Consider the following 288,358-nt stretch of genomic DNA (forward strand, 5'->3'; position numbering starts at 1 on the left):
AACTTCATTATAGGGCACATTAGAAAAAAATACATGACAGACCTAAATCTGGAGCTATCTTGGTTAAGCAGAATGTTATGTATTTAAATGATTCATGAATGACAGATATACAGTAGTTCGTGATTATAATGTCAAAGTTTGTTTAACGCGAAGACCTGAAATTCAGGGTAGGACGGATTTGGAAAGACATATGGAAATAACCTGGTTTCTGTGGAAAATACCAGTGAACAGAATACATTTGTCTGTACGACTTACTGAATAAAAATGGACAGTGATGCCCTTAATACATTTTTTGGCAAATTAACAGATCTTATTCCTAACAACATAAAACAGGAACTGCAAACATATAGTCCACCTATAACCTCTTTTCACTCTTTGACTGAGAAAGGTTCTTCTTTAGGAGATAACACTCAATGTTTGGACAGTTTTAAGTCAGTTGTTCAGACTTTGCATACAAATGCTGAGGAAAACAGGACTGAGGACAATGTAAACAAATCAAAGATTCAGATTCATGAGATGGATTCTGCTCCAGAAAAAGAGAAGCTGGAGTTGGATCTAAATGTTTCACACCAGAGAGATAAACCGTCAGGAACAAGCCGCTCCGACCAGGACGTAACAGATGGTCTAGCTGACGCCCTGTCTAAATCACTTAGCGATATCTCAGCCAGTGATTGCGATATCAATCTGGACAAACAACTTGAGGATTCAGCAAATACAATAGATACTGAAAAAGTTGTTTTTAGTGAGTGCATAGAGGGATCTGTCAATATGAGAGATCAAGCAAGCAATGGTAAGGATATTTGCATATTCAGTCAAGACGTATTTGAAAATAATGGACATGGGTCGGATAGCATCAGCAGTGAGTGTGGTACTGTTCAAAATGACAATCAAGATCGCCACATACCCAACAGTAACCGCACAGAAGAGTTGATCGTATTCTGTAAAGAAATAAATGTTTTGAAAGAGAGCTGCGATGAAGAAACGTTGATGCGCAGATCTTCTCAAGATGATCTCACAGAGACTCAAAATATGAAAAATTGCATTTCAAGTGAGCAGGAAGCATCTGATCTTGTGAGCCAGATGGATGGAGATCTTCAAAATACAGCAGATGCTACTTCTGATATTAACCAAAACACAACTTTAGATTCTCTGGATACAAATTCAGATGCTCAGAGCAAATCAATAAATTGTAACAATTGTAATCTCACAGATCAAAAGGATCTTTCTTCAAAATCGTCTTTAAACAGCAGGACCCAACTATGTGTTAAACCGTTTTGTGAAAAATCGTGTATTGGTACTGAAAAGATTCAACAGAGGGATGATACTGCCGAAGGCCTCTTTTCTCAAGCTTCATGCAATGAAAGCAATGCTGAATTAGACAGCAACTTTGTCCATTCTCCTACCACAAGCAATAAGACTGGGATCCAGATTGGACATCCTGAGGTCAGTGTTGGCCTTTGTGATACTAAAGCACAAGCTACCGATTTATCCAAACTAGGTAATTCTATCACAGCCCCACTTGAACCAGAACCAGGACTTGTCCAGAAAATAGAAATCCAGGAAGATTCCCAAGGCAAGAGACAGAGAGAACAGGACTTAGATGGTCCACAGGAGGAAATGAAAATAGAGATAAAGACGCTGGATGGAACGGATACAGCTGTGCAGGGAGAAGAAGAATCGATTGAGAAAATAAAAGAAAGAGAAATGATTCAAGAAGAGACAATGTTAGAACCTGTAGATGCATCCCCTGTGTTGGATTCATCTTCTCCTGAAAAGACAACAGACCCTTCGCTGCCATTTGGGTCCGACCAAACTGTCATGTCCCCCACCACAGTAAAAGAGTTACAAATCCATTTGTCCTTGCTTTTCACTGGGATGCTTGGCACCAAGAAAGAAGCAAACGAAGAACAAGAAACTCCAGACCAACCCCAAAGCCCATATCAGTCTACCAAGAAAGATTCAAAGGGGGACTTTCTCGAGCAGATTACCCAATTCTTTAACAGCGGCAAAGGAGAGGGAAAGAAAAAGAAGGAGAGCCTGACCAGTCCTCCACTGTCTCCTATCAGCCAGGAGCCTGGAGAAAAAAACGTAGAAGAAACTGTGATTTCCCAATCTGAGGAAACTATCAAATCTCCGAATACAGAGACGACTTTAGATGCCTTCAAAGCATTCTTTACAGTTAAAAAAGAGAACTCATCTCGCATGGATGGGGATGCCGGAAAAAAGAAGATCAATAGGGATAAAGAGGCTCTCAAAGCTTTCTTTGACAGGAACACGATTAAGTCACCAGGCACCAAACGATCTTCTGAGTCCAATGTATGAAGTGAATTTTTTGACAATTAAAAACAGGGTTGTGGTTAGCATTACCCAATATAGTCTGTTGTGTCTGTCTATCTATAGTATATTTATATTACATATAAAATGTGTGATCATCATTTATCATCAACAGCTTCATCCAGTCAGGATTTTGTTATTGCTTTTTGTTCATTCACTTTTATTTTTTTAAAACCTACAGCTCATTGGTTCATTTGATTTTACATATTCAGTTACATATGTATGCATGTTTTACATTGCACTGTAACTGTTGTTGTCTTTCCTTTAGTCTGAGGTGAGTGGGGAACGCACACCAAGGCGACTTCAGACCATCTGGCCTCCACCCAAACCCAAAGACAAGGAGGAAAAGATCGGCCTGAAATACACAGAAGCTGGTAAGCCCTTACTGCATATTATGAAATAAGAGCAGTGAATGTAAATGTTTGCCATCATTCAGATATTTGCCTTTGTACTTAATGACAGAACTCTCAAATACACCTCCACCCTTCATGTATTCCTAATGGGCAGTTCTGCAGATGAGATAACATATTTTGCATGATCATGTTTGTTTTGTATGTATCACTCAAAGTCTTTTCCCATCAGGGCAGCACAATATATTTCTTTTTTTAAAGACCAGTTAGGGTTCCACATTGTGAAATAAAAAGACTGCATAAATGTACTTGCATTTATATTAACACTTAACCTTTGGTTACATCCATAAACTGTAAAAAATAGGTTAAATCCAAGAAATGCAATTGCTTGAGGATTTGCAGGGTGTGGAGTCAACTGACCCACCAAAACACACACTCATGTTCATATATGACATAAGTCTTGATTTAAGTATACTGACAACATTAGAAAATGTTTCCCATTGTTCCTCACTTGTTCCCTAAATAAGGCACTACTGACATCTGTTGGAATGTTTTGCACCTGCAGTACATTATCAATCTCTGTCACTTGTATTTAAGATTAAGGGAATAGATTTACACATTTAGCAATATGGTCAAAACAATAATAGCCTTCTTATCCTTTATGTTTGTAGAGCATCAGGCAGCTCTTCTGCAGCAGAAAAGAGAATTTGACGAGGAGAAGGAGAAGATAGAGGTAATAATCTTAAGAGTGTTTACATTACATTAAATTCAGCATTACATTAAATTCATTTCAGTAAGCTTTAGTTGGTATACTTTTAGTAATAGGGTCAGTGACAAAAATGGTCTGGCAAAATGAAAAATTCAAAAATCTTTTAAAAAACTTGTTTTAAAAGCATGCATCAGGTTTATTTATATGCACATAGTGTATTAATGTTGAGTTCATGAAATAAAATTTGCAACATTTTTCTGAATGTAAAGACCTGAAAATGTCTAATGGTGTAACCGTCAATTGCACCAAAGAATGAGAAATATTAAATATTTTATCCACCTTGATGGCATGTAAGCGTAATCATAAAAAAAACCAATTATCTTTAATATATCATTTTATTAGTTATTTCTAAATGTAAATTTTAATGCGTTTTTGTAATATTTGTCCTGACATATGCTGAAAACAGCTCTGTTTTCGAAATAATCTTTGATAAATTATGTAAAAATATATGTTAAGAAAAATATTATTACACTAGACTAGATTTTTTATGAATATATTTATCTTTTCATTTAAAAAAATACTAGTTACACCAATTGACACAGACCGTTTACACCACATTGACATTTTTGCAATTACCCCCCAAATATTCTTTCAAAATTAAATAAAACCAGAAACTTTAGACTTGGTCCTCAAAAAAGAGAATGAATGCAAGTAATTTGCTAATTTATTTTGAAAATGTAACCCTTTTACTAGGGATGCACCGATATGGAAATTTTGGCCGATACCGATAACTCTTTAAATTTGGGTGCCATTAACCGATATAGGCCGATAAATATTCAGATTATTTTCACAATGAAAAACTCGCAGACCGCGGACATCTTGTCTTTGCGCTAGACCAGTGGTTCTCAAACTTTTTTTGCGTACGGCCCCCCTTTTGTATGGTGGATTCCTTTGCGGCCCCCTCCCAAAGAAAATTTATGACAAGAAACTGTTTTAAAACTCAACTTTTGATTAAACAAAACATATTAAATGATACGAAGTAGTGCTGTTGGTTATTAGTCTTATTTTTTAGGTTTAATTGAACACAGAATTCTTGATAAAATAATTTATTTTATAAAATGTCATAAAACTGGGGCCCCCCTGGCACCATCTCGCGGCCCCCCTGGGGGCCCCGACCCCCAGTTTGAGAACCACTGCGCTAGACTAGCATACTCTTCTTAAGCTCGCAACACGTGTCATCTTCGTGCTATGTCACAGGAAGCACCAATCAAAACTCCACATGGCCAGCAATGAGCAAGTGAAGTGGTTCAACAAACCAAAATAATCCATAATTTATTGGCTTTCATTTATCGGCCTAATTTTGCTATCAGACCAATAACCGATAATATTAAAAATAAGCAGTTATCGGCCGATAACAATATGTCGGCCGATATATCGTGCATCCCTACCTTTTACATTTAATTGAACCATACAGATGCAAAATAATTAACGTCACGTCATTGCCCAATACTCAATAATGCTTTTAACATTGCTATTTATTTATTGCATTACATTCATTTCGTCTACAGGTGGCACTATTTCCTATCTTAACTCAAGTTCAAGTTTCAAGATTTATAGAGCACATTTAAAACAGCGCACATGCTGACAAAAGTGCTGTACAGAAATGCATACAGCTGTACAGAAAAACAACTCAGAGGCTGTGCTTCATTTTGATATTTAATCTAAACATCAACATAAGTGTGATTTATTTTGTTAGATGAGTCTTAAGGTTAATTGATTAAATTCAGTTTAATTTGAAATGAGGAGTCGCACACATGTGAATATGTTACAGTATGTCAGTAAATGCACGTATACCACGTGTGTTTTGACACTTTTACATGATTTCACTTTCACCACATATTGTATATTCATATAACTATGTATGTGACAAATAAAAAATCTTGAATCTTGATTGCAGGATGATCACAAACATCAGCTCTTCCGGACTCATAAGGAACATGAAGCAGTTCTGTCCAAACTAGAAGCAACCATTGCAAGCTTACAGCGGGAGATAATCAAAAATCATCACAAGGATCTCAGAGATGTTGCCGTGTCCACTGAAGACCACATCAGACCGCGGGTCTTTCACTCTGTATGCGTTCAGACAGACAGAGAGACGTTTATCAAGTCTGATGAGGTCAAAGGGGCCCAGAGCCGAAGCCTTGATCTCCAAAATAATGCGTTGAAAAATGCAGACCTTAATTCAACAAAAAACTTTAACTTCACTGACAAACAGAAGACAGTTTCTCCTCCCGCTCCCCTTCCTGCATCGCCTAAGGTACAATTAAGTGGTAACACGATTCCTCCTTTACCTCCTCCACCTGGCCCCTCTGCTCCCAATTCATCTTCACTTCTTGCTAAGCCATCACATGTTCCAGGAAGTGTACCTCCACCTCCTCCACCTCCTCTTTCTGCCTTGCCTCAGGTACAACTAAGTGGTAACACGATTCCTTCATCACCTCCTACACCTGGCCCCTCTGCTCCCAATTCATCTTCACTTCTTGCTAAGCCGTCGCATGTTCCAGGAAGTGTACCTCCACCTCCTCCACCACCTCCACCCATGACAGGATGTGGTCCCCCACCACCACCACCACCTCCAGTTTTCCATTCAATCCCCCCACCTCCTTCAGGCTCTGGTGTGTTCCTCGATGAAGTGTCAGACAATTCTCTTCGCAAACAGTCAGTGGAGCCGGTCTGTCCGATGAAACCGCTGTACTGGACACGCATACAAGTTGAAGATAACAGGTAATATGGCCATGCCTAATTAAAGGTGCAGTGTGTAACTTTTAGGAGGTTCACTTGACAGAAATAAAATATAATATTATATACATATCTATTTTTAGTGGTGTATAACGACTTTACATAATGATCTGTTATGTTTTGATTACCTTATGAGACATTTTTAACTACGTACACCACGGTCCCCTTACATGGAAGTCGCCATTTTGCGTAACAGAAAACTGTTTACAGAGCACATTTTGTCACTACATGTTCTCTGACGACGAAATGTTCTGTCCTATGGCGGCTACCGTAGCTTCCCTATGTGTTTTGAAAGCGAGGGGTGAGCTGTAGACTGAGCCGATGGTTGAAATTCACAATCTCACCGTTAGATTCAGCTAAAATCTACACACTGCACCTTTAAACTGACAAATGAGGAGTTCAGATGCTCTCTTGGTGTGTCTAACATGTTCTCTTGTAAATGAGCATTTTTATGAGGCTCTTATGTTTAGGTTCAGTAATTTCACTTTTTCAATGCCAATGATAAGCACTCCGACCATCGGCGCTCAGTAACATCATCACTCCTGACTACTCCGCTGAGGTCGAAGTGCTGCAAGCTAAGTGTTCTTCCGCTATACAATACAGTTCTCATTTTTTATCCGCTCAAAAAATCACCACGTTTTATTTTGTGCCACCATACTTACTCGTGTAACTACTCATGTAACAGTCTTTAAATAGGAAAAAAATGGAAGTGTTTGGTGGCTTCTAAATTTATCCCTGTTTGGATCCTAAGGAATGAATGTGGCTAGGCTAAATGCTAACGAATGGCGGCTTGTGACTGCTTTTCCGAGGGGCGCAAATTCAAAATATGTGTTCGGAGTGTCATGTGTGTTGCTCGTGTTTTTTAAAATATGTGTTTGTTGCATCATGTGCATCACGTGTTTTGTCAGAATAAGTGCCTGCTGCAGACGCGTCAAAACCGTTTATGATAAAAGATGCTAAAAAATGCTCAGGTTCACAAAATACACGCAAGACACTCCCTTAACAGTAAACTCTGATTACGCGCCTGCAACAGGCACTTATTTTGACAAGACACGTGATGCACATAGATTAACTTAACGCGCAGAACACATATTTTGAAATTATTAACCACACACATGACGGGCTACATATGTAGTGTCAAACTTTGCATCGTGGGCCCTCGAATAAAGAAGTCACTGGCCACCACCGCTGCTAACAAATTCACGACAAGCTGTACAAAGAATAAGTGCACGCATAGAAAAAGGATAGGTATGTATTAATTTGTCTAAGTTAAAGGAATAGTCTACTCATTTTCAATATTAAAATATGTTATTACCTTAACTAAGAATTGTTGATACATCCCTCTATCATCTGTGTGCGTGCACGTAAGCGCTGGAGTGCGCTGCAACGCTTCGATAGCATTTAGCTTAGCCCCATTCATTCAAAGGTACCATTTAGAGATAAAGTTAGAAGTAACCAAACACATCAACGTTTTTCCTATTTATACGAGCAAGTTTGGTGGTACAAAATAAAACATAGCGCTTTTCTAAGCGGATTTAAAAGAGGAACTATATTGTATGGCGTAATAGCACTTATGGGAGTACTTCGACTTGGCGCAGTAACACCCTCCCTCTCCCATTATGAGAGGGAGAAGGGGAGCGGACTTTTCAGGCGAGTCGAAGTACTTCCAAAAGTGCTATTACGCCATAAAATATAGTTCCTCTTTTAAATCCGCTTAGAAAAGTGCTACGTTTTATTTTGTACCACCAAACTTGCTCGTATAACTACTCGTCTTAAATAGGAAAAACGTTGATGTGTTTGGTCACTTCTAACTTTATCTCTAAATGGTACCATTGAATGAATGGGGCTAAGCTAAATGCTATCGAAGCGTCGCAGCGCGCTCCAGCGCTTACGTGCACGCACACAGATGATAGAGGGATGTATCAACAATTCTGGTATTAAGGTAATAACATATTTTAATATTGAAAATGAGTAGACTATTCCTTTAAGGTAAGAACATAGTAAGATGTTGAAAAACGGTGGTGTTTTCCTTTAATTAATTTATCCGTTTAAGCATTTGTACAAAACTACATAAGTTGTAGTGCATAATGTATAGGAATTTTTTTGCTTTTTATCTTTATTAAGAAAGGACAGTGAAATTGACAGGAAACTTTTTGCATCTAAAGGGGTTTAGCAGCCAAAGACAGCCAAATTTGTTAAATACCAATGAAATAACTAAAGTGACATTCATGAAAATAAGGCATTTCAATAACTGACAAATTTTCATTGCAGTGAAATTACTGCAATTACTTAACATGTAATTGACGGAGACAACTTAGTAAAAAAAGTTTGTCCCTTAAGGGCTTCTGTAGAAACATGGTGGCACAAAATGGCGACTTCCACGTAAGGGGACCCTCTGTGTATGTAGATAAAAACGTCTCATTGTAAGGTAATAAAAATATAATGGTTCATTATAAAAAGGTTTTTATACACCCCTGACCATATAGTTTTGTATATTATTTTGCATTTCTGTCAAGAGGTCCTTCTAAAAATTACACACTGCACCTTTAAGGAAAGCGTAAATGTAAATATAAACCGTATTCGTATTGTTCTTCATTCCTCAAGAAATAGTTCACTCAAAAATTCAGATATCTACTCAGCCTCATGTCATTTCAGACATAACAAACAGACTCAAAATTAAGTGTATATTTACTTGTAATTGGTTTCTATGGTGATTGGTCACGGGACTCACAATCATCAATTATAATTTGAAAAAGATGAGTTTGCATTCGTGTATATTGTCTAAATTGACGAAATGTTTATTTTTGTGTGAACTATTCCTTTAAAATACCTCGGAAACATTCAACGTACATCCAAAAGTGAAGCAGACATTTGAAGTCTCCCTCATCAGACCTCATAGGAGGTTTAAGACAGACCGCTGCAGACATTTGTCTGCATTTAGGGGCCAGCCACAGACTGAGCAGCCGTCTTTCCAGGACCTCTAGTGGCGGTGTGGATTTCTGTGGGATTCTGTAGCGCGGCCACCTCTGTGCTGTTGCGATGTTATTTGACACCTCATAAAAGCTTTCGTCTCTCTCTTTGAGCATTTATTTAAGCCAAAGCCGAACCCAGTCAGGCTTAACTACACGCCGTCGCCCTGGCTCCTTAATTATTTTTATGGGAGAGAAAATTTAGTAAGTTAGAATACTCACATTGAGCCTGTGTCGATTTTCCCCTTTCCTGCCTTTAGTCACGGTTGCCCGGCAACAACAAATACCTTATGTTACTTTGGTTTTCGCAGATGCCACAATTTGTAAGTGCTTCGGTTGGTGGCCTCAATCTTGATAAGCCTGTAACACGAGCAAAAACATTCGAGTGAGCAGAAAAATTGGTCAACTTGTGCAATATTTCAAGAGAAGAAAAGAACCAGCAATTTAGGCATCCCAACACATCTGTCTTCATCTCAATTTTTCTGTCCTTTTTTTTTAGAAATGATATGCTGTGGAGCGCACTCGTGGAGCCAGAGATAATAAACACTAATGAGTTTGCGGAGCTGTTCGCTAAAGCCACGTCGCCCACCAAAAGAAAACCTCTCTTAGAAGCCTACGAGAGGAAAAACAAAGCTAGGAAGGTACAGTTGAAGTTGATAAAAATAAAGATTTTACTATGCATGTCAAATTTATTATTACGTTTAAATCTGCGTTCAAAAGTACAGATTTCATAAATGTCCACCAGAGGGAGTAGTTTTCAACATTTTCCATTACATATGCACTTGCAATGCTATCATGCCCTACCTGTTGCCTTTAGATTGCTGTAATTATATAGGAAATGAGAATGAATTGAAATAAATTAAATTCATTGAATAGTCTCCCTCCAATACTGTTTATGAAATGAGATCATGTCATATGAAAATGTGACTTTTTCCCTGTTTAAAGAGACACTTTTTTGAAAATATGCTCATTTTCCAGCTCCCCTAGAGATAAACATTTGATTCTTACCATTTTGGAATCCATTCAGCTTTCCGGATTTCCGGGTCTGGCGCTAGCACTTTTAGCATAGCTTAGCACAATCCATTGAATCTGATTAGACCATTAGCATCACACTAAAAAATAACCAAAGAGTTTCGTTATTTGTCCTATTTACAGTTGTGTTCAAAATTATTCAACCCCCCAATGCTGTTCAGGGTTTTAGGGAATTTAGTGTACATTTGTAATTGTATTCAGAATGAAATCCTACAATGAATTCTTAAAGAACCATATGCAACTAAAATGACATCAATTGGTTTTGTAATATAGTAGTAAATGTTTCTTTTGTGAATTCTTCATTGACACAATTATTCAACCCCTTAAAGAACTACCACTCTGAAGAACAGAGGTTCATTGAAGTGTTTTCAATCAGGTATTGAAAACGCCTGTGGATGTCAGGGAACAGCAATAAAGCCTAATAAGCACCAATTAGGCAGCTTTAAAATGACTGTGATACTCAACTCCTTCTAAACATTTACTGGTGTGGTTACAAACATGGTGAAGTCAAAAGAATGGTCCAGGAAGACAAGAGAAGAGGTGATTAATCTTCACAGGAAGGGCAATGGCTATAAGAAGATTGCAAAGATGTTAAACATACCAAGAGACACCATAGGAAGCATCATTCGCAAATTCAAGGCAAAGGGCACTGTTGAAACGCTTCCTGGTCGTGGCAGAAAAAAGATGCTAACTGCGACTGCTGTGCGCTATCTGAAGCGTAGAGTGGAAAAAAGTCCCCGTGTGGCTGCTGAGGAACTGAGAAAAGATTTGTCAAATGTGGGTACTGAAGTTTCTGCTCAGACAATACGGCGCACCCTGCGTACTGAAGGCCTCCATGCCAGAACTCCCAGGCGCACCCCCTTGCTGTCTCCAAAGAATAAGAAGAGTCGACTGCAGTATGCCAATCATGCTTTGGGGCTGTTTTGCTTCTGCAGGTACAGGGAAACTTCAGCGTGTGCAAGGTACCATGAATTCTCTTCAGTACAAGGAGATATTGGATGATAATGTGTTGCAGTCCGTCACAAACCTGAGGCTTGGGAGACGTTGGACCTTTCAACAGGACAATGATCCCAAGCATACCTCCAAATCCACGAGAGCATGGTTGCAGAAAAAAGGCTGGAACATTTTGAAGTGGCCATCGCAGTCACCAGACTTAAATCCGATTGAGAACCTCTGGTGGGACTTAAAGAAAGCAGTTGCAGTGCGCAAGCCTAAGAATGTGACTGAACTGGAGGCTTTTGCCCATGATGAATGGGCGAAGATACCCGTAGATCGCTGCAAGACACTTGTGTCAAGCTATGCTTCACTTTTAAAAGCTGTTTTAACTGTAAAAGGATGTTGTACTAAGTACTAAGATTGAATGTCACTTGGGGGTTGAATAAAACTGATAATGATGTGAGCACAGAAAAGACATTTGTGGTTATTTCATTATAAATGTTATGTTATATTTGTCTGACCTACACATGCCTCTTTGATGTAATTGTAAGCAGGATGACTGAATGATCAAAATCAATGTCAAACCGGCCAAAACAATCAATTTCAGTTGGGGTTGAATAATTTTGAACACAACTGTAAAACTTGACTCTTGTGATATTATGCACTGCCCGAAAATAGTCCCCTTGGTTACTTTCAATAGCATGGGGACTATTTTCAGGCAGTGCGTAATATCACTACGCCTGCTGCAGCCATGTTACATCAGCAAAGTCCTTGATTATTACACCAGAATGAGAGTTTAGTTCCTAGCCATATCTGCCTAGAAAACCCCAACTTTAAATTTTCTGTCGGTCATAGTACACAATGTAACTACAGAAGAGTCAAGTTTAAAATAGGAAAAATATCCAAACTCTTTGGTTAATTTTAGTGCGATGCTAATGGTCTAATCAGATTCAATGAATTGTGCTAAGCTATGCTAAAAGTGCTAGCGTCAGACCCGGAGATCAGCTGAATGGATTCCAAAAAGGTAACAATCAAATGTTTATCTCTAGGGGAGCTGGAAAATATTTTCAAAAAAAGTGGAATGTCCCTTTAAATGCTATATTTGGGTCCCCAGTGCTTCTATCAACCTAGAAAATGTGAAAAAGAACAACGCAGTAACTTAGTTTTGGTAAACCAATCTCTGTAAGCATCTGAAAAAAATAGGTCATTGAAATTTGGCTCCCCTTGTGATGATAATACCATCCCGGCTTAGGGGGTGTGCACACCAAAGCTTTTAAACGCGGCTGAAAATGCCTGGAGGACGCATAGTGCCAGCTGTTTTTTAGCTGAGCGCTTTGGTAGCTGTGATACTTCTGTTTTGTTTATCAGTCATTGTATGATGCGCCGGTTGTTGTGATTTTTGTCCCGCCCTTCATCTACACTGTGACTGGATGGCCGTGTGAGAACTGACATTGACGAGTGGAGCTTTTCACCCAAAGTGTAATCTTTTTCAACTCTGAATGTGGAAAACCGCCGAGCGCCGGCTTTCAGCGCAGAAAAACGCTAGCTGCTGTTTTTTTTTGAAAAACGCAGCACTTCCATTGGTAACAATTGAAAACATATGCCGGCCGTGGGCGTAAAAGTTTTGCTGTGCACGTCTCCTTAATCTGCACTATCCAACCACAACACTGCCATTTAGTGCAGAGATCAGCTCATTTGCATTTAAAAGGACATATCCAAAAACAGAACTTTTTTGCTCACAACTACAAAGTGGCCATTTAAACATGTTATATGTATAATAAATTATCTATATGATATTTTGAGCTACAACTTCACATGCAGACTCTGGGGACACCAAAGATTTATTTGACGTCATAAAAAAGTCTTGTGAAATGTCCCCTTTAATCTTGGCAGGAAGATTTTGTGATGAAAGATTTTGATTTTCCACGGTTTTGTTGTATTCATTTGTGCCTTAGTTACAAGAAAAAAACAACGTTTTATACAGTTTAATACTTATTTCCCCGATTTCACAGACAATGCTTAAGGCTCTAGCTGTGAAATCAGGCCATTGTGACATATAGGGAACAGGATGTGCCTGTCATCTAAAAGTAGACCCCTGTGCTGACGTAAACTCTGTGTAGTGACTTAAGTGAGTTAATTATTGAACTTTTCTAGGTTATTAAGTTACTGGATGGTAAGCGCTCTCAAGCAGTGGGCATCTTAATCTCAAGTCTCCACCTGGAGATGAAGGACATCCAGCAAGGTAAACCGCATTGAAGAACCACACACATGCGTAGCAAAGGAGCTCATCTGAGTCTGTTTTTGTTTTATATGCCTGTCCAGATTAATTTTATCTCCACTAACAATAAACAGGCACGTAAAAATGAATGCGTACTTGTGCCATCTGGATAGGGAAAGAAAAGCCAAGAGTCAATGTTTAAAAAATTCAGCATATTTCTAGAGACTTCCAGCAATGCGATTGGCACCAATTCATATTAGGGGTAAATTGGCTGTATGTTTGTTAAATGAATTTGTGTCGTATTCGTTTAAAAATATATAACATCAACTTCACATAAACATCAGCGAGTGCGTCAGACAGGAGCAGCTGTTTTCAATGATTTTAGTGAATTGAGCCAAACAACAAATACTAAGATGTAGTATAATTAAAGATTAAGATTAAAGATAAGATGCGCTTATCAATATAGCATATTTTCTTGTCTTCCTCATACAGCTGTTTTAACTTTGGACAATGCAGTGGTTGACCTGGATGCCATTGAAGCTATGTATGAAAACGTAAGTATTCTGCAACAAAGCTTATTTATCATTTCTTGTTAACATTATCATATTTATTAGTAGTTCAAGTTACAAACATAACTGAATAATTTATAGTTTGGTATCTGTTTTCGAGTGTATGTGTGTATATACAGTTGTCCCGTGTGCTCATCTGTTTTGTTTCTCTTAGAGAGCTCAGCCTGAAGAGTTGGAGAAGATTAAGAAACACTACGAAAGCTCAGATGAGGAGCAAGTCAAACTACTGGACAAACCTGAACAGTGAGATATTCCAGAAACACACCAGATAATAGTTTGCCATTTTATCCAGTAACAAATAGCAACTTTTAATAATATACAAGCTCATTTTATGCTCCTTGTGAATGGTGTATATTAACCATATCAAGATTTATTGATTTTCCCTGACAGGTTCCTTTATGAACTTTCCCAAATTCCTGAATTCTCCAGTCGTGTTCACTGTTTCATTTTCCAGTCGAAGTTTACAGACGCCGTTGCCTCCATACAGCGCAAAGCTGAGATTATTCTGCGCGTCTCCAAGGTACAAAGGCACTTTCAAAAGGGTCAAACCTCTGATATGATCAAACATTTGATAATATATAAATGCTGGCGTTCTTAACACTTCCCTTCCCTTTAAGCACTTGGCGTTTGTTCAATAAGATCTGCTTGAGTGCTTGAAAAGGGCCTGCTTTGTCTCCATTCTCTCCATTGTCAAGTACATAAACATTGATTTGTCATTGAACTGTCGCAGCATCTGTTGGAGGAGGACGGTGTGAGGGAGATTATGGGGCTGATTCTTGCTCTTGGAAACTACATGAACGGAGGTAGCAGAGTTCGAGGTCAGGCGGATGGCTTTGGGCTTGAGATTCTTCCCAAGCTTAAAGATGTAAAGAGCAGGGTAAAGTTTTACTTTACATGGTTTAACAAACATGCTTTTTATTTGTGACCCCATCTGTGAAATCTCATATTATTTTTAAGATTTCACTGTGATTTCAATCTTTGACACGGCCTTACTCGGTCAATAATAAAGATATGTTATGTTATGTTTACATTATGTTGTATGATTTCATGTAGAAAACAGTAAAATTACTTTAGCTGGGTTTTCAGAGGCAGGGTCAAATGTTTTACATCTTTAGCTTCAAAATAAATATATAATATGTGCATTTCATCAAACATTTCTATTATAATGCAATTCTCTATGAATCCACAGGATAATCAAATTAGTCTGTTGGACTACATTGTTTCCTACTATCTGCGCAACTTTGATGAGGTAAAGCCCATAAAGTAAACCTTCATAAGTGATCACACCCTAGTTGAAAGACCAGCATATATTTTAAACTGTGTTGTGTGACCCCACCAGAAATTTCATTTACCAGCTTCACTACCTAGGCTTTGTTGGTAAACAAAATGATAGTCCAGTTAAACCAACCCAGCTCTACATTAGGGTGGTCCTTATAATGGGTAAAAAAATATTTTTAAATGTTCAAATCTCACCCTCTAAATGTGTTAGGATATCAATAAAAACACACTGTGCAGAATTTTAAATTGTTCCTAGTGCTGGGAAAAGAATAATCATAAAATACACTTACCTAAAGGATTATTAGTAACACCATACTAATACTGTGTTTGACCCCCTTTCGCCTTCAGAACTGCCTTAATTCTACATGGTATTGATTCAATAAGGTGCTGAAAGCATTCTTTAGAAATGTTGGCCCATATTGATAGGATAGCATCTTGCAGTTGATGGAGATTTGTGGGATGCACATCCAGGGCACAAAACTCCCATTCCACCACATCCCAAAGATGCTCTATTGGGTTGAGATCTGGTGACTGCGGGGGCCATTTTAGTACAGTGAACTCATTGTCATGTTCAAAAAACCAATTTGAAATGATTCGAGTTTTGTTATATGGTGCATTATCCTGCTGGAAGTAGCCTTCTGAGGGTGGTCATAAAGGGATGGACATGGTCAGAAACAATGCTCAGGTAGGCCGTGGCATTTAAACGATGCCCAACTGGCACTAAGGGGCCTAAAGTGTGCCAAGAAAACATCCCCCACACCATTACACCACCACCACCAGCCTGCACAGTGGTAACAAGGCATGATGATGTTCTCATTCTGTTTCACCAAATTGTGACTCTACCATCTGAATGTCTCAACAGAAATCGAAACTCATGAGACCAGGCAACATTGTTCCAATCTTCAACTGTCCAATTTTGGTGAGCTTGTGCAAATTGTAGCCTCTTTTTTCTATTTGTAGTAGCGATGAGTGGTACCTGGTGGAGTTTTCTGCTGTTGTAGCCCATCCGCCTCAAGGTTGTGCATGTTGTGGCTTCACAAATGCTTTGCTGCATACCTCGGTTGTAACGAGTGGTTATTTCAGTCAAAGTTGCTCTTCTAACAGCTTGAATCAGTCGGCCCATTCTCCTCTGACCTCTAGCATCAACAAGGCATTTTTGCCCACAGGACTGCCGCATACTGGATGTTTTTCCCTTTTCACACCATTCTTTGTAAACCCTAGAAATGGTTTTGCGTGAAAATCCCAGTAACTGAGTAGATTGTGAAATACTCCGACCGGCCCGTCTGGCACCAACAACCATGCCACACTCAAAATTGCTTAAATCACATTTCTTTCCCATTCTGACATTCAGTTTGGAGTTCAGGATATTGTCTTTAGCAGGACCACACCCCTAAATGCATTGAAGCAACTGCCATGTGATTGGTTGATTAGATAATTGCATAAACAGGTGTTCCTAATAATCCTTTAGGTGAGTGTACATGTGTGTGGTGTGTGTGTGTAGTTATTATGTATATATAAATACACACACATTCATGTATATATTAAAGAAACATTTACATGTGTCTATATATAGTTATTATTTATATTTTTATATATTATATATACATTTAAAAAAATTATATATATAAAAAAATCTGAAATGTATATATGTATGTGTGAGTGTTTAAATATCCATAATAATTACACACAGCACACACACACATATTTCATGCAAAATGTAACTTATTTTGTATGCGATTAATCGTTATTAATCTTTGCGCTGCACTCTAGAGGTTGCTCAAAGCCTTTGAATATTTCCGAAATCACATATTTTTGCAAAAACTTTACCATTTAAAAACGCACAACACACATAAAAATTGCTTCTTGGAAGGTAACTTTGTTCCAGTTATTTCAGTCTCTTCTGATCCGAGTAGCCATGTAGCAGACTTGTTCGTGTATATTGTCTATTGTGCTTCATTCACATTGAAGCTTTCTTGCTTTGAAAGACATATCACAACTAAAACAGGAGTTTTAATTGCATGGAGCATGGTAAAATAAGTCCATTGCTACCATAAGTATATATTATTAAACAATTATACATGCTAGCACAAAGTTTCAATGTGTTAAACTTCAAAGGTCTTGAGCAATCTCTAAATATTAATTAATATAAAAAATTTGCTCAATTTTTTTATTTATTTATTCAAACATATTGCTTGGGGGAGAGCATGAACTTTTAAAAGTTGAAAAATAAGGACCACCCTACTCTACATCATAAACCAGCCTGACCATCATTGGTATTCATACTGGTTTATGTTGGTCTTCTCATGTGGGACACCAGATCTAGGTAAACTTGTTTACAATCTTCTTCAGAACGCTGGGACAGAAAACAGCATCTTTCCTTTGCCTGAACCTCAAGATGTGTTTCTGGCCTCTCAAGTGAAGTTTGAAGACCTCTCCAAGGATTTAAGAAAGTTAAGCAGGGACTTGGCAGGTAAGAATTACCAAAACCTCTCTCAAGGGTTGAAAAACACTTTAACTGTGCAATGATTTACTACACCATCAGATGAAGCCAGATTAGATGGGTTTGGATGGCCGGATGGCTACGATCCTCCGTCCGCCAACTGTAACTCTACCACAATGAGTCATGCGGACTAGAGTCGGTCACCATGGCTTGGCTTCACAGGAGATTTTATTGCATCTGTTAGCAACAATTCATTATTAAACCACATTAGATCAGGTAGAATATACCTGCGTATACTTTCCACCGTATATTTGCATGCGCAGATGTTGGAGACGAAGCAGAGTCTGTGATTCTGACTTGGCGCCTTTTAGATATGACTTTAATCCTGCCCATCAGATGCTTCTGGCATTGTGTGGTTCCCCAGCTTTGTTGCTTATGTTGTCGTAGGGCCGAAAATCTTCAGTGCTTTGGCGCTTATGTAATCTGAGAGAAGAGCAGTTTATCGCCGATGGGATGGGCTTTATCTCGGCATAGATGCACAGATGCTGTTCTCCCGCTACACTGTATCAGTTAGAGTTCAGTGTGGCCTTACAGATGTGTGTCAAAGATTGTATTCTTTACCTTTCAACAAGCCTTTCTTATCGGGCGACAGGGAGACTCCCAAATCTGGCCCATCACTCTTTCCCTTTTCTTGCCTTTTGAACTCCCCTCATGACTCTTTTTGTTCAGTTGTTTTGGTGTCTTGGATATGTTGCTCGAGGTCCCACTGAAGGTTTGGATGCTCGAGGTGACCATGTTTCTGTGCATTTTGCAAAAATTAGTCACAGCGTGCTTCCACGAAAGGGAATGACTTTCTGTAGAAAACTTCTAATGCTTGTAGTCTCCACGGTTTGCTTTGAGACATCTTTCTGATCTCTTTGTAATCGTTGCGGCTGTGGTTTGGCTCGCCACAATGAATAGTTGAGAAGACCTGAATAAAGTCACGATTTGAGTTTGACTACCTTAGTGCATGTTGCCAAATAAAAAAATCTGTTGGATAGATAGTAAAGTCTTAGGAACCATAAGTTTTGTTGTTTTTGCAATGATATAGTGAGCATTATATAATCTTTATTAGAAAAAAAAAAAAAAATTTGAATAAAGTGTGAAGGATTTAATGTGACTTTTACTTACACTTGAGCAATAGAAAACCTAAATTAAACGAAACCCTAATTTTTAATTCTAATCGAATGACTTCCAGGACTTCATTCTCCTTAAAAGAGTTCAATATGTGCTTGGTGCCAAAAGAAGTCACACTAAATACTGACTTTTGCCAGAAGAAGCCATTTTGTTTTGATTTGCACATATTTCCTAGAATTTCTGTTTCCATCTTAATAAAGAGAGCGAATAATAAATATGGATGTCATTAAAACTTTGCTAAAACAACAAGGCCTGAGTCCATTAAGACGTTTGCACAAATATGAACCAAATCAATTTAACCTTGGATTATTTTAGTTTTAATCAATAATTTGTTTAGATTCGCTACAGGGTAGATGTCTAAACACTGCCAGCCATCTTCACAGTTTACACAATGCTCAATGAAAACAGTAGTGTGTGTAACTTTATCTCGAGTGAGATGCAGATGGAGTGTGTCCAAGCGTCCTGGCTTCCCATCAGGGTGTATTATGACTGGGCCGGGAGACTGGCTCCTCTGATCCTCCGATTGGACGGGGGGCTGGCGTTGAACAAACAGCACTGCTTAGGTCCACGGGTGGTACAATGGCTATCTAAGGATGCTATCAGAGGTGCATCCAAACAGATCTTACCTAGAGAAAAGACATTCGATGACCTTTGACTCTGCCACAGGTGGAGGTATTGTGTTTATGTACTTCTTGCTAACAAAAGGTTTGACTTTCCTAATTGATCTTTGGTACATACATGTCATATTATAATTAAAACATCAAAAAAATGACAGCTGTTGCTGTTGACATGATGTTACTTTTGGAAACCACTGACCTTAATCCAGCTCAGCAATAACTTCCTTCCATGAAATACTTTTCAGCTATTTTACAAGAACATTTAATAGGAATGTCCATGCAGCTCTCGTATGTGTATCACTATTAGTAATTTATTGTGCACATATAGATGGGTGGCTTCTCAAATGAAAGTTTGTCCTAACTCTTTAGGCCAGAGCATCCTCCATAACAAATTGTTTTGGTCCATCTAAAGCACATACAGCCACAAACTGTTGATCTCTAAGCATTGCTACAATAGATCTTGGCTTATATCATTTTGCATTTCTTTGCAATGTATGAGCATATATGAAGAGCTCAGATGCAATAAATTTGAGCAGAATAAACAAACCGGTATTTCTGAATGACCTGAGGATGGGATTAAGCAGATTTGAAGTAAAAATACTTAATGAAAGGATAATACATACAGAGAGCATACAGTCAACATCATTATCTCATTTTTGATGGAGGTGGCATTTAGTGGCTTTTGCATCTGCTATTTATTTATTTGTTTATTTATTTATTAAAGGCAGGATGGATGATTTTGAAAATCACTTTGGAAAAGGGAGTCGGGACGAGTACCAAAACACACTTGTATCTAATCAGCATTAAGGGGCATGTCTACTAATGGCACTTTTTCATTGCATAGTACCCCACGGTTTGGTTTGGTTTGGGTCGGGTCAGCTAACTTTTGGAGGTTTTTCCACTGGGTGCAGTACGTAGTACCCGATACTTTTTTTTAGTACAACCTCCGTCGGAGTTCCAAGCGACCCGAGCTGGTACCAAAACGTGACGCGAAAACACTGTAGATTGGTCTGAGAGAATCGTCACTACCAGCGCCATTGCTATAATGTAAAAGATTAGCTTTACCTTTATGCTAGCTTGCGCTGTCTCAAGTAAACCTTTTGTCATTTGTGTTTTGCTGTAAGTTCCAAAACTCCCTTTTAGAGATGAAAACATCCACATGTTGAGAATCAGGAACACTGTAAAAAAAATTTTCACAGACTTACAGTTTGTGGCGGCACATTCGCGGCGTGCACGTCCGCATATATATGCTTAAATGCAACTTAAATGAGGCTCAGCGGAGCGCTTCGACTGACACCACAGGTGTTTGTACAAAAACTATCATGTGAGACAGAGGTAGTGATAAACGCAATGTGCAAACATCTATTTGTGGTGGTAAATTTTTATTTTGTGGCGGACTGAGAAATGCTGAATGTATGGGAATGTACAACAACGCTCTCACTTGTATGATGTCACAGCAGTAGGCAGCGCAATTATAACGACACGCCTTTAATCCCTTCCACTCTGAAGTGTTACTAAACTCGATGGAAAAGCAAACCAAGCCAAAGTGAGGTGAGCTGACCCGACCTGACCCAGACCGTGGGGTGCTATGCGATGGAAAGCGCCATAACCGACCTTGTTGCCTGGGTTGCGTATGGGGTGGGTCTATCTAAAGAAGGTCCAGATTCTATTGGGGTAGGGGCATGTTTGTTTTGGTGATTTCAAATGTCAGCATTGATTTTCAGAGATCATGCACCCCGCCTTTAACACCAGGGTAAAAATATTACTTAGTTATAAATCTTTCCTTGTCATTAAATTTTAAAAATGTGAATGACTATTAAATTGCTTACATACACAGTTAAAATGCTGGGTTGTTTTCAGCCAGGCGTTGGGTCAAAAAGGGATGAGCCCAGCCCCTTGGGTTGTTTTAACCCATTGTTGGGTCAAATATAAACATTTTCTAGGTTAATTTGGACCAACGATTGGGCTTGACACTTTCTGACCCAATGCTGGGCTGAAAATGACCCAGCATTTTTTAAGAATGTATATACATATTTGCAGTTTGGTGGCCATTCAGATTTTGAGATCTTGTTGACAAGGGAACATTTATAAGTAATATTATAAAACGGCTCGTTCTGGTTCTTCATTCTGATTGGTTGAAACGCGTTCTAAGCCATGATAAAATACCCCGGTAAACCCACAGTTCAGACCGCATTACATAAATATCACTGCGCCACTGTTGCTGCGTACTGATTTATGAAAATAAACACCACAGTCTTTAATCATTTTTAATTTTTTCTACATTTGCACAATTATGGCGATATCCAGATAAATGTCATAGATATTGTTGAGTCATTTCGTCAATAAAGAGAAAACGAGTTGTTTTTGTCTTAAATTGATATTTCCGCTATTATCCACTAGATGGCAATCTTACCCAACTTAAACACTGACGCATTCACCCGACACAACAGCGTTGTGGTGGATTTAGCGTGATGTGTAAGTTTTGATGGCTCTGAATCTGATCTCTTACAAAAGTTCTTCACAAAAATTGAATTGTCTCCGAAAATTTGAGAGGTAATAACTGATAAGAGAACAAATGAAGGTAGGATGAAACGTTTTTTTTGTTGTTGTTGTTTTTGTTGTTTGAAAGCGGATGGTCTGTTCTTTCATTTGAAACGCTGACGGGGAAAGAGTTAAAGTTAAGCATTTATATCAGTGAAGTAGCACAATATAAATGTCAATGTATAAATTAAATTAGATGAATGTTGATTTATAAAATAAACACCACAGTCTTAAATCATATTTTCATTGTGTCTTTGCTGCGTCTGTGTTGGTTGTGAACTGCACTCTGTTGCAGCCACTCTTGATTCTGAGGAACTACTTTGTTTGGCGGAAGAGTAATATTTGTACTAATATAATTACAACTTATTTGTGTTTTATTTTATGAAATCCTGCAATGTATATGAAGTAACCGTTTTATAAAAGCAATAAGTCCCGCGAAGCAGTGGGGTTACAGTGCATTTTATAACAGCTATATAATAGCTGTTATAAAATGCACTGGTAACCCACTGCTTCTTGGGACTTATTGCTTTATTTTTACCCAGGTTTTTTTGTTGCTTCAATTTGCACACTTGTTATGTACACCCCTCTTTGTGATGCACAAACATTATTAATAGCATAGCTTCAAAAATGCTTTCATATTGCCAGCACTTCATTGATAAACAACCCTAAGATCATAAGATCTTGGTTCATATCACTCCATACCAACCAAGAAGAACTTTGACTTCATATTGTTTTGATGGTGGGTTTTTTTGTTCTTCCTTTGTTTCTACAAACAAGTTTAAGCATGACCTTTAGAGATTCATCTTTATCAACAGTATACAGTATCATCCTGTCTTTCTACAAGTATATAACTGGAAATGCACTATATTTGCAGTTGTTGTGAGGTTCTTAGACTTTTGAGGTCTGTGATTGCCATCACTGTAACATGTACACTTTGTTATTCGTTGCCTTGGTAAGAAAGCATCTGCAAATAGCATGTATGTGATTGTAATGAATCAGTGGCTTTGTAATGCTAGCTTCATAAAATGTAAGTGCTGATGGAGAACTAACAGAAAAATATGACTGTTTACTTTTGGATCAAATATTGTTTTAAAGGTCGTGTAAACTTTATTTTCTAAGGACTGGCTTTGCCTGTGGTCAGAGACCATCGATCTAACCCAGTGTTATTTTTACACCTTTTTTCTGCAGTTTGTGAGAAAGAATTCCTATCTGTGTGTACCAATTCATCCCAAGAGCACATGCATCCCTTCAAGGAGAAAATGGATGGTTTTATTTCTAATGGTAAGCAATGGTGTGGAAGATTAGCCCAAATTCGACATCCAATCTCTTCTGTACCTTGTTCAAATATAAGGGGTTAGCTTTGGGCTGGATGAGCTAATGTAAGCAAAAGTGATCTAGGACATTTTTCTGTTGCTAGTTTATGTATATAGCATCAAATATCAAATGTCTGTGTTTAAAACAAAGCTTTTCTTTTGCATTCTTTCTACTACAATAATTTGATTGTCTTTGCTACATAGATAAGAAAGCACGTATCCTGCAGTCATGACGAAAATCTGTGATGTGCCCTTTTGGGGACCTGATAAGTGTCTGTGACTCCCTACCTGTACAAGATAGCCAGTCAGGTTCAGAATGCAGACAGAGATAGGAATCAGGGAGACTTAAGCAATGAAGGAGACTTCGTAGTAAAGGAGAAACGCTAGTGTTTTACAGGCCCTGGGAGAAAAGTTTTTGGCACTATTGGTAGTTTGACTCACAGTTTAGTACTGATTATGAGGATGAACGAGGGGTACAATACAATACAAATGCAGTGTTTTAACGGTATATAGAGTTAATTGTTAATACACATATTTTTATTTTGCAGCACAAAATGAAGTAATTGCAATGGAAAACCAAGTGACATCAGCACGTAAAAGGTAAAGGTGCATCACCCTTGTTTAGAATATTACAAACATTGTTATGCAAAACTAGTGCTTTACATCACCTTAATATCTTTCATACCTCAGCTTCTGTTACCTGGCTGAGTACTTTGGTCTAAAGCCACGTTCTGGTGAGAAAGAGGTTGTGCCTGGCAGTATTTTTACACTTTGGTTTGAATTCTGTAATGATTTCAAGATCAGATGGGAGAGAGACAACAAGACAATATCAAAACAGAGGTGAGATTTTACAGTGCCATGTGTAATGTATTTCCTATAATAAGCATATATATATAACATATATATAACATATATAACAGTTTATCTGAACTGTGCTGTTTAGTTTTACGTTTCATTTTATCTCTGCTGTTTGTTTAGCAACACGCTTACAGCAAACTCTGTCAACATCAGTTATAATGTCTATTGTTCAATGCAGAACACTGCGTGTGTTTGGTGCACATAGATGATGTCGATGTTGATTGAAATCAGAAAACACTGTCATATCCAGTTATTGTTTTAGTCCAATTCAAACATAAAAATTTTGATTGAATTCAGCTTTCAGAAACACAAAATTATTATTTTTTTATGTCTGTTATTCAGTCTGTGCTTTTCTTGACTTTAAGGCTCAAAGAGGCCCAACAGTCTGTGCGTAACATCACAGCAGAGAAGAAGATTGAGACCAGAAGCGCCAATGCAAACGGACTGGTAGGAGCCTGCTTTTATCCTTTCTTACAAATTTAAGCAAATTTAATGCCCGAATTTCGTTAAACAGCATACTGTTTTCTAAAAAACATCATTGTGATATACATGTGTTTGTTTTAATGACTGAAAAAGAAACTGCTTCTGAAAGAGGCGAGTCTGACCAGGAGCTAACACTCAAAAGGGTTTTCGAAAAGGGCCAGATACATTTATATCTGAAACGTCCAACCTGCTCTGTCGCATCATTTGGTAGGAATGACACCTGCTTGTGCAACACTTTCCCTCCAGACTGTATTGGGGTCCTGTGTCATTTATAAACAAAATAGTGTTTTATTGTGGTTAATAATGAATTATACTGATGTTGTTTAAAATTACAAACATGACTTTTAAAATAAAATAATATCCAAAAGTAAACTCAAACTGGGATCTACCAGTCTACACAATTAAGGCCTCAAACATGTAAAAAAAAAAACAATAATCATTCGCCTTTACAAAAGTAATAACTTTATTTTTCATATTGAGTAAAAATGTTGTGTATCTTGTGTGGCAACATTAAATCATTAAAGAATATACAAAACATAAAAAGTCAAGTTCCAATGGTAACCCAGATGTACAATAATAAAACATTACATTTAGTTTTATCTTAATAAACATCACATTTTTATTGATTATAGATATGTTGCTTCTTCACAAGTCATTTATTTCACAACAATGTTTTTTTCTGTTTCTGTTTGCAACATAAAACTAAACATAAATGTTTTATAAAACGCACTGGACTCAATTATTTAAACAATAGGTATATAGTTAGCAATGTGCAAATCTTGCTCCACACAGTGGAGAATAACATAGACATATTTTAATGTCACTATTTTATAGTATTATAACTTATCATGTGTTTTTAAAAAGCTTTAATGTGTAACTTTTGCATCTATATCATCATCTCCAAAGTATAAAATGGCAGATTCTAAGCTTTACAGACTGCATTTAATTGCATTAAATGTATTTCTTCAGGACATTAAGAACCATCTTTAATGAAATAGCTATAGTATACTATAGTATTCTTAGTATAGTAACTGTGGTACATTGTAGTATACTGTAAAATATTATAGTAATTGCTACACTTGTTCATGTAAACTATAGTATTCTATAGCATTAACGTGAATTTATAAATAGTAAAGATTCACAACCACTATATGCATTAATTTATATGAATGCATATTTATATTAATTAATGCATTAATTATATTAATTACATTAATATTTTTAAGTTTAAAAACAACTTGAATTTACAATTATTTTCAACTTTCTTGACAAGTAAGGCGTTACTATAAATAACTTAAGCTAATTCAACTTTATTTTTATAATTTATAGCAACTTCTCACTCAGGAAAGTTGAAACGAATTGCACATTCAAATTGATTCAACTTAAAAATGTAGGATTTTTTTTTTTTACAGAATTACAGTTTACTATAGTAAATACTAAAGTATTCTACAGTGTTTTTATTCATGTGGATAAGATGCTCCTGCATTATGTAAACGATAGAAATTAAGAGAATCGTAACTTTTATTCAACCGCACGCACGTTAAACAATGACGTCAGAACGCTCAATCCAAGTCCACGGCGGTGCAGCGGCACTGTTTCACCCGCCGCACGCGCTTTCTCCTGGTACTGGGGATCTGTCCTGGACAATAGAGGGTGTAAGAGACGGTCGTGTAAGTTTTGGGCTTGCACACCGAGCACGACTCGAATGCGTTGTCTTCTTCTTGATAAACGTGTCGCGGGATGTAGAATGAGTTACATTGGCCATAACAGAAGCGGTTGATGATGGTGCGTGGCTGACAGCCGTCCTCTTTAATGATCTGTTTCAGCGGCTGAGTCTTGCACCAGTCGAGTTTCAGATACCGGCGCTCCGTTACGTATAGAGCCTCCTGGCTAGAGTCCAGCACCTCGTCCCCGACTGAAGGCGGTCCCATTCCCCTGAAACTGGTCTGCGGTGTCTGCGGTGACTGTTCCGAGTCGTTTGGGTTGTATTTATTTGGGTGAGGAATGGCGCCTTGAAATCCCCCGGTTTCTCTGCTCCTAGCTGGAGTGCTGAGCAGCCACAATACCACGACAGTGACAGCTAACGCGTCTTTAGTCATCCTTTGACATTTAGAAATAAAAAGTACGTTAAATTCAAGCTGTTATACTCATAAATAAACAGTTGGTCTTAATACAGATTATGGTATAGTTTTATTTTTCCTATTTTCTAACTTTAAGTAACCAAATTTATTTAATTTTGTCTATTTTTTTCCATTGTTAAGGATATTAGATTATAAAAGTTTCTAGTTATTTCAGATTTTTAATACATAACATAAGTATCAAGCAGACTTACCTCAGATTAATAATTGTTCCTATTTCTTCACATGGACAGCTAGAAGTAAAATAAACTTCAATGTATATAAGTTGATCCTTTTGATCTAGATCTCAGTGTCAAAATAAGGTATGGAGGGTCTGAGCTCTGTAATTTAAGAGAATGGGGCAGAATACAAGGGGAGGTCCACTCCTCCTCTCAACTTAAGATCATTGACAGCATTTTGGGGATGTTCCATTGCCTCGAGAGGGAGAGTCCCTATATATATTGATGTGTGCTGTGATTTTGAAAATTGATGAAACGTAACACAAAATGTGCACATGAACGTATACATCATTTTTTATTTAAAATTTAAAATTAACCATAAACTCTGCCAATACAATTATTTTTACAATCACCATTTCCTGCTGCGTTAATATTTAGATTAATTGAATGTTGCACATATTTTAATATTATCTTTACTGTGATACTGTTTGTCGTTTTTTTATAATACAGATTAATGAACAACATAATGTTCAGGTTTTGATACTGATTGTAACAGTTTCGACTTCATCTTCTGGGAAATGTGGCACTGATTTCTTAGCCACAACATTATCCAGCCTCTGTCCCATCAGATATGGATTTGCACTCTGAAACAGAGTCAGTAGCAGGTCGGATCTTGTGACATATTCATAAAAATACAAGTTAAAGTAACAGTGGTTTATCTTATAATTCACATGCCACAAAAAGCGCAGGGCATTATTTCTAGGTATGTTAACAACATACCCTTTTTCTTCTTTTGGGCCCACCCTTCAGTTTTTCATACAATCGCTCTTTGTTCTAAAAAGATATAAGAAATTATTAGTACAGTCCTCTAAAGATCTGTTTTAAAGATTGTATTATATAAACGACTAAATAAACTATGGTATAGAAGTACCCACCAAAAAAAGTAAATAGAGCTTAATCCACAACATGTTTCGATTTGAATAATTTCTATCCTACTGAATAGAATTCTTTGACCACTGATTCAATTAAATTAACTTAAAGGTGCAGTGTGTAAATATTAGCGGCATTAATGGTGAGGTTGCAAATTGCAACCAACGGCTAAGTCCACAGCTCACCCCTCGCTTTTGAAACACATAGAGAAGCTACGGTAGCCACCACCGGACAAACATGTCATAGTCGGAGACAACTTAGTAAAAAAAAATTGTCCTTTAAGGGCTTCTGTAGGAAAAATGGCGACTTCCATGTAAGGGGACCCTCGGTGTATGTAGCTAAAAAGGTCTCATTCTAAGGTAATAAACACATAATGGTTCATTATGAAAGGTCTTTATACAGCCCTGATCATATAGTTTTGTATATTATTTTGCATTTCTGTCAAAAGATCCTTCTAAAAATTACACACTGCACCTTTAATATATCATTATTTACTTACTGAATAATTTACTTAATGTGAATTTCATTGAAGAATGATTTATTTTCAAATTATGGGCATCCCAGTCTCTTACTAAGCCAAGTGTAAACTCACCCACTTCGCTAATGCAGGATAGTCATGCTCTGGATCAAATAGGTGCTGATGTTTCTGGAACTCCCGACTGAACTCCGCAGTGTCTGGCGAATTCTCTAAACATCCATCAACGGCTAGAAAAATATTATTACACTTTTACAACTGAGAAAGATGAACTCCACGTTCTCAGAGAATGTTTGAATCATACACAGAGGTTTAGTTTTGCAGCTGTATATGTAGTTATTCGTTTTGGGAAACATTCAATCTATCTTTATTCTTGCTTGGACCAGAAAATAGTTTTTAATGTGCTATTTCATAAATTGTAGCACTGTATATTTGTGGATTCTGCCAGTTGCACTCGTAGTTGCTTACCAGTTTTTCCGAGGGGGCAAGGATTTGGGGGGTCGGGGTAACCATGGTCATCACTGAAGTCTTTGGGAACATTGTCCCCAGTTAACTCTGCAACAATGTTAGGGATGTTCCCATATGGTCCAAGATGTTGAAGTCCCTCGTGGGCACCACCTTGGACAAAGTGTACAATAATAAATTTAGAGGAAGTAGCCATTTAGTTCAAAGGAATATAAAATTGAGTAGTTATTTTGATGACAGTAATTATTTTTTATATAGTTAAAAGTAAGCAGATTGAAACAGATATTTGAAATCTTTAACATTTCACATTGATTTCAATCTTTGACATGGTTTTACTCAGTTAATATATTAAAGATATCAATATTATATTTTTAGAAAAACACTGAATTACAAATAAAGTACTTTATGCTGATGGTTGTATTTTTACCATACACAAAACGTTTTACTAAACTTTGATTTCGTTTATGTTTCTGAAAAACAACAGAAATAATGCATTATTTTCTCATACCTTGGATACTAAGAGGACCCACTATGTTGGTGGCCTGATGCGCAGGATACTCGACCCTGGGCCGGGCGATACCCAGCTGCTCCATCACACCGTGAAGCAGGCGCTGGATGTCAGCCTCCGACACCTGATCCACCGTGCGTGGACTGTGGCCAGAAACCACGGCCAACACGCCGATCACGACAATCATAAGAACCGTGTGTGTCAGTTTGCGAGCCGAACCCATCGCTGACGTTTACTAGTACACCAAAGATAAACAGTAAACATGGAAAGTAAAAGGTGGCGGTTTAGATAGACTATAATAAAACCCCACAGGCGTTGTTTATTTGATGTTTATATGTGCACCCTGTTGAATAATTGAAAAGCATGCAGCATAACTGCTCAAAGATAATAAAAACATCGCTGTTTGTTTACGTCATAAGTAAACAGGCTTCATAGGCCAATATTTGAACATGCGTGCATTAGAAATTCATTAGGCTACCTTATTCGCGTTTCGGCAAAGCTAAAACAAGTGTGCTATGGCATATAAACTTACAAACGAATGAAGTAAAAAAACATATAGATATCTTACCTTGTAATATGGACTAAAAGAGAAGCTGTGTCGGGCTCAACAGAGATGCTGTCCTCCTCCACGGGTGATTTGCTCTGTTGCTAAGCAGCCGAATCATTTTTCGCTAAATTACCATTGGTTGACGTAGTGTGACACTGCTAAAACATGTTTGTGTATTTTCTGTCAGATGATAAGCATATGTTGCTTGATAAACATTAAATAACATTTAACACAACATTAAACAATCAACATCCGATAAATAAAAAAACTGCATGCTAATTCCAGTGAGCTGTGACGTCATTGTCTGATACAGGCAAGGCCACATGAAAATAAGTAGCCTATTGTTTAATATCTACTATAGGAAAGTGTAGTAAAATTTCTAATAAAAGATACTATAGTGTTTTTGAACCTTACCATAGAACAGACTATTGTATCCCATATGGCAAAAAATATATATTTTAAATGCTAAATACATTTTGTAGAAAGTAAAGCTCAGTTGAATATATATCAACATATACAACCTTCATATATCCACATGTATTTTAAAATGTATTTCAAGGGCAAGCAAATACATTTTAAATAATTTTAACCTTTTTAAAACGTATGTTTACAGGTTTGTAACATCATTATGCGATGTGAAAATATTTTGTTGGATTGAAATATGGAGGGCTAGATATATTTTTAATGCTTTAAAATGTATATTTCAAAATATAAAAAAAACAAAAAATATATTGATGAAAAAATATTTTTTTAAACATATTCCAAAATATATTTCAGCAAATATAATTTTTGGCCATTTTTGTATATTTTGAAATATATTTTAAATGATATTTTTTGCCATATGGGATACAGTTTGTCCATTTCCTATAGTAAATGCTACACAATTATAGTTTACTATAGTAATTATAGTACACTGTATTATATAGTTTACTATAGTAAATGCTATAGTGCATTATTTAATTTTTTCGTGTGGGTGTTTTGTGCTTCTGTCATTGTAATATAACAAAAAACAGCATTAACACTTATAATGGACAAAATATAAATACATTTTATAAACACAATTCAAAGATTTCACTGGTAGTCTGTTTTCATTAACTGTTTCTGTAGGCTATTGTGTATTTTACTTCACCCATCAGGGATGATGTATTTTTAGGCCAACCCGGACACTGGTTCCCTATACAAAAAGCCCATTAATTTTTCCCATAGACTTTGGAATTATTGCGAAAAAATAAGCTCTGTGTTTGACAAATGTTTATGACACTTACACTTACAGATTAGTCTTCACAAATGAACACAATAAGAATTTTCATCATGTGAAGATTATCTTGTTGGACAAAACGTGTAAGTGTCATAAACTTTTGTTAGACACAGAGCTTATTGTTTTAAATTGAATGGGCGTTTTAGTGAGGGAAACTTCCCACTAATTTCCAGGATTGGCCTACAAAAATCTGTCATCCCTGCGGCACCCTATATACAGCAGGGAAAATAAGTATTCGACACATCAGCATTTTTATTAGTAAGGGGATTTCTAAGTGGGCTATTGACACAAAATTTCCATCAGATGAAGCCATCAAGCCAAATATTGAATTCATACAAAGAAATAAGAACATTTAAGTGTAAAAGTTGAGTCATAATAAATAAAGTGAAATGACACAGGGAATAATTATTGAACACATATTTAATACTTTGTAGAAAACCCTTTGTTGTTGGTGATATCAGCTTCTAGCGTCTCTTGTATGGAGAGACCAGTCGTCTGCATTGCTCAGGAGTGATTATGGTCCATTCTTCCACACAAATAGTCTTTAAGTCTTGAAGGTTCCTTAGGCCTCTTTTATAACCTTTGATCTTCAGTTCTCTCCATAGATTTTCTATGGGATTTAGGTCAGGTGATTGACTGGGCCATTCAAGCAACTTCATTGTTTCCTTGGCCTTGTGTTTGGGATCATTGTCTTGCTTAAATGTTCACCCTCTTTTCATTTACATGCCTTCAATAATGTGAAGTCTGCCAGTACCCCTCGCTGAAAAGCAGCCCCAAACCATGATGCTTCCACCCCCAAACTTAACTGTTGTTATGGTGTTCTGCGGGTGGTGAGCAGTGCCATTTCTTCTCCAAACATGGTGTGTAGAATGACTGCTAAAAAGTTCAATTTTGCTTTCATCTGACCATACCATAATCTCAATAATCCACAGGCTTCTCCAAATGCTCTTTCGCATACTTTAACCGAGCCTCAACATGCTTTTTGTTCAGCATTGGAGTCTTGCATGGTGAGCGTGCATGGATGCCATGGCGGTTTAGTGCATTGCTTATAGTTTTCTTTGAAACAATAGTACCTGCTGATGCAAGGTCTTCCTGAAGTTCTGCCCGAGTGGTTCTTGGCTTTTGGAGAGCTATCCTGATTATTCTTTTGACTCCTCAGACAGGAATCTTACACGGAGCACCTGATTGTGGCCGGTTTATGGTGAAGTGATGCTCTTTCATTTCTGGATAATGGCCCCCACTGTGCTCACAGAAACATTCAGCATTCTGGAAATGCGCCTATAACCATTCCCATCGTGCTCCCAATGCTTTTCAATGATAAGATTACAAAGATCTTGAGAGAGTTCTTTGCTTTTACCCATCATGAAGTCTTTCCTGTGTGCCTCCTGGGAAATGAGAAGCCTTTATAGGCCATCAAATAGGACTAAAGCAGCTGATATCAATTAGTACTGATAGTGGGCAGGGTTTCTCTCTCAATACTGACAGATTTCAGGTGATCTCCTGGCTTTCTATGCCATTTTGCACCTTGTTCATGTGTTCAATACTTATTCCCTGTGTCTTTTCACTTTATTTATTATGACTCAACTTGTATACTTAAATGTTCTGATTTCTTTGTATGAATTCAATATTTGGCTTGATGGCTACATCTGGTGGACATTTTGTGTCAATAGCCCAATTAGAAATCCCCTTACTGATAAAAATGCATGTGTCAAATACTTATTTCCCCCGCTGTATAGTGCACTATTAGCTTATGTATTGATTTTCTGTAAATGGGGAAGATCAGCTATCATCAGCTTCTGTAAATTGACTTCTTGATATATTCTTGCCTGTTACTATGTAAAGTTTAAAGACACATTTTATGAATTCATCAGTCTTTAAACAACAACAGATACTCCAAGACAACACAGTGAGAGCACGTCACAACTTTTATTACAACGGTACAATGTATATACAGCAAAAGGCACAGTACAAACTCAGACGGACGGGTAGCTTGGTTAATAAAAGTTTAGAAGCACTTCCTGTGGACAATGGAGGGGCCTGCCTCATCATACTCCTGCTTGCTGATCCACATCTGCTGGAAGGTGGACAGGGAAGCCAGGATGGAGCCACCAATCCAAACCGAGTACTTACGCTCAGGGGGAGCAATGATCTAGAGAGCACAGAGGAGTTCAGTTAAACCATAGGACTGTATCGGAAACAACGTCTTATTCATTCAGTTTGCAGTTTACCTTGATTTTCATTGTGCTAGGGGCCAGAGCAGTGATCTCCTTCTGCATACGGTCAGCAATACCAGGGTACATGGTGGTACCACCGGACAGGACATTGTTGGCGTACAGGTCCTTACGGATGTCAATGTCGCACTTCATAATGCTGTTGTAGGCAGTCTCATGGATACCAGCAGACTCCATTCCTGTCAGGTGCCATAAGAAAAATCACTTTAGTGAATGCATCACTATGTTATCTGCCAACTAAACACAAGGGCTAACGCAACATTTAGGTAAAATCTTCATTGTGACATGCTTAGAAATGAATGAAACTAAAACATTCCAATGAAAGAGGGCTGGAAGAGGGTCTCGGGGCAGCGGAAACGCTCATTTCCAATGGTGATGACCTGACCGTCGGGCAACTCGTAGGATTTCTCCAGGGAAGAGGAAGAGGCAGCGGTGGCCATCTCGTTCTCAAAGTCCAAAGCGACGTAGCACAGCTTCTCTTTAATGTCACGCACAATCTCACGCTCAGCTATAGAGGGGAGAAAATAATTTTTGTGTTAAACAGGATGTACAGCCATACTCAATGTGATGCACTAACCTCGAGGTGAACGAATTTTTAAGTAAGACTATTGATCGAGCCCTAACCTGTGGTCACGAAAGAGTAACCACGCTCGGTCAGGATCTTCATAAGGTAGTCAGTCAGGTCACGACCGGCCAGATCCAAACGCATAATGGCGTGAGGAAGAGCGTAACCCTCATAGATTGGGACATTGTGGGTCACACCATCACCAGAATCCAGCACAATACCTGTAATGCCAAGACAAATATATGTTAAATATCGCACACATGCATATACATAGAGAAAACTGAATGCCTTTGTATTATGCTTTAAGAGATACTGACCGGTGGTACGGCCAGAGGCGTACAGGGACAGCACAGCCTGAATGGCAACGTACATGGCAGGAACGTTGAAGGTCTCAAACATGATCTGCAACAGGAAAAAATAGTCAGTTTTAGCCCCACCAGTAACAGTAAACCTTAAAGGAACAGTATGTAAGAAATGTATATCAATTAATCATAATATGGCCGTGATATGTCACTAGACATTAAGAAATCTTTTTCAATTCAAATACTTATATCACTGACAACAGTGGGCTGGCCAGGATATTGTCATTTAAAAAGTGGAGTTGCAGCCCTCAACTGATGTTTATGTTGTAATTTTGTGTATTGGCCACCAGTTGTGTGATTGCAGTACCAGTTTCAGCCACAAGTTTTGTGATTGCAATACCAGTTTTGGCCACAATCCTACATACTGTTCCTTTACACAAACACCAAAGCGTTTCGGTCCACTCACCTGTGTCATCTTCTCCCTGTTGGCTTTGGGGTTAAGAGGGGCTTCAGTGAGCAGGGTGGGATGCTCCTCAGGGGCAACGCGCAACTCGTTGTAGAAAGTGTGGTGCCAGATCTATAAAACATTTAAATAGTGAATATTCGGATAAGAACGAAATCTATTGCAGTTAGTTTTGTGTGGTTTTTTTTTTTGTTTTGCTACCTTCTCCATGTCATCCCAGTTGGTGATGATGCCGTGCTCGATGGGGTATTTAAGAGTGAGGATACCTCTCTTGCTCTGAGCCTCATCTCCGACGTAGCTGTCCTTCTGACCCATACCCACCATCACACCCTATGGGAAAAACAGTCATGGTTTTGATAAGGGTTAAAAATTTGACAATAACTTAAATTGTGTTAATTAGTTATTTAGAGACCTCTAGAAATGTTATTGCAGTATTGCCTATATAACGAATGTGCATTTAGTCAATATAGTATAATATATCTATCTAAAGTGTGGCACAGGCTGTGAAAACCGTGCTAATGTCATTTTCGTGATTCATTGTTTTCTACATAAAATCATCCTAAAACAATCTATGAAAATATAACCTTGATGTCTTTTATACTTTATAATAAATGTTTCGTAATCCATACTGTAATTAGATTTTGAGACTTTAGCCTGGATTTCACAGACAAGGTCACGTATGTGACCTTTTAAACATGAATTATTAATATGATCTAATATTTCGATGGATTTTTACAAACAAAAAGTTGCAATGATTTTTAATTCAGACACAATATGTGTAGTGTTTTGGCCTACCTGGTGACGGGGTCTGCCAACGATAGAGGGAAAGACAGCACGTGGAGCATCATCACCGGCGAATCCAGCCTTGACCAAACCGGAACCGTTGTCGCACACGAGGGCGGTAGTTTCATCGTCGTCACACATGTTTGGTCTGGTGTAGGTGGTCCTAAACATTCAATTTGACACTTTAACGCACACACCTTTACACAGTTACATTTAAATAGAATTAACCTCAAGGCCTACGCTTAAAATCCTTCAATGCTTAAAATGATGCTAAAAAGCCTTCACTGACACATGCAGTGATTAAAGGCCAAGAGGGACACGGCAAACTATTTTAGGCATCAGCTCTTGTCGTTCCTAATGAAAGCTCTGACCAAGTGTCTTATCTGCAGCTATTTCACAGTTGCCTGATGACAAATGCCAGCAGGACGCAGCGCTCGTTCCCTCAGCTGTCTGCGAAACTGTAAGGGATCTGCTGACAACATGTGCCACTTCATTACATCTGTTGAGGAATGCCTTAATAAATGCATCCCAGTGTGATCCTATTAAACCTAGTCAGGGCCATTCTAATCCAAAAAACATCAAACACTTCAGAGCTGTCAATCAATTACATTTATATTACATTTATGCATTTGGCACATGAAACGTCATATCAGCAACTAACAGTACTTTCAAGCTATACATTGTATTCGTTTCTGTGCTCTCTGGGAATCTCAAACGCAGTGTTGAGCTACAAAAACAAGTTACACCTTTACTAGATTTACTTATGTTTTAATCTCAACTAACATTTAAATACAGCTACAAATACAAATAATAACCAACTATATGCTGAGTTACACCATCTCGGTTAGAGACTATATGCAATAACGAATCAATAACCCAAACTTGAATCCCAAATGAAAGTTCCTTCTCATAAAGTCACGTATCCTAATACCGGGCTCCTTTTCAAATCTCCTTCCTCGCCGTAGTCCTTAAAGATAAATGTAGAAGCAAACACTCACCGAGTTGTAGCACAAGACTGGAGTTTCCACTGGGATGAAGGGCATGGGACAGGGATGCCCCTTAAATATGATAGGGTCTGAGTTAGGGGGGTCGCTGGGATTCAGGGGCGGGCTCAGGCATTCACACAACACCAAATAAGAGCTCAAAATGGCTCATAGTAAGTAATTACTAAAATGGACAGATGTTTCTAAGGAGGTGATAGTTCCTCTTTGGTGCCAAAATAAACAGAAGTGTTGCCATTGATCTGAAATTCACAGACAAGTTGGGTGGCAAACTAAATGATATCAAGGCCTATTATTTGATGAATAGATGTTGAGGAAATGTGATGACCTTTACAAAGACCAACCTAGTTGTCTGTGGATGTAATGATAAGTAAATGTTATGTTAACCCTTTTTCTATTAAATCATGCTATTGTTAAACTCAACACACATGCGAATAAGAAATATAATGAGTATATACATTAAACATAATACTTATATATAAAATACAACGTTATTTTTTAAAAACCAGCATTGTGGATCAAAAGGGGACCTTTGCTGTGTTGGTTCAACCAAAAATGCTGTTGAAAGATTTTCCGGGTGTATTTAACCCAACTTTTGGGTTTATCCCTTTTTGACCCAACACTGGGTTGAAAATAACACAGTGCAGCTTTTATGTATCACATGCACTAATAGGAATGTCAGGAAATAACAATTCCCAGAGAATCCATGATCTTTGACCGACCAGTATACCCATATACTTATTTTCGACTACACAAGGAATCAGAAGGTATCGGATACGACACTGGATGTGTGGGGTCACATTCATGCCCCAGACCTGAGTAATGGCACCTTTGTCTCTTTGGTATGTGATTGGACTTAAAGTATTTCAGACAGCTGAGAGGTATGGGGTGTTAGGAAGGGCCCGCGTCCCTCCTCTGCAACTGCTGTCCAGGACTGCTGTTTTCTGATTGGCTCATTTCTTTCCTTTTAGGGTCATGGTGAGTGACAGGTGCTCCGGCTTGCACATCAGTGCTGACTGCTTGGCTCCAATTCCTTATTTGTCACCTTCTCTCCCTTTATCTCTCTGACTGGACACTGTGAGGAAACTGAGCGATTTTTCTCTAAATAGCCTTGGGTGTTGTGATGTGTATGGTTTGGTGTTGATTGGTTTACATTTACAATTGGGGAGATGCTTTAATCCAAAGAGACAACGTATACGTTTTTATGAGTATGTGTGATCCCTGGGATTGAACCCACAACCGTTGCGCTGCTTATGCGATGCTCTACCAAATGAGCTATAGTACAAAACATTTAGTCTTTCGTATTAATGATTTGTTTTCTTTCAACATCTTATTAAAATGAAACATTTGATATTAAAAGTGAAAATGCCTGCTTTCTTGCGTTCGCTATCTAGCGTTTTATCGGTACTGATACTGTTCTATTTGTGATCGGCAAAGCTAATGGATGACTGGAAAAGATTGTGATATCAGTGTGATAATAGTTTGTTATCTCCTTAAAGGGATAGTTCACAAAAAAAAATGTCATTATTTGCTCACCCTCATGTCATTCTGAACCTGTATAAATGTCTTTGTTTCGCTGAAAAACAAACAAAAATATTTGTAATCAAGCAGGAAACAGGAGCATCATCGGTTTGGTTACAAACATGGCTCCAAATAGAAATTTATATAGGTTTGTAACACATTTAGAGTAAATAATGACATTTTTTTATTTTTGGGTGAACTATCCCTTTAATTTTCGGATTCCTGGGGTTTCCTTACAAACCCTTCGGTTGGCGTTGCCAAAGCTGGATTATGTGTTAGCATTTTTCATCACCGTAATGTTCAACCGGGACTATCGGATGTGCTATTATTAGGTATTTTTTCACACTAGGCTCAAAGACATCTACAGAACACAATCCGTTAGGATTCCCGTGTACTGTGGCATCTTATTATAGCTATGATGCTGCTGTCTAGAAACCTGTTATTGACATGAGGTCATTGCTAATACTTTGCATTGCAATTTAGTTACTTTTATGTACTATGTGTGTAATTCTGTGACAAATGTGTAGTCATTAAACTCATAATGTTACTGGATAGGTCATATTTTTAGATCTGAGTGTTCCCAAAAAGCTATAAGAGTTGTTTTTTACTGATGTAGGCCTGATATTTATTGGGTTGTTATCTATTTTTTGTCGGAGACCTGGTGGTCTAGCAGTGGTCAGACAAAGAAGGAAACCAACACAAGCACTTTAACAGGGCCCTCTTTCCTTAAAAGGACATGTAGGGGACACAGGATTTGCCTGTTTAAGACAGCTGCACTCAAAGTGTGGCAACTGTTAGCCCCAAATGCTTTTAAACATTGGGAACAATGGTTTGTTTATCAACCTGTTAGTGACATGACCCTACATAAGCCATGTCATGCTGAGCCAAATATCTGCTTCTAAAAGTGTTTTGATGGTTGTTGTAATGTTTAAGTATGTAAACATATGTAGCAAATGTGAGTTAATAGTAAAATATAACATTAAAGATGAGAAAACTTATTAACAAATGATAAATATATAAATATCATATAAGCACTACTTTGGTATACAACTTTTTATATCTCATTAGCCAAGGTATATACTACTACTGTCATTACTAATGTGACAATAAGCTGTCAGAGTGATAAAATGTGTGTTAACAAGATCTATTGTGTTGATGTGTAGGCCTAAAGCAGCTGTTAGTATCGGACTCTTTGAAATGATGGGCTACTGACAGGCACGCTGATCAAAAACATCCAAATAAATGATGCTCAAAATATACAATCGCTATTTTATCAACAGCTTCAGGGTTCCCACATCTCATTTAACTTCAAATTTAAGGACCTTTTAAGGGCTTTTCAGGTCCAACACCCTCAAATTCAAGGACAAATGTGGAGAAACATTTCAAGTGAGAGCAAGGTTACATCGTGGTACCTTTAAAGATATATTGTTACATTTCCCTTTTTGAGGGAACTACCGCTGCGTCACTGCGGTGACACTTTGGGGACGCCCCCATGGATAAGTGCGTCTGAATGTGTATATCAAATACAACCAATGGTGAGGCTTAACGACAAAGACAGGGTAACGCGGGAGCCAGAAAGTATATCGCCGTCTAAAATATTGCCAAAGACGGCGTTACAGGGACGCACAAAGTATGGTAAGGGAGACGCAGCGTCTCGTTCCCTTCTCAGGGAACAAGAGTTACATACGTAACCCGAGACGTTTTCATGTGTCAAACATAACTATGCAAAAAAGCACAAGTTTAGTACGTTGGCATAAAAAGTCTAGAATTTTTATATTACCCTACACTACACAGGAAATATGGATTTTTTTCCAGAAAACTTCTTGCATAAAATAGATTCAAGCCCTTTTAATGACCTGTCTCTATAATTTTTAAAAACTTTCAAGGACCCATGGGAGCCCTGCAGCTTTGATGGGATGATTCTGAAATTCACAAGAGTCCATCATTTTAGCAGTACAGATCAATTGGCAAGTCAGAGACATGTACACTAGACACTAGAATAGAAACATTTAATTTTGGAAACGACAAATAAAATCACCTTTACATCTCTTGGATTATATACCCAACACACCTTATATATAACTTCTGTAGTGTTGATCCTGGTCATTTAAGGCAGTGGTTTTCAAACTGGGGGGCCGTGAGATGGTGACGGGGGAACCCAGTTTTATGACATTTTCTAAAACACATTAATTTATTATGAATTCTGTGTAATTAAACATAAAAAATAAGGCTACTAACCAAAAGCACTACTTTTTTGTATAAATTAATGCGTTTTAGTAAAATGTTGAGTTTTACAACAGTTTTTGTCACAATTTTTCTTTGGGGGGCCACAAAGGAATGCACCGTACACAAGGCCCGCACGCTGAAAAAGTTTGAGAACCACTGATTTAAGGCATGTGCTACCGCTATTAAAGCTGACTTAAACTCAAGATGACTTAGGGGCGGTTTCCCAGACAGGGTTTAGGTTAATTCAGGACTAGGCCTTATTAATATTAGGTCATTTAAGAAGTTTTTACAAACATACCTTACAAAAACACGACAGGTGTGCATCTTAAGACAAAACAATGTGAATGAAAAATGTTACAATTAAACAGAACAAGTTGTTTTTAAATTAAAGCAGCTCAAACATGCATTTTAGTCCGGGACTAGTATAAGCCCTGTCCGGGAAACCGCCCCTTAAACTATTCAAATAGGATAAAGACTTATCAAAATATTTCTTATTGTTCGGTTATTTCTGTAACAATGTACAGTGTCTGGTCATGCCAAACTCTAGTTTTAATTTAGTAGAAATTGAGATTGGGGCGCTACAAATATTTGCTGTAGACAATAGGGGTCCTGAAATGAAAAAGGTTGAGAACCCCTGCACTAAAGGTTCATTGTGTCCCATGCAGTGTTTCACAATGTCCCGAAAACACTTAGAACAACTGGTCACCAAGTCCATGCCATGAGTGCCCCAGATAATGAGTCCTATAAATATATTGAAAGCTTAAGAAGTTTCCATGTCAGCAACTTGTTCTTTATTGCAGGTGTGCATTGAGAAAACCATGTAATCCATCTACTGTACTAAAAAGAGCACAATCATAAACCTCAAGATTCCAATGGGAATTGCACAAACAAAAGTCATTCAAGTATAAGTTCACATAACATTCTTGTAAACATCACAAATTCATAATCAAGAATTAAATACAGAGGGATATTACGACCAGAAATGGATATTATGGGGTTTATGAAAATGTACTTTCTATTAAACATGGTCAATTATGTCACATAGCTACTTGGTGCCTAATACACTTAAGACAAGCCAAAAAGCCAAAGGAGAGAAATTTTTAAGTGACAAGTTCAATCAAGCTAATTTAGCATGCACTAAACAAAATTTGGGTTAAAATAATCTAATATTAGGGTGGTCAACCAAAATGCACTTTTTCAGACCCGAAAATGATTAGATTCAAGTCAGCAGATCAGAAGGTTTATTTAAATTTAAAACAAAAAATAAAAGCATTTCAATATCATTAAAACAAAAACATGTACATAAGAAAATGATCTATTCATCCTATAAAAACACTGTACAAATGCAAAATGCAAGCCTCATCGCACGGCAATAAAGTCTTTAGTTATCAAGTGTCCATTGTGGTACTGAAGGGTTTAAAAATCAGCATCCAGTCTAAAAGTGTTATCTGTAGGTCCAGACATGACTCCCATCCTCTGGTACTCTCCCACTCGCTTCTCAAAGAAGTTTGTCTTGCCCTCTAAGGAAATGTTCTCCATGAAGTCAAAAGGGTTCTCCACTTTGTAGATCTACAAAGCAATTTACAAGGTTAATACAAAAAAAATTCTAGTATTGCACCAGTAACAAGTCACATGGCTACTAGTGATAGGAAAATTCCTTGATTCACTCTCTGCATTGGATTAAAAGGCTAACAATGCATCGGTTTACAAACTGTGCATTGGATAAAAATTAGCATTTGCATCACGACGCATCATTTCTAACATATTGCATTGGTAATAACGTGCATCATAAAAGCGGTGAAAAGTATCGCATTGGTACCAGCTTCATATTCATTCATCTTTAATGTATCATAGGCTATGTATAGAGGTGCGGGTCGCACCCAGTAATAACCCATCCTTAAAGGAACACGCCCACATTTTGGGAATTTAGCTTATTTACCGTATCCCCCAGATTAGAGTCCCTACATACCCCTCTTATCTCTGTGCATGCTGTAACCATGTCTGACGCAGCCCCCGCTAGCTTAGCACAAAGACTGGAAGTAAATGGCTCCAGCTAGCATACTGCTCCCAATAAGTGACAAAATAAACACTTCCTTATAACACATCAATAGGAAAATGTTTGCGTTACTGCGTCTCTTATTGGGAGCAGTATGCTAGCTGGAGCCATTCACTTCCAGTCTTTGTGCTAAGCTAGCAGGGGCTGCGTCAGACAGTTACAGCACGCACAGAGATGAGAAATGTATGGACTAACTCTGGGGGATACAGTAAATAAGCTAAATTCCCAAAATGTGGGCATGTACCTTTAATGGCTACTAATGCCACAAAGCACTTCTGATTTTAATAAATCTGCAATGCCCAAAAACCTAAAAGCAGCTTAACATTCATTTATGCCTACTATACAACAACCTAGTGTAAGGGTTATAGTAGTTGAACCAACTACTATACAGTAGAGTGGTAAATAAATCTCTACCTTGCTGAATCCCAGCTCCAGCAGTAATCTGTCAGCCACAAACTCAATGTATTGCTTCATCAGGTCACAGTTCATGCCAATCAGCTTCACTGGTAAAGCATCAGTCAGAAACTCCTACAGGATGAAAGATACCATTGAATTTAAGGGCTTAATCTCAGAAAACAGGGTGCATTGTAAAGTACAGTCACTTTAGATTAAAAAAGTATCTGCCAAATCCATAAATGTTGTTGGCTAGAATTAAGCATAATTGAATATAATACAATTGAAAGTGCCAAGCACACAAACCTGTTCAATTTTAACTGCATTTGTGATAATACTCTTTACGGTTTCTTCTGAGGGTTTGTTTACCAAGTGCTTGAACATAAGGCAGGCGAAATCACAGTGAAGACCCTGATTAAGAGAGAAAAAAAAAGTTAAAACCACAGATTGGCCTTTACACCTTATTCATGAGCGCATTTGTTTTCTGTGTGGGTGTAAAAATCTTTTTAAAAAAAAAATCTACCTCATCTCTGCTGATAAGTTCATTGGAAAAGGTGAGTCCAGGCATAAGTCCTCTCTTCTTCAACCAGAAAATAGCAGCAAAAGAACCAGAAAAGAAAATTCCCTCCACAGCAGCAAAAGCCACTACTCGCTCCCCTGTAAACAAACATGATTTAGATTTGCCACATACATTACTCGCAACAAATTAGTAGAAACTTGTTACAATACATACCATATTGAGCATTTTTGTTAGAGATCCAGTTGATGGCCCAGTCGGCCTTCTTCTTGACACAGGGCAATGTTTCAACGGCATTGAAAAGAAATTCTCTGCAAAACAAAGCAATTTCAAAATTAACCCAGGGATGAATAAACTAAGTCTAACTAACATAATTAGAAAAGCACACATTTAGAGGGCTCAGTCGAGGCGTCTGTTTCGTACTGACACCCTACAACCAGCAGACCACATGCCCACTGATCTGAGGTGTCAGCACTCAGCTCCCATTATCAGCTGAGGTACGTACCCCTGCGCCACTCATCATCGCCCCCAAAAGCAGCCAGAACACAAAAACTCACCTCTCTTTGGGGTCTTTAATGTAGGTGTCAATCAACAGACTATACATTTCGGAGTGGATGTTTTCCATTGCAATCTGGAAGCCATAGAAGCAACGGGCTTCAGTCACCTGGACTTCCTGAGTAAATCGCTCCACCAAGTGGCATAGAAGATGTGCAATAAGAACCTGAGCGTTTTCCTTTTTAATAGCAGTTTGGGAACACATTTGCCCTTTGAACTCACCAAGTTTTCATTGACAATGCCATCACTTGCAGCAAAGAAAGCCAAAACATGAGAGATGAAATATCTTTCGTCATCTTTCAGGGAGTCCCAGTGCTGAAGATCTTTGGACAGGTCGACCTTGGAGAAAAACAAATCAATTAATCACACTGAAACACAAAGACCATTTAAGGTCACATTTGATGCCATAACATTTCTAACGGAATAACATTTTAGGTTAAAGCATACCTCCTCAGCTGTCCAGAAAGATGCCTCTGCCTTCTTGTACATCTGCCAGATGTCATGGTACTGAATTGGGAAAATGACAAAGCGATTGGGGTTCTCCTTCAGAAGTGGCTCCTCCGCCACACTTGCTTTCTTGGTCTTTGTCTGATCCTTAAAAGAAGAAATTAAACACTAATGAATTAAAAATTTAAAGCTTTAACTGGCCACACATCTAACCTCTTGTAACGAAGAACAATCTGTGACCCTGCCCGCGAAAGACTTGGACGTACTCTGTGGATTGGAGCAGGAATTTTCGCAAAGTAAACCGACTGCGTGTTTAGGTCTGCCACCTTGTTACAAGTCACGCAAATTTTTGGGTGAATGAATTGGGTTTGGTTTTACACTATTTGAGCAAACTTGACTGATATAGCAACTTGGGCTGTTGAAATGTAAAAACGTGAACGCAGCATCTGAAAACAGGGAAATACTGTATATGCAAGTGAATCGCTGTCATTTAGAAAGATTGCTTTTACATAACCGAGATCGTGATTTTTACGATTCAACGCGCAGTCCTACTAGGCACAATCATAAACGTACATTGGTTGTTACCGGAAGCTAGTTATTTAGTTTAAGTTTTAACTTGACATTTTTCTTAAATTGCATCAATTGCCCTCAAAAGGCCTTTAACAGGATAGTTCACCCAAAAATGTGGTTTAACGAATTAATCATTTGAGCCAATTCACTTTGCTACTAAATTATTGTTACTACGATTTATAACAAATCTAGATCTTCCTAGTAAGAGGTAGAAAATACAAGCATGGGGCCTTTAAAATGTTGTGGACAGCTGGGTTCTTGAAGTCAATACGGTTGGGTTCCACTTCTAGAGAAATGATACCAAACTCAGTCTGTAAAAACCTCATTTAGTCAGATTTTGTGATTACCTGCTTGATGAAATCATCCTACAAAACCTTTATATCTTTAATATTGACCGAGTAAGGCCGTGTCAATGATTGAAATCAGTGTGAAATCAAACTTTGATGCTTCTAATCTCATTATCTTGAGACTTTAGTCTGGATTTCACAGACAGGGTCACATTGACTTGTTAAAGTAGTCCATTTCTTATGAAAGTCAGTAAGTTAACTTAGCTAGCTCAGTAGCCAAGAACAAGACGACATGGACGATATATTAAGCTAAAAGCAAAGCAAACCTAAAGTTACGTAAAACGAATTAAATCATTGCCGTTCTGATTATTTAATGATCCTGTCATTTGATCAACACAATTGAACATCAATTTGTTTGGTAATGTTTTTTTGGGTTGGGCCACTTCACACCGGTTTGAGCTACTGACCCGCCAAATCAAGCTGTATAACGAAATTAAATTAAAAATAGCAAATATGTTGACCCTCCACAAACAGACGTTAACCCCCTTAAGTTTTAAAAGACCATTAGTTTGATCGTTTTAGTAACATGAAACCAAGACCGAAGTTACGTAGTGAGGTAGCATTAGCTAAACTTGGCGCGCTTTGAATCCGCCAAAATGTATGTGCGCTTTAACAACGATCTCAGAAATAACTTATGATCCTTACAGAAAGTGTTTGACTTGCATTGATATCATCCTAAAAAAATATGCATAGATGAAGAGTTTGAATGTAACTTACCTCTGCGTCGTCAAAGATTTTACGCGCGGTTTTGGACGCCAGGATTCTGGTGGAGTTCATACTAGGAGGCTAAAGACAAAAGATTCACACTTTCAACAACAAAACAACTCATCTTGTTCACTTAATAGCTCGGTTAGTTTTTACGTTTAGCTGCAACATCGGTGGGTAAAATAACTAACTTTAGCATTGAGCATGCACAACGCTTACTATACTGAAGCACCATAGTCGATGCTTTAAAAACAGTTTTACACATTAAAGTTAAAATGTTTTATCTAATAGCGTGTAAAGAATCAACTTACCGTGTTTTCTTTGTCCAGCAAGGACATGCTACTCATTTTTGAAGAAACGGTGTTCTCATTCTTGCTTTTCAGTGGAGAGCGAGTTGACATCATGGTAAATTGTATAGTGTTAGATAAAATAAGACAAAAGAGCTATAGTTTAGTCAAAACGACTAAGTTTTTAAAAAGCAAAAAGCTACAACTAAATAAACTGTGCAAGCCTGAAGATCTACAGTCCAGCTGGAGGGAAACACACAATGTAAGAAAGCCGGAGTCTCTTATATTCGATTCTTGGCGCTCAAACTCAGCCAATAAGAATGCAGGAAACGCCTTCCGCTTTGTGTTGTCCTTTTAATTCATCCGTCCGCTTAACCAATCAGGATTCGAAAAGACGTCACGTGATAGCTATACACGTCCGCAGATCGCGGGAAATTCGAACTTGTTGGGGGTTGTAAAATGTTACACAAAAACCCAACATACCAGTTTTTAAAGTGTTTTATAAGAAAAAGGCGCCAAAATGTCACAAATATAACTTTGTAATTATTGATGATTTGCAATAAATTGTACAATAACGTCTTTATGTAAAAAAGCCAATAAGAGAAAGTTCGTATGGTTACTTGTTATGAGATTTCCATCAACATTTATTAGTCCGTTTTCCCTAGAAAGGTTTTCCTTCTTTAGTTTTAAAACTCTTCGAAATAGAGTAAGTTTAAGAAAACAATGCGATAATCTCATTGGATAATCAGTTCGAGCATGCATTGCCACGTTAAGAAAGGATATAGTAATAAATGCGTACATACAGACAACACATTAAATAGCAAGCATTAATATAATGTAAAAATTTAAATGTATATTATTAACTGCCTGCAGGTTGGAAAAGAGATCTGTTTCATTTAGTAATACATGCACAACTCAAAGCATTTGTTGTTTTTACAACAAAATACTAATGTTACTGGCAGGAAGTCTTCTTGGCTTCGCGCCAGATTTGAGTAAACAATCATATAAGTTAACGTCAAACTTATTGCAACCCAGAGCAACTAAATATTACACTTTGAGCATAATGAGCATAAACTACGACATTTCATTTTGAAGTGGCTACCTTCATAAAACCATCCCTTGACGTGCCGCCAAATGTTTGTCCACAAACACATATATAAAAATTGGCGTCGTTTATTAATATAAAATGGGCATTCGTGTCTTCAAAAGAGAGAGAGATTCTAAGCATATGCATTTTTATGGACGATGTTTATATAAGTTACCAAAACAAAGATCAGCTGCGCAGTTAATTCCTCGTCAAAACCAAAAGACGAGTTACGAGCTCACTTAATTTAAAACCAGGATAGAAAAACATAATCGCTTGAATCCTGTCGAAAACATGACTTAGAACAAGCAAAAAGTGTTTAAATTACGCCTTTTGTCAACAACATGTACAGGACGCGGGACAAAAACAACGCAGGCGCTCTAAAGGTTATAGAGCAGGAACTTGCTGCATACTTATGAGAGACTGCCATCTAGTGGTAGGAGGAATATATATGTGAAATGTTGGAATACAGATATTTGCTGTAGTAAATGCAAGCTAAATGTTTGTACAAATAATTTTTTTATGTACAATATTTTGCATTACACTATGCTCACATAATACTATTTATTTTAACTAAATGTGTATACCTGATTATGCGAAATATAAAAAATATAAAGGACCATCAAAGCACTACAAAATCAACAGATACAGCAAGATAAGACATGTTAAAAGAAAAGGACACAAGGAAATTCACTCGAATATGTAATTATATGTTATATAAACTGCCTGTAATGGCCATAATAATCCAGAAGAGGGTGCGCTTTAACAGCAGTAAACCTTGGCCTTCAAAAGAATCTGCATTGGCAAAAAGTTGGGGAAACGAGATTTTTTACTTTTGAAAACAATTAATGGTAACATGCGAACGTGACAGGAAATTATATGGTTCAGATAGAAACAAAACATGTAAGAATGCAGGCAGCCTAGGAGACAATTGGTGTTGCGTCACTAAAATATGATGTCGTAACAACGGCTTATTTGTGAAATCATTTATTTTTATTTTAAAAAAATCGATGACATGTATAATACGTTTATAAATTAAAGTTAATTCTATTCCAATCGCCAATTGCTTTAAACCTTTATTTTTCAACGATCCGAAAATTTAGTTGTTCATAACGGGCCTTCTAGTTTTTGCCAATTTTCATAAATTCCCAAATTTATTTATATTTATTATTGTATTTGTTTAAGTTGACATCTTTAGAACACAGAAGATATATTTGATGACGTTTAAATACAGCGGTGGTTTGTTTATTTTGATAGATTCTTTCGTTTGTAAATGTCGGTCAGTAAGGCAAATGGGCGGAGACAATAGCTTGTCAATCATGCTGCTGTTGCCATATTTACAACTCGTCACCCTCTCTGATTGGTCGCGCCCCCTAAACGATCCATAAATGCGCAATGTGATTGGATGAGTTGTGTTACTGGGTGCTGTGGGGTGACAATGTTGAGATTTTACGTTGTGCTATCTATGGTGTTGTGTAACGATGTCGTCATACATTGCTTCTATTGTTTGCTTGTCTTATATCAACGTTACACAAGTGTTTGTTAACATTTGATAGTCGTAACCTGTTTATATTATGTAATGTATTTTCCTTTCAAATTCTAGTTTTAGTTATTATAAAAAATATTAGTGTCAAATTAAATACATTTAAGAATTAATGTTTTAGCCTAATAAATTTATCAGAGATACCAAATAAAACAAATGATACATTCTTACTACAAATGTTTATTATTAAATAATATGGAATATTGCAGGTAGTTTCTTATACAGGAATACTGTTCAATTAACAGAAGTAACATCAATAACATTTATTCATATATCAACAATAAATGCATGTTTGAATACACATTACATTCATATAGATAGCGATATTTATATACAAATATACAAGAATACAGAATAAGTAACAGATGAACTGATGCAAAGACTTTGGCAAAGGGAGTAAATACATATTGGGAGCCATAACTTATAATATAAAAGTAAACAAGAAATCTTTATAAACAACCATGATTCAAATAAAAAATCCAGTGCAATGTCACTTTGTTTTATGTACATGGATGTGTAGCAGCCTTGGTTTTCGTGTATTTCCCCTGTGAAATGGACAGTGGGATATTGTCCTGAGGTGACTGAGGTGAGTGGTCTCAACCTAGTTTGATGAAGGAAGAAGAACGCTAAGGGGAAGGGAAGATGGTGCTTGGGAAGTGACCATTTTGCTGAGATCGCGAACTTCGTTAGGCCATGCTCCCGATCTCTTGGTTGTCATGTGACGCCGGGCGTGCTTGGTCAGGTGGTCGCTTCGCATGAAGCGACGGTCACACACGGGACAGACAAACTTTTTTTCACCCGTGTGTGTCCGACGGTGTCTGGAAAGTTCATCAGAGCGTGCAAACTTTTTGTCACAACCTTCCCAGTGACAACTAAATGGTTTCTCACCTAAAACACCAAAAATTATACAATTAACAATCAAACTTATTACGAATGTGTATTAATTATTTCAAACATTTAAAGGTTCATGTTATAATAACTGAACAATGCTTGTTTAAAAAATTTAAAGAGCACCCATTTTATTTCTAAAATGAATGTTATTTTGTGTATTTGGTATAATACAATGTGTTTGCGTGTTTTCCACATATAGTACATTTTTGTAACTCCAGAATTCTCTGTTTTCCTGAAATGCACAGAACTGAAAAACGCTGTGTCCCTGATTGGCCAGCTAATCTGTACGTTGTGATTTGCCTGAAAACCTCTGACGTCAGACGGAAATATGACGCTCCTTACCATGTTTGAAAGATTCGCTCACAATGCAATGCTAAGGCTGTGAGTCTGAAACGGGAGGAATTATGATAATGTCGGTCTTGTCTACATCACCAATCCCAGGAAGTAAACTGTTGCCAACAATCCGTGTGTTTGTTGTAGTCCAAGAAAAAAGATTAACGTTGGAGGCGATAACTTGCGTCATCGTTTACGTTGGGGTTTGTACGTTTTGCATATCGTTAACATGTACTACTACACACTTACACACAAAAAGAACTTTAAACACGTGAATCGGACAATAGGTGCTCTTTAAATTTGACTTTTTTCATGTTTAAGTGCCATAATTGGGTCCCCAGTGCTTTTATCAATCTAGAAAATGTGAAAAAAATCAACCCAGTAACTTAGTTTTGGTGAAAAAATAGGTCATTGAAATTTGGCTCCCCTTGTGATGTCAGACGGGGATAATACAGCCCCCTAATCTGCACTTATCAAACCACGCCACTGCCATTTAGTGCAGAGATCAGCTTATTTGCATTTAAAAAACACCCAAAATGGCACATTTTGCATTTTAACAAGCTATAATAAATAATCTATATGGTATTTTGAGCTAGAACTTCAAATGTGTACTTTGGGGACATCAAAGTTTTATTTGACATTTTAAAAAAATCTTGTGAAATATCCCCTTATTAAATATCCTGGCAGATGAATACAAACCTGTGTGGGTTCTTAGATGGGCCTTCAGGTGGGAGCTTTTAAAGTAAGTCTTCTTACATCCTTGGAAGGTGCAGACATAGTTTCGCCTGCGAGAGAAGTCAGACTGCGTCACCCCATTACTTTGACCCGTGGGCATGTACACCGGAGCAGGAGCCAGGGGCAGAAGCTTTGTGTTCCCAAGGGTAACAACACCCTGCTGACAGGTGGGGGCCTGAGATACCTGGGACTGGGGGACTACAAACATCACAGTGCCCTGAGCTACAGGTGAGCCCACCAAAAGGGACTGAGAGAGAGGGCCAGATTGTGGAAGAATAGGCTTTGTCCCAGAAGCCTGCATCTGTACTGGGGTCTGTACAAATGCGGAGATGATTCCAGTTTGCCCATTAACCGGAAACACCTGACAGAGCACAGGGTGTTGGCTGGTGATGGGGGACTGTGGAATGGCCTGAGAGGTGGGGATAACAGTGACTGTGGAGTCAGGGGACGGGGCAGTTCTTTCAGTTTCTGCAGGGTCATGGGGGCTATTGCAGTTTTGCTGATCGGTGTGCTGTAAAGGGATTTCTGAATAACAGGATTTTTCCTGCCCCGTAGTCAGTGCTGGAATGTCGTGGTCGACGGAGCTGTCGGCAGTGTGTCGTATAACACTGGTCGCTCTGCGGAGTGTGGGCTGTTCGGTGGTCTGCGGTGGACATGCGTTGACCCAAACTGTGGTAGTGGGATGCATGCTGACATGACATGTTGCCCTGTTGATCAAGGGTGAGCATAGCCTGGACTGTGACAGGACAGGTTTGAGACCCGAACCTGCCACTGAGGTACTGAGAACGGCTGTGCCTGAAGTTTCTGCGAAGCTCGGGCTATGTGGAGGGGTCATGCACTGGTGGGAAAGAAGAGATTTGCATTGTCTTTAATACCTCACATGTTTCAAAATTAAAAATAATAGCTTTAAGTTCAACAGAATCTCCAATGTTAACCCTTTAAACTTTGTGGACCCGCTGGCGGGTGCAAAACTGCACGATCAATTTTATTTATATTCTCTATAAAAAATTATCAATTTACTCCCAAGTATGTGTGTAGATGGATCTTTTAAATTCAGGCATGCCCAATTCTGCAAAAAACTTATTATACTACAGGGCATAATCATTGTTTGGGTAAATTGGTTTATTTATAGCCTAAACTCACTATCCACTAGTACAGTAATTCAGAGGCAAAAAGGATACAGCATCCAACATCTGGATCATACCAACACAAGACAGTGTATTGTTTTTTTCCCCCAAGGAACTCACCAGTGTGGAGAGGGAGGCCAGGTCTTTGGGGGACTCAATAATTTCAGGCTGCAAGGGTAGAGAATCACAGGAGTCTGAGGTGGGCGTCAGTGGGCGAGGCTTGTGCGTCCTCTGGACCCAAGAGCTCATGCATACCAAAGCCTCTGCAGCTTCCAGGTCATTGTATTCCAAAGTCGAGGAGCAAGACTTCTCACTGTCATGCCGGTTTCTCTCCATTATCACCTCACAGATGCCCACAAGACTGGACTACAGAACAAGTAAATATACACAGCACATATTTAATCGTTAAATAAAGGTCCATATGAAAGCATGTTCATGCAGAGGGTCCAATTACAAAAGACATGCCAATATAATGAATGGATTTAAACTATTTGCCAAGCATCTGCTGAGTGCTGAACTGTAAATAGCTACTGCCATTCATAAGAGAAGAAATGGGCCCCAGTGTTGGGCGACTACACCCACCCAGACCCTAGCACAGCGTTAACCATAAGCAATGGGAACCTCCCATCGCCAAATATAGACTGAAGAGTGACGTGCACCCAACCAAAGCGCCATGTGAGTGTGCCATGCAAAGAGTATCATGTATGAGCAGTTAACAACAACATCGAGACATTTCAGTAAGGTTTCTTATAGTCCCTATCATAGGTCTGCAAGCACAAAACAATGTAAAATGCATAATGTTGTTATGAAATAATTATATATCTTAAATTACAGACCATAGGTCATTCCAGGCAAATTAGTTTTTATGTTTAAGCTAATCATATTTTGCAATGCATTAACCGAGAGTATGTTCAGGGGGCAAATAAGGTCGCAAACAGAAAAATGGTGACAACAGTTTGTACCCAAGTAGCACTGCAGCTCAACGCAGGGTATGCACAATAACGACTGCGGCAAATTGGTCATCATGACTTAAATTTTGCTAAACGCTTATTTTCTTTAAATATAAGGGATAATTGCAAGTCAATACGATTAAGATTGTTTAAAAGACAATTACAGAATAAACACTGAACTGTTCAAAGTCACTTCGTACCACTATGAACACAAATTGATTCTATGGTGCGCAACTTTCTAGAAGCGGACGTAATCAGCGTAAATACTAATAAAACAACATTCTTAAATCACTTTGACAAGATAAAATAAACTTACCCGGCGGGAGTCAAAATTCAGCATGCGTAAATCTGTGAAACGGGAAGACAGCGGTGATGCGACTGTTCAGCAAACCTCGGGCACATAAGTCTAAGCACTTTTTACAGCAAGGTTCAACCTCAGCTGAGTGATTCAGAAGCGCAAAAAAACAACAGAAGAAAAAAAAACAGAAACAAAATTCAGAGCGCTCTGGCGGGTGGTAACATGTTACCAATCAAAAACAAAGGTGTAGCGAAAACGGGCCAATAGGAAGGCAGGCGGCGCGTGATCGGTACGTGATCGCTCGACGATTGGCGGAAACGGGGTGCGTGGCTGTTGGGGGGCGTTACGGAGGAGTCAGCGGTGTCAGTGTAAACCCGATGAACCCGGCGCTCGAGAACTGGGGGAAAGGTCGGCGCGGCGAATGAGCGGAATCGTGAGATACTCGCACGCGTCTGGATCTCTATGCTAGCGGAGTGTGCGCATGCTCAGAAGACGCACAACTGGATGTATGTGAGCCAACGCCTGGAATGGAAACAAAACAGTGTTAAAGATAACAGATGGAATCGGCAGACTATCTTGCGTTTAGTATATGTCTACGCTTAATCCCTTTCGTCATGTGTGAGACATGTATGGTAAACATGTATGCTTGTGTGTTTTAGCGGTCGGTCTGCTGTCTAGTGAATGTTTTGAAACCTCACGTGACCTGCACAAAGGGGAAACGGGGACAAGATGCTGCTTAAACAAAATATACATTTGATGTAACGTCACCTATGCTAATAACAAAACATACCAGCAGTATGAGGAGAAATATTAATATTTCATACACATATATTATTGTTTTATCTGTTTTAAGATAAGAATAGGCATTGGTATGCATTTTCTTTTTTTACGATTTTAATAATATCTACTATCTCTATTCACAAAGACACACTTGTCGCAATGGTGATCCGGAAATCATGACATCTACATCACGTGCCCACATTGGGTTTACTGAACTGAAATGAACTCAGGAACCTCAGTGCTCAGCTTTCTCTAAAGAATTCCAGGGCGGAGTCTATGAGTATGCAGCATCTCTTTGTTGTAGCCACACTAACCTTTATGGTTCTCTCATGTAAGGGCACAATATGCCCAATGCATGGGTTGTTAATTAGCTGCTGTTACTCTGACAAGATTAGCGAGGTGTTAATTTTCGGCAGGTTTTGTGGAAATCATGAAAATGTCCCTATAGGAGGTCTGTGATTTTGCCTGTCTGGCTGAGCAGACAATAGGCTTTATCAATCCCTCCCTCCTTTTTAGATATTCAGTGAAAATAGACATAGAACCTTCAGTTTCTTTGTCTGTGATTTGTGTAGTTGATGCAGATCAGACATTTGCTAATAAAAATGATTAACATTCCTATGTTTAATTTATTTATTAATCTTAATAGATTGCATGTACCTTAAAATGAAAACACAAATGGACATACAGCTCTTTGAAATGAGATATGTACACAATATTTTATTCCAGAATAATGAACCAATTATTGGAAATAAATGTGGAGTTTGTTAAGCATTGTGATAATTGGTATGGAAACAAGCCGTAAATAGGATGCTGTATTTGATTATATACAAAGAAACAGGCGACACTCATTTTGAGCCAGATCTCTAAATAGGACCACTTCTCCATTTTGCAAAAGCTATGCAAATAGCAAAACAATGTAAAGACTGAGAACAAAGCACAGCTTCTGTGTTCAAGGAAAAAGAAACACAAAGTAGAAGAGATATTGCAGATACCCATAAAAACATTGGCTTTTATGGCTTTATGAAGAATTCCATGAAAATGGCAATTTTTTAAAATAATTTCATAATGCCACATAAAATATAAAGTATAAATATATGTGAACAAAGCAAAACTAATATTTATAAAATAGGATGCAAGGACAGTTGAACCCTACCCAATGGCACTTCTTTGAAATCTTCTTTGTCACTGCAAAATGCTATGCATAGCAAAAAGGTAAGAGTTACATTATATGTACCTCTAAGCCAGTGGTTCTCAAACTGGGGTCCGGGGCCCCCAGGGGGGCCGCGAGATGGTGCCGGGGGGCCCCAGTTTTATGACATTTTTATAAAATACATTAATTTATCATGAATTCTATGAAATTAAACCTAAAAAAAATAAGGCAGCACTACTTTGTATAATTTAATGTTTTGTTTAATTAAAATGTGAAGTAGAACTGTTTTTTGTCATAAATTTTCTTTGGGGGGGGGCGCAAAGGAATGCACCATACACAAATGGGGCCGCACGCTGAAAAAGTTTGAGAACCACTGCTCTAAGCTATACCTTCGTACCTTATAGACGGTTTCATCGGACGCACGTGATACATGTCTGGATCCGAACTTCCGGTTTCGTTTTTTTTAATGGTCTGACTAGTTGCTAAACTGATCTCTTGAGCAAATGCCTCGTCGAAAATAACAAATGTTTTGGTTTCCTAATCTATGTGTTGTTTTTTTTGCTTGTTATATAAATAAACTACGATTAAAGTACTTTGTTGTTATTTATTATTAGCGGAGTCAGCGACAGCCGCTTGTTTATGTTGTTACTGCTGAAACAGTCTATACTACACTGTAAAAAATACTTTGCTGCCTTAAAATTTTAAAGTCATTTCAACTTACTATTATTTATCTTGACTAGAAATGAGTTGTTATAACTACAGGTGAGTTGATATAACTTATAAAAGTAAGTTGACTTTTCTCAACTATATTTTATAAGTTGTGACAACTCATCTCTGTTGACATTACTTGTAAATTTGAGTTGATTTAACAAAAATTTTCAGGCAGCAAAGTATTTTTTACAGTGTAGTTATAAATGGTACAGTCCCATTGACAAGAAAGTACAACTAATTTTCTGATGTAAACTTCCAAGTTTTCAAACAGACTTTCTGCATTGCATTATTCTGCTCTCTTTGGCTGATAAAGCTTTTTAGATGTTTTCATGGGTCCTGAAGGTCAACTTCTAATATTATTACAACTCAAAACGACACGTTTTGAGATCTTCACAGCTGTTCAAAGCTTCAAAACCTTAAATCATCACATTTTGCAGAATTGTAGTTGTCAGCTGAAAAGAAAGAATGCCTGAACATTATTTTAGAGTCATCATCAGAGCTTGTGTTTTCAGTCAAGCGGAGCTTCACTTGATGGATGGCATGAACTGTTTAAACTCAAACAGGAATCTGGGAAGGCTAGTGAGGCCATGTTTGGGTGATATAAGCTGTGGGCCAGGGGAGACTGTGTGTGTGTGTGTTTAAAGAAAAAAAGAGAGGCCAATCAGGGTGTGCAAACACACAGGCTGGGTGACAGATGTGCTATCTGCATTGGGCTGATGAGGAAAAACACTGGAAACATGGGCAGAAGTTGGGAAAAAAGCAAACCAAAATGTGCTACTTTAGCATAAATGAACTGACTGACTACAAAAGTAGGTCATCCAAAAAGGGATAGGCTTGCTTTTAACCTCCAGGATGCAACAAGCTTTTGGAGTTATGTTGCCCTAATCCTTTTTTCCAGGCTGTTAGAAAGAGACAAAGCAAAATTTGGTTAACTTTGCATGTTTTTTTTATATATAAATGAAAGTTTTAGCTTCGGTGTTATGAGCGCACATGCAAGTAAGGTACAGAAAGAGACACTTACTCAGCATTTTCAGTAACTAAGTTATTTAAATTCTCAGTGGCCTAACCAGTGTCACATGGGTTCAGACTGTAAGATCAAATAGCTCTCTGCCACACCCAGCACTTTTCACTTTCATGATGGGGATAAAATAATTACAATATGTGCATTATTCAGGCTGTTCACACAGGTCTGAAAATGAAACAGTCCAAAATAATCAAGACTATCAATCAAAAAACAGAATAAATAAGAAATAACATGTTTCTGTGTAGCTCAGTGGTAGAGCATTGTGTTGCATCGCAAATGGTCATGGGTTCAAACCCAGTTAACACACATACTGTTAAAACCTATACTGTATACCTTGTAAGTTGCTTTGGATTAAAGCATCTGCCAAATGCATAAATATAGTATTTGAAAATATGCAATAAACAAAATGTATAGGTATGGTGCGCTCTCATTTGGCACCATTGCAGTGTAGTGTTAAGGAGTGAAAATAGTGCTGTTAGGAAGAGACCCCAAGAAAAACAAAAAACATGCCAGGAAAATTGTGAGGACAGCCCTTTACACGTGAAAAGGGAAAACAATCCTGAAAGACATGCTGTTATGAAATATAACACTAAAGTATGGCTTGTTTTGGTATACATTTTTGTGTACTGTATGTCTACAGCACATATTTAAAGTGGCCAGGGCTTTTCTAGCAGGAAGCATGTGGAGAGTGTTTACATACACAGTCAGCTGGTTTGGTTAAGGAACAGTGCCAGGGAAACACCCACAACCCCACACAAGCTCTTTGTCCCAATTTCTCTTGCCCTGCCCCCTTGCTCCTTCTCCTAGCTTTCTCTTTTTGCTATGCTTTACTTTAGTCAACAAAGTTAAACTTGCTGGCCCAAGACTGTTACAAGAAACACACTATGTGAGAACACTTGCAAAAGTTTTGTTTTAATTTCAAGAATAAAGCATAGATGACACATTCACAGTCTCAGTGTAGTTGATGCATTGGTGTAACTACACATTGTTGCTATTCAACAGAATAGGGATACCATTCACCCCTTTTTATTAAGACTTGAAAAGTGACCCAAACTACCCATAGAAAGGGCTACAATTTATAAGTGAAACCGCTTTAAAATTTTCCACAACTACCTAATACTTTCTCAAAGTAAAGTATAAGAGAATCTATGGCTTCTTCATTGTGAGGTGTATTACTCCCCCTATTGGTTCATCTTTGCTTCTACAACTAATACTCACATAAACACCATATAATAGATACATTTGGAGCAAAAAAGAGACTGATCCTAATTATATTTTCAATACACATTATATACAAAGCATCAACAAGGCATCATGAGAAGTCATTTTGCTTCGATGTTATTTTTGTATGGTGGATGTTTCACACCACCAATAAAGTCAAAGTACAACAATTTAAAATCCAGACACTACAATTCACTGGGATGCTCATTACTCACAGTAGTAAAACACAGTAAACCTTATAAACCTTCCAAAGGTCATATCCTCACAGATCATGCCACTGGCAAAACTCACTCGAGTCATTAAAATGACTCTCAAATATACAGTTGAAATGAAAAGTTTATATACACCTTGTAGAATCTGGAATTTTTGGAAAAAGAAGAAGAAGTTTGTTTTTAATTCATCCAAAATGTTCAGCATTTTCCAGATTCTGCAAGGTCTATGTAAACTTGAGTACAACTGTATATTTCAGAATATTACTCACAGTTACCTACTTTTTAGATTTTTTGCGAGGGGGTTTAGGACGGGTTTTATTCTTTAATAAGCGACGTTCCACAACCAGGACCTCATCATACACTTGTGCTTGTCTGACTCCCAGCAGAAATGAGAAGAGATCAAGGAGCCACACGTAAATCCTGGGCAAACTGCTCTCAATTTCTGAGAAATGATCCTTAGAAATGCTAAAATAGAAAAATATTCATTTGTTAGTCAGAATCACAGTGTATCCACAATGAATTAACTAGTATGATTACAGTAACTCAATGGCTTTCGATGCTTTTAGTTTGTAATGCTGGGTACACACAAAAAGATTTTTTACATCTTATAAGATTTTAAAAATGTAAGACCACAAACATGAGGATAAAAAAATCCTAGATTTAACCGTTTTGCTCCTATAGTGTTTGGTGTGCCATTGTGTCAAAGACAGCACACCACACACAAACAGATTTTAACCAGTCTCGACTGTCAACACAGGAAATCTCGCAAAATCTTGCGAGATTTCAGAATAAGCATGGCAGACGATATGCAGGAAGAAATTTCAATAATAGTGTTTGGAATGATTTTTACAGAAAATAAAAGAAAAAGGGGTTGGGTAAAGTCGTGGAGACATCGGGAACATGGTCTGTACAAGTTCACTTTGCTTCAACTTCACTTTGTCTTCCATCATCTTGCTTTCTGATTGGATATTGTTTTGTTTAACGTGATAATCTCCAGAGCGTACGCACATTTTTCCTCAGGGTTCCCCCCACACATCAGGATTTCTGACCATAAATACTAAACATGTTTAATATTTACGATTTGCGATCGGGCGGCTCTGACGTTCTTCAAGATAACCATCAAGATAATCAGGACATAGCTAGGATTGTCGGAAGGGGGGAAATCGGCCCAAAATCAGCTCGATTATCTCTTGGTGTGTACCCAGCATAACTTATAATATTTAAGTGGACTATTAAATGTGAATTATGTATTCAATCAGGTTTCCCAAACAGAACCCAGGGTCTTACTGTGATGGGCAGCGGCCCAGGTATGTATGCCAATATTTCCGGTTAGCAAGCCGGGTGACCCCTTGTTTCTTAAAGGTACAGTCTAAGCGATGGTGATGCATACTGGATCCATCCGAACCCTCATCTTTTCCCCAATGGAATTGAAAGCTGGAGAAAGAGGTTGCGGTGGGAGATTGTTGTTTTGAAGTGGAGTCATTCAACATCTGAAATCTGTGCTGCAAATGTTCAACCACGCCTGGAAAGTCAAAGGGCACAGTATTGGACAATATAGGGAAATACTGATAACATTAATGAGGTGGCATGACCGGTCACATTAGCTTACGTCTCTTTTTGAGGATCACGCTCTTGTTTTTCAAGTCTGAAATTAAAGGTTTGCTGGATTTCCACTGTTTTCTGAAAGAGCAGAACATGCGTTTCCAGAGATTAGGGTAAAGGATTCTATGAATACTACAAATGCATTATGGCTACCTCAAAATATAGTCCAATTGATCTGAACTTGACTTTTTTATTTTTTAAATCTGTTTACAATTTTGTTTAGCATGAAACTTAGAGGGATAGTTAACCAAAAAATGGAAATTCTGTCATCAGTTACACACCCTCATGCTGTTCCCAACATGTATGAGTTTTTCTTCTTCTGTTGAACAAAACAAAAGATATTTTGATAACAGTGGTAACCACACAGCTGACGGTACCTACTGACTTCTTTAGTAAGAAAAACAAATACTATGGAAGTCAATGGGTGCCATTCGTCAAAAAAAAATCATCTTTTTTGTTTAACAGAATAAAGGAACTCATACAGGCTTCAAGCATCATGAGGGTGTGTAAATGATGACAGAATTTTCATTTTTGGGTGAACTATCCCTTTAAAGGCGGGGTGCATGATCTCTGAAAGCCAATGTTGACATTTGAAATTACCTAAAAAACAAAACAAAACAAAAACACGCCCCTACCCCAATAGAATCTGGACCTTTTTGATAGACCCGCCCCACACAAACGCAACCCAGGCAACGATGTCTGTTAGTAGACACGCACCTTACTGCTGATTGGCTACAAGTGTGTTTTGGTACTCCGCCCGACCAAAGTGTTTTTCAAAAATCATGCACCCCACCTTTAAAACCAAACATCTCAGTGAGATCTTTCACACAACTTACCGGGCTTCTTCTCGTTCCCTCTTCTGTCTGATTCGCTTAAATGCAGGCTGCATTATTTTAAACCACCTTTCAAAACTGAACACTGTTATAAACACATGAAAGGATGTATGAGCTATTAAAACAGACCACCAACAATATGCATTCAAGTAAGAAACTAAGTACTGTTTGATACCCAAGAAATAAATAACAGAATGTCAAAAATTATGACCTTTCTTCTTTGTCTTATTGGCTGCTTCCTCAGTTAAAGTCCTTGAGATGCAAAAAAAGAAGAAAGGTATGCAGCATGAAATAAACACCGTAGCGTCACTGCAAAGTTAGCAAATTTAAAACAGGAACCTTCGGAGAAATATTTTAATCTTTAATGAAACATACCACTCCACTCGATCATCCAACTTAAAAAGGAGCTTCAAGGTGACAATGATGATAGCTACTGCCTGAATATCATAACATATGAGAACAGGCCTCGTTCTGTCAGGGTCAAAGGTCAGGAAGGACTCATCATCCATAGCAGCCTGCTTTATAACCTTGTGGACCCAAACAACAAGTCCATCTGATGGGGAATCAGAGAAAGTAAATCAGATCAAATAGTCAGACATACAGATGGTTTTAGATCTTGTATAAGTTCATAAAATCCAAATGCATCTTTAATATCGTATAAGCCTCGATTTCTCTAGCAGATGTCCAAAAACACATCAGGAAGGTTAGACTCCAGCAGATAGCGGACAGTGAGTGGAATTGGGTGGAGAAGGCAATCTTGAGAAACAGTTGGGAAGGCAGGCAATTTCATGACCTGAGCCAGATTGACAGCTTCTCTACGGATCTTCGAGTAGGAAGGAAGAGACTGCAGAAAACCAGAAGTCGTCACAGTTATTAGAAACACAACAGGACACCTTACAACACGCTGTACTGGTTCACAACTTAAAAAATGGGTTGTGTCCTCCTCACCTCAACTCGAAAGATGTTGGCATCTCTTCCTAACAGTCTCAACTCTTCAGGAAAATCCTCATGAACGTTTATGTAAGGAACACGTCTCTCCGAGGCCAGCCTGCAACAGCAGTAAAATTATAGACCAAATCAGATAATCAATATAAAACCATACCATATATCAAATACTTAAAGGGGACATTTCACAATAATTTTTTAAGATGTAAAAATAAATCTTTGGTGTCCCCAGAGTACGTATGTGAAGTTCTAACTCAAAATACCATACCATATAGATAATTTAATAAAACATGTTAAAATTGCCACTTTGTAGGTGTGATCAAAAACGTGCTATTTTTGGGTGTGTCCTTTAAAATGCAAATGAGCTGATCTCTGCACTAAATGGCACTGTTGTGGTTGAATAGTGCAGATTAAGGAGCTGTATTATCCCCTTCTGACATCACAGGGGGAGCCAAATTGTCAATGACCTGTTTTTTTCACATGCTTGCAGATAATGGTTTACCAAAACTAAGTTACTGGGTTGATCTTTTTCGCATTTTCTAGGTTGATAGAAGCACTGGGAACCCAATTATAGCACTTAAACATGAAAAATTTAGATTTTCATATGTTCCCTTTAAATGAAAAAAGCAGCATACAGGTTTATAATAAACCTATTTTATTTTAATAACTAACTAAACAAATGAAACATTTCTAGCAATAAACTGAATACATTAAAGTGTTTGTCCCCCACACCTCAGTAAATCAGCCAGAGTGATGGCTTCTCGGACCCAAAGCAGAGCCAAATAGCACATGGCCAGCGTCCGTGGCATGTTCATAAGATTACAGCTTTTCCTGTCCTTCGCGCTAACATACATTGAAGCATCCGTAGAGCCTGAACATACTGATAACTCTCCATCACTGGAGATGCCTGTACCAGAATAATAACACAGTTGTTGTTGAACAAGTGCTTGAATTAGGTACATGTTCAAGTACAGAGAGCGAAAAATTGTGTTTACCGGAGGCTGAAATGTCTCCTGTCCTTGAAGAAGCAAAACTGCGGACTGACTGCTCACTTTGGGCGATAGACTCTGGCTCGCTCTCTGAGGTGACATCCTGAAAGGGAAGACCGGAATGAAAAATATGTATATCAATAGGCATTTTAGACACAGTGTGACTGTAACCTCTTGGACAGTTAGGATATGTGTTTGATAAAGGTATATGGGAGACCACAAAATATTTTTTTTCCATTGCTATTAGCTCCAAAACGTAGTCTTTTTTGGAGACAGACACCACCACTGTCTTTGTCTCGCCAGTCTGCTACCTGGATCAACCTAAAACTTTGACTATACAAAACTTTTGAAGTATTAAAATCATAGTTATTATTGCAAACCATTGCGGTATGCATATTACACTATATTGCGCTATATCCTGCAGCCCTTTCCAAAAAAGTCATGAGATTTATGAATTACTACACACAGAATGTCTCAAATTTGCAAAGTTAATTATTGTGGAAATTTGTGATCACAGTCTTTATAATGACTCAACAATGCTTTTAGACTTACTATTGAAAACCTGACAGTGGAAAGTGGATTTTTGGTGAAAGCTTGCCCGGTATTCTGCAAGTATCGCTTCCAGAAATTCCACATTACTTCTGTCTTAAAATAATACACAAGATTCATAACACATTTTCTTTTGTCACCTACAATACTGTCAACTAGTAAAGTTACTGACCTTAAACTGCGAACAAACACCAAGACTAACCAAAGCATCAGCTTGAGATTTCAGAATGAACTGAAAACCCTCACATACCATCCACTGTCGTGCACCCTCTGAAATAAAGTCATCACAGAAAGGTCTTATGATTCTACATTTGACACATCAACTAAACAACAGGTAAATACAGGACAAAAGGCTTTGACTGACCTTTTCCGGTCTTCTTGGTTCTTGCTAATTGTGAGATCCTGCTGTGACCGCGGAGAAAAGTGGAATCATCCACCACTTCTCTTGTTTTCTGTGAGCAATGATATAATTTTACCACATGCAAAAATATAGCTATAAGACAGTGATTTTTTAAATCCGTGGTAGAATAGAGCACACAATTTTTTGTCCAACAAGTTAGTCTTCACAGATGAACACAGCTTTTATGAATCAGTTTTTTATATTTCTAGGAAACGTATTTACAGTTCAAAATAGAGGGTATGCATTGATGTCACTTTTACAACTGACCACGCGGGACCTTGCCCTGTTGAGTGGCAAACGTTCAACAAAATGGCTGGTTTTCATAGCGGCTGCTGCGAAAATGGCAGTAAAACTGACTATTATCAGCTTAAATTAAATTTAGTTGTACTTGATAGCAGCGGTGGACAATACTTAGTTACATTAGTTAAATTTTTCTAAGAATCTATGCTTTATTATGGTGTTTGTATTGGGAACAATGTTACTTCACTACATTCTAAAGCATATAATCATACAGTTTATTCTTTTATATTGCATATTAACATTTATTTAATACCTAATTACATTAAAATTGTGTACTTTTACTTGAGTAAAAGTATGCTTATGTACTTAAAGATTAAATGTAAAACAAAAACTTGTATTTATGAAATGTAATAGAGTAAAAATTATGATAATATGCCGAAGAAAAACATAAAAAATACAAATACCTGAAAAATATTTTTAAGTAGAAAGTAAAACCTCTGCTTGATAGTGACCCTAGCAACTTGCCAACTCATCTGTTGTCTGTGGATGTTGGCATTAACGATCTTTAACTTCTCCTTTCTGTGTTTTTTGGCAGTCTGTAAAACGATAGCTCCGAATTCTTGTTAATCTGTTAGTACAGTGTATCGCACAAGATCTGTTTCCCATTTAGACGCGTTTTCCCGTGTTTTCGCTGATTTCACACTGTACATAGATGCTGACGCTCTGTCTTTTGCCACTCCTTTTGCCACTCAGTGGGCGTAACCGGAGTCACTTTCGCAGAAGGTGACGTCACGTGCATACCCTCTATTGATAAAATTTGTATTCATCTGTGAAGATTAAATTGTTGGACAAAACGTGTAAGTGTCATACACTTTTGTTAGACACAGAGCATATTTTTGCCCTAATACAAAAAAGTCTATGGGAAAAAAATGAATGGGCTTTTTGTGAGAGAACCAGTGCCCCGCCAACTTTAGTGTTGGCCTACAAAAAACGTCATCCCTGCAGCACTGTGTATGTAATGTCTGGATCTATTAAAATTATTCAAAAATACATTATTTATTACATTACCAATAATTTTTCAAATTTAACCTTTAAGTGAAATGTTATTAAGAGTTTATTAAGACATTACAAAACTAAAATGTTTCAAACTATAAAGACTTTTAGGTTGTCTAACTTGTAAAACAAATAGGATAAATAAATAAATAAATGTTGGCCTATGCAGTTTAGCATCTTTGTGTTACATTTGTGTTATCCGTAGTTTTGATAAATTTAACGTTACCTAAAATTTATTCTAAAATGTGGGAACAGGATTGATAGATTGACTGTAAACCTATAATTCACCAATCACTAAAATGTGCCAATCGTTCAATGTTAAACCAAACATTTAATCGCATGTTACTTCAGACTAACCTCGATAATATTGTGACAGTTTCTGCAGAAGAACTGTCCCTCATCTGTCACCCCCCAGTCAACAGCAGCACATTGAGCACATGGCTCACTGTATCCATCCTGTATAGTACAAACAACAACAAAAGCAACAGCTTCAGTTCCGCTCAAATAACATAATCACTATGAAAACGGCTAAAATATAATGAGGAAAAAACTCACAGCGAGATGTTCGTTCATGATTGCAAAAGTTTAAAAGTCATATATCAAGTTTGTTTCTGTCTCGTTGCTTCATTAAAAAGGGTTTTTAATATGGCCGCGAAAACGTTGTTTTTCAAAATAAAAGCCCGAGGAAGACAGCAGACATCACCTGTTTACCATACCATTCATACCACTACAAAATTTCGTAATCCAGTGTGTTTTGTGCCTTTTAGGATTTATTGTTTTGTTCAGCAGATAACATCCAATCACATTACCTGAATAGACCAGGAGAGACCATTATATACGGTATAAACCAATACAGTTCCCATTATAACCATTAAATACATTAGAACTTTTGTAATGGTTTCCATGTTTTATTTAGCAGGTACAAAATTTTGCATTATTAGTACAACTTTTTTTTACTTTTGTTGTTAAAATAATTATTTAAATGCAAATTGTCCAAGTGAATGTCCCATAATAAATTGATAGTTTATGGCGATTTTTTTACACTTGTGTTCAATGCATACAGCCCAGCTATTCAACACATTTAAGTCCCTATAAAAGTGTTACCCCATTGTCCACAAGATCTAAACGCCCTCCACTCACAATTTCTACCCAATAAAGATTTCTAAATCTTGGCACATCTTAAACATGATTAAGTTGTTTTTTGCTATTTTAAAGCTTGTTTGATCATATTTCTAAATAAATTAAAGTTAATACCCCTTAGAAATTTGCTTGTAAGTTAGCTTCTTAATGATTCAGAAACACTGATCTAGCTGGTGCATAACCACCACATGTCCTGCACAATAGACAGTAGATGGCGTATGTGTCCATGAGGCTGTTATAGCTTTGAGGATGTAAACAATACAGTATCACTGCTTCCCACCTAGACTGCACACTCAACCCCAAAATTTCCTTTGAACAGGAGCTAAACTGCATTCTCTTTGTTTTTATCACTCCCTTCACATGACCACAGATCTACGAATGTCTTTCTTTGCCAACCATAACTGTGTGTGGGTGGGTGTGTGAAACAGTGGGCGAGTGGGCATAGTGTATGACATTGTGTAAGACATTGTGCTATGGAAACCAGTACAGGCTAATGGGAGATGCCTCAATATAAAAGCCTCCTAAAGCATACATTTAGGCATAGCATATGTGGGTATTTCTCAGATTAAGGCCCAAATTGGGTTGCTGCAATTTAAAAAAATTAAAAATCCAAATCTGACTAATTGGTACATCAAATTATCAGTCCTTAAGTCAGGAGCGACATTATCAGCTTGGTTGAGACCATAAGATAAGGGAATTTATGTTTTTTTTTTTTTGCGATTTTCTTAACTATGTCAATGTGTCTTTACCATCACATCATCGAATATATGTAAAAAAATAAAACTTAAATGATAAATTAGTGCTTTTAAAACATTTTGTGGTTTACATGGAATCTAATTTATCTTGAACTTAATGAGATTTTTACTTGCAAGATGAATTATAATCATTTACGTATCTAAATTTCTGATTCATCAATCTACCCTGGCTTGGAATTTAAGCTTATTTAAATCAAACCTTTTTAATAGTGATCATTTAGACTGTCCAAAATTGTCAGAAATGTATAATTGTAGGATGCTTTTGTAATTTATACATAATTTATTGGCAAAAATATGTATTGTGCTGGTAATGACTGTGCTGGTAAGGACATTTTTGTCAAAAAAACTAGCCCTACTAGCTAAGATGATGACTAAGCAAGTTTAGGTAGCTTTCTACATGTAATGTACACCATTTTAACTATTAAAGTGATTACAAAAATTCAAAAATACAACACATATGGTAATGACGTATAATAAGTGTATGCCCAACACAAAGAATAAAGAGTAGATTTACTTACTTTTCTGGACATCAAGGCATCAGTCTTGCCGCTTGAAATCCATGTGCTCCACTATGTCATTAGGTTACCATGGCTACCAAATAAACTTTTGATGAAAAAAAGTGGAAAAGTCCCTTTATGCAGCGCATGTTGGTAATGACAGCTAAAGCATGGGACATGTAGAAATTAAGCAAAATAAAGTACAAAATGCATATTTAATCTGTGCATGTAGTTTATTAGATCGATTAACATTTAATTAATATGCATTTTTTTATTAATTTGTGATAAATAATGTTTGAGATATTGCACAACATGTGAAAACTCTGGATGAAGGACAACACCAAAACAGATATTGTACCACAAATCACCAATAAAATGTGATAAAATTATTAGTAAAAGCAGCCATAAAAAAGTCTTGTTTTTGTTTATACTAATTAATGGTGCTAAAATTTATTAGATTTAATTAGTTTTTAATAGAATTACACCATGTGGACATAAATAGGCCCGAATTCTGGGAAATACCCATATAAAGTAGACTTCTGCTATGTATTATATGTATAATTCTTGAATGCCTGAGACAACAATAAATTTTAGGTGCAAATGACTGCAATAAAAACACTCAAAAAATATGAAGAGTTGCATAAAATGTTGACAGCAATGGAAAGTTTGAAGCCATTATATAATAAGATGCCTTATGTTCAGTTTTTGTGTGTGTCTGTGTGAGTTAATTTCACGTATGTGCGTCAATAAACCTCCCCCTTCTCCTTCAAAGAAGCTGCTTCGCTCACCACCAGGCCAATTTCATGGTTTACTGCTTTGCAGTCTCTCATGTTCACTATGCAAAGCGCAGCATTGTTGTCTATGGAAATCAAGAACAGTCAGTTACTGCCAGTGAGTGTGGGTTTATTATGCATCATACTAAAACACAGCATATTGCTTGCGCTCCGGTATGGCACTCGTATCCCCACTCTTCTTCCTCCACGGACGTCGCATGTGGGAGGCTGTGGGTGTGCTTTGGTGAAAAGAAAATTATACTGAGCCTTTCTCACTTGGTTCCTATCTGTAAAAATATTACATACAGTCCCTTTCCCATCACAACTCTGATTACTGCTGTTCACCGGCAGCTGAGGTTGTCCAATCACTCGACCATTACTCATTTTTGCCCACTCTTGCATGGTGGGCAGCATCCTTCTTTGGTAATAGGATGCAGGCATCTGACTGTAACGTACATCAGAGGTGAGGTAATGTTGGAGTAAAAGGAAAGGGAGGGCCACTGAGGATATTTAAACATGCAGAAATTTTATGAAAGATAATAATCAAGTGATATTTATTGACATTTTCACTGTGTTTTCTCTGCATGGCATGCTACAATTTTCTACAAATTGCATTTTATAATTTTTGAGGTTATGTGAATGAGGAAAAGACCAAAATGTACGTTTTTTCAAACTTATAGCTTCAATAGCATAACAGTGACCAAAAAATGTAAATATTTTAATTTTTGGGCAAGCTATTTCTTAATACAAGGACATATACTATATGTTTTGTGAAGTAAACCTCAAAATAACTTTAAATATGACATCAGTAACATCATTTATTTCTTTCAAACAGTAAAAAAAGCTTTGATGTGTTGATATGGAGCCAGTGGAATCTTCTTTCTCTCGTTCACGTACACTATACACATGGAAAATCCTATTGTTGCCCAGCTCAGGTCTGCGTCCTGTCGGTTACCATGGAAACCTCATCACGCAGCAGCAGCTTAAGCAAAGGGAGGGGGTAGCTCATGAATAGTCAAAGATGAGAGCATGTGTATCGAGCACAGTTTTCCTCTCACGGAGGCTGTCAAAATTATTACAATTCCACAACAACAAAGGAGCAGATGTTTTGTGCTCTTGGTAGACAACTGAGTGCAATTGAATGTTGCATGTTGATCAGATGGTTCGGATACAGCTGTTTTAGTGAGTATATACACTCAAAATGATGTTTTGTTTTTGAAACCATTGTTTGGTAAATTATGGACAAACCCAATCAATTGGTTTATATTAACATATGATGGGTTGTTTTAACCCAGGGTTGAGTCCAAAATAGAAATGTTCTAGATTAAATGAACCCAACGGTCAGGATTACGATGGGTTAAAAAATCCCAGTGTTTTTTAGAGTGTGCTATGTACTCACCTAAAGGATTATTAGGAACACCATACGTATACTGTGTTTCACCCCCTTTTGCCTTCAGAACTGCCTTAATTCTACATTGCATTGATTCAATAAGGTGCTGAAAGCATTTTTTAGAAATGTTGGCCCATATTGATAGGATAGCATCTGGCAGTTGATGGAGATTTGTGGGATGCACATCCAGGGCATGAAGCTTGTGCAAATTGTAGCTTTTTTCTATTTGTAGTGGAGATGAGTGGTACCCGGTGGGGTCTTCTGCTGTTGTAGCCCATCCGCCTCAAGGTTGTGTGTGTTCACAAATGCTTTGCTGCATACCTCGATTGTAACGATTGGTTATTTCAGTCAAAGTTGCTCTTCTATCAGCTTGAATCAGTCGGCCCATTCTCCTCTGACCTCTAGCATCAACAAGGCATTTTCGCCCACAGGACTGCCACATACTGGATGTTTTTCCCTTTTCACACCATTCTTTGTAAACCCTAGAAATGGTTGTACGTGAAAAATCCCAGTAACTGAGCAGATTGTGAAATACTCAGACCGGCCCGCCTGGCACCAACAACCATGCCACGCTCAAAATTGCTTAAATCACCTTTCTTTCCCATTCTGACATTCAGTTTGGAGTTTAGGGATTGTCTTGACCAGGACCACATCCCTTAATGCATTGAAGCAACTGCCATGTGATTGGTTGATTAGATGATTGCATTAATGAGAAATTGAACAGGTGTTCCTAATAATCCTTTAGGTGAATGTATTGTACATGTATGTGCACCTATTGCACATACATAATTAAGCTTTTGTGGTGGTTAATTTGTTAATAACACTCTAAAAAAACATTTGAGTTATTTTACACCCAGCGTTGGGTAAAAAAAGGGACAAACCCAACCCGATGGATTGTAAATTAACCTATAGGGTTGTTTTAGGCAAAAATGTTGAGTTCTTTTAGTTCTTTTTTGGGTCAAATATATAAATAAATTCTGGGTTAATTTAACCCAGTGGGTTGGGTTTATTCCTTTTTATCCAACGCTAGGTTCAAAAATGTTTAGAGTAATAAAACAAATGCTGGGTAGCTTCAAGTTACGATTGGGTAAAATATAGACAAACACAACCATTTTGTTTAAATGATCCTATTTGTTTTTTTTTTACAGAAAATGCTGGGTTGTTTCAATCATATTTGTCTATATTTTTTATCCAAAAAATTATCTGAAACAACCCAGCATTTTTAGAGGGCATTTTATTCGTACATTTACAATTATGCATTAAGCAGATGACTGTATATGCTGGACATATGCTCCACTGCAACACTAAGACCTTCATACCTATTTATACACTATTCTGCTTATAGACTTCATGATGTACAATCCTGTAAATAGGATTCACATTCCAGACCATAGACCAACATTATATGGGACACACCCCCTATGGGTAATGATGAAGGTCCTCTTTGGCACCCTTTGATTTCCAATTTAGTGAATTGAGAACTGAGGGTTCTCCTGTCTTAAGTGTTTTACTATGTCACCTTCCAGTCTGAAATAACCCCAGTAAATCATTGCACTGCAAGGAGAATCTCTACACTGTGTATGCCATATCTCTCTCTCTCTCTCTCTCTCTCTCACTCACTCACTCACTCTCTCCCTCTCTCTCTCTCTCTCTCTCTCTCTCTCTCACACACACACACACACACACACACACACACACACACACACACACACACACACACACACACACCCACACACACACACACACACACACACACACACACACACACACACACAAGAAAAAGATTTTAGTTCATCCTCTGTCACTCTGGAAATGACCTTATTGCCACCATTAGTCACTGTCAGCAGAGCCGCTGTTTACTCAGCCCTCCATCAGCATGGCGTTGTGAATGGATCACAAATTTCCTATCTCTTATCGGGACAGGCATGTTTAATGTGTTGAAGTCAGTCTGTGAGTCCCATGGTCCATCTGAACACTTACACAAGACAGACAACATCTGCTTAAAGGGTTCTGTGCAGCGATGCAATTAAAGAACCCTCTCTCAAAGAAACTTTTACTCAGCGGTTCCTTAAAAAGCATTACCTTCTTATCTTTTATAGTCTATAGAACCTTTATCTACATCAAAGGACCTTTTGTGCAACAGAAAGGTTCAGGGAATGATAACCATAAATTAAACATTTATTTCAGCCTCACAAACAAAATACTAAAGAATCCTGCATTCCCACAACAGCAGTATTTTTAATGAATGCTCAGCAGAGCATAATCAGTAATTGACTAGCATTACTCTTTACCAGCCCCATTAAAATATACTGTGGTCAGCAGAATGGAATGAGGCAGTATCTCACTATCCTGAGATGACCTTTAAACGGAGCTGACTTCTTTAATTTTTAAAACAAATCATTTAGTTTCTAAAATTACCGTGTATATGTGTAATCAACTTAAATTTACCTCAAATTTAAAGTAATTTCAACTTACTATGTTATTTTTACTTATTCAACTTTTTTTTTTTAAATTACAGCAACTTGTAAAATAGTAAAAATAGTATGTAAAAAATAGATAAATATAACAAAAAACATAATATACACACATGCTGATTATTAGGAACAGTATACTAATAGTGTTTGACACCCTTTTGCCTTCAGAACTGCCTTAATTCTATGTGGCATTGATTCAACAAGGTGCTGAAAGCATTCTTTAGAAATGTTGGCCCATATTGATAGGATAGAATCTTGCAGTAGATGGAGATTTGTGGGATGCACATCCAGGGCATGAAGCTCCCGTTCCACCACATCCCAAAGATGCTCTATTGGGTTGAGATCTGGTGACTGTGGGGGTCATTTTAGTACGGTGAACTCATTGTCAAGAAACCAATTTGAAATGATTCGAGCTTTGTGACATGGTGCATTATCCTGCTGGAAGTAGCCATCAGAGGATGGGTACATGGTGGTCATAAGGGATGGACATGGTCAGAAACAATGCTCATGTAGGCTGTGGCATTTAAATGATGCCCAATTGGCACTAAGGGGCCTAAAGTGTGCCAACCCCCTCACCATTACACCACCAGCATGCACAGTGGTAACAAGGCATGATGGATCCATGTTCTCATTCTCTGTTTACGCCAAATTCTGACTCTACCATCTAAATGTCACAACAGAAATTGAGACTCATCAGACCAGGCAACATTTTTCTAGTCTTCAACTGTCCAATTTTGGTGAGCTCATTCAAATTGTAGCCTCTTTTTTCTATTTGTAGTGGAGATGAGTGGTACTCGGTGGGGTCTTCTACTGTTGTAGCCCATCCACCTCAAGGTTGTGTGTTGTGGCTTCACAAATGCTTTGTTGCATACCTCGGTTGTAACGAGTGGTTATTTCAGTTGCTCTTCTATCAGCATTCGGCACATTATCCTCTGAACTCTAGCATCAACAAGGCATTTTCGCCCACAGGACTGCCGCATACTGGATGTTTTTCCCTTTTCACACCATTCTTTGTAAACACTAGAAATGGTTGTGCGTCACAATTAATCGCAAACAAAATAAAAGTTTGTTTTTGGATAATATATGTGTGTACACTGTGTATAATTATTTTGTATATATAAATACACACACATGGATGCATGTATTTTGATATATATATATATATATATATATATATATATATATATATATATATATATATATATATATATATTATGTTGGATTATTATAAACCCGGCGTTGGGTCAAAAGGGACGAAGCCAGCCTTTGGGTTAAAGGCGCAGTGTGTACATTTTAGCGGCATCTAGTGGTAAGGTTGTGAATTGCAACCAACGGCTCAGTCCACTGCTCACCCCTCGCTTTTGAAACGCATAGAGAAGCTACAATAGCCACCACCGGACAAACATGTCATCGTTGGAGACAACTTAGTAAAAAAAGTTTGTCCGTTAAGGGCTTCTGTAGAAACATGGCGGCACAAAATGGTGACTTCCACGTTAGGGGACCCTCTGTGTATGTAGATAAAAACGTCTCATTCTCAGGTAATAAAAACATAACAGTTCATTTAAAAAAAAGGTCTTTATACTCCCCTGAACATATAGTTTTGTATATTATTTTGCATTTCTGTCAAGAGATCCTTCTAAATATTACACACTGCACCTTTAAATTACCCAGAAATTTTTATATGTGACCCAATAGTTTAAAAACAACCCAGCATAGGTTAAATTACAACCAAATAGATTGGGTTTGTCCCTTTTTGACCCAACGCTGGGTTGAAAATAACCCAATGTCACCGGGGCGAAAGATACTAATGCATACAAATGAGATTGTATGAATTTGTACTAATTAGATTGTGTTGCTGTAGCCCACCACTTTAAGGAACACTGATTTACACTAGCAGGTTATTAATAGTTTGCTTCTTTATTTTAAGCAAAAACATTAAAGAGGCTATGTTACAAATACCGGTATGTCCAAAGCAAAATACACTATGAAGTTTAATATAGGGCAATTTTATCTGGTCTATACCGCTAACCCCACCTGCTAACGGGGCTGTCTCCATAGCAACCAGCAATGGACTCTATGACACTGAGAAGGAGGGGGAAGAGTCAATGTGAGAAGAGGGAGGAAAACAGGAATTCTATGATAACTAACTCCAACTAAAATAGACACATGTATCCTACAATCCATTACACTTTGAACATTAATTGCACAGCTTCTTATTATACTTTATAGTTAATATCTTTGGAATACAGTAAGGAACAAAAGAGGTGTGTAGGAGCAGCCTCTTTTGTTTCACATTGGCAGACAGTTAGACAAAAGGACTAAATGGTATACTCTAAAAATACTGTGTAAGTTCAACCCATGGTTTGATAATAGACAGACAACCCCAACCGTTAGGTTAAATTAACCAAGAAAATGTCCATATTTGATCCAGTCATGGGTGATACATCCCAGCATACAGTTGGTTAATATAAACCTAACACTTTTTAGAGTGCATGAGTTTGTTTCTGCATAACATTTTATCAATGAGTAAATCATGCAATATTAACCATAGGTCACTATGCACGCTACTGTTAAGCTTAAAGCTGTCTATTAGGTAATGTGTCCTTTATGGAGGGTATTTTCATGCGGCATGTATAAACCGTTGCTTTATTGATCTAATTACATGCTCTTATCTTTATCACTAACTGAGAAGATAAGAGCTATTACATTTCCTACACATGTAGGAGAAAGAGGTGGGGAGTGGGGTGTGCAAATGTGTATGTAAATAGCACAGTATTATTTTCAATTTATAACAAAGAAGAACCTGCTGAAAGTTCTTCATTTTAATACGAAAGATACAGCACGAACATCACATGCGGAGGATCGCGGTCAGGCGATCCAGTTCTTAACCATGACCTTCAAGGGAAGAGGCTGAGGACACAGAGAGACGAAAAACATTAATGGACATAAATGGACAGAACCGAGCAAAAGGAAATTGATTTGGAGAGTAGGAGGGAGGCAGAGCGAAAGTGAGAGAGCTGTGTTTCTGGGCAGGGTTGTTTTACAACATAATTCCCATCCATATGAGCTGTGTCCCACCTGTCGTACAGTATAATGCCAGTATATCTTGGGTCAACATTATGGGGGTCTGGCTAAATCCTTTCTTACAACTCAAATCACAATTCTGTGTTGCCATGAAATTAAATCTTGACTGATATATACGTATAAAAAGGTTTAAAAGGTGATTATCTAATTGTGTGAGACAGGTGTTGTTTTATCTCTCTAGTGTTTTGTTACCTCTGTGCTTTATGTCTTAACACAGGTCAGTAATTATAGCAGGGCTATTGACCCATTTATTCTTAATAGCACTTTCACACTTCAAAGAGAGATATTTACTGTCCATCCAAATACCTGTACTTCAGTTTGAGAACATGCCGCAGAATCAATAGCTGTGTAGGCCTTTTCCTATTAATTGTATAGTTTTAACACATGATGTATAAAACCACAATTGTATTTGTTACTACTGTAATAAGCTAAAAGTAATATAAACATATTTTACTTCATTTTGACATGATAAACTCATTCCCAGTTATCTTTAGTATCATAACAATATGAATATTTTGCTAAAGCCTTTCCTGTTTCATATGAGATGTGAAGAGATAGATGTTTTATCATACATTGAATGCTGTATATGTAGCCATGCAAAATAGCAATATTTGACACACTTTTACATTTGTTATTTAAAATGTGCCATTATTTCTCAAATACTTGGCTTGTTGGCATGTATGAATGAATGTATCATAGATGAATTGCCTCAGTGGGTAAGTGTCAGAACAAATAACCCCTCATTTTATTTGTCATCAACGTTAATGTAAGGTTTTGTGGGTTTTAGTCATAAGATTTCTCAGAAAATGCTATGACACCTGCCCACATAAATGAATTATTCAGCCTTTGATTCTTTCATCACAAACACAATCTCATCCATTCTTAGCACATAATGATTGTGTGAAAGTGTGTGTGTGTGTGTGTGTGTGTGTGTGTGTGTATGATCTGGAAGGTGGGACAGAGAGATAATGACAAAGAAATACGAGAACAAAATATGCTATCAAAAACATTTGCAATGCATTTGTCTATCGATAATATTTGCATGAAAGAGATCTTCACTGCTAGAGTTTCAAACTTTGGTCTGTACACCACCAGTTGTGCAATTCAGCTCTAATTTTAGCTGTAGTTGCCAATTCATTTTGATTTCTACCTCAGAGGAGGATCATTAAAGTCTAATCTATTATAGACACTGCAACAGTTTCAAATCCTGCTGAGAAAGGTAGAGTTGATGTGTTTAGAGAAAGTTAGTGCATAATAGCATATCTAGTTTGAAGGGTCAGACATTAGTAACATTCTTTAAAGGTGCCAAAGAATGCATTGAAATATTATGTTAACTTGTTCTCTGATATGATATCTATAGAAAAATATTCAGAAATGGTTTTACATGTCTAGAGTTTGCCTTTAGAATGGAATGGTCTATTATTAAATCTATTATTATTATTATTATATGGTCTAATAATATTAAAGGGCCATCAATAATAATGTTGAGCTCTGCTCTGATTGGCTGTTTCTCAGAGCAGTTCAGTTCAGTAGCTCTGTGTGTGTGTAAATAGACCTTCCCCTGTGTCTCAATTCGTTCTCTAGCTCCCAAGGTCGTGAATCAGTATATCGTGTACACAGGTTCGGGCACTGGTAAGGACCCTAGCTCACTTGACATTGGGACACTGTTTACTTATTTTTCTGTCGCGTGGCTGCTTAAACGTATTGTGGGAATTTTGAGGGAACAAACTTTCCAGTGCACTGGAAGGATTTTGTGATTGAGACAGCCCTTAAAATGGCCGACTCCCTGATCAGTGCCCTCACTACTGTACAAGGGAGCTGAAACACATGATTTTCCACACATTGTACATTTTTGCAGCTCCAGATTTTCACCCTCTTCCTGAAACGCACTGATTGTGTACAAAACTCATCGATTTGAAAAGCGCTGTGTCCCTGAATGGCCAGCTAATCTGTATGTTGTAATTGGCCTGAATATCTCTGACGTCAGCCGGAAATATGACGCTCCATAAGATTCACTCACAATGCAATGCTAACAGGAGTTAACTTACAGGCCGAGTCCAAAGCGGGTGGAATTATGATAATGTCGGTCTTGTCTACATCACCAATCCCAGGAAGTAAACTGTTGCCTACAATTTGTGTTTGTTGTAGTCCAAGAAAAGAGATTTACGTTGGAGATGATAATTCGTGTCATCGTTTACTTTGGGGTATATACTTTTTGCATATCGTTAACATGTGCTAATACACACTTACACACAAAAGGAAATGTAAAATCGTGAATCAGACCATAGGTACACTTTAATTTACTGCAATGTGGGGGCGTGAGTCTGTCTCTTACACACGCACACACACAAACTGGAATGTACTGTACGCTATTCTATATATTATACTATATGCTTTATTGCACTATATATACACTACCACACACTATGCTTTGTTGATTTTAGATAATTTACACAGCTTTTGTATGCATTAAAGCTGCACCACAGAAACAAGATAAGCCTATCTCAGCTGTCTTCCTGAATTACTAAGGTATGCAACGCAACTGAATTAGAAGTGTAAGTGTTGACAGAACTGGTATAGTGGCCCCTAGGAAGCCAGTCATCTCAGTGAAAGTAATGAGATCCGATAACTTTGGGAAGTTAAAGTACCCATATATGTTTATCTCAGTGGGGTTTTCCTTAGAAAGACTAAACACACGTTTGCTGTATGCATGTGCTCATTTGACAATAACCAAATGAATACTGGCTTGAATTATATCTTGTAGGATAAGATAAAAAACTCACTTCTGTACCACTTCTTAAATAGAGGAAATGCGTGGCGTGTGTTTGAGCACGCTCAATGAATATTTGATCATCTTGAGTGCCGAGGCACATGTTGAGGGTGAGTGGTCTACGGGCTTCCATATGTGCAGCTCTCTCTTTCACTCTTTCTCTCTCTCTCTGGTATCCTGCCAAGCCAGAGATCCATGTGCTCTCAGAGTGTCGAGAGAGAAATCCTTATTGCACTGAATGGTATGTTGGTGTCCTCAGGAACAAACCAAAAAATGGTAGATAGGACTTTAGTCTTGCATGACTGACATAACTGCACAGAGGTGTTGCAAACATGGCCGCCTAGTAGTGGGATTTCCGTAAAAAGCTGAACAAGAAAATCACTGATCACTGCAGCCATATTTAGCACTACTGCTAAATACTTTAACAGCTTCTGTAAAGTGACAAATGAACCCTAGATGACCGGCAGGAGAAATGATGGCCACAGCATTATAGATCAAGTCAAGATGATGTGACACCTGGTGCCTTCTAATGGCTTTTGGAACCCCCGAGAAAATTAATAGGACTATGAAGTTCCACTCAATAACAAGAAACTCTTCAATCATGTTCAGACCATGGCTCTTTCATTTTCAGGCTGGACAGATGTGAAAAGCTATGCAATGAGATGGTGCCACTGGTATTTTGAAGTATGACATTGCCAAACCTTCTAACAGTGGCGGCCGGTGACTTCTTTTCCCGAGTGTGCACGATGCAAAGTTCGTCACAACATGTATGTAGCCCATCAGGTGTGTAGTTCGTAATATCAAAATATGTGTTTTGCACATCGAGTGAACCTGTGTGCATCACGTGTTTTGTCAAAAGAAGTGCCTGCTGCAGATGCGTCTAAAGGGTTTATGATAAAAGAGATGCTCGTCATAGCACATGGCTATGATATCTGTGTAAGCTTTGTTTCCAGGCAGGTTTTTAAGAGACAGTACAACAGAGACACTTTTCCTTCTTATTCTGTAAAAAAGCATTAGTGCTTGCCTATGCAGAAAGTGTGAGTCGACAGCCTGACGGATCTAGTTCACCAACACATGATGGCAGGCTGGTTGAAAGGAGGTGGGAGGGAGATAGAAGAAGGTCTAAAAGGATTTATCTCTTCTCGCCTTCATTACAATTTATGTACATATGGTATAATTCAGCAAAGACATTCTGTGTACTTCCAAGAACTGAAACTTTGTTGGAGGCATCCTATACTACATGAGGTTGTTGACCCCTTATAATTAATAGGTTTTGATCATTGGCATTATAGAGAATTTTCTCACTTTAACTGCGTGGCAACAATTTGTAGAGGGCAATCTTCTGCTTGAACATAACTGAGCTCTATAAACAAATGGTTGAAGTTTGTGGAAATACTTGATAGTGTGGCCTACAAGTAACCTGGACCTGAACATCTTTTGGATGAACTGGAAATCCAAGCAAAGTCCTACATCCAACAACAGTGTCTGACCTCACTGATGCTCCTTCTGTTTTTAAGCAAACCCATGCCGTCACCTTCATCGACTTTTTAAAATCAAATACTTAAATTAGGGTAATGCTTGACATTTATTTTTGTCATGTAATACATATTGGGTTATTCTCTTCATATGCCAAAAACATTACACTTCCTGTTAAGATCTTCTGTCACCTTTTTCTTCTTCCTTTCTTTATGAATGATTCACAGTCCTGAGGCCAAAGAAGGAGCAGCAGTTCAAAAATGTTACATAAATGCACACAACACATCTAAAGCACTCAGCATACTAAAGGCTCTCAACAGCTTCCAGAGCAAATGCAAGTATCGGATAAGCCAAGTAGGAGTGGTAACATGTAGGGTCAAGTTCCCGGACAGGGTTTAGCTAAATCCAGGACTAGCCCTTAGTTATGTTAGGACATTCAAGTAGTTTTTCACAGACATACCTTACAAAAAAGCAATACTGGTGTGCATCTAGAGACAAAACAATGGCACTTACATTATGTATGTTAAAGAGCACCTATTTCATTTCTAAAAAGCAATGTTATTTTGTGTATTTGGTATAATACAATGTGTTTGCGTGGATTATGGTGAAAAAACAGATTATTTCCAACATACCGTATATTTTTGTAGCTCCAGATTTCACTCTCGTCCTGAAAAGCACGGATTTGAAACGCTCTGTGTCCCTAATTGACCAGCTAATCTGTACGTTGTGATTGGTCTGACATCAGCCGTAAATGTGACGCTCCTTACCATGTTTGAAAGATTCGGTCACAATGCAATGCTAACATGAGTTAACTTACAGGCTGTGAGTCCAAATGGTAAGAATTATGATAATTTCGGTCTTGTCTACACCACCAATCCCAGGAAGTAAACTGTTGCGTACAATCCGTGTGTTTGTTGTAGTCCAAGAAAAGATATTTAAGTTGGAGACAATAACTTGCGTCATCATTTGGGGTATGTACCTTTCGCATATCGTTAACATGTACTAATACACACACACTGATAAGAGAATGTCAAAATAATTAAGAAAGCAGCTAATAAAATGTTTTATGAATTTGACATTGCTGTCTTTCTTCTGTCAATTTAACACTTATGCTGCATCTGAAACCACCTACTTCCATACTATATAGTAGGCGAAAAGCAGTAGGCAAGGCGAGTAGTATGTCCGAATACATAGTATTCCAAAAATAGCATGCGAAAAGTACCCGGATGACCTACTTCTTTCGGCTAGATTTTGCAGCATGCATATGATGGACACTTCACTATCCCATGATGCCCCGGAGCAGAGTTATGCAACGAAGAAGAAGAGGTCAAAGCGGCGATTTGGCTGTTTTCGCGCTGGCATGACATAACGTGATGACGACCCACTGCTCTGCACATTTTGGATGTCTCCCTTATTTAACACACCTGATTCAGATCATCAGCTCGTTAGGATAGATTCCATGAACTGAACTGAGTGTGTCAGATATGAGAGACATCCAAAATATGCAGAGCAGTGGGTCACGAGGACTGGAGTTGAGAACCACTGATTTAAATTATAGAGTTGAGGAATTTCATGCCATGATGTTGAAACTCCTTGTTCTGTAATAAAAAACAATATACACTGTTTTGTCCCCTCAGGTCCATTATGTTTAACAAAAGGATGGGATTACAGGGCAAGAGATCATTCTAAAGTGGTAACTGATATGTAGTTTTTCCTGCTTCAGAGAAGGTCATGTGACCCAGCGTGGACCAGATCTCAATGTGACCCAGAGTAAAATGTCCACTACTTTTAACCGAGCCCTATTTTATGGGGTTCCTAGTAGCAGGTTTTCAAATAAACGGTGATGATGTTTTTTTTTTACAACATACATGTAACAGCTACTTATTTAGAAAAATACGTGAGTTTTCTGTGCTTAATAAGAAATAGCTTATATTTGTTTGATTAATTGCTGTTAACATAAATTAATATAAAACCTTATTTAAAGACTATCAAAAGTACTTTTCATTTTCAAGCATATCACCATGAGCAAGTGGTAATACTCAAATTAGCAACCATTTGCACAAAGCAATGGTCCATTTTGTATTCTCTTTAGTTGAATTAAATTTAATAATTATTCAGAATTAACATTATAACTGCTCTCTCTCTCTGATGTGTCTGTCTTAAAGTGCACCTATTTTATTGCTAAAAACAATGTTATTTCATGTATTTGGTATTATACAATGTGTTCACATGGTTTATGGTTCAAAAAACACATTACTTTTCACATACCATACATTTTTGTAGCTCCAGATTTCCCTCTCTTCCTAAAACGCACTGATTTTGTACAAAACTAATCGATTTGAAAGCTCTGTGTCCCTGATTGGCCAGCTAATCTGTACGTTGTGATTGGCCTGAATACCCCTGACGTCAGCCGTAAATGTGATGCTCCTTACCATGTTTGAAAGTTTCGGTCAGTGAGTCAACGCGGAAGGAATTATGATAATGGCCCTGTCCCAAATGGCGCACTTCATGTGGACTTTCGGTCTCGTGGCCTTAAATTGCGCGTTCTCGCTTAGTCTACGAGTCCATAGGGTGTCCCATCTGTCATTTTTACGCTTTAAAGTGTGCTCATCAGCGCCTCCTTTGCCCCCTTGATGCGGTCTTCAGCAAAGCCCGCACTGCAGCAGGCTTCGAGCACTTTACCAACCCAGAAGTCCTTGCGAAAGGGCAATCAGACCAATCAAACAATAGAAGGGAGGAGTTCACACAGACGGGCAACTTCTCTACCTATTTCCGGTGTGATGCTCGAGTCTGTCCCAAAATACGACTCCGGTGCACCCACGTGGACTCGCATCAAGGGTCCCTAAAGTCTGGACTACGTGATGTCATCAAAGTGTGGACTCTGAGGAGGACCACAAGTCCGGAGTGTGCCATTTGGGACAGGGCCACAGTCGGTCTTGTCTACATCACCAGTCCCAGGAAGTAAACTGTTGCCTACTATCCGTGTGTTTGTTGTAGTCCAAGAACAGATTTACGTTGGAGACAATAACTCACATTATCGTTTACTTTGGGGTTTGTACTTTTTGCATATCGTTAACATGTACTTATACACACTTACAGACCAAAGGAAATGTAAAATCATGAATCGAATCATAGGAGTTCTTCAAACAGACACACACAACCATAACTCATAACACAATTCAGTACCAGTTTTACCATGGCTAGCCACAATATGTCTGATTTAGTCATTATGTAAGAAGTGAAGTGCTCCGTTAATTGGTATGTCATTAGTATGCACATTTATAATGCATATTCTTCTAACCTGGATTGATTAAATTAATAGACAAAGTTGTGCTTTCAGTTTGACGTTTGAAACATTTTGTGTATCATAAGATCATCCTTTTTGCACATCCCATTTAATGCATATGCATCCCATAAAATATACAACTTATTATTTTGTTTGCCATTCGGCTCTGTTTTCAAAAAGAATAGTGTTTCAACATCAAGCTCCTGAGCATGTCATTTCTAGGTTGCAACACTACACAGTTAACTTCTTGGAGCAACGCTGACTCCCTACCAATTTTAAACATTTGCACATAATACATTTTTCACTGTTTAAAAATCGCACTCCAACCACGCCCGCTGCGTGCACAAGAAGAATTAAAAGGGGGGAGTGTCCGTGGCAATGATGACGTCCTCACGCTTGTCCTATTTGGCGTAAATCCCATGGCCTCAGTGGCCAGAGAGATTGTCCCTCCTCACACCCCGCCTTTATTGTCCATTCTCATTAACTATTGGTCAATATTGTTTGACTGACCGTAGTAAAAATTCAACATCTAAACTCTGATTGGATTTGTGTTTATGAAACCACGCCCCTCTCCCAGGTTCGGTTGAGACGAAGGCGAATCTTTTCTCCCTCCAACCCGAAGCGGATATAGCTTTTGCGGAGTAGCTGATTGGTACCGCTCTTCAAGGTGGGAAAAGCCGTTTCTTTTTTACTATCTTACGTTGGTTCACACTGCATTCGTTTATTGATTATGATAATGTTTGATTTTAGCTTTCGCGGCGTTATTTTGATTAAAGTAAAAGCCCTGTCAGACGGGAGAGAGTCGTTAGCTGTCAGAAGCTAACCAAATCAGTCGCACGCGCTACCAGGTGAACGAGCCGTCATTTCCCATTGGGATGCAACGGTCGGTAATTTACTTAAACTGTAAACCATAAAAAGGTTAGCAAAACGTATCTGCCCGAACCTTGAACAGCCAGTGACAGGGGGTTGTGGCACTCGTTGTAGTCCAGAAGTAGCAGGCTAACCCTCGGCGAGCTGGTAATACGTTATATGGTCAGTAGAAACGAGTAACAGTTAACGCTTATATCTGATGATAAGCCCACACACAGAGTTTAATAGGACAGTGGGCTATTCCACGTGATTATTATTTTCTTTAATTTCATAATCTTTTGCATATTGCCTTAAAACAGTAATGTAAAATACTTTCTAAAACGGTTTACACAATTAATTAATTAAGAATTCCTCGTTGGCTATGTCATTGCTGAACACTGTCATAATTCTCGCATTTCCTGTCATTGCATGCTTTCTGTCGTGAATGCCACATTTTTTGTTTTATCCTCAGGTGCTTCTGGATCACTTCACCCTCACTGCTTTGGGCAGCAAGCTTCCTCCCTTTCCCTTTACGCACATTTTCTCCCTCCCCTCTTGGTAGGACTAGCCGTTTCCCAGCGTTGAAACGCTTTTATTGTGTGTTTGAATCATGGATAAAACGGAGCTCATTCAGAAAGCCAAGCTGGCGGAGCAGGCCGAGCGATATGATGACATGGCTTCCTCCATGAAGGAGGTGACGGAGCAGGGAGCTGAGCTCACCAACGAGGAGAGAAACCTCCTGTCTGTCGCCTACAAGAACGTGGTCGGAGCGCGGAGGTCGGCCTGGAGGGTCATCTCGAGTATCGAACAGAAAACCGAGGGCAACGAAAAGAAGCTTCAGATGGTGAAGGAATACAGGGAGAAAGTGGAGGGCGAATTACGCGATATTTGCAACGAGGTGTTGGTAAGTCAATGGTGGAAAACATCCTTGTCTTTGTACACTTACTGCTTCTATATAAAGGGTAATATACTGCTATAGAATGACTGACCATGCTATATATTGCATCTGTATTTTTCTATACTACAGTACTGGCTAAAAATTATGATTGTATGCACATAGATGCTTATATAAAGATCTTCAGATGAAGGCCTTTCGGGAATAGCGATGATGAGGAGCGTGTACTTTTAGTAGCTGTCATAACACCAGCACATGACAGACAAGCATTAAACCCAGTGGTTATGTACCCATCAACCTCATTGTATCAGAAAGATTAGTATTCTTCTCAAAATGACTGTGGCATAGTGCCGTGAAGCTTGGAGAGGAAAACAACCACATACAGTGTTCCAGTGTATAGCTTGGCACCTCATCCCAGTCCTCTTATTGTAAGAGGCTCTTGTGGGACTATTAGAGAATTGATTCCCCGAGCAGTGGTGCAGAGAAAGACAACTAAGCCTTCAGCTTCACACAATCGATATGTATTGCAGGCAGAAGTACAGCATCTCTCTCTCTCCTCCCACAGGCTGGGGCGATTGGGTTCTGTGTCATCAGTATTGGATTCCCACTGTCACTCCCCTAGTAGCCCAGTCATCTCTTTGTCACCCTTATCAAACTTGGTGAAATTATTCAGCAGCAGAGAGACAAGACCATTCATGCCAGATTATTAAAAGAAGATGCAGTGAATGAATGCAGTTCTGAATCAGAAGTCAAGCTGTGCTTAATATTACCAAGATTTGTCAGTTAAACCAGCTTAAAAGAAGCAAATAATTCAGTAGCTCTGTCTTTACCATAACAAAGTGGTCCTCTGATTGGTTTTGTTCTTTAGCTGTTTGAATTTTTTCTGTATTGTTTCATTTACAAAATATGATCCTAGCTGTCCTTTCCCATATTGTGAAATTTGTAGTGCAATGGTACAATAATGAACCATAAAAATAGTCCATGCAATTTGTGCGCTATATCCAAGTCTTCTGAAGTCTTTGAGGCACAAACTGAATTTGTGCAATTTTTGTTGTTATCGCCACAGAAACCGGAAGCAAACTGAAACTGCACACAAGCTTTAGTGCGGTAAACGCTCACGGCCGTTCTCAGATCGACTCGGGTTTTACACACAATATTAATCAGACTTCCGACCCAAAGTAATTAAACTAGAACCAACCCGGGCCTGACTGACCATTTAAAATATAATCTCGGAACCGTACGGGTCCCGCGTCCTCCCTGAAGACCACTAATGACAAAACTCTGCTGTAGTTTAAAAACATGAAAGGATACAAGCAAGCAAAATGTCATTATTAAAGAGTGGCATTATCATGGAGGAACAAAAAAAGACACAATTTGATGCCAGATATACTTGGGCGCTTGTTAATATACCTGGGCGGCCCACCCAAGTCAGTGTCTGATCTCAGCTTCAACGTGGATAGTGACAAGCTCCCTCATCTCTGCTTCAGTCCAGTTTGCAGTTATTTTTTTTGTTTGTTGTGAATGTTGATCTGCGTTTAATTCCCTGGGTCAAAGAGCTGAACCATAACTTCTGGTTGCGATCACATGCGTGTCTACTCTATGGCACGCCCCTTACGGCATTGTTTCTGCATCTTGTTCACACAGCATTCTGTGAATGTTACAGCAGTGTTGCTAGGTCCTCTTTATAGGAGCGGCCCCTGAACATTTACGGGACGTGTTTGTGTTTACACAGAAGCCTCTGACTATTTTATGGAAATTTTCTGGGACCAAAGCGCTGTGTGAATTAGGTTTGTGCGATAGACGATAGTATCCTGTATCAACGATAGTTAGACATATCGCTAATAGCGATCTTTCATGACGATAGTTGGCGATAGTTATTATTATTATTATCATCATAGTTTCACATTACCATGCGCATTGCATGCTTTTCCTCGCATGAGAGGGTTTGTAGGCTTTACTTTGCGTGAGAGAGCTTGTAATGCGCACAGATTTCTTCTCACATACACGTGGACTCAAAGTGCGCGTCTTGGACTCTTGCTCGGACCTGAATGCGCGCACCTTGGACGTGCTCGGACCTGAATGCGCGCGCCTTGGACTTGCTCGGACCTGAATGTGCGCGTCTTGGACTCTTCTTCGGACCTGAATGCGCGCGTCTTGGACTCTTCTTCGGACCTCAATGCGCGCGTCTTGGACTCTTCTTCGGACCTCAATGTGCACGTCTTGGACTCTTCTTCGGAACTCAATGCGCGCGTCTTGGACTCTTCTTCAGACCTGAATGCGCGTGCCTTGGACTCTTGCTCGGACTTGAATCCAGATTGATTCGGATTCGATTCACAAGCTATCAAATCGATTCGATTCAATTTTCGATTCAACTCAATGAATATAGATTTAATACAAATACTATATTAATATAGTAGTTTAACAGCAGTTTGTAACAGCAGTTTACAAGTGGGTAATTAATTAAAAGAAATTAAAAGCCACAACACTATAGTTGTCGTCTTGCTTGCGAAATCTAAAATGCTTCCATACCTCCTGACAGTTTATGTGAAGGTGGCATCAATGTCGATGAAGCACCTGAAACTTCCATTTTAAGCACTGAATAAATGAATGACAGACTCACCACTCACTTGGTAACATCCCGCAAGGCAAAAAAGAGGGTGACATCTAGTGAAGAAGACTAGTAATTAGATTAATGTTAATCTTACGTTAAATGTTTGCGGAAATAAATATGAAAGAAAAAACGATTCTGCTCTTTGAGAATCGATTTTGAATGGACCACGTAAAAAAAGATTAATCGAAAAATCTATTTTTTAGCCCTACAATTAAGTGACTTTTCATAAGTAAAGTAGTGGGCAGTAGTTTAATAAATGAGTAAACTACTGCCCTGCCCCTCAATATATCGTGTATCATCGATCTCAAGATGGGGCATATCGTCCAACACTAGTATGAATGAGAGATCAAGTATAAAAATCACGATTTTCAGCTATATAATAAACTCTTTACAGAAAATATTATTATATTGTTATGGCCTACAACATCTTGATCCATGACAATGAGTACCAAATTATTCAAATATATATACTTTTTTAAAAAGCAGAAGAGTTAAAGAATCTTAACTGTATGGAAAATACTGTTCTTTTTTTGATTTACGCAAAACAATAATGCTAATCATGAGATCAAGATGATTAATAACAGTTGTCATATCTGGAAAAAACATTCTTGCATAATTGTCTCTCACGTGAGGTCTAAAAAAAGCCAGCTTGTCTCATGCCACAGAATGATCATTATATAATCATTTGGTTAGAAAAAAAGTGACCTCAAATACTAAAAATAGCATTTAACATGTGCCCATTATCCCACCGCAAATTGTTGTAGTGTGCTGTTTTTAAACAAGACTATTGTGATAATACAACTAATCCCGTAAGGAAAGGTATCTTTAACCCAAGGGGCCATCCTGAAGGGGGCAGGGAACATATAGTGTTGCACCAGTTGACAGGATATGGACATGCACATCATCTCCATCACCGTTTCTCAGCATCTCCTCATGCTGAAGAAAAAGAGAGGAAGGGCATTAAAAGAGCTGGTTTCCTGCTAAACATGAATAGGTGAGTTGATAAAGAATAGAAGGTCAGGGTCCACTGACACACAGGGAGGTTATCTATTCGAGTAAAGTATAAAGGGCATGTCTCTATAAAGCCTCTCATTGTCTGAATGGTGACTACTACATCAGAGACTTGTATGAGAGTGCTTCAATGGTAGAGATCTGGTTTTATATGCAGAAGAGGTGAGGCCTGTATCACGTGGTTGAGTTGCATAATTATAATTGTATTTGGGTGCCAATGGCCTATTTTTATTTACTGGTTGGTGTGACATTGTGAAAACCTATGGGCCGGTAAACAGAGGGTTGCTGGTTGAGTTGCCACCAACCTATGCCATAACCATCATACAAGCAACCATAATATAACCAAGCTGCAGATTATTGTCATGCTAGTTATTTGATCTTTCTTGAACCCCATTCACACAGAATATTGATCCTCAGAAAAACCCACAAAATTGCCAGTATGCCTTTTGTGTTAACGTAAACCAACCAACATTGCAATAACGATTCCGTAACGCGTTCTGTGTGAACAAAGGCAGAACCAATTTCGTAAAGAGCGTGTCATGGAGAGGACAAACTTAAAGGGACACTCCACTTTTTTGAAAATATCCAGCTCTCCTGGAGTGGAGCATTTGGGTTTTGCCGTTTTGGGGTCCATTCAGCTGATCTCCGGGTCTGGCGGTGCCACTTTTAGCATAGCTTAGCATGATCCATAGAATCTGATTAGACCATTAGCATCGGGCTCAAAAATGACCAAAGAGTTTGATATTTTTCCTATTTAAAACTTGACTCCTCTGTTGTTACATTGTGTACTAAGAACAAAGGAAAAAGTTGCGATTTTCTAGGCCAATATGGCCAGGAACTATACTCTCTTTCTGTCGTAATAATCAAGGACTTTGTTGCCGTACCATGGGTGCAGCCGGCGCAATGATATTAAGCAACGCCCGAAAGTAGTCCCCTTGGTAATGTTCAATCGCTGGGGACTATTTTCGGGCACTGCGTATATCATTGTAATATTATCCCATAGCAAAAATATCAACTCTTTGGTCATTTTTGAGCACCGTAATAATGGTCTAATCAGATTCAATGGATTATGCTAAGCTACGCTAAAAGTGGTACGGCAAGACCCGGTGATTGTCTGAATGGATTCCTGAACGGTGGAACTCAGTTGTTTGGCTCTAGGGGAGCTGGAAAAAATCCTATTTTCCAAAAAAGTGGAGTGTCCCTTTAAGATGCTGCGAATGAAATCCATCAAGCGCACAATTACAAATACAATATACCTATAATATTGCATGTATTTTATGGGATCTTTATGGTATGGGTGTGAATAATAGAAGTTTTTTGTGTATTTTCCGTAATCTACGTGTTAAAAGTGTTATAAAGATGCATCGACCTCATAGAGCTTCATTTAAAATGTCACTGTCTGTTTTCTCTCAGCCACTTCACAGGGATGCAGGCTTAATGCTTTACCTCATTGCTATTGGACTGAAGTGTACTCCAAAACATTTGGCCGCATAAATTGTCTTTCATTATCAGATCCTGTTGAGTTTCTTTTCATGAGATGTAACCAGCTGTATGTTTTAATAGGGTGATGCCTGGCTTTGTTTCAGAGACACTTTCATTTAAAGACACACAGCTGGGCTTATTATCAGCAGACATTGTATGTCATTATGTTGAGTTGGGTTCAAATGTCAGGCTTGCTTTTTCTGAAATTTGGCCTTTAACTGTAGTTATAGTTAGTAGCAGGCAAAAACCGATGTTAAGAGTACTTAAACTTACATTAGAAGATCCTAAACTGGCAGTGCATTAGTTTTTTGGGAGGCTGAATAAGATAGCATGAGGCCTGCTTTGGAGAATCTGTGTAATTGTAAATGGAGCTGCATCTCTTTCATAGAGGTTACAGTGGTTAGGCATGTTGTGTTGCTGAGGTCTGTTTGCTTTAAAAATGCGTTTACCTACTTTTTTTTATCTGAAACGTCATAATTTTTTCCACAGCACTCAACCTTTCAGCGGATCAACTTTCAATTTACTCAGATTGCAAATGTTTTGTGCTTGGTAAACATCTGGAAGATGTCCAGAAAGCTGTAATTTATGGTTCCTGCTTCATGGATGTTGTAACATTTCATATTTATTGCTTATGCTGACGAATGCTTTTATGTTCTGGCCACACATCATTGTCTGTGTTGTCACTTTGCAGTACCCAAGCTTGTTGTCTTGTCCTCTGTGTTGGTGTATCGGTTAAATTGGACATCAGAAGAAGCAAATGATGTTAATTAAACACAGTAATGTCAGTTCTTTATTCCTTGTATCTTTAAAGAGAGTTTTTACACACAGCACAGGGTTGGCACAGTAAATGCACAGAAGAAATAAGAGACTGAGGTTGTCACACAGGAAGTCTGCACTCTTCTCTTGTTTATGTGTCTTTGCACGGTTTTGTCTAAGAGAGACCCATAACCGCCAACCCCCAGAGTGTGGTAAACTGGGGGTGATGCATAATATCAGTTTACACTTAACTGGAATAAAAGCGGTGAATGCCCTATATAAAATATTTGCCCTTTGTTAAATCAATAAAGTTTACAATCTCATAATGCGCTGCCTTTATAAACAGTGTGTTTAAAGTAGATTAATACAATTATAACACTTCCTCTCTTTCTCCACCCTTAGGGACTACTGAGCAAATATTTGATTGAGAACTCTACAAATGCAGAGAGCAAAGTCTTCTATTTAAAGATGAAGGGTGACTACTTCAGATATCTTGCTGAGGTCGCCTCAGGAGACGACAGGAAGGGTAAGTGTCTGCATTTTTGTTTTAGAGGAAAGGGGTGTGTGCGAGTGCATGCCTGTTTAATTTCAGTAATGCTGTCATGGTCTGGGTTGCTTTACATTAAGCAAACATTTTCCATCCCAGACATCAGATGTGAATTATGTAAATCTTGTTTGTGACACAGTTTGTTCTTTGCTTTAGGCAAAATTAGGCCCGTGGATGTAATGCATATTCAGGATGAATGATTTGGATACAGAGTATGTGGTTGCATTGGGAGCTTTTTACACCCTCATTGAATTTGCTGCTTTTTTGGGAGCGTATCTTATCTGGGCCTTATTCTTCCTCTGGCTGATAACTGGTTTAAAACATGTCATGGAGACCCAGTTTAGAATTTGGTTTAGGGAGATTTTTTTAATAACCTAAAATGACAGCTTTTTCCAGCTTTAACAAAACCTAATAACAATAAAAAAGTTCACAAACATTTCATGCTGAGAAAGTATGTTCCAACACTTAATATTTAGTTAAGAGATGCACTGATATGTCGTCCAATAATCAGTATCAGTCGTTAAAAGCTATTTTTCACACTATCGAGCAATAGTTTAAAAACAGCCAATGGTCATGGCTGATATGTCCTGTCAAGTAAAAGACAACAGGAAAATCCAATGAATTGAGCTCTGTGTATAGAAAATATAAAGAAACATCACAAATTTGATGTTCAATCTTTATAGTCATTGTATGAATAACATTTAGAAAATGTAATCTTTAAAATGTAGTTAATGCAAGTTAATATAACCACCAAACGTATCGGCAGATATCAATCTGAATAATCTGTGTCAGTGGAACATCTCCACATTTAGTCAAAGATCTTAAGGGATTTTCGCTCATTGCATCTTTTCTGAGTCATAATTGCATATTGTTTTAAATTACTTTCTTGCTTTCTGTAATTGATCATGTAATAAACCCTGCATGGTTCTTTAAAAACCTGTTTCCTCAGAAAGGCCGAAAAGCAATCACTGAATAGATGTTTGTACAAAATACTAGGGATGCACCAAAAGGAAAATTCTTGGCCAAAGCCGAACACATTTTTTTTTCATTTTCCTAATTATTTTCCACCATTGCACAAGTTACATTTTCAGAATGTCCTTTTTACTATATTTATTTCAAATTATTTAACAATAAACCTTCTTTTTAATATTCCAGATGTCATTTAGGGCCTTTTATACCTGGTCACTTATCTGACTTTTATAGCTGTTCCATTTTACATTCAACCACATAAATGAGTCTTGGCTAAACGGATATTAATCCGATCTTCTATTCCTGCACAAAATGCAAGTAACCTATTCATTACTCTGCCTTAAAGCTCCACTGTGTACTTTTTTGAGTTCATTCTTAGCAAAAACCCATGTTTTCTTTCAAAAGTATGTGCTCATTCATGTGTAATTACTTCCACCCACTAATTAAAGTATTCTCGTAAGTGTAGAATCTACTATTTAAAATACATACGGTCGAGTCGCTCGACTGGCGCATCCATGTTGGTCCTCCATCTTTCAAATACATTCGCCAACGAGGGACATTCCTGAAATTCACGCTCCGCCTTTCGCGCTTTCAGACTCACGCTGGCCGCTAGCTGAAGCCTCCGGAGTTTGCATGTGTAGGTGGTAAACGTCATCAAGACGGTCTTATTTCAGAATATTAATTATAAAGCTGACAATTATTCTAGTTAATTGTAAATTGACGTAATATGCTTATGACTTGCGAATGTAATGCTCAGTTAATTTAAATAAACCAGGCTTGATGACGTATGCAGCCCAGATATGTGACCTGTGCAGACTGAATCCTTCGGATTTTACAACAGCTGCACACCGTGATGATCCCGCGATCTAATGCTTTGATTTGAGGCAGATTTGAAAGCCTGTTGAAGAACTATTCTCGACGACATTAAAACACGTCGCCAAGGAAGCGAAACGGGGATTTAAAACAACAACGCGACAGGAAAAACATCAAGACCAAAGTCAATATTGGAGAAAGTAATATTCAGTTGGTTGTCATATAGAATTTCACCGCTTGATGCGAGTAGATCCTACACAGTGGAGCTTTAAGAAATTTGCAATGACGCTTTTATGCAGCACTTTATGTTGTGCAGCGGACGAAAGGAAGACAGTGGCAAGTTTGACAGGAGATGACACAGGCTCAACAAGCGGTCTAACAAAAAGCTTTTGTTAATAAACGTTTTATTTCTCGTTTAATATAAATAGTGAGTTTGTCATTGTAAGACTTTACTGGTTCTAGGAAGATTTCATTACATACTGCGGAGTGCGGACGCTCTTCGTCGTTCTATGACATGAGATGAAGAGCTAAAGGCTCTCGTTCTTCGTGCTTGTGCATTCAGCTGACAAATACAAAGGATCGTCACCACCGTGTCTTTCTCATACGCTGCATGGTGTTCAGGATGTCTTGATTTTAAATTATAAATTTGTAGTGCTGTTTGTTTTCACATCTTTCTTGACTTACCAGCTTACCAACATGTTTGCTGCATTTGCACGGCTCTCACTCTGCATTGGTTGCTATTTGATCGCGTCATCAAATACCTCATTATTCGGTAAAATTTATCCCGCCTTTGTTGTTGTTCGGCCGAACACCGAAAATTCGTTTTTACGATTTTCTGCCAAATAATTTCAGTTGCCGAACATTCGGTGCATCCCTACAAAATACCATTACAGTACCCCTTAGGTAATATGTACAGCAGCAAAATAAATCTAGAGAAATGCACATAGTAGATTGGGATATAAGAATCAGCCAGAGTGAAATTCACTAGTGAAAGGATCAACAGGTCTAAATTCCAAACCCCATAAGGAGCCAGTTATCATTTTTGCATGGTGTTGTTCCATCACAATTATTGTGTGATGTAATATTTCATATTTTGTGTTTTCCCACAGAGACAATAACCAACTCTCAAGGAGCCTACCAAGATGCGTTTGACATCAGTAAGAAGGAGATGCAGCCCACACACCCCATCCGTCTGGGCCTGGCTCTCAACTTTTCCGTCTTTTACTATGAGATCCTCAACTCTCCTGAGCAGGCTTGCGCTCTGGCTAAACAAGTGAGTTTTTTTAAGATGACCCAGCACTCTGTTGCTTGCTAAACTCCATTGGTTAAATCACTGTAAATATTTCAGTGCATGATATCAAACCTATCTTGTGCCTTAAAGGGACACCCCACTTTTTTTTTTTTAATTCTCATTTTCCAGCTCCCCTAGAGTTAAACATTTAAGTTTTTGAATCCATTCAGCTGATCTCTGGGTCTGGCGGTACCACATTTAGCATAGCTTAGCATAATCCATTGAATCTGATAAGTCAATTAGCATCACGCTAAACAATAACCAGAGAGTTTTGAAATTTTTCCTATTTAAAACTTGACTCTCCTGTAGTTACGTAGTGATATTACACACTGCCTGAAAATAGTCCCCTTGGTTACTTTCATTAGCAGGGGACTGTTTTCAGGTGCTGCGTCATATCATTGCGCCTGCTGCAGTCATGTTACAGCAGCAAAGTCCTTGATTATTACGCCAGAATGAGAGTATAGTTCCTAGCCATATCGGCTAAGAAAATCGCAACTTTTAATTTTCCATCGGTCTTAGTACACAATGTAACTACAGAAGAGTCGAGTTTTAAACAAGAAAAATATTGAAACTCTTTCGTTATTTTTTGCGCGATGCTAATGGTCTAATCAGTTTCAATGGATTATGCTAAACTATGCTAAAAGTGGTACCACCAGACCCGGAGATCAGCTGAATGGATTCCAAAACTGTAAAAATCAAATGTTTAACTCTAGGGTAGCTGGAAAATTGGCATATTTTCAAAAAAAAGTGCTGTGTCCCTTTAAAGACCTGTATGATATTACTGCTACCAGTAGCATAAGTTTTGCATGTAAAATGTAATAAGCTTCTTATTAAAGAACTGACTTGTTGTCCAAACAATGGAAGATGTAAGCTTTGGTAAAGGCAAACATGAAAACAATTTGAAAATTGTCTTTGGTGCTGGCACACTTCACCTTTAAATCAAGTTAAATCCTGTTTGTTACATCTGTCAAGGGGAAATTCCAAAAGAATATGTCTTTGAGGACTTGTAACTTTTCCTCAAGCTTTAAATATCACCAGGCACGTAGTTTGCATGCCAAAAGCTTGACTCTTGTGGTTTCTTCACATATCTCCACATACCTCTAACTTATTGCTGCCTTCTGCTCGCAGGCGTTTGACGAAGCCATTGCAGAGCTGGATACACTGAACGAAGACTCGTATAAAGACAGCACACTTATCATGCAGCTGCTCAGAGACAACCTCACAGTGAGTTCCAGATCCATACTGAACTACAAAAAAACACATTACAGTATTGAAATTTACTTAATCAGGTTTGAGATTGAACATCTATTCATGTTCAAGCATGTCTTTTTCTCATTTTCCTCCCCCATTAGTTATGGACCTCTGACACCGCTGCAGATGAGGGTGATGGTGGAGATGGAGGAGAAAACTAAGAGCTCACATAATCTTCACAGATTAAAGAATCCTGGAAAATGACAACTTTTTACACTTCTTCATTCCTTATTGTGTCACTTATGATTATTCTAGCCATGTAAGCCCATGATCATACCGATGAGCTGTAAGTGTGGGAATTCCAATCAGTTTTTTTCCACCACGTGGCTTGTGGTTGTAATGAAAGTAAATATTAAGTTAAAGTACATCTCCATTTCTTGGTTTTGTGTTTTTGTCCTTTGGCCTTCTTTATGTGCAGTGTCTGCTGTAGAAAAGTATTAGCCTCACATAAAATCGATTGTCCTTTAATTGTGACAAAGCGACTAGTGTGTATATTATGGTGTAATCTAAAGCATTGGAAGATTCAGTCACAAAATGCAAAGCGTTTCGTATCAAGCATGGCTAGTTCTTGTCCTATATCACCTGCCATCATTTTAGGGAGATCAACATACACTTGAAAGAGATAAACGTTTGTTGAATCGTCATAGTGTTGGCTTGAAATGGGCCTTTACTTTAGTATTGATCGCAGGAAAGATGTTGTCTCACCAAATCAGCCAAGTATGCACTTTCATAGACCACAGATACATGAAGGTAACAAAACACTCCTGCCTGGTTATGGTTTTCACTTTAACGTGTTACCTTGCGATGGCTCATGATGGTACAAAAAATTATCTATAAAAATACCATGCATGCCCATATTTCAATATACACTGGAATGAGAACCAATACTGCATACGTTTGGTTAAGTACTTTTCATTGCAGGTTTATGCACATGTTGAGAGGATGTTTGATTTGTCAAGTGATGTCTGTAGTTATTTGGACCACTGTTGTGTTTTTGCTAATCATTCACTGTAGTCCTTTACCTCTCCCCAAAGCCTTGTGAAAATGTATAAACCCTACATAACGGCTATGTAACCAGAATTAAATAACCATTTTATAAACCATACATTTTGTCTGATATTGTATTGTTCTCAGATTTCATTTGTGGGTGTATTTTTTATTTTTATTAATAGTTGTTTTACATACAGTTTTATTAAAAACACCTTAAATGTGAAATGCATTAAAATATTCACGTAGTTTAAAAGGAAATGTAATCAGAATGTTGCACCTTTAGTTATTTACAACTCCATAAGTAAAAATTCACGAACATTTGCTTGTGATTTAAATAAACCTTCAGACGCCGAACTGAAGGATGATGTAAGGATTTAAAAATAGTCCGGTGGGTTGTGTTCTAAAATCTTCTGTGCACCCTACCTAGAAGTACGCTCACGCCTCCCTAATGTCCAAACTGCTGTCTCCATAGACAGCTCTGTATCTTGTGAGACGTACCTCGAGAGTTTATTCCTTTACGTAACAGATACTTGATCAAACCGAAAGCCATTTAAACTCAACGTGTATTGAATTTCATATCACTTTCCCTTTAGTTCGGTGTTTAACACAATCTTTAGGTAAAGTTAAATGTGACTTCCTAATCTCGGTCAACTCGCGCAGATACAGAAATCTGAACATTCAATATCCACATTAAATACTTCCGGGTGTTTCGCGACTTCATGCGGTGCTGTGCAAACCGATCGGAGTATGACATCAAAGTACCGCGAGAGTCATTCTTTGGAAATCGTTCTCGCGGTACTCGATGTCATAACCCAATCGATTTGCGCAGCGCCTCGTGAAAACGAACACGCCTTATGGCATGCTTTGTTTTGAGTGAATATTTTCTTTTTAACGTCAAGCGATATGGACGAGAACGCATTAACGTGAGCGTATATTATTCTCACACGTTCACTTCATTGATACTTTTTCGCTTTGTTTTATCCAGCCAGCTGTGAGCGTACATACTTGGTCGGTCATGTCCAGATGTTGGTATCAAACAGATTGATAATCCACGGGATTAAATGTTCATATGAAGTACTGTATACTGTATTAGCGTCATCCTGCTCGCTATGAAACGCGTTGTTTTCTTTCTGGCGTCTTTACTGCTGGCGGAGGGTTCAAGGAGATTCATTAGAGATGTCCTGGACGACGAGTACGGTAAGTTGCGCTGTACTTACTGTAATGGGAATAGTTTTAAAACATTGGGGATACATTTGAATAAAAATGACATTGTTTCAATTGAGTTATGATAACCTCTGCCTGCTTTTAAATGCGTTACTGTTCTGCAACTTGTAACTTCACTTGTCTTAAATGTACAGTAGATTTGAATAAAGTCTGAACAGATAAGTTTACTTGAGAAAGTTTACATTGAAAGGAAATATTTCCCTTACAGTTAACATTTCCCTCGAAAATAGTATTTATTTTAGTGACAGCTGTTGTTTGTGGTATACAAGAATAAATTAATTTTAGATTTCAAACAAAACAATCTTTTATAAATTTAGTAGTTGAATTGGTAGAGCATTGCGTTAGCAACTCTAAAAAGGTCAGTGGTTTGATTCCCATGAAACACACATATTGATAAAAAGTTGTGTAGTTTAAAAGCACAGTAAAACACTTTGATTAAGCGTCTGTCAAATGCATAAATGTAAACATAGTGTTTAACTTGGGTCATGAGTTTCTTACATTGGTGTCTTATGTTATAACTGTTACTCTTTAAAGGAAAACACCACAGTTTTTCAGTATTTAACTATGTTCTTATCTCAACTTAGATGAATTAATACGTAACTATCTTTTTCAAATGCGTGCACTTTTAATCTTTGTATAGCGCCTCGTAAATGTGTTAGCATTTAGCCTAGCCCCATTCATTCCTATGGCTCCAAACAAAAGTTTTATTTTGTGCCACCATACTTGCTTGTGTAACTACTCATGTAACAGTCTTTAAATAGGGAAAACATGGAAGTGTTTGGTGGCTTCTAAATTCATCCCTGTTTGGAGCCATAGGAATTAATGGGGCTAGGCTAAATGCTAACACATTCACGAGGCGCTGACGCTGTACAAAGATTAAAAGTGCACGCATTGAAAAAAGATGCTATGTATAAATTCGTCTAAGTTGAGGTAAGAACATAGTAAAATATTGAAAAACTGTGGTGTTTTTCTTTAAAGGGTTCGTTCACCTGAAAATGTGCATGAACAGTGCATTACAAGGCACATTTTAAAAGTACATGTGTTTCCTGGGAATCGAACCCATGACCTTTGCCCTGCTAGCTCAACCTGCTACCACCTGAGCTACAGGAACACAAATATGTCATTCATTCACCATAAATAAAAATAAACATGGGTTTGGAAAAGCATGAGGAAATGGTGAAAAACTTTAACACAAATAAAGATGTTCGCTGTTACTTTTTCAGACCAGCTCAGCTCAATGCTGTCAGACTTTGATGTCCTTCAGCTGTCCGGTCTTGAACAGCATTCAGTTCGCAAGAGAGATGTCCAGTTGCATACACATGCAGAGAGGCTACTCAGTTTTACTGCATTACAGAGGTGAATACATATTAAAGGCACGGTCACACTAGACTTTTCGTTCCATTGACTTCCATCGGTACTCATGTGAATGTGTCAGACGGAAATGCAAGCTTGTGCGATGATGGCTGCATCCGAAACCTAGAGAGCACCTTTGTGAAAACTAATCTCTTATTTGAAAACTACAATAATAATTTTTTGCTAGAAATGCAATCAAAAGATGTAAAAAGTGAAAATATATCTTTATTTACACTAAATTTGTACTCCAGACGCTTTCTTGGTCCCATCTTATTCTTTCAAACTCGACCAGGCTCGACCAATTACATTCCCTGCACCCAAACATGCATAGATATGTGGGAAAAGATGATGAAGACAGGAGACAGGAAGTAAAGCAAACAATGGATTCAGATGTGCCTTGATGCCTTAGATGACGCAGACAATATTTCGCAGGTCGCTGCGAAGGAAAGTTCAAGTCTGGTGAACTCTGACCCTGTGAATTCGTATAACATAGAGCATTGTGACCAGTAAAAAACCGGCATTTTACTGCATGACCTTTTTCTCTACTGAAAAGCAGAAGCCAAAGATCATATTGATGAGCTGCTCCAGGCCACTCCTCGCAGCAACGCCGACAAAATACTTGCATGCTCTAGTGTGACCACGGCTTTACCCTGCATGCTTACTAGATGTGTTTGTGTATTCATGTGTGTATGTGTCATGTTTGTGTGTTCATGCGTGTATGTGTCATAGTGATGTGATGTCCTTCTGTCTGTAGATGTCATAGCACACTGTCATCACTAAGAATAGCATTCAGATGTTTAATAAAGTCAGCTATTTATTTTGTAGGCATTTTAAATTGTACCTGACAACCAACACAGAGCTTTTCACCAATGACTTTAATGCTGTGGTTATAAAGGAGGATGGCACGGAGGAGACGTATGAGGTCCAAAGAGAAAACTTCTTCACTGGTCATGTTATTGGTAACTGGACCTGTACTTCTTTTAAAATTGTGACCCATTACCCATTTTTCTTACTTTTTGGTGTCAGTAAATATTCCCAGTCCAGCATGCCAGTATAAAATATCGTTATTAAAGCAAAAAGATCAGACTTTTATGCAAACTGTTTGTCTTCTGTTTCCAGGAGAGGTGAATTCTCGTGTACAGGCACATATCGGTGACAAGGATTTCTCTGCTCATATCCTAACTGATGAAGCTGAATATAACATCGAGGTAATGTAAATCACCACTATCTATTAAATCCACCAATTATGTCATGCCACTTACGATAAGAATAAATGTATTGTTAATCTTTTTACAGCCCCTGTGGAGGTTTATCCAAGACCCTCGGGATGGTCGGCTGCTCATATATCGTTCGGAAGACATCAGGAACGTGACCCGACTGGCGGCTCCTAAAGTGTGCGGCTACGTCAACGCAAACGCCAGCGAGGTGATGCCCGAGAGTGTGCGGGGAGCCATAACGCTATATGAAGATTATGAGGAAGATGGTAAGATAAAGCCAAAATTAATGTTTTAGATCCAAAATCCAGACAGACAGTATTGACTCCATTGTAAAAATTGCATCCTGAATTGGTAATTTATTGCTTCTATTGGTACTATTGCATACTACTACTATATTGTAAGCACAGTCTTATTTGAGGTTAGGCAGTTTTTTAGTATGCCCAGCCTGCTAAATGAATCATTTTTTGTTCATTATTGATGACGGATTAATTAGAACCGACAGAATAATGGCTTATCTCGAGTCAGTCTAACTACACAATAAATGGACTGATGGTGTGAATAGACTTCATGTCATGACTGATTATCAAGGACGGATGCTCCAATTGTATTTTGGCATCAATATCTTTCTGAACTTCATAAAGTCATCTTAAGACATTGTGCTATAATGTAATATATGTTTTTGCTTTTTTCATGTTGGCACCACAGTGCACTTGAGAGGGAGAAGACAAACCCTAGACCATAGCAAAAACACTTGCCCTCTGCTACTCGTGGCAGACTATCGCTTTTTTAAACACATGGGCCGTAAGGAGGAGAGCACCACCCTGAACTATCTGGTATTCGCCTTAGGCCTTATTCATTTGAATTGTATGCATTGCAAAACCAATTAAATCAAAATTTCTTTCAGTTCATTACAGAAATTCAGTTCATGCCCAGCCCACATGAGGATCAATTGTAATGCCAGGAAAATGAATTGCATTCAAAGAAATCTGTTAGACGACACAGGAATTTCATAGAAAAGGGCAAATTTGGCAAGAACACACAACTGCTTTAATGTTCTGTATAGGCTTCCATTTTATAAACCTTTTGTTTTTTAGATTGAGCTGATTGATCGTGTGGATGACATTTACCGGAATACATCATGGGATGAGGAATACAAAGGTTATGGAGTTCAGATTCAGCAGGTAAATGAGATTCCCTGGTACCTTGAAGAAAGTATTCCAAGAAAACAACATTCATCGATTCATTTCTTTCAGATTATAATTAATAGGGCACCCACTCAGGTAAAGCCGGGAGATGCACACTTTAACATGAAAGGGACGCCTGTGAAGAACAAAGATGTTTGGGATGTCAAGAAGCTTCTGGAGGTGAGCAACTGGAGAGAGCCATTGAATTATCAAGAGTTTGTGGTGTATTTGTCATACGTGCTGTGGAAAATGCTTGAGAGTGAATAATATTTTATATTGTGTTTCATTACGCATTTCAACCCGTGACCTATTTGGCAGAGCCAGTAGCCAAGTTATTATTTAGTAATTGTTTTCAAATGCAAATGTAGTCATTTTTGTCATCTCCCTACAGCAATTTAGTATCGACATGGCAGACAACGCATCAAAGGTGTGCTTGGCTCATCTATTCACATACCAGGATTTTGATGAAGGCACATTAGGCCTGGCCTACGTGGCTCCGATTAGGTCTGGTTTTCCTGGTGGTCTTTGCTCTGAGAGTGAGTGAAAATGTTTCTTTTATAATGCCATAGTATGGAAATGTGTATCACACCTAAATAAAGTAGGTCCAAATGTAAAAACTTCCATATTTTACTTTTTAAATATATGACTTTGTTTCTTCAGATAAAAAAATTATAATTTTATGTTAAAATGCTGTTGTGATATGTTCTTATATGGGGCTCAACATGGTTAAGCATAACGAAACACACATATGACAACTTGTCACGAGACATGCGAGAACCAATTAGATCAAAGAAATCAATGCCATTATTCTTTAATTTACCATGTTGCCATGGATACATGCCTCGATTTACTTCAAAAGGCATATCTTAACCCACTGGTGTCATTTGGGTTACTTTAGTGATAGATGTATGTGGTTTTTGGAGCTTTGTCATGTTGAATTTTATATTTTGGTGAACTGTTGCTTTAAAACTTCTGTTGTGTTGTATTTGAAGAGTGCCCTCCTTCCGGAAATGAAAACCGGGTTGTATACCTGAACACTGGACTAACCAGCACCAAAAATTATGGAAAAACCATTCTAACCAAGGTAAAGGGATCTACCTGTGCATAAGAAATCATGGATAGATTTATGTCACAGCTTATGACATGGCTGTGATACCATAATTTTCCATTTGTTCAGTATATATGTGTTTTGTAAAGTGTATTTTGAGCTCCTAAAACTGTATACAAATATAAATTTTCCTGTTTGTTAGTTTACTCACTCTGTGAGCATAATAAATCATGAATAGATTAATGTCACAGCTTATGACATGGATATGCTACCATAATTTTGCATTTGTTCAGTATATATGTGTTTTTTCCCAAAACTGTATACAAATATGCATTTTCTTGTTTGTTAGTTTGCTCACTCTGTGGTAATTTTTATGATGATTTGCCAACAGGAAGCAGACTTGGTCACCACTCATGAGCTCGGTCACAACTTTGGTGCAGTGCACGACACAGATGAGTGCGCGCCCGGAGAGGATCAGGGGGGAAAATATGTCATGTACCCCATCGCTGTGAGCGGCGACCACTACAATAATAAAGTACGTTAATGCTGTGTCCATATTTTAAATTCAGTTCAGTGTTATTTACCATTCGTCACATAATCAATATTTTTATGCTTTCTTGTAGTTGTTTTCAAACTGTAGTAAGATCGCCATAGCAAAGAGGCTGAGGTCCAAGGCCTCCACCTGCTTCAGAGAGAGGAACATTAATGTGTGCGGAAACTCCCGGGTGGAGGAAGGGGAGGAATGCGATCCTGGACTGCTTTACCTCAACAATGACGCCTGCTGCACCGCAACCTGCAAGCTGCGACCCACAGCGGTGTGCAGGTAAAGCTCCTCCTTGTGGCCTTATGAAAGATTACACAATCAAACTAATTTAAAGGAATAGCTCCCCAAATATGAAAATTACCCATTTACTCACCCTCTTGCCATCCCAGATATTTTGTTTATTTGTTTATCCTTCTTTAGGTTACAACACAAATAATTTTATATTAAAATGTTGTAATGCATTATGTTATACGCACTCAAAGGGACCAAGCTCCAAAAAGCACCATCATTAAAGTAATCTATATGAATGGGTTTATATATGTATTAAGAAGAGAAATTATGTTATTTTAGGATTATTTAGCAGTCAATTTGTTACATATACCTGAAGATAGGGATGCGCCGATACTGATATTCGATTACTTATTTCATCTGCTGAATGACATCCACAATACTGATAGTTTTGCTTTTTACTTCTTGTTTCAAATTATGTCATGAAATCCTAAAGCGTACAAACTCAAGTTCCTTTGTCACTGTGACCCAATTCAAAATAATCCCACAGCATGAGTTCTGATGCATTTTTCCGGCTCTTTTGATTGCCAGGATATAATCTGACCTGATCATCGGCTAAAATTGCTTTTGGCCAGGCAGATACATCGATGCATCCCTACATGGAAACATAAAGATCAAAAACAAAATGTTCATTTTTAAATTAATAGCTTCTTTAAAGCCTGAAGTTGTTAAATGTGTACGAACACACAGCCTTGCAAAGTAGTTTATTTGCTTTTACGTGTATACAGACGTTTAATGCATGAGCATTGTGACAAAATGCAATACATCTCCTGAGCTACATACTACATTGTAGGCGCATGCACGACTTACACATACAATGTACGCAGGACTTTAAAAATCTGGAGGTGCGCATACAGTATGTGTGCAATCTTCTGATTAAGAATATTACATCACACGGACTGTAGATGGACCTTTGTGTATGCGTAAGAAATGAACCATACTTCGGCCTTAAGACAGCTGATCTTCTTGTAATATGTCAGTTTCTATCTGTAACCTGTTTTTTTTATGGTACTAGTGACAGGAACAGCGCATGCTGCAAAAGCTGCAAGTTTGAGAAGCGTGGCAAGGTGTGTCAGGAGCCAATGGAAGCCACATGCAAAGGCAGATCTTACTGCACAGGTAAGATTTTAAACGAAGCCCCAAGGCCAGACACATAATACTAGCAATGCAAGCTAATTAAATTTATAGAGGATCACTATTAAGATGGGAATTAGAAAAAGTCCCTTCAAAAGTTAAATGTCTGGTAAGGATTTTGTGGGAAAAAGTATTACCTAAATGTCGCAATGTTTAATTTTATAGTTTGTGCAATATTTGTGACCCTGCCTGTGAAAACCCAGTTAATGTTTTCTATATAAAGTCATCCTGTATAAGGTAAAGAACATTCTGTAAAAATATAACCTTAATATTGACCATGTTCATGTAAAAGATTGAAATTAAAGTGAAATAAATTATTAAAATTACACTTTGATGTTTCTAATGTCATAATTACATAATTCGATTTTAGCATGGATTTTTTTTATATATAGGGTCTCATATAACGTTTTAATTTTGTGGATAAAATAAAGAGTTTGGTTTCAAAATGCGATAAACTGCATTTAATAAAAGTAGTTACCGCCAAAATCAGTATTGTATCAGATCAGAATTAAAAAGTCAATTCTTCATTTCACGCAAAATCCAATATCCGCCGTGTTATTCTGTCATCTTTGCAATAATTCAATGCAATAAATCCACTCAACAAATCACAGCGCACCATTCCATGCATTGTAAACAATAAAGGCGCTGCTTTAAATACACAGAGAATCCTAGTTTTCCTCATCTACTTGGTACTTCGTGATCAACAAACAAACAAAAACAAAATAATAATTTTGACGGCATTGATAAACCTGTGGTGGTTTTCTGTGGCAGGGAAGAAACGTAAGCCATCGAAATCAAATAATTTACATAAGAGGCACTCGGGCAAAGGAAAAATGGCGGCTGTTGCTTGAACCAAAACATTTTACAGCTGATCGCTGTCAAAAAAGTTCAGCGAAGACGTCCGAAGTATAACAGCAGCAATGACAGTGTTCTTAATATGACAAAGTAAGTGTTTTGATGAATGACATTAAAGTTTATTTTTTATCAGTATATACCACTAGTCAACTAAATGAATATAACATGGCAAAGATAAATGCACATTTATATATTGAAAAAAAATTGTCATGGATTTTGCGGATAAAAGTTTTTTTATAAATCTTTAAAAAAAATCAAATTATGGAATTGAATTTTTAATGTTAATATAACCTAAAGATGCTCTGTGAAAGTTTGTAGAAAATAGTGTTTTTCATCTTGTCTTTCTTGGTATAGAAAACACATTTTTACCCAAATGAATCAAAATGGATTTATTGCGTTTTGAAACCAAACTCTTCAAATATACATGTCCTTTACATGTTTTGGTGAGATTTACTCTTTAGCTCTTTGAATTGCTGGACACTGTTTCTTCTTCTGTCTGTAACAGGATTTAGCAGTGAATGCCCTCCTCCAGAGAACCTCTCTAATAAGACGGTGTGTGTTGACAACGGCCAATGTCAGAATGGAGAATGTATCCCATTCTGTGAAGCGGTACTGAACCTGCAGTCATGCGCTTGCAATGGTAAACCAACCTCCTGGTATCATTTGTAATTACAGATAACACACATTTTATTTTCACAATATATTCATCTCATTCTACAGAGACGAAAAACTCTTGTAAGGTGTGCTGTAGGGATAAGAGCACTGTGTGTTCTCCTTATGTTAATGACAAGGGCAACCCGTTGTTTCTTCGCAAAGGCAAACCCTGTACTGTGGGCTTTTGTAATGAAGAAGTGAGTACTATGAAAGACTATACAGTATATATTAACTAGACTTTGAGCGAGCAAAATGAACAAAGGAATTTTTTTGAATTATTCAAATGCTTTGTTGTGTTTACTACTTCCAGGGCAAATGCATGAAACAAGTTCAGGATGTTATTGAGAGATTGTGGGATTTCATTGAGAAGCTTGACATTAATACTTTTGGGAGTTATTGATGATAAATGATCAGTTCAGCTAACTTGAAATCCAGTCGGAGAATTAAGATCTGGTATGTGTTCTCAGGGAAGTTTTTGGCGGATAACATTGTCGGCTCAGTTGTGGTCTTCTCACTTCTTTTCTGGATCCCTCTCAGTATTCTGGTCCACTGTGTGGTGAGTTATCTCCACAAACATCTTACATTTAAAAGTTGCTGTGAGAATTTTTTTGGAGTTGTACTACAGTCAGCAGGGTTGTTCACACAAAATGATTACAGTCTGTGCATTACATAAAAAATAAGAATTGGCAGTTTTAAAGCAACACTATGTAGTTTTTTTACCTTTAAATAATGTCTCTAAAATTATTTCAGTGATAGAACAACTTTTAACTGGACAAATTGTACTGTTGCTGCAACCTGAGCAGCCTCCTAGCTGCTACAAGCACACTCTGAAAGTGGCGGTGGAGGGTAGAGCACACAGCCCCCCCCCCTGCCTGCAGAAGAGTGTCTAATACCAGGCACTGTTGTGCTTTTCAACCACATGGAGGAGCTTTAAGTCATTTTTACATGGAAACTACATAGTGTTGCTTTAATTTTACTGGAATCTTAAAGGTGCAGTGTGTAATTTTTAGAAGGATCTTTTTACAGAAACGCAATATAATATACAAAACTTCATTATCATGAGTATATAAAGACCTTTTTATAATGAATCGTTATGTTTTTATTACCTTAGAATGAGATGTTTTTATCTACATACACCGAGTGTCCCCTTACATGGAAGTCGCCATTTTGTGCCACCACGTTTCTACAGAAGCCCTTAACGGACAAACATTTTTGTCTCTGACGATGACATGTTTTTCCAGTGGCGGCTACCGTAGCTTCTCTATGCGTTTCAAAAGCGAGGGGTGAGCAGTGGGCTGAGCCGTTGGTTGCAATTCGTAACCACACCACTGGATGCCGTTAAAATGTACACGCTGCACCTTTAAGTGAAACGAATCACAGACAACAGGTCTGTTTGCACGACAAGCCTAAAATTAACACAGAAATTGTGTTACATAATGCACAAAATTTTCAAACTTGCAATGGTGCTTTGCGTTTCAACGACGATGGATTACAGAGAGACTGGCTTGTCGGTGATCCTGTACAAAGACACGTGATGAGGATTAGGTTTGAAATGGGAATAGGTGTTGAAATGAGAGAGACTGAGGGTCATTCACGTGCTTGCAAGATACGACCCTTCTCTTTATTGCAACACATAATCCATCGCTCGCTCTAATGTAAAATCTAACAAAAACAGACGTCAGTTGCTTCTAGACGAAACAGCTTACCTATTAATAAAGATTTCACTAAAAATGCTAAATTTAATTGTTTGTTGCATTTTGTATTTAGGATAAGAAACTTGACCAGCAGTATGAATTGAACACAAAGTCACTCTTTTACCCCAGTGTAAGTACCAAAACTGAACATAAAGAAAGAAAATGTTTTCCTTTTTTTTTTTTAAGTGCCTGATTTTGTGTATGCACTTGCTTGTGCAGAACGCTGAGCTGCTGAGCAGTTTGGATTTAGCCTCAGTGAGGATCTTCAAACCACCTTCTTCCCCGGGCATCTCCGCAATGCCACGGTTTCATGCATCCGTCCCTCTGCAGACCAGCACTCCACCTGTCTCCCTCTCCCAGGTGGCTCCGGCACCTTCACTTTGTCCTCATCCCGCTATAGATCACCATCGCATGGCTACTATCCAAGAAGATCCCAGCTATGATTCCCACCTTGATGAACGAGCACTGGTAGTGGACTTTCCTACCTCCGGCTCCGCCTCGCGCTCGTTTGATGACCTGACGGAAAACCGGGAAAATGCAATGTCCTTCATGGTGAGGAGATTTCCACGGACTAACAGTAAGGAGACTGAATGTTGAGCTGTGGATTATATAAAATGATACAGAAAGAAATGAATGGGAAAGAGAATTGTGAGCGTGTGAATGAAGAGTTAGAGTATATAATTGGGAATGCTCAAAGCTGAGCAGAACAAGCACTGAATGTGAAAGCATTGGGAGTTTATTGTATGCTTACAATTTCAGTATTGAAAATTCCCAGAGTGCAGTATGTTTTAAAAACGCTGGATTTTTATAAAACAAATGATTCAGTGACTAGCTATTTGGTTTGTTAATTTTGTATTACACACACAGCAAACAGGATCTAAAAAGGGTTATCTACATGTAAAAGTCCAGCCAGCCATATTTGTTAAAGGCTTAAAGTCAAATTTGTCCCTATTTATTTTCTTAGTGCTTGGTCTTGTTGTTCGGATTCATCCATGAATATATTTTTAATGGTATTGATTTCTTAAACCAAAATGTCACATTGTCCTCTTCCTGTTATATGACTGTCTTCTCTCTGCTGACACATTTAATGTCACCGTGCATTTAAGCAAATAGCATTAAGCTCTACCTGCATTCTGCTGTGCAACACAAACTTTTTCCAGTTCTGCCCTTTATTTTTAGTTTCTCATTTAATTGACAATTCGACATACATTTTCATTTTACACTGACGACCCAGTATCTTCGATGTTTACAGGTCTTTTTTGCTTGAGGGATTGAGCAAATAGATGCTCATAGATCTTGAAACCTGTTATAATTTACATGTATATGCTCTGACATTCACCAGCAAATGTTTTATATCCTCTGTAGACCATCACCTTGAGCTCTTTATATGGTTTGCAAAGACAATCGCACTTATTTGGAGAGGCATTTGATATTTTTAGATTTTAGTGGTTTAGTTTAGCTTAAGCACTTTTGTTTGTACTTGTGCTTAAATGTCAGTGTGTAACTGTTACTTACGTGTTGTACCAGCAGTTATTGAAAGTATTGCTGGTGTACATGATCGAATTTTATACTTCTCTGTGAAACACCAAAGTCACTTGCTAACTTAAGAGACAATCGGTTTTATCTCATATTTGTGTGCATTACAATGTTTATGACTGTATGCAAGAATTTGTATTTTACAGCTGCTCCTAAAATAATGTGTTGTGATATTGAACAAAGTGCTGAATTGTAACCAAAGTGCCTTTGTGTTTGTTCAAATGGTAATTTTTTCCATGTGTTCTGTAACGTTATATTTTACAGTAAGGCTCAAAAAGGGACTGACGGTGTCTTTTGTATGTGGATAAATAGTCACTTTCTTCTGTGTAACCATTGGGAATATATGAAGAGTTGAGATGCAAAAAACGACATCTGCGTCAGAAATGAATAATGATATTGACCGGTGCAGACGTTTCAGCGGCAACAGCATAAATGTTTTTTTTTTGTGGACCGAATTTAACTTCCGGTATACTTTAGCATAGAATAAGTAACAACAGAGCACTTCTAGAGTAGATTATTTCTGATAACAAGCACAATAAATAACAAGTAAGTTATTCAAAGAGTTCAAATCATAGCTAAAGCATATTAACCATCACACTGAGCTAATGTTACTGTATAAAATAAAGTGTTAGCTATAGATCCTTAAATTCTTGCCTGGCTGCCAAATCCACACAGCGTGATCCATGCTCACGGTCTTTCATCGTCTTTTGGAAATCAAAACATTTTTATTTTCCATTTTCCAAGGTATGTTTTCCAGAGGTCAGTTTAGTTGCTAGACAGACTGATAAACAAGCACAGACCAGAAGTAAACTTTGGGCCAGAAGCGTAACCGTGGCAACGCACGTGCAACGTCTGTACATTTAATATTTTTGCTTGAAATTGATTTCTATGTTGATTTTTAAGCACCTCCTTTTAAGTCCTCCAAGTGCATGAAGGAATAATTGGGAAAAAAATGGCACACATACGTCAAGGTGCAAGAACTCGGTTAAAGGAGGTTTACAGCATATTTAAGGATATTGATAAAATATTTGAGCCTTTTTAATCTTAATTCAAACAAACAAACAAAAAAAAAACAGTGAAGAATGACTGGAGACTTTTTAGAAGTGGACTTAAAGGGTTTTGCAGTGAAAGTCAGTGAAATATTTTTAATTGTGAAAATAAGAAGTCATTTTAATTACTGACTTATAAGCTTTTGATCGCGGTTAAAGTGATATAAATAAACCTAAACATAAGAGGCTGATAAAAATGCTAATTTACAAGAAAACATGTTGGACCCACTACTGGGTTTTGCTTCTGAGCTCTTCATATGTACTGTAGACATCAGTTCAGCAAGATTGTTCATTGTGTGAACATAATATTGTGCTGACCTGAACTACTAAGAATATGTGTTGTTTCCTGTTAGAAATGTCTTTAATAAAATGATCTAACCTTGAAAACTGGTTTCAAATACTTTTGCCTTGTTAAACATCCATAATACAGCTTCATGCTTCCCCATTACACTGTAGAAATGGTGCTGAATATGATTAACAACACCTATTGACTTTCATAGTATTTGTTTTTCCTACTATAGAAGTCAGTGGGTACCATCAACTGTGTGATTGCACTCATTTATCAAAATATCATCTTCTGTGTTTAACAGGATAAAGAAACTCATACAGGTTTAGAACAACATGAAGGGTAATTAAAGGGACACTCTTTTTTAAAAATATGCTCATTTTTCAGCTCCCCTAGAGTTAAACATTTGATTTTTACTGTTTTGGAATCCATTCAGCTGATCTCAGGGTCTGGTGCTAGCACTTTTACCATAGCTTAGCACAATACATAGAAACTCATTAGACCATTAGCATCGCGCTCAAAAATTCGAAACTCGAAATTTTTCCTATTTAAAACTTGACTTCTGTAGTTACATCATGTATTAAGACTAACGGAAAATTAAAAGTTGTGATTTTCTAGGCTGATATGGCTAGGAACTATACTCTCATTCTGGTGTTATTATCAAGGACTTTGCTGCCGTAACTCTATGCAGTGCCTAAATAAAGTCCCCTTAGTATCTTTCAATAGCAGGGGACTATTTTTGGGCACTATGTAATATCATTGCGCCTCCTGTAGCCATGTTACGGCAGCAAAGTCCTTGATTATTACGCCATAATGAGAGTATAGTTTCAAGTCATATCTGCCTAGAACATCGCAACTTTTAATTTTCCGTCGGTCTTAGTACACGATGTAACTACAGAAGACTTAAGTTTTAAATAGGAAAAATATTGAAACTCTCTGGTTATTTTAGCACGATGCTAATGGTCTAATCAGATTCAATGGATTGTGCTAAGCTATGCCAAAAGTGGTAGCGCCAGACCTGGAGATCAACTGAATGGATTCCAAAACTGTAAGAATCAAATGTTTAACTCTAGTGGAGCTGGAAAATAAGCATATTTTCAAAAAAAGTGGAGTGTCCCTTTAAATGATGACAGAAGTTTCAATTTTGGGTGAACTATCCCTCTAATGTGTGTTTGTGTATTAAAAAACTATTTCAACTGGCTCAAAAACCTCTTTTATTGAATCAACACATTTATCAAAAACAATTACTCCTTACAATGAACATAGAAAATGTGAAATAAAAAACCAAAACATTTAAATCATTATTACTACGTACTGTTCTGTGTGACTTGCAAAGAAACAGATTTGCATTCATGTCACATTTACAAACAAACTTGCACTGATTTTCTTCCTAATTTTATTTTGAGATGAGTAAAAATCCTCTGAAGTGCTTCGTCTGTGTGAGTGTGGTTCAGTTTGGATTTCTGGAGGCATCTGCTCATCTCACATCACAGGATTCACAGCTTCATACAGCCTCTGTACAGCGAGCTCCACCATTTCTCTAAAAGAGTCATCTTCACCACTGGGCTCCTCACAATCCACAGTCTGAAGAATAAAAACACTGGAATTACTTTTAAATGTATGCATTATCCAAAGTGACTTACAGTGCATTCATGCAAAACAGTTTATCAGTACGTGTGTTCGCTGGGAGTTGAACTCACAACCTTTGCTGGTGCTAACACAATGCTCTATCAATTGAGCTACAGACACTTCTGTACTGCACATGTGCTGGAACATCTCAGCGTGTGATACTTACTCTGGTTTCCATGTTGATGGAGACAGTCTTCCCATCTACAGTTATAGATAGACTGTTTTTATCGTTAAATTCGACACATTCCTCTCCGAACATGTCTCTGCAGAGCATAACGGAAGAAAAATGTTATTACGTAAAAAAAATCAATGCTGCTCCACTAAGGACGGCTAATGAGGTTCAACTTACCGAAACATTTTCAGTAATCTGTTTTGATAAAGATTCACATCCACCTTCTTTTCTTGGGGCTGAACAACTAAAATAAAACAGAACAAAGTTTATAAATGTGTGACCCTGCCTGTGAAAACCCAGATTTGTGATTTACTGTTTGCTACATAAAATCATCCTACATAATGTAAAAACATTCTGTGTATATAAAACCTTGATATCTTTATTATTGACTGAAGGTCCTAATGTCATAATTATATTGAGACCTTTAATCTGGATTTCATAGACAGGTCACAGTATTTGAATATTTCTTTTATAACAATGAAAATATTAAGACATCTTATTTTTTACAGAGAATTTATTTTGTGATTCGACTTCTATGGCATGTCATGCATTAGGAAGCAAAACTACAGCAAACTGTTGATAAATTCACTGTCAGTATGAAGGGCATTACCTTTCTGTGCTTTAGGATTTGACTGGACCTCCAACACCACTGTAGTGACCGCATCAGCATACATGTCATTTATCGGATTGGCAACCCACTGGTGAAAGCACAGAGATATACAACAAAATGATCATGCTGTTGTTGCCATGGTTACAATTATACGTGCTCATCGCCAATGTGCCCTCACCTCCATCATGACCATGTTTGCATCTTGAACCAGTGTGATGCTGTTAAAGACCCTCAGTGTGTTTTTCTCTGGCGTCTCAATTTCTTCCACATCACCTATAACACACATGATGAATTTAATTCAATTCAAACCACGTGCCCACAAATATTTAAACCATAGATAAAAATATTTTACTTTAATCCAAAGCAACTTGCAGTGCATCAAGCTATATGTTTTATCAGTATGTGTGTTCTCTTGGATCGAATCCTTGATCTTTGCGCTGCTAACGCCATGTAACCGAGGTACACCCACCTGTCAAGTGACGCAGTTGACTTAACAGCAGGGGGAAAGGACCGGTGAAGGGAATCGCTTGAGTCTGTTTTACAGTGCTCATGGCTAGATCGGTGTAATCTGGATCATAAGAAAAAAGTAACAGAATTCAGTACTGTATACACAGAAGCCCAACATACACTCACCCAAAGGATTATTAGGAACACCATACTAATAATGTATTTGACCCCCTTTCGCCTTCAGAACTGCCTTAATTCTACGTGGCATTAATTCAACAAGGTGCTGAAAGTATTATATAGAAATGTTGGCCCATATTGATAGGATAGCATCTTGCAGTTGATGGAGATTTGTGGGATGCACATCCATGGCATGAAGCTCCCGTTCCGCCACATCCCAAAGATGGTCTACTGGGTTGAGATCTGGTGACTGTGGGGGCCATTTTAGTACAGTGAACTCATTGTCATGTTCAAGAAACCAATTTGAAATGATTCAAGCTTTGTGACATTGTGCATTATCCTGCTGGAAGTAGCCATCAGAGGATGGGTACATGGTGGACATAAAGGGATGGACATGATCAGAAACAATGCTCAGGTAGGCTGTGGCACTTAAACGATGCCCAATTGGCACTAAGCTGCCTAAAGTGTGCCAAGAAAACATTTCCCACACCATTACACCACCAGCCTGCACAGTGGTAACAAGCCATGATGGATCCATGTTCTCATTCTGTTTACGCCTGTTTACTCCACCAGAATATCAACAGAAATCGAGACTCATCAGACCAGGCAACATTTTTCCAGTCTTCAACTGTCCAATTTTGGTGAGCTTGTGCAGATTGTAGCCTCTTTTTCCTATTTGTAGTGGAAATGAGTGGTACCCGGTGGGGTTTTCTGCTGTTGTAGCCCATCCGCCTCAAGGTTGTGTGTGTTGTGGCTTCACAAATGCTTTGCTGCATACCTCGGTTGTAACGAGTGGTTATTTCAGTCAAAGTTGCTCTTCTACCAGGTTGAATCAGTCGGCTCATTCTCCTCTGACCTCTAGCATCAACAAGGCATTTAGGCCCACAGGACTGCCGCATACTGGATGTTTTTCCCTTTTCACACCATTCTTTGTAAACCCTAGAAATGGTTGTGCGTGAAAATCCCAGTAACTGACAGATTGTAAAATAACTCAGACCGGCCCATCTAGCACCAACAACCATGCCGTGCTCAAAAATGCTTAAATCACCTTTCTATTCCATTCTGACATTCAGTTTGTAGTTCAGGTGATTGTCTTGACCAGGACCACACCCCTAAATGTATTGAAGCAACTGCCATGTGATTGGTTGATTTGATAATTGAATTAATGAGAAATTGAACAGATGTTCCTAATAATCCTTTAGGTGAGTGTGTACAGATGAAATACTGAAACACATCATAGCTGTTCTATACAATCACCAACTTACTGGAGAGATCAGATGGGGAGAGGATATGATAGCTAAAATTCTTTTTGACCAGGATGCCGGAGACCCGTTGACCCTGGGAACATTTCTTATCCGCAAGAGAACCCATCACCTTTAAAGACACCATAAGATTTGTATTATAAAATGAACATGTTAAGAATTAATGTTTTAATTCTAAACATTATGGCATATTTTTATATAAGATCTTGAATCTGATTGGACAACAGGCGATCCAAAAGTACTTCAAGTCACATATTTGTCCTGATTCAGACAAAGTGAAGACGGAGAAGAAAAAAACTCAAGTGCTCTTTCGCAATACAATATAGTTCTCATTTCTTATACGCTTTACTAAAATCTACAAAATTTTTTCTTTTGTGCCACCATACTTACTCGTGTCACTACTCATGCATCAGTCTTTAAATAGGAAAAAACATGGAAGTGTTTGGTGGCTTCTAAATTCATCAAGGAATGAATGGGGCTAGGCTAAATGCTAACACATTCAAGACGCGCTGTACAAAGATTAAGTGCATGCATTGAAACGATAGGGATGTATTAATTCGTCTAAGCTGAGGTAAGAACACAGTAAAATATTGAAAAACAGTGGTGTTTTCCTTTAATGGTCGTAAAACAGATTCTTCATTTAATTCAGTACCTACTATCAAAGTGTGCGATTTAAAACACAGGGTATAATTATGCACAACTGCAGTCTCACCTTTGCCAGTTTCTCTCCTCTGAAGTTAAGCGTGACCGCCTCTGTGTTACGAGGGTTGTGGACCTCGATGTGAACCTCGTCGTTGTCCTCGTACTCTCGAATCAAAGCGGCTTTCAGGCGAGCCATCTCGTTCTGCTCTCCGTGAACCAGGATCTGAGTACACGTGGATTCACATGTGAGCAAGCAAATGAGGACAAACAAATTAACTTTTGCCTAACGCTGCATACCACATGAGGAGGTTTCAGCGCTCGGATGAACTCGCTGGTCTGCTGGTAGTCGGTGTGAGCAGAGAATGAGATGTAGTCCACAGACATCTTCAGTGGAAGCTTTTGGCCTGACATGGTGGTGATCTCCTCTGGTTCTGACATGATATGCTACACAGGGATAAATGTGAAGGTGGGTCAATTGAGCCTACTCGATTCATCATCTAGTCAAAAAGTACCTTATCTATTTATGGTACCTTAGCCAGGGTTCCTTCCACACAGTAACCTGCTATGATGACGCCATTCCTCTTATCGGTGCACCAGCTCTCGAAAAGCTCTCTGGAGAGGCCGCTTTGCATCATACCTGGAGATGCCATCACCACGCTTGGGCCTATGTCATCAAAATGGTCCATGCTCTGGATGAAAGGGTACAACGTTAGATTAGATTTTCCTCAAATCTAAAAATCAGACCACATTTAAACGCCCATAGGATGCCCACCTTAAGATTGCTGATATGCTTAAAGACAAAGGGGTTATTAATGTTGATGGCCTTGCGGATCTTGTCGTTCATTGCGTTCACGTAGGTCTGGTATACAGCCATGCACTTCTTCGCCAGGGAAGAGGCATAATATATGGGAATGTCATGAAGTTCAGGGTGATTCTGCCAGTATTCATCTAAAAATAGATGCAGGGCTTCAGTAGGGGTCAAGTGCAATATATGTGTTTGCTGCTAATAATATAAACTCCGGACTTTACCAAGAATGAGAAGCAGCTCTTGGGCTCGACCCAAAGCGAACACAGGGATCAGACAGCGTCCCTCTCGGTTCACTATGTCATGGACAGTGTTACAGAATCGTGCCTCCCGCTCTTCTCTTTTCTCATGGATGTGTGTGCCATACGTGGACTCCTAAAGACACAATAGGGAGAAATATGATATCTTGAAGAGGAAAAAATTGATTTTGGCACTTCTTCTAAAATGGACTATAACTTAAATCATATGTCCAGTGTAAAATGCAATGCTCTGACTCTGTAATGAGAATATCTGGTTTGACGCTGGGAATCTCAGCTGCCATTAGATGTCTGTCTTCTTGACGCGAAAAATCTCCTGTATACAGAAGCTGAAGGAAAAAGACAGCTTAAAAACTTTTTCAAGTGTATATTAATTTATTGAGACATTACGCTTACATTGTAAAGAAATTTGATCTAATATTGATACTCCTAAACAACACCTACCTTAACTCCAGCAATTTCGATCATAAACATGGCGGCGCCCAAAACATGACCTGCATGGTAGCACCAAAACTTGATGCCAGCCACCTCTTTCACTTCATGAAAGTTGATTGTCTCAATCTTGTCCATGCTTTCTTCGAGATCTGTCTCTGTATACAGCATATCATCAGCTGAGATGTTGCTTTTGACAAAAGGAAAAAGCAGAAAGAAATGCAGAGTTATTTTGCTGGCTCTGTATGATATTTTTGTAAGATATTTTTATATCGGAGGAGCTGGAAGCAGATGCAATGTACCTCACTTTCACATAGTCTGAAAGCAACCAGCGGTAAATGGCTTTGGTGGCATGGGTCATAAAAGTCCTCCCTTTGAAACTTGTCTTTTGTAAAAACCACGGCAACGCTCCGCAATGATCCAAGTGAAAACTGACAGAGAGAAAGACAAGGTAAGCAAACTTTAATTGATATCCAATATTGACATCATTCATGCAAAGTATGGGAACTCACTGGCTGATGAGGAGCAGGTCGATCTCAGCCGGGTCTATCAAATCAATGTAGGGCAATGCATCCATGCCTTCAAGTCCAGGGTGAATGCCGCAGTCCAGCTGCAAATAAATGGCATGTTTAAAACATCAATATGTTAAACAAAGAACAATAGGGCAGAGCGAAAACCATGCTTACCATAATTTTACGTCCCTTGAACTCCAGAATAATGCATGATCTGCCCACCTCTTGACCAGCTCCTCTGATAAAAGAAATACAATAACCCACATTAAAATATCATGTGGTATACTTTAGCATTTACTGTAACTGTAATATACAATAATAATCACTATGTTAATGCATACAATAGTATTTTAGTATTAAACATTAATAACGACTATCGTAAGTTTCAAAAAGTATCTAGGGATAATAATTCAACAGAAAGGATTTACACGCATGCAAAATACCTGCTTTAATCTTACTTTGTTCCTACTAGGTACTGTGTTTGCAAACATCTTTGTAAAACTACATAAAAATACTAAATAAACAAAACACTCATGGGCAATATACGTCTACTCGCTATTAAATAAACTCACAGGGGTCTTATGAGAAGTTGATCACTCTCTTCTGCAGGTACTGGTACATCCGCTTTACGTTTTGTAGCCATGGTTGTTGTGTCTTTTACACTTAATCCAGAAATATTTATTTCATATCCATCGAGCCGTTTAATAATAAATGATAACGTGCACTGAGTACTGAACCGACACACGCACTACAAGGCAGGCATGAATCAATTACTTCCGGTGTGACAACAAATCAAATAAAAGTCCGTGGAAAAAATAAAATAAATGCATTTCATTTTATTCCCTATAAATTATGATTGTTACGAACGACATAAATCAAACAGTCTTATGATGTGTGTAATGACTTATTATATGTCATTATCAAGGTATTTTGGGGAAAATTACACATTGCTGACATACAATGCACTCTGTACTAATGGATTACTGTAAAACTGCTTTGCTACAATGCAAATTGTAAAAAAGCGCTATTAAATTTTTGTAATTCTATAAAAATTTATATAAAAGTAGCCAAATAAAGTCAAACAAGACTTTATATTATACTTTAGGTTTCAAGAACTTCTCGAAATATATCGAAATTAAACTATAAAAGTCATTCAACTGACGCAAAAGACATATAAACAGATTTATAGATCCCTTATTTTTTCGGATCTGATGGGTAAGCAAGTTTGGAGGTCACCTGGATGTGATTGACAGGTGAAACTATTCCGCTTACAGATCATATTTAAAGGTGTTGTCGACTTCATGCGGCGCTGCGCAGACTAGTTAGTTCATGACATCAAAATACCGCGAGAGTGTTTCGAAAGTACGTTGCCCTCACGGTATTATGATGACACACGCCTATCGCTCTGCACAGCGCAGCAAAAAGTTCTGTACAGGTACTGTGGGCGTAATCCAGAAGCGTTGAGAATGCAGTGATACGCCGTACTGTACATTACTTACACCGGTCAGCTGCGCATGTAATGGAGCTATTTAACTCATCTCCTGATCAAAGATTTTACTTTTCATCGCTTCTCTTTCTCCTTAATCTGTTTGGACTTCGTACGCGACTTTTTAAGGAGTGACTGACATGGAATGAGTTTGGATTGCGGCTGTTTGAGTTCAGTCTTTCAACAAACTTGATGGTTCTTGTCTTGGATCTAGTTTGTATTTAAAGGAAATAATCATGCCTGATCAGTTGACTGTATCAGAGTTTATGGACATTACTAATGAGGACTATAAAGCACCCACGACGTCAGTGTTCTGCACGCGCATGGCTCACTGTCGCAATACAGTGGCCGCTTTGGAAGAGGTGAGATGTTTATCCAACCCCACGCGTGTTTTAACACCACGCAAATAAAAAATACTGTATACTTCAGTACTTACCATAGTAAACTTTAGTAAATTGTATAGAATAGTAATGACTAATCACACAACAGTGTTATGAATTGTAATGTAGTGTAATGTAATGTAGTAGACTATCAAGTATCTTCAGTCTACTATAGTAAATACTAAAGTACACTACAGTATTTTTCATGGGCATTAACAAACGATACTAAATGATAGGCTGTACAGAAAGTCTGCGGTCTGACCTCAAACATACGTTTCTTTCTCTACAATACTTTCATTTGTCTGTTTTACGAAATTTGCCTGGAAATGTACTTCCTTCATTTTACACCAAAGGCTCTGTGTATCCAAAGTTAGAAGTGAACCTCGCCCATGTTTAACAATTGACACTTCACGCATATTATGCAACTTCTTACAACAATGTTACAGAAGGTATCAGTTTCACTCCTAATCTTTTATCAATGGCATTTCCATAAGGCCCATACAACTGAAAAGTACTGTTACACCCAGAAGATCCTGATAACACATGCATCTCCTAAAACAGTGACATGTAACTGTAACAATAAATGCATATGGGAGGTCATATGCACCGATACATACAGATCTGTCCCAGTGTATTTAATTATATAGTGCAATACATTTCGTTTATGATACAAAGAAACAAAAATGTGCTAATATCAAATACAGATATTACAAACATAAAAGATTATGTGTGACACTGAGTGTATACATCTGTCGTTATCACTTTATTTGCCATAGTATTATTGTAAGGGATGACACTTGCATAATCCCGTAATTACTGTATTGACTTCTTGAACTAAAACTGAAAATAGCTTACTTTAATAGTAAGCTTGTTTCACTATGAACTTTACTAATCTCTAAAAGGGGAAAAATATCCTGTTCCTATTAGTACTTCCACTTTTACTGAGAAAGGTTACACTCTGCCACCATTGACGTTTTTGAACGGAGAAAGTATTGTGTTTATCTATTGCTGATGTGAAAAGAAGAATAGTGATATTCTTACTATAGTATAATATATAATACAAAGCATTATATCAAATAGTATTTTAAGGAAATGGTTGTAAAAACCCCCAGAAATGAGTAAAATCCACTGCCTCAGGCTCTTAGGGAAACTAGCATGCATGGCAAGGAAACGCAGAGTTAAACTCTCTTTATGAGTCGCCCTTTGGCACTACCCCATTTGCATTTAGCCTTCGTCGAGGGAACAACCGAGGTAAACAGATGTCCATGGTTTATGTAAAAACTAGAAGTGGACCTCATGTGACTAACTTTACGCTTATATCAGCTCTTCTGTACGAAGAAGCAACCACCTGCAGAGACATTCAATGATGTCACATGATTGTTTTTGTCCAGCCTATCAAATATTTTGTCATAACAGGGAAGTTATCACTGTGTCATGGATAGGCTCTTTATCTGAATGAAGGACTTCACAGCCAACATAAAGCCCATAACTCGGTTTGACACGTAGTCTAGCTCTTTACTGTACTAGTCTCTATGTGTTGTGTCCTGCTGAGACTTGTCTTTAATGAAAGCCCAGTGCTGTTAATATGTCTCTTTCCCTCTCTCTCCTTCCTTCAATTTTTTCTTGTTCCTCAAGGCTAAGGCGGGATGGCTGCCCCAGTTCTTGTCTTAACTTGTCCCTCCTAATCTTTCTTTACCCTTTATTTCACACACGTCTACATACTGTTTTTCCTCATCTTTGGTGTCTGCAGCCTTGTTTAGTCACTCTTCTGTCTCATGTTTGCACCAGAGAAGTGATTTGTACTACAGAGAAGTGTACGGGAGACCTTAGGCATCAGAATCTTGAGATGTTAATGTTACCATGTTTCCTGTGTGTACAGAGTACAGGAGTCAAACATGTTGAGAATTCATTTCAAATGCACTTTTCAAATATATATATTTTTCATTTTAAATGCATTTCTTTAAAAGGTTTACTGTACATTTGGTTGTTAACACCGGAATTGAACAGGAGTGACATCATATTCAACTGCAGTATGTACTCACCTGAAATTAGATTAAAAGGATTAGTAAATTTTCTTTAAAAAATCCAGAAAATTTACTCACCACCATGTCATCCAATATGTTGATGTCTTTCTTTGTTCAGTTGAGAAGAAATTATGTTTTTTGAGGCAAATATTCCATGATTTTTTGACAGATCATTTTAATGGACTTTAATGGACCCCAACACTTAACAGTTTTAATGCAGCTTCAAAGGACTCTAAACGATCTCAAACGAGGCATAAGGGTCTTATCTAGCGAAAAGATTGTCATTTATGTCTTTAAACCACAACTTCTCATCTTCCTTCGGCTGTGTGACGAGCCAGCGCGACCTCACGTAATTGCATAATGACGTCGAAAGGTCACGTGTTACATGGATGAAACACACATTTGCGGACCATTTTAAACAATAAACTGACACAAAGACATTAATTAGTATCATTCGACATACAACAACGTTGGAACGCTCCTCTTTCCCCACATTTATAAACACTGCGGTGTAGTTTCGCTTACGTCATCCATGACCTCTTGACGTATTACGTGAGGTCGCGCTGGTATGTCACAGGACCAGAGGAAGACGAGAAGTTGTGGTTTAAAAGTGCATATTTTTTATTTTTCTTGCCAAAAATGACAATCGTTTTGCTAGATAAAACACTTATGCCTCGTTTGTGATCGTTTAGAGTCCTTTGATACTCCGTTGAAACTGCAATTTTAAAGTGTTGGGGTCCATTAAAGTCCATTAAAATGAGAAAAATCCTGGAATGTTTTCCTCAAAAAACATAATTTCTTCTCAACTGAACAAAGTAAGACATTAACATTTTGGAAGACATGGTGGTGAGTAAATTATCTAGATTTTTTTTTAAAAGAACATGGACTAATCCTTTAAGAAAGTTTAATGGTTAAAGGTCCTCCAGTTTTCAACTGTGGTGGGCACTAGGCCATGATTTTGGTTTATTGCCAGCCATTACTCCTGCATAAACATTGATATTGGGCCACAAGCTTTTCTATTCCTCTTTGTAAAATTCCCGGAGTGTGATTCAGCGTGAGTGAATGATGATGAGTGGCTGCATTATAGGTGATCTCAGTATATATGCATGTTACAGGACTGTGTGTAATTGTTTGAGAGGAAGGCAAAAATTCAGACCTCAAAGTCTTTTTTTGCATTGGGTTATCGTGTGAATTCTGAACTTGATCATTTATCATGTTCAACTAAAAAAAGTGTTATTTTGCAGGCGTTGGATCTGGACCGCAATGTACTGCACAAAATGAAGAAGTCAGTCAAAGCCATAAACACCTCTGGTCTATGTAAGTGTTACAAATGGTCATTGAGCTCTCAGACTTTATAAGTTGGAAAGTTTAGAAATACACTTGTTATTTTTCCCAAATACAACTACTTATAAACTATACATACCTTTAGGGTAAAGAAAAGTAAATTTCTTCTGTTAACACTATTTATCCACATAATCCTCAATGATTATATAAAGCAATAGCCTGGACAGTAATTTAGGTTTCCTATGCAGTTGGATTTAAGTCATTGTTACTCAGCGAGCAAGCAAAGATTTATTTTACTACCTCATACATTCTTCTCATTCCTGCCAAGAACACAGAAACATGTTGCAGCAAGAACATGTGTATTATATCTTCCCTCTTTCTTTAGTTTTTACATCAGACAGATCAACACATCCTTTTTTCCTTAAAATCTTTCTGCATGCTTAAAATCATATGATCAAGATATTGTTTTTTTCTTCTTTTGATGTAAAGCGTCCTTGAGCTCTGGAAAGGCGCTATATAAATAAAACGTATTATTATTATTATTAAGATAAATATTATTGTGAAGGACACCTTGTTTGAAATTATGCATTGCAATTATGCTAATAACAACATTGATGGTTTATGAGATGATCTCTTATGTTAAAGCCAGTTTTAATATTATAATTAGAGATATTCAATTACTTAGGGTGACATTCAATGATACCGATAGATACTGATAGTTTTGCTTTTTACTTCTTGTTTCAAATGATTATGTTGTGAAATCCTAGAAGTGCAGAGCATGCAAACTGCTATGCTATTGTTATTGTAAACAACAAGTGTTTTTCTGCCCTTTTTGATTGGCAGGATATAATATGCCCTTATCTTTGACTGTTATTAAAAAATCGTTCCGATGTCCTATAATGGGAAAAATAGCTTTTGTACGCCGAATGAATCCTGATAAGGCCGATACATCGGTGCCCCCTAACTATAATATTAATTTAATTGTTCGATTTTTATGGATATTAACTGTTATACGATAAACAGCTTGGTACTCTTTCCAAAACAGAGTCTTCACGTAATGCCTAATGTAAATAGGGGAAAACCAGTCTGTAGCCACTGCCCCACAAGCAATTTTGCGTTTAAAAGACATCTAATGGCTGTCCAAACACAACCCTAGGAGCAGATCTAGGCTAAAACAAGTCAAAATGTGGGCTGACAGTAAAAATGTAGTAGACGTAGCCCAAAAATAAGCTAAATAAATAAAAAATGTAACTAAACACTTTGTAATCATCTAAGACTTTGCTTACATGATGGGATGGAATATCATACGTAACATTTCTCAAGTAATTTATGCAGAAATAGCATGTAACCAAATTCAAGTTTATTTTGGCTAGAAGTGGGTTACTCATAGCAGGACTTAAAGGGACACTTTACTTTTTTAAAAAATAGGCTCATTTTCCAGCTCCCCTAGAGTTAAACATTTGATTTTTACCGTTTTGGAATCCATTCAGTCGATGTCCAGGTCTGGCAGTACCATAGCTTAGCATTATCCATTGAATCTGATTAGACTATTAGCATTACGCTCAAAAATTACCAAAGAGTTTCGATATGATACTGTATTACGCAGCGCCCAAATATAGTCCCTTTGGTTACTCTCAATAGCAGGGGATTATTTTCGGGCACTGCGTAATATCATTGCGCCTGCTGCAGCCATGTTACGGCAGCAAAGTCCTTGATTATTATGCCAGAATAAGGCACAATCCCAATTCTATTTTATACCCCTCCCCCTTGCCCTTACCCCTACCCCTTCCCCTTGCCCCTTGAAACAGAGTGTTAAGGGGTAGGGCTGAAAATATTCCCATAAGAAATGGGACACCACTACTAGACCGTTACACGTCATCCTAAGTCGTTGCTAGCTCCTACGTCATAGATGCTCAGATGAAATAATACAATAAAATTTTATATTTAATGAAATTATTAAAAAATATATATGTTGTGGAACTATCACAAGGTCAATAACTTTAGCAAACTTTTTTCATTGCGATTTTTACAAATCTTTTTTCTGAGAACATAACCGTATACATAAAACTAGTGATTATTTGTTATTAAAATACTTTTTAATGTCCAAAATTACTTAAATTTATGGGCCATATTGGAAATGTATCATACCCCTTCGTCTGAAGTGTGGTCCTGAAAAATCTTCGTTTGAAGGGCTATCTGGCCCCTACCCCTTCCCCTTCAGCCAAAAGAGAATTGAGACACCCCTACCCCTTCATGTGAACGTGCAAAACAAAGGGGAAGGGGAAAGGGGAAGGGCTAAGGGGTAGAATTGGGATTGGGCCTAAGAGTATAGTTCCTAGCCATATTGGCCTAGAAAATCGCAACTTTTAATTTTCCATCTGTCTTAGTACACAATGTAACTACAGAAGAGTCAAGTTTTAAATAGGAAAAATACTGAACCTCTTATGCCAATATGGCTAGGAACTGTACTCTTATTCTGGCGTAATAATCAAGGAATTTGCATGGCTGTAGCAGGTGCAATGATATTACGCAGTGCCCAAAAATAGTCCCCTGCTATTGAAAGTAACCAAAGGGACTATATTTGGGCGCTGCGTAATACAGTATCATATCTAAACTCTTTGGTAATTTTTAAGAGCGATGCTAATGGTCTGATCAGATTCAATGGATTATGCTAAGCTATAGTAAAAGTGGTACTGCCAGAGATCAACTGAATGGATTCCAAAACAGTAAAAAAACTAATATTTAACTCTAGGGGAGCTGAAAAATGAGCCTATTTTTAAAAAAGTGGTGTGTCCCTTTAACTATTGGGTCTAGTTAACCTAAACTGTGAAATGACGGTTGAATGCATTGCAGTAGCCCAGCTCTTACACAGCTTGTTTGTTTTTTGTTATACTGTACAGTGCTTGGGAGGGGTTACTGAACTCCATTCTACAGCACAGACTTTGGTCATAAACTGGGAAGTATGTGCTTTTGCAAGCAGCAGGATGAATAAGTCACACGTGATAAGCATTGACTTATGCCCTTGTGAAAAGGTCAAGAGTGTTTACAGTTCGGGAGTACAAAGCATTTAAGACAAATGATCTTTCTAAAACTACATTTAGAAAATGCAGAGAATAACATTGATCATCAAACAAGCTTTTTCCACTACGAATAATAAACCACATGCTAAGCATTTGCTATAATATCACTGCGGGTAAATGAACAGATGGTTTCTGTCTATTTGTATCTCACGTAGAGAACGAGGAACAGTACATCCAGGCACTGGAGAGGTTTACGGATAACACAGTGTATAAAGATGACCCTGAGATGTCCAATTACTTCCTTACATTTGCTGGTTTGACCAAGGAGCTCACTGGTCTCTTTAAGAACCTGGTGAGATTTTTTGTGATTAACTGTTTTTTACATAAAATCACCATACATTATAAAAAAGTTGGTTCAACTTAAAAATTTAAGTTACCTGGGTGCCTTTAAATTTTGAGTTAATTCAACTTAAAAATATTAGTTGACACAACTCTCTTTTGAGTCGACTAATATTTTTATGTTGAATAAATTTATGAAATTATAAGGCAACCAGGTAACTTGTTTTTTGTATACAGTCTAAAGAACATTTTATGAAAATTTAACCTTGATATCTTTAATATTGACTGAGTAAGACCATGTCAAAGATTGAATTCAAAGTCTGGATTACTTTGATGCTTTTATTCTCATAATTAGATCATGAGACTTTTTAGCTTGAATTTTTACAGAAATGATCATTTTTACTGCTGAATTTCTCTTCATGTCTCCATTTATGCTGACAGCTGCAGAACATGAATAATATCATCACTTTCCCACTAGACAGTCTGCTAAAAGGAGACCTCAAAGGAGTAAAAGGGGTATGAAATGTATTATGCACATTACTGTTAAATAAGGAAATCTCAGTGTCGTGAAGCAACACAACACTTTTTTGAGATAATATATGCGGCTGACATTTTTATTTTAGAAGAAAATCAGTCAGTATGTTCATGATGACCTTGTGAGATACAAGGCCATGCTCTTAATAATATTTACCTTTAGTTTCTGGTCTTATCATTTAGGATGTGCTTTCTTATAAACACAATGATTTGCATGTTGATTTGCATGTGTGTTGAGACGTTTAACCTTTATGGCCCTCTCATGGGAACTGCTGTCTTTTTTTGCAGGATTTGAAAAAACCTTTCGATAAAGCATGGAAGGATTATGAAACCAAACTGTAAGCAACTTTATATTTAGCTAAAAAAAATCAAACCTGTTTTATTGTCAAATGCCAGATCTGTGTATCAGAAAAATCTCATACAGGTTGATCAAGTACAGTCAAGCTTTTCTGCACTGTCAGGAAAAATGTCAAAATATACCCAAGCTGTCGCTGAGGTGGTGCACTTTCAAAATGTACAGCTTTGCACATAAAGAGTTCATATTAGTAGTTCAAGGTACAGTTGTGTTCAAAATTATTCAACCCCAACTGAAATTGATTGTTTTGGCCGGTTTGACATTGATTTTGATCATTCAGTCATCCTGCTTACAATTACATCAAAGAGGCATGTGTAGGTCAGACAAATATAACATAACATTTATAATGAAATAACCACAAATGTCTTTTCTGTGCTCACATCATTATCAGTTTTATTCAACCCCCAAGTGACATTCAATCCTAGTACTTAGTACAACATCCTTTTACAGTTAAAACAGCTTTTAAACGTGAAGCATAGCTTGACACAAGTGTCTTGCAGCGATCTACGGGTATCTTCGCCCATTCATCATGGGCAAAAGCCTCCAGTTCAGTCACATTCTTAGGCTTGCGCACTGCAACTGCTTTCTTTAAGTCCCACCAGAGGTTCTCAATCAGATTTAAGTCTGGTGACTGCGATGGCCACTTCAAAATGTTCCAGCCTTTTTTCTGCAACCATGCTCTAGTGGATTTGGAGGTATGCTTGGGATCATTGTCCTGTTGAAAGGTCCAACGTCTCCCAAGCCTCAGGTTTGTGACGGACTGCAACACATTGTCATCCAATATCTCCTGGTACTGAAGAGAATTCATGGTACCTTGCACACGCTGAAGTTTCCCTGTACCTGCAGAAGCAAAATAGCCCCAAAGCATGATTGACCCCCCACCATGCTTCACAGTAGGCAAGGTGTTCTTTTCTTCATAGGCCTTGTTTTTCCTCCTCCAAACATAGCGTTGATCCATGGGCCCAAACAGTTCTAATTTTGTTTCATCAGTCCACAGAACACTATCCCAAAACTTCTGTGGTTTGTCCACATGACTTTTGGCATACTGCAGTCGACTCTTCTTATTCTTTGGAGACAGCAAGGGGGTGCGCCTGGGAGTTCTGGCATGGAGGCCTTCAGTACGCAGGGTGCGCCGTATTGTCTGAGCAGAAACTTCAGTACCCACATCTGACAAATCTTTTCTCAGTTCCTCAGCAGTCACACGGGGACTTTTTTCCACTCTACGCTTCAGATAGCGCACAGCAGTCGCAGTTAGCATCTTTTTTCTGCCACGACCAGGAAGCGTTTCAACAGTGCCCTTTGCCTTGAATTTGCGAATGATGCTTCCTATGGTGTCTCTTGGTATGTTTAACATCTTTGCAATCTTTTTATAGCCATTGCCCTTCCTGTGAAGATTAATCACCTCTTCTCTTGTCTTCCTAGACCATTCTTTTGACTTCACCATGTTTGTAACCACACCAGTAAATGTTTAGAAGGAGTTGAGTATCACAGTCATTTTAAAGCTGCCTAATTGGTGCTTATTAGGCTTTATTGCTGTTCCCTGACATCCATAGGTGTTTTCAATACCTGATTGAAAACACTTCAATGAACCTCTGTTCTTCAGAGTGGTAGTTCTTTAAGGGGTTGAATAATTGTGTCAATGAAGAATTCACAAAAGAAACATTTACTACTATATTACAAAACCAATTGATGTCATTTTAGTTGCATATGGTTCTTTAAGAAGTCATTGTAGGATTTCATTCTGAATACAATTACAAATGTACACTAAATTCCCTAAAACCCTTAACAGCATTGGGGGGTTGAATAATTTTGAACACAACTGTACATATTGGTACCAAATGTATACATCTGTACCTAAATGGTAGACAAAAAATGCCTCATCAGTTGAATGTATTTTAATTACATAGCAAATTTCCGTTCTGTGTACAATTATTACATTAGGTCAACATAAAAAGTTTAGTTGGATCCAACAAACATGATTAGATACAGCTATATGAATTTAATAATTCAGCATGGAAATTTGCCACGTTATTAAAATACATTTAATTGATAAGGCTTTTTTAATTGTGTACATATTAGGACCTTTTTAAATGCACTTACCCCTTTTAAAGGGTTCTGCCCCAGTGACAAAATATGAACTGGGGCATTTTTCATTTTTTCTAATAGTGTGTAGCTTTATTTTGCATCAGCAACATCAAGATTCCTGGAGAATGCACATACATTGTCCATTTTGAGTTTATTCAACTTAAAAATATTAGTTGACTCAAAAACGTTGTGTAAAAATTGTTGTGTTAACTAACATTTTAAAATTTTACGGCAACCAGGTAACTTACTTTTTAGGTTGGACCAACGTATTTTTAAAGGGAAAGTTCACCCAAAAATGAAAATAACGTCATTAATGACTCACCCTCATGTCGTTCCAAACCCTTAAGACTTCCGTTCATCTTCAGAACACAGTTTAAGATGTTTTATATTAAGTCAGAGAGCTTGTTGACCCTTCATTGAAAATCTACGCATGATATACTGTCCATGTCCAGAAAGGTAATAAAAACATTATCAAAGTAGTCCATGTGACATCAGTGGGTCAGTTAGAATGTGTTGAAGCATCGAAAATACATTTTGGTCCAAAAATAACAAAAAATTATGACTTAATTTAGCATTGTCTTCTCTTCCGCGTCTGTTGTGATGCGCATGTGCGAGACTAAAGTCACGTGACTGCAGTGACGCGGCTGACGTGTTATCTGGTGCCCCCCAGCTGTTGTTTTTTTTTGTGCGCCCGGGTTTCGTTTACAGTCTGAGGGACTAACGCTGTTAGTTTGGGGGGAAAAACTTCACAAACATGTCTAAGGAAAACACATCAACCGCGTCACTGCAGTCACGTGACTTTAGTCTCGCACATGCGCATCACAACAGAGACAATGCTAAATAAAGTCATAATTTTCGTTATTTTTGGACCAAAATGTATTTTTGATGCTGCAACACATTCTAACTGACCCACTGATATCACATGGACTTCTTTAATGATGTTTTTATTACCTTTCTGGACATGGACAGTATACCATGCATAGATTTTCAATGAAGGGTCAACAAGCTCTCGGACTAAATCTAAAACATCTTAAACTGTGTTCCGAAGATGAACGGAGGTCTTACGAGCTTGGAACGACATGAGGGTGAGTCATTATTGACATTTTTTTCATTTTTGGGTGAACTATCCCTTTAACAGTGCAAAGAGTATCTGGGAATATAGGTTTTATTCTAATATACAAAAATGCATAACTTTTTGCATTTGTATAAATGCAAAACAAAAAGCTAACATAATATAACACATACATTGACTTTATATGTATCACTTATTAATATAGATCCTTGTTCTTTATTAAGTTTTTTTAATAGTCGTATGGACCTTTTTAATTCATGTAGGGCATGTGTTGTAATTTTTTGCCAAGCCTCCGCCTTAAATATTTCTCAAAGCTGAGCTTCAGTTTAGACTCTACATAGCATACATGTGCAATTTTTAATCTTTAATAATAATTTGAATAAAAGCATCGGTTTTCCAAAAGTGGGCATCAATTTTGGCTGCTTCTGTACTCGTAAAACATATAGCTTGAAAAATGCATTAATACAAATATGTTGTTACAAATTATACAGCTCAGTGACCTAAACCTAACATTTATTACACTCATAAAAGTCTTTGTGACTGGTGTACAGTCCAATTAATTGTCTAAACACTCAAAAAGCAGGCCAAAAAAAGTCTATCAAAAATATTTTTTATTTATCATATGCAAAAGTGACAACAGCGCAACATGTATAATCCCAGACCAGAGAAATTTAAGCTGCTAATCTAAGGCAATAAGGGATAATTGTAATGCAATGGGGCTGTTTCTCTTCACAAAAAACATGCAAGATTTATCTCTTCAATTTAATCCTATCTGAGTTAATGATTTCAACTCAAAAATCCAAAAAGGCCTTTTCTTGCAGTCCGTTCTGGGTGCATGCATCGGTTTCTACTTGACTGGTGTACAATGAAACATGCTTCTGCATTACTCTATGAAACAAACTGTAAGAGGGATGTAGTATTAAAGGAAAGATCACATACAGAGCTGAGAAAGGTTCAAGTGTGACTTTGCGTTAACTTAAGCATATATTTCATGTACCACAGTGATCTGTTAATGTGATTCTGCTATATGATGAAGGGGAAGTAGCACTACGTAGGCCAAGGCTAAGTCATTTCAGATGTTTTTACCTTATAACTGGGTCTTTGGCATAGCTGAAGGCGTTATTGCAGAGCCATACCTTAAGTAAACAACAGCACTGGCATTTACAATGTATTTGTGCATTCTTCTGAGCATTAAAGTAATTAATGCTCAAAGTAATTTCAAACTGTAACTACTTTACAGAAACAAGATTGAGAAAGAAAAGCGCGAACATGCCAAGCAACACGGTCTGATCAGGACCGAGATCAGTGGAGGAGAGATCGCAGAAGAGATGGAGAAGGAGAGACGCCTCTATCAGCTTCAGATGTGTGAGGTGAGGAATGTGCTTAATGTGTATCAGTGAGATTTTGTTCTTGTTCAAATAACTGAATTGCACCTTTTTTTACAGTATCTCATTAAAGTCAACGAAATTAAAGTCAAGAAAGGAGTTGACCTGCTCCAAAACCTCATCAAATACTTTCACGCTCAGTGCAAGTACGTATACAAAATTCTCTTCTGGTAGCAATAGTGAGTATTTTTTTCATTACAAGTTTCTTACAGTTCACAATTCACATTTTCACAGTTTTTTTCATGATGGGATAAAAGTTGTAGACAACCTGAAACCTTTCATGGAAAAACTTGCCACAGACCTGACAGCAGTGAGTTTATCTATATTGCTGCACACCCTTTTAAACACCCGTCTACTCTTGTGTACGTACATAGTGTGATATATCTATTAGTACACAGTTTTAACAATATTTATGTTGAATGTGAATGGCAGAACAAGCAAACACAAGATGCAGAGAGGAAACAGTTGATGCAACTGAAGGAGGTTCTGAAATCTGCGCTGCAATCAGAGTCTAAGGATGTGAGTCATCTTGTTTGAATTGATGCTTCAATGCCAAAAATGACAATGCTCTCCAAACATTTGAATCCTTTTTATTGGCATGCAATGCTAGCTTTATTAAAACCAGATTATATAACCTGTTTGCTTGAGTTGGTATAACAAAACATTTCTTTAAATCTGATCATCTTGTACATTAAAGGAATATTCCATTTTCTTAAAAGAAAAATCCAGATCATTTACTCACCACCATGTCATCCAAAATGTTGATGTATTTCTTTGTTCAGTTGAGGAGAAATTATGTTTTTTGAGGAAAACATTGCAGGATTTTTCTCATTTTAATGGACTTTAATAGACACCAACAATTAATACTTAACTCAACACTTAACTTTTTTTTTCAACAGAGTTTCAAAGGACTATAAACGATCCCACACAAGGCATAAGGGTCTTATCTAGCAAAACGATTGTCATTTTTGACAATAAAAATAACAAATATACACTTTTAAAGCACAACTTCTCGTCTAAATCCGGTCATGACGCGCCAGCGCGACCCCACGCAATAGATCATCACGTCAAGAGGTCACAGAGGACGAACGCGAAACTACGCCCCAGTGTTTACAAGTGTTGAGAAAGAGGACTGTTCCAACGTTGTTGTATGTGGAATGATACTAATGAATGTCTTTGTGTCAGTTTATTGTTTACAATGGTCCGCAAATGTGCATTTTATATATGTAACACGTGACCTCCCTACGTCACTACGCATTTACGTTAGGTCGCGCTGGACCGGACCTAGACGAAACGTTGTGGTTTAAAAGAGCATATTTGTTATTTTTCTTGTCAAAAATGACAATCGTTTTGCTAGATAAGACCCTTATGCCTCGTTTGGGATTGTTTATAGTCCTTTGAAACTCTGTTGAAAAAAACTGTTAAGTGTTGAGTTAAGTATTAATTGTTGGTGTCTATTAAAGTCCATTAAAATGAGAAAAATCCTTCAATGTTTTCTTCAAAAAACATAATTTCTTCTCGACTGAACAAAGAAAGACATCAACATTTTGGATGACATGGTGGTGAGTAAATTAGCTGGATTTTTCTTTTAAGAAAATGGAATATTCCTTTAAGGTACAGATAAGGCCTGAGCTAATGATTAACAATAAAATATTTATACATTTTACTTAAAATTAGATAATTATATACATTAGTTCTGAGAACAGTAAAGTGACTTTTTAATTTTTCATGTCATGTGTGGTGAAAGGATGGTCAGTCGAAGCAGAATGCAGGCTACAGTCTTCATCAGCTGCAGGGCAATAAAGCTCACGGCACAGAGCGATCTGGGTTCCTCCTCAAACGCAGTGAGGGGTGAGTTTGCCTAAATCTCACATAGCACACTCTGTTTCTGCTTATCTCATGTTAATCTTGAGTACCTATAGAGTAGTATTACATCCTTCATATATCCAAAGAGTCTTTAGTTTTATAAGATTTATTAAAGAAAGATCAGCTTTACAGATTCTTCTTTCTGAATAAGAACGAGCCCCTGAAGGTGTACCACGGGTGGAGCGAGGCGCAAGCAACACACAAAACATTACCCCACTGGATACACTACATATTTGTGTCATTTATATTATATGCCCCTACTGTATGCACTGACTGCCAACAAAACAGACATTTAATGCAGTTTTACTTATTGCCTGCGACTCATTGCCCCATTTCAACGAAATCCAGTGTTAAACAAACACACACACACAAAACTCCTCTGACTGCTACCCCGGATAATCCAAACTATATCCATTGTTTTCATAATGCTGGGTTCATTGGGAAGCTGAACAAACTTAAATTTCCTTCCCAAACAACAACACACTTCTTTGGTGATGTTGATTTCATGTCAGCTCTTGGTTGGTGTCTGTGTGTTGTGCTATTCCGGTTAAAGTGCCTATATAAGGACTTCCACTGTACTTTCTGCACTGAAATTGCACATAAAAGAAATAAAGCAAGATTGTTACGGATGAAGCTTTCATGATCGAAAAAACCTTGTACGAGCCCATCATACGTCCAACTGCCTTTTTGACACTTTGCCCATGTTTGATGTATCAGCCCCCACCTCCAGAATGGCTGTATAGGCGCACCGGAACAATCCCTCCCAAAATGCACCAAACCCCCGTCTACAAAGACGTGAAACTCACCGAGTGGCCAGGGGTGCTCACCGACATGCCCACACAAAAATCGCTGCAAAAGACGCCTTCCAGGTTTTATCGTAGTTTTTGTCCAACTCCATTGACTTGTATTAGATGTGCTGTGAGGTACGGTATTACTCCGCGCCGGGAACTTTGTATTTTTGCCATTGGCAAAGGCAGATTATCGCCACCAACTTGGCTGGAGTGTTTATTATTTAAGCTCTCAACGGAAGAATGTACGGGTGTGAGGCGAATGCCTAAACACCTGTTGGAAAGCATCTTTTGCAGCAATTTTTGTGTGAGCATATCAGTGAACACCCCTGACCACTCGGTGAGTTTCACGTCTTTGTAAACGAAAGTTTAATGCATTTTAGGAAGGATTGTTCCAGTGCACTTATGCACCCATTGTAGAGGTAACCGAAAAATTCTCGGGCCAGCATCATATGTCCAAATTTCAGTCAAAACCGTTCTATTTCATCATAAACAATCTGAAAACAGGGCTTTAAGTGTAAAATACCGAACTTGTCCTTTAATAAATCTAAAAAATAGCTTTAAGTCACCCCCCATTTTAATAATACATCTACATCATCATAAAAGTCCAAAAGATGTTTCATTATCACCCATTTTTAGATGTTAATGCCAGGAATTAATATGTGGGCATCTTAAAAGCTCAGTGAATGTTCTGTAAAGTTTGTGTGATGAAGGTTTCTCTCTATATGGTGTTTGCAGATTGAGGAAAGTTTGGCAAAAAAGAAAGTGCTCTGTGAAAAACGGATTGCTGACCATCTCTCATGGAATGGTAAGTGAAAGTGTCTACCAAATGCATAAAATATAAATAAGAAAAGACTGAATAGAGGAACACAATGAGGAAGAAATACTGAAAAGATGAGGGACTTTGCTCTCACTTTAAGATCGGTATTTGATTAAAAAAATAAAACTTTGTATGCAGTATGTTTTCCAAATGCATAGTTATAGTTTTGACTGAAATTTCGACATATGCGGCTGCCCCGAGAATTTTCAGTTGTTTGTTGTTTATCCTCCCACCTCTACAATGGCTGCACTGGAACAATCCTTTCTAAAATGCATTAAACTTTCGTTTACAAAGACGTGAAACTCACCGAGTGGTCAGGGGTGTTCACTGATGTGCTCACACGAAAATCGCTGCAGAAGATGCTTTCCAACAGGTGTTTTACCATTCGTTGTAAACTTGTGGACCTATTTTTCCAAACGCCTCACACCCGTACATTCTTCCGCTGAGAGCTTGAATAATAGACACTCCAGCCCAGTTGGTGGCGATAATCCACCTTTGCCAATTGCAAGAATACAAACAAAGTTCCCGGCGCGGAGTAATACCGTACCTCACAGCACATCTAATACAAGTCAATGGAGTTGGACAAAAACTACGATAAAACCTGTTGGAAAGCATAATTTGCAGCGATTTCCGTGTGAGCACACCAGTGAACACCCCCGACCACTCGGTGAGTTTCATGTCTTTGTAAACGAAAGTTGAATGCATTTTAGGAAGTATTGTTCCAGTGCACCTGTGCAGCCATTGTGGGGGTGGAGGGGTGATACCTCAGAAACCGAAAATTCTCAGGCCAGCATCATATGTACAAATTTCAGTCAAAACCGTTCTATTTCATCATAAACAATCTGAAAACAGGGCTTTAAGTGTAAAATACTGAACTTGTCCTTTAAAGGAAAACGCCAGCGTTTTTCAATATTTTACTATGTTCTTACCTCAGCTTAGATGAATGAATACATACCTATCTTTATTCAATGCGTGCACTTAATCTTTGTCAAATCTTTGTAAAACTTCCATCAATATTACTGCACCAAAGGTGGAAGTGCTGCAAACTAAGTGCTCTTACGCCACACGATATAGTTCTCTTTTTTCATCCGCTTAAAAAAATCACCACATTTTATTTTGTGCCACCATACTTACTCGTGTAACTAACTACTCATGTAACAGTCTTTAAATATGAAAAACATGGAAGCGTTTGGTGGTTTCTAAATTCATCCCTGTTTGTATCCTAAGGAATGAATGGGGCTAGGCTAAATGCTAACACATTCACGACGCGCTGTACTAAGATTAAGTGCACGCATTGAATAAAGATAAGTATGTATTAATTTGTCTAAGTTGAGGGAAAAACATAGTAAAACATTAAAAAACTCTTTAGTTGAACCAACTTTTTTTTACACAATCAATGATTGAAATCAAACTTTGATGCTCCTAATCTCATAATAAGTTTATGAGACTTTAGCCTGGATTTCCCAGACAGGGTCACACATCGTTATTGAAGTTATAATATATATTTTTTAAATAGCTCATTATAACTGGAGTGCTGTGACATAACTAGGTAATGAATGTCAAAAATATCTCAAGAACATCCCTATTTTTCACTCCTTCATCTCTCTTATTTCTGCAGGCCAATGTGCCACCCGCGAACCTCAACCTTTTAACCTGCCAAGTGAAGCGAAGCATGGACGAGAAGAAATGTTTTGATCTCATATCTCGTAATATACTCTCCCACAACCATATAACACACACCCAAATATTTTTAGAATTGGTCATGGATCATGTGGTCGGTCTGTAATTAATTATTTACTTGCTGTTATTTTTACATATTCTAGATGACAGAACTTATCACTTCCAGGCAGAGGATGAAGCAGAGTGTCAAGTGTAAGTGTCGGCGCTCACATGATAATGCAATATTACATAATTTGTCAAAGTTATAACATCAGCTCTCTCTTATTATCTGTTCATGTGTATCTCTCTCTCTCAGCTGGGTCTCCGTGCTCCAGAACAGTAAAGAAGAAGCGTTGAACAATGCCTTTAAAGATGACCAGAACGAGGGTGAGAACAACATCGTACGGGAGTTGACAAAGGCTATCGTGGAAGAAGTGAAGAAGATGAGCGGCAATGACGAGTGCTGTGACTGCGGAGCTTCCAGTAAGCAATACAACAGCAATGTGGTGGTTAAAAATTTGGTCTGGCCCATAGGGGGATATTTGGTGTAACCCTCAGCTTACTGGGGAAATTACAGTTTTCAAATCTACTTGCCGCAGGTGTGTTATAAATTAAACTGAATAATCGGTGCACAGTTTTCTGCAGAACTGTAATGCTTGCCATTCACTAAATACCACAAGTGATCCACCCTTGTTTGTTTGTTTATTAAATATTTTGGGTATATAAATGATACACTGCTGCTTCCCTTAACACATTTTACCTTGTGTAAAGCACAAAAAGGCTTTATCTGCTCCACAAAATTTCATGTGGACCTACTTACGCTCATTGTGAAGTGTTCTGGCAATTTTTACTTGCATCCCCCTCATGCGCTTCTTGTTTCTAATCTGGCTTTTCAACTTCTCTTTGTCATTCCAGCAGAACTCGTTTCATTGTTATTCATGAATAACGGTGGAGATCAGAGTTGTAGAAATCAGATTACATTTAGTTCGTTGCCATTTCAGATCCAACATGGCTCTCCACAAACTTGGGTGTGCTCATTTGTATCGAATGCTCTGGAATCCACCGGGAAATGGGTGTTCACTATTCCAGGATACAGTCTCTGACACTGGATGTTTTGGGCACGTCTGAGCTTTTGGTAAACTTTTGTGTCAACTCCCTAACCTAACCCTTAATTGCAAAAATACGGACCATGATGGTGTTTCATTTCTTGCAGCTTGCTAACAGTGTGGGCAATGCAGGCTTCAATGAAATCATGGAGGCAAACCTATTGTCAGATGAAATCCCCAAACCCAACCCTTCTAGTGACATGTGAGTGAGAATTTGACGTTTCGATATGACAAATCAACATGAATTATTATTTCAAAATCTAGTTACAGTTACACTGAACGTTTTACCATACATTTCTCTTTCATCGTTTTGTTTCAATTGTGCTTTAGGCAGGTACGAAAAGACTTCATCACCGCCAAATACACGGAGAAGCGCTTCGCTCAGCGGAAGTACGCAGACAACCCAGCCCGTTTACACGTGCTCTGTGATGCGGTGAAGACCCGGGACATCTTTTCATTGGTCCAGGTGTATGCAGAGGGAGTTGACCTGATGGAGACAATCCACCTGCCTAATGAACATGTAATGGGTCTTGTGTTTTCTATTCATGTGAACTTGACAAACAATTGCACTTCTGTATCTCAGATATTCCTTCAAAATTTCCAAACTTTCCTTTCATTTCACCTCTTTCAGACTATATGTGACTTTTTTGAAATTGACATTTATACTGTAAATTATCTGAAAGCTAAATAAATAAGCTACAACTATTTGAAAAAATCTGGAATCTGAGGGATCAAAATATTGAGAAAATCACCTTTAAATTTGTCCAAATGAAGTCCTTAGCAACACATATTATAAAAAATATTTTCATTTATTACACGGCTCTCTGGAATACTTGATTCTGATTGGTCAGTTGAGACATCTGCAGGTTCGTTCTTTTCAAATAATAACTGCTCCAAAGTAATAACGCATAGCCGGTACTACTTGTACGATTTAAATCACTCCGCGCCAATAAAGATTACTGTTTGGCACCATCTTGTGACAAACATTGGACAACCACAATTAAGAATGGATAATTTTGAGATTAATTTTAACATGTACGTTAAAAAAAAAAAACATTGAAACAGTGGATAGAAGAACGAACAACGACAAGACACAGAGAGCTTATTGAACTTGACAAAATAGAGCATGACAGCTACAAAGCCAACACACACACACACACAAAAAATACAGAATGGGCATTAAAACTTCTCAAAGACTGGCTAAAAGAGAAAAAAATGGAGACAGACAAGTAAGAAGCAGAGGATCTTAATAAGATATTACGATCATTTTATGCATCTGTGCAAAGTTTCGCGGAAGGATAAAAATGTTAATTTAAAACAAATATGCCAATAAAATGTTTCACTTTCATATTCATGTCCAGTTTTTTTTCTGATGTGGCAAGTAGCTGTGTAATAAGTGGGATAATGTAGAGCCAGCCGGTAGTTATCGGGAAATAAGCCCCTTCAGTGTGATACAAGACCCTCCGCTTCGCATCGTTACCTTACGTAACATTATTTTTTGCATAAAAAATCTATATTTTGACCCAAACAATGGGTCTCATTCACTAAGCATGAGTAGTACGCACAGATTTGTTCGTGAAATATGCGTTTGGACGTTTTAACTAACAAATCATGAATCAACAAAAACTTTAATACTAAAATTTCTTCTAAATGTTTGTAATAACTAATAACAACTTAGACCACACGCAATATCATGAACAAGGAAAAATAACCCTATAGACGGTAACAACATAAACAAGCGGCTGTCGCGGCCCGCACGTAACTTCCGGTAAACTCCGCTAAGAATAAATAACAACAAAGTTCTTAAAACGTAGTTTATTTATATAACAAGCAAAAAACAACAACACATAGATAACCTAGGAAATCAAAACATTTGTTATTTTCGACTAGGCATTTGCTCAAGAGATCAGTTTAGCAACTAGTCAGACGTAGTACCGGAGTAAACGAAACCGGAAGTAAAGTTTGGATCCAGACGTGTATCACGTCAGCGCACGTGCGTCAGATGAAACCGTCTATAATATATATCTGTGAGTATATATTTTATGATTCTTTTCCTTGTTCATGCTTATTGCATATGTGTGGTCTAAATTGATCTTATGTTTTTGCATACATTTAAAATAATTTTTAGTATGAACGTTTTTGTTGAACCATGATTTGTTAGTTCAAAAGTCTGTACGCACATTTTATGAACAAATTTGTGCGTATGCATGCTTAGTGATTGAGACCCAATGTCTGTTGGCTATTTCTACAAATATAATTGTGCGACCTATGACTAGTCTTGTGGTCCAGGGTGACATATGTTTAAAAATATACTTTAATGACATTTCTGTATGTATTTATTTAATTCTGCTTTCTGCTGCCAGGAACCGGGCGAGACGGCGCTTCACCTTGCGGTACGAATGGTGGATCGAAACTCCCTCCATATTGTGGATTTTCTCGTACAAAACAGGTGCTGAACTTTAAAGAGCTACTACATACAATAAAAATAGAGAATAATAATACTAGCATGAATTTAAAAAATGCAATAAATGCATGTCCTCATCTTTATGGATGTGTTTGTGTGTGCAGTGGGAATCTAGACAAACAGACTGCTAAGGGAAGCACAGCCCTGCACTACTGCTGCTTGACCGACAACACTGAATGTATGAAGCTGCTTCTGCGAGGAAAGGCGTCTGTCACCATTAGTAAGAGATCACATTATCTCAATCTGGAAAATGGATAGATTTAAAGTGTATGGGTTGTATTATTGTAGTTATTTTTTAAGCAACTTAAGACCTTGATGGTATTACTTAGATTTGGTACAAGGTAACCTTTACTTACCTTGGTGTGTACTTAACATTAAAGGGGATATATTATGAAAATCTGAATTGTTCCATATTTAAGTGCTATAATTGGGTGCTTCTATCAACCTAGAAAATGTGAAAAAGATCAACCCAGTAACTAAGTTTGGTAAACCATTCTATGTAAGCATGTGGAAAAATAGGTCATTCAGATTTGCCCCCCCCTTGTGATGTCAGAAGGGGATAATACGGCCCATTAATCTGCACTATCCAACCACAGCACTTCCATTTAGTGCAGAGATCAGCTCATTTGCATTTAAAAGGACACACCCAAAATGGCACATTTTTGCTCACACCTACAAAGTGGTTATTTTATGCTATAATAAATGATCTATATGGTATTTTGAGACAAACCTTCACATACGTACTCTGAGGACACCAGAGATTTATTTGATGTCTTAAAAATGTGAAATGTCCCCTTTAAATAATTGTTTTCTGTCCTCTTTTCTTGTAGCCAACGATGCTGGAGAAACTCCCCTTGATCTGGCCCGACGTCTCAGACACTCAAAGTGTGAAGAATTGGTGAGTGGACTTCTCATCATCTTTTTTAAGATTTTGTACCAGCATGAAAAGTCTCCAATGTGATCATCAATGTTGCGTAATTGACAGCTGACCCAAGCACAGACAGGGAAGTTTAACGTCCATGTGCATGTGGAGTACGACTGGCGTCTGCACAATGAAGATCTGGATGAGAGCGAAGATGAGATGGAGGACAAGGTAATCCTGCTTCTCTACTCATGCACACAAAAGATCCTTGTATTTTAACTCTCATTAGTGTTTCTACATCTAAAGTTATCGTGAGCTCATATAAACAACTATTGCGTTTCTCAGGCTTTGCATTGCACTCAAATTCAATTTGTTTTTCAAATCCGGCCTTTAGGACCGACTGTCCAAACTGTCATTACGTAAGTGATGAAATCTGACCTGTTTGTATAGGCAGGGTAGGCAAATTTTGTGTATTCACATGCCACCATGTTTTTTCATGTGTTAACCAAAAGGAGCTGTCAGTATGGAAACGGCAATAAAATCTCGCTGTGTACCTGAACTTAAGTGCCTGAGAACACTTAAAGGATTAGTCCATTTTCTTAAAACATTAATCCAGATAATTTACTCACCACCATGCCATCCAAAATGTTGATGTCTTTCTTTGTTCAGTCGAGAAGAAATTATGTTTTTTGAGAAAAACATTTCAGGATTTTTCTCATTTTAATGGACTTTAATGGACCCCAACACTTAAAAGTTTTAATGCAGTTTAAAATTGCAGTTTCAAAGGACTCTAAACGATCTCAAACGAGGCATAAGGGTCTTATCTAGCGAACGATTGTAATTTTTGACAAGAAAAATAAAAAATATGCACTTTTAAACCACAACTTCTCGTCTATCTCAGCTAGCGCCATCACGTCAAGAGGTCACGGATGACGTATGCGAATCTACGCCCCAGTGTTTACAAGTGTGGAGAAAGAGGACCGTTCCAGCGTTGTTGTATGTCGAATGTTACTAATTAATGTCTTTGTGTCAGTTTATTGTTTAAAATGGTCTGCAAATGTGTGTTACTTGTGACCTTTCCACGGCATTATGCAATTACGTGAGGTCACGCTGGCTCGTCACATAGCCGGAGGAAGAAGAGAAGTTGTGGTTTAAAACTGCATATTTTTTTATTTTTCTTGTCAAAAATGACAATCGTTTCGCTAGATAAGACGCTTAGGTGATTTCAAATGTCAACATTGGCTTTCAGAGATCATGCACCCCGCCTTTAAATGGATACTTCACACAAAAATGCATATTTGATGTACATAATTAACACAATTAATATATTAGAATTGTGTTTTAGTTATATAAGAAATTATCCTGGCTGTTCCTAGCTTTATAATGGTAGTAAATGGTGCTTCTGATTTAAAGCCCCAAATAGTCCATCCATCCTTCACTAAAGTAATCCACTTGGCTCTAGGGGGTTAAAAAAGGCTTTTTGAGGGCCATTTGATGCGAAAAATATCAATCTTAAATAACTAGCTTCTCATCTTTAATTTTGTGTTTCAGCCCATCCCTAACAGGCGAGACGAGCGTCCCGTCAGCTGTATTGTTCCAGGCACCGGCTCTATGATGCCCAACATGAGCGCGCTGGCTCGGGATGTGGTGAATGCTGTCAAAGACAAGCAGAGGGCTTTCATCCCCAGCATGATTTGCAATGAGACTTACGGCACCATGCTCGACGTTAGCCCTCCGCCACTTGGGTTACCAGGAGCACCTGGTCTCTCTCTGCCACCTCGCACCTTGGGAAGGGGTGAGTAGCATAATGGTAACTGTAGGAGGAGGTTGCTTGTATCAAATGCAGATTCGGCAGGCATACACTAAACGCATACTATTGTGTGTGTTTGCTTTGTAAGGGTGGAGTCCTCCTATGGAGATGATCGGAAGACAGAGGTCATCTTCAGACCCTTCAAACCCCCAGAGTTCAGAGAAGAACGGCTCTGTGTACGGTGAGTGCGCAGCTGTTCACATGTAGTTTATCATTTAAAGAGTTTTAAAAGTACTTCAGCTGTAGTAGCACAGACTGGTTAGTACTGGTTAGTTTCACTTGCTATTGGCTGAATGATAGATTGAAATGAGCTTAATGGTTCTAATTGGTCCAAAGTGGTTTTGTTTTTTCTTATCCTTCCTGTAATCCAAAATATATGTTAGTGGTCAAGCTGTATTTGGAACACGAAGGCTAGGTTGCACTTTGACTAAGATGGTTTATCCACTTACCACCTTAAAGGCAGGGTGCATGATTAAAAAAAAATGCACTGTTGCCTGGGTTGTGCATGTGTGTGGCGGGTCTATCAAAATAAGGTCCAGATTCTATTGGGGTAGGGGCGTGTTTGTTTCAGTGATTTCAAACATCAACATTGGCTCTCAGAGATCGTGCACCCTGCCTTTAATGTGGTTTTAACTAAATTTTACTGCAGGCAAAAGCTGTATGTCACTAGAGTAACAGGTCTTCTCGCTCCTGCAGTGCTACCCCCTGTTCCTCCACCTCCTCCTGCACCCAAGAGGCCACCGCCCCCAGATCCAAAGTCAACTCTTCCCCAAGGACCTCCGGTCCCACCCCCACCATCCTTTATACCACCTGCCCCAGTCAGACAAGTACCCGTAGTGCCGCCTGCTCCAGTGTTGCCACCTTCATTTTCTTATAAACCCGCACCTCCGCCTGTGCCCACACCGCCAAAAGCTCCTACAACCAAACCAATAAAATCACCATCTAGGTAAGACATCACCTCTCAGATTTATTTGATAACATTCAACCAAGTTTATATTTGTATGTAGACATCTGCTTTCATGCTCTGGTAGTAAGCATTGGCTGTACCATGTGTGTTCTCAGGGATCCTGTTGGTACTTTTAGTAAAGATGTAAATAAAGCAGCACTCAGCGCTCCCCGACCAAGTGACAAAACAGGTCAATCTTATATCACTCGCATATATAATAAAAGTCATGGCACTGTATGTATAAATTGGTCTAAATGGTAGTTTCCATTAACGCTGTTTTCTCCAGACTCTGGTTCATCGGCCTCCTCAGCGCCGACCCCGGCCCCCAAACCCAGAACAGCTGTACCCGTAAGTTTCTTTAAAATAACAGTAAATGTATATTTTATGAATTTACATACATTGTGTACCTTGTACGCCTCTCAGAAACCAAAACCCAAGAGGGTAAAGGCCATTTACAACTGTAAGGCTGATAACCCAGATGAGCTGACCTTCACTGAGGGAGAGGTAATAATAGTGGATGGAGAGGAGGACAAGGAGTGGTGGGTAAGTTCACAGCCACTCTCATACACACCTTGACGATTAAATCATGCCATTTAGATAGAAGCTCCTAATGATTCATCCATGTGTCCTGCAGGTGGGCCACATTGACGGGGAGCCAGACAGGAAAGGGGTTTTCCCCGTTTCATTTGTACACTTTATCACTGACTGATGTTGCAGACCGTTGCCTAGCTATAAAAACAGGATCAGATGTTTCGTGTGACAGAGCCACGGACTTCTACAACTAGCCATATGGATTTTAAAGGTGTCATCTGTATGGCGAATGGGAGCATTGGGACATTCACGAACTGGCATCTCAAAAATGCACAGGATAACATAAGATAAATGTTCTCAGGACTGCTACTTTATGCATCACCTCGATCCATGTTTTGGTTTAATAACGGAGACAAAAAATTCAGATTTTAAGTGCAATTACCTCTAACTTTAATGCAGAAATTGTGTGTGAGCTGTGATATGTGTGCTATGCATTATATGTGAACTGTTATTATATAAATTTTAATAATGTTAGATCCTTACTCCAGTTTTTATGATCATTACACACTCCGTTGCAGCGCAACTTTTATGATGTTAAGCAGTTAGTTAGGTGACATGATAAACCATGCAGCTTTCATCCCAAGTATTTTCTTAAAGTGCTGTTACTGAACAAGCCAATAAACCTTTTACTATATACATTTTAAATGGTGTGGGTTTATTTTTCAGCATTAAAGATATTTTTTATAAAAATAATTATGACAAAAAAATGTTAAAGCAGTTATTCTTAAATGGTTCACAGTTATTACACATTTGAAAGTTACATTTAGGAGATAGTTCACCTAAAAATAAAACTCCTATCATCATTCTGAACACAAAAGATATTTTGATCAATTATGTTAGAATACAGTTGACTGTACCCATTAACTTCAATAGTAATTGTTTATCCTACTATGGAAGTCAATGAGTACCGTCAAATGTGTGCTTAGCATCAAAATGTCGACTTTTGTGTTCAGAATGATGACATGAGTTTCATTTTTTGAGTGAACTATCCCTTGAACTGATAAACCATTCTATTAACAAATACATTTTTCCATACTGAAACATAAGGTCCAAAAGTGCCAGAATTTCATTCAATTCCTTTACATTATCAGATGGCCCAGGACAGGCTAATTTACTTTCGTCAAAAACTACATTCAAGTTTAGTTGGTCAGCATAATACTTACAGAAAAATACTCATATTTACAAAGCAAAATTATTTTTAACAGAATCTGAAAAACCTAGGAGAGTCAATAAGGGCAACAAAGTCAGTTCAGATGGCGTTGTCTCGGTGAAGCAAAAACTCCATTGTAGTTTCTGTGGTCCTTATGCACTCTGTACAGCTGCTACACTGCTTGAAACATCTGTAAAAAAGGGTGATTTTTTTATAAAATGTCTGCACAATTTCTTTTTTTATATGATATCAAATGTATTAACTCTTTCCCCACCATTGACGAGTTCTCGTTAATTAAAGGGATAGTACACCCAAAAATGAAAATAATGTCATTAATGACTCACCCTCATGTCGTTCCAAACTTGTAAGACCTCCATTTATCTTCAGAACACAGTTTAAGATGTTTTATATATAGTCAGAGAGCTTGTTAACCCTTTATTAAAAAAAATCTACGCACAGTACACTGTCCATGTCCAGAAAGGCAATAAAAACACCATCAAAGTAGTCCATGCGACACCAGTGGGTCAAAAAGAATCTGTTGAAGCATCGAAAACACATCTCGGTCCAAAAATAACAAACATTACGACTTTATTCAGCATTGTCTTCTATTCCGCGTCTGTTGTGAAACACATGCGCGAGACAAAAGTCACATGACTGCAGTGACACGGATGATGTGTTATCCTCAGACATGTTTGCGAAGTTTTTTTCCCCAAACTAACAGCGTACGTCTCCCTCAGACTGTAAACGAAGACCGGGCGCACAAAAAACAACAACAACAAAAAAAAACAGCTGGGGCGCACCAGATAACACGTCAGCCGTGTCGTACAGCATCCGCGTCACTACAGTCACGTGACTTTAGTCTCGTCATGCGCTTCACAACAGACGTGGAAGAGAAGACAAAGCTGAATAAAGTCATAATTTTTTTTTTTGGGACCAAGGTGTATTTTCGATGCTTCGACACATTCTGGCTGACCCACTGATGTCACGTTGACTGCTTTGATGATGTTTTTATTACCTTTCTGGATATGGACCAGGGGTCACCAACGTGGTGCCGCCCGCACAGAGTCTGTGAGGTGCCCGCTGAAGCACATTCTATGAAAACTCTCAACTGTAATATTTATTCATTACATATTTTTTATATTAGCTTGGCTTGGTTTACGTATACTAAAACATATAAACAAGTCAAATAAAATAAAATAAACAAGTAAAACAAAAAAGTTTTAAGTAGACTATATCAAAAAGTAGCCCTCCAGATTGTTTTATACATTGTGGTAGCCCTTGCTTATAAAAAGGTTGGAGACCCCTGATATGGACAATATACCATATGTGGATTTTCAAGGGTCAGCAAGCTCTCGGACTAAATATAAGACATCTTAAACTGTGTTCCGAAGATGAACGGAGGTATTACGAGTTTGGAACGACATGAGGGCCATTATTTTCATTTTTGGGTGAACTATCCCTTTAAAAGAAAACACTTCCCTGCCAATGACGAGTTTTTACGTCAATCCATATTTCTGCTATTATCCACTAGGTGGCACTCTTATCCAACTTATAAAACACTAAAGCATACACTGATTCAAAAACAGTAAAAACTCTTGTCTACTGTATGTTAAAATCATCGTTTTGAATCTGATCTCTAACAAAAGTCCTTTACAAAAAGGCAAATATCTTAGTTTGATATTTTTGAAACCTACCCATATTTAAGAGGTAATAACAAATAGAGATGTAATAAAACATATATTTTTTAAAGCAGTGGATCTGTTCTTTCATTTGACATTTTTCATGTTTATATATTTAAAGAATAATTTTCTGGAAGGCATTAAACTTTAGTGAAATTCACAAAAATGCTGGTGCTGGCTGGTAACTTTTTTTAAAAACGCTGGCGGGGAAAGAGTTAAAGGCAATTTTTCAAGATGTCATATGGCATCCCAAGAATGTGCCTGTAAAATTTTAGGTACACTATGGATCATTTATTATACCATGTTGAAAAGGCACCTTTTGGGAAGTGCAGGACAAAGTGCTGTTTTTATGGGTCTCTTTAAATGCAAATGAGCTGTTACCTCTCTTTCTGTTTACTGTTATCTATCTTGAAAACATACACAGTTTTTATAAGACAATAGCCTTGCTTCATTGTTCATAATGAATGTGCAGTAATTAAACGTAAAGAAGATTTAAAATAGAACAGATTATCTAACTGTGGTCTTTGGATGGTTGTGGGCGGGGCCTGCCTAAAGTGACATCAGTTTGCTCAGAAAGCGAGATTATCTCACGAGACTGTTGGGCTTTCACAGGGATTTCCAAAAAAGGAGATGGGAGATTTTTATCATTACAGGGTGGTTGTGTAAAAACAAAGGCAACACACATTTAAGGTAGGTCAAACAACATAAAATGCTAAATTTCTTATATTAAGTGACCTTTAAGATACAGATGCAGACAAACTTGAATTTCAACGCCATTTGGCTAACCTGGTAAAAGTGGTTTTGTGTGTATCCGGCTCTCCTCTAGTGTTAGAAAGCAGCCTGGTTTTGCAAGCTTTAACTCTTTGTTTGCTGAATCCATGGCATCGCTTGACCCTTCGGTCTCACAGGTGAGTATATGAATGGGACCCCGACAAGCCTTCAAGTGAATCTGAATAGAGTTCTAGAGCAGAACACAGGTACACATAAACATTAAAACACATAGCGAATTACATCACAATAAAAATTAGACTTAAAAATGACTCAAGTTTTCTGTGTATCTTAGGCTTACCTCAGTGGGAGTGGGCACCTCTAGCTTGGTCTCTTCAGGGGCTCTGACAGATATAATAGTCTGATCTCTGAAAACTCCAATCTGACAGATGTCCTCATACGTCACATAAGCCGAGGTGCAACTGTAGTTAAGGCCGAAACTACTACTAAAAGAAAAAAACGTACTTTCCTCCTTATTAACACACACATTAGTGATTATGACTATAATTTTAGCATTAATATGTAATCCACATTGCATATTTTGAAATTCTTTATCATCAAAAAGTTAAAAAACATGGGAAGGATATTCAGCATTATCTTTGAGGTCAGTCAGGGCGAATAACTGTTGGGCACAGTCTTTGATAAGCCTGTCAAGCGACTCCTCAGCTGACTTTAGTTTAAGCAGTTCAGCATTTGTCTCGAGTGGCTGTGTAATCCCGTAGAAGCTGATTGGTACTGAACTTCTTGAAAATAAAAACAGACATCTAAATGGCATATTAATGTATTTAGACAATACATTCAAAGGTTTGTGTCCATCAGTAGTTCTTAAACTTTTTGAGTGCGATTTAAATGCCTAAACTTACATCCATTGGATCTTGTTTTTAGACGTCTTTTTGATCAGCTGGATGCCATCAAGCACATTGGTGATGTCGTACACCCGCCTCTTCCTTGTGCCCAGTTTTTGCGAAGCCTCATTGAGATCAAGGATCCCATTTGGCGCTGCGAGAAGTAACTGCATGAAGCGTTTGGTCAGGTGTCCGAGAGCTACATCAGACTGATACTTGTTTAAAACTGAAAAAGTAACAACAGGAAGATTGTATTTTCCTAATTTTATCCAAGTACACATGAGCAAATCTAATTTTATGTGCAGAAAGTTATAATTAAATGTACTGATTATTAGTGATGCTTGATGGATGTACCTCTTGGTCGCTTGAAGTTGTTTATGTTGTTGCTGTAGCTGCTAGTTAAACTAAAAGAAAGCATTTGATATAATAAATGCAATTTTGGGGCAAAAATTAAATTAATATTGGTGCTTTTGACATGTGTAAAGTAAACTATATACTACTTACATGCTGGGATGTTCTCCTTGGACATCACTATTTATATGATTTGATCCATCATCTGCAAGACTGTTGTCTTCATCATGCTCTTCATCAAACTCATCATAATCAATACTATCTTCTCCAGCCACTCCACATTTGAAAGGCTAAATGAAGATTATGATGTAAGCAGTGTTACTTAAAATACAATTGATTTTTACCCGTCAAGGATTCCGCGTATCTAGAAGCTGGCATTGCAAATCATTTTACCTCATCTCGCTCATCACCCGAGCTCCAATCGACTAAAGGGGGCATGATAGGAATCGCGTCCGGGCTGATGCCATTGGGTGTGATGTGATGGGTTAGGAAATGATCTTCACATATCCGAACGTGCTCTGGGATTTCGCGCTCAGTCTCCCGTAAAGCTGCCAGCCATACTTTCACTCGGGCCTTGTCGTTTGGGAAGCTGAAAAATTTGCGCGGGCATTTTCGCAGCTCTCCCGGTTTCGCATTGTTGTGGTTTCTACAACTCTGAACCATACACTTCACCATCGTTGCGACACGGTTTCAGATTATATCGCTACATTCAGTAGGTACCATGTGCATTGTTTACACACATCGCGACAGGAAGTAAGGAGCCGTATCATGTGACCAAATCGGACCAATGAAATGTTTTGTTTGCCCGTTCAAATACTCTCTATTGGCACCTAGTGGATTGGAGAAGTAGATTACGATTTTTGTTTCATATCTAGTAAAAATAAATAAATAAATAAATAAATAAATAAAATAGCCATACCCCATACTATAGTTTAACCACGGGGTCTTCATGTACTTTCCTACAGCTACAACCTTACATATGCATTTGTATGAGTTTTGCTTGTGCTTAATTGCTGTGTTATCAAAATAACTAAACACTTATAAATATATAGATTTTTGTAGCATATTTCAATGCTTGACTTATACTCAAAATCAAAGAATTAAAAATGCCCTTCACCCCCTGGTTGAAAACACCGATAAGAGCGCTGCAAGAAACGACATCCGGATGACCTCAAAGTACCGCGATAACGATTCGAGAAATCATACGAAGTGTAATTTCGTCTCGCTCTCGCGGCACTTTGACGTCATCCGCCTGACAGTTCTAGCGGCGCCGCATGAAGTCGAACAGGCCTAAAGTTTTCCTTGCCCTGCCCAGCCTAGTACCTTTCATCCAATCAGTCGAGATACTGCCCAGACGTCACGCTTTATGGTTAATATTCATGAACCAAGTTTACCATAGTAGGATTTGTAGATCATTTGACGGCTGCGCGGCCTGGGCGTGTTGTTCCGTTTTTTACCAGCAGTGGACAGCAGCAAGCAGCAACAGTCTCTCTCCAGAGGTGGATGTATGTATGTATGTATGTATGTGGGATTGAATCAGTCACAGGGAACCGCACAGAATTAATACAATAGCGAAACATGGCTACTGAGGCGATATCAGCGTGCACCGGATCCAGTTTACTCCAACCCATAAGCGAGATAACCAACCTCCCGTTAGATCAGGTACATGCATGTGAAAGTAGTGTATTTCTCTGTTATTATCATTTTGTAAAAGTAACATTGAAGGTACAAAACCCTCATCACAGCTTTCACTGGCATCCAGGTCCTTCTGCAAATCCTTTGCGGGCTATGCCTAAAAATATTTGGTAAGATTAGACGCTGAATTGGTCATGTTATCCCTTGAGATTGGCAATGTATGTGCAATGGCATATTTTCGTCAGAGTGGGATCATTTAATGAAATTATTTGCGCGATGAAATTGATGTTGGATTCGTAAATGTGCACATATTAAAATAGATTCATACACGGCCTGGATTATCCTGATTTTACATCATCAAGGATTCAGGAGAGGGAACAAAATCATGTTAGAATCAGACACTGGATGTTGACTGTGTGTTATGCAGTTTGCCATGAAAAGATGATGGTGTGGTTAATGTTAACACAGCATCTTAGACGGAGACTTGTGTGTTGGATGTCGGCTCTCCAGACCATAGTGAGCTTCCTATCTAGACAGCATTCTAGTCTATTTGGCCATGGTGCTGCTTCTAGCACCGGGAATGGCAGCTTGAATAATTGTGATTGCCATGTTTTGAATCCGTGTTCTGTACGTGGCTTCCCCTAAAAATAAAAAAAACCTTTAGGTAAAGGTGTCCTGTAATTTTTACCCAAGACATAGCCCTGAATGTTATGATGGGTAATCATTTCATGAACTTGGTTATGCTGAGATTGACTTTTGCATTTGCATATTGTACAACACCAATGGAGGTCTTTGTTTAAAAGCTTTTCAGTTCAAATTAAGATGTGTGTTTACACATTTAAACACATCTATGGATATGTCTTCATTATTTTGTGTGTTGAAATAAAAAAAATTGGCATTTTCAGTGGTAAGATTTTATTATTATAGTTTATATCATTATCGATTAGTCAGGACGGTGCATTGAGAATCTCCACTACCATCCAGCAAGTAATATAATGTAACGTAGAATATGTAAGGTTGATATTGTAACCTGTTGTTATTTTAATAAGTATTATGACTGTATTTATACATGTATACTTATTTTTATATGCGAAAGTTTACATTTTTTTGTAGGAGGTTACTTGGCAAGATGTGGAAAACTATTGAAGAAAACACAGAGAAGAAAACAAATATAGTCTTGTTTTATTCAACAGGTGAATTTGGTATCAAAACTAGTTCGTTTTAGCCCTGAAACACTTCTGATTTAGGTTTAGTAGAACAGTTAACTTCTGTTGATGGAAGGTGAGAACAGACTGTAATGTGAGCTAGCGTTGTTCCCCGTCTGCCAGACTGCTACACATGTGCCTTATAAGAGAGAAAGTCTCTAATGCTTATTGCCTCTTGTGTATTTTGTGGTTGGTGTGGACCAGGCAGCTTCCCTGATTTCCCCATGAAAGGATGTTCTGGTCCTTCTGTCGTGTTTTGTACACATCACGGTCACATTGTGGACATGACTATGTGTTTTAATGCTTTGTTGTACATTCCCATACATTTATTTATTTCTCAGTCCACCACAAAATTAAAATTGACCACCACAAATAGATGTTTGCACATCGCGTTTATCACTATCTCTCTCCCACATGACAGTTTCTGTACCAACACCTGTGGCGTCAGCCGACGCCTTCCGCTTTGCTTCAGTTAAGTTGCATTTAAGCATATATGCGGACGTCCGCGTCGCGAATGTGCCGCTACAAACTGCAAGTCTGGAAAAAATTAGTATGGTGTTCCTGATTCTGAACCTGTGGATGTTTTTCATCGCTAAAAGGGAGTTTGGGAACTTATAGCAGAGCACAGATGACAACAGGTTTACTCGAGACAGCGCAAGCTAGCACGAAGGTAATGCTAATCTTTTACATTATTAGCGATAATGATGCTGGTAGTGATGATTCTCTCAGACCAATCAGTGATCTACAGTGTTTTCGCGACATGTTTTTGTATCAGCTCGGGTTGCTTGGAACCCTGACCGAGGTGGTACTAAAAAAGTATTGGGTACTACGTACTGCACCCAGTGGAAAAGCTCCCAAAAGTAAGCTGACCCAAACCAAACCATGGTGTGCTATGCAATGGAAAAGTGCCATTATTTTACTATGGAAGTCAATTGGGCTTCTGATCGGTTTCCTTTCAAGAAATATCTTCCTTCGTGTTTATCAGAACTAATACATTTATACAGATTTGTAACAACATGAGAGTAAATGATGACAGAATTTTCATTTTTGGGTGAACTATCCCTTTAACCCCAGTTGCTCCCCAGGGTTGCATGGATAGCCGCCTAGTGCCGCAACTTCCCTAACTGGACTTTGGATTGACTTCATGCGCCGCCACAAGAACCAAAAGGCGGATGACGTCAAAGTACCCTGAGATCAATTTGAGAATAAATAATAATTCTGATAGTTCGGGCAGTTGTAGCCTAGTGGTTAGAGTGTCGGGCTTGTAACCCAAGAGTTGCCGGTTTGAGCCTCACGACTGGTGGGTTGCAACTGTGGTGCCCTTGAGCAAGGCACCTTAACCCCAATTGCTTCCCGGGAGCTGCCCACTGCTCCGGGTGTGTGTGTGTGTGTTCATGACTTGCAGTGTGTGTGTGTTCACTATTCACTGGATGGGATAAATGCACAGGACACATTTCAAGTATGGGTTACCATACATTGGAAAATACGTCACTTTCACTTTTTATCACTTTTCATAGATGAGAAGTCTCATTTTGAATTGCTCTCGTGGTACTTTGACATCATCGACCTTCCAGTTTTTGCAGCCCTGCATGAAGTTGACCACACCTAATGGGAACCACTAATTTGAGTTTGGAGGCAGGACTATCCATTTGACCAATGGCCCATGGGGGTCTTTGTGGCAGCACTCACTATTTTATCAACTCAGTTCGATGATGCTAGTTTCACAGATATTATATATTTAAATTGTTAGGGTTAGGGGTTACATTTTTTTGTGGTAAATGGGTGAAACCTTTAAAGGGGCCATGGCACAAGACTTTTTTAAGATGTCAAATAAATCTTTGGTGTCCCCAGAGCACATATGTGAAGAAAATACCATATAAATAATTTATTATAACATGTTAAAATTGCCACTTTGTAGGTGTGTGCAAAAATGTGCTGTTTCGGGTGTGTCCTTCAAAATGCAAATGAGCTGATGAAATTCAAACACTGATCACAATGATGGTGGTTTGTTGCAATTAAAACTCAATTGTGCTTTTCTCTGCACTAAATGGCAGTGCTGTGATTGGATAGTGCAGATTAAGGGGTGGTATTATTATAATAAGAGCTCCTTATGACATCATAAGGAGAGCCAAATTTCAACGACCTATTTTTTTGTGCTTGTAGAGAATGGTTTACCAAAACTAAGTTACTGGGTTGATCATTTTCACATTTTCTAGGTTGATAGAAGCACTGGGGACCCAATCATAGCACTTAAACATGGAAAAAGTCAGATTTTCATGCCATGGCCCCTTTAAGTTGTAATTGTATTCAGAGAACAAGGTTTTATTCCTGATACTGTGGCATGTTAAAAGGAAATGTTTGGCCAAAAATGATATTAAACCCATGATTTACTCACCCTCAAGCCGTCCGAGATGTATATGTCCATCATTTTTCAGACAAATTGTTAAAATGTGAAGTTATGGGGTCCACCAAAAAATGTGCATCCATCCTTCACAAAAGTATACCAAACTGCTCCAGGGGGATAAACAAAGGCTTTCTGATGGTAATTTGTCATTTTTAAAACTTTATAAACTGAAATAACTAGCTTCTGGTAAAGCTGCCATCTTAGTCGCACATTTTAACAACTGAAGGATCTAATGCTGCGTTCAGACCAGCCGCAGTAGAGGCGTCAAGCGCGAGTGATTTCAATGTTAAGTCAATGTAAAGACGCGTTGACACGCGTCTGGAGGTCTCGTGGCATGAATGAGCGGTTTAGCGTGGCACGGTAGACGTGATTCCGCCTAGACGCGCGAAGGGTGCAAAATGAGAGTTGCCGCGGGAAATGCGCGAGTTGAAAAATGTGAACTTTGGCGGAAAAACTCGGCACATTAACCAATCAGGAGCTTGCTCTAGTAGTGACGTGATTACAGGAAGCGAGCGGAGTCGCAGAAGCCCTTCCCATGACGCAAATTTTCGCGTGAATGTCTCGATGACTAGAATTTCACGTGTGAATGAAGCAGCAAATGTTCAAGCAGCAAACTAGACACGAAGATGCGAATTTGACGTGGTTTGAACCCATGGTAAGACATTCTCTAAAATAACTGAAAATGTGTTTGTTTGAAAAATTGTAGACATATGCATCTCAGAAAGCATGGGGGTAAGAAAATCATAGGTTTAAAATAATTTTTTGCTGAACTATACTTTAACATGTTATGTGCTCTCTAACCATTTGGCTATGAGTGGTGTTTATTTCTTGTGCTGAATGAGAGGGGGAAGTGGAATGAGGTATTTCTACTCCACAAAATGGCATAATACCTCAAGACCCCCAAACAAAGACCCCTGTCTTTATGTATTGTTGTGTGGGCCTCCAAATGCATTAGTCAGCTGTTTTGTACTAGGTGAACTGTGTTTCTTTAGCCTGTTTGATAGAGTATTGGGCTTTAACTCATAAATCAAATGAAGTGCTGATCTCAGACCTTTTCTGGCTACATGTGGGTCTTTATATTAAAATGCGTAAAGTAAAAAAAATAGTCAATTTCGGTTGAATCTCATTTCATGTGCTCTGTGGCATTCCTTTAAAGCAGGGGTCTCAAACTCAAACTGGCTTGGGGCCATTTCTATGACAGACATTTCATTGGGGGGCCGCAGAGCTATTTTAACGTTAAAAAAGTACAATATTTCTGTAAATGTCATGTTTATTTTCTATTATTTAATGTATAATAATACTTGTAAATATATAAGCAGTGGTTTTATCTTTTTAATATACATTATTTTATAAACTAAGTAAATCTTTTCTTAACCTTATCTTAACTAAGACCTATTATAACCTTGCACTAAACTAACAAATTTAATTATAAACTATTATAAAAAATTACCACCAGTAAGTGTTTCTGTTTTTATTTTGGATTGTTTTCAGTCATAGTATTGACTTCATTATGTTCTTTTTTATTTTAGTTTTAATGAATTTTCTATTATTTGTGGGAAAATATTAAAAAGTGAAAGTGATTCCATAACTTTTGAATGAGTAGTCCATGTTAAATAAGCTAGTTGGACAGAAAAAAAAAATAATACTGCTCTATGTGTGATTGAATAGTAAGCTACATAATAATTTATTATACTTCATTATATTTCAGTATACATACTTTTATCTTCTGTACATTTCTCCTCATCTTGTCTCTTTTCTTAACCTGGGCACTTTGGAGGCTCTTTTCTTATCTGTAGTTTAAAATGTGTTGCATTACATCTACGCCTCTGCCTCCCTGCCTTTGCGGTGTCTCCATTAGAAGCTGTGACTTGAGGTGAACTAACCCCACCGCAGCTCGATCTTCTCTCAGTAACAGCTGAGTATCCATCCGGCAGTAACAAATCTTCTCTGGACAAAGACTAAAAAGTCCCGACCAGATTAACTGATCGCATGGTGACAATGATATGATTGACGCGAGGTTCAGTTGAGGAATTAAAATCCGATCACGCATTCCCATATTCCATCACGGAGCGCGCGTTTCATGGCTGCATAGCAACGGGTGACGCGACCCACGCCACGGAGCGCAACTTCCGCTCCCGAGCACTGGAAAGTAATGCTTTGACTCGTTTAACGCGTTGTTAGACGTGACACGTGAACGAACACTTGAACGTTTAAATCAAAAATCAAACGAATATCAAACAAAGTGAATAAAAATCTTTCTGCGGGCCAGATTATGTTATATTTTTGAAAGGTGACGCGGGCCGGAGAGAGGGGGAGGGCGGGCCGCAAATGGCCCGCGGGCCGGGAGTTTGAGACCCCTGCTTTAAACCGATGGCTTTATGGTGGACCTCTCTCAACAACCTGATAAGATTCTTTAGTAACCGTTGTCAACGGTAGTCCTGTGGGAGGAGAGTCTGAGGGCTTTATGCTGATTACCTAAGAAAAGAATAGATTTGATGAAGGCAATTAAAACAAGACTTGAGACCTAAAACAAGGCTTAAAACAAGAATTAACACACATTCTGCATGTGTAGGCTGTTCAGTGAGTCATATATTTCTTTTGATCCTACAATGACTCATTTGATTTAGAAAATTGCATGATAATTTTTCTTTATTGAATAATGTAGAACAGTAGGCTCTCTGTGGACCAAGTCTCTCACAAGAAGACGCAAATTAATTTAACACGTCTCAGGGGAATAGGTATCCAAGTGAGGTACTCTTTAAGAGACTGTGGTTTATCCCACCACTCAGCAGTTTTAGCTCATGTGCCAAAGGACAACAGAGTTCATCCAAATTGTATATAACATAACAAATGAGGGCCATCCATGAATTATGTATGCAACCAAATGATGGCTTGATATCCTCTTAATGTACAGTAAATTCAGGTAGCAGAAACATGACCTTTGGAATAATTTCTGTAGGTGGAGATTGGGGTAGAGTAAGTGACCCTTAAGTATACCTTCGCGACGATACATTGAAGTATGGGATTGGGACACTTTTTAAGCACCATGATGAAAAAAGTCATTTAAGTGCATGGAAGAAGAATTGAATGAACGATGGTGCACGTACATCACAGTGCAAGAGTTTTTACCTAGTTAAAAGAGGTTTACCGAATATACAGTATTAGGATACTGACTGAATTTTTGAACATTTTATCTTCATTCAGAAAGGACAGAAAATACTTTTTCATGTACTTCGAGATTTTTGCAGTAAAAGACAGTTAAATTTGTTAAATGCCAATGAAATGAACATTTGTCAAAATAAGGCGTTTCAATTGCTGACTAATAATAACCTTTTAATTGCCATTAAAGTGAAATAACTGAACCTAAACATAAGAGCCTGATAATAAATGCTCATTTTAGGGTTGTCACAATGCTTAAATTATCATCTCATTGCAATTGTTTGACCTTATTGCGATGATTTCAGATCACCGCGATGATTGCACGTCTCTTTAAAAAACACAAGGGGGAGCTGCAGTGCCTATAAACGAGACAGTATCAGATGGTGCTCCTTAACTGATAGTGTAAGGCGATACATTGCAAAGCCATTCAATACAGTGGAAAAGAAATTTAAAGAAATGCTGCAAAACTTTGATAAGCAGTATGAACTGCTAGCTAAAACATACATTTCCAAAACAGCAATTCCAAATTTAGGGAAGTGAATGATGCTATTCTTAAGCATCTGTAAGGAATAAAAAATTTTGCAGCCACTGCAGACAAGTGGTCCATTACTACTAGTATGACCTTAGTAGGATTGGCTACTTTTAAAGGTCTGTCCTGGTATAGTCCATTTATTTTGATTGCATTTTTATTTTTCAGTTATTTTTCAGACACTTTATTGTGTTTATTTCTTAAGAATTTTCAGTTTTTTAAATATATATTCATTAAGTAATAACTTTTAAATATGTGTTATGTCATGTGTATTAATATTTGCTGCCCGGTAAACCTTGCAAAAGATTTAATTTAAAGGTGCAATTTGTAAGATATTTGCAGAAAAATGTCCAAAAACCACTAGGCCACTGTTATATATTTTGTCCAGCTGATTACTTTCAATATCTGTAATGTTTTTAACTACTTGTAAATCGTGAAAATTTCCATTCAAAACATTGACATGGGGCAGTGCAGTCTCCTGTCAATGACGCTAATATCCATGTGACCCTTTGTCACCGCCTTTACTGACGTAAAAACCACATGACAACAGTGGTCGAGTTCGAAAAAATAAAAGGGCAGCTAAGGAAGCGTCTGGAGCACAAATGTAGTGTAAATAAAGGTATATTTTCACTTTTTACACATTTTAATTGCATTTCTAGTGAGAAATTAGTATTGTAGTTTTCAAAAATGTGATTAGTTATCACAAAGGCGCTCTCTGTTTATATTTCAAACACGCTGCCTTTGAAGTGCGTTTGAAAGCCTTTCTCTGAGCTGCCTTCATGCCTCCAAAGTCATTTCCTCATGAGGCAGCGAGGCAACAAGTCACTGCCTTGAGTTTTTGGATGCAGCCAGTGTCGTGGACAAATGCGGAACTATGCGTTAGCGCCTGTCGGGCTACGCGCTTGCTTATGGACTTATGGATACTCTTTACCGTCTGCCACTGGTTGTGTCAGCAAAGACAGCTCCCGTAAGTGTATGGGCCAACCAAACGACCCAAGAAGAGTTTGGAACAAAACGAGAGAAAGAATGAAGATCAATTTGGTGTTGCATCATCTGGATGAATAGAGCTTCACGAACAACATTTAACTAGACAGAGATTCTGATCCTGCTTGTGTTTTACGCGATGGGTGAGTTGTTTTGATTCGTAACCCTTCAAAAAACGCATGCTATTATATTGATCACAACATTAGTGTGTAGATTGTAATCAGCGTGTCTTCCCACAGATGATATGCACATCAAGAGGTATTGTACAGCAATATAAATGGTCATTTTAAGACACTTTACAATAAGATTTGTACTGTCAATATATAATGTGAAAAATCATTGTAGATTGTAAGTTGAAAACTTAATTCTGTGCTGTGTTAACCATCAAATTTGGACTAATACTGTAACATCTATCACTAACAATTTCGTTTTGAACATCACATATAAACTTACATAATGAAATAAACAATGTCATCAAACGCAACATTTATAATACTTGATTACTTTATATGTCAACGTGATTTCTGGTTCGCGTCTGATTGATGGCCATCAGCGGTTGAGTTAAAAACTACAAATCCCATAATTCCACGCTGCTTCAGAGCGTCATTAAACAACGTCATTGTTATTGATTTGATCTGGCGCCATCTAGCGGCGCAGATATTACAAATTGCATCTTTAAATAATCACAGCAATGTTTGAAAATTATTTCATGAACAAACAAGAAAATGTATGATCATTAAATGTCAACGCAACAAAACAGACAATTAATCGCCATAACCATCAAAGTCCTAAAACAGGCAATTAATCACCATAATCACCACAATATATTACACAATTAACCATCAGCAAAATTTCTTTAGCTCATTTACATAAAAACTTTTTAGATGCACAGATGCAAAACACAGAGGGTCTATATTTACAGATCTCCGTTAAGTTGTTTTTCATATTGTTTTTTTTTTCATATTGATCCTTAACCTTTTGAAATCTTATGTTTGTAATGAAACTTTAGCTCAAAACGAGATCTTGAAGTATTTTGGGAAATGTTATTGAAATTCCTCTCGATTTCAAGGCTGTGCATAAAGTTTCCTGCAGAATCCGTCTAAATTTAATAAGAGGATCATCTAATTCATAACTCATGCTAAGTGCAAGCAAGGAGAACTGATATCCATTCCAGTCAATCCCAACCCATTTCTATGAGAGTATTGCCCTGTTCCTGCTACAAGAAGACATTAATACGTTTAATTGTTCAACCCTCTTACTCCAGTTGTGTTTCATGCTCTTGTTTGTGTGGTCCATCTATTTCAGTTTTGGCTGTAGCATCAAGGGCTTTACTGTTACATAATGGTTATCTTTACCTGCTCGGTGGACAGGCGTGTGAGTGCACCACATGCATTAGCGCCACAGATAAATAATTGAGTGTCTAATGCACTGTTTGCAAAGAGCACTTAGGGCTCAAGAGCGATTTAATTATCATCTAACTGCTCGTCGTGTTATTCCAATGGCATATTCAAGGTCAGACATTTGGTTAGGCTGATTAATGGGTTAACCGCCACAGCTGTCTCCTTCTTGGGTAAAGCAAGGAGGCGTTAAGTTTTTTTAACTTGAGCTTTGACTTTTTACCTGTTGGTAAAACTTCGGTTCAGTCAAATACACCAATGCATCAGCTTACAATTGGCGCTTTTCCGTTGCATAGTACCCCACGGTTTGGTTTGGGTCAGCTTACTTTTGGGAGCCTTTCCATTGGGTGCCGTACGTAGTACCCGATACTTTTTTCGTACCACCTCGGTTGGGGTTCCAAGCGACCCAAGCTGATACCAAACGTGACGCGAAAACACAGTAGATCACTGATTGGGCAATCTTCACTAAGCGTCATTGCTATAATGCAAAGATTAGCTTTACCTTTAGTGCTAGCTTGCGCTGTCTCGAGGAAAAATTTTGTCATCTCTGCTCTGCTATAAGTTCCCAAACTCCCTTTTAGCGATGAAAAACATCCACAGGTTGAGAATCAGGGACACCATAACAGTTTTTTCCAAACTTGCAGTTTGTGGCGGAACATTCGCTACAAGCACGTCAGTATTATATGCTTTAATGCAACTTCAATGAGGCTCAGTGGAGTGCGTCAACTACTGACGCCACTGGTGTTTAAACCGAAATTGTCAAGAGAGATAGACGCGATGTGCAAACATCTATTTGTGGTAGCCAATTTTAATTTTGTGGCGGACTGATAAATAAATAACTGTATGGTAATGTACAAGGGTGCTCTCACTTGTATGATGTCACAGCAGTAGGCAGCGCAAATATAACGACATGCCTATAATCCCTCCCGCTGCGAAGTGATACCAAACTCGATGGAAAAGCTAACCACACCAAAGTGAGGTGAGCTGACCCGACCTAAACTAAACTAAACCGTGGGGTACTATGCAATGGAAAAGCACCACATGTGTTCAAAAATATTTTGTGTGTTTTGAACAGAAATGCAGTTCTGTTCTGATAGGATCAGGGAACAACTTCTGACCCCAAAAGTGCATTAATTCTTCACAGAGGTAATCCACACGGATCCAATGGGTTAGTAAAGGTTTTCTGGAGGTAATCGATGTGATTTGTGTAAAAAATCAATATTTCAAACTTTTTAAACTGTAATGACTAGCTTCTGGTAATGGTGCCATGATCTTGGTAGAGTTTTGGCATAATTAGTGTTTGTTGCCATGGGTATGTTACGCATGGACTTTCGTTACGTTGTTTACCGGAAGCTAGTTATTATAGTTTATAAAGTTAAAAATATGGATATTTTTCTTACAATATTGCATCGTTTACCCGTAAAAAAACCTTTATGTAGCGTTCACACCAGCCGCGGAAGAGGTGGCAAGCGCAAGTGATTTACATGTTAAGTCAATGCAAAGTAGGGCTGTCACTTTTGAGAAAAATCAAATTCGAACGGATATTGAATATCATGCAATGTATCTGAATATATTCGAATATCTAGGTGCCCCCTGCGCGCATTAAAAAAAAACACCGTAATGGAGAATCACAAATTTATTAAAGGCGGAGTCCACAATGTTTGAAAACGCGTTGGAAAAGGAGACGGGCCGACTACCAAAACACACTTATAGCCAATCAAATCAAATCAAATGCCGGTTTGCGTATGTGTGGGGCGGGTCTATCAACAGAAGGTCCAGATTCTATTGGGGTAGCGGCGTGTTTGTTTAGGTGATTTCAAATATCAACATTGGCTTTCAAACATCATGGACTCCGCCTTTAACAGTAACAGTCATAAACAGAACTTTCTGGATTACTTTTTTTTACTTAATGTTTGAAACAACAGGTTATTAACTTATGAATAACAACTTGTATGAATAAAACTATTCAGAACAGGTACAAACAATAACGTGACAACTTAAACAGCAGCAGACATAAGGCATATAGCAAGCCCAAACGGAATCACGCCCGCAGATTTCGGTGGAAAACTCAGCGGATTTAATGCCCGTCATTGACAAGCATACAGTGGATATAAAAAGTCTACACACCCCTGTTAAAATTGCAGGTTTTTGTGATTTAAAAAATGAAAACAAGATGAATCATTTTGGAACCTGTTCCAACTTGATTCCTAACTTCCAGCCTATATATTAAAGTTAATAACAATAAGAAAACTTTTGTTGTGAAAAAATGGCAAGTAAAGTTGTACAATAACCAGGTTGCATAAGTGTGCACACCCTTAAACTAAAACTTAGTTTAAGCACCTTTAGATTTTATCACAGCATTCAATCTTAATGGGAATGTGTCAATCAATTTCACACTTTTTGAATTTGCAATATTTTGCCATTTCTCCTTGCAAAAGCATTTTAAATCTGTCAAATTGGTTGGGTGTCTCCTGTACACAGCCCTCTTCAGATCACCCCATAGATTTTGGATGGGATTTAGATCCCGACTCTTGCTGGGCCATTCCAAAACCTTGATCTTGTTTTGGTGAAGTAATTCCTTTGTTGATTAGATGTGTGCTTTCTGTCATTGTCATGCTGTGATGTGAAATTTCTCTTCATTTTAAGTGTTCTGGCAGAAGCCTTTACTGTAGGTTTTGGGCCAAAATTGACGGGAATTTGGAGCTATTCATTATTCTAACCACCCTGATTAAAACCCCAGTTCAAGCTGAAGAAAAGCAGCCACAAAGTATGATGCTGTCACCTTCATGCTTTACTCTGGGCATGGTGTTCATTTGGTGATGTGATGTGGGTTTTATTGCACCAAATATATATTTTGGTATAACGGCCCAAGTTCAACTTTGGTCTCAATGGACTATAATACATTATTCCACATGGATTTGGGATATAGAAATATTTGTTTTTACAAACTTTAGATGGACTTGATGATATTTTTGGTTAAAAATGCTAATAGCCCAAACATGAAGAATTCAGGAGATTTTTGTCACATGTAGGGAGCAAAAAGTACTTGCCAGATATTGTTACAATTCTTTTCAGGTTGCTGTAGGCCTCTCGGCAGCCTTCCTTACCATTTTTTTTCCTGGTTTTCTCATAAATTTTAGCTGGATGTCTGGTCTTGGTAATGTCAATGTTGTGCCATATTTTCTCCACTTGTGGATTATTGTTTTTACAGTACTCCATGGTATATTCAGTGTCTTGGAAATGTTTTTAGCCCTCTGTTGATTGATATTTTTCAACAATGGGATCATGTACCTGCTGAGTAAGCTCTACACAGACAATGGCTTTTTCAGTGGGATGATACTCAGAAAAAATCCTTTAGGGCCAGGCACACTTCATTAATAGTTAAAAACTTATTTTAATTGATGAGAGGTATGTACTACTTCATATTTAACTTAAGTCTAAATGTGATTGGTTGCTTTTGAACACTGCCACAATCACTATTGTAAAAGGGTGTGCACACTTATGCAACATGGTTATTGTACACTTTACTTGCCATTTTTTCACCACAAAATTATTCTTAGTGTTAATTACTTCAATATATAGGTTTGAAGTGGGGAATTAAGTTGGAACAGGTTCCAAAATGATTCATCTTGGTTTCACTTTACAAATCACAAAAACATGCAATTTAAACAAGGGTGTGTAGACTTTTTATATCCACTGTATATCCCGCACTTGAGCGTGTTTGTGAGAAGTAATCTCATTGACAACAAGCACACATCCATAGCCTATCCCGCCCGTTTGTGAGCCGTCAAGTACATTTTCTCTGCGCGTGCTGTTTGCTTGACCGTTTTTAAGGATAGAGAGCACAAACCCCTTTATATTTGAGATGAAATTAAACTTACCGCTGAGTTAAGCTGATCTCACTTGTCTCTGTCGTCTATGTGAAGCGCGACAGTCAGCACCTGATCATTTCAAATCCGTTTACAAGACAAATGCTCTTGTTATGTTTAATATAAAGTTTACATTGCGTTGTAAAAATGATGAAATTATCTTCATACACGCTAATTTCATAATGCGAACGTATTAACACAAGCTTTTTATTCTGCTATAATATTTAACATTATAAACAATATGTCATTTTACAAACTATAATTAGGGTTTCGAGCACGACGTGCTGAAAACCTATTGTATTTGTCTGTTTTATTATTATTATTTTTCCACAGTAAAACGCGTTGCCCAGCCCAAACCGTAAGTCGTAGAAACTTGCCACTTGGTCAACTGGTTGTATATTAGCAGGCTACTCAGATACAGTGAATCAGCCAAATCGGCCCATAGGTGGCGCTATAGCAATGCCCGACGCGTTGGTGCTCATAACTCCTAAACCGGACATCAGACAGTCAAGTGTTTGGTATCATTGTAATCCCTGGTTTCAAACTTAAAAAATGTATATCTCCGATTTTATTTCCGTCATAAAAATTTTTCTGTATTTTCGATTTTGTCGAAAAAAATAAAAACGAACTAGTCCTAGGTTTTTCGCTCGATCAGAATCGTTCCAGTGCTAAAATGTTCCTTGGAGTTCGAATATCAATAATTATTAAAAAAAAGTTGAACTTTCGACTCACGGTCGATATGCCAAGCCCAAACGTTTGAAGTGTGCGCAGCCAATTGGACTTTTTTGGCTATAACTGGGGACAGAAATGAAGCATCAACACGACACTTGGTATTTGTGATGACAGTCATGGCCTGAGGTTGCGTGCCTCGTTTCGTCACAGCGCCACCTAGTGGTCAGACGAATCATGTAAATGCTTATAACTTAGGCTGAGTTTGACGTATTTTCATGGGACTTTTTTACTAAGAGTTTTGAGTTGTTGCCGAGTCCAACGATACCAAACATGCCAGGTTTCGCCTTACGGTTAGCCCTGCACAGCAAAATAGCGTTTAAAAAACATGCGCAAATAACTCTGCGAGGGTTATTCCGATCGACTCGAAATAACCATAGGAAGAAATTAACTTGAACTTCTGAACAAAAAGTTCTATTGGTGTTATGTTAAAATTTCCATCAGAAATGGCTGAAAATTGCAAAAAACGAAAAATTACATTCATTTTTTGTGTTTTTTAGATATAAATGCTTATAACTCTGCAACGAAATGACATTTTTTCACCAAATTTGATACGCTGATGTCTGAGCAGAGTCTGAGGCAATACAAAAAAAATGGTATGCCTGCACCACTAGTTGGCCTCATAATTGAACAAAACCTTTGACATTGAGTAAGCCCAATGGTCATACAACTGTTTCTTTACTAAACTAAAGTGAATAGCCGTGATTCTAGCTACGCGTAACACAGTCATGACTTGAGGTTGCATGCATGAGTCTGTCATAGCGCCAGCTAGTGGTTATTTGTTTTTTTCACTTAAAAATACTGCAAAATTACATCTAAAATCATGAGTCATCATGGATTATGTCTTTCATGGCTTTGAGTATAATCATTGGTGGATTGCAATTCACTCCCTAGCAACCAATGAGAATACCCTAGCAACCATTTAACAAGAGCTGTATCTCTGTATCAGAACATTGTAGAGACATGGGGTTCGGCTCTTTTGACTCATTAACACTATTTTAACAGTTTGTGACCCAAGTTTTGCCACTGCAAGCATCACAAACATTTCCTTCAGTGTTCTGTTTGTCAATGTTCCGTGAGAAGAGAGGGAGACATTTCACTGAATGATAACACCTTTTTTGTTGACAACTTTGAACACGTGTGTCTGGTAGCTGCGAATGACTTCACATTAAGGACGTGACATGTTTGTCTTATAGGCGCACGTGTGTTTAAGCATACATAGTCTGTGTGAACCGTTTCTGACCACCTCTTTTGTTTTTGTGGATGCTGGATCAGCCTGGTCGGCGATGTCTGACGTCTTTGACGTGCTTTAATGCTCGAAACCCGGTAAATGCTGCTTGCAGCTTTAATTATATCTTGACATGCACATTAGGTTCAGGGTGGTCCAATTTGAATCACTCTCTTGCACACAGTTGCCGTCTCACTCTCAGCCTCCTTCTTATTACGAGGTGTTAGACTGTAAAAAATGCGCTACACATGGCATTTTAAAAACCGGATGGTTTATTTATAGTTCGAATATGGATATTTCACGTCATGTTCGAATCGAATGCATATTCGAATATCGAATAAAAAGTGACAGCACTAATGCAAAGACGTGAATAGGCATCCTGCACTGTAAAAAATGTCTGTAGAAATTACAGTATTAATGGGTATTACTGGCAACTAGCTGCCAGTAACTTACTGTAGATTTTACATTTATGTTATTTACTGGCAATATTTTGTTCAAAGTTAAATGAACATGAAACATTTTTTGACTTTATCTTCTACAGTAAGTTACTGGCAACCAGCTGCAAAATTACAGCAAATTTTTTAGAGTGTGCAACACAGTAAGTGCGAATGGCGCGGCGCGAATGACGTAGAACACGCGGAAGGTGCCGCGTTAACCAATCAGGAGCTGGCTCTAGTAGTGACGTGATTACAGGAAGCAAGCAGAGGCAGAAGAAACCCCTCTCATGACACAAATTTCCGCGTGTCTCGAATGACTAGAAGTTCATGTGCGGCTTTCACGTGCGCATGAAGCAAGTAAACTCTAAATGTTCAAGCGCCCAACTATGTGGAATAGTGTGTTTTTGCCGCCTCTTCCGCGTTTGGTGTGAACACACAGTTATAGGACATTTACAGAAATAACTCAAAATGTGGTAAGATATACAAGATAAACAGAAATTACCGAAATATCGGAAATGTGCATATTGCAGTATGCGTGTTCCAGTGGTTTGCAATAACTGAATGACTTTAAAATTGTATAGTCAAAGTTTTAGGTCGATGCAGACAACAGAGAGACTGGCAAAAGAGATGTTTTTTCACAAAAAGAATGATGTTGGTTATTTAATTTTTAGTTTTTAAATATATTTTATTTTAAATAGATTTTACAAACTTAAAGCATTATGGTTTTCCGTATCATTTATCCCATTAAGCAAGTTTTTCAAAATTTTCTTCAATATTGTGCAGCCCTAAGCAGATGGTCACATATCATGCTCTCATCCTTGAAAGCTATAAACCGTTTACTATGGATATAGGACCCAGTAAATCCAGACTATATTAAATGCCTGAACATTCGCAGTGTAGAAAATGGTTTGTGGTGACCATAATGTGTTCTGTGTGTGTGGTATGTTATTGATAGTGCATGAAATTTGTGTTTAAAAATGTGTTAAAAAATTAAAAAAACACACATTTTATTAATGTATGCAATGCATTTTCTGGAAATCGAATGATTTTGCCATCGCTTACTATTAGTAAAATTGTTGAATTTCAGCATTCTTTAAGATATGGCACAATATTGTTATTTTGTACAATACACTGAGCAGCTAGGAAGGAAATAGAAGCAGATTTAGGACACATTATAGACAATACAGAATAAAAGGTAATTATGTTTTAACTGCATCTCGCAGCTTGGTTTATGATAAAGGTTCATGTGCTTTAATCTCTATAGAAGTGCTCAGACTAGAAGGCAAATCAATCAGACCAAGCGTGTGGCGTCTGACAGCTCAAAAGACTGATGGCTGCAGCGGGCTGCTTTCATTCTGCACCTCCATGTCCTTCTTTATTTTTAGGAGGCCTGTGTCCTAGCAACAGGCTTCTCAAGCATTGCCACAAAAAGCAGATGAACTGCCTTCCTATTGATCAGAAACATAGTATCCATAATTCTGGTGATCTTGTTTTTTCATAGATGGATTGAAATGATATTCCAAGAAAGAAGTCGCTTTTATTTGCGCGATAATTTAAGCAACAATTCTTCCATTAACGTCCTTATGCAGTGCTTTATTACAAAACTAAAGACATTTTATGGGTCATTTTTTTGCATGACTTGTTTACACACAATACTTTTAAACATTTCAAGATTACATTTATTAATAATCTATTATAAAAAATATGAAACAACATTTAAACAACTATAATAAATGCTTAAGTTAGCACCCTCTTCTATACGTTAAATTATTACTACATTTGTTTCTGTGTTTTTCCTGCAACTATTAATGTAATGCCGCTTTAAAACAATTAAACAATTGAGAAAAGCGCTATATAAATAAAATTAGATTGAATTAAATACTGTTTATTTTTTTCATTACTGTTAAGTGAATTGAACCTCAGGAAAGGGTCGTTTTACTCGTTTTCTGTATTCTAGTTTTCCTCACGATTGGCCCATTTAATATTTCTAATAGTGACATTCACCACCTGATGAAGTGAAGAGCTCTTTTATTTTCCCTGACTCAGCCGACCTTGATGTATCTTCAGGGCCTTTTTGGCCTTGTCTGATCATTCCCCAGCCCCAGACATGGCGCTTTGCCTCTAGTCACCCATCCAGAAAATATCTGATTTATCTGCTGCTTATCAGAATCTGTAGACGGGGCAAATTCTCAGGTGTTTTATCTCCAGCTGGGTGCAACCTGCTTCAACCTGAGCACTACTGTAAGACCTCTACTTTAACGTTCTCAGTAATGACACAGGAGATGAGACACCTGGACATCAAGGAGACTGCCAATGTAATGAGACACATGAAGGATCATTAATTAAAGAGGATGGAGAGAGAGAGGAGGCAAAAGAGGTCCACTTTTCTGGGCGGCTCGTCTCATAGAAGCAGCCACACGTCAACATGTGTGCAGAACAGACCTGTTGAGTAATTGATGTGAGGTGAAAGGGTTCAAGGCTGTTATCTGAGGCCCTGATGTAACATAACTTCTACACCGTTTACTCGTCTGCAATATTTTACCATAATCTGCCAATATATTAAGCAATGTATGTATTACAGGTTGTTTACAGATAAATCAAATGTAAAAATTAAAATTAGTTGACGTATTATCTTTGTTTACGGTGATGTCAAGGCAGTAGAGGCGGCGCAACTGTAACGATAAGCCTATAATTCCACCCCCTCTGAAGCATGGCATTGGTTTGCTATAATAGGGCTTCAGCGTTAATGGTTGACGGAGGGCATATCTGGAGGGTAACCCTCATAGATATGTATAATAAAGGCTAGATGTCTCGTCTGGGCTGCTGGTCAATTGAGTGGAACGTCTGCATTTGGCGGCCATTTTACCACAGGGCGCGTGCTCACTTGTAGCATGTCATTTAGTGGAGCATATGTACTTTTAAATGACCATAACTTGCTCAATTTTCTACCGATTTTCAAATGGTTTGGTTTGTTATAAACGTCAGAGATGGACCTATGACACTGCATAGTACTTAATGAATAATTTTCATGAATCATGTTAAAGCATCCAGAATTATAGCCACATTAATAGCGTTTGTAAGAAACCAAACCGTTTGAAAATCGGTAGAAAATTGAGCAAGTTATGGTCATTTAAAAGTACCTGCACCTTTAAACACAATGCTATGAGCGAGCTCCCTGTGGTAAGATGGCCGCCAGGTGATGACGTTAGAGACTCCGCCGTAACACATCGAGCCTTTGGCTGCGTCCGAAAACTCTAAATTGCTGCCTTCTGAGGCAGCTTTCCAAGGCAGGAAGGCATCAAGGCATGTCCGAATTCAATGTTTGGTTTACTTCCTGTCTCCGGAGATACCTATGCGTGGACGTACATTAAGAATGTGATTGGTCGAGTCCGGTCGAGTTCGAAAAAATAAAATGGCGGCCAAGGACGCGACTGGACCACCAATTTAGTGTAAATAAAGGTAGATTATCACTTTTTACACCTTTTAATTGCATTTCTAGCGAGAAATTAGTATTGTAGTTTTCAAAAATGTGATTAGTTATCACAAAGGCGCTCTCTGCCTTTGAAGTGTGTCCGAAAGTCTTTCTCTGAGCTACCTTCATGCCTCCGAAGTCATTTCCTCATGAGGCAGCGAGGCAACGAGTCACTGCCTTGAGTTTTCGGACGCAGCATTTATTATACATATCTGTGGTGGTGGCCCTGACGTGATTGTCATAGTGACAACAACAACTAAACTCCGCCCACAGGAATACATCAGTCGGCAGCTAAGCTTAAACGGCTCTGCTAAGCTAAGCTACTATAGAATCACAACACACTAAACAGACTACACAATCAGAACTCGATACGTATTTCTGAGGCAGGGACTTCATAGAACAAGGAAGACATCAGGCTGGTTTTAGGACAGTGAAAACAGCGCTATAGAGATAAGTACATTTTGTCAAAAATACTTCGTTTTTTTCCCCCAAGGAAACATGAATTCATGAATATTGCACACCTTAAATAAATTATACGTGTTAACGCTGATGCCCCATGTAAAAAATTCGTTTTGGTCCCGTAGTCCAAAGACATTAGGGTTTAGGTGAATTGGAGATGCCACATGCTTTCCCCCCAAATTGTGTGTAGATTAACTTGGGTTAGCCTGCAAGTCTAGCATGTAAACTATGGACCAATTTTTCCCCTGAAATAGGGAACCAATCACAGAACGGGGAGTTGTGTTGCTTTTCAATATCAATATACTGTACAGCTACCGGTTTAGTTGCATAGCTTTCAGCTGTGTGCAAACGTACACGATAACAGTTGTTGATGTTTGAAATTATGTCACTTTACATACATCATCTGGAATAATTGAAACGATTGGCTATGAGCTACCTACAGACGTATTTGATAGACATTCGTAGCGCCCAATAAACGGCTCTGGGCATTCGTAAACCTAGCTTCAAATACGAGAAAATGAGCATGTGGTTCCCAGACCATGTCTAATTCTCTGAGACTGGTCTGGTGTTAGCCAGGCTAAACTTGGGTAATAATTAACCAGTTTTCACCAAGAATATAGCCATAGATGCTGGAATGCCATTAGTTAATAAATAAATAAAATAATGCAGTAGTCTGTGGTAAAGCAGTTTTTGAATTTCTTGCAAGTGGCAAGGCCTATTATTTTGCAATTCTGTTTAGTGTCTATACAATAGTGCACAATATGTTTTGCGCATTTACAAGGTTTTCATGTAAAAATGTAATGGTATTATTTATTTATTGTTATACTGCAAACAGTGCTAACTTAAATACCCAATACGATTTTCCCGTTAAGTTTCAATGTTATTTATTGTAACATCAATAATAGTGAATTTTAACATAAATGTAACATAAATAAAAAAATCTGTTAGATTCATGCTGTTGACTATAAATCAGGAAATAAAGTAAGTACCTTGATGTTACAATGAATAATAGTGAAATTTAAGAATACCATTATATTTTCTTATGAAAACCTTGTAAGTGGTTTCAAAATATATTGCGCATTTAGAAGGTTTTCATAAGAAAATGTTGTTATTTTTAAATGTACTATTATTTATTGTAACTTGAGTTTTTTTTTAATTCTTGATTTTACAGACAACAACATCTACCATATTTTGGACTATTTAGATGTGTATTTCACACACGTTCATGTGTACAACCCATAGCTTCCACCTTTTAGTTTTTTTACCATGCGGTACCATTTCCTGCTTGCTGCCAGTTTGCATGACAGATACGTAAGATGCAGATGCTTGGTAGATGAGCAACAGGAAGTCTGCAGATTGAGACTGGCAAACAGGCCTCTTGCAAAAGTGATCGATAAGTCTTATTCTGTCAAAGTAGATGATTGGGTGCTATTCATATATTTAATTCAAGTAGTAAACATCTATAATTTCTCATTGTTTATAATGTCCATTTTGTTTCCTATTTCTTTCAGCTAGGCAGCACATAGTCTAAGATAAAGGGGCTATTTTGAGTGGGAGGATACAGTAGCCTAGTATGCTGCCAATTATCTCTTTTAATCTTCCTGGTCTATTTTGCAGACAATACCAACACTGGATTGGTTGACATGTATTGTGTGTGTCAAAAACAAGCGGCTGCCTTGCTGTGTTGGCATTTGTGCTGCTCTGCAGGCATTGAACGCAGATGCGAATGATAAAAACAGATACTGTAGCATCCTCAAACAGCGTGTGAATTCTGTCTCGCATCAATTACTGGCAAGTTGGCAAGACTGTAACCACATTTTCAGGATTGCAGTCCCAGAGGGGGTTGGCATATCTCTTTCATCGTCTGTGGTTGCTATGGCCCTGTTAGCTAGATTTGTTAGGATAGTCGTGGTGTGCATTTTATAGTTTTTATCACTGTTGGAATGGCCTGATTTTAACCACACTTGAATCGCTATTTTACAAAAAATAAAGTTTTCATTTTACCTATAAAGGCTGGAATGGGCGATAATTTTTAATTTTTGAAATGCTTTTTCTTAAAGGTAAAGTTAATAAAAGTGACACTAAATTGATTTGTAATCTGTTTTTTTGAGCAGCATGACCAGACAAGACAATAGTGGTCTCATCAACCAACCAACAAGTTTGGGAAACTTGAAAAAGGGATTACGATTCAGTTTAGAAATTGCTTACGGGTTTTAAATGATCTTTTTTAAAAGGCCTGGTGCATAATTTTTTAAAAACACTTTGGAAAGGGAGTCAGGCCGAGTACCAAAACACACTTGCAGCCAAACAGCAGTAAGGGGCGTGTCTACTAACCGACATCGTTGCCTGTGATGGGCATGTGTGGGGCAGGTCTATTAAAAGAAGGTCCAGATTTGATTGGGGTAGGTGTGTGTTTGTTAAGGTGATTTTAAATATCAACTCTGGGTTTCAGAGATCATGCACCCCGCCTTTAAAGCTATTTTCTTAGAATTGGTTTGAAGATAATATTTGCGATCACAGCTGTGTCCAGTCCAGAAACAAATCCAGGAGTCCTGCTGTCTTGGGAGTTCATGAGAAGCATGTCAGTATAGAGCTCAAGGCATTGTCTTGTAAGTAGGTCACAAGCCACGCAGAGTTCTGAGATACTGCAAGAACCTCATTGAGGATTTATCAACTTACTGCTGGAAAACAAGCTGTGCTTTTATGACTTTGTACAGTATGCTTTACATTGCATCTTAGTCTTGGGCAAAATAACTATAACTATAAAAATAATTTTTCAGCAGAATTACTTTAATATCCACAATAAAAGCGAGACGAAGAAAATGAAAGTTTAGGCCCAATCCCATTTCTCTGTCTTACCCCTTACCCCTACCCCTTAGTTTTGCACATTCACGAGAGCGAAAAGGCTATCCCAATTGGTCCTTACTCTCACGTGAACATCTTGAGCACCCTTCTTGCTGTGTTTGCACAGCATACGTGTCGTGAACGTGCATATCTGATGTCTGCATAAACAGGCTGCTCTGTAGTGTGCATTGCAAACACATGCTTACTTGTGTTTGCCCACCAAACACAAGTAAGGGAGGGACCACCTGCTATCATACCATTGGGACTGAATGCAATGATCGAAAGAACATTTTATGGTGTTAAGCATTCCACAGACGACTTACATTTATAAAAATACTGTTGCTTCACAGCAAGAAAGTCCCTGGTTTGAGCCCCGGCTAGGTCAGGTGCTCTTTCTCTGTGGAGTTTGGATGTTCTCCCTGTGTCTGTGTTGGTTTACTCTGGGTACTCTGGTTTCCTCCCACAGGCCAAAAATATGCAGGTTAGGTGAATTGGAGATGCCAAATTATGTGGATGATCCAATTGTATGGATTGACCAGTTCTCGCCATAAATATATACCCATAGATGCTGGAATGGAGTCAAGAATAAATAAATAAAAAACGAACAAACATGAGTTCTATTAGGATATAATGACACTTTTATCCAGCATAACAAAAAATGTTTTTGTAGAGAATCATCAATTGCACAGTTAAAAGGATAGTTCACCCAAAAATGAAAATAATGTCATTAATGACTCACCCTCATGTCGTTCCAAACTCGTAAGACCTCCGTTCATCTTCAGAACACAGTTTAAGATGTTTTATATTTAGTCTGAGAGCTTGTTGACCATTAAAAATTAAAAATATATGTAAGGTATACTGTCCATATCCAGAAAGGTAATAAAAACATCATCAAAGTAGTCCATGTGACATCAGTGGGTCAGTTAGAATGTGTTGAAGCATCCAAAATACATTTTGGTCCAAAAATAACAAAATTACGACTTTATTCAGCATTGTATTCTCTTCCGCGTCTGTTGTGAAGCGCATGCGCGAGACTAAAGTAACTGCAGTGACGCGGATGATGTATGACGCAGCTGACGTGTTATCTGGTGCACCCCAGCTGTTTTTTTTGTGCGCCCAGGCTTCGTTTACAGTCTGAGGGAGACGCACACTGTAAGTTTTTTTTTAAAAAAACTTCGCAAACATGTCTGAGGATAACAGGTCATCCATGTCTCTGCAGTCATGTGCGCATGCGCTTCACAACAGACACAGAAGAAGAAGACAATGCTGAATAAAGTCATAATTTTTGTTATTTTTGGACCAAGATGTATTTTCGATGCTTCAACACATTCTAACTGACCCACTGATGTCACATGGACTACTTTGATGATGTTTTTATTACCTTTCTGGACATGGACAGTAAACCGTACGTAAATTTTCAATGAAGGGTCAACAAGCTCTCGGACAAAATTTAAAACATCTTAAACTGTGCTTTGAAGATGAACGGAGGTCTTACGAGTTTGGAATGACATGAGGGTGAGTCAATAATGACATTATTTTCATTTTTGGGTGGGCTATCTCTTTAATGGAGCAGTGTTATGAATGCTTGTGACATTTACGCATTAGGCAGACAATTTTATCCAAAACATATACATTTTATGCGTATACGTATTCCTTAGGAATTAAACCCATGGCCTTTGTGCTGCTAACACAGTGCGCTACAGCAACACTAGAGACAATGCTTTTATTTTTGATTCATTTTCTTTATTACATGTATTCTTAGCATAATAATTTAAATATAAACATGAATTTGTTTAGTATTCAGTGATCATTTATTGATTTTGCTGACATCATTTTTTTTTTAGACTTCTGACTTGAGGTTTCTGATTTTATCTGCTTTTTGGCCCATAGTTAATCAGATGTTTCTTTCTCTTTTAGGTGAATTTCGTAGTATGTCAGCTCTGTGCTCTTCTCACGGCGGTGTGGTTCAGACTTTATCTTCACCCCAGCAAAACCAGTCCATTTGTGCGACATGTGGTGGCCACACTGCTGGGCATCTACTTTGCTCTCTTTTGCTTTGGCTGGTGAGTCTTAACCCTCACACTCGTGCATGTTCCTCAAAGTAATCAAAAACTATCTCCCTAACTGCTAGACCGCAGGATATGTGCTAGCGGGACGTTCTAGAAAGAAGAAACAAACAGCAATCGATAGAAAATCTAGCCGTCTGTGACGACAGACATTTGATACAGAATAAACAGACAGCATTTACTGGACAATATTGAGAGCCGAAGCTGACTTCTGTTGTACATTTGTTAAGTATCATATTATATGTGGTGTTATTCGATTACAAACACTTATACCACGGGTCTGTTGAATGCTGCATTCTGATTGGCTGAGAAATGTTCTATGGGTGTTGATTATTTTTCTGTAAACCGCACACCTAACTTGTCAAATGTCTTAAAAATAGGCACCAGAGCAATGTTTGTGGTAACCGTGGTATAAGAGGAATAATTGACTCCGGTCCTTTGAATTATTTGAAAATAATGCACACCCGCGGTGTAACGGCACTCCGCTTCGCGTCGTGCCGCATTACCACCTTGGTGTGCATTATTTTCTTATAATTCAATGGCCCGTCGTCAATTATTCCTTACATGTATGATTTCCTCGAATACATCCAGGGTTGCCGTTGGGAGAAAAACGCATTATTTAAAAACGCATTATTTTTTAGTGGGCTAAGAGACGCCTTCATGAGAAAGACACAAGTGAAGCAAACTGTGCAAGAAAGATTGAAACCGATCTTGCAGTTCATTCGCAATTCAATTATAAAATGGTTTAGTGGCTTGTATCAGACAGATATAGATCCTCATCTCCAGTATACCAATTGATAACCTGCCAGAAATAACCATTTTAATGCTATTAATAGAGCAACATTAGAGAAAGCTAACATAGTTTTAGATACATTAGTGCGTGTGTTCTGAGCTTCACACTAAAACTTATATTGACATCTCGGTGGTGGCTAAAATCCCGAAGTCATTAACATCTCATTTAATAAGACAAACAGATCAATAGGCTACACTCATTAAAGGTCACGTTCTTCCTGATCCCATTTGGAACAAACCCTAGTTAGTGTGTAATGTCGCTATAATAGCATAAATAATACCTGCAAAATTATAAAGCTCAAAGTTCAATGTCAGGCGATATATTTTTTTAACAGAATTCGCCTTTCAAAGCCTACTGTACAGCGAACGGCCAGTTTGGACTACAGCCCTCTACATCCTGCTTTAATGACGTCAGTAGAACAGTTTTTTGACTAAACTCCGCCCACAGGAATACGTCGACGGCAGCTAAGCTAACGGCAAGCTAAGCTACTATCGAATCACAACACACTAAACAAACTACACGATTAGATCTCGATACGTATTTCTGAAGGAGGGACTTCATAGAACAAGGAAGACATCAGCCTGTTCTTAGGACAGTGAAAACAGCGCTATAGAGAAGTAAATAATGCGTTTTTTTACACGTGAAACATGAACTGTTATATTGCGCACTGTAAACACAATCAAAGCTTCAAAAACACAGAAAGAATGGGACCTTTAAATTAAATATCTACATACTGTACGTTAGCCTCTTTTCTGTTCTGCTTTTCATGTAGCATCTTCAAGGATCCAGGATAAACCATTAACGTTTATGTAACTAATTTAGTGTGATGGATATTCTTATTAATGTACTGTAAAAGCCATAAAGTACAGTGATAATGCCACCTTGTTGTTCCTGCGTAGTCATCCCGAAGCAAAACATTTGGTGCACGTAACTGGTCCTCTCTGTCATTATCTGTATAATAAGAAAGAAAATGTGAAGAGCCTCACGTGCGATGTAGTGTTTGGAAATAAAGCATCACTCTCTTTTATAGGTATGCACTTCATTTCCTGCTCCAGAGTGGCATAACTTACGGCATTATGATTCTGACGGGAGTCGAGCACATGCACAAGTAAGTCTGTTGTTCACAAGCATAAAGAGAGCTTTGCAGAAGAGTCTGTTTTCAGATGTAACTTATAGCATGTAAAAATTACATGTGGTCAACCGTAAAGATAACTTAAAAAATTAGTCAATTTTCTTAAAAAAAATTACTCACCACCATGTCATCCAAAATGTTGATGTCTTTCTTTGTTCAGTCGAGAAGAAATTATGTTTTTTGAGGAAAACATTACAGGATTTTTCTCATTTTAATGGACTTTAATGGACCCCAACACGTAATGGTTTTAATGCAGTTTAAAATTCAAAGTTTCAAAGGACTCTAAACGATCCCAAACGAAGTGTCTTATCTATCATTTTTGACAAGAAAAATAAAAAATATACACTTTTAAACTTCTGTCTATCTCTGGTCCTGTGACGCGCCAATGTGACCTCACATAATTGCGTAATGCCGTGGAAAGGTCACGTGTTACATATATGAAACGCACATTTGCGGACCATTTCAAACATTAAACTGACACAAAAACATTAATTAGTATCATTCGACATACAACAATGTCGTAACGGTCCTCTTTCTCCACACTTGTAAACACTGGGGTGGTAGTTTCGCATACGTCATGCGTGACCGTTTGACGTGATGACGTGTTGCGTGAGGTCGCGCTGGCGCGTCACAGGACCAATGATAGCCGAGAAGTTTTAGAAGGTTTAAAAGTGCATATTTTTTATTTTTATTGTCAAAAATGATAGACAAGACCCTTATGCCTTGTTTGGGATCGTTTAGAGTCCTTTGAGACTTCTATGAAACTGCAATTTTAAACTGCATTAAAACTGTTAAGTGTTGGGGTGATTAAAGTCCATTAAAATGAGAAAAATCCTGGAATGTTTTCCTCAAAAAACAAAATTTATTTTCGACTGAACAATAAACGACATCAACATTTTGGATGACGTGGTGGTGAGTAAATTATCTGGATTTTTTTTTAAATGGACTAATCCTTTAAAAACATTTTAATAACTTAAAGGGATAGTTCATTCTGTCATCATTTACTCACTTTCATGTTGTTACAAACCTGTATAAATTTCTTTGTTCTGATGAAGACAAAGGAAGATATTGTGAGGAATGTTTGTAACCAAACCGTTCCTGAGCTCCATTTACTTCCATAGTATGAAAAAAGAATACTATAGAAGTGAATTGGGCTCACAAACATTCCTCACAATATCTTCATTTGTGTTCATCAGAACAAAGAAATGTATACGGGTTTGTAACAACATGAGGGTGAGTAAATGATGACAAAATTTTCATCTTTGGATGAACTATCCCTTTAACTTGCAGGGTTTTCAGTTGGATTGTCCTTTTTACCCTGTTTAAGTACTGTTATACAATACAATACTCTCCTGACGAATGTGTGGAAACTGACCCCGAGATAATTATAATAAGAAAGAGATCATTCACTTCACTCGCTGACCACCAGGCACTCCTCATGAGTGTAATAAAATCTGCCATTATTCCCCGCTGCTATCTCCTGCCAGCTGCCAAAAACTTTTTACTAGGTAGTAAATATAAAACTGCCTCCATGTCAGACTCTTGCCAAATGGCTCTTTAGGGACATTTTGTTTCAAATGAGGTGATATTACTGTCATAAGAAGATTCAGAGGCAGTTGTGAGGTACTTTAGATGATTCTTCCTGTCTTTTAGGCATTTACTATTGGTGGGTTCTCTTAAATGGTTTGATGTGATTGCTTTGTGTCATTTTAGACAACATCCATTGGTTGAAAGTATGTTTGGCCTATTTTCAATGATTTTAAAGGATAGTTCAGCAAAAAATGAACATTATCTCATGATTTACTCATTCTCAAGCCATGCGAGATGTATATGATTATCACAAGTTAGAAGTCTAAAACAAGGATTTTAACCATGTAATGGCGGCATCTAGTGGAGGGATTGTGAATTGCAACCAACCTCAATTTCGAAACACAATGATAAGCTACAGTAGCTGCCAAAGGACAAACATGTCTTCGCCTGAGACAATGTAGGGATTATGTAAGGTCTTTATACACTCACCTAAAGGATTATTAGGAACACCATACTAATACTGTGTTTGACCGCCTTCAGAACTGCCTTAATTCTACGTAGCATTGCTTAAACAAGTTGCTGAAAGCATTCTTTAGAAATGTTGGCCCATATTGATAGGATAGCATCTTGCAGTTGATGGAGATTTGAGGGATGCACATCCACGGCACGAAGCTCCCATCCCACCACATCCCAAAGATGCTCTATTGGGTTGAGATCTGGTGACTGTGAGGGCCATTTTAGTACAGTGAACTCATTGTCATGTTCAAGAAACCAATTTGAAATGATTTGAGCTTTGTGACATGGTACATTATCCTGCTGGAAGTAGCCATCAGAGGATGGGTACATGGTGGTAACAAAGCGATGGACATGGTCAGAAACAATGCACAGGTAGGCTGTGGCACTTAAACAATGTCCAGTTGGCACTAAGGGGCCTAAAGTGTGACAAGAAAACATCCCCCACACCATTACACCACTACCACAGGCCTGCACAGTGGTAACAAGGCATGATGGATCCATGTTCTCATTATGTTTATGCCAAATTCTGACTCGACCATCTGAATGTCTCAACAGAAATCGAGACTCATCAGACTAGGCAACATTTTTCCAGCCTTTAACTGTCCAATTTTGGTGAGCTCGTGCAAATTGTAGCCTTTTTTCCCTATTTGTAGTGGAGATAAGTGATACCCGGTGGGGTCCTCTGCTGTTGTAGCCCATCCGCCTCAAGGTTGTGCATGTTGTGGCTTTACAAATGCTTTGCTGCATACCTCGGTTGTAACGAAAAATCCGAAGCACCATTTACTACCATTATAAAGCTTGGAGGACCCAGGGCGTTTTCTAATATGACTTTCGTCTGAAAGATGATAGTCATATGCTTGAGGATGGGATCATTTAAATTTTTCGCTGAACTATCCCTTTAAGCACATGGGGAAAACAGTTTTGCTGGCCAGCAAAACACTCGCATTGTTAAATATACAAAAGTCGCAGTACATTCACGCACACACACCTCTGGTCTATCTTTGTACTTACACCTGCAGTCTTTGGGGAGCTGAGCTGAATGTGTCATCACAACCGCACAAGTGTGTGTGCTTGTGTGTATGTGTGTGTTAATGAGAGGGCTTTTGGTTTTATTCAAATGACCTTTGAGATCCTATATGTCCTTTTTTGGTAATATCTTCCAAATTGCTTCCTAAATTAGATTAGTATATCATAAGGGGTTTGTATTTCCATGAAGCGGTTTATTTTAGTTAGAATACGAGATTCCAGTAAAGGTTAATAATACTGTAAAAAGTCCACAATATAAATAAGCAAGCATGCACATTATCTTCAGTAATGATGAAATAACTCTGTAGATTTGCAGTGTCATGCTATCAGGGGATATGCATGTGTGCTTTTCCAATCCTCCACAGTTTCAGTTTCCTCAGGTTTTTTCCTGTAGTGTGGAAAAACAGGGTAGTCATTTATTTGTGTGGAAAACAATGGCCTGTATACACAAACACACATCATGCTGTTCAGCCTCTGCAGATCAGAAACTATCACTGTTGAGATTTTAACATCATTGAGCTCTGCTTGTTCTTCTTTCTGGGTTCTGATCAGTTGCTGTCTTTGTTAAAGCTTTGATGTCATTGGTCAGTGAAGGGAATTTATAGGACTAAGAAAAGTGACATCCTCTCTATCCGTGTGAATTCAAAGGGATTAGGCAGTTGCTAGGATGCTATTGATGGTTGCTAGGTGGTTGTTTATTGGACCAAGACAGAAAAGACCACCCCCAAGCACGAAAAACGTCCCGGTGTGTAAAGACCTTTAGATATGGTTCAGATCAATTCTTTAATAATTATTTATTTATAAGACAGTTCACCAAAATTTTTAATTCTGTCATCATTTACTCACCCTAAGTTGTTCCAAAGTTGTATACATATCTTTGTTCTGCTGAACACAAATTGGGATATTTTGAAGAATGTTGGTAACCAGATAGGTCTTGAGGCATCATTTACTTCCATAGTATTATTTTTCCTATGGAAGTCAATGGTAATCCAGATCAGTTTGATTACAAATATTTTTCAAACTATCTTCATTTGTATTCCAAAGAACAAAGATATTTATACAATGGAATTTTCATTTTTTTGGCGAACTATCCCTTTAAGAATATATGACCGAAGCACAACTGGCATCAGGAATAGTTCACCAAAATATGCAATTTCTCTCATAATTTACACATTCTTATGTGTCAACCCAGATGTATATGAATTCCTTCTTTCAGTTGAATACAAATGAATAATGTTATATTAAAATGATGTCATTGCATCTTCAAATAAGCTCTTAAAGGTGCAGTGTGCAACTTTTTGAATGATCTTTTGTCAGAAATGCAATATAATATACATGGGTATGGGCCGGTATGAGATTTTGGCAGTATGATAACCTTAAGCAAAAATACCACGGTTTCACAGTGTTGTAGTATTGCCATTGCAACACTAAAATATGTTATTTTCAAATGTCTGCATATATAAACAACAACTTTTTAACTGGACACGATACATTTTATTTTGAAACAACATACAACATGTATGCCAGGTGAAAATAAAGCCTTAAATTATAATATTCTTTCTAAAACGTATACAAATTTATAAAATGAAAATATAATATAATATTAAATGTAAACATCAAATCAATTACATGACTTAATTATTTAAAGGGGCCTTGGCACAAGACTTTAAGATGTCAAATAAATATTTGGTGTCCCCAGAGTACATATGTGAAGTTTTAGCTCAAAATACCATATAAATAATTTATTAAAACACATTAAAATTGCCACTTTGTAGGTGTGTGCAAAAATGTGCCGTTTTGGGTTTGTCCTTTAAAATGCAAATGAGCTGATGAAATTCAAACACTGATCATAATAATGGCGGTTTGTTGCAATTAAAACTCAATTGTGCTTTTCTCTGCACTAAATGTCAGTGCTGTGGTTGGATAGTCCAGATTAAGGGGCGGTATTATTATAATAAGAGCTCCTTATGACATCATAAGGAGAGCCAAATTTCAATGACCTGATTGTAGAGAATGGTTTACCAAAACTAAGTTACTGGGTTGATCTTTTTCACATTTTCTAGCTTGATAGAAGGGCTGGGGACCCAATCATAGCACTTAAACATGGAAAAAGTCAGATTTTCATGCCATGGCCCTTTTAACTAGTTTTATGTAAACGCAGCTTATACCTCGAAACGGTATCACATATCGGTTTTGAAACCTTGACTCTTTAAAACCTTGGTATACCTTGTAACCGGCCCATGCCTAAATATAAACATAACTATATTATCAGTTGTGTAAAGACTTTCATAATGAACTCTTATGTTTTTGTTACCTTAGAATGAGACGTTTTTATCTACATACACAGAGGGTCCCTTTACATGGAAGTCGCCGTTTTTTTGCCACCATGTTTCTACAGAAGCCTTAACGGAAAAACTTGTTTACTAAGTTGTCTCGGACTATGACATGTTTGTCCTGTGGCAGCTACCGTAGGTTTTCTACGCATTTCAAAAGTGAGCCGTGTACTGAGCCATTGGTTGCAATTTGCAACACCACCACTAGATGCCACAAAAAATTACACACTGCACCTTTAAAGCACAAACATCCATGGTTGAAGTAATCCAAATGACTCCACCAATGAGTTTCTTTGTTATCAGCTTACTGCCATATTTAAATTTACCATGCTGATCTGTATGTTGCATTGTATAAGTGACATGTCGATCACTATAAAAGCTTAATTGCTTTCCCTCACAAGCTTTTAGAAGGCATATATTAACCTGCTGAAGTCATTTGGATTACTTTAACCTGCAATTATTGTTATAAATAAGAAAATCTACAGATAACTGCAGTACATTTGAAATGCATAAAAATGTAAATATTATCTTTGCAGATATTGTTTAGTGGTTGCCCTGAGTTATCTCAGTTTCTGCCAAATCACTCGGGTTTACGTCTTTGATTATGGAATGTACTCCGCCGATTTTACAGGGTAAGAATTTACAGATAAAGCTTACTGACATTATATCTAAGATGCAGTGTCATCATGGATCTCTTTCTCTCTACTTCTCCCTGACAGGCCCATGATGGTCATCACACAGAAGATAACCAGTGTGGCTTTTGAGATCCATGATGGTAAGATGGGAGCGTTTATGTGTTTGGTTAAGGGGTTTAGAATACACACACATTGTAATGATGCAGGGTATGGCATTCAAATGATCGTCCAATATGCTGCCAAAGGCCGTGAAAAACTAATTAAAGAAATGGAAGGCACAGAGATGCAATGAAAGCAAATGAAAACAAGCCCCGCCTCTTTCTATTCTCCACGCTTTTGTTCCTCATGGAGATAAATGACCCTGATGATGTGCGGGACCACACGCGGCATTCTTAATATTACCATTATTTCTAAATCATTTCTCTCCATTCTGATGAGTTCAGCTGCTGTCCTGCAAGTCTTTGTCATAGTTGCTTCAGAACAGAGTAGGTCCCCAAATGTGCAAAGGCCCGTTCACACCGTAACTGTAAAGATTAAACTATACTGATAACTATATTAGCGTCCACACCAGTGACCAATAATATCATATTTATTCTGTGCTCGTGTGCTGCAGTCTCACATTTAAAATGTGTGAGCCCTTTAAATTCAAATTAATTTTAATTGGCTGTCAGTGTTTTATCGAAAGTAATTGTTCCTCTGTATCGATGTTGTGTTAGTTTTGGGATGGACTTTACTATTCTCTTTTATATTTACAGTTATAGTTGTCGCCTTGGTGTGAACGGTTCTTAATATTAGGCCTAGGCCGTATTACACCATACTGATAAACTATAATAGCAGAGAGGGACAAAAAGCACTAGCTTACCAATGCGTTTCCACAATTTGTTTTCATTCAGAACACGCTGAAAAGGACAAGGAGATTAGTGATTACATAACCGTAGTTGCAACACGCATTTGGAAAAGCGAGGCGCTACAGAGCACTATTTGTTTAAATTCAAAATACAATTTCACCATTAGATGGGGGTGAATCCTACTTATTATCCCTTTAAATCTTTCCCCGCCATTGACGAGTTATCTCGTCAATTAAGAGCAAACATTTGCATAAAATAAAGTGTTCCTGATGAATTTTTATGTTAATCTGTAATACCGTGATTATCCACTAGATGACTTAACCAATTTATGAAAAAACTGAAGCCAAAACGTTATTTACAAATTTTAAACTCTGTGTATGTTTTGATAATCGCTCTGAATTTGATCTCTAACAAAATTCCTTCACAAAAATGCAATTATTTCAGCTTTTTGAAAAAAATTATTTTTAAAGAAAAATACCCCTATTTAACTCTTTCCCCGCCAGCCAGCGCCAGCATTTTTCATGATTTTCACAAAAGTTTAATGCCTTCCAGAAAATGTTCTTCTTTAAATATATAAACAAACAATATATCAGATGAAAGAACAGACCCTCTGCTTTCAAAAAAAAAAAAAACGTTTCATCCTACCTACATTAGTTCTCTTGTAATCACCTCTCAAACATGGGTAGGTTTATTCAAAAACGCCCAATTTTGAGCAAAAAGCTGAGATAATTCCATTTTTGTGAAGGATTTTAATAGAGATCAGATGCAGAGCGATCTTTAAAACATACACGGAGTTCTTTCTCTTTCACGTGAGGCGCTACTTCCGGGTTGTATAAGTTGCGGAAGTGCCACCTGGTGGATAATAGCGCTATTGTGGAAAGACAGAAAATCTCGTCATTGGCGGGGAAGCGTTTTCTCAATGGCGGCGAAAGAGATAAGAGTTTATAAGCAGAGAAAAAAATATAGATAGGATGAATTTTTTTTCCTGGTTTGTTTGTTTGAAAGCAGAATGTCTGTTCTTTTATTTGATATATTTGTATGTTTATATATTTTTAGAAGAAAATTCTCCTGGAAGAAATTTTGTGAAACTTTTGTGAAAATCACAAAAAAATGCTGGCGGGCCATTTTTAAAAAAAATGGCTGGCGGGGAATGAGTTAACAGTGAGTGGGACGCCACATAGTAGCTTTTGCTTTGTCATGGTGCAAAGTGTCTCCATAATTACAGAATAAGGCCATCATGTGGGCCAGTAAAATACACACATTTTATGAATTATACAAATACTAAATGCACCTTTTAAGTGGTGTTGTAAACACAATGCAAAGTTAAGTTACTTTTACATCTATAGACGGTTTCATCGGACGCACGTGTGGTGACGCGATACGCGTCTGGTCCGTACTTTACTTCCAGTTTCAGTTTTTTTTAATGGTTGACTAGTTGCTAAACTGAACTCTTGAACAAATACCTAGTCGAAAATAACAAATGTTTTGGTTTCCTAATTTACGTTTTGTTTATTTGACTTGTTATATAAATAAACTACGTTTAAAGTACTTTGTTGTTATTTATTCGTAGTGGAGTTTATCGGAAGTTACGTGTTGACCATGAAAGCTGCTTGTTTATGTTGTTACTGCTGAAACCGTCTATAGTATGGAGTCTGAATTAGGAGTCTGAGACATCTATTTAAAATATTAGGTTTGAGTCATGTTACATCTGCACTAAAGCCAGGCTTATCATTGATATATTTGTTAGATATAATCATACTTTTTGTATGTCATTTGTATTGCATAGTTATTGACCATATACAGGAAATAATTATAATTTGTAGAACAAATAGAAATATAAGCACACATAATTTATTGTGATATTTGCTCTTACTGCGATATAAAATTACTTACAACATGTTATAACAGTTTAGTAAAACCCCCTTATCCATATGTAAGAGTAAAATGAAGATGTCTGGAGTCCAGCCACTACCTGTATACAAAAGGTTTTACCCGTTACCCTGAATAAACTGTCATTGATATTCTCTGTGGTCCAAAGGATACTAATAGTGCAAGAAGTCCTTGCTGACCTCCATCACTGCCTCTGGGACTGTTGTTTCTGTATGTGTATAGCTCATTCTCTCCTCTCATAGGGTTGGTCATAGACTTTAATGAAACATGTAAAGTAATTTGTGTTTTTATGTGCATAAGCATGGCGATAAAAGAACAAAAAATTATTTCTTGCCTGCCTTGCCTTATCTTGCAGAAAGACAAACAACAGAGCATCTTCTTTCTCAGTCTAATTGCCTCTGTAAATCTGAGGACCGTGAAAGTTAATCAAAAGAAGCACCATAAAAGTGGCCCATATGACCAGTGTGCTATATTTCAAGTCTTTTGAAGCACTGAATGTAAATTGTTAAATATAATTTAGTGAATAAATATGCCTTTATCTTTACCTATGTTGTTGCAATATGATTAAAAAATCAAGGTAAATACATTCACTTATATTTATTGAATCTATTCGTATTATTTTACACATGTTTTACAACCTAAACCAGAAGAGAAATCAAATTGTAGACCAACCGCACGGAAATCAGCTGTCACTATTGCACCAGAAGGTGGAGAGATGTGACCGAGAGATCAATGTTTTGGATTGAATCTTGGAAAAGTGGAATTGATTGTTTTTCCTTTATTGTTGCAGGAATGGCAAGGAAGGAAGATCAGCTTAATCGCGGTCAAAAACTGCTGGCAATAAGGTTAAAGAAAGTTAACATATAACCTTATTTGTCTTGTCTTATACGCTTGTTAAGAGGGTTATATGTAAACAATATGAAGAGACTGAAGTCAATGACATGGATATCTGGATTTAAAACTATTCATATAGGAGCGGTTTCCCGGACCAGGATTAGCTTAATCCAGGACTAGGCCTTAGTTTAATTAGGAAATATAACTAGTTTTAACAAACATGCCTTACTAAAAACATTGCCTGTGTGCATTTTGATGTAAAACAAAGGGCACTGATGTATTTTAAGATATGTAAGTGCAAGTTGTTTTCAGTTTGGAGAGCTCTTAAAAGTGTTTAATTCTAGGACTAGTCTAATCCCTGTCCGGGAAACCGCCCCATAATATTTTTTTTAATTTTATCATTATAAATTGGGCACAAATTATTGTTCTATCAAATACAAATCCCAAAGGTCCCGTTCTTCCTGTGTTTTTGAAGCTTTGATTGTGTTTACAGTGCTCAATATAATATGTGTTCATGTTTCACGTGTAAAAAAATACTTATCTCTATATCGCTGTTTTCACTGTCCTCAAAACGGGCTGATGTCTTTTTTGTTCTTTGAAGTCCCTCTTTCAGAAATATGTATCGAGTTCTGATTGTGTAGTTTGTTTAGTGCGTTTAGCTTAGTTTGCCGTTAGCTTAGCTGGCGACTGACTGTGGGTGGAGTTTAGTCAAAAAAACTGTTTTACTGACATCATTAAAGCAGGAAGTAGAGGACTGTAGTCCAAACCGGCCGTTCTCTGTAGGCGTTGAAAGGGGATTTCTGTAAAAGAAAATATATCGCCTGGCAGTGAACTTTGAGCTTTAGCATTTTACATGTATTATTTATGCTCTAACAGCAGCATTAAACACTAACTAAAGTTTGAAAAATGGGATCAGGAAGAATGTGACCTTTAAGTTAGTCTTTTATAAAAGTATGTATGTTACTGTAATTGGAAAATCTTTAAACCTTTCCTATGGGTTTGTGTTTTATCCAGGCGGATGCCCAGTTTATTAGAGTACTTCAGTTATAACTGTAATTTCATGGGCATTTTGGCTGGTCCCACCTGCTCCTATAATGATTACATCGCCTTCATTGAGGGCTCCCCCTGTCGTCATAGAGATCAGGAAACCAAAGACAAAGTGAATGGGAAGAGCAGACTGAATGACCCTTCACCAAACGTTTGTATTTTTTGTTTAAGGGACCTCTTATTATACACAAAGTCACAAATCACAAAAGGGCTAAACATAAGCTGCTATACATTATTTGCATTTTTTTCTCAAAATCATATATTTCTCCTTTTCTTTGAATCTGCTCCCATATGGTCAGCTATATTTATAATAATCATAATAATTTATTAAATACTTCAGATTATATTGCATATTTTACATTGCCGTAGTAGAATTAAAAAAGCAAAAATCTTTTAATGTAGAACTTTGCATAAACAATTTTAAGCATTGCTTTATTTGACTAATGTAATAAATATTTACAACTCGCCATGTACAATTGCCATCTTATTGAGTCCTTAACATAATTTGATTTGGTTTTTAGATTAGATTATTTGCTGTATACTTTCATTGTTCAGTATTTTAACCTGCCTCACATAGCAACAATTGCTCAACCAAAGATGTAAGGAACCAAAGAGATTTAAAGATTGTAGTCTATAATGGGCCTGTGTATTGATTTTGCTTTCAGGTCCTTCTGTAATTATATAGATATATATACAGATATAGATAAATAGAGATTGATTGATTGATTCACATCAGTTTCTGACTTTCTGTCTGTTGTCTTTCCACAGACGGCAGTCATCCAAAAGCTGGCAACCTGCTTTATCTCCTTGATGGTCTTCCTCTCCGTCTGCAAAGTCTGTCCTGTGGAGCGTAACGTTGATGATGATTTTATCGCCACCACGCCCATCTATGCTCAGGTGGTCTACCTGTATTTGTCCATGCTGACCACCCGGCCTAAATACTACTTTGTTTGGACTCTGGGTGCGTTGACTTTCTGCCTCTCCTTCTCTTTTCATCTGCCTCGCTTTCTCTCTCCTTAATTTTTATCTAAATTGAGACATACTTTTATACTAATCTACTCTTCACTTCTGTTCTTGTATTGGATATTATGGGTTATTTAATATCGCTGTGTCTGTCGGTCTTTCATCTATTTCCAAATGGTCCTTTTATCCATAATGTGCTACGTGTTTGTCTTATAACTCGTAATGGTATGGATGATTTGTTAAAGCACAAGCAACAGTTTGTCTTTTCCGTTTCACCATCATCATTTATGTTCGGGTATGATAAATTACGCATTGGGATGCATTATCCATCATCATGTTCTGAGGACTGGTTATGTGACCCATTTGAATTAGGATCAACATATTACACAACATAGATTTGGACCTGATATCTTGTGTTGCAGTGCCCCCTTCAGGCAAAAGATGGAACTGAAATAAAGATGTGTGTGATAGTTATTAATGATAAATCATGATGATATATAGAAGGAAATATACTTTTTGTATCTATAACACTTATTTAAACACACATTTAAAATTGAATAACCTATGCTTTATCAAACATATCCAGAAGTCAAAGAATGTTCTTTTCTGTTTAAAAATTAATTGGAAAACGTACCAGTTTTAAATTAACACTTGAAATAGGCATAACATAGTGTGTATATATTTATATATAAGATATTGTCTCACTAATGGAACTTTGTCAGAAATGAAAAATGGCACTTTAGGGTTTTAGACATTGAGTCCATAACATTAATCTCTCTTTTATATCTCCCCACTTCTGATAAAACTATAATCATGCTGTCCTGAATAGCTGATGCCATTAACAACGCAGCAGGATTTGGCTTTAATGGTTATGACAGTGATGGTTTGCCACGATGGGATCTCATTTCCAACCTCAGGATCATGAATATAGAGGTCAGTCGAGCTACTCTGAATTTTCAAAGCTTTATCAGAATTGTTATCATTTTTTTAACAAACCCTCGTGTTTTTTAGTGCGCGACCAGCTTTAAGGTTTTCCTGGATAACTGGAATATCCAAACAGCACACTGGCTTAAAAGGTATGAATTGCCAGACCCTGTGCGTTACATAATTACATGTCACTGCTGTCTACGTTCATATGTACATTTTTTAAATAATTCATGACCTAGATTTTTTGAAGAATCCATTGACGCCATCTAATGGTCCCAGGGGCCATTTAATTTTATAATATTTAATATTTTTAGATTTAATGTAATAAACAAATAAGCATGTCTTTTTACTGTAGGAAATGACACTTCATGTGTATTTTCTTGTGTAGGGTGTGTTATGAACGTTGTCCTTATAACCCCACCGCTGCCACCTTTCTGCTGTCAGCCATGTGGCACGGCGCTTATCCAGGATACTACCTCACCTTCCTCACGGGCATTGTCATCACACTTGCAGCCAGAGCAGTGAGTGACATAACACTGTACCAAATGTAAAAAACAAACACAAAAAAAATCATAATGCTTAATGTATCTGTAATATAATAGAAATCCTTGCTATATTAATGTCTCACAGATTAGCAGGACCCGCCTGTAAAATTCAGTTTGACTATTGTTGTTAGATTGCGATCTTGCATTAATTTAAAGGACAAGTTTGGTATTTTACACTTAAAGCCCTGTTTTCAGATTGTTTATGATAAAATAGAACGGTCTTTTGCAGCGATTTTTGTTTGAGCATATCAGTGAACACCCCTGACCACTTGGTGAGTTTCACGTCTTTTTAAACGAAGGTTTAATGCATTTTAGGAAGGATTGTTTCAGTGCAGCTATACACCCATTGTAGAGGTGGGAGGTGATACAACAAACACCCCGAAAATTCTCGGGGTAGCCGCATATGTCGAAATTTCAGTCAAAACCGTTCTATTTCATCATAAACAATCTTAAAACAGGGCTTTAAGTGTAAAATACCGAACTTGTCCTTTAAGTAGATATGATTACTAATCAAATTGTATTTTTTCCTTAGGTAAGGCATAATGTCAGACCATACTTCTTGGGATCACCTACTCACAAGTTCATATATGACATCATCACATGGGCGGCTACACAGATTGCCATTTGTTACACAGTGGTACCATTTGTGCTGCTTTCTGTGGGCCCTTCGCTCAAGTTTTACAGGTGGGGGACAAATAACAAGAACAAAGTACAAATAGAGACAGAGCGCAGTTATGAAAATGTGAAAACCACGCCCACCGGGGGGAAAACAATCCAACCGTCTCCACTGACTTTGTATTGCGAGAGGCCGCCTCCTTGTCATTTCTGGCCCATAACAAAAACAGAACAATGCCCAAAAGTCGCCGTGCGACAAAATGTACAGCCAACAAGCCAAAAACCCAGAAATAAGTTTTTATAAGCTGTCGAGCTGTAAAACTCAGCCTTTAAGAAGAAAAAAATTGGATCGCCGACTACGTTTTCCCCTTGTGGACGCAGTTCTACTAATAGTAGTTCTATGAAAAGTTGCCTGCTTCCACTTTTGTGTCTTTAAACACTCGTTTTTTTGGGGGTCGCAATACAAAGTCAATGGAGACGAATGGATTGTTTTACCCCCGGTGGGCGTGGTTTTCAGGTTATGACGCGCTGCGCTCTGTCTCTATACAGGGCTTCTGAGTAATTCAATTAATTTACCTACTCTCTTCACCACTCTTGTAGGTCTTGGTACTTTTCCCTCCACATAGGCTGTATATTGTTGGCCATCGCTCTGCCTGTGAAACCACGCCATCTTCGGCTGAAAGAGCAACAGGCTGCCCTCCAACCAAGTCTGGAGATCACAGACAGCAACCAGAAACAAAAAGCTACATGAGTCCTGAAACGCCTTGCTGCATTTCAACATACACACAGACTGGGCACACGTACCTATTCTCAAGCCACACATGAAAAGAGTCATCCCTTGGCTCAGTATAGTGGTACCAGGATTTTACCATGATTTGAGATGATGGAATAAAACCTGCCTGGTATAAGGTGGAGTTGCCAAGAAAACATAGTTGTATAAAATTACTTTGTGATCCAACTTGCCACAGCAAGTATTAGTGTCCTGACCTAGTGGTCTAATTTTGGGCTATAAATATAATTTGCTGTAGACAAGACCAATACCAATTGGAAAACAATGGCATTATTATATTTAAAAACTAAATGAGTTCATATGAAAGGAGTACCCAAAATAAATATAAAGTTGTCCCCAAAATAAAGACATGAATGAAGATACAGCAGCTTACGATTTGATTTCGTAAAATGGGGCCCTTGGATTTTTTTGTCATGTTATGTTTGTTGTAACGTCTTGTCCATGTAGTCTTCACATCAAACTCTGAAAGTTATATGTAGTACATTTCCACTATAAAGACCAGAGATTATTTTCCCATAAACAAAAGTATTAGACTTATCACATCTCATTTGGGAGTGTTGAAAAGTAATCTTTAACCTGTACTGGAATGTTAAGGCAACATCTGGGGGAAAGTGTCTGATAGTACTGTTAATTGTTCGACCTTTGCAAGTCAGTGACAGTGAATCTGTATGTATAGTTTTGCACATTTTGGCCACAAGGTTTGGCCTGCTGAAGGTTAGAAATGAAGCTGATGTCTGTGTTCAAGTTCATTGAAATCGTGTAGGAGGTCCTCTGTCTGTGTGGACCTTGAATTTATTTTATTTTTTAAATTATGTGATTAAAAGGGGCCTTTTACTACTTTGTGGTGTATTTTGTTCACTGGTAACCATTTTGTACAGGTCATGTGCAGTTCCAAATTAATAATTCAGTAATAAAATGTCTGAAATATATTGATTAGTTACAAAGCTTTGTGCTATGAGTATCTCATGCTTAACATCTACCTTTTGCCCTGCAGACATAAAACATGCACTTTGCGCCATCACAAGTAATAAGTTACCTGATCTTGGTTGCATTATGGTGTAGAGACTGTACAGATAAGGAAAAATGTCAACCACAGAATAAAATGAGAAAGACTTATAACAATTAATAATGTGCACACTTTACATCAACAACATTGAGCACATAATGAAGTAATCAGATTATATATCTTAAACAGTCTCGTTTTAAAAATTGTAGGGTATCAACTTATTTTTTTGTAAAATACAGAGAAAAAGAAATGTTTCAATATGAGAGTTAACTGTAAAAAATAATTTAAATCCATATAATTTAATTCCAGTGACCTATAATATTATTTCATTGAGATAATGAAATAGGACTAGATGATTTTCAAATTACCATTTTAATCAATAGAAAATAACACGTGTGGAACAAAAATAACAATTAGTAAAATAAATAAATAATGGATATGAAATTGTTTGTTTTTATTTTATTAAATAAACATTTATTGTATAATATTAAAATAAAAATAAATTACTATTGACAGCATCTTACGAAGTTTACCTTTAGCTTACCTTTAGTTTTAACTCTTCAGCAAAAAATGTACAACTAGATTTGTTATTATTAATAAGTTCAATAGGTCAATAAATCAATCAATAAACGATTGTTTTTTTTCATAAAGATTTACGATTTACCACAAAATTAACAAATGTGTGTATGTTTTGCATACTTGTGAGGAGATTCGAGTAATAGACGTGACGTCACGCCGTGTGTTGCCAGGGACTCGCCGTCTCCGGGAAGAAGCACACAGCTCGCCCTTCCTCCTCAAAATGGCTGTTGGTAAAGATGGTGAATAGGAGGAAGCGCCACGGATCGACATCTGAAGAGAAATACTCTCTTTAAACGAACCTCCATACAGCAAAGCATTTCGACGTTTCTTCTTTGTGAGGTACGGCTCAGGGTTTAAATCGGGTTTAAATCGCGTTTGTGGGTTGATGCCGCTTGTGATTGACAGTTCATAGACTATTTATCATGTCAGTTTACACGAGCATCAGGCTGTAAAAGTCTAACATTTTGATTATTTACTGCGAATAAGGTTTTGTTTGTAGTGTAACTGTACTGATATACTAAATATGCCGCTGTTTAATCTGCTCGGTGTTGTTTTATAAAGATTCATTGGCTGCTCTCCCATAGGGAATTACATTCGGTGCATCAACACGCAGACATTTCGACCTTGTAGTAATAGATGAGACACAGCCCGTCCTGTTTATTTACAGAAATGCATTCTTTAGTATCAACTTACAAAACATTTATACAGCTAAATGTATATATCTAAAGGTGACTTTATAATGTTGCAGGTGTAATTGTTTTGTGCTTTATTTCCTGAGGACCCATTTATCCTAATTAAATTGTCATTTTAGGTTAATGAAAGTTTAATTTTATTAATATCAATATTGTTAATATTGCTGTCAGCTTGTACACGTGCATCTAAAACATCAAAATCAGTATAGTACAGAATACATACATACATACATACATACATATCTGTATATATTTTGTTATGTCTATATTGATGTTTCTAATTCAGACATCAAAATACAACAGTGATAAAATTATATGCTTACTAAAACATGACTGTATGTGTACTTGCCTGGTTCCTATATAATGTAAGTCTTCTGCTATATAGACCCACCCAGCACTCCTTCTGCTTCCCATAAACAACATTTGATGTCATTCTAGAGCAGACAGTACATCAGTCACATCTGCATCATAGGCATTTGACAAAAAGCAGAAGACACTGTCACATGTTCATATAGATACTTTTAGGCAGTAAATAGCTGCTTGGACTCATCAAGCTGCCATATTTTCTTTGTCTATTGCTGCATTTGCATTTAATAAATCCCAGCCTTAATTAAATGCTCAGTGAAGTGCCACATACCGGTGCAGAATAAAGGTCAAACGCTTTAATAATATTATTATTATTAAAAATGTATTTGCATCGATTTGTGCTAGTTTTTTTCCATGCACACAGGGTGGTACAGGTTGTGTGTGTGTGTGTGTTGTGTCCTTATACATAAATAGAGAAACGGTTGTTATCAAGGACTGTGACTTGGAGACCACTGCTATCTCTCTATAACATTTATCTACGCCAGCCCCCTTTCTCCTGACATTTAAATTTAATTGCCTGTCTACAATCTCCCATTGCGCTGGGAACAAAATAATGCTTTATCAATGATTACTTAAATCCAATAGCCTTTTAAGGTGTACAGATTCGGCTTTTCCTAACACATTTGCCTCCCTATGCAGGGTGTCTGTGTGTTGAGCGGCAATCATGGACACCACAACCTCCATCAAGATGACCACTCTGGCCATCCAGAATCTCTTCGGCTATGTGGAAGAAGAGAACCTAGCTGCTGTAAAAGCCCATCTCGACAAGTTTAAAGAGGTGGATGGACGGAGTGATGTAAGTCTTATCTAATTTAAATCCATAAAAGTGACACAAGATGGTCAGCTGAAATGTTGATTAAAATATCTCTTTTTCTTTTGGTGTCTCTTATAATTTCATTGACAGAATGGACAGACTCCTCTGATGTTGGCTTCAGAGCAGGGCAGTCTTGAGATTGTTCAGGAGCTCATCCGAAGGGGAGCAAATGTCAATTTGGATGATGTGGTGAGATAATGTTTTTTTTTAGCTGTTAGCTGTTTAGTAGCTTCCATACTTACTTCCATTCTACCAGATCATGTACAGTCCTGGTCTCCTTCCAATTTTTGTTTCAAGAGCATATCTAATTACTTAAAGTTATTTATTAAAGCGTTATATCCTGCAAATTATCTAATCTTACTAAACATAAAATTTTCATGTGGTGACACCCAATTTTTCACCCAATACCTACCTGCAAAAATATTTGTAAAAATTGCATTTTGAAATTAGATAGACTTAGAATCTTAGACAGACACATAAGTCAGTTTGAATATTTAAACGTTACTTTATTTCTTGATATTTTTTGTCAAATATTAAAGGGGTGGTTCAATGTTATTTCAAGCATTCTGACTTATTAACACAGTTATAGAGTTGTTTCCTCATGCTTAACGTAGGCAAAGTGTCAGAAGAGCAGTTGGGCGTGTTGCAGAGTATTTCTGTGCCGAATGCACTTCGGCAGGGTTTGTACAAGTTTCGGAAAGTTTTTTTCGATTACAGGTCCAGCTGACATTTCAGGGGTTTTCTATACGTACTTCTTTATATGGGCGCTTCCCCCGGAAAACCGGCCCACCCGTCAATCAGCGGGAGACGCTAGAACTTGCAAACATCATATCACGTGACAGCTTTGTTTAATTTCAAAACTCAACATTGGCACGAATGAAGTAGTGTGTTTTTGGATGTAAGGAGAAGAAAGTCAGCCTTATGGAAACAATGGATATAGTTTATTATCCAGGGTAGCAGCGGAGTTTTGCGTGTGTGTTTGATGCGCTGGATTTTCCCAACCGGGTCATGAGTTGCACGCGGTAAGTCTTATGTTGGAAATAGGCGCGTGCATATTATATAAATGACACGAACATGAAGTGAATTATAAGTTCAACAGTGTTGTAAAGTGTTGCATGAATTGTACTTGCTCCTCCCGTGGTATAACTCCTCCTTCTTCATTTTTTTGTACGTTATCGGAAAGATTCGGTAAAGCTAATCTTTCTTTTATAAATCTGATTAAACTAAAGACTCTTCGGAGATAAAAATGATGTAATACTAATCTATAGGTACTCCATATTAACATCAGAAGTGCAGAAACAGCGTGTGTTACCTGAGCTTTAATGTCCTGTGTAAGGTATGGTGCCCCTTATACTGTGCCTTAGGGCTTTTCATACAATATAGCTATTGCACACTCCATCACTGTTCCCATGGCAACATTATCCACTGGTCCAATAGTTTCCATAGCGACGCATCTCTCTATGTGTTTTTCTGATAGGATTGCTGGTCCGCGCTGATCTCTGCAGCTAAGGAGGGGCATGTGGATGTGGTGAATGAGCTGCTGGAAAACAGTGCTTATATTGAGCACAGAGACATGGTGAGTGCGATGATGTACCCAGCAGTCTACAGTGATCGATAATAAAACCAAAGTTTATGTCAAAAGCAACACATTCACGTTCTTTATTTTGTACTGTAATTCACATTTAAGAAAGGTCATAATCCTGCATCATGACTGATATAATGAGATGGCTTTGTGTCATGCAGGGGGGTTGGACTGCCCTCACATGGGCTTCTTATAAAGGCAGAGTTGATGTGGCAAGGGTCCTGCTGGAGAATGGGGCAAACCCAAACACCACTGGACAGGTAAAAAGGATCACCTAATTGTCCTTTTAAGATATTAGATATCCAGATTTTGGCACCAATGGTGTATTCAAGCTAGGGCTGCATAACGATTAATCTCGACTAATCATGTGCAAAATAAAAGTTTTTATTTACATAATATATATGTGTGTATTGTGTATAATAATAATGTATAAATAAATACACACGCATGTAGATATTTAAGAAGTATTGACATGTATATAGTAGGGCTGTCACAGTTAAGAAAATTGGCTGACGGTTAATTGTCTAATAAATTGTGACGATTATGAAAATTGTCTGGTTTTTTTTGCTTTAAAAATTAATTCTCATACATTTTTTTGGTTGTTCATTAAATAATTTTCCCACATTGTTGTGATTATTTAAATTAAATCTTTTGCAAGGTTTACCTGCCTATAAATATGAATACACATATCACATATTTAAAAGTAATTATTTAATAAATATATATATTTAAAAAACTGAAAATACTGAAAAAAACCTGAAAATAAAAATGCAATCAAAATAAACTGACTATACTGTACCAAGCCTTAAATAGTAGCCAATCCTACTAAGGTCATATTATTATTGGACCACATGTCTATAGTGGCTGCAAAAAAATCAATTCCTTACAGATCCTTAAGAGTAGCATCCATCCCTAAATTTGGAATTGCTGTTTTTGAAAATGTATGTTTACATGGCAGTTCATATTACTTATCAAAGTTTTGCAGCATTTCTTTAAATTATGTTTTTCCACTGTATTGAATGGCTTTGCAATGTATAGCGTTACACTGTCAGTTAAGGAGCGCCCTTAGATACAGTTTCGTTTATACAGGCGCTGCAGCTCCCCCTTGTGTTTTTTAAAAAGATGTGCAATCATTGGGGTGATCTGAAATCATTGCAATTAGGTCAAACAATCGCGATGAGACGATTATTTAATCATTGTGATAGCCCTAGTGTATATACATTTTTATATTTAACTATAATTTATATAAATATTTTATCTATAAATATATTTTTTCTTAAACGTATACATGAATATGTGTGTATTTATGTATACATTATTATTATATTATACACAGTACACACACATATATGATGTAAATAAAAACTTTTATTCTGCAAACGATTAGTCCTGATTAATCGTTATGCAGCCCTCATACGTTGTTATCAATATGTGTGTTTCCTGGGCATCGAAACCCATTATCTTTTTGTTGTTAGTGCAACGCTCTACCAATTGAGCAACACAATAATAATAAGACAAAATAAGCACATGAATTTAGTGATGAAATTAAACTCTGCATTGTGTATGGCATTTTAGCAATACAGTGTCTATCCCATTATCTGGGCAGCCGGGAGAGGCCATGCAGAGATTGTTAAACTCTTGCTGGACCATGGAGCCAAAGTCAACTGCTCTGATAAGGTGAGCTAGTATTCTGTGCTTGCAAGAATATTATATGCTAAGTTCATTGTGTTTTGACAGAATAATGTCCGATTTAAAATATTTTTTCACATATTTCACATGACTTTTAATAAAAAGTAGTAGCAGAAGTAAAGACTTGCATATTTAACCATAGTTTGTCAATCTGTACCTTTAGTACGGCACCACCCCACTGATCTGGGCTGCTAGAAAGGGTCACTACGACTGTGTGATGCACCTGTTGGAGAATGGAGCTGATGTTGACCAGGAGGGGGCGGTATGTGCTCATCATTTAGCAGCATGGAATCAGAAGCCAGAGGAGACGTATTTTATTGTTTTCTTATGTTATACATTTTTCCCACTCAGAACTCCATGACGGCACTGATCGTGGCTGTGAGAGGAGGTTATACAGAGGTGGTTAAAGAACTTTTAAAGAGGAACCCCAATGTGAACATGACCGATAAGGATGGCAACACAGCCCTGATGATCGCAGCTAAAGAGGGCTACACAGAGATTGTGCAGGATTTGCTGGATGCTGGCACATACGTTAACATCCCAGATAGGGTAGGTTGGATAACGTTTCAAAAACAAATGGCATGCAGCGTAAGGTAGAAAGCAAATGCATTAAAAACCGAACATGCTGACATTTTCAAGATCACTCCACTGTTAGTCAAATATCAGTAGAGTAAATAGTAGTCTTTATGTGTAAATAGCAGCAGTCAGTGCATAATGCATTAAATAAAGAATACGATAAATTATCAGTGCATGTCTCACAGTGCCAACAATTTCTGAAATGGTTGCACCAACATTTCATTTTACATAAAATTAATTCCAGTCTTCATTCCTATTGGTAGTGCCTTTGGTTTGCTGTATGTCTAAATGGCCATGTGTGTGTATGTGTGTGCGTGTTTTATACCTTTAGAGTGGTGACACAGTGCTTATTGGAGCTGTGAGAGGAGGACATGTTGAGATCGTAAGAGCCCTGCTGCATAAATACGCAGACATTGATATCAGAGGACAGGTAATATGTCATATACATGATGTTATATATTTAAAAATATATTAAATGTCTTCGACGTTTGTGCTCAAATAATGTTTGTTTATTACAGGAAAGTAAGACTGCACTTTACTGGGCTGTAGAAAAAGGCAATGCCACCATGGTTCGAGACATATTGCAGTGTAACCCAGACACAGAGACCACCACTAAGGTAAGGAACAGCAAAACTTAAAGGGACATTCCACTCTTTTGGAAAAATTCGGCTGATCCCCGGGTCTGGCGCTAGCACTTTTAGCATAGCTTAGCACAATCCATTGAATCTGATTAGACCGTTAGCATCGCGCTAAAAAATAACCAAAGAGTTTCAATATGTCTCCTATTTAAAACTTGACTTCTGTAACTGTCTTAGTACACGATGTAACTACAGAAGAGTCAAGTTTTAAATAAGAAAAATATCAAAACTCTTTGGTTATTTTTTAGCGCGAAGCTAATGGTCTAATCAGATTCAATGGATTGTGCTAAGCTATGCTAAAAGTGCTAGCACCAGACGGTAAGAGTCAAATGTTTAACTCTAGGGGAGTTGGAAAATGAGCATATTTAAAAAAAAAGTGTAATGTCCCTTTAAAGGGACAGTTTACTTAAATATACAAATTTTTACTCACCGTATGCTGTTTCTAACCTGAACGACTATAAGGAACACAACAGGATATGGCAGGATGTTAACAGTACATGCATTTTCGATATACAATGAGTTCCTTTTATTATAATGAGCCATTCTTAAATCTGCCTTGGTCTATTTGTAGGATTCGGAGACTCCGCTAATCAAAGCCACCAAAATGAGGAGTATAGAAATAGTGGAGCTACTGCTGGACAAAGGGGCAAAAGTTTCAGCAGTAGACAAGGTAAGTCATTTAATAATGTCATGGCGTAAGGTATAACATGATGAGATCTGCACATTAAATCTGGGACCTCTATCTGCTTCCAGAAAGGGGACACACCTCTTCACATCGCCATACGTGGACGAAGCCGCAGACTGGCTGAGCTCCTCCTCCGTAACCCTAAAGACGGCCGCCTGCTCTACCGACCCAACAAGGCTGGAGAGACTCCCTACAACATCGACTGTAGCCACCAAAAGAGCATCCTCACCCAAATTTTTGGAGCCCGTAAGTCATTGTTCCCTTTGCAATTCAGAACCTCAACAAGTAAGCATGTATTAGAATTGCTGTTGTTGCAGGTAAGGACACCACACTTTGCGTTCTCAATATGTGACTCTTCTCTGTTGTCCCCATTAGGACATCTGTCCCCCACAGAGTCAGATGGGGACATGCTGGGCTATGACCTGTACAGCAGCGCTCTGGCAGACATTCTGAGCGAGCCCACCATGCAGCCGCCCATCTGCGTGGGTCTGTACGCCCAGTGGGGCAGCGGCAAGTCCTTCCTGCTCAAGAAACTAGAAGATGAGCGTTATTTAGAGTGACCTCGAAAGGATATTTTAAAACACAGTTCACTCATGTTCACAGCTTTTTTAGCTATTTCGGAGCGTGACATGTTTAATACGGCTCAATTCGTCGCATCTGGTGTGTATTCATTGGTGGACGAATCTTCATATTTCTTTCTTAGATGAGATGAAGACATTTGCAGGGCAGCAGGTGGAGCCTCTGTTCCAGTTTTCCTGGTTGGTAGTTTTGTTATCGCTCATGCTGTGCGGCTCTGTAGCTCTGGTGCTCGGCTTCACTGTGGATTCAAAGCTGGCTATTGCCATCTCTCTCACCCTCCTAGCGCTCCTTTATGTGTTTTTCGGTAAGAAACTGACCAATTATTCAGTGCTCCATCATCACATATCTAGACAAAATCAGTTGTGTGTTTGTATATACTGTAGCTTTAAAACATTTCACTTTCACAGTGGTTGTGTACTTCGGGAGCAGGCGTGAGGGTGAGAGCTGGAACTGGGCGTGGGTCATTAGCACCCACCTTGCCCGACACATTGGATATCTGGAGCTTCTGCTTAAACTCATGTTTGTCAACCCACCAGAACTGCCCGAACAGACCACCCGGGCTCTGCCTGTCAGGTTTCTGTTCACTTTTTGATTTTTTTTTTTAGTTTTAATGTGACTGATTTGGTTTTACTTTAATCTTACATGTTATTTTTTCAGGTTTCTGTTCACAGACTACAACAGGTTATCCAGTGTGGGTGGTGAGACATCCATGGCTGAAATGATCGCTACTCTCTCAGATGCCTGCGAAAGAGAGTTTGGCTTCTTGGCCACCAGACTTTTCAGAGTGTTCAAAACCGAGGACACTCAAGGTAAAATGATCTTCCTGTTTAAGTGGGCGGTTTCATTTAATATAGAAAATGAGTAAAAAATCTGACTACAGGAGGAAGAATTGAGCTTACTAAAAACTGGTATTTACATCCCTTAACGCTTTGACCCTCTAATCCCCCAGGAAAAAATAAGTGGAAGAAGACATGTTGCATCCCATCTTTTGTCATCTTCCTCTTCATTCTGGGCTGCTTGATTATTGGCATGGCCCTGCTTGCATTCTTCAAAGTGGATGCGCAAAATCAGACTGTAAACGCAGTGCTAGTTTCCATGGCGAGTGTTGTTGGGTTGGCGCTGTTGGTGAACTGCCGCACCTGGTGGCAGGTGACAGATTCTGTGCTTAACTCTCAGAGGAAGAGGCTGCACAGTGCTGCCAACAAGATGAACAAGCTGAAGAGCGAGGGCTTTATGAAGGTTAGTTTTATACTTGTTTACTGTTTTAGGGAGAGATCGACCGATATATCTGTTTTCTACGGAAGCCGAGAGAGGCCATGCACTATTATTATTTTTGCTTGCTTGTTTTATCGTGATCACAACTTAATTTCTCCTTATCTCGAGATAACAAAAGTTGTTTTCTCGTGATCTCGACTAGGGGTGTCAAATTATGCATTTTCACATATTTGATGATCATTTAAATTAACGATCAATCAATCGAATAATCGTTAACAGTAATAGTGCAATAAGCCATTACAGCAGTGACATATAGCCAATGACATAAAAGTGTGCATAAAAACGCCAGCTTCCTCACGCGAATTAAAAGATTTTATTTTGTCTAAATAATATGCTAGTGGGATTGTAAAATGAGTCAATGTAGTTGGTGTTTTGATAAAAATCATAAATTTAATCTCGTAACGAAATATAATAGACACAGTAAACTCCGCCTCATAACGGGCACTCCGCACAGTCGCATGCATCCATGACAAAATAAAAGTTTCATTATCATCAAGTGTTATTTTTCTAGATGTTCACCTCGCTTTCTGAGTCGTCAATACACAGCTTGTTGTAATTATATCCAAGAAGCACACGAAAGGGCACTTTTCCCGTCGTTACCTCAGCTTTAGACCTGCGGCGTACTTTCAGCAAATATGCTTATGTTATGAAGACTTCAACCTTCCATTAGAAAACCCGCAACAGTGTTTAGCGTGTAGCGCAGTCATGATGATGATCAATGATATATGTTGCGGGAGTTCAGAGTGTAACGACAGTCAGTTACAGTTTACATTTAACAGTTTCTTGCCAGAATTTAAGTTTTTCATTTTAATCTGTTTATTAAAAACGGCTTCTGGACGCCTTCCCTGTGTAAAGCAGCATCAGCTGCGCTGCTATGCTAATCTTGCAGGCTTCCCTGAAGAGGGTCTTTGCTTTCAGTATCCTAACTGTGTTTAGATTTTCGGCATCGGACCCTCTCAGATCCTCCGCGGATGCAATTTTGTTACGTTAGCAGCCACCCTCGTCTCGAATGAGGACAAAAAGCCCAAGTGTGTGTTTGGCATCAAGCATCATTGTGATCATGGCAAGTTTAACTTCTTCGCGCTTGGTTAGTTTTTTCACCAGCTGTGTATGTGCTTTGCGCAGGCGCCGGACACACGTGCTTGCTTTTTCGACAATCGTTAAGTTTTATCGATTTAATTCTTATCGACAATTAATCGAAGATCGATTAATTGTTAACATCCCTAATCTCAACATAACAAAAGTCGTATTCTTGAGATGTGATTAAAGCTTACGTGTACTCGATAGAAGTGTTGTTTTGTTTTTAAACAGCAAAAGCATATTTTGCTAAATTAGCATGGATAAACAAATTAGATTTTACTTGGATCAGAGATTCGCTCAAGCTGAAATAGATTTGTCAATACTTACAATTTTACAGTGGTGAATTTAGGGACCGTCTTTAAGTTACTCAATAATACACACGTTTCTACTTTTAACAGCATTTAAATGGAATGACTGAAAGTCAACAAACAGTCACTTAATTAAAGAAATTAAGTCGTGATCAACCCTCAAGGAAAAATAATAATAGTGCATGTCCTCTCTCGACTTCCGTAGTTTTCCGATATTTTCCCAGATATTTGAAAGGGACACTTTTTTTTTCCCCTAGAGTTAAACAATTGAGTTTAAACTTTTTGGATCTGCGAGTCTGGCGATATCACTTTTAGCATAGCTTAGCATAATTCATTGACTCTTGATTAGACCATTAGCATCACGCTCAAAGATAACCAAGAGACTCTTTTGTATTTACATCGTGTACTAAGACTGACGTAAAATTAAAAGTTGCGATGTTTTAGGCCGATATGGCTAGGAACTATACTCTCATTCTGGTGTAATAATCAAGCACATTGCTGCTGTACCATGACTTTAGGAGGCGCAATGAAATAGTCCCCAGCTATTGAAAGTCGCATAATATAATTGTGCCTGCTGCACCCATGGTGGGAAAATGCTTAAAGAGAAACTCCGACACTTATCAAATAAACAAATGTGTGATATTGATCATGTTAACTAAGTTGCACAGAAGGTCAAGTATCATTACATCCGTTAAAACTCTAAAGATGGAGTGTCCTTGAATTATTCTGGTCCAGAAAAAACTTCACTAGAGGTCTAGATTCATAGCTATTCATAAATAAATAGTGCAAGCTATTCATATAATCGCCTAAAATGTTTTCTCCTTAGGTCTTGAAGAATGAAGTGGAGCTCATGGCTAAGATGGCCAAGACTATAGATGGATTTACCCAGAATCAGACACGTCTAGTCGTCATTATCGATGGTCTGGACTCCTGTGAACAGGACAAAGTGTTACAGATGTTAGACACTGTGAGTATTGATTGACACATAATATTTTACTTAGTGTGTACACCTGTGTGTCTCCTTAAGCATCAACTTTAAACTGTCATGCTGTGGTCACAAATTTGTGTTATAAGCAGTAATTCCTTTGGTTAGGTTATTTCGAGGAAATGGTCTTCTAGAGCCAGAATGCAATAAGTCTAATAAAGAAATTTTATTGCTTAATGAATAGACTTGTTGTTTTCCCACCAACTGGAGCGGTGGTATCAATGAGTTATACATTTATTTTATGTGAATATACACTTAAAAAATCCTAGGCTTTCTTCTGATGTACTGATTATAAAATTACTAAATTACTAAAATTATTGCCTAAGTACATTCTTATAAATCCTGTAATTTGTATTAGGGATGGGACGATTACCGGTTTCACGATTAACCATGATAAAATGTCCTGACGGTTAGTATTATCGTTTAAAATGTAATTATCATTATAACCGTGTTTGATTACCGTGATTTTGAAAACTCGCGGTAAACCTGTCCATCCAGAATCAGCTTGACGCAGGCGCGCGCATGCAACATTGGGTTTTGCACGAGAAGGCGTGGCGGAAGACAGTAACATGTGCAGTGTGTTTTAATGCGTTGCTTATGTGTGCATTTGATGTTCTTATTTAAGGTACTGTTCATTAAAACGGGTTCATACATCTCAGGGCTCCATGTTAATGTTCATTTAATGCAGGGGTGTCCAAGACGACCAGTCGATCGCAAATGCAATGCCGGTAGATTGCACATAAGTTAATAACTGTGTATGCTGCTCCACGTCTCCACGAGCTTCGGAAAACAAAGCGCCTAATTGGCATTATGATCTTAGAAACAAGTCTTTTTGAGTTGCTGCGCATTTTTTCTCAAGTGTGTTTTTATAAATCTTATGCCTGCCTGCTGCAGCTGAGTCGTCTGACTTCCGAAATTTGGATACACATTCTTGCGGGAGTTAATCCACACGCACGGTGTATGTGCGCGCGATCGATCGACCGAACGAGAGAGAGAGAGAAAGAGATGCGTCTGATAATGTTGTCATTTTCTAGTTTATTTCATCAAAACCGCATCTCCGCTATTCCGCTATAAGTAGGTATGTTGCTAACTCCGCTGTCGCGGCTGACTTTTTGGTTCCGCTCAAACGAAACTCAAGATTTCCTCAGGCTGCGCGTGGTGTTATGGAAAATAATGCTTCTCTTGGTTTGTTGATGGCGAAATTTCTGAGTTTTTTAACTCCTCAAAAAGAATGGAGTAATGGTGACAGCCCTAAATTCAACGTAGAGATACTCCTCCTTACACACATTTAAAGTGTTATTATAAAATTTTGTTAAAAAATGTTTTTTAGCAGGTAGGTCTTGTAGGCTTCATCATTTTTAAAGTAGATTGCCACACAAAAAAGGCTGGACACCCCTGATTTAATGTTTATGCTTTAAAAAAAAGTGCATATAGCTGCTAATTGTATTGGTTGTTTGCTGATTTTCAAAAATAAAATGTTAAAATGTTTTCAGTGTGTGTATCAGTTCTTTTTGAACATTTCCATCTCAATTTAAGAAAACCATGATAATATTGATAACCGTGATAACTTTGGTCACTATAATCATGATATGAAAATTTCTAACCGTCCCATCCCTAATATAAAACCCTTGGTATTTTTTAGAAAAGTAAATGGCCACTGTTGTAATTGCCTTTTCAATCAGGTGAGGGTGCTGTTCTCCAAAGGTCCTTTCATCTCCATCTTTGCCAGTGACCCTCACATCATCATTAAAGCCATAAATCAGAACCTCAACAGTGTTCTGCGTGACTCCAACATCAACGGTCACGACTACATGCGCAACATCGTCCACCTGCCTGTGTTTCTCAACAGCCGCGGCCTCAGCAGCGCAAAGAAGATGTGTGCGCTAGCTCCTGCTAATGGAGAAACCGTCAACTCTGAGGGTTTGTGTAAAATTTACTGTTTTGCAATATGGTCTAAACCTAATTTTATTTGTGACATCACGTTTTTGGATGACGGTATAGTTAAAAGTTCACATTGAGAATGGGACTAATGACAAAATACGGTGTGACTGCAACTGCAGCTGATTTAGATAAATACATAGGTAAGAAATTTAATTTATCAAGAATAACAAATGTCTTATTGTTTTTAATTTTTCTATAGGCGGCTGGCATGAAGAGTTGGACAGAAAATTATCTCAGAACAGCTTGGGCGAACAGACTAAGTTTGGCAGCAAGACCACTCTAAATCGTAGGGTAAGCTGACCAAAAATATTGCTTTAATTCAGTCAAGCTGTTGAAACCAAATGCTAAGTCTGCTGAAGGGCAATTCAAACAATTGAGCATTGCATATGTGTTATAATTACATATATGAAAATGATTTTGCAATTTGAACTTTTTGAAATGTATGTGTTGATTCAATCTATAGTTTGGGGATCTGCACCACATCTTGGTTTTCTCTTTTTTTGTTATAATCCAATATAATAGTAATGCAAGCACACGTGATGTAGTAATATCACATCACAGCATTTCTCTAGTAATATTTTTCTTCATTTAATGCCATTGATTTACTAAATAATAAATTCAATTTAAGTCTAACCTCGCTCATCCCTTTTCAGGATACTTACCGTCGCAGACAGATGCAGAGATCGGTCACACGTCAAATGTCATTCGACCTTACAAAACTGCTCGTGACTGAGGACTGGTTCAGTGACATCAGCCCCCAGACACTGAGACGACTGCTTAACATTGTGTCTGTCACAGGTCAGCATTAAAGCTTTAAGGATTCCCAAAATAAACCCATCATTAAAATAAATTGTGGACTTAAAGTCATTCACTGATATAACATTGGGCCCCCTTGTTTAGGCCGTTTGTTGAGGGCCAATCAGATAAGTTTTAACTGGGATCGACTCGCATCCTGGATCAACCTGACTGAGCAGTGGCCGTATCGCACATCCTGGCTCATGCTGTACCTAGAGGAGACGGATGGCATCCCAGATCAGACCACTTTAAAGACCATCTATGAAAGGTATGGCCTTTATCAACACATGATGCTGTTTATTACTAAATCCATTATGTCTTTTAAAGCATAAGCACATATAAAATACAGTTCAGTTACACATAGCTGGCCTGTATGTCTTCAAAAAAATCAGCTGAATGGTACACACTGGTAAACCTGATATCAAGTAGCTAGATCATTTTGAATTTCTTAACAAAACTTCTAATAAACTTGTGCATGTGTTGTAATCTTATGTAATCACTTTTTTGGTCCTGTATGATTGTTACATTTCTTTGTGTGTAGTTTGCTAGATAGCGCATTAGGGTTGTAATGAAAAATGTGTCCTTTGGGAGACTTCCTGGAAAAAAATAATGGGAGGCCACAGAATTTCAAAGAAAGCCAAAGAAAGCAGGCCCAGATCATTAGATAGGCTTCCCAATGGTGATTAGTCAGATTAAGCTATTCATGCAAACAAGACTTCATCAGAGCTCAATTTCTATTGTACCGATTCTACACATTCCATCTCATTGTGAGATCCTTGTTGTACCCAATCGTTAAAATGAGATGTATTCCCAGCATGGGTGTATTCTGACATTTTGAGGGGTTTATAGAAAATTTTTAAAAACCCTGAGCTCTGATTAAGTGGAAACATATGAAGTTTGTGGTTTTATGAAGAGGTTTGTCCTCCAGAACGTCGGTAACGTTCCCGTATTTTGTTGACACTGGCCGTCTCCGTGTTTCTTCCCCAGTAACACAAAATGAAATTGAGATGCAGTATTATGCTGCTCATGCTCATGAGTTATATCAGCATCATTTTCAGTTTAAATAAAACCATCATGTCTTTGTTTCATCTGGCGAAGCTCAATGTAATTTATGCCTGGATGTATAATAACCAGCCAATCTCACAAAAACCGTATTGTTTAAGTAGAAATATCACGGCTGCCCCACGTGCGACAATAACGTTAACCAATTTAAAAATGATATCATGGTTCCCACGGGTCCTTGAAATCCTTGAAAGTTTGTGAATCTGGGGAAAAAAATTTAAGGCCCTGGGAAGTTTTTGAAAATATACATATATAGATACAGGTCATTGAAAGATCTTGAATCTATTATATGCAAGAAGTTTTCTGGGGAAAAAATCCATATTATTCCCTGTGTAGTGTAGGATAATATCATACAAATTCTAGACTTGTTAAGCTAAACTGTTCGCTTTAAATGTTTATTTTCTGTATGCGAATGTTGATTCATACCAAAATGCTTTTTGCATAGTTGTGATTACACATGAAAACGTCTCGGGTTACGTATGTTACTGTTGTTCCCTGAGAAGGGAACGAGACGCTGCGTCTCCCTTGCCATACTTCCTGCGTCCCTGTAATATTTCAGATAGTGATATACTTCCTGGCTCCCGCATCACCCTGTCTTTGTCGTTAAGCCTCATCATTGGTTGAATTTGATATACACGTTCAGATGTACTTACCCCTGGAGGCGTCCCCAAAGTGTCACCACAGTGACGCAGCGCAAGTTCCCTCAAAAGGGAACTGTAACAGTGTATCTTAAAGGGTAACACAATGTAACCTTGCTCTCACTTGAAATGTGTCCCCACATTTAGTCCTTGAATTTGAGGGTATTGGACCTGGAAAGTCTTTAAAAGGTTCTTGAATCTAAGGTGTGGGAACCCTGTATTATAGAGATTTTTCCTCATGTCCATGTTGTAACTTTCTCCCTAACAGAATCTCCAAGAACATTCCAACCACTAAAGATGTGGAGCCATTGCTGGAGATAGATGGAGATGTTCGGAGCTTTGAGGTCTTCCTCTCGTCCCGTACACCGGTGCTAACAGCTCGAGACATTCGCACGTTCCTCCCCTGCACGGTTAATTTAGATCCTAAACTCCGAGAAATTATTGCAGGTAAAAAAACTATATGTTAGCTACAAATAAACTGAAAGGAAACTTTACGTTTATTTTATGTAGTCTCAGAATAATCAAATTTTTTGTTTCAGATGTGCGTGCTGCCCGGGAGCAGGTAAACATGGGAGGTGTCACCTATCCCACACTGCCCTTGCAAGAGGGCCGCCCAATATCAGTCTACAGCCAGCAGTCCTCTGCCTGCTCTCCTACTGCGTCCTACAACGGCCCATATAACCCGCCGGGTGTGACTCCTCAGCCTCACAGCGCCTATTTCAGCGGCATGGCTGGGCCACAACACCCGTTCTACAACAGGGTGAGTGACACTTCACCGATAACACACAGCTTTGGATTTCTGATTAGGTTCACTGTATCCTGAAAGATTGAAGGAGAATCAGAAAGGATGTTTTAGCTTTAATCCAGTGTTCTATTATTAGGAGCTCGATTTATCATCTCTTCAGGGGACACTGAGGTGGAACTGGTAAATAGTGTCGGGTGTAAATTGATGGCTCAGCTGGGTTTTAGGCTGAACTTTTTCTTTAGGGAGTTTACCAAGCATGTGCGCTTGTTAATAGATAAGGGGAAGTCCCCTGATCAAAGACACACCTCAAACATTTTCCACATGCCCACCCAGACTATTATTCATTCATCTCCCTCTGCTCGTGTTCCAGTTATTGTTTTTCTTCATTTTATTGTCATTTTTCAATGATTTGTGTTCAGTCTTGTTTTTTTCTCGCGTCAAAACCTCTGATGTAACAAACAGGGGTTGTTTAGTGCATGTTGTATGGCACCCAACATATTTATTCAATGCATGTTAGGAGAATGCATATGTGTGTGCGAGCCTCATTTTATTTTACAAGTTTGCATTTAAGTATTTCTGCTTTTGTGTTATTGTTTCATTCCCTAAATTTTTTGTTTCCTTCACACTTGGTCTGCCAGCCATATTTCCCCCAACATCTTTACCAGCTGCCACGGCAGTACGCTGGCAGCTCCATCCCCGCTCATGTTCTTCCACGCACCTTCATTAAAACCGGCTATCCCAAGGACCCTAGCATTGGACCCGTAAGTACTAGTCATAAACAATAGCTGTTGGGCTTTGTGCTCGTTGAAACGGCATAGAAGTAGTGTTGTAGGAGAAAGGATGTTTACATCCTGTTAAAGTTTCGCTTGGTGGCATTCTTCTGTTCCGCAGTTAATGTTTAATTTTTGCCCTGCGGATAATGTTTTCATATAAAACATTAAATGTTTTTCTACCTCTTATATTTCCTTGTTCCTCTACTGCTCTTTTCACTTATTTCAAAGTTGTTGGTCCAGATATAACCTAGTGAGTTGTATTCTGCCTACATAGACAGCATATATAATACATCTTAAAGGGACATCCCACTTTTTTTGAAAATATGCTCATATTTCAACTCCCCTAGAGTTAAAGGAATAGTCTACTCATTTTCGGTGTTGAACTATGTTATTGCCTTGACTGGGAGGAGTTGATGCATCCCTCTGTCGTCTGTGTGCGTGCGCGTGGGCGCTGGGGCGCGCTGCGACGCTTCGATGGCGTTTAGCTTGGCCCCATTCATTCAATGGTACCATTTAGAGATAAAGTTAGAAGTGACCAAACACATCAACGTTTTTCCTATTTAAGACGAGTAGTTATACGAGCAAGTTTGGTGGTACAAAATAAAACGTAGCGCTTTTCTGGGAGGATTTGGGAGAGGAACTGTGTTTTATGGCGTGGTGGCACTTTTGGGAGTACTTCAACTCGGCGCAGTAACACCTTCCCTCTCCTATTATGAGAGGGAGAAGGGGAGCGGACTTTTCAGGCGAGTCGGGGTGCTCCCAAAGGTGCTATTGCGCCATACAGTGTAGTTCCTCTTTTAAAACCGCTTAGAAAAGCACTACGTTTTGTTTTGTACCACCAAACTTGCTCGTGTAGCTGCTCGTCTTGAATGGGAAGAACGTTGATGTGTTTGGTCACTTCTAGCTTTGTCTCTGATTGGTTCCATTGAATGAATGAATGGGGCTGGGCTGGGTGCTGTCGGGGTGTCGCGGCGCGCTCCGGCGCTTGCGTGCGCGCGCACGGATGATGGAGGGATGTGTTAAAAATTCTTGGTTGGGGTGGTAACATAGTTTAATATTGAAAATGAGTAGACTATTCCTTTAAACATTGGATTCTTACTGTTTTGGAATCCATTCAGCTGATCTCCGGGTCTGTTGCTAGCACTTTTAGCATAGCTTAGCACAATCATTGAATCTGATTGGACCATTAGCATATATAAAAGCAAGTATATCAAATATAAAAATGCATAGCACACACACAAGCCATTTTTAGTGACATATTTTTCTAAAAAAATAATGTTTTCGTTAATTATTGCAATGCATTCTGGGATTGCCTTTATGGACAATGCTTATGCGTATGTTTTAAAAAAATCAATTTTGGAAAAATCCAAAATGCTGCCTCTGTAGGCAACTCACTAGGATTTGGCCTATATTAACAGTCTAACGATAGAATGCTTTTGTAACTGTGATATGTGACAGGGTTTGGGTACATTTACCCCATTTGTGACAGCTCAACAGTGTTCAAACTAGCATTGCACTAGTCACCAGATGCACTAATGTTCACCGGAGCTTTCCGAAGGCCACCAGTTCCCAAATGCCACAGAGAAAGACTCAACTGCTTCTTGTATAAACTCCTCTCTTTCTTTCGTCAACATGACTTGAATTGTGGTTCCCTCACGATTTCCACCTCTGTCTCTCCTCTCTCTCCTCAAGCAGGGTAAAGTACCGTCTTTGAAAAAGAAGCAGGTACTAAATCCTTCCAGACTCTGCTTAAGTTCTGCTGCTCTGCTGATGCCGCCCTCCTCACATGCCTTCGCAAACACAATACCTTAATCCAGAGCTCTAAACACTCTCATCCCAGCATGCACAGTGGATAAAATCACACACCCCTTAGCGGGGAAGGAGTTTTGAAGTCAGCTGTAAATGTTAAATTGAAAATATGTCGATTAACTTTACGGATTAGTACTCGGTCACATGTGGTTTGCTGGGGTTAAACTGGGATGAAGCAAATTCTGGCACTTTGGATGAATAAAAGAAAAGAATATTTGGCAATTTGGCCATTTTTTATTTTCTGTGTGCTCCCCGAATGTTCAACTAAACAGTCAATGGTTTTCACTCTCTATTACAGTGAAATGATCCAATAAAATGTAACCAAATGTGCAAATAATAGATCCATTGAAATCAAGTAACCATTTAGCCAAAAGCAAGAATTATGCACTGTATTAACACATATCATATAGACATTATTTTGGGATTATATGACTGGGGTGACTTTGTTTTATGGCCCAAGTAACACCATCAGCTTCCCCCACTTGCAAAAGTCCTAAATTAACCCCTGCTTGTATGTAAATAGTACCTTATAGATATAACTTAATTTAGTTGGTTAAAGGAACACGCCCACATTTTGGGAATTCGGCTTGTTCACTGTATCCCCCAGAGTTGGATGGGTCCATGCATATCTTTTTCATCCCCGTGTGTGCCGTAACTTTGTCTGGCGCACCCCTGCTGGCTTGGCTTGGCACGGGGACTGGGGGTGAATGGCTCCAGCTGGCGTGCTGCTTCCAATAAGTGACAGAGTGGTGCAGCATTTTCCTATTTATATGTTGTGATTTGTATAGTCACACTGTGTACAAATAAAAAGGTCATAAGAGACAAAGCCATCTTTTAACCGTATACATACAGGGAATTATATTCTCAAAAGATGAAGCACTGCTTCTGAGAGTCTAGTTCCCTGTATGTGGGCTGTTGGAAGATTGCTTTGTCTCATACAAATCACAACATATAAATGGGAAAATGTTCGCATTGTTTTGTCGCTTGTTGGGAGCGGTGTGCTGGCTGGAGCCATTTACTTCGGGTCTTTGTGCTGGGCTGGGCTGGCGGGGGCTGCGTCGGACGGCGTTGCGGCACGTGCGGGGATGGGGGGGGTATGTGTGGACTTGTCTAGCTCTGGGGGGTGCGGTGAGTGGGCTGAATTCCCAAAATGTGGGCGTGTTCCTTTAAATATCAAACTTGACCTCTGCTCCTTCCCCAAAATTTTCTCTGCCCCCTATCACATCTTCCAAAGAAATCTTTCAAGCTTATAAAATATTACAGATTTCTCTCTTTTCCTCTATACCCTTTAAGTTGTGGTGATGCATTTGTTTCAATGATGCCTGTTCAAGCAGGCGTTGAAATAATTTGCCTCGTGCACAGCATGGCCTGGATGCTAAACTTTTTGGGGTTTCTATCAAACCCGATGGTGAACTTTAAAAAGTATAGAAGCCAGGTGCCACTCCGACTTTCCCTTAATGGAGGACTGTATTTATATTTACTGTATTTATAGTCCACCTACTGTAGGTCATCATTTTTTTTTATAATTAGATGTAGCTATTTGAAAGCAACGTAACACTTAATGCCTTAAAACTATATAAACACGTGTTATAGTTGTGGATGCAACACCCCTGCACTAACAAACTCTTTCTCAAACTCTTAAACTTTTATTTCTAGTATCTCTGTCTTGGCAATGTATCCGAACCATATCATGATATTGCACTAATATAGGCCTCTTTAAAATCAACAATACTTAATGCATACATACTCTCTTTGATTCCTCACTTCCTTAAATTTTACTTTAAATTTTTTTAACCCCTTTGGTAGTTTGAATCTTCTAACAATCAGCATGGTAACCAAATAATTCCATGTGATATCGGTCCATAGGCTTATGCTAAAGTAGCGTGCACACCAAAGCTATGATTTCAATTTTTTCCAATGGAAGCGCGGCGCTTTAGAAAAAAGCCAGCAGCTGGCGTTTTTTCCGCACTGAAAGCCAGCGCTCAACGGTTTTTCCACGCTCAGTGCTGAGAGTTAAAAAATATTCAACTTTGGGTGAAAAGCTCAGCTCGTCAATGTCAGTTCTCACACGGCCGTCCAATCACAGTGAAGGAGGGGGGGATAAATATCACAACAACCAACCGGCGCATCGTTCAAGACTGATAAACAAAGTAAATGTATCACAGCAACCAAAGCGCACAGCTGAAAAAGCTGGCAGTCGGCGCCCGCTGGCATTTTCAGCCGCGTTTAAACCTTTGGTGTGCACACCCCCTTAATGTTATTGTAGTTGAGTAACAATAATAAGTTTGTGTGTTGTGTGTACCAGGGCTCTGCCTCGGTGGTGTCAGGCACCCCATCCTTGCTCCTCAGCTCAATGAGCACTGATGTCGTGTGTGAACGTGTCAGACTTATCGATGGCATGGACCAGAGCATGCTGTCCCAGTATACCGCCACCATTAAGAAGGTAAGATGTGTACTTGTATATGTAGGGTTTTGTGAGAAAGAGTATCTTGTTTTGCACAACATTCTTTTTTGTGATTTCTCAGGCAAACATAAACGGCCGAGTTCTGTCTCAATGCGTCATTGATGAGCTGAAGAAAGAAATGAACATGAATTTTGGAGATTGGCAGCTTTTCAGAACAACTGTAAGTATTTATCCTCGAGTTATTTCAGTGTGTAGTTTCTTATTCAAGCTGTTTTATTGTTCGCATAACTCGGTAGGCTGAAATGAAGTGCTGAATATATATGACAAGAGCTTTTAGATTTAGTTCAGAGATGTTTCATTTTCAAAATTGAATTCAAGTAAACTTGGGTTTTTGGTCATGTTTTATATTATTGTTCAAATCGTACTTGTAGTAAACACGCACTGCCAGATACTGTTGTAATGGAGTATGGTGTTATGCAGGTGATGGAGCTCCGTCAGGTGGAGAGCCAAGTCCTGCATGAGGAGGCTCCCAGCGAGCAGGGCAGCATAGAGCCTTCCAGACATGCTGGATCCTCTGCTCTCCGAGGAGCGGGCAACACGGACACCTCACCCATGTACAACTTTAACCTCAGCTTTGAGGAGCTCAGTAATGTGGGCATAGATGAACCTCCTAGGCATGCCGCCCCTGCATGGATGGTAAGCATCTATCCATGTCATTTTCCAAGCTATTTAATTTTATGCACTTATTGGGTATAATAACAAGCATCCTGGTATCTTTACCCTATGTAGGCCACCCACCGTACGCCCAGCATGTCCAGCCTAAACTCTCAAGAGTCCTCCAATGAAATTTGCAAGCTAACCGACAAACAGCAGGCAGAGTATCGCAACGCCTATGAGGAATACATCGCCTCAATGTCTCAGATCGAGTTAGGCAGTGGAATGGAGAAGCCTGTGCCCCCTTTTCCTGGTGTGATGCCCTCTAGCTTAGAAGATAAGCGGAAGGATGGAGTTGAACAGGATGGGCGCAAAACCGCTTCAAAACGAGGAAGCACCAAATCGGCAACAGATACCACCGACTTCCCCACAGGAGATACTTTAGATCCCATTACAGAAGAAGATGAGAAAGTCGATCATGGGTCATCGAAGTCCTTACTGGGACGCAAGACATCTGGTGAGAAGGTGGGTCTCTTCCAGGGTGCTGATTTGAAGCTAAAGGCCGCTGGTGGTTCACGCTATCAGAAGCTGACTAGTGATGACGAAGAGTCAGAAGAGTCTGACAATGCTCCTCTCCTCAAGGACGGAAAGAAACCAGAGCCTAAAGCTCCTGATGCTGGAGATCGAGCTTTCGGCAAAGGTAAAGATTACCTTTCAGACAAGAAGGATTCCTCCGACTCGGGTGTCCGCTCTAACGAAAGCTCGCCCAACCACTCCCTGCAAGACGAAGAGGCCGACCTGTCGCAATCCGAGAGGGCTAACCTGATTGAGCTAGATGAGGAGAATTCGGCCCGAAAGAGAGGACTGCCCAATAGTCTGAGTGGCCTCCAAGACCCAGCTATCGCTCGCATGTCCATCTGCTCCGAGGACCAGTGCAGTCTTCTGGCCAGCAGCCCTGAGGAGAGCTGGCCTTCCTCTAAGAGCTACAACCTCAACCTGACACCCAGCAACACCACCCTCAATAACAACACAAACGCCCAACAAGGTAACAACATTCGCCAGCCGACAGATAGCTCCACCACTACTGGTAGTGATGTCATCATAACTCCTAGTTCCAGCACCACCCAAAACGAGAATGTCCGTGTGGTGCATTTGAAGAGGGGGCTTAACCCTGGAGATCCCCCGGAGATCCTCAGAGTGTCCTCGGACACCGTTACCTTTGGAGAGGAGCGAGAAAGCATCCTGTAGGCAACATCTTGATCTACTGTAGTAGTGTCTGGTCTTAGCCAATCAATATGGCCTGTTGTTGTGATGACAGCGCATGTTTGGTGTAACGCTTAAATGTGTGTAATAGTGATTGTGTTGTTTCTAAATGTTAAAGTGGTTTTCATTCACATAGTCCTTTAACTACAGTGCTTCACCATCGTACCTGTCTCAGTACTGTAAGTGCAAAATTCGTACAAAATTAATAGCTCAATTAATTATGCATGCATTTCTAAATATAGTATGGATAAATTCATACACAGCTGTAGGAAGTTTCAGCAGTCTCCCGAAGGAAAAGATTGTTTTTACCTTTGTCACAATAAAACTTAGCATACAGCAATTAAAGCATTAAACAGTACCAAAACTTTGTGTCCATTAAAAACTATGTATATAAGACTTCATCCATTAGTAATTATACATCTGGTTTGGAAATGTGCTGTATTGAATAGTTTATTGCACGCAAGCACACTAGTATTGTGCTGTAGTGACAGTAGTACATAAGCAGTGACAAGCATGGGTCAACCTGCACTGAGTATTGAATTAGGAAATACGTATTGCATGCCCCTTGGTGTTAGTCTTTAGCAGGTAACTGTGTTGTTATTGATAACCATCTGTAGAGCCAAAAAGTGTTTGATGTTCAGAATGGAGTGAAATAAATCTTCATTGACAGCCTGTATCGTTCTTGAGATTTTTTTTAAACAAATAAATGATAGACATGATGAACATTTTACTGTTCTGTACAGAATCAAAGTAGTGTTTCTGATTCTGAATAACTGCAATTAACTTATTTTAGTACCGTGAATTACAGATGGGTGGCACCAGTAGCTCGTGCATTACAATTATGCGCGATCCCACATTCTGAACAAGAATATGTCCTTTACATTACAAACTTAATAACATGAGTAGCTGCACAGCCTTTATGTATTTGCAGAAAAAAAATGCATTTTAACTATAGACAGACATTGAGTTTAAATACAAAAGTGCCATTTACGTTATACTTATAAAATTTCTGTAACATTATAAACATCGCACTTCCAACAGAAAGATAATATTACATTTTTACAAAGTCCACAGTCTTTGACGAACTGTAATAGTGCTGTTAAAATCAACCTGCGCTCGTTACGCGCAACATTTCGACAACATTGAGGCAAAAAAATCCCGAATTTTGAGATTTCTTCCATTGCTTTTTTAAAACATTTCTTTTTAGTCTTCCTTTGGAAGAAAATGTAGGAACGTCCATAGTTTACTAAATCTTTTTATGTCCGCTTGAGGGATATCCTTGTCATTCAAGACGAAGTCCAGGCGAATGACACGGGACACACACAAAAAGGTCCTGTTTTTACCCCATGACCGAAACACCTGCGAAAGAGTGGGAGAGAGGGAAAGAGAGAGAGGCGTGTTTAAAAAAGGCAAATGGACAGAGATCCGGACAGACTGGCGCCAGGGAGGAAGCCGCAGGACTTTTTTTTCGGACTTTTAACCAAACACTAGTGAAATACCAGGCAATCCCATACAGCACCAGATGGACGACTTAACCCAGGGCATTATTTATAACTTAATTTATAACGTTACATATGTTTGCTAAATTAAAATTATATAAGTTAAATAAGTAACAGTTATTTGAGAAATAATCAGTTAGGAAGAATATCTAGTAGCTTACATCGCCCCTCATATAATTTAAATGTACAGGTGCGCTGTAGCGCGCGACTGGCAAACAGACCACGTCACACGTGCAAAAGTTTAACTTCATTCGACATAAATGATGTTTTAGCGAGTTCAGTGTAAGATCATCCAACTTACCTCAACGAGACAGGGCTATGAGGTCATCTAGGTTGATCTCTCTTTGGGGGTTATTGGGCTGTTAATAAACAGAGGCAAACAATTCATATCGTTGTGAATTCAGGTAACGTTAATTTAAATTTGTATATCTGTTTGCCTTTTCTATTGTATTTTCTTTAAAATCGCCCTACATTGTTTTCCTTTACTTCAATTGTTATTTTCTTGTTGTTGTTTAAAATAATAATATGACGTCTATTCATTTTAAACCACGAGAATAACAGTCACTGCGTGTTACACAAACTTTCCCTTACCTGTAAAGAGATGATGCTTATATCAGCGCCAAGAGACTTGACAGTCTTTTTTGGAGGGTTCTGGTCCAGTGTGATCTGAAGGTCCAGTATATAATCTATCACATGCTGCAGGATCTCCATCTTACTCACGCTCCTGTTCTGCGGTAAACTCGGCACGAGCTCCGTCAACCTGCTGTAGCAGTCATTCATGTTGTACAGTAGACTGAGCGGATCGTCCAGTGAGCTCTTGCTCCGTGAGATGCCAGTATGTTCCGACAAATGAAAAGCGGGTTTCCTTATGGACCGCACCGGACTGACTGCCTTCATAGTGGATACTTATGCTAAATTTACTGTATGCAATTTCCTCACAGCTCTGTACTGAGTCTTGTTGTCAATGCGTTTATATAGCAACCGAGCTGGGTTTGTTATACTGGATAAACGAATAAGCGGATTGGTCAACGAGACGACGTCACTCTGTGAACGTCATTGGCCAAATGTTTAGCACGTGAGGAACCGCCCACATCCTCTGCATTCTTTCCTTGTACACACGAGTGTCTGGGCAACTGCGTGTAGAGAGCAAAACTGTAATCTTTGGGTATTCGTATGACTTCAAAGCATCGCGAGAACGAATTGATAACTGAATTGTCGACTCGAGCTCTCGCGGTATTTTGATGTCATACGCCGAACGGCCTGCGCACTGCATAAATTCGAAAAAATACATTTATTACTTTTAGTCCCGGACTAAATACAAGCCTGAGGTGTCTAAACTAAAAATAACTAAAAATAAAATATAATATACATATACAAATATATATAAATATAAAATATATAATATAAAATATATCAGATTCACCGCCTTTGTTTTGTCTCAGGACACACACGCACCAGTAATGTTTTTATAAATCACATTTATAAAAGCTATTGAAATATCCTAATTTAACTAAGACGTAATCCTGGCTTAAACTAAGTGAAAACGGGACCTTAGTTTAAGCGGAATTCTTCGCATGTTAAACACAAAGTCAGATGTTACTGTCAACTATATTATTAAGGCATTTTATTTTATTAAAGGCGCTTCTCTTCATGGACTTGAGGAATTTTGCAACTGTGTTAGATGCATGGTGATGTTTAACTGTAATAGAAAGTGATTATGTGACGTGAACGCGCTCTCATTTGAAGAGCGCCACTCTCTGTGACGTGAACGCGCTCTCCCCTGAAGAGCGCGACTCTCTGGCGCCGTGTTCGTGACGTCATCTATATACAACAACTTTCGGAGCTTGTACTTCAGGCGCCGGTTACCTTCATTGACTTTCAGAGTTGTGTGCATGTGAATACTCTAATGTGTTGTTCTAGTTTAAAAACTAAATTTTTTCGTTTTCACCGATGCTCCTGTGTGTGCGCACCTGCAGCCTGTTTTTTCCTCTTCTTTGTCTCTGTTCCTTTGTGAATTGTCACCTCAGACAAATCAATCAGGCACAGCAAATAAACACTGTTTGCTTGGCTTGCTATTATGCAGATGCTATTCATCCAAAGTAATTGACAGTAGTACACTTTGCAGGTCCAGTCCTGCTCAAGCCACTGGGTCAGGTGCTTAGAGAGACGCAATCCTGATAAAGCAGGATCAGCGATTGTCTAGTCTGCGGGTCACCCCTACATGACACTAAACATACAACCTTTGTTTATGCACTGCAGTATTAACTATTAGGCTTCTGATATTCCATAATAACTCCTACCACTGCGAACAGAAACTTTAAATATGATTCTAATACCAGGTTTAAGTGTTACATTGTAAAATTTAGTTAGGATGTCTGATAGGACATTTTTAACATCACAGTAACCCAACCTTAATCTATCGAAAGCCTAAAAATGCGAAACATTCCTGTATTGGTCGAGTGGGAAATGTTTACCGGATTTATTATGCAAGGGAAAAGTCTGTGAGCCATCACAACATACCAGTATCTTTAAAATGCACAGCAGTGAGTGTTTTTTGACCTTTTCCTACAGAGACCAACACTGGCGCAAACACAAAGGAATGTGTCGAACTTCACATTACGGAATGGCATCCCTCGGAGCATCACACACAACCGAGAGCTAGCCTTGCTGGCTCTCCCTGTACCTTTCACTGATGTATACAAGCCAAAAGGAATAGAGTTTCAGGATAATGTTCTTTTCTCAGCTGTTTCAGGGAAATGTGAGCAGAAGAACATGTTTTCTCAAGCCAAAGTTCTCCTAAAGTTGTGCCAGTTTTTAGCCAGTGTGTATTCTGAGCAACATCCATTTTCCATATCAACTCATGGCCCCAAATTTTGGCTATGCAGTGTGTGTTTGAAAGATGAAGCATGATGCAGTACAGGACAGGACAGCAGCAGAATAGTGTTTCTGTAGGTCAATTGGTAGAGCATCGTGTTAGAAGTGTAAAGGACAGGGGATTACAAGGGAAAAAACATACTGATAAAATGTACAGCTTGAATGCACTGTAAGTCACTTTGGATAAAAGTGTAAATGTAACTTGTACTTTTAGTAGTTTGTGTTTTTGACATTATATTATACTGACAGTGTATTGCATATAAACCATACCAGATAACTGTATTGTGACTATACCTTTATTAAAGTTATTTTTCACAGAAATTATTTCAAAATTTCCTCACCCTCCCATTGTTTCAAACACGTAAACCACTTTGTTCTGAAAAAAGATAAGAATGTTTGTAACTAAATAGATCAGCGGCACCAGTATTATTTTATCCTTATAGAAGTCAATGATGCCTCAGATTTGCTTTGTTAAAACATTCTTCAAAATATCTTTGTGTAAATAAATTTATACAAGTTTGAAACTAAATGATGACAGCATTTTCATTTTTCAGTGAACTATCCCTTTAAAGGAGCGGTGAATCAAACAATCAATTTTAACTTGATATATATTATATAAGAGGTCATCATAAATTAACATCCTGCAAGTTTCAAAACTGAAAACGTCCGTGCTACTGAAATATACGTTTTTAGCACCAAGCCAGGAAAATGGTCAAGTCAGGAATGTGCCGAAATATGTTGTCAGAGTAAACTTGAAACACCTCCCCGAACCCAAATACAATGACCACTTTTGTAGCCCTGCCCACAGCTTTGTGTGACACACGTGTGGGCCAAGCAAACCATGCAGTGTCTCAACAATCAGTAAACATGTCTTTAAAGATTGCCAAATGAAACCAAAATTACTTTTAAATACATTTTCCTGAGAGACTTTTATTTTGACGCTGTGATCTGTTATGAGTAACCATGTAAACGGTTGTGGAAGAACCGTCTGGGAAGAACACAGATGCTGGATAACCTTAACTCGGAGGCTCGGAACATAACATTAGGAATGCGTGGTTAAAGTTTGTTTTTAAAGAAGTTCCAGCTGGCGTAGGGAGTGTTTGTTTACTTTGTGTACCGCAGATTAATTTGTAAAGAAGCAAATCGATGCTGGATTTGCAGAGAGACTGTGATTAAAAATGACAAAAATGACACAGCAGTATACACAGTAGTAAAACATTTTACTTTATTTAAGATAACGTTACTGCGTTTCACTATTGCTTTGTAAGAGATGTCCTGTTGTAACATCCGTGTCTAAACACGTGTTTGACTGTTTTAATTTACTAAAAACATTAAAAGATTAATAAAGGTGCAACACATTTTTTTGCAACACTTAATACGACTGTAATATAACTGTAGAAATATACAACGTTAGTGATAAGAAAGGACTTACCAGCTGCAATTTAGATTCTGATGCCCGCTTACTGTGTTGTTTACGGTAATTTAGTCACGTTGAGTTTAAAGTTTTGTTTCTACTTTACCATTCGTATTGTCATTTATGTGTATCATCTTTAGCACCCAGAATCTTTTGTGGCTCAAACATATATGTGTTCGGCTGCTATTTTGACACATTAATGTTTTTAAAACATCTCCCCACATGACGGGGAATAAAGCTATCCAATCATAGAAGTTGGCGTTCAGGTCTTCAATGCGGCCCGCCCCTTCAAACGAACCAAAATAGCCTATTACTTATTGCTTTTGATGTTTTTGAATGTAAAAACCACACAAACATCATAAGTAGACCTCAGACAACAGTATAAAACAATAAATTGACAAATTCACTGCCCCTTTACCTTCGCTGTCTTAATATGTATTAGCTACATGATAAAGTATTTCAGCAGAGACTTCTAGAAACGACAGTTACATGTTTATACATCTAGCACATCAAAACCAGCCAGTGGTGATGCCCTAAGGGACTGGTTTGCACTGGTTTACATATTCTTCTAGTCTGAGTCTGAAAGATGCCTCAGGCGTGACTTCAGAGGACAGGTGCTGCTTGCATGGCAGCTACAGAACAGTACCAAAACATCAAAGGTGGGAGAGATCGCTGAGAAAGAGGTTTAGATACTGCGTCTAAATTGACCTCAGACCCGTTTCAGGTAGACGTGTGCTGAAAACGCACAGATGTTGTATAAAAAGAGTCTCACGTGCATATATACATTCACATGTAGGGGAAGAGCTCACATCTGAGTGTTACTAAAGGAGGATACAAGAGGAAGCTAATGTATAGTTGTGGTATTCATCGCAGGTGATGGATTTGTGACCCTGTGGTTACATCTTTCTGTACCAGCTCTGACCTCCAGTGACACAAACTGTGCAGGTGTTTTATTTAAATGTACACCAGTTGCCCCTCAGGCTCTTAGGGCTTCCCCGTCCATATAGCACCGCATAACACCTAAACAATCTGAAGAAACAACACAAATACACTAAACTCAATATAAAAATAACAGATATGCACCTTTAAAGGGACTAATATGCACTCTTTGGGTACAAATGTGTACTTTTCCTTAAAGGATTAGTCCATTTTCTTAAAAGAAAAATCCAGATAATTTACTCACCACCATGTCATCCAAAATGTTGGTGTCTTTCTTTGTTCGGTCGAGAGGAAGTTGTGTTTTTTGGGGAAAGCATTGCAGGATTTTTCTAATTTTAATGGACTTTAATGGAGCCCAACATTAAATACTTAACTCAACACTTAACAGTTTATTTCAATGGAGTTTCAAAGGACTATAAACGATCCCAAACGAGGATCAAGGGTCCCATCTAGCGAAACGATTGTCATTTTTGACATGAAAAACAACAAATATACACTTTTAAGGTATAACTTCTCGTCATGTGGATCCGGTCGTGATGCGCCAGCTGACCCCACGCAGTACGTCATGACGTCAAGAGGTCAAAGAGGACGAACGCAAAACTACGCCCCAGTGTTTACAAGCGTCTTGAAAGAGGACCGTTCCTACATTGTTGTATGTCAACTCATACTAATTAATGCATTTGTGGCAGTTTATTGTTTAAAATGGTCTGCAAATGTGCGTTTTATATATGTAACACGTGACCTCCCTACGTCACTACGCATTTACGTTAGGTCGCGCTGGACCGGACCTAGACGAAAAGTTGCAGTTTGAAGGTACATATTTTTTATTTTTCTTGTCAAAGATGACAATCGTTTCGCTAGATGGGACCCTTGTGCCTCGTTTGGGATTGTTTGGAGTCCTTTGAGGCTCCGTTGAAAGAAAAATGTTGAGTGTTGAGTTAAGTATTAAATGTTGGGCTCTATTAAAGTCCATTAGAATGAGAAAAATCCTGGAGTGTTTTCCTCAAAAAACATAATTTCTTCTCGACTGAACAAAGACAGACATCAACATTTTGGATGACATGGTGGTGAGTAAATTAACTGGATTTTTCTTTTAAGAAAATGGACTAATCCTTTAAAGGGTACCGTCCCAGTGACAGTTTTGTACTTTTTTTTTGTGGGTTTATGCATCAGGTAAACGCTTTTATCTATATAGGTGTGCACTCTAATAAAGTTTTTCTCCCTTGGTGTTCAAGTTAGTGTGGTAGGTTGAGCGTCCAGGTGGGGAGCCCATATGTGGGTGTCATGAGTGGGGAGTGCGCCTAGCTGGGGGGCTGGTGGTGGTTGAGAATGGAGAGGGCTTTACCCACAGGGAGAACACCTGCTTACCCTGCCCCACTCGCTCCCCCTCCCCCCACCTGCCCCAGCTGCATGCTGCGGGCATCTGCCCACCTCTGGGTAATGAAGCTGTCACTCTTGCTGGCTGCTCACCATAAAGGCTTGACCTAATTTATCTGCCCTGTCTTCAACTCACCAGTATGTCCACTGTGGGTCTACATCTTTCATCAGTCTTACGTTCTGAGTAGGCTTGTGCCCCTTTGTAGAGGTAAGGTCAAGTTTCTACAAATCTAAACAAAAAGTTAAAATTGCCATTAACTTAGTTGTAAGTCTGTGATTGTATGTAAATTCACCGTAATTGAATCAGTAAGTTGACTAGTTGAGTTCTTGTCAGTTTGTATCAATGTAATGAGTCCATTAGGATTTACTATATATATATAAAAGAACTGAGAATGTTTGTTTGTTTGTGCGTGGTCGACCATCACTTATGTCCTTTGAGCTACAGACAATGCTACAGTAGTTTGGTCACCATGAAGGTCATCCTTGGATGTTGTCCGCACACCAGATAGCAATACAAGGTCAACTGCAGTCTGAAGATATGACATTAAAGACTAAAATGAGGTCATGTTTTTATATTGGTCTTTACACAATAACAACCATCTCCTCTTGCCATCACACACCTTTTTTCTCCTCCAGCGTTTACAGTAGAGGTCATCTAACAGATGGGCACCAACCTTGAATTGTTATTCTTGCGGTTTGAAGTCTGTGCTCCGCAGCGTGCACACCTCTTAGGCTTTCTCTATAACTCACCACCTTGCAGAGCACTGTCATGCTGTTTCAGTAGGACCCAGCTGGACAGGTAAAAACCTTTATTACACATAGGACTACTTATAATATTAAAGAAAAGTTCATTTGGCTGATCCGGTAGCTTAATTGATAAAACATTGTGTTTGATTCCCAGGAAGCACACATAATGACATAAAATGTGTACGCTAAATGCAATTTGGAGTAAAGTGTCTGCCAAATGAATAAATGTAATGTTTATAACCATATTTAAATATTATGCATTTGGCATTGTATCTAAAGAAACTTACACACATTCTAGCTATACACTCAGAAAAAAGGTACAAGAAAGTAAGTTGTCACTGGGACGGTACCTTTTCAAAAAGTACACTTTTGTACCTATTGGTACTTTAAATGTACACATTGGGTGTCTTAAAGGATTAGTCCATTTTCTTAAAAAAAATCCAGATAATTTACTCACCACCATATCATTCAAAATGTTGATGTCTTTCTTTGTTCAGTCGAGAAGCAATTATTTTTTTAAGGAAAACATTCCAGGATTTTTCTCATTTTAATGGACTTTAATGGACCCCAACACTAAACAGTTTTAATTCAGTTTAAAATTGCAGTTTCAAAGAACTCTAAACAATCTCAAACGAGGCATAAGGGTCTTATCTAAAAATATGCACTTTTAAACCATAACTTCTCGTCTATCTCCAGTCCTGTGACGCGCCAGCACGACCTCGTGTGATTGCGTAGTGACGTAGAAAGGTCACGTGTTACATATATGAAACGCACATTTGCAGACCATTTTAAACAATAAACTGACACAAAGACATTAATTAATATCATTCAACATACAACAACATCGGAACGGTCCTCTTTCTCCACACTTGTAAACACTGGGGCGTAGTTTCGCATACATCATCCGTGACCTCTTGACTTGATGACGTATTGCGTGATGTCGCGCTGGCACATCACAGGACTGGAGATAGACAAGAAGTTGTAGTTTAAAAGTGCATTTTTTATTTTTCTTGTCAAAAATGACAATCGTTTCACTAGATAAGACCCTTATGCCTCGTTTTGGGATTGTTTAGAGTCCGTTGAAACTTTGAGTTAAGTGTTAAGTGTTGGGGTCCATAAAAGTCCATTAAAATGAAAAAAATCCTGGAATGTTTCCTCAAAAAACATAATTTTTGTGGTGGCACAAATAAATCAGTGGTGGCAAATTCAAAATATGTGTTCGGAGTGTCGTGTGTTGCTTGTGTATTCAAAATATGTGTTTGTTACATCATGTGAACCATGTGCATCACGTGTTTTGTCAGGGTGGGTGCCTGCTGCACATGCGTCAAAGCTGTTTATGATAAAAGAGACGCTCACGTTCACAAAATACACACAAGACACTCCCTTAACAGCAAACTCTGATTACGAATGAGATTATGCGAATATCTGAAAAACGCGAGCTTCTCTTTTATCATAAACCCTTTAGATGCGTCTTCAGCAGGCACTTATTTTGACAAGACACGTGATGCACATAGGTTCGCTCGACGCGCAGAACACATATTTTGAAATTATGAACCACACACATGGCGGGCTACACACATGTTGTGAAGAACTTTGCATCGAGTGCCCTCGAAAAAAGAAGTCACCGACCGCCACTGCTTTTTAATCAGTAAATGTACTGAGATCAAACTGATGACCTTTGCAATGCTAATGCAATTCTCTACACTAACATGTACTCACAAAGAGGAATGAAATCCACAATAAGGGTGTCTACAACAACAGGACAAGGACTCTTCAACTGGGTGTGAGAGAAACTGAATCAAAATAGCAGTGAAAGTTTATAAAGGGAGATGATTTCTGAGCAATACAATTATTATGAAAACTCTCCTCTATATGCGGCAACTCTCTGACATTCAGTCATCATTCAGACAGCTGGAAACAATAAAAACTAATATTGAACACAGTCCAGCCACCAACTTGGCTCTCTGAACGTGTCTATGTGAAAGCAATAAACTTTTGAAAAGTTGCCAGCTTGTAGCTGTTCATCTGATGAAACAAACAAAACAAGGCTGTGATTTCTGTGGCTGTCAAAATCCTTTCAAACAAACTTTAATGGTACACACAAACACACAATGCCTTTACTCATCCTCATGTCATCACAAACCTGATTCCTTCAAATATACAGTCGAGTTCTCGAGTTAACAGGTCAATGGAAATTAAGATTATAAGTATAATAACTTCAATTTCAGTCAGTTTCTCTCAAATAATATAAAATACTTTTATGATTTCGCTGCTTTTTCCCCTTCAGTGAAAAAGTTAAAACCTTCAGTGCCTGTTTATTGTAATTACATGAAAATGAGTGACCAGAGCTTCATTAAAAGTAATTTTGTGTTCCACAGAAGAAAGAATGTCATGGGTTTATAACAACATCTGGGTATATGGAAGTAAATTATGACAAAATGATCATATTTTGGTGAACGATTGTAATCTTTCATATAAAACAACAACAAAAGCAACAATCCCATGATTCCCATCCCATATTATAAACTGTAATGTTTGTTTTAAGCATTAAAACAAAGCTTCATATTGCCATTATATTCCTGACTATTTTCCACCATTACGGTTAGTGTAGTGCCATTTCGGAGATTTACACTGACAAGAGGTCATATTCTGCACCTGTGATTCACCATTGTCATAATTAGTTAATGGTCTTGCCATGGCGGTGAAAGCAGAAGCTTCTCGCTTCCTGAGTAAGTGCCATTAGAAGCCATCTGTGAGGTTCCTCTGTCCTTATGCCATAGAGCGTTTGTCATTGCTCTCCAAAAAATCATAGCACTGTTTGAAATCCACTTCTACTGCCATTATCAGAGCCAGATGATATCAAAAGCTGCGCTTACACAGAATAAAATTTTAAGTGCCAGATATAAGCCACAAAAATATTTTATTGCTCATGGCTGAAAGGCGGATAAACCATTAACGTTCATAAACTTTAATACTTTTAAAGTTGCCGGAAAACTTTATAGGCAGCAATCAGACCTGACTTGTTAAGAATTTTGGCATTTTAATGTTTTTCATGGTTTTTCAGAGCCCTTCCTAGCATTTTATTTTAAACTTCCAAGAGTATCTGCAAGTCCCCAAACTTAAAAAGGCAGTCATCGAGCTAATGCTTAAAGAATCAAGCTTGTAACCCAAAGGTCTGTGGTTTGAGTCTCACGGCTGGCGGGTTGACCACTGTACCGTGTGTGTGTGTGTTCACTACTCCTTTAAATGAATTAAATGCAGAAGTCACATTTTGAGTATGATATACCATACTTGACAAAACATGATATAGGGGTGCGCAGGGCAAAAACTAATGCAGGGTTAGTTATAACATGGACTGTTTACATTGTTGCACAAGGTTGAGTGTTTTGTTTTCCCAGTATTTTTTTTCACGCTGCCAAAAGACAATCTCCTGCAAATTATTGAAAATGTATTATGTTTATCCAGAGAGTTATTGATGAACGAATGTTTTGGTGGCATGTAAGTAAATCTTTTCGTCATATGTTTTTTTCGGTTTCTAAGTTGGGTGTGTAAGATACCAAATCCAATGCTATGTCATATTAATCAGTATCTTGTTGACTAAAAATGCATAATTTTCAAATATGTCTGCAGCTCTTAGCAACTTTTTTGGTGGGCTTGAAAATATTTTGACCAAGCGGGGTTAATTGTAACACTGTGTTACAACTAACCCCTTAGCACTAACGATATGAAAACAGCTAACTTTAGCATAATTCTTGCCGTTGTTTAAATGGCTACACAAAAATGATTGCTGGCTGCCAACAAAATAAATGTGCCTGTCTTACCAAAAATCATGTGTCAAATTTATTTTTGTTCATATCTTTAATATTGATTGAATAAGGTCACCTCAAAGATTGAATTAAAAATGAAATGAATGACTAAAACCAGACTTTGATTCTCATTATCTCAGAATTTGATTTTGAAACTGTAGTATGGTTATTACAGACTGGGTCACATATAAAAAATATTTTTTTCTCACATATTTAGACATTTGTATCCATTTATAATGGATCTATTGCTAGAAAAGGGCTGGATGAATGAATACAGTGTGGATACCTGTCTATTATAGACAGATATATAAACAATATATAGACAAAGTAGTATTGAAATATTTGCCTGCAAACTTAATTTTTAGCAAGTGTTACAACTAACCCCCTGCCTGTTACAATTAACCCCACCTATGTGGTAAGTTGTAATGTTTGCACTTCTGTCACGTTTGGTGTAATTGTCCAAAAATGGTAAGTACTAGAAACAAACTTCAAATGTTTATTTGTAGCAAAGATGTGTGAGTTAACTGTGTAAAAATATAATTAATTAAAAACCAAAAAGCGTTAGGTTGTGCCCCGCTCTACCCTACTTTCAGTATCCAATAAAAATGCATGTTGATCACCTGGAAGAAATGTTAGTCAACAAGAGTCAAGTAAAGATTCAGTACTTGCTGACCAAGAGAAGCTTGCTGGTTAGAATCAGGAACACCAGTACACCAGCATGCAACCCAATCTCAAGGCAACACAACATTTATGCTGGTGACCATCAATTCTGGTTTTGTCAGCAGGAATATCTGAACTGAAAGTACATGGAGTGAATAATCTGTACCTCAAGGCTTCTGGCATCTCAGTTTCAAGGTCAACTTAGATGTTGTGTAGAAAAAACATTATTGTAAAAGTTTTGGTGTATCTCTCACTCTCAGTATAGTCTCTTGCCACATTGTCTCATAACAGCATGGACAGAACCAAAGAAAATAATGAATCACATCAAAAGTACAAATTTTCCTATTTTCAAAAGTTAAGGTTGCTTCGCAACTGTAGCTTTTATTAGATGTGTGTGCATGTGAGCTATTTTCAAAGCAATCAAACATTTTCAGAGTATTGCGGCCAAGACCTTTGACAGAGATTGGAGACCGTGAATCATGTGCAGTCCTGAGACAATAGCTCAGATTACACTGTAACCCTCAGGCTTGGACAAAGTAGTAATCAGTATGAAGTACCCGGCCGAGGTCATTTTGAGGCCTTCAGGATCTCTACGAGAACCTCTTGGATCACTACTAATTAACCGTGATTGGGGAAAGAGATTTTACAACGAGCCTACAGCTATATACTGTAATAGCTGTCCAGCAAACTTTAAAGACGGATAGGGTGTATATCTGAAATCTGTTTATATTTCCAGGATGATTTGGACTCCACCCTGGAATGGTGCGTTCACTTCCCTGGGCAAGGACATCCGCGAATGTGTGTGCTGCAGGCATTGAGACAGATAATCTAATCAGTCACTGATACCACAAAGAGGGAGCTCCCCATCACAGACAGGGAGGAATTAAAGCCTGTTTGATTTCTAACGTACTGCCATCATCTTCTTCTACTGTATTTACAGTATACACATATTAACAACCACAGTACTTACAGTATAAACTTGCACAGTGTGATATATTTCTTGAAGTTCTGTACTTATATTATCCCAAAGAATTTGTAAACGCAGAGAAATTCCTATTTTAAATAATGGCTCATCTCTTGTCATTGTCCTAGGATATCCACTTTTAGAAACTGTTGTGTCTGGAAAAATTTTACAGACTATGAAAGATTAGAAAGAAATTAATCTTTTAAAAACCTTTGTGACCCGTGCTGCAAAATGAGTCGGAATGCGCATAGTGTAATTTTGAGCTACAGGCAAACTGTAAAAAAAAAAATCTGTAGAAATTACAGTGCTACCTGCAGCCGGTTGGCGGTAATTTAAATGAATATTCCATTTTCTTAAAAGAAAAATCCAGATAATTTACTCACCACCATGTTATGCAAAATGTTGATGTCTTTCTTTGTTTAGTCCAGAAGAAATTATGTTTTTTGAGGAAGGCATTGCGGGATTTTTCTCATTTTGATGGACTTTAATGGAGCCCAACATTTGGTGCTTGGCTCAACACTTGGCAGTTTTTTTCAACGGAGTTTCAAAGAACAGTCCCAAACGAGGCATAAGGGTCTTGTCTGGCGAAACGATTGTCATTTTTGACAAGAAAAATAAAAAATATATACTTTAAAACCACAACTTTTCGTCTAGGTCCGGTCCAGCGAGACCTAACGAAAATGCATAGTGACGTAGGGAGGTCACGTGTACATATATAAAACGCACATTTGCGGACCATTTTAAATAATAAACTGCCACAAAGACATTAATTAGTATCAGCTGACATACAACAACATAGGAACGCTCCTCTTTCAAGACGCTTGTAAACACTGGGGCGGAGTTTCGCGTTTGTGCTCTGTGACCTCTTGACGTCATGGCGTATTGCGTGGGGTCAGCTGGCGAATCACGAACGGATCTACATGACGAGAAGTTTTGCTTTAAAAGTGTATATATGTTATTTTTATTGTCAAAAATTACAAAAGTTTTGCTAGAAAATACCCTTATGCCTCGTTTGGGATTGTTTATAGTCCTTTGAAACTCCGTTGAAAAAAGTGTTAAGTGTTAAGCATTAAATGTTGGGCTCTATTAAAGTCCATTCAAGTTGGAGAAATCCTGCGGTGTTTTCCTCAAAAACCATAATTTCTTCTCGACTGAACAAAGACATCAACATTTTGGATGACACGGTGGTAAGTAAATTATCTGGATTTTTCTTTTAAGAAAATGGACTCATCCTTTAACGTAGATTTACATTTATGTTATTTACCGGCAACATTTTGTTCAAAGTTAAATGAACATTAAACATTTACAAGTCTTTGTATTTACAGAGTAAAACTAAAATAACAGCATAAAGCAAAGCATTCTGGGAACCAGAAATCATCAGTCAACCTTTTTCTGTTTTTTTGCTTCAGATTTTGTTTCCCAGAATGTTTTGCTTGATGCTGTTCTTTTACGTTTGACTCTGTAAAGACAAAGACTTGCAAACGTTCAATGTTCATTTAACTCTGAACAAAATGTTGCCAGCAAAAAACATAAATTTAAATCTACGGTAAATTACCGGCAACCAGCTGCAAGTAACACTGTAATTTCTACGGGATTTTTTACAGTGTATTGATTTTGGTCGAAATTGAGGTTTTCATAAAAATAAGTACATTAAGCCCTTGTCTAGCGATCCTTATGATCAATAAACATTTAAAATGATCTTTATTTGAACTTTTCTGAGAGGTGTACCATCCTAAATTCTTAATCTTATACAAAGATGCGTGAATCCACATGCGCGTCTGACATTTTGGTTTTCGGTTTTGAAAACATGCAAGAATTAGAAAATAATGTTGATGTTAAAAGAGTTATTACGAGCGATAAGATATGAAAAGAATCTTCCTCTTGCTGACTGACAGTTCCGAAGCATGCAAACAGATGCACAAGCCGCTACCCCGAATATATATACCCAGAATTTTAAAAATATCTATTTTGTCAAGAATTTACACAGATATAATCTGTAATGTCTTAAGTGAATGTTTAGTTATCTGTTGGGGAAAATATCTGATTATATCTGATCTCATTATATTAGATCCTTGCATTACAGTAGATCTTAAAGCTGATTTTTTTTGTCTGTCTCAATGTCAATCAAACAATAAAAGAAAGAAAAAGGGTTTGCGTATATTTTTCTTATAGAAATTGTTTTTGACTTTGTGTGTGCCAAATCTATTAGTTTTACCTGTGATTTTAAGGTATGTATGCAGTGATTTTGTTTCTGAACCTTTAAAAATCGTTATCTCGATATTTCTTAAAATTGACTTTGCTTACTCTGTCAACTTCAAACAGGTATAGCTCTGTCATTTTTGTCAGATTTCAACAAATCATACATAAATTTGAAGTTTTTTATTAGAGAATGTCAAAATATTTATAACTCGTTTTTTTTAAATGCCAGCACGGGTCACCTTTAATTGAAAGTTTCTTTGGGGAACAAAAATGGTTCTTTTATAAGGCAACACAGTAAAGAATCCCTTTTAGTACCTTAATATTTAAAAACCCACAGCATTTCCACATCATTTCCTAAACAATCCAATAGTTTAATTAAAAGTAATTGCAATAAAAAAATTTAAAGACAACATTGGCAATGCTCAATGATATTTGTTATAATAAATGGAACACATTTCTGCTTTTACCATCAAATAAAGGCTACTTTAACCCACTGATATAGGGCCTTAAGGATACATAAGACAAAATGTTCGGCAAGCACTATTCTAACAGAAACATTTCATTTATTACTAAGGGAGAACATAAAACAATTACAGCTTTTCAACAAAACAGACACAGATGCAAAGACACAGATCTCTGTACGCTGTCCAGGTTATCATCCACAGACTGCCTATTACATTCCTCAGATTTAACACAGGCACTGGACATTCGAAAAATGCACGTTTCAGCAGCCTCTCACCACTATAGCGCACATGGCCCTTATCTGCCACTGTGGAGGAAAGTTAACAAAGTGAGGAAATGGCTCACTAGGATGTGTCTTCCTGCAATGCTGGGGGAAAAGTTCATATATATTTTTTCTCTCGAATCATTCAGGTTACAATTTTGGTAACGCATATGGAGCACCTGTGACCCTGTTTACACCTTGCATTAACATCCATCTCCAATGGTGACATCTCAATCTGAGACATAATATACATTTTACTCCTGAAGGTAACATGGATCTGTGTCACCACCTGTGATACAGACCTATTACAGTTACTAGATTAAATCTAGCCACTTTTATGCTTTTTATGCTAAATCATTGGTTATATATTGAACATATCTAATAGATCACGCAACACAAAACTGTAATTTGTGTCGCTTTTAATAATAACAACAACGGGACTGCATTGTGTACTGCATTCCTGGAATGTGCCATATATATGCGGTATAGTGCTGTCAATGTAATGCACTTTTCTGGTAAGCATTTTGTGGGTTCAGTTTTTTAATCATATACCTGGCACATCCAGTGCTGCCATCAGCAGATTCATCCTAAGCCGAAGAGGTGCTTCAACATTTTATTCAGTGCAGAGTAATGGAGCTCCTCCAACACCAATGCGGTCAGGTCACCTAATGGACCACGGATCCATTAGACTAAAAACAGGCTCCGACAAACTTCACCTTGTACATTTTCCAGGACATAAAATCCTTCCCTCTATAGGCACTTTACAGCTGTAACTACTCGTACAACTACTACTAACTACTACTGTACGTTCAAGAAATGTATGTGTTATGTTTTAGTATAGCAAGGGATGAACTTTATACATGCATTTAAGAATAACTCCATTACCAATGTCCGATGTAATGCATTGGCCTAAAAGCACATTTCTATTTGCAGAAAAAAATAATTTAAAGGGATAGTTCACCTAAAAATGAAAATTCTGTCATCATTTACTTACTCTCATGTTGTTACAAACCTGTATAAATTTCTTTGCTCTGATGAACACAAAAGAAGATATTTTTAGAAATGTTTGTAACCAAACCGATAATGAGCTCCATTCACTTCCATAATATGAAAAAAGAATACCATGAAAGTGAATGGGTTCATGAATGGGGCTTCATCCCCAATGGTTTACAGCTTGTTACACCACAGGAACCACCAGTATAAAAGTGAGGCCTGATAACCCTGATAAATCAACAGCATTATCATTTTCCTCTGTACATGTGTGAATTATGCAATTTTTAGCTTTAAGCTGTGTTCTTTAATATAATGCCATTAGCCATCCTAAAAGTCATGTCATTTGCAAGACAAACAATTATACACTAACCTGTTATTAAGCATGGCTGCACCCGTCTGCACAATAAGAATAACCCTTTTGTAACACGCAACAGTAATGCACTGTCCCAGCATTTGAATATTCGTCAGCATGTGTGTATCTGTATATGCATGTGCGTACGCAGACGCCCGGAGCACTACAGCTGTGCGGTGACCCCAAACAGTGTTTTGCATGTATGCCTGCAGTTTGCAGATACAACTAGACTGACAGGGTAGCTAAAAGGGCAGATAGAGGATAACATGCAAACTGTTCAGGATTATTAGCAAGCTTCTATTGTTGAGCAAAACACATAGGTAAATGTGCAAGCTTTTTTGCCTGGAGCTTCACGGTGAAGTGGTGTAGTCTGAAACATCTGATGAATAAAGAAACAGTCAGCATTGGGAGAACAGTTAGTAAAACAGTTAGTAAAGGGCACGATTGTTCAATTTTAACAACCGCGCGAATTTTAGGGTTAATGAAGAATGGATAAAAGCTAAGTAGTTTTTATCAACCTGGCCATTTTTATTATAAAGGGGTCGTATAACAAATATTTCACACTTGAGAATCGGCAATTAGTCTTTCAAATTTTGTTAAAAGAGCACCTATTTCATTGCCAAAAACGTTATTTTGTGTATTTGGTACAATGTGTTCACGTGGTTTATGGTTAAAAAAACACATTGTTTTCCACATACCATAGATTTTTGTAGCTCCAGATTTCACTCTCTTCCTGAAACGCAGGGACTTGAAAAGCGCTGTGTCCCTGATTGGTCAACTAATCCGTACGTTGTGATTGGCCTGAATACCTCTGACGTCAGCCGGAAATGTGATGCTCCTTACCATGTTTGAAAGATTCAGTTGCTAACAGGAGTTAACTTACAGGCTGTGAGTCTGCAGAGAGATAAATTATGATAATGTCGGTCTGGTCTACATCACCAATCCCAGGAAGTAAACTGTTGCCAACAATCCGTGTGTTTGTTGTAGTCCAAGAAAAGAAATTTACGTTGGAGACGATAACTCGCAACATTGTTTATTTTGGGGTTTGTACCTTTTGCATACCATTACCATGTACTAATACACACTTACACACCAACAGAAATTTAAAAACGTGAAACGGACAATTGATGAATATCAGTCATGTGACCTTTTACGTCTTTCCAGTTGCCTGCCGCCATCTTGAGTACCTACCGAGTACCAGTAGGCTACTTTGCTCAAAGTATCACCTGGATCTCTACACATGAACGCGAGCACTAAGAACATTGTTTGTGTACACTGAGTTTACTAAAAAGAAAGGTTTTGAACAACTGACTTTGGCTGTTATGGTGTCCGTTCGCCATCTTTGCCAGACAAAAAGAATCGATTTCCGAATGTGAATGAATGAATCTCATATGAGTTTCCTTTGTCAAAAGGTCAATATTGTTTTTCACTTGCGACAAAACAACGAATCATCCGTGCATTTATATGTAACTATGCTTAAGGAGCTATCCATCTTTACTCTCCTCCCTCCTTACGTCGCATTCGGAGATCGATACATCTTGACTGGCAAGATGGAGGCAAGCGGACACCAAAACAGTGAAAGTCAGTTGCTCAAAACCTTCTTTTTAGTAAACTCTGTGTACACAAACAATGTTCTCAATGTTGGAGTTCACGTGTAGAGACACAGGTGATACTTCGGGCAAAGTATCATGTTGTGTCGAGCCTTCTTAGTGTTGTAAAAATAGCGATTTTGATGCTCACAACATATTGAAGGCATAGCTTCTAGTTCTTTTGCGACCACTTCAGGTACCCAAAATGGCAGAAGACAAGACGTGAGTGAGGTCAGCTGATATTCATGAATAGGTGCTCTTTAAGGCTTGTTGCTGCTATCTACAGTCAAATTTTATCCCATTTAAACTCAAGTTCTCATACTTTCTTAGAAGAAACTTTGCCAAAAAAAGTGCCTCCACCTTTAAAATGTGCTTCCATTAGTGTAAGTACTGCATAAATATGTCCTCCTCTCATAAAAGGGCTTGGCTTGGTGCCTGCTCTTCACAGTCTGTGGGTTTGTCTTACGTTGTGACAGTGTTATATTTTGAGCCAAGCACACTTTTTCCTTGAGAAATGACATGAGGAAATCCATTCCTTGCCAAACTGCCCTGTAGGTTTCACAGAGAAGTAATTGTCTCTTAGCGAAGGGCGGGACACTATTCTCTTAAGAAAATGAACAAATGGCTTTGTGTAGAGAAGGAAATCATTAACCCAAAGCAAAGACATCAGAACACCTCCATTAGAAAATTAGCTGATAACTCGCTTAATCAACAAAGAGGATTTTGTCGCTGAAGAACTCGAACCAGATGCGCTTCAATATTTCTTCGAGTATTGGGACAGAACCGGATTAGCTGATGACTGGAAATGCAAATGACTAGATCTCTTATCCTGGCACCTGGTCACTTCATGTGTTTTCTCTGATCGGATAGCTATCTGATTTGTTAAAACTGTTCCATTTACATTTGACCACATAATGCGTCTTGGCAAAATGGATATGAATCCGATCTTCTACTACCGCGCAAAATGCAAATACACTATTCATTACTCCGCCTTAAAAAACTTAAGACGACGTTTATGCAACAAAAGGCGGCACATACTGTACATTGTACTGTATGTTGGGCAGGGGACGCTTGTCTTCTTGCTCGGCATGAACTGGAGCGCGCAGTCCAAGCAGTAGGAGAGTTACGGCGCGGTGATTTAACGTACAGGTCTATGACGAGGAAAAGCATTCACAAAACTCACTCTCAAAGTTTTCTTTCTTTGTTAAATGTCATTCGAGTTTAGACTCTTTTATTGGTTCTAGGAAGCTTTTTACCTGCTGTTGTCACTCCCACAGATATGTATAAAGGCTAGATGTGTTACGGCGGAGTCTCTAACCTCATCACCTGGCGGCCATCTTACCACAGGCAGCTCGTTAACTCGTAGCATTGAGTTTGAATGGTGCACATACTTTTAAATGACCATACTGTAACTTGCTAAATTTTCTACCAATTTTCAAACGGTTTGGTTTCTTAAAAACGTTATTAGCGTGGCTATAACTATGGATGCTTTAACATGTTACGTTTTTTATTATAACTATGCAGTGTCATAGGTACATCTTTGACATTTATATCAAACCAAACCGTTTGAAAATCGGTAGAAAATTTATGGCAAGTTAAAAGTAATTTAAAAGTACCTGCACCATTAAACTCAATGCTACGAGTGAGCGAGCTGCCATTGGTAAGATGGCCGCCAAATGTGGACGTTCCACTCAATTGGCCAGCAGCAGGGGCGAGAAATTTAGCCTTTATACATATCTATGGTCACTCCATAAAGCAGCGAGCATGTCGTCTTTGTTTGTTTGCTGGCTAACTTCTGGGTGACGTGTTTACGTTTGGGAGGAGTTATGCAGTGACATTATGTGGTTTCATCAACCAGATGTATTTACACTTGTCTAGTTTCGTCTGAAATTCGTCCCACACCACCTCCTGAAGTGGTTTGAGCGATCGTATTTAAATCTGTCTCGAAAACGTTTCAGAGGGCATTTACACCTGGTCGTTTTACGATCAGATAGCTATCCGATCAGAGAAAATGCATTGAAGTGACCAGGTCTAAAAAGTCCCATGTAGTTTGAAGCGGATTTGGAAATCATTTTAATGTGATTGTAATGTGTTTGTATTTTTAAAGCGCATCGTGTTTCAATAGCGCCAAAGTCAAATCACTTCAATCCATTACGATGACTTTTAAAATCACCATCTAGGCACAATCTATAAGGTCGCAATGCTTTTGGAAGAATTTTTTTGTAATAACAATCAAATCTATGACGCTATCATTCCCGGAACACATTTGATCATTCTTAACCTTTTCTTCCCAAGACACTTACAACTTATTTATGAAAATGCAACTGTCCAAACCGCACTGTTCAGGCGTTCATTGTGGCAAACCAGAGTCCTCGCTTCAACATGTGGCTTTGATAAGTCTGTGGCTCCCGGAGTTTTGCGATCTAAATGGGAGTTTTGGGATCAGCGAGAAAACATTTGCATGGACAGAGCTGCGCAGCATTTTCCATGAGCGAGCGTCATGAACTGAGGTGAAAATCTTTTCCCATTTGTAACTGGCCTGCTCTATTCTCCTAACTGCAATTATGTACAGAGTTACAGGAACTTTGGAAAATATAAGATATTCTAGCTGTTCCTGTAAGCAGCTTAAATTTGGATAAAAGCATCTACCAAACGCAAATGTAAAAACTTAATCCAAAATACAGTACATACAGTAAAATCTACTTGCCATTTTACTGTATACAGTATATACAGATACAACTCCCTCCAGACCAGATCTCTCATTCCAGTAGTGAAGCAAGTGTGATCTGTCCTACCAGGGCTGAAGGTGACTGGTGTATAAAGACGCTGCGGGCGGTGGATCAAACAGGGCCAGGGGAAGGGTAGACAATGCAGCTGGGTGCTTGGGCTTTAGGCCCCAGGCAACAGGATCCCAGGTGGGACAAGTTTTGGCTGGCTGGAGTAGAGAGTGCTGGCTGTCTCTTGGGCTCGTGCCCTGTTGCAGGTAGTTCAGCCATCTTGCCTGAAGAGCAAAAAGGGATGAAAGGCAAGCACACAGATGTCGCCCCTGCTGGGGACCGCAAGCCCAGCCAGGAAATGTCATGTTTAGCAGCTGGTATGAAGCCTCCCCTCATTTTTGTCTCTCTCTCCCAGACCCTTTTGCCCCTTCATCCACTCATCATCAACAAATACACGTTTATTATACCGTATTTAGATAAAGAAGTGTAATTCTGATTGATAATGTTTTGTTCAAATATGATTTACTTTATTTATAGACCACTTTTTCACATACATTTACATGAATGAAATTGGCAGATGCTTTTATCCAAAGTGACTTCAAAGTAGTTTGACATTTACACAACGCTTTACCAATTGAGCTACAAGAACTTTTACAAATTGTGAGAAAATTTAGATTTTTATTTGTTTGAGGTGCTTCATAAGTGAACATGGAATTTAGCAAACTGGTGTGGTCCTTGCAAATGTGTTCATCTAAGTAAAGTTTAGAGTGTAGGTCATAGAGGAGAAGCGGGCAGATGAGACTCCTGTGCCTGATGGTGTGGGTGGCAGCTGCACGGGCCAGACTGCTCTCTGTCTCACCCGAAGGGCGAAAAAGAGAGACAGAGAAACAGCATCTGTCTGACTTCCCCACGGACGCATCCCTTCTACCGCACCGGCCTGGCCAGGCTAAAATGGTACAGTAAGAAGGTCACCTCTACCTCTCATTCCCCGTTTTCTCTTCTCTAAACTGACCTGACCTGCTGCAGCCCCCATTAGCCACCGTGCTCTTGGTTCTGTTGCTCAAGAGAACAGAAAGTATGACAGACAGGACGGATAGGAAAATTCCCTCCAGTAGTGGTTGTAGATTCCGACTAGTGTAGGTGTAAGAATTACAACTACAACAAAACGTGATGATTTTTAAGCAGACTAAAAAATGAGAACTATATTGTATGGCAAAAGAGCACTTTGACCTCGGGCACAGTAATATTGCTGGAAGTTTGAGCAAAAGGGGGAGAAGTCAGGAGTGATGATGTTACTGCACGCCGAAGTCGAAGTGCTGCAAACTAAGTGCTCTTCTGCCATACAATACAGTTCTCATTTTGTATCCGCTTTAAAAATCGTCACTGCAACTAACGGTTTCATAATAAAATAAATTTCACTGTAAATCCAATTTGGAAAAGTTGTGTCTTATGTTTCTTATACCCATAAAACTGGGTTTCCAAGTGAAGTTGCTTTGGTTGCAGAATTAGTTTTGCTTCAGAATAGGGATGGGCATTTTCCAGTAATTTGCTATTCGAATATTTAAGCTCATAAAGAACGAATATTCGAATATTCGTTTATTTAAATTATGTTAATTAAGACATGCGTCTTTTGTATTTTTCATTTTGTCATAATTTCACAGAAGGCTTATAATTAGGAAATATCCACAACAAGCTAAACTTATATTCTGTATGTATATGTATGTATGTATGTATTTTTAAGTTGAAAACATTGTAAAAAATATATATATATTTTAAATTCTTCTTAAAAAATATCCTACAGAAAAAAGGCGTTAAAACCCCATGCGGAGCCAGTCTGAGTCAGTCAAACCCTTAGTTTCAAGTCGGTCGTTAGTATGAATTCATTACTGTTTGATCTTACATACATTATATTATACCAAATATTATACACTAACCCCAAATCTAAGCGAAGTTTAAGGACTTGCGAAGTTTAAAGTTTGAGGACTTGACGGGCTATCATCATTTAAACCCTTAAACAGACTCCAAATAAGAGCCTGGAGCAAACGAAAAAACGCGTCTACATAACAGACTGCTCAGTCGCCATATAAATATCTTCTCAGTTTAGTTTGACATGTATTTGTGAATAAAGAAAACCCCATTTATCCTACCTGCTTCGGTGAAAGCCCGTTCTTAGATACAATAATGCCGGTGCTGCGGAGAAAACTCGTGATGATGGTTATCCGATAAAAACAACAGACGGATTGAACAAGATTGAATATCTGTATTTAACATTATTTTACAAATAATGTAAGCTGGCTCAATAGATTAATGTTGACTGTGCAAAGTTTCTAACGTTAGCTTAATTTAACAACATTTCACAAAGACGGAGCTTTGCTTTTAAACTGCCATGTGCAGTTATCCGGTTCATTTTCGAAAGAGCACCGCATATAATACATGTTCTCCATTTCATTTCGTTCTCCGTGTCTGTCTCGTTATTAACAAAATAAAGTAGACTTTATAACAGAAAGCTTACAAATCTCAGTCTCATGATGTGTTGATGCGGGCGGCGGAGAAGCACGTTTAATAACACGTGAGCCCTCACGTGAGCCAGTGGCCAAATACGGCACGCCGCCGACAAATCCGGAGATAAATGGAAAAACGAAAATTCGTCTGCATTGCCAAAAAATCAGGAATACATACGAATTAATGTTCATGTATATCTTACATTTAAGTATGTAAAAGACAGTATAGATGAAGTGAAAATGCATTAAAAAAGTCGTAACCCTTTGGTGGCACATTAAAAACAAACAAACATTCGAATAGCATTTTTTAAATTCGAATTATTATTGCCGATCGAATATTCGAATATTCGAATATCCGTGCCTATCCCTACTTCAGAAGACAATAATCAAAAATAGCAATATGTCAAACATCTGCTCTACACTCTCAAAAATGTAAGATTCACAGTGATCAAATAGAAGAACCATTTTAGTTCTGACGAAATACGGATGGCGTGAACTCCACTGCTTCATTTTCATTGGTAGTCGCTCCAGAAAGTCGCTCATCATTTGCATAAAGTTAAACTTTTTTCAACTTTGTCGCGCGACTGGACACGCCCATCCGGTCGCCAATGGTCACTGTCGCTGGTGTCGCTGGAAGTCAGCAAGCTTCTACTGAAATCAATGAGATTGTGTCGCTCTGCTACTGCTAGTTGCTTCTATAGGCTAAATGCAGCTTTAAGGTACATTTATATTATATGCAATTCTGTCACTGTGTTGCTGGTCTTTTTCAATGAAGTCGTTAGGAGGTGTGCCAACAAATGAGTACCGTTCACTCCAGTAACTGACGAGAGTCGGGTGACGCTACTCCCCTGCTTCGTTCTCATTGGTAAATTGCTCCCAAAAGTCACTCATAATTTGCATAAATGTAAACTATTTTCAACTTTGCCGTGCGATTGGACATGCCCCATCCAGTCGCCAACAGTCATTGTCGCCCGTTTCGCTGGAAGTCGCCAAACTTCCATTGAAATCAATGAGATTGCGTCGCCCTGCTACTGCTAGTCTGAATGCAGCTTTAGTCCACACATTGCGCTTACCAGTAAATTACTAGTAATCTTACAACCTCTTACTGGTAAATTGGCAGAACTGATTTACAAAAAAAATTCTGTTCACAAATCAACTGTTAACTGCAATTTACCTGTAAAGACTGTTTGTGTGAAAGGGACTAATTATAAAGACAGCTAATTGTTTACAAACGTAAATAATGGGCAACACACATTCGAATTCATGCGGAGCCACAAGAACTGTTCAGCAGATGACTTCAAAGTACAGCAAAATCGAAATTACACTTTTTTTCACTTTTGCACCCCAGTTTGAAAACCCCTGCTCTAAACAAACATTAAGTCAATGGTTCTTAAAAGAAGCATTTCTTTCTAACATTTAAAGCACTATTTCTAAAACAGAAAGGTTTATTGGATGTTAAAAGTTATTTATGGTACCATAAATGTAGCCAAAAATGGTTCTTCTATGACATTTTGTTGCACTGCGAGTTCAAGGAGTGCACATATAGGGTCAGATTACCCCAGAAACCAGCATAATTAAACAGTGCTTCCTAAATTGAACTAGTTAACTAACAATGATTATTTAATAAAATTCTGTGACGAATTTCACAAAATCACACATTCCCAACAATAACAGCATGATTTACATCCGCTATATTTGTGAAGTAGAAAAAGATCTGTCCCTCCTGCAATTTCCCCAACATGCACACAAAACTATCCAGTTACTGTAGTCATGTCATATTAAATATATTAAATGAGTTAATGGAGAATGTTGAATAGCGGATCTCCACAAGGACCAAAGTGCATCTTGAGAGGGTTCATCTGTACAGTGTGGATCTAGAGCAGAGAGCGTCTGATACGCGAGGCGAAGTCTCCCCAGAGTACCCATCTGTTACCGCACAGCCATGACTGATTCAGAGAAAAGCCAGCTGGGCATGAGAACTAACCCAGCTCCCACTAGTCTAGGCACACTTTTAACATACTCTTACACATACATACATTTATCTCAGAGAGATTTTATTAACACAGCTTTTAGGTGATAGAAAGGGTCAGGTACAAACTCTGCTGTTTTACACAAAAGTAGCTATGATATTTATTGGGATGAATATTTGTTTTTACCAGAAGACTCAGCGTAGCCTCTTGAGAAATATAAGGATAAACATGGAGTTTGTTGTGACAATTTTGCAGCACAACATACAACATTAAAAGAGTCACAACTTGAAATAGCCCACAAGCATAGTTCCTCCACATTTGGTTAACTAGGATGGTTAGTATTGGCGTTTCATGTGGAGGGAAGAAAACAGTATGCCTACTAGAATTAGCACATCACAGCAGTCAAGATGGGGTGTTTGGTGGAAACATGACTTCCAGATAACAGTGTGGCATTTCATAGACCAAAAACAAGATCGGACGCTGGCAGCAAATCAAAACTCATGGTGGGACCAACAAAAAATTTTTTTTTAGAGATTGTTAAATGCTCTTTTATGTGTTGAATAAAAGCTTTTGCTGAATTAATAAATGTAAATGGGGACTTCATCATTTCACATACCATTCTTCCAATAAAGCAACCTACATTTAAATTAGTTTTTTTATAGTCATAGTAACATCAATTATTTTTGATATAAGATTGCCAACAAAGTGTAATGGTTTATTTTCACTTTCTTTTTTAAATTAAACACTGTCAGAAAGCTGCCACAGTGGGTTTTAAAGGGGCACTTCACCGATTTGCATTAAGCTTTGTATCTTTAGAACCCCAGTCATGTTTTTGAATGGTCGAGCATCATTCCCTCAGTTTCCCCTGAGACGGGAGAAATGCAGATTTCAGTGTTGCACTTCCTTCTTTCAATGATGTAAAAATCGTAATTTTGCGTCATTGAAAGAAGGAACTGCTGTATCTTTGTCGATGGTGTAGGACTACAAACACTCATTCCTCATTTTTCCAAGGTGGGGGCTATGGGTGGGACCCACTTACGCTACAGACCTATTACAGATCAGTGGGTGGGACTTACGAAAATATATGAACACAGACGAAAAAAACGATCAGCCGCCATCTTTGCTAAGCTAAGCGACGTTGTGGAGCGAGCCAGACTTCATGTCACAATAATAGCGAAAGGTAATCGATATGATATGGAAGAGGGTAATTTCGCAAGCAAGATGCTCGCAAGCAAGATCCTCCAGATGGAGGAACAGAACCCGAGGAGCCCAGGGTAAGATGCCGCAACCCTAAGGCTCTACTGCGTAGAGAAGCCCGGACTGGCTCAAGCTTGGACGGACTAGTGGTGGCTGTACTCTCGCTGTGTGCTTTCTGTATAACATTTCCTCATCAGATCAGGATATGGACGTTTGTTTGGTGAATGGCAAGAGAGGTACTTTGCGCCTGTTTGGGCGTGTTTATTTCACAGTCGTGTTTCGGCTTCGGAGCACAAGCGTACCACATGTTTGGCCAAGCAGTCTAAAAAAACTCAGAAACTGAATAAAGCTTGCTCCTACCCAAACTTTGTACTGTATATGGACAGCGGCGTCCTGGATACATATTTTAGAATCCTAAACTAGAAGCGACAGCCAAAGCCTGCAGGGATAAACAGAAGTCTGACTATAAAGTGAGTGTTTCTATTTTCTTTGTTTTACTAACGTGGCATTTATGTACACAATAGCATATCTGAGTAGTGTTCTGACTAATGGAAGTGGCTTGCAGAGCTGTGCATTGTGGGAGTTGTAGTTTTCCATACAAATGCACCCTTAAGTCACGTTCTGTCTTTTCTCTGTCAAATAGGCACAAAATTCTAAATTTATGTAACATTTCGACTACAAATATGACCCACTTTCAATAGAGATACAGTTTTCTACCAGTGAAATGGCCCTTTAAATGCATCAAGCCAAAAGTCAATTTCAAAATAATTTTAAGGCAAATTTAGATGCCGGCAACAAATGGTCCCTGGCTGTCACTGTGGTGGTACCCTTTCGAAAAGGGTGCACCTAAAGAGTTCATATTAGAGGTTTAATGTTACCTCAGAGGTACATATTAGTACATTATGTTTGGTTCCAAAACGTGATAATTCAGTTTGATTAATTTTTCAAAAATCGTGTTTTTTTATTGTGCATTCCAATTAATATCGATCATACTGCAGTGGGTTTGTTTTGATTTAAGCCTTCATAACTAAAATAACTAAAACTAAAAAACACAGCTAAGTAGCACAATACGATTAGTGAAGGTCAGATGGTCATCAAGGACAGTTTCAAAACTTTTTTCTGCACGTGGAGGCAACAACCGTGGGACCTTCAGGAGATCGGAGAGATACAAAGAGGACCTTTAGCTTTTCTGTGGAAAATTAACTCAGTTAAATCAGAGATTGAGGGATCATAGGACGGCATCCATTATAAGGAGTCTGAGAGCCAACTTCAATGCCTATTGAAGTTGAAAACAGAAGGGGGCATGAGATGAAAACAACATGTTATGGTTTTAGAATATCAAGTTCTTGAGCAAAATGTGAATGTTAATGATTTAAATCATCTTCGCATCTCTGCATAAACAACTATCCACATCCCATATTACACTCACCAGTGAAACATCTAAACAGTATTTAATTTAGCAGTTGGTGAGATGTGTGGTGGTTTGTCCTAGCAGCAGGCCTGTTTAGGCTTTTCAGGGCATACTGCGGAGGTTGGTGAAGGCCACAGAGGATACAGGGACCATCGCGCCTGCTTGTCTCCATCTGTAGCTGAAGCTGGTAATTATAGTTGGGAGAGGCGCCCGCAGCTTGATGCCATCTGCCAGCGGGACAGAAGAGCCAGGCTGAAGCGGGCACAAAGGCCCAGTGAAGTTCCCTTAGCTGAGGCCGACAGGAGGACCAACACCTGCCAGCGAGCCGTTGGGTCTCAGACGCACCGTGCGGCCCGAGGACGGAGCACATGATGGTGGAAAAACAAGTTTTGGTCAAGAAGATGAATGTTCTTAGCAAAAGCATTGCACAGGATGTATTTTACACGGTTCAAATGGAATATAATAGGATGCCACAATGACTTTGAGGCTTTAAAATGCTGACTTTACAGGAAGTGCTTTATGTAGAATGAGGCGTTCCTACCATCTTGTGGTTAGATAAATGCATTGCAACTAAAGAAAAGTGATGCTTCTATTAAGGCCTTACTTGAATTTCAGAAACTAGTGGACGTTGGTGCACATTTGCTTTAAGCATTTTAGTCAGTTTAGTGACAGGCAGACAGCTGTGCTCATGTCTCTCTCTGTCACTCCTTCAGTACTTGTTGGCACAGTGCATCACTCTGCAGTCTGCTCTTCTGTGGCCATGCCCTGCTCTGCCCATCCTGCGTGTCACCAAAGCTGGTGTGTGAACCGCTGGTAAGTGTGGACACAGATGGTGCGGGGGGAGCAGCGCATGAATATATGATGCTGGAGGGTGAAGTATAGCAGGTTGAAGCAGATGCCCATTGGCCCCGCGAGAGCCCCACTGCCCGGTCAGCCACGGCCCGTCAGCTTCCCACCAGATGCTGCAGCAGAACCCCAGCTAAACCTCTCACGCCCTTTGAAAGATGGACGTTGACATATTTGATAGAATATTTAGGTTGAAGGGAAAATTTCTAAAACTAGTTTTAAGACTTTACATGGATTTATGTACGGTTTGAGGTCAATATAAGGATGGGCAACACATGCCCTCAGAAAAAAGGTACAAAAGTTCTCATTGGGGCAGTACCATTTCAAAAAAGTATACCTTTTGTACCTACAAAGTGCATATTAGTTCTCCAAAGGTACATGAAGAATTAGTACTTTAAACGTACCTCATACACTGCAAAAATGACTGAGTATTTTTGTCTTGTTTTCAGTAAAAATATCTAAAAATTCCCAAATCAAGATGCATGTTCTTGATGAGCAAAATAACCTTAAATAATAATTTTTTTGAAATAAGTTTACTTTTTTCATAAACACTTAAATAATTTTTTCTTATTCCATTGGGAGATTTTTTTTGCTTGTTTTAAGCACAAATTCACAAACTAGACTTATTTTCCTGGGTCATTTTGCTCATCAACAAAATAGATCTTAATCTAAGAATTTTTAGATATTTTTTTACTGAAAACAACACAAAAATACTAAGTAAGAAAGTTATTTTTTGCACTGTAGGTATACACTCACCTAAAGGATTATTAGGAACACCATACTTATACTGAGATTGACCCCCTTTCGCCTTCAGAACTGCCTTAATTCTACGTGGCATTGATTCAACAAGGTGCTGAAAGCATTCTTTAGAAATGTTGGCCCATATTGATAGGATAGCATCTGGCAGTTGATGGAAATTTGTGGGATGCACATCCACGGCACGAAGCTCCCGTTCCACCACATCCCAAAGATGCTCTATTGGGTTGAGATCTGGTCACTGTGGGGACCATTTTAGTACAGTGAACTCATTGTCATGTTCAAGAAACCAATCTGAAATGATTCGACCTTCGTGACACGGTGCATTATCCTGCTGGAAGTAGCCATCAGAGGATGGGTACATGGTGGTCATAAAGGGATTGACATGGTCAGACACAATGCTCAGGTAGGCCGTGGCATTTTAACGATGCCCAATTTGCACTAAGTGGCCTAAACTGTGCCAAGAAAACATCCCCCACACCATTACACCACCACCCTGCACAGTGGTAACAAAGCATGATGGATCCATGATATCATTCTGTTTACATCAAATTCTGACTCTACCATCTGAATGTCTCAACAGAAATCGTGACTCATCAGACCAGGCAAAATTTTTCCAGTCTTCAACTGTCCAATTTTGGTGAGCTCGTGCAAATTGTAGCCTCTTTTTCCTATTTTTTTGTGGATATGATACCTGGTGGGGTCTTCTGCTGTTGTAGCCCAACCGCCTCAAGGTTGTGCGTGTTGTGGCTTCACAAATGCTTTGCTGCATACCTCGCTTGTAACGAGTGGTTATTTTTAGTCAAAGTTGCTCTTCTATCAGCTTGAATCAGTCGGCCTATTCTAGCATCAACAAGGCATTTTCACCCACAGGACTGCCGCATACTGGATGTTTTTCCCTTTTCACACCATTCTTTGTAAACCCTAGAAATGGTTGTGCGTGAAAATCCCAGTAACTGAGCAGATTGTGAAATACTCAGACCAGCCCATCTGGCACCAACAACCATGTCACGCTCAAAATTGCTTAAATCACCTTTCTTTCCCATTCTGACATTCAGTTTGGAGTTCAGGAGATTGTCTTGACCAGGACCACACCTCTAATTGCATTGAAGCAACTGCCATGTGATTGGTTGATTAGATAATTGCATTAATGAGATATTGAACAGGTGTTCCTAATAATTCTTTAGGTGAGTGTATTTCTCTACCTAAATGGTACATATTAGGACCTTTTTAAAGGGCAGCGTTCAAGTGATAACTTTGGCACTTTTTGAAAACTAGTGCACAAGAAAGCAAGCCAAGTGCATTGCAGCATAATATATTTAAACGTGAAAAACATGTACATTATATAATACAGGTAGCTACAAAAATTGTTTCATACACTTAAAGTGTGCAAAACATGGAATAAAGGTCATAATAAACAGAAAAAAAACTTGGTTTGCTTTAAACCAAATAGTAATGCGCTAAACAGTGAGCACATTGGTTTACACATCACATATTTTGGCAATCTGAAGCATTACCCCTCAAAATAAATTAATAAATAATCAAACAACTCCTAGACCTGACTGAAAAGTAAAAAGCTTCACTGACCTGATTACTTTGACCTAAATTGGCAAATTTGGGTTTAGATTTGTAGTCACAATCAAAAGTTTAGGGGGAAAACAAAAAGCAACATATTTAACATCAACAGAACGTCTCTGTACATGACATCATTCAATGTGACAAGCGGCATAAAACATTTGATTTTGGTTTCGGTGATAGCGCTGACTGAGTCTTTCTGTAGCACCAACCCTATGAGCTCTGACAAGGCATCAGGTGGTGTGATTGCTACGTCTGTGGTGCTAAACTGATTTATATGGAAGAACAAAGTTTGCTGTCCCATGAAAACAAGCATATAAGGAAGCATAAACTGTAGAAGAGGATCTTCTGTTTTAAAGTCCTAGTCTTGCTTTGGCCTGTCTGTTTCCAACATGCATTTAGAAGTTGACTAGAAAAATTGAGAAATACTAAGGTCATGTGACTTTGCTACAAAAATAAAAGAAAGTACTGTTGAAGAAGAGCTTCTTCCTCCACAATAAACAACATCAAAAATACGTTTAGTTAGCTTTAAAGGGATATTTTCTTTAAAAAAGAAAATCTGGTCATCATTCGCTCACCCTACAAGTCATTTTAAACTCTTCTGTATTTACACAATAGTTACACAAGTATCCAACAGTGCCTAAGATATACAATAAAAAGTCTATCCATGGTCACCGTTTCTTCATACGGAAAGAATGTACTTTAGACTTTGGACAGGTTTGACCTAAGGTGAGCAAATGAATGTTTTTTGGTGAACACCACATAAAGTGAAGAAAAAGTGAATGGTGAGATTGACAACACATACAAGACAACAGATTTAGGAAAGCTACATATCACAGAGAGAACAATGTGCGAATCCTCCAAAACAAACTGTGTCTTCGATCAAAATCATTGTTTTCAAACACTATAGACCTTCTTAAATCTGACAACTCTGCCTCTTTGTAAACCTCTCCATTTCAATGTCAAGACCTGAGTCTTCCACTAACGTCCCAGTTGGAGCTACAAAAGCAGCTCAGAGACGGGGTTGTAGTTAAACCTCAGTCGACTGAGCCAAAAGGTGAACTCCTGAAGGTGGCCCAGGGCCCTAGGTAGGAAGAGGGTCATCGTCCCCACGTTTGCACTTGCATTTGCAGCAAAGTACAAAGGGTGTGGCCAGCAGAAGGAAGGGGGAGGCAACCAGCAAGAGCAAACCGAAACCAGCGAAGATGCCTACAACCTGTGCACAGATGATAGGAGAAAAGAGGGAGGAGATGTGGGAGATACAAGGGGAGGGGTGAAATTTAAGAAAATTGAGGATAAAGAGGAAGTAAATACAATTTAAGTGTTTATACCAGCAGATTAAGGAGGTAAAGATATTGGCATTTTGTGAGGCTGGTACTGGTTAAAGGGATAGTTCATCCAAAAATGAAAATAATAATTTACTCACCCTAAAGTTGTTACAAACCTGAACACATTTATTATATTTTCTGCTATACACAAAGATATTTTGAGCAATGTAACCAAACCGTTTTTGAGCACCATGGATTTCCATAGTATTTTTCTTCCCTACCATGGAAGTCAATGGTGCTTCTGTTTCCTGCTTGATTACAAATATATTCCTATGTTTTCAGCAAAACAAAGACATTTATACACAGGGTTCCCACACCTTAGTTAACTTCAAATTCAAGAACCTTTCAAGGACTAATACCCTCAAATTCAAGGACTAAATGTGGGGACACATTTCAAGTGAGAGCAAGGTTACATCGTGTTACCTTTTAAGATACATTGTTACAGTTCCCTTTTGAGGGAACTCGCGCTGCGTCACTGAGCGGACACTTTATAGACGCCTCCAGGTGTAAGTGCATCTGAATGTGTATATCAAATTCAACCAATGGTGAGGCTTAACAACCAAGACAGGAAGACGCGGGAGCCAGGAAATATATCGACATCTAAACTATTGCTGAAGACGGCGTTACAGGGACGCAGGAAGTATGGCAAGGAAGACGCAGCGTCTCGTTCCCTTCTCAGGGAACAACAGTTACATACATAACTTGAGACGTTTTCATGTGTCAAACAATGCAAAAAAGCATTTTGGTATAAATCAACATTCGCATACAAAAGATATTTTAACATTTTAGCACGTGTGCGCTTTTTTTTCCAGAAAACTTCTTGCATAAAATAGATTCAAGCACTTTCAATGACCTGTATCTATGTATGTATATTTTCAAAAACTTCCCAGGGCCTTGAATCCCCCCCCAGATTCACAAACTTTCAAGTATTTCAAGTTCCCATGGGAACCCTGTATACAGGTTTTTAACAACTTGAAGGACAGTAAATAATGACTGAATATTTTTGGGTAAACTATCCCTTTAAGTATGGTACTGGACCAGCTAACCACAAGATGGCAGTAATGGTTTAATAAATTGGCTTAGTTTTGATGTCTTACGGCCTTAGTTATTGCCTTGCAATGTGTTAAAAAGCTTCAATATATATTTGTTGTCAAATATATGATACAATTTTGTATTTTATGTAAATAAAAAGATATCAATAATGGGTTTCATGAAGCAGTATCTTGCAGCCAAGAATTTCCTTAAAGGTGCCATAGAATAAAAAAAACTTGTATTTACCTATGCATAGATGAATAATAAGTACATGGTCAGTACATGTTAAAGACATATTGTAAGCCTCAAACGCGTTCGTTTTCTCATTCTTATGTAAACCTCGTGCATGCAAAAAGGCAGCCAATCTCAGCATAACACCAACTGTGATGTAACAGTCGAGATGTACGCCTCAAAATGTTTACTAATGTGGCATGAGCGTCAGAGAGAGCAGAGCAGGGCTCAACGTTACTATTCAAGACCCTTCCAAATAGGGCAAAAATAGATCATTTCATACAAAGGACAAATCTAAATGGACATGGTAAAACATTTGTGGATAATTTTTGCACTTAATAAAGTTATATACCTTCTATGTAAATTTCAAATAACAATTTAAAGGCGGAGTGCATGATCTGAAAAACAATTTGGAAAAGAGAGTAGGGCCGACTACCAAAACACACTTGTAGCCAATCAACAGTAAGGGGCGTGTCTACCAACAGACATCGTTGCCTGGGTTGCATATGTGTGGGGCGGGTCTATCAAAAGAAGATCCAGATTCTATTGGGGTAGGGGCGTGTTTGTTTAGGTGATTTCAAATATCAACATTGGCTTTCAGAGATCATGGACCCTGCCTTTAACATATTATTTGAGTGCATTCTTTGGCACCTTTAAAACTGAAGAATGACACAGCACCAAACAATGTTAATCAAATTTCAGTGATCAACTAAAACCATTTTCATTTTCAATTGGTAGAATTAGAACTGGTATAGCATTGAATACAGATTAGAAATATGGAGGGAGAGGAGAATCTTTAAAATACATTTAAAAATAAATATGCATTGAAACACACTCGGCATGCTGTAGGAGACTAATGAATTAAACCATGTTTGAATCCCATTGCTACCTACTGTCTGTGCACGTTCTCACTCACTCACTCACTCACTCACTCACTCACTCACTCACTCACTCACTCACTCACTCACTCAAAACCCTTTAAAAATGATAAGTGTGTTTCATCTAAGACCTGTAGCTGGATGGGCATGATTATGTTGTTCAGCACACACCTGCGTCCGATGCCAGATGACGGAGGCTCTGGAGTGACCCAGTTTGTTCTGGCAGGGTCCTTTATCATAGTGAATCAGCAGGAAGTCATCCTTTGGAGACGGAGGAGGACTGTTAGTGTCACTTAAGATGAATATCATTAACATGGACAAGCAGCACAACTCCTTAAGTAAACCAGCTCAGGTCTAAGGCTTGTTATTAATCTGTAAGTAACTGTACTGGAGTAAGAAGACATTTATCTACAGAAGTGCAACTGTGTGTTGTATTGGTGATTATAGGGGTAAAGATCTGAGAATTCATGTCAGAATATCTTAAAAAGTGCTCAGCTGTGCTAATACACTAATACACAGCTGATAAATAATACACAGCTAAAGCAAATATAGCAATATACTTATAATTTCATATATGAAACGTACATCGAGTGACTCCAGGCAGTACCAGCAGAAGGCGTGTTTGCAGTTCTTACACATCATCTGTGCGCAGCCTTCATCTCTTTCGATAAACACTTTACACTTAGGACAGCGTTTGATCGGAGCCTCGTCGTCGTGATCTTTCAGGTTAAAACTGAAAGAGATGGAGACAAATACCAGCAGGACATTTACATATGGTACAAACTAAAAACTTGCTGTTATGTCCTCTCCAACTCTTACCCTGCGTTCACACCAGCCACGGTAGAGGCATCAAGCGTGAGTAATTTTTAATGATAAGTCAATGTAAAGACGCGTTTACACGCATCTGGGGTTCTTGCGGTGCAAATGACATGAATCCGCCTCGTTCACGCGAATGACGCGAATTGAGCATTGCCGCGGGAAACGTGCGAATTGAAAAATCTGAACTTTGGTGGAAAATCGTGCCGCGTTAACCAATCAGGAGCTTGCGCTAGTAGTGACTACCGCATTTGGTGTGAATCCAGCATTAGAGGTTATAAACAGATGAATATATGGATGTTTGGATTTGTTTTCAAATGCCTAAACAATATGGACAAATATATTTGATCATTTTTATTTACAGTGAGGAAAATAAGTATTTAAACACCCTGCTATTTTGCACGTTCTCTCACTTAGAAATCATGGAGGGGCCTGAAATTGTCATCGTATGTGCACGTCCACTGTGAGAGACATAATCTAAAAAAAAAAAAATCCAGAAATCACAATGTATGATTTTTCCAACCACTTACCCGCATGATACAGCTGCAAATAAGTACCCGAACACCTGAGAAAATGAATGTTAATATTTGGTACAGTAGCCTTTGTTTGCAATTACAGAGGTCAAACGTTTCCTGTAGTTTTTCACCAAGTTTGACCAAAAAGTTCTATTTTGGTCTCATCTGACCACATGTCTTTCTCCCATGACTCCTCTGGATCACCCAAATGGTCATTGGCAACCTTAAGACGGCCCTGGACATGTGCTGGTTTAAGCAGGGGAAACTTCTGTGCCATGCATGATTTTAAACCGTGACGTCTTAGTGTATTACCAACAGTAAACTTGGAAACGGTAGTCCCAGCTCTTTTCAGGTCATTGACCAGCTCCTCCCACGTAGTTCTGGGCTGATTTCTCACCTTTCTCATCTTTTCCCACGAGGTGAGATCTTGCATGGAGCCCCAGTCCAAGGAAGATTGACAGTCATGTTTAGCTACTTTGCTAATGATTGCTCCAACAGTGGACCTTTTTTCACCAAGCTGCTTGCCAATTTCCCTGTAGTCCTTTTCAGCCTTGTGGAGATGTACAATTTTGTATCTAGTGTCTTTGGACAGCTCTTTGGTCTTGGCCATGTTAGTAGTTGGATTATTACCGATTGTATGTGGTGGACATGTGTCTTTATGCAGCTAACGACCTCAAACAGGTCTAATTTAGGATAATAATGGAGTGGAGGTGGACATTTTAAAGGCAGACTAACAGGTCTTTGAGGGTCAGAATTCTAGCTGATAGACATGTGTTCAAATACTTATTTGCAGCTGTATTATACATATAAAAAGTTTTAAAAATCATATATTGTGATTTCTGGATTTTTTTTTAGATTATGTCTCTCACAGTGGACATGCACCTACGACGACAATTTCAGACCCCTCCATGATTTCTAAGTGGGAGAACTTGCAAAATAGCAGGGTGTTCAAATACGTTTTTCCTCATTGTATATGCACAAATCTAACATTATACAGTAACCATCAGCAAAATTGAACTCTTATCCTAAACTCTGTGGTTTTGTAGTATTACCTATTCTCCCTGGGCAGGAAGGTGGTAATTGGAAGGCCCTCCTGACACCCCTGGCCTGTGTGGCAGTCTCTACTGCATGCGGAGCAGAAACGCAGGTTGCACTGAGGGCACTGCACCGGCTGCGCAATTTCCACCTCTTCTTTCTTCAGCTGGCACACGGCTTGGCATGAGGAGGATGGACACCAGGTCCTACAAGGATCCAGGAGAACCTCTGCATGAGCAAAATGAACAAACACTGAACAAAGATCACACAATACATTCTTCATCAAAAATGTGTGTGACAAATAGAAAGCGCAGCTAATGCAGTATAATAAACATTTCAGAAGTATGGAGCACTAGTATATACAGTATGCATGTGTTTACCTTTACATTTATGCATTTGGCAGACACTTCTCATCCAAAAATACCCATGACCTACAGGAACATGCATGTTTGCATCAGAGAAACTCACCTCGCTCAAACTGGAGTCTCCTATAACGTTGCATGACCTCCGCAGGCACCATATACTCAATCTACAGTAGAGAGAAAGATTGTAAAAGCCTTAATCCTTCAAAAACACTTAGTTGTGTGCACACAATAAGCACAATTACTTCCTGTCTCTGTGTCTAAATTTTAAGTTAGCCTACCTCGTTTTCTTGTAAATGTCCCCGTTTTGGGCAGGCAGAGTCCGGACAGCTAATAGCCGCTTCGAGGCCTTCTTTAATGAGTAGGTCAACATATTGCTTCAAACACTGTACGGGACAGATTTCAGTAAAGTTATCTTTCAAAGAACAGACAGGAATAACAACAAAGGAGTTGTCACAGAAGACCGTGTTCACTCTGCCAGTCAAATCCGTTTCTACATATCCAATTGGATTTCGATCATTTTAAGCAAGTGTGAGAGAAAAAAACTCATGAAATATGAAAATTTGTGATAAACAGTGTGGAGTGTGGACACAAAAATTTAAACTGACAGTGCAAACATAGTCAAAGTCCTTACCAGACTGCAAAACATGCACTGGCACTGTGATATGGTGGTCATCTGCTCCATGGGAAACTCTCCCAGACAGAGTTTACAGGACAGAAGGGGCGCCGGGTCAACATCACAGCTGGGTTCATAGCGAGAGATGCTCATGGTACAAGAATCTGGGATACTAAGAGACAGACAGACAGAATCACTGCAGACATCATACATACTGACCCTATTTACTTTATTGCACATTATTGTGAACAATTAACTTTGTAAATGTAAACAACTTTTACAATAACTTCACAAATCGTTCTTAATTTTTTCACCCCTCCAATCACATGATTTCATTTAGTCCTCATATTGCAGAGGTGGGCTGTGTGCAGAGCTGTAAGCCCTCAAGATTATATTTTATTTAGGGATCATTGCATTGAAATGTATTTAGTTTGTTTACTTGAAATAACAGCTATCAAGAGCTTCTTCAGTGTTTGTTGAGGGCTCGTCCAATCATTCGATGTAAAGTGTGTGTATTTTTCACTATGCTGCTAGGTAACCCAAAGCAAGCTAATGGCTATGTTTTTTTGAACAGGAAAGCCATACAGTATATATTAGGGATGCACCGAATCCAGATTTTTTAGGTTCGGCCGAATCCCGAATCCACCGTTTAAGATTCGGCCGAATCCGAAACCGAATACCGAATCCTACTCGCATCCTTATTCCAACACAGTAAAACACATTAATGAAGTAAAAAACGTCCACAGCAGTGTATTTTTCATTTTATTTAATTTTAACTGTACATTTTGCCAGGATGACAAGTTGGAAAAACTATTTTGACAATAACCATAAGCCTATGCATAATGAAAGCGATGCGTTGGGACACGCTCGTTTTTCCAATAAGCAAGCAGCTCCGCGATGAAAACTATATTTAACTTTGAGTGAGAAGCTCCGCTCGTCAATGTCAGTCTTCACACGGCCGTCCAATTACAGTGAAGGAGGGGCGGGACATTACCACAGCAACCAACCGGCTCACAGCTGAAGCATCACAGCTACCAAGCGCTCGGCTGAAAAACAGCTGGCATTTGGGGTCCTCAAGGCGTTTTCAGCGGTGTTTAAAAGTTTTGGTGTGTCCAGCTGACCGAAAGAAAAAGCTCCTCTCCACGTCAGCACCCGATGTGTGTAATCAACGGCTGCGTGACGTCGACCAGCGTAGCGCAAGCCTAGGGTTCGGTTCGGTGGAAAAAAAATCTAGGATTCGGCCGAACCCCGCCAAAAAGCCCAGTATTCGGCCGAATCCGAAACCGAATCCTGGATTCGGTGCATCCCTAGTATATATACACTCAGAGAATACAAGCAGCACCTTTAACACAAACACACACATACAGTTGGCACCTTAAAACTGTTTCTAAAATCTACAACTAAGAAATGTACTGTAGTTTACTATACCACCTAATCCATGTGGGACTAGATGCAACATAGGCATAATCAATTTTGGAAAGATGATCTAGTGTGTTTCTCCACAGCAGATATAAGTGTGGGTGGAGACAGATGGAGACTGTGTGCTTGCGTCTGCAGTCTCTCATCGTGTTAGCATTGGAAACAGTCGACAGCCCAAAAAGCACCAACATCTCAGTGGGCTCTGTGTGTGTGTGTGCGTGCGTGCATGTCTCTCTCTTCAGTCAGGAAGCCCACATACCACATTCACAAAACCCTGAATCTTATATTGTGCCCTATAGCAAATACAGTGAGACTATCTAGGGATTCATACTGCAATCTTAAAAAAACAAACAGACTATCATATTTGTTCATGAATGTAAAGGTAAAAGATGTTACGGCAATGTGTGGCATGCGGCATTACTGCAATGGGTGGCATGCGGCGTTAAGGCAACGTGTGGCATGCTGCGTTAAGGCAACGTGTGGCATGCGCCGTTACGGCTACCTGTGGCATGCGGCGTTAAGGCAACTTGTGGCATGCTGCGTTACGGCTACGTGTGGCATGCGCCGTTACGGCAACATTTGTGTGCCATGCGGCGTTACGGCAACATTTGTGTGCCATGCGCCGTTACGGCAACATTTGTGTGCCATGCGCCGTTACGGCAACATTTGTGTGCCATGCGGCATTACGGCAACCTTTGTGTGCCACAATCTTATAGACGGTTTCACTGGACGCACGTGCTCTGATGCGATACACGTCTGGATCCGAACTTTACTTACGGTTTCGTTTTTTTAATGGTCTGACTAGGTGTTAAACCAATCTCTTGAACAAATGCCTCGTCGAAAATAACAAATGTTTTGGTTTCCTAGGTAATCTATGTGTTGTTTTTTGCTTGTTATATAAATAAACTAATGTTTAAAGAACTTTGTTGCGATTTATTCTTAGCGGGTTTACCGGAAGTTACGTGCGGACCACAACAGCCGCTTGTTTATGCTGTTACTGCTGCAACCGTCTATATGATGCCCCACAGCAAATACATTGAGACTAGGGGTGGAACGGTACACAGAAGTCCCGGTTCGGTTCGTACCTCGGTTCAGGCGCCACGGTTCGATTCACTTTCGGTACAATGTAGGGAAAAGCAAAACAAAAATGAAGGCGGCATTTTTTTAGTACTTGAGCTAATATCTTAAAAACATAGGTGTCCTTATCAGTGTTATTTTGAGATGTCATGAATATGAACTGAAATGCATTTAACATACTATCTCGTATTTCAAAAATGTATACCACTTTAAGTAATCTTGTACTCATCTTTCATACAAATATGGGTTCAATTGTATTACAAGTGTTACCTAAATACATTTTAAAATTACATTTTGGCCTTATTTCATATTCATGTACTAAAGAACAAAAAAGGCTCTTAGGATGAATTAATAGGTGTGACCAACTTCACGAGGCGCTGCAAAAAAATGACAAGTGGATGACATCAGAGTAACGCGAGAGCGATTTGAATCAAATTAGCCTCCTCCGCAAAATTTCTCGCGGTACTCTGTCGCTGATGGCGCTGCGTAAAGTTGAGCACGCTTAAGAAACTGAAAGCAGCTGAACTCGACAGAACTGCCCTGCGTATGCCTGTTGTATATAGCAGGACAATTTATCTCCTACTTCTCAGCGTGAGAAATACAAAGTGTGGCGTTTGAACTGACTGAAATGCGTGTTTGTCAAGGTGAATGCGTGAGACTTGAGAGCCCTGATTAGATGTATTTCCACTCACATACCTAACAATTGCTGAACAACGCCGATGCAAAGTCCTCGTCTTTTCTACCACTCTCTCGCCTGTACTATTGTAACTGACTGGAAAACTGAAGTTTTGCCAAACTTGCGATGGCTGGCGGAGCGTCTAACTCTTGTGGAACACCACTTGCCATCCTCGCTATCTCTGCTCACTAACTGACTGGACCTGCGTCAACGTGACAAAAAACTGCAGAGTGCCAGAATGTAGACGGGCTCTGATAGAGCGCATACATAGGCGGAGCTCGGATGCATCGGCGCCAATCAGAGCTTCAGAGCTAAAAGCGGGGCAACAGATTAGCTGTCCATAAAGAACCTGCGTATCTAACAGTAGTTCTGCATTACATTAATTATATTGCACGCAAGTTTTTTTATTTTCATACCGTGTATTCTCCGTTTAAATTCATGCACCGAACCGTGACCCCGTACCGATTCGGTTAGAAACGAATACATGTATTGTTCCACCCCTAATTGAGACCATCTAGGGATTCATACTGCAATCTTAAAAAACCAAGCAGACTATCATATTTTCTCAACGTAAAGGTAAAACACGCGGCGTTACGGCAACGTATGGCACGCGGCTTTATGGCAACGTATGGCACGCGGCGTTAGGGCAACGTATGGCACGCGGCTTTACGGCAACGTATGGCACGCGGCTTTACGGCAACATTTGTGTGGACGTTAATATAGTTATAATTAACGTTATCTTTATAGTTATCATTCTTGATGTAAATGGGGCCTTAGAGGCAGCTGGGGCCATTGCTGGAGCACGCTGAACTTTAAAAATGCCAAAGCTGAGGAAGGAGATGTGCAACAGCCTAGCTGAACTCCTGTATCTGCTGACAGAGGTAAATAGTCTGAGCTAGCACTTTAGCAAATTGTCTTGTTGTGCTAGCACATTTCAAAGAGCACAGTTTAATTAAATAATTTTCACTTAATTTGTGACGATGGACAGGAGATGCTGCGATGGATAATTTAAACCTGTAGTGGAAATATGATAACAAATGATATCAAGGTCTTACGCAAGATCTATCTAGGTTAAAGCTAATTTAAGCTGTACTCCATTCACAAGCCTACACAACTGTCACTCCAACTGTCTGTCTTGTGCTGATGGCTTGGATGCAGTCAAGAGCTTGGGGAAAAAAAATCATCTTCCATAAGCACAATAAACTTAAAGGTGCCCCATGTCATTTTTAGAAGGATCTCTTGACAGAAATGCAATATAATATCCATAAATATATTTCACCGGTATAATATTTAACTGCTGTTTTTATTACCTGAGAATGAGACGTTTTTTCTATACACTGGAAGTCCCCTTACATGGAAGTCACCATTTTGTGTCACCATGTTTCTACAGTAGCCCTAAACTGTCCGAAACTGCTCTACAGAGCCCGTTTCGTCACTACGTTGTCTCAGACAATGACATGTTTATCCTGTGGCGGCATACTGTAGCTTCTCTATGCGTTTCAAAAGGGAGGGATGAGCTGTGGACTGAGCCGTTGATTGCAATTGGCAAAATCACCGCTAGATTTCGCTAAACATCTAGACACAGCACCTTTAAAGTATAAATTCTGGTAATAATCACATTTTAAAACTGTTACTAAGATTTTCTGATCAATTTTAGACGATCCAATCACAAGTGATCAGATAAATAGGGGGGTAAACAGTGTGCAAAACATCTTGTGTTCAAATCACAAAACATACATGTGAGCACATCGGTCCTGATGCAATGAAGCAAAGCAGCTTTAAGATTAAATGAATCAGAAAAATTAGAAAATCAGGCAAAAACCTGCAAGTCAAATGCACAAATGATTAATGAAAACAGCAATGCGTGTCATCTGACCACTTGTGATCACATCACTTGATGAATGCATCTTAATATGGGGTGTAAATGGTGTCATTAATTGATGTTACCTTTGCTGTTTACACCAAGATTCTCAGTAAGCCTACAGAGAGCACACAACACACATGCATGCCTTTGGCATCCTTTGGCAGGATGCGTGTCAACAACTTTAGCACAATGGCTGAATTGAATGTCCTAATTGGATTACACTACAAAGTGAAAAGCATGTGCCAAGTTGGTTTTACATAACATTGTAATTTTTATTGTATTATGACATCTTTATCTATTATTTGATTTTGCATATTATTTGTGTAAAGATGCATACAAACCGTTGGCAAACGGAAGTGGGCATGTCCAGCTGCACGACAAAGTTGAGAACAGTTCATATGCAAGTTTATGGAAATGACGAGCAACTATCGGGAGTGACAACCAATGAGAGTGTAGCAGTGAAGTTTACATCATCCCTCTTTCGTCATTTACTGAGAAGACGGTTACTCATTTGCTGACCAGAGCTACATTTTACTGCAAGTATCTTGGGAATACCCATGTTTGTGACAAACAAATAACATTTTGTTTATTAAATATTGTTTAACAAGTTCTCATTAACATGTAATCAATAGGGAATGAGATAAAGCATATTTGGCATGCTGTCCAAAGGGAGGACTCCGAGCTCGGAATTTTAGCCAGAACCCAGATTACTCCCCCCTCTTTAACTGGGATAGATGTCCTGAGATTGAGGGGAAGGGATGAAGGAGGGATGCTGCAAAAACTGTCACGGGACAGAGGTGATGGACAGCTATATATAGACACCTCTTTGCGCTGATTGGTTGGATTACATGAATGTGCTGTTGCTGTTCCCAAAAAACTTAGTTCAATAAATTTCATTAACTGGTTAAAAACAACAGCAAACACAGAAAACAATGTCTCAAAGGTTCACAGGGAAGTTTTGTGGACAAACAGCACGATTGCAGGGGAAAGTCTAATATGTTTAAGCAAAACCTCTTAAAGGTGCAATGTGTACATTTTAGCAGCATCTAGTGGTGAGGTTGCGAAATGCAACCAACAGCTCAGTCCACTGCTCACCCCTCACTTTTAAAACGCATAGAGAAGCTACGGTAGCCACTAGGGGTGGCACGGTTCATGAAAAAAATCCGACCCGTTCGGTTCGCTTGTCTCGGTTCGGAGCGCGTGTGTGTCGTACGGTTCAACGGTTCATGGCATGCGCAATGTATGTAGCCTCGTGCCCTGTATGTGACCTCAGATAGCGTGTTCCCCTTTCGCGAATAGCGCGAAAGAAGAGGTGACTAGTGTGGAGAGTGAGTGCTGCCGGTCATGTTACGTGTAGAAATGGCAAGAGGGAGAGAAAAAGAAGTCTGCCCGCAGTTGGAGGATGCGCCAGCGTCGTATAAGTTTGTTGTGTGGAAACATTTTTTATTTCATGTTACCTATGATGACAGCGGAAATAAAACAATAGATACAGCCACACGCGACAGCCTTCTCTCCGACCATTTATCTAATCTGAGGTAATGAACACTGTTTTACGTCTTTTCGTATTCAGCGCTATTTTTAGCCTTTCGTTGATAAAACGAAAGCGGCTGATTTCCGCGTAGTTTCATTTTGCTAGCGTGTGAAAGTTGCGCGATCTTATTACATAAACTGCCCCTTAAAGTAATCAGGACAGAAATGGTCAAAAGTGGACAAAAGAGACGGATTTAAATATTACAGGTGTAAACGTTATGTTTCTCTCTCGTTCACATATTCTCTCTGCAGTATTTAAGCAGCCTCTCAGTGATAAATCTTAGAGCTACACTGAAGTTGGCATTTTGATAAATGCATGTTATCTTTGTGTGCTAAAAATGCACACAAAGTTCATGTAGATGGCAATACACATTCTCTTTTTTGCCAAATAAATGAAAAGCATGTTGAAATCATCAATGTCTTCCCTCTCTCTGTGTCAAAATCTTGCCTGGCTTTCCTCAGGGATGTGTTCAATAATGTGCTTAAAGTCAAATTCAGTTTGTGCATGATTACATGATATAACTTTTTTTAATACTGTATCCTAAATTATGGATAATTAATACATTAATAAGATAATACATTTCTGGAGTGTTAAAAAAAATAACAACAAGAACCGTACTGAACCGAGAACCGTGACCATAGAACCGTGATACGAACCGAACCGAGGGTTTTGTGAACCGTGCCACCCCTAGTAGCCACCACCAAAAAAACATGTCATCGTCGAACACATCTTAGTAAAAAAAGTTTGTCTGTTAAGGGCTTCTGTAGAAAACATGGTGGCACAAAATGGCGACTTCCACGTAAGGGGACCCTCTGTGCATTTAGATAAAATCATCTCATTCTATGGTAATTAAAACATAACGGTTCATTATAAAAAGGTCTTTATACACCCCTGATAATATAGTTTTGTATATTATTTTGCATTTCTGTCAAGAGATCCTTCTAAAAATTACACACTGCACCTTTAAGCAAAGAGGAACAGACAGCAATAAAAACAAAAATCTCAGAAAAGTGTGATCGGACACACAGTAATCCCTGCAAGAGTTCTGGAGTGCGTGTTCCCACCAAGCGTAGGAAATGAACTCTGCCCAAGGAAACAGCAACACTTCCTGCAGTTGGCATACACTAGTTTAAAAACACAGTTGCTCTCAGCCACACTTTCAGTAAAGAGCAAAGATTACAGAAGGTGAACAAATATCGAGCTAGAAAAAGCATTGTTGTGGTGTTCTTTAAATTTGTTTCAACCCCCAAACCTTTAATAACATCAGCATAATAAAAATTTTGGTGTATCTTAAAATATGACAAGACATAAAATACGAACACATAAGGGTCACAACCTCGAACTCAGAATTAAAAAATGGAATCGTCGATGCTGCCACGCCCACATGTCACGTTAAAAAAACACACGTTTTGAGTGCTGCGAGTCAACCTCCTCTAACTTTGCTACCTACAGCCAGTTAATAGATAGCATGGCAGATGCAGGAGACACCATGCGAGCTGCTCTTTACATGGGAAACAAAAAAACAGCACGTTCCTCCCGCCTTCAGCTGAACTCAATCAGAACAGAGAATGCACGCGTGGACAGCAAAACGCCGTCTGTGACAGGACCGGTCGTTTCTCTGAACTGAGATCTGTTTAACTTATTTCAGTTGCTTAAGAGTTATGAAAACAGCATTTAAACATGACTTATTGGGGTATAGTCTCACAATCTCGTCTGACGCTAATAAAAGCACGTTTTTAAGGTGCAAAGTACTGACAGATGTTCATCTGACAGGAAGTTTTGCTTTATCAGGTATGTGCGTGTACTAGGGCTGTCCTCGACTAAGGATTTACATGTTCGAATCAGAATTGTCGAATCTTTTCATAGTCGACCGATAGTCGAATCATCTATGTGTGTGTGTGCATGGGTTGGGAGGGGGTCAGACCAGGTACAAATTGATAACTTTTATTTTCTTTCACAAGCAGCACACATAAACAAGTTTCTGATTAAGTGACCAAAAGTGATGAACGAAGACAAAACTGACGATGCATTTATATATTGTTAAGGTAAAATGTAAGGCAACATTTGTTTAATTATTCCTCATAACATTTTAAAGCCACGATCTACAGAACATCACACAAAAAAACATTTTGATAACTAAACCTAAAAATATAACAAAGGTGATCCTGCCTTGGAAACCTCCGCTGCTAATTCAGTGTTTTTATTTAATTTGGAGATTAAGCGCGACAAAGCAGTCATGACAAAAAAAACGACAAATGAGAAATGACAAATAATTTGTGATTGTTACTGCAAATTATTAAAACTATAAGCTTTATATACAATTCATAAAAACACTGAAATTAATGATTTTATAGACACTACGCGTTATTATTTAGCACAGAAATACCTGCTTGCTTTCACTTTGATCATCTCCATTCACTTTAGATACAGAAACAACTGATGATATTATTTATTTCAGAAATCTCTTTTCAATCATTTGAAAGTGAACACCAACCATAATATTAAATCACAAGAAAGACAGTCGTGTCAGGAATAAATATAGGTTCGGTGCAGATATTTTCCGTTTCATCACCAAAATTTAAAGAAACGGCTAACCTGTTTTGTAGTTTAACTTTTGACAATATAACCACTATGTTCTAAATACATTTTAAAAACTTATACCCGTCGAAAACATCCGTTTTTTAATGTTTTAGTTTGATGAACTTCTAAATATGAGACGAAGCGCACCTAGCACGTTCGGCTAAATTGCATGCGCAAGCATGGCCAGCACGCAATAATGCAAAATCTATACAACGAAAAGCAATCCAAAATGTACAGACTTAAATTAGATCAGAATTTACCTTTATAATAAATACATTTTTTTAATAAAATAAGGTCAGAAGTTACAAAGTGCAGAACAAATATGTGCGTGCACGAAAACAAAACACAAGCCAAATAGATACATCAGATAACCCAGCGTGATTTATAAATAAAATAAAATAAAGAAATTATTAAAAGAATGAACATATAGCCAAAATTGCCAGCTTTTGCTTTTAAATGTAGAAACAAAGAGGCAATGGTTTATTAACATAGGAACCTCTTATGGGCATGTAGTCCGGTCACAGCGGTTGCTGGATTTATTAACGCATTTTAAAAATATTTATTGAAAGCTGATACTTCACATATTATTTGCAGAATTATAATAATATGCTGTATATTAATATATTGGGAGAAAGCTGTTATATGTGAAATCAGATAATGTGTGCACCATATACGGCCAAAATTAAAGGATCCTCATTTCATAACACATCTGCGACGATTCGACTGTGAGATTGGTAGTCGAATCAGGCTTCTCCTATCGATGCATCGAATCTTCGACTATTCGGGGTCACCCCTAGCGTGTACCATATTTTTCCACTGGCAACATGACCAACATGGCAGGGCATCTTCAGGTTCAAGGTCAGGTATTATATTTCATAAAAGTCTAGTCTTAAAATGGCATAGCAACCTGTTCTTTCAAAAAAAGTAAAAGAGAATTGTTTGAGTCTTGGAGAATCGTGACACCCCTACGAACACATGACGTGGGAAATAAGATCACAAGAGATGAAAGACATCTGTGTTCTTCGAAACAAGATATGAGATCATTACAAAGCACAGTGACACAGCAGACTGTGTGCACCAGAAAGCACTGGGACGGCTAAAGAGATGAATCTCTAGAGGGTTTGTCCCATTTCAGTTAGACAACATGATCTAGTTTTCATGATCTAAACGGGATTTAACAGATTACCTGAATGGCTGAGATCAAAGGATTTGTAGCAGTTCAAAACGCACACCCATCCTGTGTCATTTAAAAAATATATATTAAAAGAATGATTATATGATATATTTATAAGTAGTTGAAAATAGCAATGGACAGTACAGTTCATTTTAAAACCAGGTTGCCTTTTACTTATTGATAAAACTTTCATCTTTGTTTTGAAGTCAACGTCCTAATAAGCTTGAAGATTAACCTACTTTCCTTCTAGTGATTCATTCACAGTCACAGATCTGTTGACATTCCCTTTTCTTTGCAGTAATTCCATGTAAGGCTAAAAAATGTTAGGAATTTTTACATTCTAGTTTGAAAGGTGTATCAAAAAAAAAAAAAAAAAAAACACTTCTAACATTACATTAACATTTCTTAATTTAGCAGCCACTTTTATCCAAAGTGACTTACAAACAACACTCTAAAAACAAACAGTGCTAAATAGGACTAAAAGTGGTTCCCTGGGGCCTCATTTATCAAGCGTGCGTACGCACAGAAGTGTGCGTAAAGTGTGCGTAGGAACAGTTTTACGCAAAGTGTGGAATTTATCAAATTGCACTTATACTTAGAAATGTGTGTAAATATACGCACACCTCGGAGTATGCGTACGCAGAGCATCTAGTGGTAGAATAGCGATACTACACAGCACCCTGTTCCAGTGAGTATAAAGAAGTGTCTATTTATTATCCACAAGCAGGTGTTAAAAATGATTAATGTCAGTATGGTAACAGCAAATAAGTATAATGATTTATTTGTGATATGTATCTGTTTCTGTGAAAGCACATGTGATTTGTATTAATGAAGTCTCCGTCAAATGCTTGACACAGTGCAATGGCTTATCTAGCGTTATTGGAAGACTTGGCAAATAATCCATTTCGCCGGTAGCGCGTTTTCAAAGATCGCGCCAATGATGCTGGTTATATATGCTGCTGTCCAAGGTGGAAAGTTGTCTGTCCTCCTCCAGTTGCACTCGTTTCACGTCGGTGTGCTGTGACGCGGTTTTTTTTTTTTTTTTTTGCTGATAATTTAATGTCAGACTTTTTTATTTCTAAAAGTGTTCTCATACCCAACGGAATTAAACTCACTGGTAACATGTTCCCATGCAGATTTGTTTTCTTTTGTTAGTCATTCCTCTCATACTAAGTGAACCAAACAGGATGTGTTATTAGGATTTAACCTCATCCCCCAGTAACTCAATTTCTGCGTCTGTAAGTTTCTCTTTTATGCTCTCTTTGCCATTATTGCGACGAGGGAAAAAGCACAACCACGTGACTTATAACGGGAGGTGTTGTCACCATATATGGTTCATTGGAGGCGTTTCGAAATGCAAATGAACATGAACGTGCACGAGCATGGTGCTTAAGAACAAGTGGGATTTATCATCAAGGATTACTTACTGATGTGCGTACGAACCACGTGCGCACGTTTGATAAATCCCGATTTTTTTGTACTTAGGCACATTCTAAATTTCATTCGTAGGTACAAATATAGAACATTTTCTACGCAATGTTGATAAATGAGGCCCCTGGCTCGTAATCATAGGGGAACCATTTTAATTGGGATATAGCACCTATATAGAACCATATTGTGCTATAAAGAACCATACCTGGGGCTATAGTGGTGGTATATCACATGGTTCTTCATAGGTACTTTACAGGTGCTATATAGCACTTAAAATGGTTCCCTATATGATTACGAGCTTTCAGTGCTATTTAGCATCGTTTTTTTAGAGTGAAAAGAGCATTTAACATTGAATGACATGCAAAAATAATTAGTCGCTTTATGTGCGAGTCAGACGGCTCTTTCTTCCTTGGTCGGTTCATGGCCAGTTTAAGTTGCAAAAATCACCATTCCTTCTGCTGTAGTGAAACGACTGATAATAAAGCCAGGCATCAGCATGCAGTGAGTCACCTCAGACAGCCTTTGGCCCTGACTTGATTGAAAATAAGAAAGAAATGAAGGAAGTAAAAATTCGAAGAATCAGGGCCGAAAAAGATGAAAAACATCAGCGTAATATTGTTGTATAACTTTGACGCAACGTAATAGCGTGTGTTGTCGTGTAGAGCAGGAAGACTGGCAGGCACAGCGTGTTCCGGACACAGGAAGTCCATGTGCATTTTATGAAAGGCACATTCAGCACTGACCAGCTGTACTACAGCAAACACTAATGCCCCTCTTTCATGCTCAGTCCGGTTCTTTAACATCACACTAGGCTTGGACGACTTCCCCTCTCTTCACCTTTATGTCTGCATATCCCGGTTGAGGTTACAGACTTCAGATAAGCCACCTATAGTGATTGAGGAACAACTCCAACCACTGGCCTTCAATGGAAAGGTCAGGCATGACGGCACACCAACTGTAGATCAAGCACTGGGGCACTTCCAGACTGGCCATAGACCAATAAAGAAACAAATCCTAAAGCTGTGGTTGCCAGCTGAATGACTTTGCTGGCGTTTATATGCATGAATACAGCACAAGACCTTTTGAACCGGTGGCCACTGAACTCTACAGGCCATGCAGTAATAGTGAAAAGTTTACAAGTGCTTGTGTGTGCGTAGTTGGCTATAGACACAACTGTCACCAGAAAACTTCCTTTTCAGGACAACCTCATTATAACTGCTTGATTTAAGAGGCAACATGCGTCTATGGTATGTTTGTGTGTTATAGTATGAAGTGTCACTAGCTGTTTGGGTCAAAGCATCTGCTATATGTAACTGTTAAACAAACCATTTTAACCAGGGGCCAGCATCGACTGGGGGCCTCAATAAATGACTAAGCGGGCCACAAGATTACTTAAATTATTTTATGGGTGATTCTCACGAGGCCATTGGGACACCACGGCACTGGTGGTTTGGGCTTTGAAATGTGTAATATAGTAACATTAAAAAGCATCAGAATTAACACAATACTGTGTTCTGCCTTGCACAGTGTGTGATTTCAGCATGGGAATTTGTAGTTGTAGATTTTGTCTCGTTTTCTGCTGGGGTTCTCGTTGCCGCGGTGTGTCCGGCTGTGTTTGAACGTGCGTTATGTTGTAATTTAATCAAATTAACACAAAAATATTAAGAAAAACAATAAATGGATGTTTTGCTAGACTACTTTAGATGACAGAAAAATATTTACTGAATATTCATGTATAATAATAATGAAGAAAAATTAGGAAAATGATGTGTCCATGCCTGATGTTCTCATCCTCCGCAACACTTTTTGAGAACAGTTTAAGCACACATACAGAATTTTAATAAAGTTTGATTTTGAGTGACCAAGCACATGGACCAGTTACTTCAAGATGGCTACCAGGTAAGATCATTTTTTTTACAGTTAATTTAAAATATTGTCTTGTCAGAATGCTTACACGACATTTTGATTTTCATTACCGCAACAGATGCTTATTAAATGTTAATTTAATTAATAGAAGCATAATACTTTGATTTTAAATGCATGTGCATAATCTCCAAATTATGTTCTTTCAGGTTTGTCATGTCATTTTGAAAATATGTCAGTGTTGATGTTTTCTGACTGTTGCGGTAATGAGATTTTTTAGGACTAATTTTTTTAATTATGTTACAAAAAGTGTTAAATGATAAGTCAAAGTTTTTATATTAATGTTCCCATCTACTCCAGACTTTGTTTTTCAATTTTCATGCTTGCCATTTTTAAAACCAAGTTTTCGTGAGAATCACCCTTATATAAAAAACAAAACAAGCTTTAAAATAAGCTTAAACAACTAAAAAAGTTGTTTATTAAAAGTCTATATTTTATTAGTCAGAATTGTAAGGGATGGTTGGGGTTTCTAACATTGTTATGGTGGACAATGAGGGGGCTTTGAAGTCATCAGACAGGTTGACCGACTTCCCTAAACAACCCACTAATAGTAAAAAGTCATGTTATGACTGTTCTAAATACTGGCACATGACTTCACTTGTTTTCCAACCAGGGGTCGAGGGCCACAGGATGGCCTCAGCAGATTTCCAAGGGGGCCTCAAAATGACTTAAAATGATTAAATCAAGCATTAAAGTAAGCTAAAACAAACAAAAATGACACAAAATGTTTCTTTGTGCCATTTTAGTGGCGAATAAACATCCGTCTAGTCATTTCAAGCTCTAGTTAATTTTAATTGGAAAAAATTGAGTGATCTGTCACTGGAATAATATCAGCTTCATGCAGAAATATGCTCAACGTCCTCTTATATGTCCGCACTTGTAGATAAAATCATGGCTAATAAAAGACATCACAGTGCATTAAATCCACTATAACTGTTAAGCGGTTATATAATAGAAATAATTCCGTTACAATAAAAAACCTGGGACTCGGGAGGACCTGTTGTATTTTAGCCCTCATAAATGTCACGTACGTAAGGTTTCATTATGGAGTTCCCCCGGATTATGTTAATCGGATAAGCGTCACTACATGCTGAGATTTCCCAAACGCCCAATTAAGTGAACACCTTAAATATCTGTTGCATACAATAGAAATGATAAGTCTAAAAGTAACAACTATTCATATTATTATACAATGTGTATCTTACCGTGCAGCAAAAAATAAATCGCAGCTGTAATATCAGAATGACGTGTCAATACCTCGCTAGCTTTTATGATCACAAAACACCACACGCACTGCTTACCTTTGGTTGAATGCTGTATGTTAGTTGTCAATCTGTCACTGGAATAATATCAGCTTCATGCAGAAATATGCTTAACGTCCTCTTATATGTCCGCACTTGCAGGTAGATAAAATCATGGCTAACAAAAGACAGCACAGAAAGCGAAAAACACATAAAATCCCAGAGAAGCGTTTTTGTCCTCAGCTGGTCGGACTGTTTGCTGTGACTCTCTGGAGCGGCGCCATTTGACTGCGCTTGAAAGCGAGCGACTCTTGAGACGACGCCAATGTGCTGTTCTGAGATCAGACTGCTCACTAGAGCCCTCTGCAGACTATACAGAGAGACTGTTTTTATTTCTATTCACATATAGATATGCATATATTCTTACATTTAATTTTTTAACGTATGTTTATAAATGTGTACTTTTAATGATTCGTTGGCAGGGTCTTTTACAATATATAAAAGGTATTTAAATCTTCAAAGGTATCTAAAAACTAGACAGCAATCACGTACACATCAAAATACGGTATTAAAATTTGCTGAATACATATAAAAAAGGAGAAAAAAAGATATATGAGAATTATTGCAGTTGTGTAGCAGACAAACTAGTAGTCAACTGTATTATAGTGCCATCTGCTGGGGATTAGACGAGGTTGTGATCATTCTCGTGCTTTGACCGCAATTGACACAATTGTAAGTTAAATTACAACAACATGAAAAAGAAATAGTGCAAAAAATATACTAATGATTCATAATTCTTAATTATTAATACATCTTGATAAAATATTATTTTTTAAATCGCAGGATTCATTTCTGGAGTATATGAAACAACAAGCTACTAACATACATTGTATAGTTTTGTAAATGTTTTGTAAACTCAATACACTAATATTATTATATAACAAATTATAATAGTAATAAATTATAGTAGAATAAAACAATACAATATCAATTTAAGTAGGCTAGGAGATCAAATAGGTATCCAAAGTCTTTTTTAACGCACTTTTTGACTGTACAAAATGTATGCAAAAATACGACCCTGTCTGTAAAACCAGATCACATAATCTAATAAGATTTGGAGCATCAAAGTATTATTTCAGTAAGTGATCATTGATTTCAATCTTTGACATGGTCCTAGTCAATATTAAAAATATCAAGGTTACATTTTCACAGAATGTTCTTTAGATTATGTAGGATGATTTTTGTACAAAACAGTAAATCACAATAAAATGACTTTCACAGATGGATTTTCACAGATGCATCAGCTTATAACAAAGTTTCCTCACAAAGACAAAATTTTCAACATTTCACACAGCTCACCTGAAACACTGGGACTAAACTTTGAAGATGTTTCTGCGTAAATCATTTCAGAAAAAATTAAAGGCCTTTCTACTGTGTGCAATGTTTGGAACGACAGTGCTAAAGTTCACCGCTAGGTGTCAGTGTGATTTTACTAACAATGCATATGGACAGTCACAAGAGATTTCATTCATGAAGCTTTGAAAAAACTGCACTTGTCTAGTTTCATTTGCTTACAGGGAGGCAGACTGCAGATCATGCCAGGACACGTTACAAATGTTAGATTTCAGCATGTCGGTTGTTTGGGAAGTCTGCACACTAATCTACATTCTAATTTGATGCCTGAAAATTATGTCCAGTAAAAATGTGAAAGCATGCAAAATTGCAGGAGGCTGCTGGAGGCAGTGAGTGCCCTGTATAGTTATAAAATCATGACATTTTGACATAAACGAATTGCTAATGCGATGACAGAATTATTGTCTTGGAAACAAGGACATTTTGTATGATGTAATGGCCTTGTTTCTTACTTCACTTTTCTTCCTGTGTGGTCTGCATTATATATCCCATTTCATAAAATACTGAATAAATGTAAAAAATGCAAAACAACCAAGTTACTATGAATAGGAGTATTGTAACACTGGGCTATTTATAGCATGTAAAGCTGCCTCATTTTGGCTCAAAATTATTTGACATTTAATCAATTTATAACCTGATTATGGCAGAAAAAGGTGGGGTAAAATACATGCATGAAGAGTAAATGAAAAAGTAAATGAATCCCTTCCTGTGCATTTAACTGCTTATGCCTCAAGGCCTACAAATCCCTTTACAAGACAGCAGTAAATGAAATAAGCTGTAAAGAGACACAGATAGCATCTAGCATGCATCCTTCTTGGTGAAAAATATTGGAGAGCACAACGGGTCAGATATTGCCTTGTGCTTTGGTGTTTACCTTTGCACTCAGTGTAGCCCAAGGCCAAGTCACTATGGCAACTTCCTTGCACCAGGAAGGGAATAATTGCAGTTCAGAATTTTTAAATGGATGGTGTGTTGTTGAAGGCGATAGTTTAAAGGTAAACAGTCACATAGCAACCTATATACAGTATGTGGTGTGTTTCTGTGGATGCAAATCTTTGTAATAGTAGATTAAATGGTAGCTTGCTTTATAAGACAACAAAGTGGGGTTTGAATGTCCTCATTGACAATCAAAGAACTAAAGTAAATAAACAATTGTTTTAAGGATTTTGCTTAATCCAAAACAACAAATGTAAAATGAGAGAAATCCTGCACTATTATTAGGTCACTATTCAAATAAGCAAATTTGTGATCTCAACTATGTTAATTCCTTTGCATGGAAAGTCAGGTTTCTATTGAAGCATGCAAGATGTTTATTGGAATGTTCACAAATCATGCCGGGATAACATGGATCATCAGGTTTTGCATAATCTTATGCCAGCTTGAGTGCATGTTGTCATTAAAGCAAAAGGGCAACATATCAAATCCTAAAATGAATTGAGATTCCTTTTAGCTTTTAATTCATCTTCGTACAGAAATTGCTATGCTGATAATATCATTTGTAACAAAAAACCTTGCATTTGAAAAATACAAAACTGTACAATTGGGTTGGATTGTTAACATTAGTAAATGTGTTCGCTAACTACTAACAATAAGGAATATAGTTTAACAGCATTAATTCATCTTTGTCAAGGGTTGTTTAGGATTAGTCCTTTTCCTTAAAAAAAAGTCAAGAAGAAATTATGTTTTTTGAGGAAAACATTCTAGGATTTTTCTCATTATAATGGACTTTAATGGACCCCAACACTTAACAGTTTTAATGCAGTTTAAAATTGCAGTTTTAACGGAGTTTCAAAGAACTCTAAACGATCCCAAACGAGGCATAAGGGTCTTATCTAGTGAAACGATTGTCATTTTTGACAAGAAAATAAAAAATATGCACTTTTAAACTACAACTTCTCGTCTATCTTTGGTCCTGTGACGTGCCAGTGCGACCTCACCTAATACGTCATCCCGCCGAAAGGTCACGGATGACGTATGTGAAACTATGCCCCAGTATTTACAAGTGTGGAGAAAGACTATCATTCTGACGTTGTTTTTTGTGGAATGATACTAATTAATATCTTTGTGTCAGTTTATTGTTTAAAATGGTCGGCAAATGTGCGTTTCAAATATGTAACACGTGACCTTTCTACGGCATTACGCAATCACGTGAGGTCGCGCTGGCGCGTCGCACGGCCGGAGGAAGACGAGAAGTTGTGGTTTAAAAGTGCATATTTTTTATTTTTCTTGCTAAAAATGACAATCGTTTCGCTGGATAACACCCTTATGCCTCGTTTGGGATGGTTTAGAGTCCTTTGAAACTCCGTTGAAACTGCAATTTTAAACTGCATTAAGTGTTGGGGTCCATTAAAATGAGAAAAATCATGTTTTCCTCAAAAAAAACATAATTTCTTCTCGACTGAACAAAGAAAGACATCAACATTTTGGATGACATGGTGGTAAGTAAATTATCTTGATTTTTTTTAAAGAAAATGGACTAATCCTTTAATGCCAATACAGTTGTGCATGTTAGTCCATTGTGCATAATGTTAACCATTACATTTTTTGATGTATTATTAAAAATGTATTAGTAAATGCTGAAATTAACATGAACTAAGATTAATAAATACTATAGAAATATTGTTCATTGTTAGTTCATGCCAATGCATATAATGCTAGCAAACACAATATTGTACATATTTTTCTGGTAACCCCAGTGTATATAAGAGGGTTTATCTTACATGAATGTGTTAAAACTGTCAAAACACAACTTTTTGTTACAGAAAATCATGCAAAAAGCAAGTGTAAAATACTGTTAAAGGTCTGAAAAGGTACTGTATGCTGGACAATTGTACAGCAGTATGAATTTATGTACATGTGTTTCTACTGCACGTCTCATTATGTTGATTTAAACACAGATGTCTGCCAGCTAGCATAAATCTGTTCCTCAGCTATATCCAATGATGATATAGGTGGTAACTACCTTGCTGAAAAAAACAATAAAAACATTACAGAAAATTCTAACGGTTTTATTGGACATTGTATTGGTTCTAATGGAATATGGCCCAAAACACACTACAGTATATTGGTCTTTATTGGTCTTTAATGGTATGTATTGGTTCTATTGGTTCTATGTATTGGTTCTAATGGAATATGTGACGAAACACACTACAGTGTAGTGGTTTTAATGGTAAAAGCGAATGGTTCCTATTGGTATTTTAATGGAAACCATTAGAATTTTCTGTAATGGTTTTATTGTTTTTTCAGCAGGGAGGTGGTAACTACCTGCAAGTGATTTCGAAGATCTCATGTTCATGCTTCTGTTAAGCATGTTTGGATTACTCAATTTATCTGACCCTGGAATAATTTCCTCAAAGAAGATGGAATAGGGTTAGATACGGGTTAGAGATGCCAAACCTTCATGTCATACCTGCTGAACGCTTTGTTTTGCTAGGCCCCCACATGCCCATTACAATTTCATTACGTCCAATCAATACATCTCTTTTAAAATCTTGATTAAATCTTCATGGTTGAGCTAACCAGAGACACTGATCCATCTAGCTGTCTCCTCTGCTCCTGCTTTAACCTCTGGGCTTGTGTGTGCACAGGGCCAAACTCAATGGAGTCCACTGAACCTCTCTGACACTAATTGAATTACTGGCAAAACAGCAAAGCCATGTGACCTCTTTATGATACTAAACACTGGAAAAGATGGGAGCAGGTTTTTGACACTGTTTACATCAATGTTGCAAAGCATCTTAACAATATGGAAACTTTTCTGAAACTTTTTCATGCAAGAGAAACATCTTAAGTAGGAAATTTTTGTTCTCCATTTTCTCATTTCTCTCTAGGAGAAACATATCACTTTTTTATGTGACAGTAAACTGGTTTGCAAACTTTGACTCAAGAAACACCAAGTTCTGGGTCTCTTTTCATCTACAGAGTCCTGATTACAGGACTGCAACAAAGCAGAAACCGGCAGCTTGGATCCGTTATCCATCACCCTTCCTGACACCGGACCACCGCAGGCCATTCAATCCCAAGACCCCTGTCCTCTTTCCTGTTCCGTAACCATACATCTCCCTTCTCTCCACCTGGCCCAAACAAATGAACCACCCAGGTCAAGGGTGAGGGTAGGGGCACCGTTATCAGTCAGACAATGTCCAGATGACCCCGCTGTCATTTTCCCCTCCCATCATCAAAAAACTGGTCTGTGGTATTTTTACTTAGTCCCATTTCACATTGATTGGACTATATGTGGTAATACCTCGTCATAGTTTCACTTAAGTTCAGAAAGTCGCATGACTTTATTCTTCCAGTGTAAGCCCCAAGCTTTTATTTCTCAGAATAATAAATGACATAACCAGATGGGGTTGCAGACACAGCGGGAAAGTCCAATGTTTTGTAGTCTTGTTATTTACTAGATGAACAGGGCCGGTGACAGACTCCAGGGAAGGAAATGAGAAGACCTGTGTGCACGGATTTGTTACAAGCTGTAACATTTCTTTCCTCAGCCCAGCTGCACGTCTTCTCCCAGTAGAGAGCGACCGGACTGTGCCCATCACTCGAGCTGGAAGTGATTCCATTAGCAGCTGTAGGCTTAAGCCCCATAGGCTGGAGAGGTTGTATTAGATGTCTACATTAATCCCTGAACCTATCAAAAAACCTTCAAGACTTGTAGGGGTGAGACTTAAAGAAATGTGTCCAAGTGAGACCTAAAAAATAAATATATACAGGGTGGATGGATTTTTGTTCAATCTAATTAGCATGATAGTATTTTAGTCATTTTCAATTACATCACAAACTGATAAAATGCGCACTTTATGTCACTTTGGATAAAAGTGTCTGCCAAATGCATAAACGTAAATGTAAATATACTGTATAGGCACTTAGTAGCAACTCATTTAACCAAATGTCGTGCAATAGATACGCCAAATTCTGCTTTTGCGTGCATATGATACGCCATTCCTTCCCGTTCACTTATATGGCACATCGTGTCGTGTCGTTTTATTTATTGGTTTCTTATTTGTTTTCTGTTTTTTTTACCATTGTCGCTTGGGTTTTGGGTTAGAGCAACCTTTTGTAACATAAAATGACATCCTAACCCAAACCCCAACTCCAAGCGACCATGATTTAAAAGTAGACAAAACATGAAGAAACCTAAATATTACATTACACCGAAAATGGTTTAAAAAACAGAAAACAAATGAGAAACCAAAATAAAACGGCACGACACGATGCGCCATATAAGTGAACAGGAAGGACTGGCGTATCATATGCACGCAAAAGCGGAATTTGGCGTATCAATTGCACGATAATCACACTGCGTGTCATTTGTACGCATTTGGTGAGAATGGGCTTAGTAGACCCATCTTCATCAGGTTAACCTACACTGAAAAAAATAAAGGCTGGATTTACTTAAAGATGCAGTGTGTAATTTTTAGAAGGATCTCTTGACACAAATGCAATATAAAATACAAAACTACATTGTCATGGGTGTAATAAGACTTTTTTATAATGAATCGTTATGCTTTTATAACCTTAGAATGCGATGTTTTTATCTATATGCACGTGGGTCCCCTTACGTGGACGTCGCCATTTTGTGCCACGACGTTTCTACAGAAGCCCTTAATGGACAAACATTTTTGTCTCCGATGATGACATGTTTTTCCGGTGGCGGCTACTGTAGCTTCTCTATGCGTTTCAAAAGCAAAGGGTGAGCAGTGGGCTGAGCCGTTGGTTGCAGTTTGCAACCTCACCACTAGATGCCGCTAAAATTTACACACTGCACATTTAAAAAATAGTGCATCATTTTTCATTTATTGTTTTTTAAGTAAGTTTTACATGGAATTTTAAGCAATTTATGCAATTCAAATAAAACTTAATTAAAAAAGTGGATGCAAAAATGATGCACTTTATTTTTTAGTATTAAGCATATTCTGTTTGTACAGTGCAATTGTTTCTGATGTTTCAGACCGTAAAATACAAAAATTTGTAATATTTTCGATGTGCAACAAATAAATGAATTATTAAACATACTAATGTTAAGATTTATTTGTGTTTTCTGTGGTGCAATTGAACCTAAACACACAACTTTGCTAAATCCCTGCATACAGTAAATCCTTTTTTACATTATGTTGGATATTAAGAGGTGCTATTTTTATTTTCTCATAGTTCTTCCCCTCATGTTCACATATTCAGTTATCCTGACAGGTAAATTACATTTTATGTTATCAACTTTGTTAACTTTGATTTAAGAGTTGATATTAACTTTCATTACAGGCCAATAGATTTGCTCAGCAGTGTCCAGTCTGTTAATCAAATAAACAATAATATAGAAAATAGTGATGCACTGATGTATCGGCCGCCGATATTTATCGGCCGATTTTTGATGAATTTGAAACATCGGCATATCGGCAATAGCACGAGAAAGGCCGATACCGATTGTTTATTGATTAACTGCATCAAGAAATCCATTATATGTAAAAAAACAAGTTAATGTTGTTAATAAAATAAATGCTGAAAAGCAAAAACCACCTTTGAAGGTTGTCATGTTGTCTTATTATATTTGTTTTAGCTTAATTTGTGCCTCTCTTATTATGTTGGTCAGTTGAATGTTAATTAGATCCAATCCATGTTCAGTAAAAATAATTTGATGCAGAAATAAACTAGCTAATAGACCAACTGTATAGTATTGTATACAAGTGTTTAATATCGGTATCGGCCAGAAGTTAATTGGTATCGGCCCGATTTAATAGGAATAAAGAATAATATGGAAGTAAATAGGGTCCATGAACCAAACATTGCTCAAAATATCTTCCTTTGTGTTCATCAGAACAAAAAATTGTATGTGGGTTTGTAACAACATGAGAGTGAGTAAATGATGACAGAATTTTAATTTATGGGTGAACCGTCCCTTTAAAGTTGCAGTACAGTATGATAACAGCATGCAACTATCAGTCTAACCAAAATGACATTAGGTGACACTTTCAGGTGATTTTAATAGATAAGCCCCTTGTTTGAGTGTATTTCGGTGTATGTATGGGCGTAAGGCCAAGACTGGGCTTATAAAGTGACAGTCTGGTTTGTTAATAAGCAAGAGACAGAGTCACTGGAGTGATGCTGAGAACTGCAGACAGATCCTGTAGCCAGAGATTTTCTGAACAGAAATATCTCTCTGGGCAAGCTTGTGTCATGCATTGTGTGCTCATAATGCAAATGCAGGCTGATCCCATTGTCACTTTGCTTCGCATCGCAGACTTACAGACCACTTTGTGAATAAATGGGGATAAGCATCAGGACAGGTCATATTAGGACTCTCTCAACTTTATTCATGTTTGAGAGACCGGAAAGACAGATTCATTAAAATTGTGGCCGTAATATGAATGCCTTTCATTCTTAATTTCATTATTAATCAAAGTAAAGAAAAATAAAGGTTTGTTTTAAAGTATGCTCAAGGAAAGTGTTTTAATTACAATAGTGTTCTGTCAGACAAAATGTTAAAACGTTTCCCTTAAAGGAATATTCCATTTTCTTAAAAGAAAAATCCAGATAATTTACTCACCACCATGTCATCCAAAATGTTATTGTCTTTCTTTGTTCAGTCGAGAAGAAATTATGTTTTTTGAGGAAAACATTGCAGGATTTTTCTCATTTTAATGGACTTTAGTAGACACCAACATTTAATACTTAACTCTACACTTAACAGTATTTTTCAACGGAGTTTCAAAGGACTATAATTAATCCCAAACGAGGCATAAGGGTCTTATCTAGCGAAACGATTGTCATTTCTGACAAGAAAAATTAAAAATATGCACTTTTAAACTACAACTTTTCGTCTAGATCCGGTCCAGCGCGACCTAACGTAAATGCGTAGTGACGTAGGGAGGTCACGTGTTACATAAAACGCACATTTGCGGACCATTGTAAACAATAAACTGACACAGACATTAATTAGTATCATTCGACATACAACAACGTCAGAACGGTCTCCTTTCAACACACTTGTAAACACTGGGGCGGAGTTTTGCGTTCGTCCTCTGTGACCTCTTGACGTCATGACGTATTGCGTGGGGTCACGCTGGTGCATCACGACCGGATCTATACAAGAAGTTGTGCTTTAAAAGTGTATATTTGTTATTTTTATTGTCAAAATGACAATCATTTTGCTAGATAAGACCCTTATGCCTTGTTTGGGATTGTTTATAATCCTTTGAAACTCCGTTGAAAAAAACTGTTAAGTGTTGAGTTAAGTATTAAATGTTGGGCTCTATTAAAGTCCATTAAAATGAGAAATCCTGCAATGTTTTCCTCAAAAAACATAATTTTTTCTCTGGATTTTTCTTTTAAGAAAATGGACTAATCCTTTAAGTGTCACTGGGCCGGTGCCTGCCCTTTTAAAAAGTACACATTTGCACCAAAAGAGTTCACATTAGTTCCTCAGAGGTACATATTGGTACCAAATGTATACATATCTGTACCTAAAAAAATTCTTTTTTATTTAGAGGGTACTGTCCCAGTGACCTTTAATTTCTGACAGTGTAAGGTCCTCAAACCTGATTGAACGTGGAGTGTTTTAAGAGCGCTCATATAGGACGGCAGTAAAAACAGGATCCATATGTCCGAAAAATTATGAAAAAATTGTCTCAAGCTGTCAATGAGATGGTATTATTTAAAAATGCTACATCTTTCCACACAAAGAGTTCATATTAGTAGCTCAGGATTACATTCTGGTAAAGAGTGCATATTAGTACCTCAAGGTACCAAATCTATACATATCTGTGTAGGACTTTTTTAAAGGGTACTGTCCCAGTGACAGATTGGGACCAATATAACATCACTGGAATACTTGACTGTTTTTTCACTATGCCACAGTAATCTTTGAAATTATGTTTTAATTGCAAGTGCCATTATCTACTATAATATCTGGACCTGCTGCTCCCTCTCCCCACCACTAGAGGTCCCCTTCTACTGAATCCTAAGACTGTTCTTCCACTTCTGTATCCTATACACCGTATGACAGTTTTAATAAAAACTTTACAGGTGCACTTTGGTGTCCCATGACATAAATGTAAAATTGTTTTGTAAAATCATTAAAAAATATCCCTGGTGAGAACTATTTGATTGGTTAGATACTTTAATCCAACATAAAATCAACATACCATAAAATTCATTAGCCATTCAACCCTGTCACCCAATTTATTGTAATCTCTGCATATAGAGCTTAATCCTTTAGTGGTTGAGACGTTACAAGTCTCTGTGTCCCCGTATTACATAAGGACCATATAGCATCACTGAACTGTTTCTCTGTTAGCGGAGCTTTGAAAGATGTGTCAATCAAAATGTACCAAGCTTCCTGCACATGACAGGTTCATTGCACCCATCCATCACTTTTTAAGCTTCCTATCCAACCTACAGCTAATAAAACTCAAAAGAGCACACAGGAACAGTCAGGTTCAGCCCCATACAGAGTGAAACTATGACATGTGCCATCCAAGATCACCTTCGTATTAATTGTCATCTGTTAACACAGAATGTGGTTATTAAAGCGTTTTTTGAAAATATGCTCATTTTCCAGCTCCCCTAGAGTTAAACATTAGATTTTTACCGTTTTGGAATCCATTCAGCCGATCGTCGGGTCTGACGGTACCACTTTTAGCATAGCTTAGCATAATCCATTGAATCTGATTAGACCATTCGCATCGCGCTCAAAAATAACCAAAGAGTTTAAATATATTTCCTATTTAAAACATGACTCTTCTGTAGTTACACCATGTACTGAGACCGACGGAAAATTAAAAGTTGTGATTTTCTCGGCCGATATGGCTAGGAACTATACTCTCATGCTGGCGTAATAATCAAGGACTTTGCTGCCGTAACATGGCTGCAGGAGGCGCAATGATATTACGCAGTGCCTGAAAATAGTCCCCTTGGTTACTTTCAATAGCTGGAGAGTATTTTCGGGCACTGCGTAATATCATTGCGCCTACTGCAGCCATGTTACTGTCACGGTTGTCAAACCGTGTTCTGTGTGAGTTTGCATGTTTCTGAATGTTGTCACCTGGACTCTCATTTGTTGATTACCTGCTTCATTATCACCAGCTGTGCCTCATCTTCACTTGTGTTTGTGTGTGTGTGTGTGTGTATATATACTCAGTCTTTTGCATTACCTGTTGTTGGATCATTGTCTTCTTTGCCTCATCTGATACCCTGCTTTATGTCTGTTTATACTGCTAGTTTATGTTCTGTGTAGTTAGGAGTTTTATCATGTTAAATGTTCACTTTAAATAAACCTTCATCTTTACTTGCACTTGCATCCAGTTTCCGAGTCATGACAGAATGATCCAACCTTTTGGATGCAGCAAGTTCATACAGACCACCGGGTTCCTCAGACTCCACAGAGACTAACGATCCACCAACTGAGATCATGGAACTCCCTGAGAAGTATGCCGGTGAGCCTGAGCGATGTAGTGACTTTCTCAAACAGTGCTCTTCCTATTTACAGATGTTTACAAGTACCTTCGAGACTGAGACTTCGAGAGTAGCATTTGTAATACTACTATTGACCGGCCGAGCAGGAGAGTGGGCTGTGGAAGCGTGGGAGAACCAGGACCCATGCTGTACCTCCTTTGGAGCATTCTCGACAGAGATGATTCATCTATTCGGCAAGTCTGAGGCAAGTTCCACATCACAGAGGTCGAAGGAGAAGCCTCGACGTGGAAATTTTTTGAAGGGTGGTAGGGAGCACCAGACGCTGCGGGCTGGGGGACCTAACTCGTTTGAACGAGCACCCGAACCACCCCAGAGGAGGTTTACTGTGGAGGGAGACTGGAGGACTCAGGGTCTTAGTTCGAGTGTGGCGGATACTCCACTATGGTCAGTTCGAGCGGCCGGAGTTTCAGTGTCTTACAAACCACCACAGGTAAGCCCATCACATGTTATGCATCGTGTGGGGACTGTTCTCTGTGCTTCACCTTCCTTAGGGAAGGAACTGGAAGTTCCCAGCATAACCAGGGGGTCAACCAACAGGAAGAATGCTAGGAAGGCCATCCCAGAACCGTCTACGAAGGTCAGACAGGGACGAGGTTCCAGGTTGTCCATTAGGAGAAGACCCTTCTCTGAGAAGTCGTCCAGGATGGCCACCATCATACCTACACCTATATTGAAGGTAGCCCCTATCATACCTGCACCCGTTATCAGAAGGGCAGTTATCACATTTGCACCTATTCTCAAGAGAGCCATCATTGTACCTGCAACGGTTCTCGAGACAGCCGCTGTCAGACATGCACCTGTTCTCAAGAGGGCTATCGTCATGTCTGCACCAGTCTTTGAAACAGCTGCTGTCATACCTGCACCTGTCCTCAAGAGGGCTATCACTACACCTGCACCTATTCTCAGGAGGGCCATTGTCATGTCTGGACCGGTTCTCGAGACAGCCGCTGTCAGTTCTGCACCTGTTCTCAAAATGTCCGCTCCCGAGCTCTCTGACTGGCCCAAGATGGCCGCTCCTAAACTCTCTGAACTCTTTACCCTTTCTAACCTGGCCCGGAGGGCCTTTTTCTGCTCTCTGCCTAGGATCCTGTTGCCGCCAGCACCACTATGGGTTGTGACTCCACTCTGGTCTCTGGTTCCGCCATCGGCCCCGCCCTGGCACCCCGCTCTGCCGGCCCCGCCCTGGCACCCCGCTCTGCCGGCCCCGCCCTGGCACCCCGCTCTGCCGGCCCCGCCCTGGCACCCCGCTCTGCCGGCCCCGCCCTGGCACCCCGCTCTGCCGGCCCCGCCCTGGCACCCCGCTCTGCCGGCCCCGCCCTGGCACCCCGCTCTGCCGGCCCCGCCCTGGCTCCCCGCTCTGCCGGCCCCGCCCTGGACTAAACACCTGGTTCCGAATCCACATGGTCCTGGCCCACCATCTCTCCCCCTAATCCGCCTCCGCTACACCTCCCTCCGAGACTTTTTGTATTGTCAAATGGAGCGTCTGGAAGCCGCTCCGTTGAGGGGGGGTACTGTCACGGTTGTCAAACCGTGTTCTGTGTGAGTTTGCATGTTTCTGATTGTTGTCACCTGGACTCTCATTTGTTGATTACCTGCTTCATTATCACCAGCTGTGCCTCATCTTCACTTGTGTTTGTGTGTGTATATATACTCAGTCTTTTGCATTACCCGTTGTTGGATCATTGTCTTCTTTGCCTCATCTGATACCCTGCTTTATGTCTGTTTATACTGCTAGTTTATGTTCTGTGTAGTTAGGAGTTTTATCATGTTAAATGTTCACTTTAAATAAACCTTCATCTTTACTTGCACTTGCATCCAGTTTCCGAGTCATGACAGTTACGGCAGCAAAGTCCTTGATTATTACGCCAGAATGAGGGTACTGCTCCTACTCATATCGCCTAGAAAATCTCAACTTTTAATTTTCCGTCATCTTAGTATGTAACTACAGAAGAGTCAAGTTTTAAATAGGAAAAATATCAAAACTCTTTGGTTATTTTTTTAGCGCAATGCTAATAGTCTAATCAGATTCAATGGATTATGCTAAGCTATGCTAAAAGTGGTACCGCCAGACCCGGAGATCGGCTGAATAGATTACGAAATGGTAAAAATTAAATGTTTAACTCTAGGGAAGCTGGAAAATTAGCATATTTTCCAAAAAAATGTAGTGTCCCTTTAAGCCTCTAATGCTGGGGTCTCTGACCTTTTTGTAAGCAAGGGCTGCACGATGGATAAAACAATCTGGAGAGCTGTCTTTTATATAGTGTTAACATACAAAAAAGAAGCCTAGTTAATATAAAAATATGTAATAAATAATATTAAAATTGGGGTTTATAATGGAATGTGCTTTGGCGAGCAACTCACAGACCGCCATAATTATTATGTAATAGAAAAAAAACAGCAACTGAATTTCGTGTCATTTGGTTACATGAATGACACATTTATATGTATTTGACAGATGATCCAAAGTGATTTACAGTGTTTTTTCATTTTACACATTGTAATATCAAATCCTTTCAGGTTGAAGTTTTATTTGAATCCCAGATTTTGATACCACTCAATCTACGCAGGCATTATTAGCTTAGAATCTCTTTTATAACAAGCATATCACAATCCAGTCACAAACCACATAACAAAGCCTGTTGGTTATAATATCCTTATCGTAATAGTGTCACAAGACAAGACTTGTGTGTGTACTCTGGGATGTGGCTCATGGTCAGAAGCAATAGAAAGTGCGTCTCACACAATGACTTCTACACAATCCAGCTAGAGCCATAGGCTAAAAGCCTGAATAAAACACACATAATGACTGCCCAAACTTTATCATGGGGCTGGCTCACTTCGTCTTTGTTACCTGGCCTCTAGCCCTCAGCACTGCACAAAACTGAAGCATCGACTATTACAAACTCCATTTTCTCCACACATAACCGGTAACTGAGATGGTCCCACTGAGCTCTTAAGAAACGGAAATGTGGCATTGTGGAGTTCTTTCTATTCAATTATTCACGCACGGCCTCCGGCCACTACTGCCATTTACAACAGCAGTCATCTCTTCAAAGCCCAGATATAGGGCTGGGCGAGATCCTGTTTCTGTGATTGTGGAGTCAGTGAGGGGAGTGGAGCTCAACCTCGACTCCCTCTTCTGTCTCTCTCTATATCTCTCGCTATACAAAGTAGTCACTTCAGGGCTTGGCCCATTCAACTCAGCAACATGAGACAAACGTGGAACAGAAAAGAGTAAAGAAAGGCATACTGTATGCTATCAAGAGCATTTCTGTCAATGTAAAGTGCTTCGGGCTGGGAGTTATAAATTAAAGTTTAACAGCAGGTTGATGTCTACTTTGGTGTGGAATACAGAAACATTTCAGCAAGGGAAATAAGTTGACTCATGCACAAAATGCATTTGTTATGGAATAGTTTTTATCATTTACTCACTGTCATGTTACAAACAAAAGTTTGGATCACAAAAGTAGGATTTAGAATGACTGATCAATATTGGGTTAAAGGAATAGTCTACTCATTTTCAATATTAAAATGTGTTATTACCTTAACTAAGAATTGTTGATACATCCCTCTATCATCTGTGTGCGTGCATGTAAGCGCTGGAGCGCACTGCGACGCTTCGATAGCATTTAGCTTAGACCCATTCATTCAATGGTACCATTTAGAGATAAAGTTAGAAGTGACCAAACACATCAACGTTTTTCCTATTTAAGACGAGTAGTTATACGAGCAAGTTTGGTGGTACAAAATAAAACGTAGCGCTTTTCTAAGCGGATTTAAAAGATGAACTATATTGTATGGCGTAATAGCACTTATGGGAGTACTTCGACTCGGCGCAGTAACACCCTCCCTCTCCCATTATGAGAGGGAGAAGGGGAGTGGACTTTATAGGCAAGTCGAAGTACTCCCAAAAGTGCTATTACGCCATAAAATATAGTTCCTCTTTTAAATCCACTTAGAAAAGGGCTACGTTTTATTTTGTATCACCAAACTTGCTCGTATAACTACTCGTCTTAAATAGGAAAAACGTTGATGTGTTTGGTCACTTCTAACTTTATCTCTGATTGGTACCATTGAATGAATGGGGCTAAGCTAAATGCTATTGAAGCGTCGCAGCACGCTCCAGCGCTTACGTGCACGCACACAGATGATAGAGGGATGTATCAACAATTCTTAGTTAAGGTAATAACATATTTTAATATTGAAAATGAGTAGACTATTCCTTTAAGCTTGCAAACAAAAAAAAAAAATCCAAAAAGCTGGAGGCCCAGGTTAACAGAGAAAGCCACCTGTGCCCTCCAACAGATGCCAGGCACGTGCACAGTTGCCACCCACAATATGACATCACTCCTGACTCTCTATTGCCCATTGGGAGAACAGGAGATGAAGCATCCATATAAGGTCCATCAGCAAGACTTCCGATTATAGGAACATTTCACTGAAATTATCCCTCGAACCAACTAAATGCAAACTACATTCACTCCCCGTACCTAAAATGTCAGAAGGGAGTAAATCAATCTTTCAGTTACAATATGTGACAGTTAACCTACATTATCCGTTGTTGTGCCCGTAGAGGTTTGTAACCTGGGGCATGTTTGTTGCGAGACCATGTCAGGGTGTATCCCAGTGTGCCTGCCAAGGGCGGTGGTAAGCGGCATTAAGCACTAAGTCCCATTTTCGTTTTGTATGCCCTCAGGTGAGTTTATGCACACACACACGGAAACCATCCACAATTTCTTGCTTCATGACAAGAGTCATTCAGGCCAATGGTTTCACAATGTCGCACAGGATTACAGCAACAACCAAGACAGACACTGCAAGAGGAGAAAATAAGCATAGCCATGGCCCATTTCCCCACAGTGCATCCACTCTTGAATTCAGTCAAAATTAACCCTGTGGACTGTATAAGTGAAAGTCTATGGAGTTCACGTCTATGCTGAATCATTAATGCAGAGCTCATCCATTAGACACAGATGACATAAGCGGTACATTAGCTTAATTGCTAGAACTTTATTTGGACAATGTGCCGTTAAACCCCAGCATATAAGATGCTGTCAGGGAGCCAGTGTGCAGTAATGTCAACCTATGTAATTAGACACATACAGTAATCAAATATTCATGTTATACATTTACGCCTGTTTCACACATACTCCGTATGCAGTGCGTTTGCGGTGCGTATTGCAGTACGTATGCGGTGCGATCCGTCAAGCATCCGTTGTGCTTTCACACATACTCCGTTTGCAGTGCGTTGCTAACTGGTGCTTCTGCGTATCAAATGATCATGTGATTGACACTTTCTGTTGAAAAGCGCCTCATCAATAAACTAT

The 288,358-nt window shown here is 38.3% G+C and overlaps 16 protein-coding genes and 1 non-coding gene across 24 annotated transcripts; 6 read left to right on the top strand and 11 right to left on the bottom strand.

Annotated features, from left to right (window-relative positions):
* The first annotated feature begins 264 nt into the window (after positions 1-264).
* fmn1 (formin 1) lies at positions 265-25,251 on the top strand. The gene is made up of 17 exons (XM_073855377.1): positions 265-2,316; positions 2,603-2,708; positions 3,356-3,417; positions 5,351-6,177; positions 9,661-9,802; positions 13,284-13,371; positions 13,840-13,901; positions 14,071-14,159; positions 14,307-14,436; positions 14,647-14,793; positions 15,106-15,165; positions 17,544-17,664; positions 23,157-23,249; positions 23,830-23,881; positions 23,972-24,121; positions 24,505-24,581; positions 24,705-25,251. Exons 1-17 carry the CDS (start codon positions 265-267, stop codon positions 24,752-24,754), a joined length of 4,308 nt encoding a protein of 1,435 aa, XP_073711478.1. The 3' UTR covers positions 24,755-25,251.
* An 874-nt stretch (positions 25,252-26,125) lies between these two features.
* grem1a (gremlin 1a, DAN family BMP antagonist) lies at positions 26,126-27,145 on the bottom strand. Its single transcript, XM_055185533.2, has 2 exons — positions 26,955-27,145; positions 26,126-26,722 (listed from the first exon to the last, which is right to left on the bottom strand). The coding sequence occupies exon 2, from the start codon at positions 26,719-26,721 to the stop codon at positions 26,185-26,187; it is 537 nt and encodes a 178-aa protein (XP_055041508.1). The 5' UTR covers position 26,722; positions 26,955-27,145; the 3' UTR covers positions 26,126-26,184.
* Positions 27,146-27,282: 137 nt separating this feature from the next.
* Positions 27,283-30,061, bottom strand: scg5 (secretogranin V). The gene is made up of 6 exons (XM_055185532.2): positions 29,865-30,061; positions 29,297-29,531; positions 28,792-28,941; positions 28,441-28,553; positions 27,699-27,752; positions 27,283-27,562 (listed from the first exon to the last, which is right to left on the bottom strand). The coding sequence occupies exons 2-6, from the start codon at positions 29,517-29,519 to the stop codon at positions 27,449-27,451; spliced, it is 654 nt and encodes a 217-aa protein (XP_055041507.2). The 5' UTR covers positions 29,520-29,531; positions 29,865-30,061; the 3' UTR covers positions 27,283-27,448.
* A 2,947-nt stretch (positions 30,062-33,008) lies between these two features.
* On the bottom strand, positions 33,009-36,601 carry actc1a (actin alpha cardiac muscle 1a). The gene is made up of 9 exons (XM_073856076.1): positions 36,444-36,601; positions 35,458-35,608; positions 34,864-34,992; positions 34,666-34,776; positions 34,215-34,299; positions 33,957-34,118; positions 33,644-33,840; positions 33,330-33,506; positions 33,009-33,250 (listed from the first exon to the last, which is right to left on the bottom strand). The coding sequence occupies exons 2-9, from the start codon at positions 35,584-35,586 to the stop codon at positions 33,107-33,109; spliced, it is 1,134 nt and encodes a 377-aa protein (XP_073712177.1). The 5' UTR covers positions 35,587-35,608; positions 36,444-36,601; the 3' UTR covers positions 33,009-33,106.
* Positions 36,602-41,417: 4,816 nt separating this feature from the next.
* Positions 41,418-46,387, bottom strand: rrm2 (ribonucleoside-diphosphate reductase subunit M2). Its single transcript, XM_073856077.1, has 10 exons — positions 46,095-46,387; positions 45,796-45,864; positions 44,162-44,308; positions 43,934-44,053; positions 43,717-43,847; positions 43,376-43,470; positions 43,166-43,299; positions 42,949-43,053; positions 42,664-42,777; positions 41,418-41,762 (listed from the first exon to the last, which is right to left on the bottom strand). The coding sequence occupies exons 1-10, from the start codon at positions 46,185-46,187 to the stop codon at positions 41,610-41,612; spliced, it is 1,161 nt and encodes a 386-aa protein (XP_073712178.1). The 5' UTR covers positions 46,188-46,387; the 3' UTR covers positions 41,418-41,609.
* Positions 43,554-43,688, bottom strand: LOC129430214 (small nucleolar RNA SNORD94). The gene has a single exon (XR_008639463.1). It is a non-coding gene; the product is annotated as a small nucleolar RNA SNORD94 (small nucleolar RNA).
* A 2,470-nt stretch (positions 46,388-48,857) lies between the features above and the next one.
* klf11a (Kruppel like factor 11a) lies at positions 48,858-53,363 on the bottom strand. Its single transcript, XM_055186268.2, has 4 exons — positions 53,050-53,363; positions 51,904-52,149; positions 50,621-51,494; positions 48,858-49,585 (listed from the first exon to the last, which is right to left on the bottom strand). Exons 1-4 carry the CDS (start codon positions 53,071-53,073, stop codon positions 49,299-49,301), a joined length of 1,431 nt encoding a protein of 476 aa, XP_055042243.2. The 5' UTR covers positions 53,074-53,363; the 3' UTR covers positions 48,858-49,298.
* Positions 53,364-57,592: 4,229 nt separating this feature from the next.
* On the bottom strand, positions 57,593-65,451 carry taf1b (TATA box binding protein (Tbp)-associated factor, RNA polymerase I, B). Its single transcript, XM_073856078.1, has 15 exons — positions 65,296-65,451; positions 65,098-65,196; positions 63,412-63,499; positions 63,220-63,317; positions 63,051-63,143; positions 62,505-62,601; positions 62,242-62,416; positions 61,513-61,612; positions 61,258-61,408; positions 60,940-61,114; positions 60,776-60,816; positions 60,568-60,649; positions 59,739-59,809; positions 59,417-59,651; positions 57,593-58,594 (listed from the first exon to the last, which is right to left on the bottom strand). The coding sequence occupies exons 1-15, from the start codon at positions 65,311-65,313 to the stop codon at positions 58,405-58,407; spliced, it is 1,713 nt and encodes a 570-aa protein (XP_073712179.1). The 5' UTR covers positions 65,314-65,451; the 3' UTR covers positions 57,593-58,404.
* Positions 65,452-82,896: 17,445 nt separating this feature from the next.
* On the top strand, positions 82,897-95,965 carry ywhaqa (tyrosine 3-monooxygenase/tryptophan 5-monooxygenase activation protein, theta polypeptide a). Of its 2 annotated transcripts, none has more exons than XM_055185906.2 (6): positions 82,897-83,052; positions 83,707-84,138; positions 90,392-90,515; positions 93,428-93,591; positions 94,738-94,833; positions 94,962-95,965. In XM_055185906.2, the coding sequence occupies exons 2-6, from the start codon at positions 83,845-83,847 to the stop codon at positions 95,019-95,021; spliced, it is 738 nt and encodes a 245-aa protein (XP_055041881.1). In that variant the 5' UTR covers positions 82,897-83,052; positions 83,707-83,844; the 3' UTR covers positions 95,022-95,965. The 2 variants fall into 2 exon arrangements, with proteins under 2 accessions (XP_055041881.1, XP_055041882.1); XM_055185907.2 differs by lacking the exon at positions 82,897-83,052 and adding an exon at positions 83,223-83,417.
* Positions 95,966-96,620: 655 nt separating this feature from the next.
* adam17b (ADAM metallopeptidase domain 17b) lies at positions 96,621-110,017 on the top strand. The gene is made up of 19 exons (XM_073856080.1): positions 96,621-97,047; positions 98,298-98,430; positions 99,253-99,386; positions 99,547-99,635; positions 99,724-99,910; positions 100,350-100,477; positions 100,739-100,825; positions 100,898-101,008; positions 101,220-101,364; positions 101,821-101,912; positions 102,268-102,411; positions 102,500-102,699; positions 103,724-103,827; positions 105,203-105,337; positions 105,418-105,548; positions 105,662-105,739; positions 105,818-105,907; positions 107,119-107,175; positions 107,265-110,017. The coding sequence occupies exons 1-19, from the start codon at positions 96,960-96,962 to the stop codon at positions 107,640-107,642; spliced, it is 2,511 nt and encodes an 836-aa protein (XP_073712181.1). The 5' UTR covers positions 96,621-96,959; the 3' UTR covers positions 107,643-110,017.
* Positions 110,018-111,112: 1,095 nt separating this feature from the next.
* Positions 111,113-117,646, bottom strand: cpsf3 (cleavage and polyadenylation specific factor 3). Its single transcript, XM_073856081.1, has 18 exons — positions 117,434-117,646; positions 117,036-117,099; positions 116,862-116,959; positions 116,652-116,780; positions 116,362-116,539; positions 116,152-116,246; positions 115,885-116,030; positions 115,628-115,803; positions 115,386-115,544; positions 115,153-115,299; positions 114,926-115,078; positions 114,217-114,325; positions 112,797-112,895; positions 112,506-112,600; positions 112,328-112,415; positions 111,895-111,961; positions 111,712-111,808; positions 111,113-111,500 (listed from the first exon to the last, which is right to left on the bottom strand). The coding sequence occupies exons 1-18, from the start codon at positions 117,502-117,504 to the stop codon at positions 111,399-111,401; spliced, it is 2,073 nt and encodes a 690-aa protein (XP_073712182.1). The 5' UTR covers positions 117,505-117,646; the 3' UTR covers positions 111,113-111,398.
* A 653-nt stretch (positions 117,647-118,299) lies between these two features.
* asap2b (ArfGAP with SH3 domain, ankyrin repeat and PH domain 2b) lies at positions 118,300-144,382 on the top strand. Its single transcript, XM_073856087.1, has 28 exons — positions 118,300-118,709; positions 121,996-122,065; positions 125,259-125,407; positions 125,836-125,910; positions 126,217-126,266; positions 130,681-130,810; positions 130,886-130,971; positions 131,060-131,135; positions 131,258-131,344; positions 132,573-132,676; positions 134,218-134,287; positions 135,918-136,005; positions 136,123-136,171; positions 136,275-136,441; positions 136,960-137,093; positions 137,172-137,266; positions 137,395-137,584; positions 139,428-139,513; positions 139,633-139,748; positions 140,359-140,426; positions 140,514-140,621; positions 141,942-142,185; positions 142,289-142,381; positions 142,897-143,146; positions 143,263-143,336; positions 143,433-143,494; positions 143,570-143,689; positions 143,781-144,382. The coding sequence occupies exons 1-28, from the start codon at positions 118,584-118,586 to the stop codon at positions 143,853-143,855; spliced, it is 3,042 nt and encodes a 1,013-aa protein (XP_073712188.1). The 5' UTR covers positions 118,300-118,583; the 3' UTR covers positions 143,856-144,382.
* Positions 144,372-149,314, bottom strand: e2f6 (E2F transcription factor 6). Of its 2 annotated transcripts, none has more exons than XM_055186203.2 (8): positions 148,924-149,314; positions 148,684-148,820; positions 148,534-148,583; positions 148,198-148,405; positions 147,922-148,074; positions 147,636-147,750; positions 147,353-147,527; positions 144,372-145,077 (listed from the first exon to the last, which is right to left on the bottom strand). In XM_055186203.2, the coding sequence occupies exons 1-8, from the start codon at positions 149,203-149,205 to the stop codon at positions 145,040-145,042; spliced, it is 1,158 nt and encodes a 385-aa protein (XP_055042178.2). In that variant the 5' UTR covers positions 149,206-149,314; the 3' UTR covers positions 144,372-145,039. The 2 variants fall into 2 exon arrangements, with proteins under 2 accessions (XP_055042178.2, XP_055042177.2); XM_055186202.2 differs by having other exon boundaries at positions 147,922-148,077; positions 148,924-149,312.
* Positions 149,315-149,916: 602 nt separating this feature from the next.
* On the top strand, positions 149,917-192,208 carry mboat2b (membrane bound O-acyltransferase domain containing 2b). Of its 2 annotated transcripts, none has more exons than XM_055185390.2 (13): positions 149,917-150,192; positions 174,799-174,944; positions 176,771-176,848; positions 182,814-182,909; positions 182,997-183,052; positions 186,441-186,495; positions 187,499-187,682; positions 188,300-188,492; positions 189,324-189,427; positions 189,506-189,570; positions 189,810-189,942; positions 190,499-190,650; positions 191,182-192,208. In XM_055185390.2, the coding sequence occupies exons 1-13, from the start codon at positions 150,109-150,111 to the stop codon at positions 191,330-191,332; spliced, it is 1,497 nt and encodes a 498-aa protein (XP_055041365.1). In that variant the 5' UTR covers positions 149,917-150,108; the 3' UTR covers positions 191,333-192,208. The 2 variants fall into 2 exon arrangements, with proteins under 2 accessions (XP_055041365.1, XP_055041366.1); XM_055185391.2 differs by lacking the exon at positions 149,917-150,192 and adding an exon at positions 150,226-150,335.
* A 917-nt stretch (positions 192,209-193,125) lies between these two features.
* On the top strand, positions 193,126-216,981 carry kidins220b (kinase D-interacting substrate 220b). Of its 5 annotated transcripts, none has more exons than XM_073856082.1 (30): positions 193,126-193,295; positions 194,654-194,810; positions 194,919-195,017; positions 196,306-196,404; positions 196,572-196,670; positions 197,986-198,087; positions 198,263-198,361; positions 198,451-198,648; positions 199,007-199,105; positions 199,194-199,292; positions 199,885-199,983; positions 200,067-200,244; positions 200,374-200,536; positions 200,700-200,881; positions 200,985-201,150; positions 201,235-201,386; positions 201,527-201,816; positions 204,067-204,207; positions 205,908-206,145; positions 206,366-206,457; positions 206,820-206,964; positions 207,067-207,229; positions 208,930-209,108; positions 209,201-209,421; positions 210,045-210,167; positions 211,872-211,904; positions 214,294-214,431; positions 214,514-214,612; positions 214,873-215,088; positions 215,182-216,981. In XM_073856082.1, exons 2-30 carry the CDS (start codon positions 194,679-194,681, stop codon positions 216,292-216,294), a joined length of 5,157 nt encoding a protein of 1,718 aa, XP_073712183.1. In that variant the 5' UTR covers positions 193,126-193,295; positions 194,654-194,678; the 3' UTR covers positions 216,295-216,981. The 5 variants fall into 5 exon arrangements, with proteins under 5 accessions (XP_073712183.1, XP_073712184.1, XP_073712185.1 ...); XM_073856083.1 differs by having other exon boundaries at positions 211,875-211,904; XM_073856084.1 differs by lacking the exon at positions 211,872-211,904.
* A 231-nt stretch (positions 216,982-217,212) lies between these two features.
* On the bottom strand, positions 217,213-218,967 carry id2b (inhibitor of DNA binding 2b). Its single transcript, XM_055185392.2, has 3 exons — positions 218,400-218,967; positions 218,110-218,167; positions 217,213-217,668 (listed from the first exon to the last, which is right to left on the bottom strand). Exons 1-2 carry the CDS (start codon positions 218,703-218,705, stop codon positions 218,111-218,113), a joined length of 363 nt encoding a protein of 120 aa, XP_055041367.1. The 5' UTR covers positions 218,706-218,967; the 3' UTR covers positions 217,213-217,668; position 218,110.
* Positions 218,968-249,143: 30,176 nt separating this feature from the next.
* On the bottom strand, positions 249,144-271,480 carry rnf144ab (ring finger protein 144ab). Its single transcript, XM_055186357.2, has 8 exons — positions 271,209-271,480; positions 256,251-256,404; positions 255,898-256,002; positions 255,723-255,783; positions 255,272-255,482; positions 253,474-253,621; positions 253,060-253,149; positions 249,144-250,635 (listed from the first exon to the last, which is right to left on the bottom strand). Exons 2-8 carry the CDS (start codon positions 256,383-256,385, stop codon positions 250,504-250,506), a joined length of 882 nt encoding a protein of 293 aa, XP_055042332.1. The 5' UTR covers positions 256,386-256,404; positions 271,209-271,480; the 3' UTR covers positions 249,144-250,503.
* Between the last annotated feature and the right edge of the window lie 16,878 nt (positions 271,481-288,358).

Source organism: Misgurnus anguillicaudatus, chromosome 18 (assembly GCF_027580225.2).
Source record: "Misgurnus anguillicaudatus chromosome 18, ASM2758022v2, whole genome shotgun sequence".
In the NCBI taxonomy this organism is placed as follows: Eukaryota; Metazoa; Chordata; class Actinopteri; order Cypriniformes; family Cobitidae; genus Misgurnus; species Misgurnus anguillicaudatus.

Excerpts from the sequence above, each read along its gene's own strand:
- mboat2b (XM_055185390.2), top strand. The coding sequence starts at position 150,109 with ATGGCTACTGAGGCGATATCAGCGTGCACCGGATCCAGTTTACTCCAA. Across the intron at positions 174,945-176,770 it reads GCTCTCTTTTGCTTTGGCTG|GTATGCACTTCATTTCCTGC; the intron begins GTGAGTCTTAAC and ends TCTCTTTTATAG. Across the intron at positions 189,571-189,809 it reads ACAGCACACTGGCTTAAAAG|GGTGTGTTATGAACGTTGTC; the intron begins GTATGAATTGCC and ends TTTCTTGTGTAG.
- adam17b (XM_073856080.1), top strand. The coding sequence starts at position 96,960 with ATGAAACGCGTTGTTTTCTTTCTGGCGTCTTTACTGCTGGCGGAGGGT. Across the intron at positions 99,911-100,349 it reads TGAAGATTATGAGGAAGATG|TGCACTTGAGAGGGAGAAGA; the intron begins GTAAGATAAAGC and ends TTGGCACCACAG. Across the intron at positions 102,412-102,499 it reads GCGACCACTACAATAATAAA|TTGTTTTCAAACTGTAGTAA; the intron begins GTACGTTAATGC and ends GCTTTCTTGTAG.
- id2b (XM_055185392.2), bottom strand. The coding sequence starts at position 218,705 with ATGAAGGCAGTCAGTCCGGTGCGGTCCATAAGGAAACCCGCTTTTCAT. Across the intron at positions 218,168-218,399 it reads TAAGCATCATCTCTTTACAG|CCCAATAACCCCCAAAGAGA; the intron begins GTAAGGGAAAGT and ends GTTTATTAACAG.
- rnf144ab (XM_055186357.2), bottom strand. The coding sequence starts at position 256,385 with ATGAGCATCTCTCGCTATGAACCCAGCTGTGATGTTGACCCGGCGCCC. Across the intron at positions 256,003-256,250 it reads AGTGCATGTTTTGCAGTCTG|TGTTTGAAGCAATATGTTGA; the intron begins GTAAGGACTTTG and ends TGTCCCGTACAG. Across the intron at positions 253,622-255,271 it reads TTCCTGCCCAGGGAGAATAG|TTTTAACCTGAAAGATCACG; the intron begins GTAATACTACAA and ends CATCTCTTTCAG.
- e2f6 (XM_055186202.2), bottom strand. The coding sequence starts at position 149,205 with ATGGTGAAGTGTATGGTTCAGAGTTGTAGAAACCACAACAATGCGAAA. Across the intron at positions 148,584-148,683 it reads CAAGGAGAACATCCCAGCAT|TTTAACTAGCAGCTACAGCA; the intron begins GTAAGTAGTATA and ends GCTTTCTTTTAG. Across the intron at positions 147,751-147,921 it reads GACCTCAAAGATAATGCTGA|CTCGGCTTATGTGACGTATG; the intron begins ATATCCTTCCCA and ends CTACAGTTGCAC.
- rrm2 (XM_073856077.1), bottom strand. The coding sequence starts at position 46,187 with ATGATGTCAACTCGCTCTCCACTGAAAAGCAAGAATGAGAACACCGTT. Across the intron at positions 44,054-44,161 it reads CTTTCTGGACAGCTGAGGAG|GTCGACCTGTCCAAAGATCT; the intron begins GTATGCTTTAAC and ends TTTTTCTCCAAG. Across the intron at positions 43,054-43,165 it reads AACTTATCAGCAGAGATGAG|GGTCTTCACTGTGATTTCGC; the intron begins GTAGATTTTTTT and ends TCTCTTAATCAG.
- klf11a (XM_055186268.2), bottom strand. The coding sequence starts at position 53,073 with ATGCTGAATTTTGACTCCCGCCGG. Across the intron at positions 52,150-53,049 it reads TGAATTTTGACTCCCGCCGG|TCCAGTCTTGTGGGCATCTG; the intron begins GTAAGTTTATTT and ends CTTGTTCTGTAG. Across the intron at positions 49,586-50,620 it reads CCATCTAAGAACCCACACAG|GTGAGAAACCATTTAGTTGT; the intron begins GTTTGTATTCAT and ends TTGGTGTTTTAG.
- cpsf3 (XM_073856081.1), bottom strand. The coding sequence starts at position 117,504 with ATGGCTACAAAACGTAAAGCGGATGTACCAGTACCTGCAGAAGAGAGT. Across the intron at positions 112,416-112,505 it reads CAAACATGGTCATGATGGAG|TGGGTTGCCAATCCGATAAA; the intron begins GTGAGGGCACAT and ends TGCTTTCACCAG. Across the intron at positions 111,501-111,711 it reads CCATCAACATGGAAACCAGA|ACTGTGGATTGTGAGGAGCC; the intron begins GTAAGTATCACA and ends TTTATTCTTCAG.
- scg5 (XM_055185532.2), bottom strand. The coding sequence starts at position 29,519 with ATGGGTTCGGCTCGCAAACTGACACACACGGTTCTTATGATTGTCGTG. Across the intron at positions 27,753-28,440 it reads ATCCTGCATTAGCGAAGTGG|AACAAAGAGCGATTGTATGA; the intron begins GTGAGTTTACAC and ends ATATCTTTTTAG. Across the intron at positions 27,563-27,698 it reads GGCCCAAAAGAAGAAAAAGG|AGTGCAAATCCATATCTGAT; the intron begins GTATGTTGTTAA and ends ACTCTGTTTCAG.
- ywhaqa (XM_055185906.2), top strand. The coding sequence starts at position 83,845 with ATGGATAAAACGGAGCTCATTCAGAAAGCCAAGCTGGCGGAGCAGGCC. Across the intron at positions 84,139-90,391 it reads ATATTTGCAACGAGGTGTTG|GGACTACTGAGCAAATATTT; the intron begins GTAAGTCAATGG and ends CTCCACCCTTAG. Across the intron at positions 90,516-93,427 it reads CTCAGGAGACGACAGGAAGG|AGACAATAACCAACTCTCAA; the intron begins GTAAGTGTCTGC and ends GTTTTCCCACAG.
- kidins220b (XM_073856082.1), top strand. The coding sequence starts at position 194,679 with ATGGACACCACAACCTCCATCAAGATGACCACTCTGGCCATCCAGAAT. Across the intron at positions 201,817-204,066 it reads AGAGCGAGGGCTTTATGAAG|GTCTTGAAGAATGAAGTGGA; the intron begins GTTAGTTTTATA and ends TTTTCTCCTTAG. Across the intron at positions 204,208-205,907 it reads TGTTACAGATGTTAGACACT|GTGAGGGTGCTGTTCTCCAA; the intron begins GTGAGTATTGAT and ends CTTTTCAATCAG.
- fmn1 (XM_073855377.1), top strand. The coding sequence starts at position 265 with ATGGACAGTGATGCCCTTAATACATTTTTTGGCAAATTAACAGATCTT. Across the intron at positions 23,250-23,829 it reads GGATGGTTTTATTTCTAATG|CACAAAATGAAGTAATTGCA; the intron begins GTAAGCAATGGT and ends TTTATTTTGCAG. Across the intron at positions 24,582-24,704 it reads CAGAAGCGCCAATGCAAACG|GACTGAAAAAGAAACTGCTT; the intron begins GACTGGTAGGAG and ends GTTTGTTTTAAT.
- actc1a (XM_073856076.1), bottom strand. The coding sequence starts at position 35,586 with ATGTGTGACGACGATGAAACTACCGCCCTCGTGTGCGACAACGGTTCC. Across the intron at positions 34,777-34,863 it reads ACTGGGATGACATGGAGAAG|ATCTGGCACCACACTTTCTA; the intron begins GTAGCAAAACAA and ends AATGTTTTATAG. Across the intron at positions 33,841-33,956 it reads TTACTCTTTCGTGACCACAG|CTGAGCGTGAGATTGTGCGT; the intron begins GTTAGGGCTCGA and ends TCCCCTCTATAG.
- taf1b (XM_073856078.1), bottom strand. Across the intron at positions 63,500-65,097 it reads ACTGTCACAATATTATCGAG|AAAACAAGAGAAGTGGTGGA; the intron begins GTTAGTCTGAAG and ends CATTGCTCACAG. Across the intron at positions 61,613-62,241 it reads ACTCTGGCTGATTTACTGAG|GCTGGCCTCGGAGAGACGTG; the intron begins GTGTGGGGGACA and ends CTGCTGTTGCAG.
- asap2b (XM_073856087.1), top strand. The coding sequence starts at position 118,584 with ATGCCTGATCAGTTGACTGTATCAGAGTTTATGGACATTACTAATGAG. Across the intron at positions 137,267-137,394 it reads CCCAACCCTTCTAGTGACAT|GCAGGTACGAAAAGACTTCA; the intron begins GTGAGTGAGAAT and ends ATTGTGCTTTAG. Across the intron at positions 142,382-142,896 it reads GAAGAACGGCTCTGTGTACG|TGCTACCCCCTGTTCCTCCA; the intron begins GTGAGTGCGCAG and ends TCGCTCCTGCAG.
- grem1a (XM_055185533.2), bottom strand. The coding sequence starts at position 26,721 with ATGACTAAAGACGCGTTAGCTGTCACTGTCGTGGTATTGTGGCTGCTC.